At 37.7% G+C, this 273641-nt stretch overlaps 6 protein-coding genes and 4 gene segments (V, D, J or C); 8 read left to right on the forward strand and 2 right to left on the reverse strand.

Annotated features, from left to right (window-relative positions):
- Positions 1-313: 313 nt before the first annotated feature.
- itpk1b (inositol-tetrakisphosphate 1-kinase b) lies at positions 314-46140 on the forward strand. The gene is made up of 11 exons (XM_084393821.1): positions 314-634; positions 2717-2887; positions 12997-13021; positions 23383-23508; positions 26013-26130; positions 36392-36490; positions 37733-37773; positions 39457-39622; positions 40911-40978; positions 41085-41247; positions 44122-46140. Exons 2-11 carry the CDS (start codon positions 2793-2795, stop codon positions 44421-44423), a joined length of 1203 nt encoding a protein of 400 aa, XP_084249947.1. The 5' UTR covers positions 314-634; positions 2717-2792; the 3' UTR covers positions 44424-46140.
- Positions 46128-147447, forward strand: eml5 (EMAP like 5). 2 transcript variants are annotated; one of them, XM_084393813.1, is made up of 43 exons: positions 46128-48285; positions 76694-76853; positions 80621-80719; positions 81820-81888; positions 91433-91618; positions 92702-92837; positions 93285-93486; positions 95285-95422; positions 96854-97110; positions 98274-98486; positions 98575-98742; positions 99742-99848; positions 99995-100113; positions 102868-103054; positions 103194-103299; positions 113555-113648; positions 115403-115503; positions 115590-115783; positions 115871-115982; positions 116883-117010; positions 121228-121369; positions 123381-123533; positions 123992-124123; positions 126655-126743; positions 127246-127422; positions 128442-128643; positions 128785-128911; positions 131377-131380; positions 133218-133316; positions 134525-134654; positions 134846-134944; positions 135533-135553; positions 135774-135947; positions 136034-136242; positions 137589-137746; positions 137868-137982; positions 139214-139402; positions 139492-139664; positions 140136-140298; positions 141599-141702; positions 142947-143100; positions 144390-144490; positions 146315-147447. In XM_084393813.1, exons 1-43 carry the CDS (start codon positions 48089-48091, stop codon positions 146349-146351), a joined length of 5925 nt encoding a protein of 1974 aa, XP_084249939.1. In that variant the 5' UTR covers positions 46128-48088; the 3' UTR covers positions 146352-147447. The 2 variants fall into 2 exon arrangements, 1 of the variants encoding a protein (XP_084249939.1); XR_014625771.1 differs by lacking the exons at positions 134525-134654; positions 134846-134944; positions 135533-135553; ... (9 more) ...; positions 144390-144490; positions 146315-147447 and adding an exon at positions 132842-132951 and having other exon boundaries at positions 131366-131380; positions 133238-133315.
- Positions 147448-148967: 1520 nt separating this feature from the next.
- isca2 (iron-sulfur cluster assembly 2) lies at positions 148968-151629 on the reverse strand. Its single transcript, XM_084392484.1, has 4 exons — positions 151522-151629; positions 150941-151079; positions 150656-150771; positions 148968-149385 (listed from the first exon to the last, which is right to left on the reverse strand). Exons 1-4 carry the CDS (start codon positions 151581-151583, stop codon positions 149211-149213), a joined length of 492 nt encoding a protein of 163 aa, XP_084248610.1. The 5' UTR covers positions 151584-151629; the 3' UTR covers positions 148968-149210.
- Positions 151630-152395: 766 nt separating this feature from the next.
- On the forward strand, positions 152396-154706 carry npc2.1 (NPC intracellular cholesterol transporter 2, tandem duplicate 1). Its single transcript, XM_084393699.1, has 5 exons — positions 152396-152498; positions 152690-152785; positions 153169-153276; positions 153356-153528; positions 153622-154706. Exons 2-5 carry the CDS (start codon positions 152704-152706, stop codon positions 153706-153708), a joined length of 450 nt encoding a protein of 149 aa, XP_084249825.1. The 5' UTR covers positions 152396-152498; positions 152690-152703; the 3' UTR covers positions 153709-154706.
- A 2021-nt stretch (positions 154707-156727) lies between these two features.
- gskip (gsk3b interacting protein) lies at positions 156728-160974 on the reverse strand. 2 transcript variants are annotated; one of them, XM_084394012.1, is made up of 3 exons: positions 160820-160974; positions 159236-159481; positions 156728-157359 (listed from the first exon to the last, which is right to left on the reverse strand). In XM_084394012.1, exons 2-3 carry the CDS (start codon positions 159476-159478, stop codon positions 157201-157203), a joined length of 402 nt encoding a protein of 133 aa, XP_084250138.1. In that variant the 5' UTR covers positions 159479-159481; positions 160820-160974; the 3' UTR covers positions 156728-157200. The 2 variants fall into 2 exon arrangements, with proteins under 2 accessions (XP_084250138.1, XP_084250137.1); XM_084394011.1 differs by lacking the exon at positions 160820-160974 and adding an exon at positions 159917-160054.
- atg2b (autophagy related 2B) lies at positions 160932-184534 on the forward strand. 3 transcript variants are annotated; one of them, XM_084394008.1, is made up of 43 exons: positions 160932-161212; positions 161982-162171; positions 163694-163856; positions 164871-165023; positions 165132-165234; positions 165331-165493; positions 165678-165857; positions 166251-166347; positions 166468-166641; positions 166770-166921; positions 167748-167859; positions 167951-168194; positions 168784-168940; positions 169036-169128; positions 169373-169561; positions 169660-169933; positions 170487-170595; positions 170708-170912; positions 171170-171312; positions 171429-171586; positions 171777-171949; positions 172037-172187; positions 172441-172640; positions 173211-173291; positions 173484-173590; positions 173829-173921; positions 174001-174071; positions 174155-174231; positions 174320-174490; positions 174679-174811; positions 175659-175861; positions 176035-176264; positions 176365-176482; positions 177428-177619; positions 177713-177814; positions 178645-178723; positions 179012-179225; positions 179504-179573; positions 180443-180525; positions 180605-180726; positions 180875-181029; positions 181196-181345; positions 182607-184534. In XM_084394008.1, exons 2-43 carry the CDS (start codon positions 162010-162012, stop codon positions 182835-182837), a joined length of 6237 nt encoding a protein of 2078 aa, XP_084250134.1. In that variant the 5' UTR covers positions 160932-161212; positions 161982-162009; the 3' UTR covers positions 182838-184534. The 3 variants fall into 3 exon arrangements, with proteins under 3 accessions (XP_084250134.1, XP_084250136.1, XP_084250135.1); XM_084394010.1 differs by having other exon boundaries at positions 174320-174484; XM_084394009.1 differs by having other exon boundaries at positions 172040-172187.
- An 11636-nt stretch (positions 184535-196170) lies between these two features.
- On the forward strand, positions 196171-196692 carry LOC311281352 (T cell receptor beta variable 16-like). The segment is given in 2 exons: positions 196171-196216; positions 196316-196692.
- Positions 196693-207195: 10503 nt separating this feature from the next.
- Positions 207196-207647, forward strand: LOC311281353 (immunoglobulin kappa variable 3-11-like). The segment is given in 2 exons: positions 207196-207244; positions 207331-207647.
- Positions 207648-213680: 6033 nt separating this feature from the next.
- Positions 213681-214205, forward strand: LOC311281354 (T cell receptor beta variable 16-like). The segment is given in 2 exons: positions 213681-213726; positions 213829-214205.
- Positions 214206-248880: 34675 nt separating this feature from the next.
- Positions 248881-249402, forward strand: LOC311281355 (T cell receptor beta variable 16-like). The segment is given in 2 exons: positions 248881-248926; positions 249026-249402.
- Positions 249403-273641: the final 24239 nt, after the last annotated feature.

Below are 273641 nucleotides of genomic sequence, written 5' to 3' on the forward strand. Positions count from 1 at the left end.
AAAGTTTGGGGTCAGTAAGATTTTTTTTGTTTGTTTTTTTTGTCAGCCTATCCAGGCAGGAGCAACAGCATAAATCTTCATCTATTTTAGGAGCTTAAAATCAAACATTACCAAGAAAATATAAATATTTTGTATACAGGAACACCTGTTGTTTATAAAGCCTGATTTACTGCAGTTACGTAAGACACGTTGAAAACAAGTATTTCCAAAAAAAAAAAAAAAAAAACAACACTTTTCGGAGTGGTTTGAATTTATTACCTTGTTTTCTGCTTATGAAGTTCTTAACATAAGAGATTGTGTTGCACTGGCGTCCTCTGGCGGCAACATTCACACAGTGGATTCACTGCTCAGGAGCAGCACAATCCTCCTGTCATGCTTTAGGAGGAACACACACACACGCACGCACGCTAGCTGGACTGAACTGAGCCCAGCCCCACCTCAGGATGAGGCAGTGCTCGCTCTCTAGGTGTCTGGACTAAGAGCAGAACGCATTCGATTCCTCTGATTATCTTCGAGCGCCTTTAATTCCCAGTCTCGGCGACAGACAGACAAACAACACGAGTCATGGAGACCAGACTGCCCTCCAGCTAGCTAACCGCTACCTAACCGGAGTCCGAAAACATGCGCTAGACAGGTATTTACTTTGCTGCATCTGCTCTTTCAGTGTGTCCACCGGGGAGAAAACAAGAGTTGACGCTTTCTCACATCCATCAGTAAGACTTGAGATGATCTGAATGTGAAAGTACGTAACGTTACTGTGCTAGCTTGTTTACGCTGCTGCTGCTGAATGGGATGTTTATGGCGGATTCCAGGAGTCCTACGGGATTCTACATGCCATTGATATGTTTTCAAAAATGAACAGAATGTGTATAATGGGTAGAATCAACTGTATTTATATTCTGGTACAGTGAAAGTAAGTCTCAAGCCAGAAGGGCTGTGTTTCAAATTCTAGTGAGCCCCCTTCCTGGACAGCATATGTGGGCATCTCGGTGCTTTCTAACGATCGGAAACTTTCGGTTCTTATGCGAAGCATCGAATGTTTGGTTCACGGTTCACCTGGTCTGTGATGCTTCAAATGTTCGAGTCTTTCGCCCAGACTCGCAAGTTACGGATCGATTATTCGAATAAACGTTTAAACTCGCATGCATCTTAAAAAAATACAAAGTTTTTAAATTGAAGCTCCGAACTCGCCCGTGAAGCTTTGAATGTTCGCATAAGAGTTCAAAGTCGCATGTTTATCAAATCTTCCTATCAAACTTATGGACTTGTTATGGATCGTATTTTGAAATCTAAAATTTAAACTCTCAAGGCAAAGTGAGGTTTTGAAATTTTCAGAGAATGTTTGCATAATGCATTGAATGTTTAAAGTCCCCATGAAATCGAAATGAAGGTTTATTTTTTATTTTTTTTTAACCTTACTGTTATCTATAAGCTATAGTGTGCTCCGAAACAATGGCAAAATTCGCATCTAGAAGATATAAGCATTCAAAACAAAGATTTTGATGACATCACTCTGCACTTCAGCTTCTCATCAGATTTTCTGTCCAATCAAATGCTCTCTAGAATCTGAAGCTCCGCCCCCCCCCCCCCCCCCCCCCCCCAACACTATAAATAGACGCTGAAGCTGCGGTTGAAATCGGTCACTTGTTCACACATTTACTATTTTCTACATGGTGAATGGCACAAAGTGTACTATATAGGGGATAGGGAATGATTCAGACAGTGTAAATATGAGACACAATAGCACAGAGCGGATCATATGTGTGAGTCGTAGTAGGGTTGGGCAAATTAAGCCTCATGAAGCATTGAGGCTTTCCCCTGAATGTTTCAGGAAAAGATTTGAAGCATCAAGAGTGTCGGATACAGCGCCATCTTATGGCAGGTCAAATATATATATATAAAAATGTATATCGAACCCATTTGAATTCTGCACAGAATGCTATATTCTAAAGCGATATGGAGGAGATTAGGAGGAAACTGTGGCTTTACTGAGCTCAACGGCTCTGGCCAAGCTGTGATATAAATTAATCGGTATTGGCTATTTTTAAAAAGGGGAGGAGCTGCTCGATATGTCCCGCCCTCTCTTCCTGTTTCAGTGGAAATTACATCAACACATTGAATAACGCTGCGCGTTCCCAAGGCACTTCAGTGGGCTTTTAAACTGAGCTTTCACACTTGCTCACAAGGCTTTGAATGTTCGAAGCAAACCTTTTGAATTCACGTATAATGCAGCAGATGTTCAAATCCAATCTTAACACTGAAGTATGACGCATCTAATATTCAAGCTTTCGCACTCATAATTGATGCATCAGATAGTTCAGGTGTTCGAATTGAATGATCAAAAATTCTTGTACTTGCTTGTAATGCGTAAATTTTTTGTAAATTAAAACTTTTGATGTTTTTAATGATGCATCCCATGATGTTTTTAATTGAACGTTCTAATAGAACATTGAAACTCGCGAACATTCCATCTGAAGTGCTTGTGACACCCTAAACATTCAGTTCAGCTATAGGCAGTTCGTTGGGTTTGCGTCACAGCCGTGGAGATCTACAGTCCAACTTGAGCATTGATATCGGACAGAATCTGTTTTTGTAGATCTACAGAAACATTTCAGCCTCTTTATTGTTCAGTGTCAGTTATTGGTTTATTTAACACTCTTCACAGTTTCATCATTTCAGGCTCTGATCATAATCTCTGCTGGCTTTGGATTCACAGGGTTGTATAAGAAGACTCCTGTTTCCTGTTTTCACTGGAGTGGCACTACGGTCACATCTGGCCATCAGCGGCTGAAATGCAGACTTTCCTGAGAGGCAGACGAGTGGGCTATTGGCTCAGCGAGAAGAAGATGAAGAAACTCAATTTCCTGGCCTTTGCAGAGATGTGCAGGTGAGAGGTGAATATAGATCCATCAGCCTGGATCTGTTTCCATGTAAGAGCACAGCAGGTGCCTGTTGCTGTCCTCGTGGCCAGCGGTTCAGCCAAAACTGCTGTTGTCTGTGTCTGCTTTTGCTCTGCTGATCTTGACAGATCAGTTGGTCGAGTTGTTTCTATAAAAAGGTGTGACGGTCTTTTTTTTTCTTTTTCTTGAATGTTTTCTTCATAGAAAGGACTTTGAACTGTGGTTGAGGTTGCTTGAGGTTGTGTAATACAGTGCAGCAGAGAGACATGTTAACATAAGATACATATTAAGACACTATTTCTTAGTGTCTCATAAGCAGAAATGTTTGTTTAGGTTGACGGACTGTGCATCTGATGACTCGTACCACACTAATAAAGCAAAAATAATCAATTTGGGAAGTTTTAAATGGTTTCCCCCAAACAGTTCCCCTGTCTGCCTTTGGTTGGGTAAATGGATCGCCCCGTCCCAAACTCGCTCATTGGTTGAGCAGATCTTGACATGTCAGGCTGGTCGGGTTACTCAAGCAGTCAAAACTTGGATTTTTGAGGAAAGGTGTGTTGTTAATTTTAAGCAATCACAGTGCAGTCATAGATAAAATAAAATGTCACAGATTTATGCTAAACTAGAGACTTGGCGCTTGATTTACAAAATAATTCTTATGAATAAAAAATCCTTCATTACTACTGTTTGTTTTGTTTTATAACTTAAGAAAAAAGTTGGCAAAATTTTACTTTATATTTGTATTTTGTATTCCTGAAAAAACTAAATAAAATCGCTATTAGTCACATCTAACATAGAAGTTTTGTAAATATATAATGTGTGTGTGTGTGTGTATATACACACATAAATCAAAATAACAAAATAACATGTAATTTACTAGAGGTTCTGACAAAATGTTAATTGCTGCAGTCTATTTAAAAATGGTTAATTAACTTAAATGAATTATTTAAAAAAATATATGTTTTGAATGATTCAGTGACACGTAACGTCTAACAGTCACTTGTCGCCACCTACTGGTGTAACTATGCAATCAACACAACCGTTATTTGAAGCGCCAAGTTACTTTCAAAAGCTGATTTGGTTCACTACCGTAGACATCACATTTGGTGTTTATATCCAAACTTTTATCACAGTTCTGGGATAAACAGGCGAATCATTGTCATTTAGGAATGAGATTGCGTGGGTCTTTGAATCGAGACCGCAATCTTTTAACGGTTAATCATGCAGGTTTAATTTGTATAAAGAGTCATCTATTTTTTTCCTTTCACAATGCACAATGTCAAAAGGGCAATTTACCTGTTCAAAACCTGCGTGCTGTAAGCTTAAGTTCCTCAAGCCTGTGTTGTGTTCTGCTCTGCCTGTTTTTAGGATAAAGCATCTCTGCTATCCAGACTATGAAACCCTTCAATGATTTTACATGGTACGTGTAGGTGACCAATCTTGGCCTGGCTGTGTTTTAACACTGTGCCAGCACTTCTGTTCCCAATGACTTTGCAGTCGGGCAGATTGGCTTACTCATCACTGAAAGGCCCCTGGATTATTACCCAGCATTCAGAGAGAGAGAGTGAATGAGTGAGAGTTGGCATCGCAAAGCACTTGGACGTTGCACTTGGGAGCTGTGTTTGTATGGGTTGTGTAACCTGAGCAAACTGAATTGCTGGACCGGCAAAGGGTTAATGTTACACACAGCAGTTTGTGTGTCGTAAATGTGTGGTGTAGTGAAAGATTGTGTGTGTTTGTGTGTGTGGGGGTAGTCTTTTTTTTTTTCTTCTTTTTTTTTCTTGTCTTACGCTTTGCTCGTTGTGCCCCACTGTCTCTGTCTCCAGCTGAATGGACAATTGTGTAACGTGTGAAGCCAGCATTGCATCGGATTTCCTCGCTGGCTGTGACTGTGTGTGAGGAATTGTGTGGCTGAGAGTTGGAGAAAGTGAAGGAACGAGGGAATACAACAATGTGATCAGTGTAAGCGGTCAACTCTGTCAGCCAGTGAACAAAGGGATATGCTTTTGTGTGTTACAATCACAGACATATGTTGAGCGCGTGAACACAATGGCCAATCAGAGACAAATATGTTGAGCACGTGAACACAATGGCCAATCACAGACATATATGTTGAGCGTGTGAACACAATGGCCAATCAGAGACAAATATGTTGAGCACGTGAACACAATGGCCAATCAGAGACATGTATGTTGAGCACGTGAACACAATGGCCAATCAGAGACATGTATGTTGAGCATGTGAACACAATGGCCAATCAGAGACATATATGTTGAGCGCGTGAACACTATGGCCAATCAGAGACATATATGTCGAGCACGTGAACACAATGGCCAATCATAGACATATATGGTGAACACAATGGCCAATCATAGACATATATGTCGAGCATGTGAACACAATGGCCAATCATAGACATATATGCCGAGCATGTGAACACAATGGCCAATCATAGACATATATGCCGAGCACGTGAACACAATGGCCAATCAGAGACATATATGTCGAGCACGTGAACACAATGGCCAATCAGAGACAAATATGTCGAGCACGTGAACACAATGGCCAATCAGAGACATATATGTCGAGCACGTGAACACAATGGCCAATCATAGACATATATGTCGAGCATGTGAACACAATGGCCAATCATAGACATATATGGTGAACACAATGGCCAATCATAGACATATATGTCGAGCATGTGAACACAATGGCCAATCATAGACATATATGTCGAGCATGTGAACACAATGGCCAATCATAGACATATATGCCGAGCACGTGAACACAATGGCCAATCAGAGACATATATGTCGAGCACGTGAACACAATGGCCAATCAGAGACATGTATGTCGAGCACGTGATCACAATGACCAATCAGAGGTGTTTAAGAATCTGTTCAACAGCGCTCAAAATGCTAGAGGGAAATGCTGGTATCGTCACATTTTTACATTTTGACAACTCTAGTATGAGTATGTGTTGAGAAATAGTTCACCCAACAACAATTTTTTGTAAATTTACTTGCCCTCATGTCATTGTACAAAAGGAGTCTGCTTATTTTTTTATGTTGCAACTAGAGGTGGGAGGAAAAACAAATCTCCCGCAGTTCTTTCTTCAAGGATTCTGAGAATTGTATCCTCCGATGTTAAATTCCACCCATTCACACACAAAAAACCCTCAAATCTTCTATAAAATAATCTTCTATGCATTTCGAGAAGGTTGAGGCAAATTACAAGGGCAATCGCAGGCTTCATTGCACAGGATATGCGGTGTGAGAAACTTGTTTTATCCAATCGAATCGTGTGGTGCCTAGAGATTCCCACTACTATTACTCACAGCTGGTTCAGCCGAGGCCCTGGATTTGAGGATTTCTGGATTTTTTTCCTTTTTCTTTTTTTCTTCTGGAGATCCTCTCATGCTCTGTCCAGTTCGATGGGAGCCGTCGGTGGATGTTTTCAGGTCTCTCCGGAGATGTTTGATTGGGTTCAAGTGCGGTCTCTGGCTGGGCCACATTCACGTTTTTGTGGAAATCAAGTTACTGCAAGTCTGAATGTCACTTAAATATATTAGTGACCCTCTGAGCACGTCAATCACACTAGCACAGATTAAAAATGTTTTGTGGATTAAAATGTTAATCCTTTTGTAACCTCTTCAACCAAATTGCTCGAGCTGAGTTGAGGGAATATCTATTCAGCGGCTCTAACTGCTGTCACACCCTTCAAATTACTGCATTATTCCCTAGGACAGGCGTTCTCTAGCACTGTCTTGTTGTTTTTCATGTTTTGCCAATGTTTTACATGACTCTGACAGTCGTCTATGAGCTCTAATCTAGATTTCTGTAGAGATCCATTTGGTGTTGCAAGATCATTGCAAGATAAGAATGATAGACAAAATTAATTGCTTCCATTACAGATTTAGAGAATTTAAGAGAGCGGCTTTACTGGCCCAATTCTTATCAAGTATTTTTTGATATTCTAGTCTAGGGCTGTAACTAACATTTGTTTTGATGATCGATTATTAGACTGTCTGTTCAAAATAAATGAAAAGAAGCCTAGCATTGGGGATTTGTTGCTTTTTCCAGGTGTATAAAACTCGTATATGACCCCAAAACCTGTACGTGCCGAACCGTGACTTCTGTGTACCGTTACCCCCCCTAATATTAAAGGAATAGTTCACCCAAAAATGAAAATTAGCCCATGATTTACTCACCCTGAAGCCATCCTAGGTGTATATGACATTCTTCTTTCAGACGAATACAATCGGAGTTATATTAAAAAATGTCCTGGCTCTTCCAAGCTTTATAATGGGAGTGAATGGCTGTATGTCTTTTGAAGTCCACTTGACGCACAACGGCAGCAATTGACGTCTCTCGCGGTTCAAACAAACGGCTGGGCAACCGCGTTCGTCATTACGTTGTGCGTCAAGTTCAAGGGTTACTCTTTTGCCATAAATCGATGCGTACGGCCGTCTGCCGGAAGCTAGTTATTTTAGTCGATAAAGTTTTAAATATGGATATTTTTCTTACACGAATGCATCGCTTCGCTTCAGAAGGCCTTTATTAACCCCTGGAGACGCGTGGAGCTCTTCAATCATGAATAGATGCGCTTTGATTGACTTCAAAAGACATACAGCCATTCACTCTTATTATCAAGCTGGGAAGAGCCAGGACATTTTTTACTATAACTGGGCTAATTTTCATTTTTGGGTGAACTATCCCTTTAAGCGACGCTGCCATACTAGCCATTAGCATCTGCTCTTAAGTTCTTTTTAAAAATGTGAAACATGAGTGGATTAGGGATGAACGTAAACCGTGCTATGCATTGGCGCGTTCCACGCAAATCGGCGTATTTTCGTAATCGATGCGTCGTTCCAGTCGTATTCTGGTCCCTAGATATATTTAGATAAAAAAAATTTTCATCCATTTTTGTCTGGCAGATGAAATGTCATTTGATCATGAGGACAAGTAATAATTCCCTAAGCAATCTGCATGATTTGTAGTATTACGAGTGTCTGTAGTACTAACCCACTCTTTCTGCCTTAGGGTTAGGGCTACACACTAAACAAGCTAATGTTCTAGTTTGTTTGTAACCAGGGCAACAAGGGAAGCATAGCAACAACAGACAAGTGAGACCAAAGGCGGTTTGTGTTTTTGGTAACCACAAGGATTTTTCCCGCCAACATGTGCGTGTGTGTGTGTGTGTGTGTGTGTGTGTGTGTGTCCTGTCCCAGACGGCAAATGGTTGAGATATTCCCTGTAGAGGTCATAAGCAGTCCTCGCTCGCAGCTGCAGAGATAAACAGCGGTCTAGAAAGGTCATGATTGTGCTCTCTAAGAAATGAGGTCACGATTCCCAACCCCCTTCTTGTCCTGCTCAAACATTTCACAGAATGTTTATTAATCTTGTCAAATAGATTTGGTTTAATGATAAAGGATTGACAGATGTGTTTGATGTACTATTGACATTCAATAACCTTTCAGTGCTGGCTCTCTAAAACTGCTGAATGTCTGTGACAGAATTTCACAGGAAGTTCAGGTGGAGTATTGTAATCATATTTTTGAGGAAGTTGGTTGAACTTGAAGCATCACGGTTGGTGTCGTTGTGTGTGCGCTTTTGTAACTAACCACACGTGTCACAGGCCTGTGAAATGAATGTGCTCTGTGAAGCATGGACGTTATCTTTGAATTGCACACAAGGCTGTGTTTGGACTTTGTGCTCTTCAGATTTTTTCTCTCACATTAAAAAAAAAGAAAAAAAAAAAGTCCACATTTTTATTAATTGTATATTTATAATTGTATAATTTTTTTGAAATTCTGATAGAATCTGATAAAAAAAACAAAAAAACATTATGACTGATAATTTAAAAAAAAGAAGTTTTTTAGGGTCCAGTTCACACTATTAACTAGGCTAGTTGCTTATTAGCATGCATATTAATTAGGATATTGGCTGTTTATTAAAACACATATTAATGCCTTATTTTGCATGACCATATTCTACATCCGTTAATCCTAATCAATAGTCAGTACCTAAACTTAACAACTACCTTACTAACTGTTAATAAGCCGTAATTAGGAGTTTATTGAGGCACAAGTCATAGTTATAAGTGAGAATTGGACCCTAATCTGAAGTGAACATAAATTGATATTCATATTGAGTTTTGCTAAATATTACAGTGTTATCAAATTATTAGTTCTTTAAGATTCGCTTTAGTAAAAATAGTAAAATGTAAAAATGGAGAAAATGAGTGTGCACAATTAAATATACCGATATTTACCGATATCAATAAATGAAGAAAAACATGCGGCAAGTGACTTAAAAAATGTGAATGTCATTAATTCAAGAGATTCGTTCAAAAACGCTGATTCATCCAGTAATGAAACAAGTTAAGTCTTTATGAGTAAGTCTTTATGAGTGAGTCATTGAATCATTCATTCAACCCGATTAAAAAAAAAAAGAAAAAAAAAAGAATCAATTCAAATTAATATATATATTTTTTTAAATAGACTGCAGCAATTCATATTTTGTATAGTTTGTCTATTAAGAATCATGGGAGATGATTATTTTATCAACTTATTAACTTGATCTTTATTTTAAAAATAAATTCATCAATTTATCCAGAATGGTGCAGCTGTACTTTGTTGCTGCAGTCAAAAGATGAGAAAATCAAAATGAAACCGTCCAAGTTTAACGAGAGAACTTTTCTTGGAGATTGTTTCATCTTCTGGGATACATGACTTCATTAGTTTAACCTGGATGTTTGGGGGTTTTTTTTGTCTGAAACTGAGCACATTGTTCTATTGGACTGCTCCCTTTACCCTCTTTCGTATCTCAGTCATAATAAAAGTGCTTTTGCTCACCATGTTTTGTTTTCTCTATCCAATATTCTGCTTCACTTAGATAACCGAATGAAACCAATGAAATCCGAGCCACACTTCAGCTCTGTCCATATCTCTGAATCCAGCGGCCCTGATCTGTCACTGTGACCCAGCTCAGTCCTGAACTCTGTGTCTCGGTTCACGCAATACTTCTGTTTCTTCTGGATAACTTCCGCCCACAGTATTTAAAAAAAAAAAGAAAAAAAAAAGGTAGAATATCCTGCCTCAGTCAAAGCAGAAGTGGGTAGCTGTCATAATTATTACACAATTGCCTGATTTTTATCTAATTCTATTTCTATATTCTCTTAGAATGCCTTTATGTGGGTGGCAAGATATAACTGATCTAAAGCTGTGAAATGATTAATCGTATCCAAAATAACATTTTGTGTTCACGTAATATATGTGTGTGTACTGTGTATAATTATTTTGCATAAATATACACGCATGCATGTATATATTTAAGAAAAATGTTTTTTATATATATATACACACACACACACACACACACACACACACACACACACACACACACACACACACACACACACACACACACACACACACACACACACACACACACACACACAATAATGATATTTTATATATATAATATATATATAGTAATACATTTTTTCTTAAATATATACATGCATGTGTGTGTATTTATATATACAAAATAATTATACACAGCACACACACATATATTACGTAAACACAAACTTTTATTTTGGAAGTGATTAATCGTTTCACAGCCCTGAAGCCTGGGTTAACACCGCTTTTAACCCCGGGTAAAGGAACATTTCACACTTGTAATTTAGAATTTGGCTTTCCGGCAGACGTTAGCTGCGATATACTGTACATGTAAAATGGGGGATGTTAGATGTACAGTACAAAAATAATAATATGATAGAATGCAATGAAACCTTAAAGCAACACTGTGTGATATTTTCCCCCGTCTAGCGGTGAAATTGTATATGACTACCCAGTGAATATTAGTTTCTGTTCCTTTCAATTTCGAGGGCGTTTTAACTCCTACGGTGGCCGTATTATTCCAAGATTAACATGGCTTCCAGTTCGACTTCGTCCAATTGCGCCTTTAAAACTATCACCTGTGATCCGTCGCAGCACAGATTTATGTTACAAAGTAACGCAAGTTATACTAGAGGTCGTTCTGGCGTTATGCACAACCATGCTATGGTTAGACAAGCAACTATAAAACTTCGAATTTACACACATAGGCTGAATTACCATGCTGAGAAGAAAGCAGGCAACTTCCTCATGAGCTCTTTCCATCTTGGAAAAGTTACTCCAGTATTGACTTTGGTCTTGCTGATTTGCCTGTCGCGTTGACGTTTTAATTCTCTCTTTCGCTTCCTTGGCGACTCTGCTACATGTCCTCGAGAATAGGCGTGATCCTCCATCAGCAATCTTTCAAATCTGCCGGCAGTCGCGAGTAATCTCCCCCTCGCATTCGTCTCTGAGTCACTGAGTGTAAAGCGCGAAAGGCGAAGCTTGAATTTACAGGTATGTCCCTCTTTGGCTAATGTAGTTTCAAGATGGAGGGGCAACATGGCGACCGGCATTCGAACCCCTCACCCGTATGTACTTTCAATGGCAGATTATAAACTTACGAGAATACTTTATTACTTGAAAGAAGTAAATATACATTAATGAGCACATATATTTTTGAAAGAACTAAGTGTTTTTTTGCTAAGAATCAACTAAAAAAATTACACAGTGTAGCTTTAACTTTATTCAGGAAGTTTTCTCTCAGAACAGAACTCAAAATGACCGTTGACAAATGGGAACCGTTGGCACCAATGGTCTCTACGATCAGCTTAGCTCACAATGCTTTTGAGAAACGCAGTTCTGGTTGGTTTCTGAGGGACTGTTGAGTGCCTTCAGGCTACACTGGTCAAGGATCTCTGATTTGTACAGTCAAAAAAATTTACTTTTAATTGCTTTCCTCTCTCAACAGGTGTCATTTTTTTCCTGCCTTCTGGCACACATTTTGATTAATGTAATACTGACAACATACTGCGCATTCAGGAGGAGTTGAGGCATGTTTCGTCTGTTCACTCTGACCCAGTTGGAATTTTTGGATAAATGTTTTTTCAGTTTCCATATCTATATTTTTTTTAATCTCAATAATCTTCTTCCCATAATGAATTAACCCGCACAGAAAAGTCTAGTCTCACTGAAACTTGAAATAACTCCCACAAACCCCCTCTTGATGTTTTCTGACAGAATAATAAATAAGCTCTGGCTCATACCCTTCATGATTATTTTGACAGTGGTGTGGAATACTCTGACGCTAGAAGAGAAAATGGTTGCCTGGCTTCTCAGTCACCATGAAATCAAAATTGACAATTCATATTTTTATGGAATATTTTAGTATTTTTTTTTATAAATTTTGTATGTGCACAACATTTTTTTTTTTGTGTGTGTGTGTTAAATTTCATGTGCCCTCTTAATCTTTTATCTCTTCTCTGATGAAGTGTTTACTGGCGTGAGGGCGGGGCAACCAGTCACTCACATGAGATCAACCAATAGCAATCCAATGATCCTATCAATTCCCAATGGACAAAATCAAGTCATTTGTTTTTCTTGTGCGAGAATCAGAATAAGTCACAATAATGAAGAAAAGGCTATTGCAACTTCAGGTTCATGTCAACTTTAATGACCCCTTCAAATCATCCAAAGGGCTTTCCCACCAGCATGCTTTATTTTGGATCCAATTTCAGGATCTCACAACAAAGCATTTAAGTAAAATGCAGCACATATTTAACTATAGTGCAAAACATGATTGCTCGAAAACCGAGCAAACTGATTCTTGTGTGTCAGCTTGTCCTGTTGTTTTACAGAAACACTGGGGCAAATTCTAACATTTGACTAGCGCTTGCTTCGTGACAGTCGTTCCTTGTTGTGCGCTGTTTAAAAGTAGACATTTTCTGACAGCACATCAGGTTGATCGCTCTGACTTCCGTAGTGTTGATTCCCTTCCTACAGCCAGTCAGGGTTTCTCTCTCAACTCTGTTTCTAGGCAACAGATATTTTTATCCAGGTTTTATTTTCATGTCAGAATGTAATCGTTATGATTGTATCTTGAATAAAAAAAAAAAGTTTAAAAAAAAGTGAATAAATCTCTTTTTTTGTTGTTGTTGTTAACCTGTGGCATGAGCTAAAAAAAATAACTTTTTTTGTTTTTTTTTCTTTCAGGAAAAGAGGGATAGATGTTGTACAGGTAAGTGGCTCTCCTCTTAACAAAATACATTTTCAGATATTTATTTAATGTGTGTAATTTCAAACAGTGACCACCTACGAAGAAATGAAGGGAAGAAATGTAGATTAGGATGATTCAGAGGTGAGATTTTAGTCTCGATAGTGCACAAGAGTGAGTTCAAACGTTAATTTCCTCTGTTCTCTCAGAGAGTAGCTCTCTCTTCCAGTTCTTCCAGTTTTTCCAGTCTTACGGTTTGAACCGTGAGAGACGTCTAAGCTTACGATACTCCTACATCCTACTACGTTACGTCGGGTCAGAGGTCGCTCTGTAAATTTGTTATGTTGTGATTCAACTCATAGCTGTCTGGTTGGCTTATAACGCTTTAATGAAAACTTAAAAAAAAATCTGTATAGGAAAAATACTTCCAGAACCAAGGCCGCTGAAAAAGAAGAGCTATTAAAGGTGCAGTACGCGATTTCTGAGAAACATTGTTGATATTTGAAATCACCAAAACAAACCCATACCCCAAAGGATCACACACCTTGATAGCTGATAGCTCCGCCCCCAAACTCATAAACATGCTATGCAGCGCCGGCACCTTACATCTGATTGGCTGCAAGTTAGGGCTGTGCAATTTAATTGAATTTCGATTTCGATTTCGATTTTGGCTCCCAACGATCACCAAAATAGTGCAATCGAGTAAAAACGATTATTTTGTCATGTTCTGTTTTGAAAGAACGCTCTAATTTTGTCTTGTGTTCTGAATGACGCGCACGCGCACATCCGCCCCTCCCGAAGCCATAAACTCTCTCAGCTTGAATGTTTAAACTGATAAGACTTAAAAAGAAGTGAAAATGATCAACTTTAGTTACGATGCAATGCTGGCCCGATTGTGCAAGTGACAATTCCGTCGTGTCCCGACTCCTAAACGAGAGAGTGTAGTTTCGACGCTTGCTTTGTCCAACCCATTTTGAGAGACAGAGAGGGAGAAGACGCGGCACCGCTGAACACTCACGCGTGAAATTGCGTCTTGGAGAAAGTTTTAAAATGATTGATTTGATTTTATAATCTGTGTGGATTAATTTAGGCTACTCTTACAATCTACATGCTAAAGTGAATCAATGTTTGCGGGGGAATTTTCCGCGTTATAAGTGGTAGACCTGCGGGAATTATTAAAATACTCATTGAAGTATCATCTGTTATATTATTTATTTTAATAGTTCAAAAAGTACAATCAATGTTCAAATTTCGATTTTTTTTTTTTTAGAATTGTTGAAATGTGTCTTTTTAATAAATGCAACACGTTCCCAAAGTCATGTGAAATAATCGTGTTACATAATCGTGATTTTAATACTGACCAATACTGATTTTTTTCCATAATCGAGCAGCCCTACTGCAAGTGTGTTTTGGTGCTCGGTCTGATCCACTTTCAACAGCATTTCTCAGAAATCGCGTACTGCACCTTTTAAAAAACATTAAAAATAACTTGTGGCTTCTGGCATATACCAAGCCTGAACAACATCTGCGTTTATTGCAGGTCTTTATAAGTAGAAAGTTTGCTAGTTGTTTACAGTGGAATTAGAAAGATGTGTTGAGTATGCAGTTGTTTGCGTATTACAGTGGACGGATGAACTGAATATGTGAATGAAATGGTCTGGGCCTGTTGATGATCTTACTGGCTAAGGCTCCATTCCTGATTCCTAGGAGATTGAGCTGGTTTTTAACACTGAAAAGTGCTAAACACAAAATATTTCTGTCTCGTTTTCTATTCAGTTTATTTTTGAAAGCGGAAAGTATAGTTCGCTTGTTTTCATTAGCGAGACTGTTTTGATAGTAAAGCTCAAATTGTTCTCATTGGTTTGGACTAAGCATGCTAATGTTAACATTTGAACATTCAACAAAGCCAAGGCCTGGAAAGCTTTGCTTTCACAATGAGACAGCAAAATCCTTGCCAGTAAAACCTCTACCAGCCGTCTTTCAGCAAATGACCACAACGAATATGAACTTTATATTTCAAATATGAAGATCGATCATAGTGATTTATTTATATAGCACTTTATACAATATATTGCTTTAAAGCAAGTAGCTTTAGAGTGTTAAACATGAAAAAAACTTTGTCTATTAGAATGACTTTATCAATTATTAGAATAACTTCAGTATTTATTTACTATAAAGCAGCTCTCCTGTGTGCTCATGTTTTTACTCGCATCTGACCTCAACAAACTGAACAGAAGAAGACTTTCACGTCAAAGAAGGCGGAGCCACAGAGCCACACCTACTCATTACATAATCACCATGGAGCGACCAATGATAGTTCGAATGTGTTTACCAGTCTGAGCAAATTTTTCCAGGAAATTCGCTTTGGCAAGTTGTTTCGAACTCCCGAAATTAACTGATTTTGTCCAAAATAACTTGCTTATGCTTATATGACGCAGTCGGGCGCTGCCGCTCCTTTCGTTTCGTTTTGTTGCTTATTTATTGTACGATTAAAATTAGGGCTGCACGATTTGGGGAAAATGTCATATTGCGATAACTGAGGTCAATATTGCGATATAATAAACAAATGGTTTCATGAGTCAACTTGCTTGGTTCTCAAGGAAAATAAATGCACACACAGATTAGTGATAATCTGCCTAAAGAAAAAAGTTCTTTAGTCAAGAGCAGTGAGTGTTTTTCTCTGTTCCCTTTGTTCTTTGATTAACTTTAGCGACAGATATAATTAGTGGCTACTGTGTACTGTCCCTTTAAGACCAGTCGCTCCTGTCAGAGACGCGGATCTCACACGCGCCTCATTCTCTCACGAGTCACAACTCTTCACGTTCATCATAAGACTACTCTTATGTTATGAAGATACTCGACAAAAAGACATTTTGGCATAATTGTGTGTTTTATTGTTCGTTCAAGCTCGAAAGAGAACTGTATTCTGGCATGCTGTTTTGTGCGCACGCACGATATCAGCGCTAGTCTTCCTGTGTGTCACAGTCAGGACATTCACAGGCAGCGGGTTCATTTTTGTCTTATCGCGCATGAATGGTTTAAAAGCATTTGCATGAATAAGAGCGGGATCATGTAACACTATAGGATGCCAAAAATTAACAGATGCTGCGTTAATTGCGTTAACAGCGCTAATTTGTTTATTTAATATAAAATCGCAGCATTTTGCGTCATATAATCGTTTAGGCTTGACATCGCGATTGCGATATGATTAATCGTGCAGCACTAAAATTAAGTTTAATGTTCGCCTCCTCCTTCACTGATCTTGAACTTTGTTCGTTAAATTTGATCACTTAAATTCACATTATTTCATTTCATTCTAATAAAAAAAGAATAAAGTTCTGAATTACTACTCACACAGGTCTGTTTATTTAATGGAAATCGAGCGTAACGCGGATATGACGCAACGAAGAGGGGCGTTACACTGGCTAAAATAGCAGATTTTTCTGTATTTACACATTGTTAGAAACATTTGGGATAATGGAAGTACACAAGTCAACAACATAGTTCTAGTGTTTTTTTTTGGTATTTTAATCTAAAAATCGTACATATTGTGCCGAGATATATATATATAGAGAGAGAGATATGTTTCCAGATTACTTACACTGACATATATGTAGATAAGTTCCTCCACAGAGTTCTCAGTAATATCTTCTGGAAACAACACAATACACTGTTGTTGGAACCGGAATATTATAGACTTGTACAGTAAGTAACCACTTAGCAGCCACCCAGAACACTCTAGCATTATAAAAATGTAGTTGCCCGGTTTGAAGTGTTGTCATATTTGGCCTTGCTTGCTCTTAGCAATGTCGTCACTTTTCATGTGTGTTTGACATTCACTGTAATTCGGGGGTCACATCACTCCATGCGAATATCTAAAAACTGAGCAGTCCCTTCAGGCCGACCTCACGTCTTTTTATTTAAGTGTGGGAAAAACAAAGGCAGGGAGTCTCTGGTGAATAAATAGCCCAGTTCATGTTCCTTGGTATTGCTTTACCACACACACACACACACACACACACACACACACACACACACACACGCGCACACACACGCGCACACACACACACACACACACACACATGAAGATACGTACTTTTAATGACCTTCCATTCACTTTTCTTAAAGGGATAGTTCACGTAAAAATTAAAATTCTGTCAGTGGACCCCACTGTCTTTGTAATAATGTTGGTCGTCTCACTTCCTTGTTCTGTTCATCTTCAGACTAGTTGTCATCCAGTCATGTTAAGTCTATGTAATCCAGTAATACTGTAATACATTCAACCACATTAACCTAGACAATGACTTCATCAGGCTCATTTCCTCTCTAAATGCTCCATGATTCATATTTAATTCTCCTACTTTGAGGCTGCGAGGCTCCATTAGGATGAAGAACATTTCCTGTTCCTCTCAAGTGCGTTGGTCTGTGAAGAAGCCTCTTGGTCAGTTTTTTTTTCGTTGAATTGACGCATTTGTTGGGGCATAATGTGAGTCAAGCCCATCGGTTTCATCTTGTCAATCTTTATGTGCTCCTTTTTATACCCGGAGATACAGACTCTAGGGTACTTATCTCTCCTCTCGGTGTGCTTTTATTCTAATTCCCTGCTTATTTTCTAAAATGGATCTATCAAACATGAGCTCTGGCTGGGAAGAGTTTCAATATTTCATGAATGAGAGAAGATTAAAGAGTGATGGCATCAGCCGCTGCCTCTGCTGCTTTCTTCTATTCAAGGGTGGTATTTTTGGTTCCGCAAATGGATTGTTTGATGTAGATGTGGATGAATGTTTATTTAAAGTCAAAATTTATTCTACTTATCATACATTCATCAGTGCACACATTATATAAAAAAAAAAAAAAAATTGTAATGTTTTATCGCAGTGTAATAACTTGCTCCGCCTCCGAAACAACTTTCCTTTTAAAGGGAGAGTTCACCCAAAAATTCAAAAGTTCCAAATCCATACGATTTTGTTCATCTTTAAAACCAAAACACAAATGAACCTGGAAAACTTTTGTTTGTCCCTCTGTTGAAAGATATCATACAGATATCTTAACAGTTATAAAGTCCTAAAAAAGACGCATGATTTTTTATTCACATACATTGATCAACACACATACATAGAACACACTAAATGCCATAAACAGACAATCAGACGTGCTTGCTTAATGCGCAAGAACCAATGAGATTCATTTGACCAAGGCTATGTCCGAAATCGCCCCTTATACCCTCATTCACTATTCCCGACATTACTAATATAGTAAGTCCACATGATGGAGTGAATGAAAACGAGTGCACCGGAAGGTGTTTGCTGATTAATAATCATTTGAAACTTGGCAAACTGGCAGCTCCAGTAGTAATGAAAGGATTTATCTTGAACTTGGAATCTATTTATAAACCTTAAAGGTGCATTAAGCAACTTTTCATGTTAATACCCGTTTTTCTAACCCATACATGCTTAAACAATTGCCTGATGGGCTGAATGAGCCCTTCTATGATCACTGCGATTGCCTCTATAATCCTGTACAGTAAAATAAATAAGAGGGATTCGGGACGGAATCGACTGGGCGTGACGTCATGCGCGTTCACGCTCACCTGGTTATGTCTGGCAGGTTTGTGTATTCGCCGCCATTATCCGCATTAGCGAAGACAACTCGAGTGACTTTTGCAAAAGTAGTAGATGGATTCAAAGAGACCGGCTTCTAGTTCATCCCAAACCCCAACGCAAACTCCATGTAACCGCGTGCACAACTCTGGTTGCAGTTTCGCGTGTCGCCAGAAGGGGGCATAGTTCTGCAAAAACTCAAAGACTTGCGCAATGCACCTTTAATTAAACAATTTAATAATCAACAAAAAAGTAATGTATACCTGTATGATATTATGCTGTACCCACATTGGACAAGCGGTTTAGAAAATGGGTGGATGGATGATTCAGCTGCGGGCGCCATTTTCTGGCGAGACGTGGGAATTCATTCTGCACGGCCCTCACCATGCATTATGGGTATTTTCTAGCCGTTGAGCGTACATCGGTTGTATACTCGTTATTGCGGTGCATTATGGGAATGAATGAGTGCACTCGATAACGTCCACTATGATTTCGGACACCACAACAAATGGCTGTCCCCTCAAATAATGCCCTATTTAAGGGTATAGGGGGCGATTTCGGACACAGCCCATTTTTGATACGCTCTACCATTCTAAATTAAACTAAACATTTTGTGGAGGGACAGAAATCTTTCATAAAAATATCTAAATTTTTTGTCTTATAGATGATGTGTTTCATAGATGAATGGAAGCAATAGGTTTGAGATTATATGAGGATAAAATAAATGATGACCGAATTTTCATTTTTGTGTAAACTATCCCTTTAAACATCTTAGACTTTTGAGTTACACTTTATTTTAAGGTGTCATTGTTACAGTGTAATTATATTTAAGTACTGTGTAATATTAAGTAACTACATGTACTTACGATAGGGTTAGGGTTTGGTTGAGGGCTATTTGAGGGCTATTTGCATGTAATTATGCATAATTTGCTGTTAAATACTGTTAATAAATACTATGGTAAGTACATGTAACATGTAACAAAGACACTAAAATAAATTGTTACTGACTTTTGTAAGTAATAGAGCCTTTGTAAAATCTTGTCGATAGTTGTACGCATTTTTTATGCTAATATTATGGCAATAATAGCAAATAACTAGGGCTGCACGATATTGAAGAAAAATGCGATATGCGATAACTCATTAAATAATGCAATACGATAATGCTTAAAGTGTGTCAAATTAACTTAAATTATCTTTAAAATGATATAACCTTCATACGTGTTTCACAATCTTTTTGTGACGAAAACATCCCTACAACTTCTGAAAGTAAACATCAGTGTTTTACTGTAGCATTAGTAGTGTTATTTTAACATCAGTGTAAACCACGGGGTTCAGGGTTTCAGGCTATCCTACATTAGGTTTATTTAACAACAGAAACTGAATAATCAAATAAAAAAATAAAACACTGCTTAGTTTTCACTGTATGTATTAAATTTATACTGATTCTTATTAAAGCTACAAAAAGTTATTCAGCCAAGAGCAGTGAGTGATTTTCTCTTTGTCTTTTGTTCATGACCCCAGTTATTGCAAGCCATTGCGATATGCATATCACGATATATATATTTGCGATATTTCGATAATTTCAATATATTATACAGACCTACAAATAACGCTAGATTTGCTTTGCTTTCGAAGCTGCTTCTGCTTCTAATCAGCTCGTGTCCTGATGATTTTAACTCTGAACGACAGCTTCAGAACCTTCCTGGACTCTGATAAATTCATCTTTGAGCCGTGGAGCTGCGCATGTCTCCCTCCGCCAGCATCTGTGGGCATGAGTCATCGGTGCAGGACCGGGTCAGTGTCTGACCTCTGCCTGCTCATTTCTGTCATGAGCTCTCAGTATGTTTTAGTAATGACAGATAGACAGATTCTTTAGTCAAATTGGTTATATGCTTGCATGGAAAGGCATTTTAAAGCAGACCCAGACGTCACAGGTCATGTTGTGCCTCGAGGAGCAGGCAGACAGACATCAGAGTTTAGTTACTTGTGTCTCAGTTGGCTTAAAGCATCATGAATAACTGATTGGTTGTGTCTCTATACAGACACGCACGAAGAAAAGGAAGTGGCTCTCCGCATCATGAATAAAATGACTTGTTTTTGTGAGGAAAATTAGATGACTAAACTAAAACAATTGAAGGCAAAGAGGAAGACGCAGTTAAAGCGTAAACCTGGTCAGTTTTCATCACGCTTGGTATTGTTAGTGTCGGTATTATATGTTAATAAACAATGTTTACTCGTTCTCGGTGTTACCTAGACCGAGAAACGTCAGTTTCTTTCAGTATTTCCCCTCCTTTTGGCCTAAAACACTGTGTTTGTGGTCATCAGTTTGAAATGTTGACTACAAACACTGAGGTTTATCAGTTTTTCCGTCATGGCGTTCTCTCCATATCTACGATTCTTTGCAGCCTTTATCCGCTGCCTACAACACACTGAATCCTTCACTGGAAACCAGTAACTCACCTTTCAAACATTTACTCTGAATTCTTGCACTCAGGTTCAATACAAGTCGACACTATTATGGCTAAAAGTTTGCTAAGAAGTATTTCCTACTGAAGCAAGGTGGGATTTGACACTGCTAAGCATCATTCAGTATGTGTATGTATATGTGCGAAAATAAATAAATATATATGTGTGTGTATATACAGTGCAACGCATAAGTTAATACACCCATGCTAAAGTTGACTAAAAAGAGGAATAAAAAATCATATTTTGGAAATTGAACTTAATGCCTTAATTTAAAAAATTTGGAAAAATCCAACCTTTAAGGACACCAATTTTCTTTGTGAATGAATAATGTATCGTAAATAAATAAATGTTCTTCCTTAAAATACATGGTGCATAAGTTAGTACACCCCTATGTTAAATTCCCATAGAGGCAGGCAGATTTTTATTTTTAAGTATTTTTTTTTATTTTTTGTTTAGGATACTATGCATCCTGATAAAGTTCCCTTGGCCTTTGGAATTAAAATAGCCCCACATCATCACATAGCCTTCACCATACCTAGAGATTGGCATGGTTTTATTTCAGTTAGCCTAAAAGCTAGTTTGATTTGCATTGCTCTCATTATTCATTCACAAAGAAAAATTGTGGGGGGTGGCGGGGGATTTGTGACATCAAAAAGTTTGAAAACGGCTGATGATTATTATTATTAATAATTTATTTTTTACTTGCTGTACTATATTTTTGGTTATAGAAGTTCTGTAGTGTTTGATGTGTTATGAACACAACTCTTTTAGTTATATTATATGAATGTTGTATTGTTTTATTTATAACAGACCTCTAATAAAGCTCTGCTCTCAAACGTAAAATGCACTGTGCTGTAAACTGTGGAGTGCAATACATGAGATTAGATTTCCTGATACTTTTATGATGAAATACTTGTAGGAACTTAATCTGATCTGGTTATATCACTGTAGTGATTTTCTTTCATAAAGTATTATCCAAGTCTTCAATGTAGTATTGTATATTAGTAATCTGTCTCCTGTTACTTTATGGCCCCTTTAGCGTGAGGGAGGAGCTGCTGTTTAGCCAACAAACTGTTTGACAGAGAGATCTGGGGTTGTTGTACCTTGCTTACTATCTGAAACAAACGCACAATAGTAGGCTGTCAGCGGTGTTTCCACTGTCCACATATGGGCGAACGGCCTGTCCGTGTACAGTAAGCATGAGATTATCAGAGCTAGAACAGGTTTGTCAGCACATCAGCACCTTGGGATTTGAGGTCTGTGTAGTCTGGAGCCGCTCTTGACATCGACATCCGACCACTCGGGGGACGATCCGTGCTGGAAACACTGGAAGGGAAAAAAACAACTAAATATAAAGCCACTTTGGGCAGTCAGATGGGTTTAAACATTCAGCCATACAAGGAAATAGATTGTGTCCCACAGCTCTCAGCCTTAAATAGTGTACTGCACGTTTTATTTATTTATATAAATGTAAGGGTTATTGTGCAAATTTATTTTAAACATGCCCCTTGTTTAATTTAGCACTAAGTAAAGGGGACATTTTTGCGATTGTGATTTGTTGAAGGTGTAGAAAGGGAATTAAAGATTCCAGTACAGGAAAAAGTGTTTGGAGTACAAGAACCAGTTTTCAATAAGAATTGTTCAATGTAATAATTCACTATATTTAGCCTATATATAATTTGGGCCGGAGGAAAACGCTTTAATGCAGTTTACAGTCCTGACTGCATCAGTGACCCATCTTTCAGTTAATCTTTTTTTTCCATGCTGGTTTTCTTGAACTCAAATCATACAAACACATTCATAAGTCGGTCACTGTGATTTTGCCAAGTAAGACATGTTCCTGTGTCAACATATTTTGTTAATCTTGGATCAACATTCCTCTCTGAAAATTAGTCCTAACCCTATCCCAACCCCTAAACCTAACCCTTTCCATGAGTTATCCCTAAAATCAGAGGGAAATGATAGGTGAATAACACTGATGTAGAAGCACCTAACCCTGGTTGTAAGCCTAAATTTGACATAAATTGTAAACTTGCCCCTCAAATCTGATTGGTTGATTGGAATGTTATTCCAGGATCCACAAAGATGTTGATCCATGAACATGTTTTCGGTGAAATCACATTCGCCTTCATATATCAGCCGTGCGTTATTATTGCTATCCTGGAAACACAGACTGGCTGTCCGTATACATTCATTTGTTCAGTACATGTAATGTTAATCTGTATTAAACTGCAGTGGTATTCAACATCATTGGCTTTTGTCTTTGTCAGCACTGCTCTGAGTGTAAATGATGACCTTTCACCTTTCCCTTCTCTTCAGCTTGACCTGAGTCAGCCTTTAGAGGAGCAGGGTCCCCTGGATGTCATCATTCACAAGCTAACAGACCTGATCCTGGAGGCGGACCAGAATGACACCCAGTCGCTGCTGCTGGTCCAGCGTGTGCAGGTGAGGAGTGTGTCTGAGCATGTGTGTTTGTAGAGCAGATCTACAGCTCTGATTAAGAGGCAGGAATCTCAATCTGATTGAGCAGCGAGAATTCGAGCTTCCTGAATTTAATCTCCATGTCATTTAGGTGTAAGTAAAAGGAAAGTGAATGCATGTTTTTGCTTTTTAGGGTGTGTTCACACTTGGCACGTTTGGTTGGATTAAAACGAACCCTGGTGCGATTGCTCTGTTAGTGCGGTTCATTTGAATAAGCTTCAATCCGAACACTGGTGCCACCAAACAAGCGGACAGAGACGAGACCGCTGAAAAGATGGGTCTCGGTCCGCTTCCAAACCAACTCTGGTGCGGTTCAAATGAAATATGAATGCATATTTAATTTTAAAAGGACAGAATGCTCAAGCATACCTGATTTATAGTTTTATACAAAATTCCATAGTTGTGATGTCGCCCATCACAGTTTGGTACAGGCATCAGAACCACGTCTCCTCGCAGCAGATCTGTGTGTGTGTGTGTGTGTGTGACGGAGGGATTCCTGCTGCTGTTTTGACTCCTTTACTTTAAGCTCTTCACGAGTTCTCAGCTGGTCAAAATCCCATCACATGTAGGCTACGCACACACAGCGAGCGCATTTAGCCCAGCACACAGCATTGTTTTGTATAAAATCAATGTGAAATATATCAGGTTGTAAACATATCCCTATGCCTTTAGGTTCGGTATCTTAAGGATCAGTGTTAAAAATGCCAATATAAATGCTAAGCAGACCAGGACTAAATGTTTTCTGTTTTTATCTGGACCAGATGATCCAAGCGAACCGAACTACAAGTGTGAACACACCCTTACAGTAAATATTGTTGTCTTCGTTTATCCAAATTAATATTTAGTTAATATAAATTAATCTTTCTCTCTGTTTGGGTTTTTATTTTAGTTTTCATTTTCGGTTCATTTTAATGGGGCATAAAGTTTTAATCTCATTTAGTTTTTTTTTATTTTATTTAGTTTCAGGATTTGTTTTAGAAGAAATTGCATCATACTCAATCTCAAATTGGGAACGTGTCGGTACAATAATATACCGAAATATTTCCGTATTTTTTATTATTTTCATTTTGTTTTATAATTTAGTTTTGTACATTTTAATATATTTATTTATTTCCTACAGCCAAAAAAAATAAGCTAGCCCAAGTAAAACACTGGACTGATAAAATCGGTGCGTGACTTGATGGTTTGACGTCAGAACCCAGAAGACTAATTCGCTGCTGATTCCCTCGAGATTTTCCTATGGGGATTTATGATGTTTTTTTTTCCTTAAAATAAAGCCTGTGGTAAACATAACTAGACTGTACCTTCACATTTTGTCCTACACCGTAAAATACACACACATGTACTGAAAAGCAGTTATGTTTATTTTTTGAAACATAAGTAACTTGATAAAACAGTTTGGGGTGTGAGTGTGTTCAGTTTACGTTGTAGAACAAAATGTCATAGTATCGTCAAGTAATGTTTACCACACCTAATTTTACTCATAAATTGAAAAACCCCATAGGAAAATCTCAAAGGAACCAGCGGTGAATTGGTCTTCCAGGTTCTGACATCATCCCCGCACCACACTATTCAAAATTCACATAATGTAATGAAATGTAATGCAATGCAATATATAATATATACATCTTTTTTGGATTTGTGAATATATTTATTTTTTGGTTTACATTTTTTACTGCTTTTAGTTTTCGTTTTCATCAGTAATAAAATTGCACTACAGTCATTTCTACTTCAATTCAGATTCCCATCCTACAGCTTTGTTTTTGTTTTGCCGTCTTATGAAATGTCACCTCTGGTACTCACCTCTAAATGAGAACGTAAGAGCGCTGAGCCTCTTAATGTTCAAAGCTCTCCCCTAAGACCCTGCTCTCACTAAGCATGTGCTTAGATGTATATTACATAGATTTACACAAGACACAGAATGATCTGAAGCACAGTGTTCAGTTTAAACCCTCTGAAAAACTGTAGCTGTGTCTGTCTTCTGCTGTTGTGTAACCTTTTTTGCCCGTTTAATCAGTGCTGGTAGAATATTAGTCTTCATACATTAGTATTTTGGAGGCAATTGGATCTAAGAATCAATATGCTGGGATCTGTGACTAAATTTCCCAGTAAATGAGTGATAGAAATGAGGAAATCACATGACAAAAGAATGTATTTCAGTAAAATTACTCATGATTTGAGAGGTTGAGTGAATGGGGACAGTGAAGAGAGAGAGAGAGCGAGTGGTTATGTAAAAGAAACAACCTCGCAGCTTTACATTCAGTTAGCATGACGTAATAGCAGTGCAACTGGGCTTCATGTGTACATGTTTTTGTTTGTGTGGCGTGTACATTCATGCATCTTAGATGCCTTTTAACAACACCGATAAGTAATGTTGGAACATGTTGTTCGCTGCTGTTTTAGCATCTTCCCTTCTCAATGTCACCTCCACACCTTCATTGTTCTGCCCTATTCCACTGGTCTTGCAGGATTATATCGACGCTCACCCAGAGACCATTATTCTTGACCCACTTCCAGCCATCCGAACTCTGCTGGATCGCTGCAGGTCCTACCAGCTGGTGCACAGGATAGAGGACTGTATGAGAGGTAATATGATCCAGCACCCCCCTCATTCCAGCACTATTCATGAAAATTCATTTATGCAGTTTTCAAGTTTTGCAAATGGTGATATGCCCGACTACAAGAAGCAGTCAGTTGGCACATAAACTCTTTGTAGTTGAACGAGCTGAACTTGATAATGTAATGGTCTGTAACACAACAGTTAGCATGATGAGCTGTGGCGCTCATGCAGGTGAACAGGTTTGAGTCCGGCCTGCAACATGTCCCATTCTGTTTAAAAGAGTAGATCTCACCCGGAGTTTTCACCCACCCGGTGTCTTTCCAAACCCATATTACTTTCTTCTATGGAATATTAAAGGGCATTTTGAGAATATCCGGAAATCTTTTCCATACAGTCGAGGAGAAAGAGGCAAAAAACACCATAAAAGTATAATAAAAATGATCCACATAACACATGCTCAAGCGTTAGTTTTGTGTGACCAAACAGGCTGAGATTTGAGTCATTATTCACAGAATATCTTGATATCCACTTGTTTATGCGAAAAGTAAACTATCCAATTCGTTTGTGAATGAAATGACTCCAGTTCATGCCAAGAATGATAACTAAATGAACTAAACCATAACGATATTTATATTAGCATCCACACCGTTGGATGATATCGTTCTGTTTATTCCTAGCATGCGCTGCAGTTTTGTCATCTGCCTCTTTAAATGCTAGAGCTCTTAAAGCAGGATGGATTCTGATTGGCTGTGAATGTTTTTATTATTATTCAACGATATCCAACAAAATCATTTCTCTGGCTTAACTGTGCTAAAATAAGAATGAAAATATATATGTAACCAAATGCAAATAATGATTGTGCATTAGTATTATCATTATCTACTGAGTAATAGAAGTTAACTACGTGTCCTTTCTATAGGGTTAATTTATTATTTATTTATTTATAAAGCACAATGACAGAACTTAAACTGAGTGAATGAATCTTTTTAATATTTGATTTCTCTAAAATACCCATATTATAGCGGTCTCAACCCCCCGTGCACAGAAAGAATTTGGTTGTGGCCTGTGCAGACTCGTATGTTCAGCTATATTTGTCTTTGTGGGAATCATGCGTGTCCACGTTCTATTGAACCAGACGTGACAGATGGTTATGTAACAAAATCATCTGTAAGCCCCCAGTCTGTGTCTCTCCTTTTCTCCTTCCACCCTCATATCAAAGCCTCCCGCTCTTTATTTCAAGAAAACATGAAAGACATGTTCAGCTACCAAATTAATCACATATATAATTATTTGCCAGAAAAGGCCCTAAATGAAGAATTAAAAAATGCACATTCTTGAATTCTGTCTACAATTTCTTTTTTGTTTTTAGATATTATAACACATCTTGCGATATTAGTGTCCTGTTTTTAATGCCTGATCCACATTGTGCGATATTTGGCTGTCTCAGACAGACCGAAGATGACCAATCGTGGTGATTTCTGTGGTCGTGGCTCCTAAACGTTGTACAGTGAGAGAGATTCTTGTGACCATAGATAGCCTGCGATCATTTTCTGACAGCGTGAGAAATTTAGCATGATCATCTCTCAGTGTGTTTGCTGCCACGACCTACTTCTGACTAGCCGATAAAAATGCCACATTGTATATTGATATTGATCAACGCGACATGGTTCTAAAACTTAAAACTACTTACCTCAAGCTTCATTTGCAAAGTTGCCATGCCAAGCTGGCCTCTTTTGCTTCCTCCTCTTTTTTTCAGCGCACATAAAAAAACACAATTGCCAAAGTGTGATTCATCTTGCTCTATTTGTTTACCACTAGCGAATGCTGATGTTTTATTCTTCTATACTAACGTGTGTCGTAGCCTATGATTCAATAGCTGTCATCACAGTACAGTCTACATAGGCTACATGTCGTACGCAAGTTTATTAGATCCATGTCGTACAGTGCGATTTGTAATGCTCTTATAGGATTGGCAAAATCGCAAAAATATTCCAGTCTGTAGCAGGAATAAGACCCGGTCAAGATTTAAAGTAGTTTACCTTGCGAGATTAAAATTGGTTTAACTGTAGACTGACAAAAAGCTTTCTCCAATGGCAGGAAAATCCATATAACAGAATTTCTGCACCGGTCAGGAGGCACTAAATTGCATGAAATCGCAACACGTAACAATTGAGAGTTGTCATATTAAACATGCTGCAATGTACATGCTACATTGGACGCCGCCAGTACTTGTTTGCAAGATAACACAACTACCAAATTACACTCTGACCATCTGTCACCCTCCCCGTTTCTTTCGTCCTCTCACATTCACTGGCGGACACAGCGCCACATCCCTCTCTTTAGCAGCCGTAAGCATTTCTGACAGTGTTACCATAGCAACACAAGTGGCAGCCGCTCTAGATACTTTCAGCATAGCAGCGCTCACACCATATTGGGTAAAATAGCTTTCGATATTTAGATTTCTGTCATCTTCAGTGCTTTTTTTACATTTGTTTTATATTACCATACCAATCTCCTGAGAGTTGTCATGACAGAACGTGCATTCTGTTAACATTTTTAACATGCATAGCGGAGAGGAGGCTTATCTCATGAGCGGACAGATGTGTGATGGGTGATGTGGAGGAAAGTGTAGTACAGGGTGTACACTACAGTGTAGTAAAAGTGTACTGCTGTCTGGAAAAAAGCACAGTGTGTATTTTCAGTAAGAGGGACTAACTGACACTGAATGTAGAGCTGATGAAATCCTGTGAATAAAACTGAAGGAGTACATCTGTGAAGATCTGCCACTGACTCACTGACATCTGCAGGACAGGAGGTGCGCTACAGATCGTGTTCGGCAAACGGTTTGAAGCGTCTACTGAAAACAGGCATTGAATTATAAAAAAAGAAAAGAAAAGATGTGTGGAGTTGTTGAACTTATTATTTTGTACCTTTTGGCAGTTGACTAGAGGAACGGAGCTTTGATCTGTGCTTGTACGTGAGTTGAAGAATTTCCACCAGTGTTCACTAGCACACAGGAAGTCGCCCCCACATCAGTGCTGTTATGAATGCTGTTTGTCATCTGAGTACACTCTAATTTCTTGTCCTTTTCTTAATGAGAGACCTAGCGCTGTGCTTAGTGCCACGTTTTCTGGCTCCACTCTCATCCATGTGACTCATGCACATCCTGAAGAGCTCCACATAAGCGTTGTCCTGCTGTCTTACAGGCTGTCCGTGGAGACGAAGCAGGACACCATTTGTTTGTGCCGTGTTTCAGACTTTATAAGGCAAAGATTCACACCTTTCATTTCATCCGTAGCTGGATCCACTTCTGTGGTATTGTGTTTAACGATCCCTTTTATTAGCGGAGTCCAAACCTGGTCAAATAAAACAACGGATTGCAAAGAGACAATTTATTTTTTTTTTTTTTTTTTTTTTATGTTTGCACTTTTCCGAAGTACTTTTGGGAAAATTGAGTCTGTCATCTCTGAGATTCAGTTGAACCATTTTGACAAATTAGGCAGTATAGCCCTATTCGGACGATAATTGTTTCTCATGGGGTCGTAAGGTATTTTTAACATTTACAGGGGTTAGTCTGTGACTTTATTGCCGTGCGAATCCAGAATGTCTGTTTTTCTCCCACCGCCCGTGTAAAAACCTCCGGGCCGAATTACCTATTGTTTTTTGACGAACACCAAGGTCGTGTGGTAATTTAATTGCCGTCCGAATCCACACCTCTGATTTTACAAGAAGAGATCGCTTCAAAATTCACTGTTTAAATCCTTTCTGATCACTGCCGAGCACCGTGCGTACAATAACTGTTGCACTTCACTGTAATTTGCATGCATTTTAAAGATGTTCACTTTTATGAACATAAAAATGGTGGCAAGTATTTACAAGAACAATATTTCATCACGACTCCACCTCAACGAACAAAAAGGAGAAAGAGAAAAAAGCACGTAAACATTTAAAATGTGGTGTTATTATGGCAGCAATACAATTTTAAAATATGTAGGCTATATACACAACATTAAACGTTGTGGGATCACAAAACTCACCGTCAATAAATCGAGTTTTATCACTGAGGTGCCATACAAATAATTTTTTACAGACGTCCACATGAGAAACGGTTACCGTTCGAATAGGGCTTATGTCAGATTTTACAAAACCACCATTGTGTGTTTGCTGTAACAAACGGATGAATGGATGTCTCATATGATATTAGAGTTCCCATCTGTGCTGTCGGGCAGGATCAGAGCCAAAACTCCATAGTGATGCTTTATAAACGTGTTCTAAACATTCCATAAACGTCACATAAACATCTCGGCTGGCTCCGGCAGGTCTGCAGAGAGCTTGAAGTGTTTACACGGAGCAGAGATTGATCCTGGACCCTCGCTGAGCCAGAAACAGGAACATCACTAAGCGTTTGTACCTGCTAAAGAGGATCTCATTACTCATTCCCTTTTTATTTACAGAACATCTCTTGGCTAATTTAAATGGAATCTCCATTTCTAATAATAAGTCACGTATTAGCAGCCACAAACTGCTTAACATCTCTGCATTGAAGTCTTGTACAAAAAAACGCTTTCTAGAGCTTTGCCTGTGATGTGCTGTCGATTGCCACAGTAAATGATCTTGACTGGTTCTTCAGTTCTGTACAAATATAGAAATAAAGCACAGTGTTTAAAGTCGACATGAAATCAAAATTGACCCTATTTACTTTGTCAGCGCATATTACTAGTCTTGTGGTGAACAATTAATCCGTGCAAGTTAATACACTTTTAAAAAATTGTTTGCCGTGGTAGTCTTTAATCAAAATCTGAAAAGTTACTTGCGCTCTGGAATGGCGTTACTTTTCTGATGATGTTAGTTAGACGGCTTGGGTTAAAAGCACTTAACCACTCCCCTCAAACCGTTAGTCTGCTATGAGCAGAGATGGAGAGGAGGAGCGCTAAATCCTGCCCTCTGTTCAATATTTCGTTTCACTTGGAAATACGTCACAACACTGGAGAAAAGTCGTTTGCAACTTCCGGTTCACGGGGACTTTAGAAGGTTTAAAAGCAGAAATATGTAGCTCTACATTTTTGTAACGTCCTTATTTGGTATCCTTGAGTGTATTGCATGAAAGTTACAGAGTTCACCAACATTACATGGTCGTGGTATTGCCGAAATAGTGACAAACAAAGATCGTAATTATTCCATTGCTTAAATGTTGCCCCATAGGCTTCCATTGTAAGTGCATTACTGTATTAGTTTCAGTTTCTTTTAAACAAACTGAGGTTCTGTTCACACCTGGTATTAAGGTGCGATTTGGTCGATCGGATCACAAGTGGATGACACTAAATACAGTCCTAAATGTTTTGAGCTGGTCCACTTCCAGAGGTAGTCGAAAACTCATTCGACCGGATTGCTTTCGTAGGATAGATGCTCATGTGGTCGAACAGCCACAAAAGACCTTCAACTGACCTAACGTGTAAACATTATGGGAAGAGCGATAGCCAGATGGGATTTAAACTTTGTCAGCTTGAGACCCTTTGCCAGCTTGAGAAGTTTTGATTTGAAGAAAAAATGTACCAAGCACAATGTTCTCTCATCACTCCTGATTTCTAGCACACACTCACAGCGTTCGGCTGGTCTTGTGACTGTCAGAGCAGCTGATGCTCTTCGTGTGTTTTTCCGTTGTCTCCAGGCACGTTCATATGTAAATTGTGTGAGCTTATTTCATCCATTAGATCAAAAGATCTGAAAAAGCCCATATATTTACCCATAGACCCTATCCTCGAAGAAATCAGGACAGAAGTGGTTGAAAGTGGACAAAAGAGATGAATTAAAACACCTGGGGCCTCATTTATAACCATTGCGTACGCACAAAACAGGCCCTGAAAGAGGCGTACGCCACTTCCGACGCACAAGTTGTGATTTATAAAAACAAACTTGACGGGAAAATTTGCGCACCTGCACGCAAACTCTGACCCATGCGTACGAACGTTTTGGAGATGGAGCAGTTTGGCGACACCGATGGTGAGCTGGAGTTAAAGGGTTAGTTCACCAAAAAATGAACATTCTGTCAGTAATTACTCACCCTCATGTTGTTCCAACCGCGTAAGACCTTCGTTCATCTTCGGAACACAAATTAAGATATTTTTGATTAAATCTGAGAGCTGTCTCACTCCAACGCGTCTGCGTTGCACGTCACCACATGACCAGCGTCGGCCAATAGTGAGCCTACGTGGTGACGTGCAACACAGACGCGCTGCGCTATTACACTACGTGAAAAAACTCGAGGCCCAGAGAGAAGGAAGTGAATAGTGGAATAAAGTCATTATTTTTGTTTTTTTTTGCGCACAAAAAGTATTCTTGTCGCTTTATAAACTTAAGATTGAGCCACTGGAGTCACTTGGACTATATTAACGATCTCTTTAATACATTTTCTGGGCCAGAAAGTTATAGTGTCTTAGAAGCCTATGGAGGAGTGATCCAGCACTCAGATTTAATCAAAAATATCTTAATTTGTGTTCCGAAGATGAACGAAGGTCTTACGGGGTTGGAACAACATGAGGGTGAGTAATTACTGACAGAATTTTTTGGGTGAACTAACCCTTTAAGTGTCTTTTTGGTCACTTTTAGACAGAAAATCTAAAGACATATACAGAAAGATAATGCAAAATATAATTTCACTCACCAAGCCTATCACTTGAAGCAAATATCCATCCCTTTTTTAAATGTCCGCGCCAGCGAGCGCGTTGGGCCGTTTAGTGAAACTGAAGCAAAAAAACAGTTTAAATAAATAAAATAATGATTTAAACTATGTTTTACTTCTGATATAAACATTTAGATTAAATATGCCATTAAACATGAAATCATTACTGAGAAGTTACAAATTTTTTTTATAGCCTATTCAATCAATAGAAATATTTGTTGTGGATGTGATGTTTTTGAACACTTTTCCTGCGGCGTGCTGTTTTAATGTTTTAACCACAGAGATAATTGCTTATCATGATAATACCAGACTCTGAGAAAATAGTTTCGTGCAAATAATGCCCAAGGTCTATCTGTTTCCATTAAAAATATAAATCAATTAAAAATACAGTTCGGCCAGTGGAAAAGACTGAGAAAAACTTTCTCTGAAATGTATTTTACACTATTTGATTTATGTATTCAAAAACAAGGCAAGGAAAGGCAACTACTTGATTTTTATTAATGTAATGTGTCTTGTACCGTTAAACGTTATCACGTGGATGAATAATCATATGCAAATGATATGCAGATGAGGATCTGCATAGTAAAACTAGGCGTTGTAAGCTCCATATATGGTTATTTCGGGGTGGAGACGCATGTGCGCACAATCTTCCGCTGACTGGGATTTATAAAGTGAATTCTGCGCAGGTTCTGGCGTACGAACGGTTTTATAAGTCTGAATATTTTTTTGCGTACGCCATTTTTGGCTTTCGGGCGCACGTACACTTTTAGTAAGGTTCCTACGCACAGTTTTATAAATGAGACCCCTGGTGTAAACAGGGCCTGAGTAACAAGTTGGAAATACTTTCTAACGGAACGTGTAAGTCTGGATGCTCATTGTGTTTGAGATGTTTGTAAATGGTAATAGTAGGTTGCTCACACCACTAAACCTGCTTGTTGGTCTTGAACAGGAGATTGCCACTGCCCTTTTTTCCAGGCTTTCATAAACGCTTATGTAAGCTTCCTCTGGAATAGGAGAACAAAAGTCTAGCAGCTGGATAAATGAACCAGCTCTGATAAGAAAACCAGCACAGCCTTCTCCATTTCAACACTACAGGATATTTCAGAAACGATAACATCATTTACCAACTAGACAAAACAGGAAGTGACAAGCTTGCGATTTTGTTTCTGCATAGGGGACTTTGACCAATCAGTGATGATCTTGTCAGTTGACTAACTGTTCTTGTTGAAGTTCTAGTTTTGAGGAACTTTACAGTAAGTCATTATTGAGTCAGTCGTCTTTGCATCGAGTAAAATATGAATACACTACCACTAAAAAGTCTGGTGTCAGTACATTTACATTTATTTTTTAAAGGAAATGAATACTTTTATCCAACAAGGATGCATTAAATTGATTAAAAGTGACAGTAAAGACATTTAAATGAATGTCACAATATTACTGTTTTTAGTGTTTTTTTAATGTTCTCAATAGTCTGTTCTCAATTGCTTCAAATATAATCAAGTGTTTCATAATGTGTACTTAATATTAACCCTTGAGCCATGTTCAGCATTTTCTTTATTCTACATTGAAAAGCATCTTGTCATCAGTTTTGCTACCCCACCACATTAGGCGGTTTACCGTGATCATATCAGGATGCTGTGAGTGTGTCATCGGCCTATTGAGGCTTCACTCTTCAACTCATTTCCTGTGCTACGCTATCGAAAACTCTCAAAACGTGCCTTATCTCAGTTATCTGCCTCCATAACAGCAGCACAACAGCACTGGCATCTGTCTAAAAGCAAGATCCACTGCAGAAAAGCAGATTCAATCACCGAACCTCAAGGCGTTTGCTTACTAGCCCAAGTTAGAAGAGCCTATCCCCAAGTTAAGCCAAGTATGCATCTCTGTTTTGATGATTCATCCCAATCCGATAATGTGCCTCCGGTTGGAATTCGCAAACATCGCTCCTCATTCACAGATATTGACGCTTTTGTTCCATCTATCTCTCTGTTTGCTCATCAGAGCGATCCCCAGGACAGTGAGAGTACAGTATTTTCAAACAAAGCCTTGAACCCGCGGGTCAGATTGCTGCGGTTCTATTAACTGGCTCCTGCATTATGCGGGTTGAGTCAGAGCTCAGTGCCTTGTGTCCATTGTTCTCCATTCGATAAAATAAATAGGGAAGTAAAGTCAACCGGAGGGGCTGCTGATGACATAAGACCTTTCACAGGTTGTTTTATAAGAGTCGCTGCCGATACCTTCTACTGTTACCAGCTATTATCCCTGTGATGATGTAAACTCATCTGGCTACTCTCACCTAACTTGAGTCTATTTCATGTTCTGCTTTAATAATGATCACTGCTGGTCAGTGGGAGTTTAAGTGTTTAAGATGCTTGACCCCGTGTTTCAGGTCTCAGACTAAAAGTTACAGTTTGAGCTGTTTTAACTGAAAGCAAACTTGCACGGATATATCTTAACATATGTCAGTGCCATTGTTTTGTCTGAAGATGCACAGCAGTAATTTCTAAGGCACGTCTAAAAAAGCTAATTAAATATCCTAATTGAACTAAGGCCTAATCCTATAGCAGAACTTTATCCTAGAGCTGCTGTAAAGCCAAAACAATCTCTGTTACTGTAATTTCCTATTATCACTGTAAAGCTGCTTTGAAACAATTAATATTGTTAAAAGCGCTATATAAATGAAGGTGACTCGACTTGACTAATCCTGGCTTAGTCTAAGCCCTGTCTGTGAAACTGGGCCTTGGTATACTTGGACTTCTCGGTATTCTTCAATAACTTAAATCACAATAAAATCAACACGGACAGTTTCTGAAACGGCTCAATAAAATATTTGGTCTCTCTTAACCCCTCCTTTCTGAGATCCTACTCTGCTGTGATTGGTCAGATGATATATTGCGGTGTTTATGAATAATATATATATTTTTTTTTACTTTTTTTTTATTCACGTGCCTTAATAATCTTGAATAAAAAAACGTAACAAAAACATTTTATAATAACATTAACGTCTGTATTTTTTTCTCGTTCGAGAAGCTGATTCACCCAATTCATTCAATCACTACATTATAACACGGGAGTTCCCAATTTTCGTTTCATGCTGACTTTTAAGAAAGAGACAGTTCAGTTTGAAATTTTCTAATTGTATTTTATTTATTTATTAATTTTATTATTTAATTTTGTTTTATTCTATTTATTTCTCTAAAAGGCATGAAATGGACTTCCTTATCTGCTGTCTTCCACGTCACTGCTCAGATCAGTGGCTAGTGAAGAACTTGGGCATGTGTGAACATAATTTTCCTGCAGCTCCAGAGTAGTGATTACTAGTCACATGGCATTTTACCCATAACGTGATTGGCTAAAAAAAGTTCTGTGCTCCATGAGCAAAGATGCCAAATTTCAAATCACATACCAGCCAATCACCTGCCATTGAGATAAGAGCGCTAATGGATAGTGTTCTTTGGGTATTACATACTTCCTTACTTGCAGTGGTCATAGGACAAGCGGCACTTTCACAAACCCTTGCGTTTTCCCTCTATAAATCCATGTATGATTCGAGCAGGCCTTTTCAACTGGACTCACCTGTCTCTTCCTGTCTTTCGTTCTCTCTGCAGATGTGAGGATCTGTTCTCCTCCGTTTATGGTGCTGAACAGTGAGTGTGGCCCAGACACACTGGAGCAGATCGAGCAGCACGGTCTTACATTCCCTTTCAGTAAGTCTCACGACTCGCTCCTCTTCTTCTCTGAAACAGGAAGTAATGTTTAACCAAGGAATCTCATTATATAAATATCACTCTAAATGTGCAAAAAAAAGGCAAAATCCATTCATTTCAGTAGGAATGGGAAATTTTTGCGTTAGGAAAGATTAAACGAAAGATTTCTCCATGCAGATTTCACAACGGGTTCATGTTGGTCAAGCAAATTCACTGTACTGACCAAACGAAATCTGTTTGGGTTGAAAGACACTTCTGTGTGAGCTGCGCTTCATACATCCCTACACTACTGACAATGGACAAAGGACTTTTTTTGTCCTTGAAATTTCACAGAAATTTCTCTAATGTGACCCATTTTTCCTGCGGGTCCTTAAAAAGTTCAAATCGAATGCCATAAAAAGTCTTGAATATCATTTTGTGTGTTGTTAAATTTGAGGACAGAAAAACAGGAATCGCGATAAAGCCTAATGTGATTTAATAAACGTTCAAAGTCAAAATGCAGTGCTGATGCACATTCTACAGGATCACGTTTCAGAGCAGTTCACAATCAATAAATAATGCACATTTATGCCAAGCATAAACACTTTATAGAGTTTAAATCGTAATATGTTGTAAGAGTGCATGTTTTATCTTCCTCATCTTTATGAATGAGCAGCTGGTAGTAATGCAGCATTTCAAAATAAGAGTTAAAATATTGTGTTGTTGGTTACTCAGTAAACTGTATCTCTGGCTTTTAATTCAACATAAACTTGTGTGGCTTCTTTTTGGGCTGTCCTGTCAAGGAAAGATTTTTGCAATTTGCAAAGTATCTGAACAATCTTTTTTATTGTCTTTTTAAAACAATTAATATTGTATCAGCAAAATCCAGTCCCAATCAACCTATAATTTGTATGTATTGATAAATTAGAATGTAAACCAATTTCAATGCATAAATGTATATTTTGGAGTATTTTAAACATGCAGTTACCCTGTTTTGCAGTTGTTTTAAGCAAAATAATGATTATAAGATTGCATGAGTTTGTTCTGTATGGACATATGGTATTCATTTTATTTGTTCAAGTCTTTAATTTGATTTTAAAAACTCTGCAGATACCCTGATGACAACACCTGTTTTTATTGACTCTCACTAAAATGCCATTAGGTTGCATTTCACAAGGATTTCACTGCATTAAAGGTTTATTAAAGAGTTGCATTATTAACTAGACTTAACTAGAGTGTTTTTTTCCTTCTCATCCTGCACAGTTTGCAAAACACGGGTTGCTCACGGAACTAACTCTCATGAGGTAATACTCTTTTCTAATTCTGTTTTTTGTGAAATGTGACCACAGAGGTCATGAAATGCTAACACACACACACACACACACACACACACACACACACACACACACACACACACACACAAACCTTGTTATTAAAATCTAGTGAGCTGCCTATATACAGACCCTTTCCAAAAAATTTGAATATCATGGGAAAGTTTATTTATTTCCATAATTCCATTCAAAACGTTAAACTTCCATAGATTATAGATTCAGGGCCCACAACTTAAACGATTTCAAGTATTTAGTTGTTTATTTGTACATAATTCGGGCTTCCAGCTCATAAAACCCACGAAAACAGGATTTCAAAAAATTACATGAAATCACACAGTAATTACACAGTGATACCATGGTCATTGAAGCAGGTTTTGGTTATTTTGGCAGTGTGGGCAGGTGCAAATCCTGCTGGAAAATGAAGGAAGCATGAAGTGCTCTGAAAATGTCCTGGTAGATGGCTGCGTTGACTCTGGATTTAATAAAGCACAGTGGACCAAAGTCCTCTTTTCTGATGAGAGCAAATTTTGCATCTCATTTGGAAACCAAGGTCCCAGAGTCTGGAGGAAGAATGGAGAGGCACACAATCCAAGATGCTTGAAGTCCAGTGTGAAGTTTCCACAGTCTGTGTTGGTCATCGGCTGGTGTTGGTCCACTGTGCTGTCCACTCAACGCAGCCGTCTACCAGGACATTTTCAGAGCACTTCATGCTTCCTTCAGCAGACAAGCTTTATGGAGATGCTGACTTCATTTTCCAGCAGGATTTGCACCTGCCCACACTGCCAAAAGAACCAAAACCTGGTTCAATGACCATGGTATCACTGTGTAATTACTGTGTGATTTCATGTAATTTTCAAATTTTTTGAAATCCTGTTTATGAGCTGGAAGCCCAAATTATGTACAAATAAACAACTAAATACTTGAAATCGTTTAAGTTGTGGGCCCTGAATCTATAATCTATGGAAGTTTAACGTTTTGAATGGAATTATGGAAATAAATAAACTTTTCCATGATATTCAAATTTTTTGGAAAGGGTCTGTAGGTAGCTACCTATGAAGGCAGCATTATAAGTGAAAATGAACCTATAAGTAGCTGATTTGGAAAGTTCTACTCCACATGTTGACGACACGAACTAAACTCTTCCAGACCTCAGCTACACTACAGTGTTTGAGGGCGGGGCAAAGTAGATGTTGCGGGCAGCCAATGAGGACCATAGGCTCACATTATGCAAATTAGTTACAAACCTATGTAGGTTTGTACAGGAAGTAAGTACTGGCAACTCATTTCAGGCAGTTCAGAATCAGTTTTTCCTTTTTGGGAGACTATAACTCTATCTCTCATGCACTTTGATCTTTAAAACTTTGCAGACCTTTTACACTCACACTACATGAAAGGTAATATCCCACAAAAAAAAAAGAAAAAAACATAATAGGGGCACTTTAACATTCACTTGCGATGCACAAAAGGTGCTTTATAGTGGAAAAAGGTTCTTCAGACAGTAAGAAAAACATTTTCTTTTAAGAACGGTTCACTGAAAGGTTCTTTGGGGAACCCAGAATGGTTGTTTCTAAGGCACCAATGCAAAAAAAAAAAAGGTGTATTTATCACTTTGAATAGATAAGTTAAAGTTTTCTGTCTCACTGTGTTCCTCTGCAGATGGCTATAATATTCAACGCCGAGGACCTAAAGGACGTGAAGCCCCCGTGTGTCATTCAGAGTTTTATAAACCACAATGCTGTGCTCTATAAGGTGTTCGTGGTGGGAGAATCACACACTGTGGTGGAGAGACCATCACTCAAGAACTTCCCCTCTGGACCGTCTGGTAAACCTTCAGCCCACACTCCAACTCTATAAATGTTATTTCAATGAAAGGCCGCTCCTGCGATATGGTTCGTTTCACAGCAACTGGACCTTCAGTTTGTTTAAGCATGATTTACGTTACAACGTTCCCGCTGTAAAGACTCTGATGCCTTTGCATAGCTGACTTTGCAGTGGAAACAGTGGATTGTGTTTTGCTCCTACCCTGTCAGCAGAAGTGCTGGCTGAAGTCTGGTTTCAGGCCGCTGTACGGGATGATCCGTTTGCATACGCCAGTGTTCTTGCAGTCCATGCAAACCAGTTACTGCTACTGGAAGAGCAACCTGTTGGTTTAATGCAAATTCATGAGGTCATATCTGCGAATTCATGAACCCATGCTGAACTCTGCAATGCACAAGTACACATGCACACACATATGTAAATTCACTCGTGCCCTGTCCTTCAAGCAGTATTCAAAAAACTGTTTAAAAGATTAAAACAAAGAAAAAGGGGGTGGCACTGTGTTTCTAAAGACAGATCAGGTTTGTTTGTAATTTCTAAGAATCCCATGAAGGCGTGATGAATATATATATCAAATAAATACTTAACTATATTTATTTATTTTTAGTCTGAATACATCATTTAAATAGCTATCACTGGAGAAACGTTACTTTTTTCAGACTGGAATAATGTTTCTACACACCCATTATAGAGCTATGTCATGCATATAAAAAATGAAATCAATTCTAAATATTATTAAGGTTTATATATACATGTTCTAGTAAGATGTGTTTTAAAACGCATATGAATTTCTAAAGCCATTATGGTTCTATTTCTGGTTAAGACCATTGTTCTCTTCAGAAGCGTAACACAGCCATGTTTAGAAGCTACACAGATGAAGAGAGGTTTTCTTGGGTTCAAAAAGATATTATCTTTGAGGATTAATAGAAGTCCATCGTAAATATTTGTGGTGTTTTGATGTCTGCAGATGGAAGGAAGTCGAAATGGTGGATTGCTCTCCTTTAATGAATTTCTCTACAGCCATTTGAGTGGGAGGTCATAAATCTCAGCATCCTCTTGGCACTAGATTTTTGTTTTTCCTCCTCCTCCTCCTCACTGTCTCTTCTCTCCCTCTCTGCCTGGCAGTCCTGAAGCTTTGAATCTCTCATCTGAACCACAGCTCTCTGCTGCTGTCTAGTGGCTTGCTGTGCACTTGCACTGTTACACTTTCACTTTTAGTCAACCGACTTGCAGCTGAAAGTGTTTGGATTTTTTGCATTAATTTGTTTGCTTTTTTTTTTATGCCTTTACAGACAGAAAAGCGATTTTCTTCAATAGCCACAATGTGTCCAAGCCAGAGTCGTCCTCTGACCTCACATCTGTAAGTGGGCGTCCTGTAAAAATTGCAGTTCTTGCTAGTCAACCCCACAGTGTTGTGTTTTGGCAAAAGCTCTTTGTTCACTTTTTTTTGTTTGCATTTTTGACAGAGAGATAATGTAGAAGGTGTTTCCCAGCCCCCGAATGATGATGTCATCAGGGAACTGTGTAAATCTCTACGGGAAGCTCTCGGGGTTTCGCTCTTCGGTATCGACGTCATCATCAACAACCAGACGGGCCAACATGCAGTCATTGACATCAATGCATTCCCTGGTGTGTATCTGTCCATGCAAACCCGTAACCCTGTAATCACAAGGCAACTCTTCATTTTGCGCACATACACTACCGTTCGAAAGACTGGGTTGGAAGTCTGTTACGCTCACCATTAAGCATGATGCAATTTTTTCAGGATTCTTTGATGAAAAGAAAGAACAGCATTTATTTGAATTATAAAACATGTCTTTACTGTCACTTTTGATCAATTTAATGGAACATTTCTGAAAAAAAGTAATAATAATAATAACAAAAAAACCTACTGACCCCAAACTTCTTAAAAGATAAGGTGATGGTTGCTTGAGGTTCATTACAAAAATAGGTAGATATCGGTCTCCCAAAAACAAATAAATTGCATTTGTGTCAATAACAAATATGTACAAGGTGATGCAAAGGAAAAATATATAAAAGTTTATAATTTTATGTTTTTGAAAAACATCAAAAAAAGTTTTGCTTGTGAAAGTAATGACATGCTTTCCTTAGATTTGGAACACATGCGAGTGTATATATATCTTATGTCTTGTATATATCTATGTTAAAGGTCCCATATTGTCATAAAGGTCCCATAATTTCCTGGCTTTGTTCATGATAACAGAGGTCTAGGGGCTGTGTAACTACCATATAAGTTTCAAAACAGTCAATCCACATACAAATGCACACGGCCTGCATAAAGTAGCTGTGCCTTTTCACGAGCAGTTGTGACTTCCGTATAAATGTGACGTCAGAACTACTCAGTCACCGCCTTCAGTCCCGCCGCGATCACTGCCCACCGTCAGGAAACTACATCATTGCACAGGCTTCCGAACAACATTAATACAAGAGAACAGTTGCTAATGTTCATTTATTCAGAAACGCCACAGCAATTTAGTTCGTCTGTTCTGTGTATTTCACAAGTGACTGCTTCGTCAATCAGGAACAGTTCAATGCCGGTTTTTCAAAGAAGCTCAGTGTTGGGGAAAGTTACTTTTAAAAGTAATGCATTACAATATTGCGTTACTCCCCCAAAAAAGTAACAAATTGCGATACTTAGTTACTTTTTATGAAAAGTAATGCGTTACATTACTTTTGCGTTACTTTTTCTCACCTGTGCTGGTCTTTGTTGTTTTGTTTTATTTTTAATAACACCAAAAAAAGTTCTATTTTTGCCAAATGTTAAGGCCCTTTCACACCAAGAGTGAAATGAATAAGCCTCAGGCTGAAGGAAATGCATATTTATGCCTGTACAGTAGAGGGCGCCGCTCAAACAAACCTTTTAGCTGTGCTGCCATTCTGGATTAAAGAACAATAGGATACAGGAGAAGGAAGTTCAACACTCTTATTTCTAAATTATTTCTGTTTTTGCTTATTAGTATGGTTGAATTAGATAATTGAAGGTCAGCAGCAAAGACATATTATTATAAAGTATGTTTGTGTAATTTAATGTAGTTGATTATAAAAGTTTTGCGTACAATTCTACTGTTTTTATTCATTTTGAGGAATACTGAATGTTTTCATGCAAGTGAGATGAGTAAATGCATGTTCACATTTAGTCTACAACTAAAATAACCATCATGTTTTACACAACGCACACGCACACAGCACCTCCTCACTTTATTTCTCTCAACATGGGGACAGGAGAGCTGTCAGTCAGTTAATGTGAAAAAGTAACTAGCGTTACTTATTTGAAAAAGTAACTTAGATATTTCGTTGTAAATTGAAAATGTAATGTGTTACTTTACTAGTTACTTGAAAAAGTAATCTGATTACATTTAAGTTACTTGTAATTAGTTACCCCCAACGCTACTCCTCAAAGATGCTGCAGTCCCTACAGTTCACAGTTTTACAAGTTTGCCTTGGCCGTCAATTGCAGCATGTTCTCGCGTTCTGTGGGCATCTTTGCACCACAAGTACACCTTTTACATAAAAAAGTAACATTGTCAAGGAAATTGTAGCACGTCAACTTACTGTATCAGTAGGAAAGCAATAGTTATAGCTTACTGCATTCGGTGTCTGTCTGCTAACGTTTCATTATAAAGCAGTTTATAATCAGTGTATAACTAGCTATTAACGTACATATTTTGGAGATTTAAATTGAATTTGACAAAAAAAAAAAAAAGTCTGGGTTTGTTTACAGACAGTTTATATTAGCGTTAACGTTAAATCTGAGTGCAGCATTGATGTAATGGTAATTATAATACTCTTACAATAACGCCGAAAGTAAGGTTGTTTGTCTCCTGTCGTCGCCGATTCGGGGTCTGAGTCCGGCTCGAACATATAAGGCCGGATAACATTTCCCTCAGCAATGTCCATCATTACAGGTGTTTTATTCACCTTACTTGTCAGCATCACCAAGCCACAGCATACATGACCCTAGTTACCTGTGGTTGGCCTGGCCGTGCGTCACTCAGAAAACAACAGGCCAGTCAGAAGAGAGGCTCATGAATATTAATTAGAAAGGCCAAAATCAACCTGTTCTTAGCAGAGCTCCTGAGAAAGGAGCTGTAAAAATATATCGGGATGGTTTTTGGTACTTATACCGCAAATATATATTCTTAAGGACATCAAAACCTAAAATAAAACTTCAGAAAGGTGTACAATATGGGACCTTTAAACATTTTTTTTTTTTTTTTTGAAAGTTATATCATAGTTTTCTTGGGGGTCATACATTTTGACTGTATGAAATAATCTTATGTTGTATGGTTTTCTTCTACAATTACTGCATAAATATAATTTAGTAGCATAAAATCCCCCTTAAAAATACAAACTGTTAAATAAAAAACATTATTCAACTAAAATATAGTACATTCATTTCATTGAAATAAAAAATCATGATGTATCTCATCATGAAATATGTTATTTATCCATTATTGTTTTTACAATTCTTACTCTTTTCAGGATATGAGGGTGTTCCTGAGTTCTTCAATGACCTCCTCAACCACATCATCGGCGTCCTCCAAGACCACGCCTCCAATGAGCCCTCGGCCCCGCCCCCGTCCGGCCAGCTGCCCGCTTTAGGAGTCCCCCCCCAGGAGTGCTGTGGCATGCTGGGTAAGGAGTCGGACAGCAGCCCCTGGATCGTGGAGGGGGACGGGGGTCTGAAAGGCCCTCGTCAGAGACTGGGCTGCAACACGGCCATGTCCCCCAACTTTCAACAGCACTGCGTGTCCACGATAGCCACTAAAGCCTCGTCGCAATGACTGTCACGTCCCACGCCATCCTTCCCTGAACAAATTGTGAAGACAGAGTGAATAATATACAATAACAATAATAACTATTATACTGATAAAATATATCTGTAATCTAAAATAAACTATATTGGGAATCATAATGATGTTGATAAAGGGCATTGAATTCTATCTTCTATGCCTTTGCATATGTTTTTTTATTAATTAGAATTTTTTTTTTTTTTTTTTTTAGTTTAACAACTCAGTACTGTAATGTGAACATTTGGGGAATCAAAATAGATCAGCATCTAAATCAGTTTTCACAGTGGATGATGGTTAAGTGAACACACTAGGCATGTTGGATATTTAAGCTGGACAAGGGTTCTGAAGGTTTTCTTTTGTTGCTGATGGAACTAACTGATATTAGTTGAACACATCTGAACACAAACACACCCAATAATCTAACAACCAGGACACCTAAAATGTCTTTGTGCTCTGTATTTAGTGGCAATCCTATATTGTGATGATCCACAGTGTATATCTTTGTGCAGCGTCTGCAAATCTGCTCCGTAAGCCGAACGAAGTTCCAGCGCGCAGCTCTTGTAGACCGTGTGCCACAGTGTTTGATCTTGTGACACTCCGTAATCTTTCCACAATGCTCCGGAAGACTTTCATCATCCTTCCATGAACATTGTGACACCTGACATTTTTCATGTGCATTTCAACACAGCATATCATGAGGTGGTATATTAATGAATTTCCAGGCGAACCGTGTCAAGTACAATTAAAGAGAGAGTTCACCCCAAAAATGATCATCATCGGAAGTTGTTCCAATCATGTATGAGTTTCTTTTTATGATATTTTAAAGAATGTTGGTAATTGGGGTTGGTAATTTTTACTACTATGGAAGTCAATGGCTACAATTACAATGGTTACCAACATTCTTTAAAACATCTTTTTGGAACAACATGAGGGTGAGTAAATTACAAAAATTTATTTTTTGGGTGAACGATCCCTTTAATGTTTTTATTTTATTTTATTTTTTATGTAGTTTTGTGAAAGACCCCGAAGAGGTTAAAATTCTACTATTCTTTGAAAAATTCTTATAAATTCTGTTGTTTGTCTGTCAAGTTTGGTTGGACGATTGCAAGTGGAGATATTGACATTCCCTGTATGTGTGTGTGTGTGTGTGTGTGTGTGAGAGAGAGAGTGAGTGAGATGTTTTTTTTTAGCAGACAGTCCTTTAAAAGTTCTAATGTTTTGTACATGATCCAGTTTTGAAAGTCATATTTATGACTAGGCTTCAGATTAGTACACACCCTTGAAATATTGGAACAAACTGTATAAGATGGATGTTCATGTATGTGTGTGTTGGGAGTATTTTTTTCTCGTTCAAATTGCAAGAAAGGATACGTCTCTTCCACAAAGGGTTAAACACTTTGATTCTTGGTTACCATTCCTGGGTTAAAAGGAAAATTAACAGATTTGTACAATTTTGTTCATATTCCTCCGTTAAAAAAATGGAATGATGGCTAGCTTGTTTGAAAATCACTAATGAATACAAAGTATTTGTTTTATACATGATGTCGTTAGCAGAACATTTCATTTGGTTGCTGAGTTAAATCAGACTGTATGTGAACTGCCATGAGATGTGTTTAGCACTAATTAATATCAATATATGTCATTAAAACCATCTGAACAATTTTTACATTAATTCAAATGTAATAAAGCCAAAACATGATTTGCAGCACTTGTTTGCATATACTGTAATGAAACCCTTAGGCATTGCAATTACAAAAATTATTTGTTGCTAACAGTAGATTACAAAAGTTTGTCTTATTTGTATTCATGTTTATGAAAGAAATCTCACCCACTTAGTGCTCGTAAAGTGACTTGGATAACGCCTACACGTTTGAAGACCAACAGAAAGCAGCTTGTTTTTGTTCACTGTGAGAGGAATGAATGTGCGGAGATATTTGACACGTCTTAATGTGGTAAACAAGAGCGGTGCAAATGGACTGCTGTCGCCAGCATCTGCTCCCATTCTGTTCAGTTTATATAAAATGAACATTTAGCACCTTATGTTAATGCATTTCTTGTTCTGAAGGGGTCCATTTTTTTAATGTAACATTTAAGAGTGATATTTTCATAGGTGTACCAAACTGTGTTTAAGATCTTTTTCTATAATGACTCCCTCCATTGTTATGGAATTCAAATTGAATGGTCATTGTCATTTAAATGCCATTTTTAAAGAATGTGAGCCATGTCGACTTCAACAAGAACTAGCTGGGTTTTTAGGACGTGTAGTCTCTTGCTTGCTTATATCAAGAGAGTTGGAATATGTTTATATGTCTAATGAGGAGTTGTTCAGATTAAGGTTGTGTTTTGTATAACCGAAAGTCCTACGAGAGGTAGAGAGAATGACAGCCTTCAACACAGCTTTACCTTTTGTCTCTGTACTTTTGCCTTCATTGTGCTATCAAATAGAAAAACTCCTCACCTACTAAATTTTCTGTCTCTATCATTATTTATCGACATCTTCAAAGGTTTCGGGTCTCATTTAAGATTTTAGGCCCCTTTATTTGCATATTCATACACTAGGGCCATAACCCATCAAGACCATGGGTTCAACATCTCTGGTTACTTCAGTGTCACAATGTGACCATTATGCTATTCATATTATTCAGATGTGTCCATATGCTAGAAGTGACCAATTATTAAGTTTTTAGCCCATTTACTCACCTTCATGTTGCTCCATAGGCCTGCCTACATGTTTGAATTACTTTATAGTACCATGGGACACAAGTGTAATGGATGTTGCGTCTTGCTATTTTTTCAAATAAAAAATTAGTCTGGAGAAGAATTTTTTTTTTAATATGTTTAGGGTGTTAATAACGTATGTTATTATAGATAACTGAAGCAAAATAAAAAACATTTTCGTTACTTGAAATATTTTTTTTAAAACGAAATTGATTTTAGCTAGTTGCTAAGACACGTTTCTTATTTTCATTAAGTTTAACACGGTGTACTAAAATGACTAAAACTTAAAAAGTAGACTGTCATTCGATATTATAGGGTTAAAAAATATCCAGTCCCGTTTTTTGTAAACTCATTAAAGGTCATTAAGAGTTCAGGCCTTACAGAGTTAAACTAGTGTAGTAGGCCCACGACAAAAGCTATTAAACTGCCGTTTGTGCTAAATGAGCAGGCCATACACCGCTTACTTAGACCCCTTTCGCCATCCTTCTCTAGCTCGCCATTGGTCCTCACGTTTTAATTCAACTCATCCTCACGACGTGATTGGCCACACTTTCTGTCAATCACAACCGCCGTTCGTGATTGGCCGGTCCCAGTTAACTAATGCGAAAAATCCATGTTCTCAGGTTTGACATGTCACTAGAGCAAAGCCACAGTCTGGTCAGAAGTAGAGAGAGAGTAGCTTCTAGCCTCGCACATGTCACAAGTAGTACACGCTAGACTTTACAGCGTCAGAATAAAACAAAGCACTTGCCCTAACATTATGCAAACAGCCTAAAGTTATGCACTTAACTTGAACTGAAATATGTCGTCGATTGGTTTGTCTTTGGCCGGACGAAGCTTCGCTGACAGCGGACTGAGCGGATAAACGGGACTGAATGTGACGGCTCGACGCGTCGGTGAATGAAGAAGCATCGCTTCTAAGCAAAACACGTCCGAACATGGCTGACAGAACAGCTCCGAACTGTCATCTGCGACTCGAGTGGGTTTACGGCTACCGGGGACACCAGTGCCGCAACAACCTGTACTACACGGCCGCCAAGGAGATCGTGTACTTTGTCGCCGGCGTCGGAGTTGTGTACAACACACGGGAACACAAGCAGAAATTTTATTTGGGACATAACGATGACATAATCAGGTAGGCACATTCACGTGGATGTTTTGAAGGAAATTCATACAAATGCACGCCAACTACCACACTTAAAGTAGTGAACTCAACGGTGCCGATGCATTCAAGCCAGTGTCAGGCTCGAGACGTTGCTGTATATTTGTATATTTAATGGCAAGATCGAGTAAGTGTAGAGAGATGGAGGTGGAGGTTGCTCCTCTGAGGCGCTGTCCAACACGCCAGGCTCCTGAAGGTGATCTCCGTCACGCTCAGCGATCACGCGATCACCTTCACGAGGCTCGCGTGCTGGACAGCGCCTCAGCGGAGAAACTTACGGGACTTGCATTTTGTCAACGCTATTTTTTATTTGTTGGTCTGTGTAAATATATACGCCAGGCGTGCGTTGCGTCGCGTTTCACTGTTTTGCTGGCAAGTTAAAAGTAGTTTAACTTTGAAAAAAAAAAAAACGCGTCTGGAGACATCCGCGTTTTCTATCATTTAGTTGCTCTCGGTCTGGCTGCTTATAAGTCTTATATTAGTCACGATAGGCTATTTTAAATTCCAAAGGTACGATAACATTTACCGTTTTCGCGAGCGAAATTCAATCATTTCAAAAGGAATGAACGCTAACGGAAATTTCCTTTTATAGACTGTGATGACGCGTTTTAACGGTCATCAGCGTCGTAAATCCTGCAATTTTTGTATTTTTTCATTAAAAAAAATTATGTACATTTATAACACTATTATACTTTGTATCGTATTACATTTGCATCAAAAAAAAAAAAAAAAAAAAAAAAAAACTAGTTAACGCTGCTGTCCTACAGCGCTGTGGGAGTGACGGTAAAATTGACATCTTTAATTCTCTCTTCTGACTGCCGTTATCAATCTCTCTATTTTTCCCTAATTTTGAAAGTTGTGATAACACTATTGTGGAGTTTTTCTTTTGCTATTGGAGCAAATTGGAATACAAAAATATATATATATATATTTAATGTAGTCTCTCATTCACCGCTATAGAAGTTTACCCAACTATGACGACGTCCACTTCTGAGAAACCGGAAATGTGAAAAGGGTCAATACTTTTGCATATACTGTTGAATTTTTTCTCAAACATACACATTACTTATTCACATTTCTGAGGGGCCAGAACAGAAGAGTTTGTGAACACGCTACTTGAAATGGAATTGACCCGCAGTTCCAAGAGTGATCATATTTACTATAACAGCACTGTGCAGGGAGTGCAAAATGGAAATCCCAGAGTGGATCTTGAAGAGCGATTGAAGAACACTGAGTTCTGTATACGAAGTTCCAGTCGGCTTTCACTCTGTGCCATGCTTCTGTTCTGATCTCATGGAAAACGTAACTATTTTATGAGATGGCAATTTCGAATGAATTGACATTGTACGAAAAATGTACGATTTTTATTAAAAAGTAGGAATGAAGCTCCACCCCTAACCCCACACCTAAAGGCCCGTTCACACCAAGAACGATAACGATAAAGATAGCCAGCTCGAGGATGGATTCTGATTGGCTGTCAATGTTTTTAGCATTGATCAGCTGGATAACATCTCTAAAAGAGATCCCAACATTATAGTTCCTCTGTGCCGTTATATAGCTTTGGTGTGAACTGCTATTCTTTTATATTTAGAATGATTTTTAGAACTATATCTTTACCGTTATCGTTATAGTTATCGTCTTTGGTGTGAGCGGGCCTTAAGCTGTCACTGGACACTGGGGCATAAGCAGAGCGTCCAAAAATGTACAAATGAGAAACAAATTCATACAAATTTGCCAAACATAAAATACAGTAGTTACAAATTGCCATGAGATTGTGATGTCTATTTGGTACACAACTGCTCATGTGAATGGCTATTTATTTAATATCATTTATTAACCGTAACTATAATTTGTTACTGTAAATACAAATTATAAATATCTACAAGACCTGTTTAGCTTTGTAGGTTAGCTTTAATTCATTAGCTAATTTAATATTATCCAATAATCTTAACAACTAATTGTTGTGAAATGACCTCTATCTGAAGTCATGATATTGATGTATGTTCTCTTAAATTATAAATGATGATCATCCAAGGTTTATCCACGTTTAACCTTAATAGTAACTCAGTTATTTATAGCTGTATTCATACACATCATGTCAAGGTGCTTTCAGCTGATGGTGAAGACATTATGATTCAGTCACATGATCATCAAGGTTATGGCATCCTACAGGAGTGTGTGTGTGTGTGTGTGTGTGTGTGTGTGTGTTTGTGTGTTGTACGTGTGTGGTGTTTTAGTGAGAGCTTGAGGGGGTGGCGTTCTGCTTCGCCGCCGGTCATCTGCCTCAATTCTCTATTATTAATTAGGTGAGAGAGTAACTGACCTTGGCTACCTTGCATTTGTGTGAATGCGTGAATGGTTTGGTGAACACATCTGTGTGCATGTGCTGCATAAAAATGTATATAAAGGAACATGATCACATTGCAGTGTTCTCAGACTTATAAAATTGGTTCAAATGCAAAATATGTGACCAGGCACATGCATTTACTACCTCCTTGTATGTCCCCGGTGTGCATTTTTGTGTCAAATGACTCATAGGGACTCATCCATCTCTGGTTACTTCAGTATTAGAATGTGACCCAATGCCTGACTTTCTGGGTGGCTGTATTTGCTATTCATGCATATCAGATGTGTCCATATGCCAGCAGCACCCTATTATTAAGTCATCAGCACAGGTATCTTAATACATAGAAGTCATAAGTGATTCATATGCCAAGCATACAAATACAGGATTATTCATACATTCAGTTCAAGACAAATGGATAAACAGAGACTGAGAGAAAGATATTAAAAGATATTAAAACATAGAGGATGCCAAAAGCAGCAATAACTCTATAACTCTATAATGTCATCAGCATACTCTGTTCTAGTGAAGAAAATGAATAAGGCGAAGAAGGGAATTACTATGAAAAAGACAATCTAGAAATATGAAACCTGATGGCTGTAAAGAATATATTCTGGTCATATTCCTTTAACGAAAGAAAAAGAAACAAGAAAGTATATTATGCATAAAAAAAAAAAAAAATTGTATTATATTATTTGCATAGTAACTCAGCAAATTCTCCCATTTTTAAGACTGATGCATCCTGATGTTTTCCTTTTGAGTTTACTTGTATTTTGTATCGGAACACACATTTGTAAAAAAAAAAAAAAAAAGAAATATTGAAATATTGACATATTGAAATATTAAATATATATAAAAAAAAGACAATTTTCAAATTAGGATATTATTTATTGTAAAGTATTTATACTGTGTTGTACTCTTTTAATAAAGAATAAAAAAATAAATAAAAAAAAACATTCCTAGTCAAGTGGATACTCTGCATTATAATGATTACTAAATTTAAATAAAAATGATAATCTAATGTGAATCATCATGTTTCATCCAGACGCAATAAGTCTTCCAATATTCTGATACGAGATACAAAAACACCTCAGATCGGGTTTCTAAGTAGAAATAATAATTCGATTATTATTCGAGAAATATTATACATCTTTGAAATGCCAGATCAAATACAGGTATTTCTTGTATTGGCTGTTGACATGGGGTCGGTGTTTGATGGTGGAGTGGGTTTGTATCCTCTGTTATTTGCCCTTGAGTGGAATGCTCAGTGGGAGGTGGAGGATGGAGCCCAGAGCTGAGCTACAGATGTTGAACAGCAGCTTGTGTGTGTGTGTGTGTGTGTGTGCGTGAGAGAATGTGAGACCCTCTCATACCTAACAGACGTGATTCTGTTTATATCGTACTGTGAGTTGGTCTAAATCAACTCCATTAAGCAAGCTGTGCGATCATGCTGTTCTATGCTGAAAACTGCTGATATATGTCCCCATTTTTGTAAACGTTACATGACAACATTCAGCCATGTAAGCACTAACATAAATGCATAAAATATTGAACTTTGAGCTGAAACAAGCATATCTCCAAATTTAAACACATATTTAAACATTTAAAGGAACAGTTTAAAAGTTATTTACTCAGCCTTGTCATTGCAAACCCTTAAGATATTCTTTCTTTCATGGATAGTTAATATGCAGAATGTCCTTGCTGGGGGTGGTATGACAAAATATATTAGTGTATCGATAGAGATCTTGGTACATTGTGTTGTGGGATGTAAATATATCCATGCAGTGCAGGACTGCTGGTTATTGTGAAATAAAGATGCATGCATGAATGAGAAAAATAAAGCACGAGACATGCTTAATGTTGAAGAGGTATTAAGGTAGGATCACATCACTTTTACCGTTGTTTAGCACATTTTTGCAAGCAAAGTCATTTCAATCAGGCAAAAGATTTCCCCACGCAGATTTTGCGACGGTTCAAGTCAGTCGAATTTGCCGTGTTGACCAACAGAAAGATGCTTGGTTTGAAAGAGACACCAAGCGATATTGAATTCAGTTCTCTTTTGCACCTTATTAAACTTGAATGGTCAAATATACAAATATAATTTTTTTGTCAAAAATGACTATCATGGCAAGTATTCACATAAACAGAGTTGGTTATGTCTTAAAACAGTGAACATAAACAGTTGGGAAATAAATTAAAAGTGTGCCAATGTATTGGATCAGTGCATTAAAGTCACAGCAGCCTAATGCATCTTAAAGGAGTCATAACCTAGTATTACATTGGATACCTACTGCTGTATTATAGTCTTTCAGGCCCTTCTAAAAAAGAAAAGTGGAAAAAAAATAAACACAGACCTACTTTTACCCTTATTTCTGAAGGCATTATTGTCTCGCGAGATCAATGCGATGTTTTGGATGTCGTGGACGCTCTATATGGCTCTGCACGCCAGTTGAAAGGGTTGTTGGGACAGCGTCATTAAAAATGAATTTCATCCACTGGTCCCTGATTTGGGAGATAAAACACATTTACATGTTTTTTATGGCAATCAACCACAGAGCAAGTCCGGTGTGCACTCGGTTTCTCCATCTTTCTCGACTGAACTGAATATGAGGGGGAGAGGGGAAGGGGGGCTTCCTGCTGCGGTGTCCATATATGGTATATCCTACTACCTCATGACGTCAAGAGGGAGCTGAAATCAAAATCTCGTATTTGAGTGCGCGTGCACGCGCGCTGGTTTATTTACCCTGAGGTAAACAAACGCTTCACTTTTAAATATCGGCTTCCCGGCCAGTGTATAATCGTTAGTCGATCATAACATACATTGATTCTCGTGGAAAAGTGAAAATTGCAGGTTATGACTCCTTTAAAATGTTATCGTGAAAGAAAAAATAACTCGTATTGTAAGATTTTGGTCATTTCGCCCACCTCCATGTTGCTACTCTCAGGGCTCCCACGCGTCCTTGAAATCCTTGAAAGTTTGTGAATCTGAAAAATTAAATTCAAAGCCCTGGAAAGTTCTTTAAAATAAGCACACACAGACACAGATCCTTGAAAGTGCTTGAATTTATTTTGTGCAAGAAGTTGTCTGGAACAAAATTCCATATTATTCCGCTAATGTGTTATTTCGCCAACACTTCGAGGCCTATGCGCACTAGCTTGCTTGATTTACGTTAGTTACGCGCATTTACGCGTTACGTTAAGTGTTTCCCGCGTGAGGTACTTTGTGTTGTACGTTGCCATGACGCACAAAACTACTGCGATGGAACCTCAACGTTTGTTGTTGGACACAATAAGTGTTTCCCACATAAAGTCCTTGAATTTGAGGGTATTGGACCTGGAAAGTCCTTGAAAGGTCCTTGAGTTTAAAGTTAACCGAGGTGTGGGAACCCTGTACTCTTTAAAAGTATAAAAACGTGTATAGACTAATTTATTGAGACATTTATTGGCCTTTTTGGCCTTTTAGAGCTTAACAGCTCCAGTCCCCATTCACTTTCTTTCTATGGAAAAGAGCAGCCAGGACATTCTCTTTTATCTCCTTTCATGTTCTTCAAATGGAAGATAGTCATAGGAGTTTGAAACAACATTAGTGTGAGTAAATTATTACAGAATTTTATGGCTTAAAACAATGTCTTGAAACATTTATACCTTAGATTATAAAACAACACTTGATATGATGGCTTAGCTTAACCACGTCCGATATACATGAAAATCACGTTTTTAGCCCAGAAATGTCTGCATGTGAGAATAGACGAGTCCCACGGATAGGTGCATGCTGGTCACGCTCCTGTCCTGAGGCTGTATGCTCTCAGACATTCGTTTGTTTACTACAGGTGTTCAAAAATTGATGGGGGCGGATAGAGACTGGACACGTCGGGCATCTGAGCGAGAATGACTGGAAATGTCTGCCGACCTGCTTCTTTGTATCCATCCGTTCTTCTTTCATGTGACTAGACCAGTGAATGTCTATCAAGTGGATAACTCTGTTGTGAATTTTTGTGTGCATGTCCCTTTAAAAGGTTTATGTGCGGGATATTTGTGAGGCCGAATACCACAAAATGATTTTTTTCTTACTGAGATGAGGATTTGGTGACTTCAGCAACATTTGCAATGCCAGCGTTCACGTATGAGTGTGTGTGACTGACTGACATGATTGCTCAGGGGGAGGGGTGGACATTGTGTCGCGTTTAAACCACGTGATATTATCAGATAGAAGCCCCCCCGCCTCCCCCCTCTCGGTCATGCTCGAGTCCATCTGTAAGCCATGTGCACTCATATGCACTCATTTCTAATGTAATCCTTAATCTGCGCTGCCTTCTGATGCTCTTACTCTAATAGTATCAATGAGTGTAACTGTTTGAATGTGTGTGCGGCGCTGTGTGTTTGTGGTCTGGGTTGTCAGTCATGTGCGCACAATGCACGAATGCCAGGGTTTGAGTTAGATTGTGATCCCTGTGTATGTGTGTTGAATTTGAAGCTTCAGTTGCCACCGAGATTAAATATAGCTAGGGGTTTTATACCTTCAATATAAGCCCCTCTGGACGCACTCCGCTTGTTAGCTTTTTGTCAACGGCCTTGGCAGCTCTCCACCTAACGTGATTGAACTATTGCTTTACAGAGTAAAACCCTCCTCTAGAGGCAGAAATCACTGCCCACTGAAATACTGTCAGACAGTTGTAAGACTCTCATATAGTAGGGATGGAATGGATGGTATTTCTGTCACTAGTTTTAGCACGTTTTAGAGCCAGGATTGATCCTTAAAAGCAGGGTAGGTGATTTGTTCCAGAAATATTTTTTGTAATGATGGTTGAAAGTCTCTTCACATCCTAAGTTAACTTAGTTAAAGGTCCCATTGCATGAAAATTTGAGTTTTTTTAACCTTAATATGAGTTTCCTTAGCCTGCCTATGGTCCCCCAGTGGCTAGACGTTTTGATGGGTGTAAACCAAGCCCTGGGTATTTTTGAGAAAATGAAAGCTCAGACGGGCGAATCTAGAAATCTTCCCCTTATGTTGTCATAAGGGGAAAGGTTACCTCCCCTTTGTCTTCTTTGCCCGCAAAAAGAATTTGGCCCGCCCATAAGAAAATGAGCTGCACGAGCGCGATATTGTTTTTTCCTCGAGAGACATCATGGCTTGCAAACAAGCGAAGCATGGCAGTTGCTCAGTGTTTGGATGTACAAATAAACACAAAAGTATTTTTTTAGTTCCTTCATCCGAGCCTCTGAAGAACCAGTGAGTTATGTGAATTTCTGATGTGTAATTGTTCAAGTTCAGACAGATAATCTTTCTCTCGAAGTCGTTCAATACTGTTTATGCATCAGTAAATCAAGCCAGTGACTAAACGATCAACTTAACGTTGTTTCTCTTAGTAGGATGAAAATAATCTTACTTAAACTGTGATTAATATATACAGAAAGCGATCAAAGAACAATCCCTTTCCAATCGGCCAAGCTGTCAATCACACAGCGCGAGTTTATCTGGACACTTGCCAAAACTCGTTATGAAATCAATGATGCTGTTACGCTGCACAACGAAGCTCTTACTGTACTTACCTCATGTTTGCATTGGTGAAATCATTAGTGAGAGTGCAGAAACTGCGTTGCAATGATAAGATCTTCATTCACGCGATCAACAGACTGTCATCTGCTCAATGCTCATCACTGCAACCTTTTATGTGATGGGAATAGATCTAAATACTTAAACTTCTCACGATTTGTTAATCTCGATAGCTGTAATAGTAAAAACGTATAATAACTGTAATAGTAAAAGTTTTCGAGAGAGTTCCACATGTAATGCTAGATATTTCATATGCAAGCATGTCAAGAATAATAACATTCTAAAATAATTAAATAATCCATGCAATGGGACCTTTAAGTCGTCTAAATGTGTTTATATGTATATATATCGTCTGTGGGAGGCGTAGGACCATAAAATGTTTGTCCGATCATTGAATTCAGTCCGAATGCAATGATATGATGTCCTATCTGCCTATCAACGTATGTATTTCTTTACCTCCGTGCACCTGTTCGGTTCGCGCAGACATCACACGTCATCAGTGTGTTTCATGCTCTGCAGAGTTAGACAGACGTCAGTCACCGAGCACCACAACCGAAACAGCAGCCGTCTTTTATAGTTCCTCCTGAAGCTAAACAACGAGCATATGCTGTGTTCACGCCATAACTACTGTAATGTGGAAGAGATGGAAACCTGTGATGTTACACTCGGAGCAGTTCTTGACTCAACTTTATGCGTTCTGAGAAAAAAATGTCAGAATTGTGAGATAAAAAGTCTGTTACCTTTTTATAAAAAAAAAAAATTGTGGCAGAAACAAGCTTCCATAAGTATCTAATCAAAAGTAAAATAGTATAAAACATGATCAAAAATGAAATTAAAGACATTAATTATAATTTCGATTTCAAATAAATGTTGCTTTTTATTAATCAAGGAATCCTGAACAAATATTAAGCATTTTCAACATTGATAATAAGAAATGTTTCTTGAGCATTTGACACTGATGATTGCAGTAATAGCTGTTGAAAATTCAGCTTTACCATCACAGGAATAAATGACATTTTGGAATATATATATATATATAAACTTATTTTAAATTTAAATATTAATTTCACAATATTCCTCTTTTGTATTTTGATCAAATAAATGCAGACTGAGTGAGCATAAGATAGGCTATTCTTTCAAAAATATAAAAAAAACTTTACCGACCACAAACTTTTCAATTATAAGGTGTGTGTATATATATATATATTTTTGCAGATTTGTAGAATTTGTAGATCTCAAAGTACAAATTCATGTGCTATTATTGCTAAGTTTGTGTGTGTGTGTCAGGATGAGTCCACACTTACTTTATGTTTGGGCATAATAATAAGCATGCTGCATATATGTTGACAAGATGCAGTCATGCGTGTTTGAGTCCATTAGAGTGACGCTAATGCTGGGAGACAGGCGTCCTGTTCCTAGCGGTTTCACAGTGATCAGCGAGGCTTCCCTCTTCCCAGCAATGGCAGGGAATCCCCACCCCTTCTATAGTAGTTCCAGCCAACGCTACAATCACCCTCTCATTCATTATCCCAAAGCGGCTTATCTGATACATCTACACACATCTAACAGTCTGACGTACCAACACACACCAGCACATATAGGTTACCAGATAAATAGTCTCAGACCTTTGGCTGAATGTCTGATGCATAGGGCTTATGGCGTTCCACTTGAACACATTGCAATGTTTCCGTCAGTAGACTACCTAAGAAAAAGTAGAATAATTAATCTGGTCATGTGATGAGGGGAGCCACTACATGTAAAAAAACCCAGCTTTTATTAGGCTACTGATATGCCTAGAGTATTCATCTTATGTGAGGGAACATTTATTTTAAACATTTTCTAATAGTAACATCAATGAGATTTTTTTTTTTTTTTTTGTGCCAAGTGCAGTTTTAAGAAGCATTTAATATTTTTATTAACATGTCCTGACACAATTGTAAGTAGCCCGAAGTAATGTGAGACACATTAATGAATAATATTGAACATTAATATTCATTAAAAATTAACTTAGTGAAGTAAGTCAGAGCATTCCCATGTGCTCCAAAACCTGAGCAGGACAAGGCAGCATGTGTGGTATGTAATAGAGGCCTATATATGTATATATAATTTATTGTTGTGATGCAAAGCTGAATTTTCAGCATCATTACTCCAGTCCTCAGTGTTACATGATCCTTCAATCATTCTAATATGCTGATTTGGTCCTCAAAAATATTTCTTATTATTATGAATGCTCTGCTCAATATTTCTGTGGAACTCGTGATACATATTTTTGTATTCTTTGATTAATAGAAAGTTCAAAAGAACATGGTTTAGTTGAAATCGTAATTTTGTTAAGCTTAATCAACTTAATGCATCCCTGCTAAATGAAAGTATTAATTTCTTTAAAAAAACAACAACTTTTGAATGGTCAATCTGCTATGTTGTTACTTATTACCAATTTCTTTTGAAGTTAGTGTTAAATAGTATTAAAGTCCCTGTAAAGGCAATTCTACAAAAAAATTCTAAACACATTATAAGTGCTAGAAATGTATTGCTAAAACATGTTACAAAGACTGAGAACTGTGAAGTACTAAATTGTGGAGTTAGACCGTTTAACAGTTTTTCACCCTTGCTGTGAGCCGGATTTTTTGGGCGGGGCTAAAACGGGGGCTCGATGACGCACTGCGACCCCCTGAGCTTGATTGGGCCCCTACTTGATGACGCACGGAGTCACTAAGCCTATCGCTCAATCGCGAGTTACTATCAGACAGCCTACAGTTTGCTAGCTACTATGCCCACGGCTCTGGCTATGCCTTCGTCATGTAAATGCGTATTCCCTGGATGCAATCACTTAGAAAACAGATCGGTGTCCTTATTTAAATTTCCGAAAAATGATCATATCAAGAAGAGGTGGATTTATCTTGTGAAGAGCTAACGTTACCTTGATGGAGAGCTGATGATCACCACCACACCCGCCTCTGTAGAGATCAGGATAGTTTACTTTCGTTGGAAACAACTGGAATTCACTGATAATCCGCTGTTACTGGTGAATGGGGCCGAACCGACTATCTCCCGCTGTCCGCTTCGGCCTTCATCCTCCCGTCGCGCCGACATGCACGAGCTGTGCGCGAGTCATATTTCCCGCGAGTGGGCGTGGTTTCAGCGCAGCCAGCGGACACGCCCCCAGCGTTTGAGAGCTGAGACTACTGCTCATTTTTTCGAGATTTTGATAGCTTATTTTATTTACTTGGCGGCTTTTTTAATCATTGAAACTGAGCTGGGTGGCTAATAACACATTTTTCGGTGGTATGACAAACTCAGAACACATACTTAATTTTGACTTTACAGGGACTTTAAGTATAAATATTGTATCGTTTCTTATAAAAATGGAAAGTTCAGACTCTTAAATTCTAATTGGATAAGCTGCATTTGAAGCTTGAAGCAAAGATCATGATAAATTCATGGTAATACAGGACCTCAAGTGGCTTTTTGCTTTATTAACCACCAAACAGGACCCTGGGAGTTTTTAAAGGGGTGGTTGATTATGATTTCACTTTTCTAACTTTAGTTAGTGTGTAATGTTGCTGTTTGAGCATAAACAACATCTGCAAAGTTCAAAACAAAGGGAGATATTTCCTTTTAAAGGACGAGGACACGGACGTTTGTGTTGTGAACCATCCTAGTTTCTGGATTAGTGGGAGTGGCTTGTGGAGCTGTGCAATGTGTTGCATTGTGGGAGTTGTTGTCTTCCATACAAATGCACCCTAAAGTGGCTTTCTGTCTTTCCTCGGTCAAGAAGGCACCAAATTCGAAATTTATGTTACATTTCGACTACATATATGACCCACTTTCAATATAGATTAATGTTCCCACGGGTGAAATGCTCCTTTAAGGACTACAACAAACGGCTGGTAGAGACTACACGACATTCCTTCCGGGTTAGTGACATCCCTAAAAAATTTACATAAATCCCACCCCCGGAACTCGATTTATAGATTATCATGACAGAAAATGCTAATCAATGACTAGAAGATAACTATACATAAGCTACATAAATTCATCAACTAACCATTCAGAAACGTCCTGTTGCTCTACATGTTGTCACTTCTTTTTGAGTATCTCCATCTTTGTCTCTTGAAGCTCCGCCCCCTGTGCCGGGAGCAGCAGCTCATTTGCATTTAAAGGGACAGACACAAAAACGGTGTGTTTTTGCTCACCCTCAACAAGTGACAATTTTAATATGCTGTATAAAAATATCTGTGGGTTTTTTTGAGCTAAAACTTCACATCTAGGGAGATCAGAGATTTATTTGATATCTTGTAAAAAGGGGCATTATACCACCCCTTTAAATTGCATATACTAACACAAATAGTGTGGAGATTTTTTGCTGCACATTTATTTTTGCAGTGTCTGGATTCCATCTATTTTTATGATCAAAATGTTTTTTTTGATACAAAAAAAGAGTCTTAATTCATAAGAGCCTCCTGACATTTTCAGCCTAATATCAAGTGGAAATGCACATTTGTACAAGCCAGGGGTCTGTACGGCAGGACAACACTGGGAAACATGGCCCAGAAAATTCAAGCAAATGCAGCTCTTCAGCAGTGGATCACTCCGTGCACGTGTTCTGTCTCCATTGGATTATATTTCTAATGTCTGATCCTATTGTAGCCCATTTTTATCTCTTAATTTTTATAGCAGAGCAAAATTCTGCTGCATTAGGAAACACTGAGAGATTAAACGACAGACTTCATCAGTCCCATCCATCATATGACACAACTGAGGTAAACCAAGGTTACTTAACATTATTAAACGTATTGCATCGTAGCTAACGTAGCAACGTTTTTGCTTCATTTAACCCAGGGGTGCCCAATCCTGCTCCTGCCGATTGCCTGTCCTGCACAGTTCATCTCCATCCCTATTCAAACACACCTGAAGCAACCAATTAAGGTCTTCAGGATCACTTGAAAATTAAAGGCAGGTGTGTTTGATTAGGGTTGGAGATGAACTGTGCAGGACAGTCGATCGGCAGGAGCAAGATTGGGCACCCCTGATTTAACCAAACTTACTGCTGTGACACCTGTATGTATCTGGCACGCATGGACATTTGGGCTTTTTTTGCAGACAGGTGCTGAGCTTGAAGTGTTATTGGTTGTTGGGATTTAGCTTGTTCTATAGAAGTCAAGGCAAGCAAGATAAATACTGACTTTTGGAAATGTGCTAGTAATCCTTTCCTTCCTGGTAATCTACAACAAGGGCAAGCAAGGTGACTGCTGTAGTCGCTGCTTTGACACCATCGTGTGTGTGTGTGTGTGCGTGCGTGCGTGCGTGCGTGCGTGCGTGCGTGCGTGCGTGCGTGCGTGCGTGCGTGCGTGCGTGTGTGTGTGTGTGTGTGTGTGTGTGTGTGTGTGTGTGTGTGTGACACAAATGTGAAGTACCATTCTGCTACAGTCATATTTTACTATTATTTGTATACTATAAAATGTATTAATATTTTTAATTAGCTTTTATTTTTTATAATTTCTGTTTGTATTTTAATTGTAGTATTTCTTGACATTTTTTTTTTATGTGCTTTTGTCATTTTTATTATTATTTAAATATTACTATTTGTTTGTTTTCTCTTATTTCAGTTTTTGTTCAGTTTTTCTATTCCCAGTTAATAATATTGTTGCTTCTTATTTTAGTTACTTAATTTATCACTTATTTCAGTTAATCGCCAATACAGCATTTCTAATTTTTATTTAGTTTAAGTTTTTCCATTTAATATTAATTTAAATATTTCTAATGTAACGTTTTTTTTTTTTTTTTGTCTTTTTGACTATTTTATTTCAGTTCGAGTTTTATTTCCAGTTGGTAATTTTGGTGCTTCAACTTAAACTTAAAACCAATTTGCCAAAAGATAATTGCCAATTTTCATTTAGTTTTAAGTTTTTCATCTATTTAAATCATTTATTTCATTTTATTTTATTTTAGCATTATTTTAATTAACAAAAATGTTTTTAATGGTTTTAACAATAACCCTGCTTGCCATCTGGAAAACAAAAACAGAAAATACAAAAAGTAAAACTATTTAACCAATCAGAAATTCAGAGTCGAGTTGTTTTAAAATTGACACCAGGGATGGAAGTTCAATATGTCTGTTTCGTCAATTTCGTTTTAAAGTTGACACCAATACACTCTGAGGGATGTAAGTTCAATACATGTTTTGTCAATGTTTTGTCGGTCGACACAACGGTGTGACATTGAATGCTCTTTCAATACCTCACAGTCTTGTTTTCATTATGTCAAATGAACCACAGCTTCTCTATAACATTGGTTTTATTTGAGCATTTGGCCCAATAAATATACCTTAGTCTTCCCCTTCAATGACGGTTGACCTTTTGTGGTTTGTTGATTGACTGAATCTATGAGCTGAACTTTTGGTTTGTCTTTGAATGAACTGATTTAATGAATGCAGATTCTCTTCTGTGTTGACATACTCATGTTGAAGTTGGAAGTTGGGGCAGAACATTTTTGAATAGCTAGTAGTAGCTATAATGTTGATGTGGCAAAACCACATTTGATAGCTTGTTAAGCAATGAGGAAACTAAGCACTTGAATAAATTTCAGCCACTTTCTTTACAGCCAATTGATTGGGGAAAGAGATAAAGTTAGACTCATGAAACCATGTTTTACTGCTTGCTATGGCTAGTCTTTGCAAAGCGGTCTATAACATGAGAGAGCTGTTCATCCCCATTCATATTTACACTGATAACACGAGGCTTGTTAATGAATTAATTTAAAGAATCTGCTCATAAGAGTTATTGATTTTTGAAACGAACTGCACTCAAATTTACAGTCAAATATCTGTATTCATGTATCAGAAGCAAGTGTTGAATGTAAAGCTATTATGAAGTGGCTTTTACATCAAATAAACTAAAATCAGCCTTAAAAATAGTGAACGTGAAAGCAAGCACTTTCAAAACCAAACATAATGGTTGACATCAGAGGGATGACTTTAGTAACCGGCCAATTATTTAAAATGCATTCAAGCAGTGTTATCATGCATTATTCACATCTATTTTAGTTAATTGAAAAACAATTGAAGCATTTGAGCATTAGAGAATGCCTTCATAAATAAAGAAGGCCTCATTAATTCTGACAAAGGAAGTTGGACTGGGGTCAAGTAAAGTATGATTTCTTTTGTAGGACTGTCAATTCAACATGTTAATTTGGTACAATTAATTATGTAAAACATTTACCATAATGTGTGACTCATAAATTCATAATAAGGCATGTAGGCTAATGTTATGTTGTGTTAGGGGAAATAATATATTTACTGATGTCTATTCAATGATTGACATTATCATCTGCCACAATAATGTATTTGAATTATTTTAATTTGGATGTTTTTATATATTGATATTTACACTATTGTTCAAAAAGTTTGGTGTGAGAATTTTTTTTACTTTTTTTCTGCAAAGGCACATTAAATTGATCAAAAGTGAAAGTTAATACATTTACATTGTTACAAAAATTATAATAATATTTCAATAAATAATATTTTACATAATTGTAATATTTACTGTTTTTTTTTTTAATAAACATTTTAAAATGTATTAAAATAGAAAAGTTATTTACAATTGCAATAATAGTTTTTTTTTTTTACTGTATTTTTGATCAAATAAATGCAGCCTTGATGAGCATAATTTCCAAAAATAAATAAATAAAATAAATAATTCTTACTGGCCCCAAACTTGGCTCCGCAATTATTTGTGGATTCTGTAAATGAATACGATGCCATTTTTGAATCGATTGAATCTTTTGCTCTGGCACTGCAGAGCCATTCTTGGCTGAACATCAGCACAGGAGACACTGGATTGTTGCATCTGCTGCTTCATTAACAACGTGGCTCTATTAAACAGACTTTGAATGTGAACTGATCTCTATCAGGTGGCACAGCAGACTCCAGCTGTCCAACTTAACATTTCACTTCCCACTCCCTCCTCTTGTTACCATGACAAGCTTCTGTTTCTCAGCTTGAAGCTCTCTGCCTTAAGCAGCTAAACGCTTCCACCGAAGCACGTCTCCACCAGAGACTCCTTGCAGGATATCTGCAGTCCTGCACCGTTGGCCTGTCCGCCCACTAAAGGCCTCCATTGGACCCATTAGCTAATAGGCTGGGCTAGCGGTGGGCTGTACATCACAGGAACTGCGCCGTGACAACAGGCCACTTACTAAACCAGCTCATTAGCTAATAGAAAGGTAATGTGGGAGAAAGAGGACAGAGAGAAAGAGAGAGAGAGCCAAACAAGAAAAGAGATTTTGATGGACTGTAGGATGTAGCCAATCAATTAAAGAGGTTATTTGAGGGCACTTAGCCTTTGTATATTTATTTTAACGCATGTCTTGATCACAGAGAGGCAGATTTAATATTCAGCCTCATGAAGAGCGGGTCACATGTGGAATCACCTTCTTCTTGACTAAAGCTGAAATTCACTATGAATGCCCTTTTACTTATTGTAATTCATGTTTTTGGTCTTAAAGGGATACTCCACTTTTTTTGGAAATAGGCTCATTTTACAACTCCCCCAGAGTTAAACAGTTGAGTTTTACCGTTTTCGAATCCATTCAGCCGATCTCCGGGTCTGGCGGTACCACTTTTAGCATAGCTTAGCATACATCATTGAATCGGACAGGACCATTAGCATCTCTCTCCAAAAAAATTATATTTTTCATATTTAAAACTTGACTCTTCTGTAGTTACATCGTGTACTAAGACCGACGGAAAATGAAAAGTTGCGATTTTCTAGGCTGATATAGCTAGGAACTATACTCTCATTCCTGCGTAATAATCAAGAAACTTTGCTGCCGTACCATGAGTCCAGCAGGCGTAATGATATGACGCAGCGCCTGAAAATAGGTCTAATAGGTTAGACAAACTTAGTCCCGGTCACGTTGGAAGTTACTGAGCTGGGGACTATTTTCAGGCGCTGCATCATATCATTACGCCTGCTGGACTCATGGTACGGCAGCAAAGTTTCTTGATTATTACGCAGGAATGAGAGTATAGTTCCTAGCCATATCAGCCTAGAAAATCGCAACTTTTCATTTTCCGTCGGTCTTAGTACACGATGTAACTACAGAAGAGTCAAGTTTTAAATAGGAAAAATATCGAAACTCTTTGGTCATTTTTTGGAGAGAGATGCTAATGGTCCTGTCCGATTCAATGATCTATGCTAAGCTTTGCTAAAAGTGGTACCGCGAGACCCGGAGTTTGGCTGAATGGATTCGAAAACGGTAAAACTCAACTGTTTAACTCTGGGGGAGTTGTAAAATGAGCCTATTTCCCCAAAAAGTGGAGTATTCCTTTAAGGCTGTACACATCAAGAACAATAACTATAACCATAAAGAATCACTCCAAGTATAAATGTGCGGTCATATAAGCAAAAAACATTGTTGTCATTAGTGTAGCAATGTATAGAGCAGTTCACATAGAAGTCAAATCAAGCAGCGCTGTGGCAAATTTGAGGAACCAACCTGTTATGAAATCTGCATGTGGAAATCTTGCCCTTATCCGAAATTCCCGATTACATGGATTTCTTTTGAAATTACTTTAGATTTTATACTTTAGATTATATTACTTTAGATTTTGTGGTAAAATGGAAGCAACTAAACAATTAACATTTGACTGTTTTACAATAGAAATGTTCAATGACCGACAGTAGAAACTACTTAACTTTATGAAATTTTGCCATTATGAGTTAAAACGATGCCATCATTTAGCCTACACGACGATTCATGACTGAATTTGACGAGACGAGAAACATTTCGCATTTTTGACATATTAGACATATGAATAATAGTGAATGTGTGCATATTTTAAAATAAAATACTACTTGCAAACTGTTTAAATGGATTCTAACACAAATTAGAGAACTTTCTTATTTCTTTATTCCCTTAAATTTATTTCAATCCTTTAAATCTCTGAAGCAGGGTTATTATAGCTATTAAAACTAAAACCATAAAAAATAACGTTAACTGAAATAAAATAAAAACATGAAACTTATTTTAGTTTAGCTAGTTTCCAAAGCAACCTTTTTCATTTAGTTTAACTTGATGCAGTAAAATAATTAAACCTGAAATAAAAATGTATAAAAAACAAAAAATATATAACTATTAAAAATTAGTAAAACAAACTAAAAACTATTAATTGATACTAAAATAGCACTGCTTTAAAATGACTTCCAGGTCATGTGTGTGCAGAATTTTTCACTTGTTTAATATCTTGTTTTACTCCTACTCAAACCTAACTAAAAATTTTAGCAAATTGACAGCTTATTGAAATTTTACACTTACAAAAAGCCAAGGCTCCAGATTTGCATATCTTTCATTTAACATTCAGATGTTTGAGCTGAAATTGGCAGGTCATGATGAAATACTACAGGGAGTGAGTTCCTCTGAGCCCACATAGCGTGGGCTTGTGGCATCTGATCACATCAAATCAAAGCAGAAAATCACAGCATTAATATGCAGAGAGATCTCTAACGAGCTATAACAGGACACTGGAGGATCACACGCCTGATATTAGTACTATTTGTATCTGGCGAGTGACTAGAGAGCAAGTAGTTCTTGTTAAGTAATGAGTAATTCACATGACTGTGATGTAGGAGTTTACTGAAACCTTTTGAAACCATATTCAATGTGAACACTATTGTTATTTTAACAAACCCTCAACTCTACGAATTAAACTTTGTTTGTGGTATGCACATAAATAATTCCTCAAATTTTTTGACCTGTAGAGGAGAGGTGTGCTATTGCTTTTCTAAGCAGTCAGACCACATTTAGCGGTTATCGACTAAACATTAAAATAATTATCAGCTCTCAGACAGAATTTTAATATCATTGCTTCCCTAGTAAAACCACTCGGAATAACCATAGCAACTGCATAGCAAAGTCTGGCAACCACCCTAGTGTAATGCCATTGAGTTTTACACAGGCAAGCAGCACTCGCTTTTTCATCAGACAATGTTAAAATCAAATTCATGTTTTAATCTGTTCGCTGACAGCTCAGCCTCGGTCACTGTTAGAGTGAGTGTCAAACTGTATTTGGATTTGTTTGTATTGAGGACAAAACAGAGATTTGACCCATCTGTCCCTTAGGCAGGATTGAATGAGAAGAATTGAAGTTAATCCCTCCATCTTCTGGTCTCACTTGGCAATAGCACTGCTAATGAGACAGACTGGGGGCAAACACGTACTTATTAAGCAGTCGCGAAGGCTAAACAGACCCTCGCTGTAATCCATAGGGTTGAGCTGACCCTGTGTTTGTGTTTAGGAACAGATTCAACAGACCGTCTACACCAATCTGACTCACAGAGGGGGGGGGGATGATAATGAAATGCGCTCACTGATTGCGCTGCTTATTTGTTTCCGCCCATAAAAACTGTGTTAGATGCAAATTGGTGAAAAAATTGTGAAATTTTCCTTCTTGGGTGTCGTTTCTAAAGCCCGGGACACACCAAGCCGACTGTCAGTTGTCGGCAATGTCGGGCGATTTTTGAGTGTCGGTCGGATTCGTTTTTTTCACCGTTGGCTCTCGTCTGACACTTTCAGGTTTTTTTGGACCGATTCAGCATGTTGAATCGAGAACTCTGATTGGCTGTTCAGCTTAGCGAACGAGTCAGTGCACTAGAATAAAAGCGAAATTGATGAAAGCGAGCAAAGAAGTCAAGACGGCTGTTATAATTTTACGTCATCTTACCTAAGCAATCGAACGCACGCATATTTTCATGATAACATGAGCCACTGGAATGAAGAAAGTGATCAGCGTGATTGATATTCAAAATGGTATGCAAGCGCTGCTTTGTTTACGGTTCATATATCTGCAGTCCTAGTTTCGGTTTCCCTTTTTTGAATGACGAAAATAGACTATTGATACCTGCTGATATAGACTGATATTCACTTACATGTAGGCACAGAACGCATGTGATAGTTGACAGACGCCTTTCTTCCTTTTGGTGTGTTCAAGCGCAGCTTTTTGGCCGAGATGCAGCCGACAAGAGGCGAAGTCTTTCGTCAACGCTAGTTCTTTGACGTCGGCTTGGTGTGTCCCGGCTTAAGTTCCAGGTTGTGAAAGATGCCGTTGACCACGTTCTAGCTTATTTGTCTGAATATATGCCTGGTTACATTACATTTACATTTAGTCATTTAGCAGACGCCTTTGTCCAAAGCAACTTACAAATGAGGACTGAATTAAGCGAGTCATCGTGAAGAGGCAAAAACAACGCAAGAAGTGCTCAAAATACAAAGTTCAGGCATTGCTCAGAGTAGCGTAAGCCAGACAAGGGAGGATTAAAGGAAAGGAGAATCGAAAATCGCCCTACCTAGTGGCAAATAGTAAACTGAGCAACAGGAGAACTGGATATTAAGAAAAAAACACTTGCGCGCTCTCCCCATATTCACAGACTGACCGCTTGTCCTGCTTGGTTATAATTCTCTTCTTTGTCATTTGATCATCATTACACTAGTAACTGCTTCTATGATCATTTACACTAGGGGTTTTATCAACTTTTTCCAAGGAACCCCAAAAATAGAGGTCTTCACGGGTTCGGACACGGATCAGGTTCGGTATTGGCTTCTGGGTAGTTTTAAAATAAATGTGCTTTTTCTGAATGGACCAGAGAAGACCTGAATTCTTTTAAACTGAATTCTCTTTTCAATTCTCTGACAACATTATTATTTCACATTTTCTAAGTTCTCTGAATCCACGCTTCTACGTGCAATGGACTCTACGCACGGTTTCTGCATTTAGACTTGCCTACCGTTTCAACGAGCGTCGTCAGCATGGATTGAAATAAACTTTAATCATCCTATGGTCAGGTAAATAACATTACGCTAAAAGTTATAGGACGTAAAGAGGTTACAGTGATGAGTGATTGACATTTCAGCACTTCAGCGTGTACTTGCGCGTTCGTGTTAAGTTAATTTTTGAGAAACGCTCGTAGAAAAGGAACAAACGTTTGTAACCTCGCTCACAGAAATCCATCTTATAGATATAAGATCCATCAGGAAAAGCCACTCACTTCATTACACTGCGTGTTCATGCAGGGCTTTTCTTTTTGTGTGTGCAGAAGGCCTTCGCTGGAGATTAGGTAAATAGCGTTGCAGACAACACTAGCGAATCCATGATTTATTAGGCTATCAATTTAATTTTTATCGAGCCATCACGTTTATTTTTCCAATCCACTGGTCACAATTGAAAGCCGAACTCAGAAATCACTTGTATGCATTGGGCAGGCAATAATATAAAGCAATAATAAATAAATAAATGAAAGTAATGGAGCAGCGGCTAAATCAGTCAGCAGGACACCAGGGTTTTCCTGACACCAGGGTTTCACTCTGATTTATATCAGCTTCTCAAATGAGAAAAAATGTAGGACAGGACTTGATTTTGTTCATCAGAGAAGAGATGTTGTTGTAAGAGGGAGGGGAAGTTCATGTTTTTGATTTAAAGAATACAAGGGCACATTAATAAAAGAAAATAATTATGTTCACAGATAAATCATTTATAATAAACACTGCAATATTCCATACAAAAAAAAAGAAAGAAAAGAATTGTCAATTTTGATTTCATGGTGACTTTTATACCCATTTATATTTTGTGAGAAAAATATTAAGAGCCAGCGCAAACCCTCAAAACTACTGTTAGGATTTACTAAAGACACGCAGTGAAAAATCAGCGCTGCAAAGGCGTGGACAGGGTGATTTTTGCGGCTGACTTTATTGCATATGAATTTGTAGGATTTTCCCTTTCAGACTCTCAGTGTATTTAAATGAATCACGCAAGCTGATTTACTAAGGTTTGCGCTAGTCAATTTACTGGTATTTGCGCCATTATTTACCGGCCAAAAACAGCAAGTCTTAAACCAGACGCTAATTTGCGCTGCTCTTGGTAGACTGTGTGTGTGTTCTTTAATGTGTTCGTCGTCAGTGGATCCCGCGCAGAACTTTCCATTCCCATATGCGCTTTTATGGGATCGTGCTCTCACGCTAATTTACCGTTTAGTAAATCTGGCCCTAAGTTTTTCAAAAATATTTGTGGACCCCTAGTTACACTTTGCAGCATCCAGGCAAAAATTTGGCAAGTTTTCAACTATTACCATAATTTGCATAATTCCTTCAGTGAATTAGAAGCTAAAATAACGCAGACAATTCATGGAAATACATGATTTTTAGTTAATTCCTCAAAGAGGCAGAGAGCCCAAAGTATTCCTTCTTCCTGAAAGTCATCTGAATGATTTTTTTTTAAACCCCTCTGAACCCCGTGTGGGTTTTTCTCCTGCATGGAAACTAATTGCATCAGTTATTGATCTCTTTGACATAAGAAATCATTTTGCGTTCATATTGAGAGACAGGTTGTGCTGTGATGGAGAGCTGTGCCGAGGCTCAGTGGTTTTGCTCTATTTTCAGTTATGTGAGATTATGTAATCCACAGAGAGAAGAAGGAGGACTGGCGACTGGCTCGAGGGTTCGATCACTGCAGGGAAATGTGGGAAGCCACACAGCAGCACAGATTTGAGTGGAACTGCTTTAAACAGGTCTCAACACAACTGATTTTAACATAAAACAATGTAGTGCAAAAATGTGTTGCTTTTGATTAATACTGAATATCATTATGCATGATCAGTAATATTATGGTCATTGTTAGAATGATTTTAGTGTTAAACTACAAAAGCCAGTCAGTGCTGTGGGAGAAAAAGACTCACTAGCTTAGTAGCTTAGCTTTTGCTGTTATTTTATACTACATTTTGTTTGTTTGATTATTATTTTTTTTTTAGCTTGTACATTTTACATTGATGATATGTAAATAGGAAAACATTAGGTAAACAAATGTACCTATGTCTGGAGTATTTATCAGTTTTGTTATTGCTAAGTGAAACTAAATCTATTAAAAATTTATTTTGTTAACTGAAATAGAGCTGAAATAAAATGCAAATATTAAATGATTTAAAATAAAAACTTGGCAATTAACTGAAATAAAATAAGTTAAGAAATAAAATAAATTAAATCTAAATAGAAACTAATACAAATGACAAAAGCACAAAAAAAAAACCACTTGAAGCAAAAAAACAACAACCTAAAATTAAAATGAAAACGGAAAATATAAAAATAAAAGCTATACAAATGAATACTATAATATTATAATTATTATTTTAATGTATAAAATTATACTAAAATACTAAAATAACACTGCTCTTTATCTACTGGTCTTTATAAGGAACTGAATATAATATATATATAATACTTTATTTATTGCCATTTATAACGAATATGCAGAAAGTCCACTATGTAACAAGAATAAAAAAATAATGAACATTCTTAATCCACTCAAACCATATTTCTAATTTCCCCTTATTGTGGCATTGACATAAAAAAACAGCTAACAGTTCACAGAAATCCAACTATCTATCTTTAGATAGCAGCACTAAGGTGAGGAAAAATATGTGAAAAATAGGCAAAATCGGTGAGGAACTGAAAAGATCAAAGTTATTTATTCTAATTTATTCAAAATGAAATTAATAAAAAAATAAATAGTGAAATTATTATTATTATTATTATTTTAATCCTGAGGATCGGTTTTATTTAACTGTTATGACAGTGCTAATACTTTTATTTTGAAAGTCATAATTAGAATTTTATAGCTTTAACAAAGTACTTGTAGCCCTGGATGAGAATTACTGATGTAGAAAGAGGGAACAGGTATATGAGAAAAGCGATTCTGGGAGCAAGAGAGACAGATTAAAAAAGACAGACAAGGCAGACACACAGCGATGTTCATGAGCGCTACGGCTCCCTGAGGGGTTTAATGTAGTCACTCCTCCTCAGTGCCAGGCAGAATCACCCTGGCAGGCTTAAAAAGCTGAAATCTGAAGGCTCAGACTGTGGGAGCTGGAAACTCTAGCTGAATATAAACAAACACACCGTCAAGAGCAGGAGACAGAAACCAGAGCGCCCTCGAGAACAGGGAAACGTTTTGACAGATAGTCAATGTTAAATTGTTGGTGAAATTGTGTCTCTCAGGCAATTCAAGCCTAGATGTGAGTGGGTTCAAACAGGGCAAAGGAAATGTTTTTTTCATTGAGCTTCAAACAAAAGTTCCCCTTACATAGTCTACTGGCTTTATAAAAACAGCCTCATTTGATCCACCCCTACTCACCTTCTCTTTTCTAAGTTTCAAACAGCTGAAAGTAGCTACAGTTGTGTGACAGTAGCTCATGTGTTCACACTGGTCTAACTTTTCCAGTAATGAGCTATTATTTCCAACAAGGAGTGATGCAGCAAGACAGAACACTACATTGCTACATTTATGGCACGTTGTATTGCACATGCAACCATGTCAGACAAGGAATGTTTTAAGCGCTTATAAATAGCCTTCTGCCATCTCAAGCTACTTTAATACATTATTCTGACCACTTATAACAAAAAGGCTGCTGCTTTCCCAATTATGTCAAGATTATGTCTTCCTATCATTAGCATTCAATAGTCTACAATATATAATTGAAAAAAAAATTGGAAAGAAGTGATGAAATGGATGAAATAATATTTTTTATATAAATGCGACCTAGTATGAATGGAAAACCAATACGCATTTAATCATTGGTGAAAAATCTGTGTAAAATTATTGCAGAATTTTCTGTGTCTGACTTTATGAATATTAACTCTTTCCCCACCAGCATTTCACGAGTTCACATCTACATATAATTGATACAATAAGTTTATGCGTATTTGGCGTGCTGTCCGGGGGGAGGGCTCCGAGCTCGGAGTTAGGCCTGAACCCAAAGTACTCCCCCAGTTGGTTAGTGTAGATGGAACTGGAAGTGTAGATGGAACTGGAAGTGAGGAGATGGGGTGGAGGAGGGATGCTGACAAACTTTCAATGAACAGAGATAGGTCTGCTGTGAATTTATACTCTGTCATTGAGTTGATTACTGATTAATCTCCAGCTGTGCATAATTTGGTTAATTATCTGAACCTGCTCCTCCCGAACTTTGTTAAATAAAACCTCATTTAAAAAAAAGTTGCCAGTATGTTTTTATGTAAACATGTTAGACTGACGTCTTTGACCACTGTGCACGTGTCTTATATTTTGAAGTGTCTCGCTCATGACATGGCATTCACACCGGACGCGAATAGCCCGTCAGGCGCGAGTGATTTCAATGTTAAGTCAATGCAAAGACGCCTTACGCGTGTAAAAATTCCTGCGGCGCGAATGAGGCGTAGAGCGCGGCGCGGTAGATGCAAATACGCCTCAGTTGAGCGTCTGGCGCGTTAAGCGCGAATGATTTTATGTAGTGCTTTTTGTGCATTCACGTGTTTGACGCGAATTCGCGTCTGCCGCCCGAGTTGAAAAAACTGAACTTCTGCGTCAATTTGCGCCGCGTTAACCAATCAGGAGCCTGCTTACTGCTGTCACGTGGTGAAGTAAAAACAAAGTAAATCTTTTATCACATAAAAACTTGATTTCAATATATGAGACATATTCATTTTGTATTGAATGCTATTTATTCCATATCTAAATCCAGATTATATGAAACATTATTATTCTAATGTAAAGACAACCAATATACTTTAGTGTATAAGAACATAGTTTGTGTCTGGGCAGTGTTGTGTGAGAAAGAAAATCACAGGACAGGTTGATTACTTTTGGAAGCTGGCTCCATTTATCATCAATACAAAAATAAATTACAGATTATGTGGGTGAGGGCGAGGGTGATCCTCGCTCCGATGCGGGACAACAGATCATCAAAATGGGCGCGGGACAGGCGGAAGCACCGCTGATAGCGGCCGTCATCCAGGCGCAGCTCCTGGAGCAAATGGTGAAACTCGCCAAACTGGGTTCGCCTCCGAAGGGTCTGGTGGACCCAAATACGGCGACGATGATCCCTACGCCGCTGTTCTGCTCTCCAGAGCAAATACAGAGCGGTGACTCTCTCGATAAATGATCGATCAACATCAGACATCTTGTAAAAAGATGCGAATGGACACAAAGTGGTCAAGCGTATAACTAGACGCGGCAGGCGCGAATTTGACGCGCTATTCGCGTCCGGTGTGAACGCACAGTAAAAATGCAGCACTTGAGTTAAAAGAAGTTAGACCTATTTTTCATTCCTCTGCCCTGCGTCTCATGGTTTTACACTCAAAAGCATGTTTAGGGGCTATTCACACAGACCGAGAGACAGAGGGCTGTGAAACGGAAAAAAAGGCAGTCTAAAAATACACATTTGGTAACACTTTATTCTATACTGTAAGTCACTTTGCAATTACATGTCAGCTAGCAGTCATCAGAGTATTAGGAGACTGTCTGCTGAATATCTGCTAGCTCTTTATTTTGATGCTCCCCAACAGACATTACTGACTAATATAAGTAACTTTGCAAGTAAGTGTCAACTTATTCTACTAACCCAAACCAGTCTACTAATACTCTAATGAGAGTTAGTTGACATGTAGTTCCAAAGTTACTTATAGTTAGTTTAATGCTAAAGTGGGCAATAGAAATAAAGTGTAAAGACATTTTTTAATAGTTGAACTGTGCCACATTTTAGAGGCATGAGTGCAATGGTCAAACACATGTCCAGCCCATGTTACATAAAAAACAATGAAAAAACAGTGCAGTGGAACGCAAAAACGTGTTCTGCGTGAACAGCCGCTTACACTGCTGATAAAAATGAAAACGAGTATATATGTGTGCATGAGCGAGAGACCGTAGTAAAGCTGGACAGATGTTACGCAACATTTGGACGCCTCTGGGATTTCCTAGGGCATGTGAAGGCAAGCCTGAATGAATTTAGTGAACTAGTGTGATGGAGAGAGTGAAAACTGCTACATGAACAGCGATGACCTGATTTTTCCACCTATTTCTGCACCAGGGCATTATTATGGATAATGCTACATGCTGTGAGATGAAAAAGAAAAGCTTATTTCAAAATCAAGAAGGAATAGAATGATTGTCGACTACATTTACATCTAAAACACACAAAACATGCTGTGTTGACAGTCTTTATCTGAGTCTTAGGTTGCAGAAGACAGTGTCTTCTTCCGGTTATCTCTTCATGGGTCTCTGATAACTAAAAGCCTTTCTCTCACTTTCACTCCTGACTGTGGGAAATGATAAGCAGTAATAGCTCATCTTATTGTAGCTGTCCACAATCTCCTTTTTCAAAATCAGTTATCTGTATCAAGGCCGGATTTCGAGCAGGACCATATCACCAAATATTTAATGATGTATTTTTGGAAAGTGTAGCATTGGCAGAATGGCCAATTAGCGAATTTTGGCCAGTGCACTGCAAGTGTTCTTTCCTGTTGTAAATACACAAACGTTTTCTTGTTTTTGGGTATCAATCCTCAGTACTCAAAGGGAGACTGTGTTGTTATTCAAGTAGTTAGCTGTAAAGAAGTTTACTTTAACTAATTTGCTCTTCAAACTGTTGTTTTTACATGACAGAAGTTGACCTGTGAATATTGGCTGTAGAAAAAGACAAGTTTACGCTAATGTGTGCTCTTGTGCCCTTTGTGACAATGATGAGAATTGTACTTTAAATTGACATGAGAATTAGCTGATTACCACATTACTGAGTGGCCTGTTGGTTTACAAAACAAAGACTGTAAAAAAAGACGGATGACGCACCTTCACTCTCTTCTATTGCAATAAGTGTCCAAATGTGGCGCTGACATCTTGATTCTCAAGTCTGCGCAGTGAGCGTGAAGTGGATCCGTGATATCAAGGCCCCGCCCACACTCCCGCAGAATCGTTTATCACGGTTTACTGCAGAGAAACTCATTATGTCGGTGTGAAATAAATGTGGAAATGTAGAAGTTAAAGCTCCAATCTGAATCCCGAAGATCCAGAAAAAAGTCAGTAGAAAAAATGTTGTAGAATAAAACGTGAAATATCTTGAGCTTGTGTTCACCACAGACCTCTTTTAGTTCATGTATTTGTATAGAATAATTTTGCAGGCAATAATAATCAAGCATAGCGTTAGTTCTGGCAGGTCACGTTAGTCAAGCTCGCATCAGCTGACTCACAGGAGTTAATTACCCTCCTCCATCCCCAGCTCCTCCTCTCGTCCAGTCAAGATTTGGTATTCTGATTCCCCTTTGAATCGGACTATATTCTCGAATTATGTTGTACATTAAAATATTGACATTAATGATGATTCTTGTTGGTTCTGTTCTGTTTACCCTAAGCGGGGTTATTTGCTGTTCTCCCTTCTCTTATCCATGCTAGGCTGCATGGATGCACCGGGAGTTCTTGCCCAGAACAGAACCATACCACCAATTAAACTATATGCTAATTGTCAATCGCATTTTTGACGATGGTGGTCCTGACAGAATTTGTGATTAGCTGAAATGTTTGAATAAGTGTTTGCGTTCACATACTTGTGTAGAATTTGTTTTGCCTGGCAAATATTGTCAGTTAATCAGCCTTTAAATATCCTAACCTCATTGTCTTTCTCTTTCCACAGTTTAGCCCTGCATCCAGAGCGAGTTCTGGTGGCCACAGGACAGGTTGGAAAGGAGCCGTATATCTGTGTGTGGGACTCGTACACTGTGCAGACAGTGTCCATACTGAAAGACATGCACACACACGGTATCGCCTGTCTCGCCTTCGACCTTGATGGACAGGTGAGTGTTCAGAGCAATAACTTGAAGCAATAAAAAAGATTTCACTTCTTTACCAAGGAGTTGACATTGTTAACAACTCATGAGATTCATCTCTCAGTATGGTTTATTATTAGTTGGTAGTCAGAACTGTGAACACACCAACGGTGTGACTCCCACAGTGTGACAGTACGTGTGAGACTGTGTGTCTGCCGGAGCTGCTGGTTATCACCTTGACAGAAACAACACACAAAATCCGCAGTGGTCACATCAAATGACAAACTCAGGGAACATAACCAAACTTTTCCCTTATTGAATGTGACATTGCATTGTGAGGGTTGACAATGGCTATAAGTTAATGGCTTTAGAAACTTTCATAATATGTGCATGCTGCACTTTCTGGACGGCTATACTTAAACAGTGTTCAATAGAACTGCTGCCCATTAATTTTCAGCACTTTTTGTAAAGCTATTGATTCCGCATGAACTGCCCCATCTAGACCAAGTCGAGCATTGTTTTCTTGCTCATTTTACTATAGTTAGTTACACTGATTGGTTGAACAGCATTCCAAGAGTGCAAGAGTCAACAGCTCTGAGACTTTCAATGTGTGTATCTGTATTTGCACATTCCATCAATTCAAAAATGCTCATTTATTCAGGAACAAAACAAGTGACTGTCTTTATGAGTGAGTCATTGAATTATTCACTTCATCAATTAGTTCAAAAACGCTGATTAATTCAGGAATGAATTAAGTGACTTTCCTTATGGATAAGTCATTGAATAATTCACTTAATCAGTTCATTTAAAATGCTGGTTAATTCAGGATTGAAACAAGAGACTGTCTTTATGAATGAGACCTTGAAGCATTTACCCGACTAAAACACTGAAACGTTCAGGAACAAAACACCACTGCTGTGTTGCAACAATTCTGCTGTGGCGTCGATGAAAGAGAAAAAACAGACAAAGTATTATCTTAAGCCCTATTCGGACAGGACTAGTTTTCCATGGGGTCGTTTGAGAAATTCATGTTTCACAGACGTAGTTTGTGATTTTAATCCCGTCCGAATCTGCCAAGTCTGTGTTTTTCTCACGCAACCTCTGTAAAAATTCCAACGCAAATTACCTACTGTTTTTCCAAATATATGATTAATATATTATTAAATATATTACTTTTAAAATAGAACTGCACTGTAAAATAAAAAATATTATTATATTTCGTACTTTTATTTATATATATATTTACTTTACAGTACTAAGATTACAATACTTGCATCTAAATTTCTTCACTTGCAAGAGTTAAACAGACCTTTAAGTTTCTGTGACAACAGGTTTACAAATGCTTCTCATTACAAAGCTAGTGAAATCATTTGTCCATAACTGGTGATGGTTGCATTCCCAAATGCACATTCTCACAGCACAAACATTAATTTTGTTGCTCTAAGATGCTTAAAACAATGGATCATGAGCTGTATGGGTGTGAAAGAACACAGAGACATGCTTTGCTCTGAAACACGCAGCACAATGGACTATATACTTGTTTAATTAAAATGGACACACACACTGCAGTGTGTGTCAATTTGCTATTGTAGAGAAGAGAGCAGGAAATTAGCAAGAAACCATATAGTTAAAGATGTTACTGTTATTAATATCCATACATTTTAATCTGCAGTACTGTCAAATGTGCATTTTTATGAGACAATTTTTTTTTATTTTTAGTAATTGCATTTATTTGTTAAATGCAATACTAATATTATTGTTAAATTTTTTTTGACAAATAGTAAGTGCGATATTGATTTATCAGCAGCAGGGAGCACACGATCCTCAGCCAGCCTGATTTGATCCAAAACACAAACAATAATACTGTCATGTAGTCCGCTGGCAGTGTAATACTTTCAGTGTAAATGTGATATATTGAATTCTAAACATTGAATAATAAAAGGCCAAAGAAGATTAGAGTTGGGTTACAGTGTCAATTTATCAAAAACTCACACCTCACTGGAGGAGATGATAGAATGAAAAAGTTTACCTCTGAGATTGGCATTTCACATTTCTTAGCTCACTCTCACTTTATCTAAGGGAATTAACCTATCAAATCCCCCCTTCAGCGGAGCTGAGAAAGTGATTTGCAGAGTTTCAGCAGGAAATTGGCCTCATCATTTATTTCACAACGATGGATGAAACAGCAAAGAGATGAGCGGCAAGACCCGGTCTCAAAGATCTGGGGGTGTCTAAAGCAACACTTTTCTTCTCCAATTCTTCAAAGGTTTAGCATCCCATAATTGACTGAAGGCACTCTGTTTTAGCCTGAGCCAGCATGGTGCAACCTTAGAAGAAAACTGGCGCATCAGGTTTGATGGGAAAACAACATACTCGCATCAAAGGGATGGTGAACTAATGAGGTCCCTTCAGCAAACCACATTTGGAAAGATTACACATGATTTGTGCACAGTTTGAGAGAAAAATGCTTCTGGCAATTTTAGATCTAGTAGTTATCAGGAAGTATATTGGTAACAGATTCATTTATGTCACAATGTTAAAGGCCTGTTCAATAATGATAACTGTAAAGATAAGTTAACTATAATGTTAACTATATTAGCATCCACACCAACACACGATATTGAAATGATGTTTAAATGCTCAAAATCAATAAAAGCTTTAAATGCTCGAGATCTTTAAAGCCGGGTAGATTCTGATTGGCTGCCAATGTTTTTATTGTTCATCAGCTGAAAAAAAAAACATGAAAAAAAGTGATTCCAATGATATCGTTATGGCCAGTGTTGGCAGTGTAACGCATTACAAGTAATCAGATTTTTTTTTTTGAGTTATGTAATCAGATTACTTTTTCAAATTAGGAATGCAACTTGCTTTACTTTGTATTGACTGACAACTCTCTTTTCTCCATATTGAGAGAAATCTGTAGTAAGTGCAGAGGAGTTATTGTGTGCGCTGTGTAAACATGATGCTTATTGTAGGTCTAGACTAAACGTAAGCATGCATTTACTCATCTCACTGCACAAAAACAGATTCAGTATTCCTCAAAATGAATAAAAACAGTGAAATGCAAACTCAGAATATTATGCAAACATGCAATAATTAAATGTTAAATAATACAAATATACTTTATAGCCTATATTTAATGTCTCTTAAAACTCACTTCAATGCCATTGCCGACCCAATTAGTAAATTTTTTAGGGAGTAACACAATATTGTAACGCATTGAATTTTTATAGTTACTTTCCCAAACTCTGGTTAATGCTGTGGTGTAAACTTCGCTTTTCTCGTTGAATTACAATGATTATTAAAACTTTATAGTTAGTTATCATTATAGTTATCGTACTTGGTGTGAACAAGCTTTAAGACATTTCAGGCTAACAGAGCTTATGATGACATTTGATCAGCATGTGAACTAAGAAACTCTCCCAAAACCGTCCCTAAAGCCAATCGATCGTGAAATAGACTACTTTGATAGACAATCTGGCCTCAAGCACATCTCGGCATTTGTTTAATAAACAGTTTACAGCAGGCGTAGCCAACCTTGCTTCAGGAGGGCTTCCTACCTGCAGAGTTCAGTTCCAATCCTGCTCCAAATCGACTGTCTGCAATGTTTAAGCTTTTCAAGAAAGGGTCAGACCTTGGCTGTTTTTGGTCATTTTTGACTTGGAACAGTAAGAGTGTAGTTATAGTATAGTATAGTATAGTGTATAGTATAGTAAGTTATAGTATATATTGATATTGATTTCGCCAACTTTTTATAGTTACCACATTATTTCTTTTCTGTCTTATCTTTACAGTGTTTGGTGTCTGTGGGCTTGGACTCTAAAAACACAATCTGTGTGTGGGACTGGAGACGGGGGAAAGTTCTGGCTGCTGCTCCTGGTCATACAGACCGGGTAAGAGCTCAAACACACGCACATCATTTGACACAGTAGACAGGCAGTGTAATGTTTCTTTTGTCCTCTCTTTTTGTAGCAGCCTTTCTTCAGTCATTTAGTTACATTCAGGCTGCACCGAGTAAGTCATATGTTACGCTCAGCTGCCCCATGTCTACTTATAGGAATACAATGCCTATCACAGGTTTCCTATTCAAGTTGCGTTTTCAGTTATCCTTCAGCTGCTTTCATTGTGTTGCTGAGGAGTTAATAACCCTCCACCATCCCCAGCTCCTCCTCTTGTCCACAGTCAGGATTTAGCCTCTGACATTCCCTAATGTCATTGTCTTCAAGAACTTTATTACAGATATCATTAATGTTGCTTCGGTTCTGTTCACGGGGGGGTTATATCGCTGCGCTCCCTGCTCTTATTAATGCAAGGCTATTGCTAATCCAAACTGTAAATTAATTGGAAGTGGTCCTGACAGAATTAATTTCATTTTACATAAATTAACACTGCAACAAACGATAGTGCATACTTGGGGCCAAAACACACATTTGCACATTTCTTTCCTGATTTCTCTGACTCTGTAATACAAAAATAGTTCAAACTGATTAAATAGTACTTCACTATAAAATTCCATTTTATGGAGTAATTTCTGCATAATCTCCTGAGAACTTGTTTTTTTCTTACTACTCAACCAACCTCTTGCATGTGTGTTGTAACCAAGAGTCCAGCTGCCTTCAACCTATGTCGGAATGATCATAATTATGAAAAAGGTGCACATGAACCAAATTAATATTGTGAAATATTGCAATTTGAAGTGACTGCATTCTATTTTAATTTTTAATTTATTCCTGTGATGCCATTACTCCAGTCTTCAGTGTCACATGATCCTTCAGAATAGTAGTGTGTATGTAACATCAGTTATACTTAATTTGCATTTTGTGCTAAACAAGCACAACCTTTTAATTCCAACCGTCATGTTAAAATTACGATTTACAAACCTGCAAGTTGGAATTTTAAAAGGGCTTGAAGGCAGCATATACTTCACTGAGCTCTGAAAATACATTCTAATATAATACATCATACTGTACTTTTCTTTTTCTGTTTCATAAAGATATTTGACATATCATGGGACCTGTATCAGCAAAGCAAGCTTGTGAGTTGTGGAGTCAAACATATCAAGGTACTACCATTCTCTTTTCTTATTCTCCTTTTTCCTATTCTCCTCTTTTTTTTGGCTTCAGAGAGGTTTATATTGAAATACTCTTGTACTTGTGAAAGTCAGTGTGAATGGCTGTTTGCAGCCCACTCTAGTTTCATAATATCTTTCTGAGTGAAACAGGATATTCAGTGAGATATGCATACCAGAATGGAGACCGAGTGTGCTAAAACAATGCCAATTTCTATTTGGAATGGATATTAGTTAACGTTATGCAATAGCCTTCGTTTCAGAGGAAGAGCAAGTTATCACAGTACATTTGATTAATGATTAAGCATTTTTCTTTAGAGTTATTTGCTCCAATAATTTTTTTTTAAGTACAATCAGGAATGTGTATTAAGAGTAAAAAGTCCACTTTGACTTCATGTTAGCTTTAATTTCTCAGAAGCTATTCAATAGTAAACACAGTTTTCCCTTCACTGTCACTCAGAAACACAAAGCTCTTAAAGCAGACCTGTTCAAACAGTAAGTCGTTTTAACTAACCTCTTCATGTCTGCAGCCTCAGTTTTGAGAAGAACATCAGCATCCCTTCAAAAGTGTTAGTAGAAGAAGGGGATCAGGACTCGTTCAAAAACACTTTTCTAGCAAAGCTTGATGAAAGAAATTGTGGGATTCCTTTTCAGCTACCTTTCAGTTGTTGATTCATGCTGTTGAAGTACAGTTCTACTGACCTGATTGCAATCTCCCTCAATCTTTACTGTAAGATGGTTCAAATGGGTTCCGCGAGTGTCATATAAACATTGAACAATGCACAGAACTCATCAAATATGATAAACGGTACCTTGTGTAATTCATTGTATAACTAAATGTACCTTGATTGATTCTTGTGGAAGCTCAAACAAGCTTGCACTTGGATCTCATTCTTCAAGCAAGCACGCTTGAGCTTCTGCAAGAACCAGTGAGGTTTGTTCTCGCACGTCAAGCAAGTACAGTTCTTGTTTCAATGCATTCTCCTGCCTTAGAATTTGTCCGTAAGCAGATATATACAAAGTTCTGTCATGAAACTCTAGATGGCGCAGGCTAATGCGTCCTTAAAGGGATAGTTCACCCAAAAATGAAAATTCTGTCAGTAATCTGAGGGTCCAGGGTTCAAGTCCCTGTTCGGGCGCCATTTTCTGTGACGGTGTAATGGAATTAACTTATCATCCGTTACAGAACGGTACACAATTACCCAACCAATTCAACAATAAAAAAAAAAAGATTTATTTTTAGTCTAGGTCTGTCTTAACTCTTTTAGTTTTTCTTTCTTTTTCACGAAAGCAATGTCAAAAGAAATTAGAACATATTTTTCACAGAATCATCATGACTCATAATGAAACAATGTATTTCATCAACACTGTGATAACGTTACATGTAATATCAATTTCATCAGTTTTTAAACATTTCATGTATTGAGGCCCACAAAATAAAATAAAACAATAAAGGTCTTTGGTTTAATTCAACGTAAAAGCAATAACTCAATGCGAGTAAACCTTTCAGTTCGTAAACAAACCACCTCAGAAATGTTAGCGTTCGTTAGTTAAGTGTGTGTGTATGTGTGTGTGTGTGTGTGTGTGTGTGTGTACTGCGTAGATGATCACAGTTTATAGCGTCTTTTTCGTTGTTGGCGGGGAAGTTTGAGTGAACACTGAGTGAACGAGTTCGAGCTGGAGTTTTTCCAAAAAAACGCCTGAGTTACCTGATGTCTAATCACTTTGCTGGCTTCGTTGCGGGAGAGTGTTGGGATTTTGCTGTTGCTATTCCTAAAAGACGCTCGTTCACCGACTGCGTTTGGGCTGTGCGTGAGTTAAATAGACATTGTTTTGATACTACAACGCTGCTGAAAAAGACAAACCTCGACAGAAGATTGCTGTGTTCCTAAGTAACTGCTGGCTGCACTGTGAAAGAGTGTCTGGATCATCGCTGTTGCTTGTCCTAAAAGACACATTATCAGAGGTGCCTGGGCTGAGCACGAGCCGAACGTTACAGCGCTACGAGTGAGGTATCCTTTTCATTGTGGACTCTGAGTTCAAGATATTGTGCGTCTGACTCCAGGTAGGACTGGAATAGCACACCACTCTTCCTTTTACAAGATATTCATTCACTCGCCCCACCAACAACGAAAAAGACGCTATAAACTGTGATCATCTACGCAGTACACACACACACACACACACACACACACACATACACACACACTTAACTAACGAACGCTAACATTTCTGAGGTGGTTTGTTTACGAACTGAAAGGTTTACTCGCATTGAGTTATTGCTTTTACGTTGAATTAAACCAAAGACCTTTATTGTTTTATTTTATTTTGTGGGCCTCAATACATGAAATGTTTAAAAACTGATGAAATTGATATTACATGTAACGTTATCACAGTGTTGATGAAATACATTGTTTCATTATGAGTCATGATGATTCTGTGAAAAATATGTTCTAATTTCTTTTGACATTGCTTTCGTGAAAAAGAAAGAAAAACTAAAAGAGTTAAGACAGACCTAGACTAAAAATAAATCTTTTTTTTTTTATTGTTGAATTGGTTGGGTAATTGTGTACCGTTCTGTAACGGATGATAAGTTAATTCCATTACACCGTCACAGAAAATCTGTCAGTAATCTGTGTGTGATGCGTGATGACGTGCAACACAGACGCGCAGCGCAAAAACACTACGAGGCCCAGAGAGAAGAAAATAATGATTAGTGGAATAAAGTCGTTATTTTTGTTTGTTTTTGCGCACAAAAAGTATTCTCGTCGCTTGATATACTTAAGATTGAGCCACTGTAGTCACTTGGACTAAATTAACGATCTCTTTAATAACTTTTCTGGGCCAGCAAGTTCGGGCCACCTAGCAGCCTATGGAGAAGTGATCCAGCACTCAGATTTCATCAAAAATATCTTAATTTGTGTTCCGAAGATGAACGAAGGTCTTACGCGATTGGAACAACATGAGGGTGAGTAATTACTGACAGAATTTTCATTTTTGGGTGAACTATCCCTTTAACTCAATCTGCTTGCAATCACATCATTCTCTATAGGGCACAGCTGATTGGATCCTGCTGTGTCAGTAGCCAATGAGCTTGTGTGCTCAACCTTCAAATACTTGGTTAGCATTTGCAGTAGCAGTTTGCAGCGCGCCTTCAGAAACCGTCCACCTTCCCCAGCTCCACCTGTATAGATTTGTTACAGGTAATTCATGTACGCTATATTGTACAGCAGCAGCATGTCTTACTTGCTCACCACAGCGTGTCGTGTATGTATTGGCTGTAGCAAGTCCCGTACTTGCTAACAGTGTAATAACAGCAGCAGGGTAGCAGATCTATTCCGCCAAGACCAAATATATCAACATTGTCATAGAACTTAATTTTTTATAATTTTTCCCCATTAAATAAGTAAAATATTGCACAATACATATGCCTTACGTAAAACCCAAGAGTCTTTCTCTTTCATCATTTAGAATGAAGCTTTGGCCTTATAGTTCCTGTCTTGAAGTAATCCACAATCCTCATGGGCTATACCTTTTAATCCTTACTTCTGTCTCTCTCTATCTTTCTCTTTACTGCTCTCTCACGACTCTCCTCAGATCACTGGGCATCCCCTATATCTCTTGCTGTGTCAGTATTTTTCTCTTACTATATCCCACATTCTCTCATATAAGCCACCTCTAGTTTGAACGGTGTAGCAGTTGTTCCACATAATTCCTGAGTCTTTTACCCCCTCAACCATATGACATCTGCTCCCCAGGCCCGCGCTCACTCAGCGATTATGCACTCAATGCATGGCAGAGATTTAGCGCACTGTAATCCCCCGTTTCGCTCTCTCTTTCTCTTTCTCTCTCTCTCTCTCTTTGAGAGAGCCCTAGAGAAACTGAAACTCTCTGGTGCCAGATGAAAAGCAACATTTTGCGTGGTTCTATAATTTATTCAAGGCAAGCTTAAGATAGTTCTTCGTTTAAGAAACTGGACTTAATCTACGTATTACACACATACATATTAACTGAAATTAAACCTCATTTAAAAGTGACTGATTTGGAACACTCTACCATTAGCGGTTCTGACACACATGGTGCTTTATGTGAGATCAGGCAGGAGCTGCCTCTCACAACAGAACATACCTAAAAAATAAATTATCAACTTTAATTACGATTTAGACAATAAAACAATTATAAAATAGTACAATTAACTCTTTCTTTTACAATTAACAACACTTCCCCGCCTTTGACGGAAACTTCTGGCTTTCTGTGTTTTTACTGTTACACGGTAGGGGGCGCTATTACGCATCTTCTGAAAGAGTACAGAATCTCTGGATCAAAACACATGTGAAGAAGAAGCAGAAACAAGCGATAGCAAATGTAAGCAGAAGAATATGTAAAATAACGTGATCACCAAATTTAAACAACATATAAATCAAAACTTTCTAACGTTACTGAATGAACTGTCGACCAGGACGAGCTGTTGGACTGTGCAAGCATTAGGGGTGTTGATGGACTCCATCTACTCCATCTATGTTTTGATCATAGTTGTGAATCCAATCCAGACATAGTCTTTGACAAAAACACGGTTTTATCAGCTTTTTGCTCAAAATGTTGCTTTTTTATGAAACTTACCCACATTCAAATATTGATAAAAATAGAATGTATGGAACTAGAAAAAACAAGTTTTTTGTTTAAAAGTAGAGGGTCTGTTCTTTCTTTTGAAATATTGCATCTTCAGATATTCATACAACAAAATTTTCTGGGTGTCATGAAACTTTTGTGAAAATGTTAAAAAATGCTGGTGCTTACGGTGACTCAGAATTTAAACAAAATTTACAAAGCAAACATACTTTCGCAACACAATGAAAACAAGCCATAACACACTGAAATCAAGCCACAACACAATGAAATCAAGCTACAACACAATGAAATCAAGCTACAACACATTGAAATCAAGCTACAACACAACGGGATCAAGCCACAACAAAATAAAATCAAGCCACAACAAAATAAAATCAAGGCACAACACAATTAAAATCAATTTAGATTTCCTTGCCACCGTTCTATAGAGTCGGCAGTCTTGATATTAAAGATATCAATACCACGATTAGTTTTAACAGTATGTAACCATTGTGTATTGACATGAAACATTAATTCAAAAACACCTACGACGTGCATCATAGCTGCATATTTATATGGAATTTTATGGGATACGCACCCCTGTTTGATTCACTAAAAAGACTCAAATGAAGGTTTAATTTATGAATCAAACATTACTGGTTCTGATTCAAAAAACAGATTTATCAGTGGATTTACTCAATTATTAAGCAAGCGCAACAATTTTACTGGGAGCATCACAATCTAGCAACACACCTGCTGACTACAGTGTGGCACACAACTATTTTGAAATGTTTATCGTTGCAAAATGGCTTTTTTTTTTTGCTAAATTCTCGTATACTGTGCAAAACTCAGTGAATGGTAGCTTGTATGTTTTATTCCGACCATAGCCATTGCGCCTGCATGTGTTTGAGCTTTTTGACAAATTTCCTGAGGTTTTCTTTTCAGACCCTCCAGGCAGTTCTCAATCCACTTAACTGCATATATAGTGCAATGCATCTCATGATGATCCTGTACGGTTTGACTAGAGCAAACTAAGGCAGCCTGTTCAAAGAATCCCACTCACTGCCTCCCACCTCACACAACATAATCACAGCCTCGCCCACAGGGTCCAACACAATCACCATATTTACATCAGGGCCATCACAACAGTGGTTTAGAAATCAGATATGTGACAGGAGCCACAGACCATACAATTAGACAGTAACTAGATTAAGGTATAGTGGGCCACCCTGGACAAATTATCCTTTTCCTTCTCGTAGAATGCTAATTATAGCTGTCTTGGTGACTTTAAGGCTGTTTGATTAGTCTAGATGTGCTGGATTCAGGGTGGTTTGCACACGCGAGCAGGAGGTGGCTGTCCCCGTAGAGCGGAAAGACGGGGAGGACGTGCCTCAGGATGAAGACAGTCTGCCTCTAATGGAGTCTTGGCAGATGAATAGCACTGACTCATTTTGATTATATTAAAGCTTTACCAGAGCGCAGACCTGCAGAAACAGTGGAGTCTGTGAATCTCCCTGACGTAATGCAGCCTGGCTGTCTGGAACCGCACCGTCTGCCCCAGTGCAAGGCTGCTAATGGGCCAATGACTGTTTTTTCATCTTTTCGTCAGCTTTTTGCCAGATGGACTGACTTTCATGGAAAACCCTGCTAAATTTATATATATATATATATATAAAAAAAAAAAAAACTGGTTGCTGTGCTTCCCAGAAATTCACCATAAAAAGCTTTAGTCTTTGTGATATTGGCACTTCATGATTTTGGTATTTTATTTTACTGTAAATATTAACTGACCTTCGTAAATATTAACTGAACTGAAAATGTGTGATTTTTTTTATTTATTTATATATATATATATAATATATTTTTTTATGTGCACTTGTAGTGTACTTATGTGCAAATCTTAATTATATATATTATAATTATAATATTACTATTACTTAATTATATAAACTGTACTTGCAAATAATAATATAATAATAATAATGAAATAAAAGAATACTTAACTTAATATTAAGTACTTAATGTACTAGTACTTAATGTAATTCATGTAATTAGTACTTAATAATACTTAAGGTACTTAGAGAGTCAACTTTAATGACTGTTTCTTAACGCACTGAAGTACACTTTTAAAAAATGCACTTTGTAATAGTTAAATTAAAAGTTTTACTTTAAAGTAAATTTTAAATCATGATTTAATAATCTTCATATTATTTTGTCGTGCTTTTGAAGAAGTAGGCCTACACTTATTGTGTTGACTAACATACTAAAACAGGTAAAGTACTTGATTGTAACTTTAGCTGTGCTATTCAATATTATATTTGAAGTTAATATATTTTAAGTGTATTAAATTGCAACTTCATTATTACAAATCTGTAATTATAAATATATTTAAATACATGACATACAAGTTTCAATAAAAATGACATTAAAGTATATTTCAGTTTACCATAAATGCTTGTCAGTACATCTGGCAGTACACTTTACCCATAATTCAAAGATAGAAAAAATGGGTCATAAAAGCACTTTAAAGTTCAACGAACTGCATTTATTATACATTTAAATTATAATACATTTTCATTTAATTGCAATTTACATGCAATTACTGTACGTGTCCGAAAACATTACATTCAGTTTGCATTTAATAATATTTTTTAAGTATATTATTTCTGTAATAAGTACTTCTTCTATAGTCTCAGACATCATGCCCATGGACCGCTGGCTGAACGTTTGATGCATATGGCACACAAAATGGGAAACACTTTGTGATTATTGAAATCATCATCATGAGAGCCAAACCCTCTTCATGGAAGAAACAATTGTTTCAGTACACTTGCACAACGTTCTTGATGGAATAATTGATTAGATGCACACCGGTCTGTTATCGGGGACAAAGACTTCACATTTTCACGCCCCTAAACATGACGCAAACCAAAACGAGCTCTGATTGGTTGCTTTACATTGCAGTCAGACCTCCTTGGCCAATGAAAGCTTCAATAGAGTTCAGACCTTCAACCTTCACGAGACTACTTCTTCCATAATATGGATGGAATATAGTAATTTATTAACCCTTCCTTTCCCACTATATTCTATAGTCATACGTATATAGTGTGCTTTCTTAGTCTTCTAAAGCCCCTCTGCCATAGTTGAAGTGCCATTTTTACTTCTGTGTATATAACTTGATGTTCTTTGACGTGCCATATTTGAATGAGTATGCAAACATTATTGAGACTTAAAGGTAGGGTAGGTAATCATTTTTCAAAAAAAAAAACATTCCAAATTTGTTTAAACTGTCTTTATATACCAATACATAATTAAAATGTAAGTACTCTGAAAAAGAAAATATAAAAATCGAGTGACTGTAGACCTTTTAATCTGCAATAAACACAGCTCATTATTTCCATTCACTCCCACCCCCTCCCTTCTGAGCTCCTACCAAAGCCACGCCCCCAAAACACATGAACGCGCGACGCCAAACGCTCAGGCTCAGCTGGAAGACGCATTTATTACCTGAGACGAGTGGAGAGGAAGGAGCGCAGTACATACAGTGACGTCATGTCAGAATCACATGTAATAAAATACCTAACTTTATCACTATGAATATAAACAAATAAGATTTATTTTAGTACTCACTATCAAGCTAGCATATCGATAATGGTAAAGTTTCATTCGGTAACGAGCTATATTTATAAGGCAAAACTAAAAACAGGTTGCATTGATACACGTTTTTCCATTACCATCAGTTACACTGTGATGAAGGTGAATTTCGTGTAAGATTCATAACATATACGGTGTTTTGCATGTAAGAGTTTCCATGATGAAAACATTGTTGACTCTAATGAAGACTAACGTACACTCCGAGTCCGGAGACAAGTACCGCATCGTCGGTTCGAGGACAGGTCCGGGGTTGAGGGCGAAGCAGAGGAGGTCGTTCAAGAGTGCGGGCAGGGTCCGAGGAAGTAGTTTTTGCCTTGTTTGCCTTCGCTGACTGCATATGCAGGTACTTTGAGCTGAATATTTCCGGGAACAGTGACATGTGATGAGTGCACGCAGGGCAGCGCGCGCAGTGGGGCTCGGGGCGGGCACGAGACATGAAGGCATCTGATTGGTTCTTTACATTCGCACCGAATGGCAGTGATTGGTCAGAGTTTTTACTGTCCTGCAGCTGCTACAGAGGTCTGATTTTTTTCATTCCTTTTTCTAAACACATAATGTATTGACTACTATCAGGATGGAAGGACCATTTCACCCAGTATAAAAAAAAGTGTTTCTGAACAGGATTACCTACCCTACCTTTAAGTGCTAATTTTATAAAAATTCTTTGTTTTTTGGGCGAAATAGTACCTTGAATTTAAAATTGCATTTTGTGTTCAAACTCTTCACTATGAGTGTAAAGAACCTAAAAAATGGTTGTTATGACATGTCAGAGTACATTTCATTTTGCACTAGACCGCTGAGGACGAGGTTGAAGTCACACACAGAGTTGACCCTGCCATTCTCTTAATCAGGATCATGTGACCTCATGAAATAGAGCTCCGAAGTGTCACACACATGCACACACAGCTGGATCCGAGTCAATGAGCCAATTATTATGCGCTGGCTGAGGGAGCTTTCCGTGTTTGTTCTGAACTGAGATCGTGTCTGTGCATTTTAATGATGTGTTTAAGGAGATTATGCATTAGTATGTTTGTGAGCTTGCGTGTGAGTGTTCTCAACGATTTATTTAGCTTGTGAATAGAAGTGCAAATTTAGCAGGAAACAGCAATTGTCATGCCATGCAAATCTTTGAATTTCAAAATAAATCGAAGAGCCTTATGATTCATGTTTCAGACCTCAACTGTGTGCAATAGCAAGTGCTACTATAATATGAGCCCAAGTGTGTTTATGAAATTCGCATATTGTTCATTCAGTAATGACTCGCCCTTGCCCTCAGTTTTGGAGTCTGTGTGGGAACGCTCTGACCCCTAAGCGTGGCATGTTTGGGAAGACTGGAGACCTTCAGACTATCCTCTGTCTGGCCTGTGCAAGGGACGAGATCACATATTCAGGTGCCTTGAATGGAGACATCTACGTCTGGAAGGGAATCAATTTAATCCGGACAGTTCAAGGGGCTCATGGGGTAAGTGAGGGAGGTTCCAGCATCCCCAGAATGACCTCTGTCCTGAGTGACTTGGGTATCTGCTTACACTGATTTAGGAACTGAGTTTGGCCTATCAAATGGTTAGCCTGGCATGACAGTTTTGTGATGGATGTTCCAAGATGATATAGCTTTTGATACTCCATGGTCTATGCAAATTTACTGTTAATTAGTAATTTCTATTAATTCCAATTTCCAATTAACCAACAAGAGAATAAACAGGAAAGGTCTATTTTCACAATATAATAGAATAGAATTTTACTTTATTATATTATATGAATATTATTATACATTAATTAAAATAACTATTAAAATAACTAATATTGCTAAACATATTTAATATATTTTTTATTCATTTTATTTATGTTGTTTAATTTATTTATTTTATTAAAAATGTGGTCACACTTCAGATTAGGGTCTGATTCTCCCTATTAACTAAATATTTTGCCTCAATAAACTCCTAATTAGGTAGTTGTTAAGTTTAAGTATTGGGTAGGTTTTAGAGATGCAGAATAAGCCATTAATATGTGCTTTATAAGTAATAAAAAACAGCCAATAAACTAGTAATATGCATGCTAATAAGCAACTAGTTAATAGTGAGAATTGGACCCTAAACTAAAGTGTTACACTAAAGTAATATAAAAGTTTTCAATATTTTTCATATATTATTTTGGTGTTTAGGAATAATTGGCTATATTCTACTTCCTCATTAACTCATAATTGGCATTGTTGATGTGTAAATGTGGGTGGTTATCGTTTGAATTTGGTTTCTGATGAAATCCCAATACTGTGGCTTACATTCAACTTTTTTCATTTTAACTGTAAAGGAAGTGTTGAGTTCTACTAGTTACAGTATTTTAGTTTACAAACAACGAGAACAGTTCGTTTTCTCATGATTTGACCATTTTAAGATCGGCAAATGTTCTTCAAGTAAACTTTATTCGACCCTTAGTTCTGTCACTGCAGTGAAAGTTTGAGACTTCAGTTAGATTCTGTAATTGTTTCAGTTGTCAGAGACATTCAGCCTCTCAAAGCCCCTGTGTGTGTGTGTGTGTGTGTGTGTAGTCTGGTATTTTCAGCATGAATGCGTGTGAAGAAGGCTTTGCCACTGGAGGCAGGGATGGCTGCATCCGGTTATGGGACCTGAACTTCAAACCCATCACCGTCATTGACCTCAGGGAAACAGACCAGGGATATAAGGGTGAGTCAGAGCCTCTACAAACTCCCAGGATGCATTACTCTACACTGACATTTATTTTGTTTAATCCATTAAGTTGCAACTTAACTTTTGTTGTTAAATACTCAGGATCCCACAATGCAAAAGTCCTTTGTCTCTAACAGAGCTCTATCTCTTTTCTTCTTTTACTTTCTTTTTCTATGACTCGTCAGTAGCTAGAGGTGAAAATTCAAGAGGTGCGTTGTAGTGGTCAGTGTTGTTTATGCAGGCTGTGTTATATCCATAGCTCTTTCCCCTGTTTGTCACTGGTCCCAGATGTCTATATGTATTATCAAGCACCCAAGCACCCTCTCCATTCTTGACGGTCTACAGTGTACATCCTTCAGTATGTTTCAGGATCATGTCTGTTTACATCCACGTTTACCTTCATTCCCATTCTTACTGTTGTATTTTTGTAATGGATCTGTGCAGGCCTGTCAGTGCGTAGCGTGTGCTGGAGAGGGGATCACATTCTGGTGGGCACGCAGGACAGTGAGATTTTTGAGGTGGTGGTGCATGATCGCACCAAACCCTTCCTCATCATGCAGGGTCACTGTGAGGGCGAGCTGTGGGCCCTCGCGGTTCATCCCACCAAACCCCTCGCCATGACCGGCAGCGACGACCGCTCTGTTCGGTAACAAATCTGAATCACTCTATTGGAAAGATAAATCATTAGCTATATAATTCATTTATAATCAATAGTTTTTTTTTTTTTAAGATTACAATGAGATTAAATTGAGAACAAACTTTTTCTTAAAGAGATCCCTTGTGAAAAAGAAGTCCATACTTTCAAAAAGAGTACTTATTATGGAAATCATATACTTTAAAAGAATAAACTTAAGTGTGAACCTGTTTACACCTGATTTTAAGATGCGTTTCGGTCGCTCGTATCACAAGTAGATGAGAGAGACACATTCCCGTTTACACCTGGTGTTTTAGTCCGTCTCTGTTGTTCACTTTCAACCACTTCTGTCCTGATTTCTTCGAGGAGACGGGTAAATGTCTGGGCTTTTTCAGATCTTGTTATCTAATTGACAAAATAAGCTTACTCTATTACATATGAACTCGACCGGAGACGACGGAAAACACACAGAGAGCAGCAGCTTTCGTTTCTGCTGTTACAGCCGCTAGACCAGTCGAACTCTGTGAGTGCTTGTTAGAAATCAGGAATGGTGAGAGAACATTGTGCTTTGTTCGTTTTTTTGTCTTCAAATCAAAATCGCATATCCCGTACGCATTAGGTCAGTAGGCGGAGAGAAAACGGTCTTTTGTGGCTGTTCGAACACATTCGACCACATGAGCGTTTACACTACGAAAGCAATCCGGTCGAAATTTGCGTTTTACCTCTGGAAGTGGACAAGCTCAAAACGTTTAGACCCGTTTACACCTGTATTTATTGTCGTCCACTTGTGATCCGATCAACCAAAACGCATCTTATTACAGGTGTAAACAGGGCCTGAATGTAATGTTTTAATTGCACATAATTGCATTCGATGAAAATGTATTATAGTTTGGATTTAAGTACAGCTTTATTTGTAATTTCATAATTTCTTCTATTGTTTTTAAAATATGATGTACTGAATGTACTGACAAGCATTTATTGTAAACTAATATAAACGTTGTAATTTCTATTGCAACTTGTATGTCATGTATTTAAATATTTTTGTAATTACAAATTTGTAATGATTAAGTTGCAATTTAGTACATTTAAAATATATTAACTTTAAATGTAATATTGAATAGCACAGTTAAAATTACAATCAAGTACTTTACATGTGCTTTAGTATGTTAGTCAACACAAAATAAAGTGTACGTTTTTAAAGCACAACAAAAGATTATTAAAACATAATGATTTAAAATGTACTTTAAAGTAAAACTTTTGCTTTGACATTATAACAAAGTGCACTTTTTAAAAGTGTAATTAATTGTGTTAAGAAACATAGTCATGAAAACGACAAGGAGCTGACGCTGCGTTCACACCATAACTACCTTAATTTGGAAAAGATGGAAACCTGTGACGTTATACTCGGAACGGTTCGTGACTCAAATTTATGCGTTTCAATGGCAGCACTATCAACGCTGAAATGAATCTTCAGCAGTCAGGTGGTACAGATCAATGCTCTTTAAGTTGTTTATGTTCATTATTATTGTAATGTTATGTGCTTTGAGACATGAGGTAGTTTAACGCTGTCTCTTCTTTTTCATGAGGGATTACTTGTGTAATTCTGTTTGGTGGTGCTAGTGGTACAGAAAATATACTGTAATTGACATTACACACTTCATGTCTCCTGAGCTATAATGGGACCTCTGACCAAAACAGTTTTCCTCAGATTAGATGAAGTCTATTAAGAACATGACATTTAATGTTCAATGCACTAATTTGTGTGTCTCTATGGGTCATTACTTCCTCTTTTTCTCTTTTTGAATTGGAGGATCTGGAGTCTCGTAGATCATGCGCTAATAGCACGCTGCAACATGGAGGAGCCGATACGCTGTGCTGCTGTTAGTACAGACGGGATCCACCTCGCTCTGGGCATGAAAGACGGATCCTTTACAGTGCTAAGAGTCAGGTAAAAGCACTCAGGCAAAACAGCCTAGAGCAGGGATACTCGAAAAAATTTCAAAACTGCTTATGAATATTCATGTGGCCAACATGCAGAAAAAAACTTTTTTAACAGGAAATGAACCCCTGCAGACTATCATGACTGAGTTTCAAGGTCAATAAGGCTATTAAAATATCACATAAATTGACCTATTGATGACAAGGCAAGGTTAGTATAGTTTGTAAAATGTCATCTGGTGTGACTCCACAAAAATGTTAGGATATTTCTGAATTAATAATTCAAGATATTTGTAAAAAAAAAAAATATATATATATATATGTATATGTATGTATATATATATATGTATATGTATATGTATATATATATATATATATATATATATATATATATATATATATACATACATACATACATACATATATATATATATATATATATATATATATATATATATATATATATATATATATATATATACATATACATTTTCAAAACACATGTATTCAAGGTTTAAATCATTTTTTTTTTTGCTGCTTGATGGTTACACCACATGAAACAAACAAAGAATACCATTAAAAACATGAATACAAAGAATACATTTCTAAGAACTTGGAACTTTTAAAATAACCTTGATGAAATGATTCTTCATTTTCTTTAGACAGACATCTATAATTAAAAAGCTCAGGGTTAGGTTTTTTTTATGTTTTGAAAGAAGTCTCTTATGCTCGCCATGGCTGCTTTTGTTTGATCGAAAATACAGTAAAAACAGTAATATTGTGAAATATTATTACGATTAAAATAACGGTTTTCTATTTTAATATATTGTAAAATGTAATTTATTCCTGTGATACAAAGCTGAATTTTCAGCATCATTACTCCAGTCTTCAGTGTCACATGATCCTTCAGAAATCATTCTAATATGCTGATTTGTTGCTCAAGAAACATTTTTTAAACAGCTGTGCTGATTAATATTTTTGGAGAAACCATGATGCATGGTTTCCTGATCCTTTGATGAATATAAAGTTCAAAAGAACAGCATTTTTTAAAAAGAGATCTTTTGTTACGTGATAAGCGTCTTTACTGTTTATTACATCCTTGCTAAATAAAAATATGTATTTAAAAAAATCTAGGTAGGTAGTGTATATCATTGACCCATTTGCATGTTTAATTTCACTTTGACTACATTTTTTAGAAAATGAAAAGGGTCTTTCCATAAACAGATACTTATTATTTTGATGAATGACAATATGATGTTTTCTAAGCTGTTACTGCACAAGCTAGTCAACTATCCACCAAAATCAAATATTTATTACTACCAGATAATTTTATTTTCTGGCCCCTGGTCATTTCTAAAAGTGGCCCCTGAGCTGTACAATTTGAGTATCTAAGCAGCAACCTAAAATATGCAAATCGGTTAGAACTGTGCTCATTTTGCAGGGACATGACGGAGGTGGTCCACATTAAGGACCGTAAAGAGGCCATCCACGAACTGAAGTACTCCCCTGACGGAGGGCACCTAGCTGTGGGCTCTAACGATAACTCTGTGGACATCTACGGCGTTGTGCAGCGCTACAAGAAGGTGGGCGAATGTGTGGGCTCCAGTAGCTTCATCACACACATGGATTGGTCCACTGACAGCAAGTATCTACAGACCAATGATGGCAACGGCCGGCGGCTCTTCTACAGGATGCCCAGTAAGAGCTCTGTGCCGTCTTGGAAATGCAAAGTTCTGTCATGAAACTCTAGATGGCGCAGGCTAATGGGTCCTTAACTCAATCTGCTTGCAATCACATTATTCTCTATAGGGCACAGCTGATTGGATCCTGCTGTATCAGCAGCCAATGAGCTTGCATGCTCAACCTTCAAATTCTTGGTTGGCATTTTTTTAGCAGTTTGCAGCGCACCTTCAGAAACCCTCCACCTTCCCCAGCTCCACCTGTATAGATCTGCTACAGGTAATTCATGTACGCTATATTGTACAGCAGCAGCATGTCTTACTCACGGCAGCGTGTCGTGTATGCAGGGCTTGACAGCCAATGTGATTAGTGGTTTTCCAAAGTTACTAGCCACTTAGCATTTTCACTGGCCACAATTTTGACATCGATACCGTAGGGAAAAACTGCCATATAGATATTTTTTATGTTATCTCATAATTTGGCAGCAGATGTATTAGGCTGCTGTCACTTTAAGAACTGACACACGGATCAATTATACTGTTAGTCCTAAGGCGCGCGTTTTGTGTGTGAGCACAAAATCTGGGGGAATGGGTAAAATTAACCACGCTAAAATTTAAACCTTGTAACACCAACAATATTTATCCAGAGAAAATTAAACGAGTGAGGGGAGACGCGTGTAGCTGGTATCTCATATCTGTTCTGCAGGAAATTTGTATTGGAAGCATTTCAGATATATTTCAATATCGTATCAAAAAAATTATATTTTTGACAACACTTTTGACAAAAATGTATATAAATGATATAAATATATTTAAATATATTTTACATTTTAAATATATTAAAAATCTAAATATATATAAATACCCGCCGAGGTGGCTAGTAGGAGTGACTGCGTTGCACGCCACTGCTGAAATCCACCCACATATGGCGGGTTAGCAGGTGTTAATGTCAAGCCCTGCATGTATGTATTGGCAGTAGCAAGTCCCGTTCTTGCTAACTGTATAACAGCAGCAGCGTAGCAGATCTATTCCGCCAAAACCAAACATATCAACCTTTTCATATCCATTACCATGTCAAACACTCAGAGAGTTGTCATGACAGAATTCTTGTTTTCCTCAATATTTAAGTCTCAAATTGGATCATCTAATCTTGACTGATTATGGTTTTGACTGTGTGTTTAGGTGGCAAGGAAGTGACCAACAGAGAAGAACTGAAGCTTGTCCAGTGGTCTTCATGGACTTGTGTCCTCGGGCCAGAGGTGAATGGGATCTGGCCTAAATACTCAGATATCAATGACATCAACTCTGTAGATGCCAACTTCAGTAGTCAAGTTTTAGTTACAGCGGATGATTATGGATTAGTTAAATTATTTCGGTACCCGTGTGTAAGAAAAGGTGGGTCCTCTTTTTCCAGTTTGTGTGCTTTTTGGTTTCTGACTTTTATTAAATTGTTGTGCTTAGTGTATGTGATTTTCATTTCTAGGTGCGAAGTTTAAAAAATATTTAGGACACTCAGCACACATAACCAATATCAGATGGTCACATGATTATCAGTGGGTGATTACTATTGGTGGAGCCGATCACTCAGTGTTCCAGTGGAAGTTTGTCCCTGAAAGGAAGTCAAAAGAAACTCTTCATATAGCTCCTCAAGGTATGAGACACAATTTATTTAGAAAACCTGGCTTTTTGACAAGATTACCCTAGTGAAAAATAAATATACCAAAATGTATTTGAAATATTTACATATTTATGTACTCAATATAAATACCCTGCAATTGTACTTTTGGTATACTGCTAAATTGGAACAACTAATTTTATACTTAATGCACTTTAGTTACTCGGAAGTAGTGCTGAAGTCCAACTAAAGATATACTGAAGTATATTTGATTGTGCTATAATGGAACTATTGCAGGTATACTTTAGGTACACTTTTAAATGTCTTGCATTTAAAGATTGCATTCATACAGTGATCATATACTTACAAATTGTGATATTAAAACACATTTTAGGCTTAATATTAGTAAATGTGCATTGTGCAATAGAGAAGTACTCCAAATAAAGTTTAATTATAATATTTATTTCAGTAAGTCTCAAGTGATATGTCAGTAAATATTGTTTATGGATTTGTACTATACTTAGTAGGAAGTAAATGTATCTTAAATACATTCTGGTATAGGTATTTTTCACTTGGGTCACTAGCATTATTAGAGATTACTTTTAATCTCTTGAATTATGTCCGAATCCACTGAAGAAATAAATGAATGTCGATGCGATGGCTGTGCTCATGAAATATGTGCTAGATTATATAAGCAAAGGACCTTCACTAATGCAAATTGGGTCTACTTTTTCTTGTCTTTTTTCGTTTGCATGTTGCTGCTCAGTCTACCATGTCGCTCGCTGTTCATTTTCCTAATGGTTTTCTCGCTGCTCACGTTGGCAGTTCTGTTTATTAGCCATCAGCCGTTTTCTTAGTGATAAATCTATAAAGAGGAGGGGCAGCACTTAGGAATGACTAATAAGTTACTCAGGGTTTCTTAGGAGATCATGATAAATGGAATCGTTGCTAATTTGTTAATTCATTTATTTGTTTTACTTGAGTGGAATGCATAATCATTGCAGGAGGTGTAATTTTGCCCTCTCCATCTTACAGAGACGTTAATAGACTCACATAGCGAGGAATCCGACTCGGATCAGTCAGACGTGCCTGAGATGGACTCTGAAATCGAACAGGAAACACAACATACTTACCGACGACAGGTTTGTGATGACATTGGTAAAGAAGTAATTGTTTTAAACATACTGTACGCTTATCAAAACCTGACAGCAAATCCTTTCTCTCATGGATCCTGTTCATTTCCCTCCTCAGTTCTGTGTGTGGTTTATGATGAAAATGTGTTGTTCAGGTTTACAAAGAAGATCTACCTCAACTTAAAGAGCAGTGTAAGGAGAAGCATCGTGCCATGGCCATGAAGAAGAGGGAAAGAGCTCCAGCCAGTGGAATGAGGTTGCACTTTATTCATGGGTAAGTGCTTCAGCCAATGTGGTTTGTTATTTGAGGAGCTCTCAAAAAAACTGAACGGATGGAAAATCAATCAGTACTACTCAGAGTTTGTCCCTCAAACATAAACATTATTAGTATTATACGGTTTGTACACAAACCAGCTATCTTGTTACAAACAGTCTGACCACTATGATCTGCTTATTCCTGCAAGGAATTACTTTTTGTTAGGCATTATTATAACACCAAGTTACAATATTTGTATACAATATAAATATACTGTGTTACAATTGATATAATCTAATCTGATATAATATAATAATTGTATTAATTAAAAACAATATTACATATACTATTATTTATGTATTATTTTTAATATTTTTGTTTTGTTTCTGTCATAATATTAATATTTCAGATAATATAAAAACACTATATTAATAAAATATTAATATTAAATATTTTCAAGCATTTCTTTATATTTTGCATATTTACTCTTGATAATCTTTTTTTAGTTCTATTTTATTATAAAGTTAGACAAATTATAAAAAGTTCGAAAAATCATAGTTCTAAAGTTTTGACTTTTATGTACCACCATGTAAAAATGACAGAAAGTAAAATTCATAGCAAATATTACACACATTTGTAAATATGATTAATTAATTAGTTTAATTATATAGAGTAATAATTTGTTTTATTTTGCATAGAGCATTTTCTGCATTCAATTAAATTCGCTCCATTTTATTGGGAGCGATTTTTAATTTTTTTTTGAATATGTCTCCAGTGTAGAGACAGTGTAAGGAGGTCTCAATTTAGCTTTCATAAGTTAGTTATGCACCTGCAAATCTGCAACAAGGTTTATCCAGCTAAAAAACAAAAAACAAATATATGCCACAGCTCTGGGAATTGCCTGTGTCAGTCCCAAAGTTGAGTCATAGCACCCTTAGGGACTAGCTGTAGACCAGTAGTTCACACAAAGTTAAGATGATGTTCTTTGACATTACCAATACCTTCAAAATCATCCTGCCTCTCTGACTCAGAGTGATGCAGATGGACAGCAGTCTTTTCTTTTCACACTTTATATGGCAGACTGATGGTAGTTAAAACTATTTTATGACATAAGCTCATGCTTTCCAACTACTTGGCGATGAGTTGGAGTGCAGGAAGACAGTGAAAGACTGCCTTGTGCTGTTCACCCGCTGCAGAACATTAGTGTAGAAGTTGTGCTGGAAGCTGGATTGGGTTGGACTCACAACTCACACAGTTGGCCATCAATTTTTGTCTTTATTGCATGCTAATCCTTCTGAAGAATACACAGGTGAGCTCAAAGGGCTGCAGTGTCAACCACAGCTGAACTGCAAATTTGTAGCGTTTGTTTCAAGTGCATCCATAGGTCATCAGATGGATTAAGGGTTACGGATTAAAGTTTAAGAACATGGCAGTAATAGTTGTGATTGCTCAGTGAAGCTGTGCACGGGCTACAGGAGCAGACCTGAATCTGACTTTAGAGGATAAAGAGATGATGGATAGGAGAATATTCAGATCAGGTTATTCAATGGTTTACAGAAGCAAGGCAATTTAAGTCACTGGATAAAAAATAAATAAATTTGTCTCCATTTATTTGTCCATTTATTGAAATAAGTCGAAACGGCACTAATACATTCACAGTGCTGTAAGCAGAGATGGAAAAATTGTGCAAAATGACAATGATCATAATCAATTACAATGATGTAAGGACATTTTTGAAATTTATTTAGGCCAGTGTTGCTTTTCTAAAGCTCAATAAAAGTCATGTTCAGCAATTCACAAAATGGATACAAATTTCCCTGTTTTCAAATGTGTATTCAAATTTTTTCCTTTTTGATAATCCATTACACTTACAGTAGATACACATCACAAAATGCAGGAAAATATTATTCACTACCTGTATCTTTTTTTTTAATCACAACTTAAATTTTTTTTATCTGGGAGTCTCTTTGTAGATTTGTTGACATGCAAATTTTAATATTTTAATGCAAAGTATAATAAAACTGTTTCGGTTGTGAACGATGTGTTTTTGTAACGAGTCAATTGAGTGACTCATTCAGTAAAAAAAAAAAAAACATTTACTTGTTGCCACATACCAGATTAATAAAGTTACCTACAGAGTGAATTGTTTTGGTGAATGGATTAAAAAATGCAGACCAATGAGACTGATAAAAATTCCCAAATTTGGTTAGAAATAATTTAATTCAGATAGATCCGTACATCCATGTATTATATAAAGTGACTCATTCTTGTATAGGGTGAGCTATGTTTGTGAAAACATTTGCAGTGTTGGTGTGTGTCCTGGTAAAAACTATGTTTGGCAATATCTGAAATCCTTGTCCTTATGGGGAAATGTTTTGGGTTCCCATAAGGAAAACAGCTTATAAATCATACTAAGTGATGTGTTATTGAAAATCTAAAAATGCAGAAAGTTTTCTGTGATGGTTGGTTTAGGGCAGGGTTCCTCAGGGTTCTGCTGTCCTGCAGAGTTTAGCTCCAACACTGATCAAACACACCTGAGCAAGCTAAGCAATGTCTCCAGGATCACTAGAAACTCACAGCTAGGTGTGTTTGATCAGGGTTGGAGCTAAACTGTGCAGGACAGCGGCCCTCCAGGACCGAGTTTGAGAAAGCCTGGTTTAGGGGATATAATATACAGTTTGTACACATAAAAATCATTATGTCCATAGAAAGTCCCCATAAAACATGGAAACACAACATGTGTGTGTGTGTGTGTGTGTGCGTGCGTTTCAGTTACAGAGGTTATGACTGCAGAAGTAACCTCTTCTACACTCAGACCGGTGAGATTGTGTATCATGTGGCGGCTGTGGGAGTGGTGTACAACAGACAGCAGAACACACAGCGCTTTTACCTGGGCCATGATGATGACATCCTCTGTCTGGCCATCCACCCTGTCAAAGACTATGTAGCCACAGGCCAGGTACAGTCAAACTGCACACGTCTGTCTTTGTCGGCAACAGAATACAAAGCAGAGAGGTTTCTCTACTGAATACATCAAAATCGCTTCACTTCACCTTTTGGTCTGGGCACTTTAACATCTGTGTTTGTTTCTTACACAGGTTGGCCGTGATTCGTCTATTCATATATGGGAAACAGAGTTTTTGAAGCCGTTGTCTGTACTTAAAGGATTCCATCAGTTTGGGGTTTGTGCACTTGACTTCTCAGGTACGGAATGCTAATGAATACTTTACTAATTGTAACAAACTCAGTTGTTGTATCTCAATTATTAGAGGTGTTCGCGGTAACACTTTACAAAAAGGTTAAATTTGTTAACATTAGTTAACTACATTAGTTGAGATGAACCAACAATGGACAATACTTCTACAGCATTTATTAACCTTATTTAATTAAATTTTTTACATTTACTAATACATTTTTTTTAATCAAATGCTGTATCTGTTAGCACTTTGGACTAACATCAACAAACAATGTACAAGTGTATTTTTTATTTACTAACATTAACAAATATTGATAAATGCTGTAGAAATAAAATATTATAAATGAGATTTACAAATGACAGGCATCAGCAGCGCTGGTCAATGCACTGATCTCTTTGAAGTGCATCATCAGATTCAGTTCAAATAATCTCTTTATTTAAAAACTTTTTTCATCCCTGAATGCACTATGTATTGACATGAGTAAGAGGCAGAGATTTCGCTTAATAAATATATATATATATATATATATATATATATATATATATATATATATATATATATATATATATATATATATATATATATATATATATATATATATACTTAAATAAAATCATTCATCCACTAAGTATTGGGTTTAATCCAGTATGCCATCACACTACAGGCTGCAGCGAGGACAGTCTCAAAAAATCCCCACCACTAACACTAACCCTATAGGATCAGATTCTTTTAACATACCTACAGTATACCTAACCCTCATAGGAGGGACATGCAATTAGGCTATCCCTGCATCGGCACAAGCACTAAAACCTAACCCTCACAGGGGATTAGGACCAGATTCTTTTAACATACCTAAACCTAACCCTCACAGGAGGGAGATGTAATTAGGATGCAGTTGGGCTATCTCTGCATCTGCACAAGCACTAAAACCTAACCCTCACAGGGGACTAGGACCAGATTCTTTTAACATACCTAAACCTAACCCTCAAAGGAAGGACATGCAATTGGGCTTACCCTGCATCGGCACAAGCACTAAAACCTAACCCTCTCATACCCCTTTTCCACCAAGGCAGAGCTGGTGCTGGTTCGGAGCCAGAGCCTAGTTTCAAATCGGTTCTTTGTTTTTCCACCGCCAAAGCACCAGCTCCGAACCAGTAAAACTGGTTCTTAAGTAGCACCAAATCATTGCAGGGTCTAGAACGGAGCCAAGAAAGAACCGCTTGCGTCAGGGGCTGGGGGCGGGGTTACCGTGACCAACAAGACTGAAGAGAAACTTGTGACCGCCATTTTTAAATAGCAGCTAGTCGAGCTAATAGCAGATTGATTATAATATCCGTCTATGTAAGTTACGGCGAGCTGCACGAACGCGTTGGATTCCGATGTATTTTTGCAAACCCATGATCGAGCATCCATAGATGGCTTGTTTGAGATGCATCGGAGCGGCGAGGACCGATCGGAGCTGCGGGAGTGTTTGGAGAGCATACGACTCCTTGTGCTTTTAGCTCGCTATCGCAGTGCTTTGATGTCATGCGGCGATCGATCTGCGAGAAGCCGATGCATCTCGAACAAGCCTGGCGTGTTTGTGTTTGGCGCTACCGCACTAGCGGTTGCTGGGCAACATGAGACGTATACAGTGACGTAAGATCTGGCTCTGTTGTGGCTCTCTAGCCGGTGGAAAGGCAAACCGGTTCTTAGTAAGCTCGTCAGTCGAACCAACTCTGAACCAGCTTTGGCTCTGGCTCTGAACCAGCACCCGGTTCTTGTTGGTGGAAAAGGGGTAACAGGGGATTAGGACCAGATTCTTTTAACATACCTAAACCTAACCCTCACAGGAGGGAGACGTAATTAGGATGCAATTGGGCTACCCTGCATCTGCACAAGCACTAAAACCTAACCCTCACAGGGGATTAGGACTAAATTCTTTCAACATACCTCAACCCACCCGTCATAGGCGATGGGCTTAATTTATATAAGATTGGGCTGTCCAGGATCTTGAAACAACCATGGAAAAATGGTCTGATGTTAACGCAGGAAAATAAACTGATTGTAATTGTTGAAAACTAAGGGAACAATAAGATTGGTTTTTAAAGAGAAAAAGATACAATCAGCGGTACGGGTGGATCAGCCTCAACAAAAACATGCGCCGGCCAGTGCATTTCTGCGTCCTTCCTAATCTAAACTGAATAACCGGTGGAGGTTGTCTGGGGGAAGGCGAGTGCCTTCGGACCTGGGGCGGCTGAGGAAAACCAAAGTATTCCACCAAACCAACTGTCGTGGTAGATTAGGAAGACACTGCCTCACTTGGTTCTGAACCGGGTGATCCGGGTGGGAATCGAGTGAGGGAGCGAGAACAAGAAACCAAGTCAGGCTCTTGGGGGAGGCCTGCTCGTTTTTCTCATAAGGTTCAATTTCAGCCCGAGCCAGTAAGCTGGCTGTTAGTTTTTTTGAGTCTTAGGGATTAGCGTGAGAGGGGATAAGAAAGACAACTGTTTTTGGGTGTGCGGTGCTTGGCCAGGATTATCGGGACATGACTCCTCGGGGTATGGTTTGATTCGCTGGTCAAGAGTAAACCCAGTTGAAGGTTTCGTGCTCTCTGGCAGGTATGGGTGGCATGGGGTTGTAGGAGATTTACACTGTAAAAAAAAAATTACATCCCCAAGTCAAAAATTTCAAGTGACCGATAACATCTAAATTTTTCAATTAGTCTGACGTATTATTTCTCATTGAGCCAATGTTAACAGACTATTGCAACAAGAATTTCACTTGGGCCAATTGAAAAATTTAGATGTTATCGGTCACTTGAAATTTTTGATTTGGGAGGGTTAGAAATTTTTTACAGTGTATGGATGGTCCAGTAGATGTGTTGTTTTTTTTTTTTTTTTTTGGTTGGTTGGCCAGGATTACCGAACCATGACTCTTCAGAGTATGGTGAGGTTTGCTGGTCAGGAGTAAAATCCAGTTGAAGATTTTGTACTCCTGGGCAGGGATTAGGAGTATGGAAGTGAGTGATAGAGGTAGGTGGGCCTGTAAGAATGGGTCCAGGAAAGATAAGGAAGATAAGGAGAAGAGTCTCTTGGGAGTACGATGCTTGGCCAGGATTACAGAACCATGACTCTTCGGAGGGTGGTGAGGTTCGCTGGTCAGGAGTAAATCCAGTCTAAGATTTCGTATTCTTTGGGAGAGATAAGGGGTGGCAGGATTTAAGAGGGTTTAGGGGAGATTGAAGTAGGGTGCTGTATCTGATTGGGTAAAGGAAAGAATAAAATTAAAAAAGGAGAGATGGTGGTTATGATGATGATTATTAATATGATGAAAATCATTATTATTATTAATAATTACTTTTTTTGGGTCCTTTATAGGTTGAAATGGATAGGGACGATTGTTTCAAGCTCATGGTCAGACAAATACACAAATATATTAAAATCACTCACCACATCAACAACTTATGAGAAACGGAGGAGGAACCAGGGCCGAGGTCCCTGCAGAAAGTAGCCAGGTGGCTGGGGGTGGTGGTAGTGTCAGCAGCCCCGGCAACCACAACAGGCTGGAAGATTTACGGGAGTGCTAGGAGGTGGCTTTGTGAAAGCCTAGACATCCCGAGGAAGCATTATACCACAGTACTCTACAACCAAAGAGACCAATATTGATTTTGGGGAAACTCGAATATGGCCAGATTACCCACCATGTGGGACCAAAGGGTCCAGGTGATGTGCTACCCGGGTGCGCACTGGTCCCACATCTGCCAAAAAAGCAAGTCATGATCCTGAATCAGATTAATTCACACATTATCAGCACTGGGAAGACAATAGACATCCTCCCCAGCCAACAATTTCGAACGGAAATGGACATGACCCATTGGACTCGGAGTACAGGCTGGGCAATGTGGAAGCACTGGTCAGTCCATTTAAACTCATAGGGGAGAGGCACCCAGTGAACCAGAGTATGGGGACCGTGGTGAACCTCTCCCAAACAAGAGTAATAAATAAAATGGAGATGTCAGTCTTACAGAGGGGATTGTCCTTCGTCCCTAGAGGCACAGGGATGGGTGGGAATAGTTGGAATAGATTGGAGGCAGAGGCAGGTCTTACAGAGTACCATAGTCTGTTAAAATTAGCTGTGTTTTTGGAGAAGAGGGAGGGACTATCCACGATAAGATCAGGGTGGGACCCCAGCGGGAGTCAGGTGCCAGGAGTAGTTCTGGAGATTATAAAAGAGGATCAGAAAATTATGAAGGGGATGAAGGAAGTCCCGGAAACTTGGAACCTTTCTAAGGGGGAATGGGGGGCCCTGAAAGGACTTAGGGAGGACAGCACCTTGGTGATTAAGCCGGCAGATAAGGGCAGCATTGTGGTTGTCATGGATAGGGGGCCGTATGTGAGGGAGGTCCTGAGGCAACTAGAAGACCGGGAGTTTTACGAGGAATTAGAGAAGCCAATTTATTTGGAGTCAGGGAAATTGATTAAGAGGGAGATACACATATTACAGAAGAAAGGGACCTTAACCAAAAGGCAAGTCCAATATATCATAGGACAATACACGCCTTGGGAGAGGAGATTTTATTTGCTACACAAAATACATAAGGAGAGGACCATCTGGCCTTTCCCGGATGTCCCTCCTGGGAGGCCGATAGTATCGGATTGTGGGAGTGAGAGTTACGGGATGGCTGAGCTTATTACATCTTACCTGAATCCAGTCTCCACCAGGCACACCAGTTACATTAGGGATACCTATCAGTTCTTGAAGAAAGTCCAGGGGCTGAAGATTAGCTCCCACGCCAGGCTCTTCACCATGGATGTGGAGAGTCTTTACACAAACATTGAGTCGGAAAGGAGGCTGGAGGCAGTTAGGAGGTGCTTCCAGTGGTACCCGGAGGAAGGAAGACCAGATGAAAGTCTGCTGAGACTCTTAGAGCTGAGCCTTGCCCAGAACGACTTTGAGTTTAATGGTTCTTATTTCCTCCAGGTTAAAGGGATGGCGATGGGTAAGAGATTTGCACCGGCTTATGTGAACATCTATATGGCGGAATGGGAGGAGTCGGTCAGATATTTCGATGACGTTTGGGGAGTCTGGGAAGGCACGGAGGGGGACTAGCTGGAGTGTGTACATACCTTGAATAAACATCAACCATCCATCCGGGTAAAATATTTGAAGCCAGAAAGCCAGAATTGAAGCCAGATAGGATTGATTTTCTTGACACAACCAAGAGACCAGGGGTTTTGGACACCGGTAGACTGGATGTAAAAGTTTTCTTTAAACCCACGGATACCCACGCCTTGCTCCATCGGGGCAGTCATCACGATACTCACGTATTCAAAGGGATTGTTAAGGCTCAGCTTCTGAGGTTCAGAAGGATTTGCAACAGAGGAAGTGATTGGGTTGCAGCTGTTAAAACCCTGATGGAGACCCTGAGGAGGAGGGGATATTCCAGACAGTTCCTAAGAATGGCAGTGAAAGAGGAGAGAAGAATAGGGGGAGGGAGAACCCAAGCCATAAAAAAGTGCTTCCACTGATTGTTAAATTCTCGGGCACAGCCAAAGGATTAGCCGTGGGAGTAAAGAGAAACTTTTAAAGGTTCTCCCAGGACAAGGCACTGGGGATGCAATACAGGATGGTGGCGGCCTATAAAAGGAAGGAATTTGCTGGATATGCTGGTGCACAGCAAACTGGGTCCAGCAAACAATGGGGCTCCAGACAAAACTCATGAGACCTTGGTGAGAGGAGGACAGAGGCGAGTGCATAGGATCACTCAGGTCATCCCTCTCAACCGTAGTAATTGTGTCTACTTGATCCGATGCTCCTGGTGTGGAATGCGATATGTGGGGAAAACAGGGAACTCTATTCTCACCAGAATGTGGGGACATAGGTCTACGGTGAAGAAAGGGACAGGTCGGAAGGGGCACCTTGTACCTCATTTTCAGAGACATGGGATGGCCAAAACCTCAAGATATGTGGGCTTGAGCACAATCCAAAATGGGACAAGAAAGAAAGGCGGAAGAGGGAGAGATACTGGATTAGGAAACTGGACACAGGGTTTCCACAGGGGCTCAATATAAGAAACCGGTGAAGGTTAATAAATGATTGGAAGAAATAATATGGAGTTGTGCCTTTTGTTTAAAGGGGAGTATTCCCCAAAACGAAAAAGTGGTATGGTGGATTGAACTAGGGGGTAGCAAGAGAACAGGGAAATCTGGGTATGAAACCCATAAATAATAAATAAATAAAAATGTTTTTGGGGATAGCTATAGAAGGAATATAATAAGGGGTTAGATTGGAGGGAAGGAGCCGCGACCCTAAAGTGTAGAAAGTCCTTGTAGTAGTAGTAGTAAAAAAATAACAATAAAATAATAAAAATAATTAAAAATAAAATAATTAAAATAATAATAAAAAAAATAATAAAAAGAGATGGTTTCCATGAGAGGAATATATTACCTTGGAGGATGGCCTGAAAAGACAGATGGATTGGGTGACTGGGCAGCATGAGTGGATGAGGGAATGGGGAATATGGGGAATATGGGGAATGGGGGGGAATGGGGGGAATAGGGGGATCGGGGTTCGAATCCAGCACTTAAAAAGAAAAAAAATGATTTTTTTAGGTGCAAATGGATTGGATAAAAGGGAGATGATTCGTGATAGGGAGGATTAATTAGATGGTTGATTAGTCATAGGTTATGATACAGGGGAGAGATAGGAAAACTGGAGAGGTTTTGGATGGAGTAGTGGTTAGAGAGAGGGTGAGGGTGAGGGTGAGGGTGAGGGTGAGGGTGAGGGTGAGGTAGACTTGAGTTTGAAACCAGCACCAGCAAGTTTTGGATTAAAGCTACATTATGTAAGATTTTTGTAATAAAATATCCAAAAATCACTTGCACAGTGTGATATATTTCCTGCAGTTGAATACTTACAATATCCCAAAAGGTCCCAAAGATTTTTAATTTCAGAGAAATTCCAAGTTTAAATAATGGCTCGTCCATGTTCACTTGTCGCCTGTCAAGGACGTAATATCCGCGTTATACCTGGTTTCCGCTCGTACTGCATAGTAACCATAGCGACAGACATGGACAAATGTGTTACGTCTAGCGGCACGCTCACGCTGTTTTTTTTTGTTTCGTTCAAACATTATGGACCATGGCAAGCAGACTTTGGGACAAAAGGTGAACTAAAACGAGGATCAATATCAGCGTGGCGTTTTCGAGATGCCGAGAGATCCAGTCCATGACAAACTTTGACTTGACAGAGACGTCTTGCATGTACTTTATTAGACAGGTGAGCAAATGTACATAAAACTAATCAATGTTATATAGCTCAACATGATGAAATGTTAGAATATTATCAGTATGTTATTCTAATGTTGATCTAGCTTACTGCTAGTCTCATACAGCCAACAAACTAACACATTGAATAACATTATAACTTTCAACACATTCAAATGCAGTTTAGTGCGATAGTGTAGACCAAGTGAAACAGCGCTGCGTTGCCTCACAAGTTTCATTCATCTAATAAACTGACCTGTGTGAGTAATTAATTCAGCACTTGCGGGTAGTTCGGTAGAATGAAATGTCCTTATTCCTTTATATCCGCGGGACTCGCGTGTGGCGCTGATATCTGTCTCTCATTAGCAATCGTGACCTGCTTCATACCACAGTCATGTTTAAAACATCAATTTATTCACTCATCCATAAACATTATAAGATCCTTCAGCATGATTAAGTTCCATAATTCCATTTATGCGTCATCAACCTACGCCTTTGTTATTGTAAGAGGTTAGCGACCCCTAGCGGTGAAAAAAGTACATATTGTAGCTTTAAATGCTGTCTGGTTAAAATATAATGGTGGAAGAAGAGGTTAAGGTATGGGGATGAGTTACGGGAATAAAAATCGAGAATTGAACTGCGAAAGATGGTTGGTTTAAAAAAAACGATGGTAGGATTAGAGGTAATTGGACCACAAAGGATTGTGGGTATGAGGAATTGGGCATACCAGGAGTGTGATAGTTGGTGTAGGAGGAGAAGGGGGGTAAAAAGAGGGAGGTTAGTTAGGGCATAAGTTATTTACGGTTACGTCTTATTGTGGTAAGTGTGTTGTCTGTTGAGAGTTTAATATGCTTCGGGGGTGATAATTGGTAGAAGCATGGTACTAAGGTACCCGCCAATATGAACCCTGTAACACAGGACCTTTTTGGGTGACCTTGGATACGTTGCGGTGTTAACGAAGGGGTCACTTGGGAAGGGAGGTAGGTATCCAACCTCTCCGACTTCACTTGGACAGCACGCAGAAAAGGTGGCCTGGGGTTGAATGGCCGTAACTGGAACCCGATTTTCTATCGATGACTAGCATTAGTGGGTAGATAATTAATTGGTTGAGGTTGTTGGGTAGAGGTGGAGGGTTTTTGCTTGGAGATACATAATAATGATGATATTAATGTTCATAGTTTTTTAGGAAGGGTGGCAGCTCTGATAGGGATGGGAGGAATTTGGTATTGAAACATGGGTATGGTATCCGGGTTGACTGGGAGGAGGTGGACAATTGTGAAAAAAATTGGGACTAAATAGGGTGGCTAGAACGGTGTTGGTCTTATTAGTTTAATTTTGTCAGCCATCTTGGGTCATGAGATCAATAGAAGACTTTGGCTAGGGAAAGACACGCAAAGGATTGATCCCCTTTGGTGTTTAAAGAGCCGAAACGCCCAATGATCCTGAGATACACCACTGAAGATGTGTTCTTTGGATGAATAGGGTTAGACCGATTGTTTTATAAACACGTTGGTGTTGTTCTGGTTTTTAATCCTTTTCCTAACCCATCGTCATAGGGGATTGGGCTCCGGTTGAAATGCTATTATACAATTAGGCTTAAACATACCTTAACCTAACCCTCACAGGGGGAGAAGTAATTAGGATGCAGTTGGGCTATCCCTGCATCTGCACAAGCACTAAAACCTAACCCTCACAGGGGACTAGGACCAGATTCTTTTGACATACCTAAACCTAACCCTCATAGGAGGGACATGCAATTGGGCTATCCCTGCCTCGGCACAATCACTAAAACCTAACCCTCACAGGGGATTAGGACCAGATTCTTTCAACATACCTAAACCCACCCATCATAGGCGATGGGCTTAATTTATATAAGATTGGGCTGTCCTGGGTCTTGAAACAATCATGGAAAAATGGTCTGATGTTAACGTAGGAAAATAAACCGATTGTAATTGTTGAAAACTAAGGGAACATAAGATGTTCAGCGGTACGGGTGGATCAGCCTCAACAAAAACATGCGCCGGCCAGTGCATTTCTGCGTCCTTCTGCGGTGGAGGTTGTCTGGGGGAAGGCGTTGTCTTTTCACAATCCTAACCTTACACCTAACCCATTTTTCAACACCAGGTATATGAAATATTGTTTATTGAATAATAAATTGAATTACCAATAATAGTCATTATACAAGTGTATGGAATTTTTGCTAATAGGAAATAGACAATCAAACAGTTCAGTCATAAATAGGCTACAAAGGAAGCACTCTGTAAGAGCTTTAAAGTTAAGTAAAATATAATTGTTATAAAACAACTTTGTCCTAGGTAAAAACAATGTATTTACATGTATCCATTTGGCTGATGTTTTTATATCAAACGCGAATTGATTGCATTGAATTTAAGGTATATACATTTCTATCAGTTCTTGCTTTCCCTGGGAATCGAACCCATGGCCTTGGCGGGCGATGCAAGCACTATGCTCTAGTCTACTGTATTCTTGCACATACAGACTTTTGACTATGCCACATAATCTTGTCCATTTGGAAGCTCATTCTAGCCTAGAACCGTCAATTTATGCAGGAAATTGCATGTGATTGACATGTAATACTACTGATCACATTTATTTCTTTTTATGACAAACTAGTGGTATTTCGGAAATTGCTGAAACACTCTCTGTGAACAAATCTACAATTTATATTAAACTATACATATTTCTTGATTAAAATCAGTGAGTCAGGTGTATAGAAGAGCTTCTATTGACAAAGTAAAAATAGCAAAGCCTCCAAGTATCTGTCAATGTCACAGGCCTAAACATAAATGATTATTCTTATTAGATCCCATCAAACTGATATTTCCACTGGAGCAATGTCTTTGTTAGCTGTCACATCGTATTACTTGAGATGTCTTGTTTCATTGTTAGCAGGGTGGAGATGGTATAAAGTCATAATGACATTACTTGATTTAGATGCTGTTATTTTGCCTGATGTTGAGTGATATCAGAGCGGTATGATGTCTGTCTCTGCAGCGGATGGGAAGAGGCTGGCTTCAGTGGGTCTGGATGACAATCATACCATCGTCCTTTGGGAATGGAGGAAAGGAGAGAAGCTCTCCACCATCCGGTGAGTGAATTAGGCATGCAAGTTTTCTGGCTTGTAGGGCATGTTTGCTAGCTTGGGGCAAGTTATAGTGTACTCCTAAAAGCTGACAAATACACTTAAAAGCTGAGAAATTCACTGTATTTATCTTACAGAAAAATGGACAAAAATATTGATGAATTATCTTGTATACAGGGGCGTATAGAAAATGTTGTCCAATAAAATGGTGTCTAAAATGATGTCCCTCCCCCAATACTACCCGTTTACCTACTTTCCAGGCTGTGTTGTAAACTAAACCCCTTGAATATTTAAAAAATAGACAGTAATTTGATATCTTCCATCTCCAACCTCCTGTTTCAATAGGAACACATGAAAAGTAAATTGCACTCATCAAACTATTTCTTGGGGATTAAAGAGAAAGGTTGTGTTTCCTTCACCAAGCAGCCAAATTCTTTGAAATACATTTTTCCCAGATAAACTTTATTATTTTGCCATGCAAAATGTATATTTACATCCTCTAAAATATATATATTGGTATCAGTCCATTTCAGCAGATTAGCATCGCAGCACTTCTTCATGACATTATCCTGTTTATCATGCAGTCTTTATCTCAGCATGATCATTACCTCAGGAGAAATCGCCTTTTCTCTCCCTGAGGAGTGATTTTCATGATACGACTGGTTTATGTTTCATCCTTCTGTCAGAATGTAGTGTTAGTTGTTAATTAAAGTTGTGTGAAGTCTGATAAGGATATTTTTCCAAATGAAAAATTTCTTAAATTATAATACGACGACGATGATATTATCTCATGATTTCTTATCAGTCTCTGTAAATTAGTATTGTTAAAGTGCCCTTTATTATGCTGGGGTTTTTTTGGGGGGGGATGATATTACCTTTCATGTAGTGTGTTATATAGCTGTTTGTGAATGTAAAAGATCTGCAAAGTTTAAAAGATCAAAGTGCATGATACATTTCATCATTGTCTCACTAAAGAAAGAACTGGTTCTGAACTGCCTAAAATGAGTTGTCAGTAATTCCAATATTTCTTCCTGCACAAACCTATGTAGGTTTGTAACAAATTTGCATAATGTCACATTATGAACCTCATTGGCTGCCGGCCATCGACGTCTACTTTGATCTGCCCTCAAACACTGTATTTGCTGCTGAGGCCTGGAAGACATTAGGTGCTTGACGTAATCATTATCAAGAAATGTATTATTATTTTTGCTCTAACATGGGTTTGAGATTTGAGATTTCCCTCTAAATATTAAACAGGAAATCCCTGGCAAGTAGTCACAACGTCCTAGCACTGTGGTGGCAACGACTTAATACTTCTCAAGAAAATCTAGTATAGATGCACCTATGCTACCGTTACAAGCAACTACAGCTCTTTACCATGGTAAAACACTGTAATGTACATCCTCTCAGGGATTATTATACCTCCTCTTACAGTCTGAAGCGTTTGTATTCCCCTGTCTGTATGCTCTTGAGTTCAGCGACTCTACCCCGGGGCTTTCTCTGGTCGAGAGGATGCTTGTGCGGGTGGAAGTAAATAGGGCCTGACAGTGCAGTCACTGCTCAGTGCTCTGCCTGCTCCACATCGGGCCCTAATGCTAAACCACAGACAGCCACTGTCCCCTGGCACTCAGACAGGTCAATTACAGCCCTACAGTGCCCGCTGTGAACCTTTAAACTCATCAAAATCAGTAGGGGCTGTTCGATTAATCCTTTTTAGGTTTCAGCATAACAAATTAAATGTCTCTCTTTTTGATTTAAAGGGGAAGTAAGGACAAAATATTTGTCATTAAAATCAACCCGTACGTGCCAGACAAATTGATCACCGCTGGAGTGAAACACATGAAGTTTTGGCATAAAGCAGGTAAGACTATTAACTTTTTGTGAAATATGTGAATCACTGTACACTGTACATTGTGAGGTCATCTCACAAACCGTTGATGTTCTCAGGTGGCGGACTGATTGGGAAGAAGGGCAGCATGGGAAAAACCGAGACCATGATGTGTGCGGTGTATGGCTGGTCTGAAGAAATGGTGTTCTCGGGAACCTGCGCTGGAGACATCTGCATCTGGAGAGATATGTTCTTGGTGAAAACCGTCAAAGCTCATGATGGGCCTGTTTTCAGCATGCACGCCCTGGAGAAGGTATCAGATTTAGCTTCAAACGGTAAACAGGAGTTACTTTCTCTTTAAATGTGCTTAGAAATGAAATGCGAATATATTGTTGCTAAGGGTTTCGTGACTGGTGGAAAAGATGGAATAGTGGCTTTGTGGGACGACACGTTTGAAAGATGCCTCAAGACATATGCCATTAAACGATCGGTGCTGGCCCCAGGATCCAAAGGTGAGGACGTCACTTGCATTTCTTGAGTGAAAATGTACTTTTACAAATTACTCTTACTTAAGGAACAGAATACCGTGAGATAACAGGACTTAAAAGGACAGTTCACCCAAAAATGAAAATTCTGTCATCATTTTCTCACCCTCAAGTTGTTCCAAACCTGTATGCATTTCTTTCTTCTGCTGAACACAAAAGAAAATATTATGAAGAATGTCGGTAACCAGACAGTTGATGGACCCCATTGACTTTTTTTTTCCTACCATGGAAGTCAATGTGGCATATAAACTGATTGGTTACCCATATTCCTCAAAATATATTCTTTTGTGTTCAACAAATAGGGCTTTTTAGAGAGTGTATCTATAATAAAGTTTATTTTTCTTGCATAAATCAGGTTTATTAAACAAGAAAAGATAACTTTGCCAAAGGAGTTGCAAATATAAAATAAATAAAAAAAACCTTTTGAATGAATGATTAAATAAATAATTGTAAAAAATATAATGTCGTTAAATGTGGTTAAAATGTAAACAACCCCCTAATGCGAAGCATTTATAAATAAAATAAATAATATTTATTAAGTTGTTTATAATAATAATAATAATACTTTTATTTGTATTGTTAGTATTATTACTATTATAAAAAACGTAATTTTTTTTTATAAATAATATATATTTATTTATTTATTTATTTTACACTGTTTTGCCTTTAAAAATGTTTAGATGTCCGTACTGGACAACAAAACAAAAATACTTGCAGTGTAAAGCTTTAACGGTGTGAATAACTTGGCTGTTAAAGCTAATCAGGTCAAATACCTCCATGTATCCTCTAAGAACACTCAGTGTGTTTAATAAATAGAAAGCCAAGGTCACGGATGCATGTTTATTTATAGCATGTCCCTTCCTGCAGGTTTGCTTTTAGAGGACAACCCCTCCATTCGTGCCATATCTTTGGGTCATGGGCATATTCTTGTAGGAACAAAGAACGGAGAGATTCTGGAGGTGGACAAAAATGGGCCCATCACTCTTCTGGTTCAGGTAAGGCACAAATTCAGCTGTCAGATTAGCTTGACAAGCCACGAAACATGACCATTCTGAAACTAAATAAATAAATAACACAGTAAGAAATGAGGGTTGAATGAAGAATTTCTGTTCGGTTGGCCTTGTTGATTCATTAAACTGAGCTTTACAAGTCTTACCCTCGAGCGGCCTGTCATGTTACATAAACTCACATGCATCCCTGGATGTGAACCTACTCAAATACAGAAATTAGTTTACCTTCATCCTCTCCTCGGGTCATTTTGATACGAAATTCATTTTCTTTGAGTTTTTATTTATTTAAATTGAGCATTCATCGGATTGGTACAAGACCTTGTCGGTTTTGTCACACTTGAAATACATGCACAGTCGCACACACACACACACACACACACACAAATTAAGTTGGTCTAGTTTTTATAAATATTACTCAGAATGTATTTGTGCTTGTTTTATTGTTGGCTAGGGGGAAATAGTACATCTTATTACTTAGAAAAGTAATAGCCCACCTCTCTTCAACAACCCGCTTGAGTTGAGGCATCATTCATGGCCGTCTCAAAAATGGTGAATGATGAATTAGATACTGAAGTTTAATGCTCACCCCTGTGAAAATGAAGTATATCATACTTATTATGGAAATAATATACTTGTTTAAAAGAATAAACTATGATCTGAATGGATGTTAATTTCAATTAAATGAAAATGTATTATAGCTATATTTAAATGCAATTAACTGAACTTTAGAGTGCTTCTTAAATACATCTTTATATGTAATTTCATAATTACTTTTATTGTCTTAAAAATATATATGAAATATGGCTGTACTGCCAAATGTACTGACACGCATTTATGGTAAATGAAGTAAAAATATATATAAACATATATAATGACATTTCTTTTGAAACTTTTACGTACCTAAATACATATTTGAAATGATGTTTAACAATTTAGCACCTTTAAAAATCTTGTTACCATTTTTGTTTTCTCACAGCAGCACCTGTAAATGAGCCTGAGAATGAATGAGTCACTCAAGTGTCTGTCTCTGCACCTGCCCTCACCACTCAACCACTTTGTAATGTTTTGCTCCAGTTTCATTTCAGAGACAAATGAAATGTTCCCGGGGCTGTTGTTGTAATAAATGGTAAACAGCAGTGACTGCAGACCAGGCAAAAAGAGTAGATTTCCAATATTTCTGTACTCAGACAGCCGTGGTTTAGTTTTCAGCATGGCAAGGAACTGCTGGTTTTTGGACACTGATTAAATGTGTATTTGTTTGTCTCGTGTGACTTGTGTTTTAGAGTCGGGTGCAATCATTAGTTAAAGGTTGGTGCTTGTTATTGAAGTCATTGTTTACCTACTAATTGTTACATATCAGTTGGTACATACCCTTCATTGCATTATGTGAGCTTTTTAATTCGTCAAGCGATAGTTAGGGTGTAGAAAAAAATGCATGTTGCATTTAGCAAGTAAATATGCCTTATTCAGAGCTTTTTCTAGGTCCTACTCACTGCTAGAAAATATTTGAGCTTAATTGAATTCTTATTTATTGCTCTCTGAAATGCTTTTTGGCAAAACCTTTTATGAATCCCATGGGTGCATCACGTCCAGTTTATAGCAGAATACACTGTGGGGAAATTGTGCACACTGACAGCTAGTGGTGGAACGGATCACAAAATTCACGGTTCAGATCATTTGGGTTCAGATCATTCATATACATCGGAAATAAACAATCAAATTTGTTTTTCTAATGATAAAAAACTAAAACCAAAATACACAAGGTTAAAACAATAAGCTGAACAGAAAATAAATTAACAATGATTTAAGTTTTAAAATGTAATTTTGTTTTTCAAATGATGAAAAAAACTAAAACTAACAATTATAAAGTGGAGATATATATATATGGGTAACTTTGCTTTTCATTTATTACTTAAAGCTCACTTGACGTTCTTCAATAGCTACTACATCAAAAACTACTAGCCTAACTGATAAAGTTCACACATTATTTAAAACAAGTTAACTCTCAGTAATAAAATAAGAACAAATACACAAATTACAAGCAGAGATAATACTAAATAACAAAGTTACAAAGTCTAACAGTAGTATTCATGTACAGAAATGAATAATTAAGCATAAATGTAAAATAACACTATTTTTTCACTGTATAACTGTTCACTTATGACATAAACAAGAGAATACTTGCCGAGACGGGCATTTAGACATGATTTTGAGTTTATGTGTCCGTTCAAGGGCAAGAAAACGCGAAAGAGGAATCAATTTGTTGTTCGAGCGCTGTCTTAAACGCGCGTCTCTCTCTCTCTCTCCCTCTCTCTCTCTCTGCGTGTGCTTCTTGTGTGTGAGTCACAATTTTCCCCTTGTCTTCTGCGTTTAAAATTGTTTGAATGTGTAAATTGGAAAGACGAAACACATGCAAATTATAAACTTTCACTCTGTGATGGTTAAATTTAGCAGTTAATCCTCGAATCATATGCGTGGCGAAGCGTGTTGCCTGATCCGTTCCTCCCCCACTGACAGCATTATTTATTTGAATGTACATTTTTTGTTTTGCATCCAATAGACACACACACACACAAAATAAATTAAATAAAATGTAAAGGTATAGCTCCTTGGATATGGGAGATTATGGCCATGTTCAGACTGGCAGCAAAAATCTGATTTTTTGCATATCCAGATTTTATCCAGAGTTTTGAAAGTCTAGACAGCAAAAAACACACACAAAAAACATCGAATTTTTTCGAATCTTATTCAAACCACATAATAGAGGGGGTTTGAAATGCGATTCCAAACACATTTTTACAGATGCGTCTCGGTCTGGAAATACTTAAATCGGATTTCAAACTGCCTTTTAATGCGACACTCAACAATAATGTCGAAACTGTTGACGGAAATGCCGGAATTATTCATACAATGTTCAAATGGTCTGTCCAAAGATTTGAGCGTTTTCCTGTGCGACGGAGAAGTTCTGCACCTCATCTCGACAGGACACTTATTTGGAGAGTGAGATGATGCACCTCCACTTTTCCTGAATCCGTTTTGAAAGCTTTGTAACTCCTACAGTACGCCATTACCAGAACAACCCATGCAGATCGATTGGTTGTCTGGACACACAAATCTGATTTGATCACTTGCAATTAAAAGTACAGACAGTCTGCTTGAAAAGATCTGATTTGCCTGCAGTCTGAGTGAACATCGCCTGCCATACTGGGACTGTACAGCATCACTCCATCACTGTGATCCAGACTCCTGAATCAGCTCTTTAACACTGTGTCTGGATATATGCCCAGTTATAATGATCTTCTCCATCATTTGATGAATTACTACTGCCATGCTCACTTGAAAAATGTAGATGAACATTTCTTTTAAAGAGAATTTCTCAGGCAGTAAAAGTGTGTAATACTTTTCAGTAAAACTTTTATAGTGTATAATGAGCAAAATTTTCATAGAATGGTAGGTGGTGTGTTTGTGCAGAAAAGAACACTATAAAAATTGAATCATGGGTCTATATTTTTGATCATTACAAATAATTGTGTATATTTTACTAAGAAAATTGTGGTTCAGTGTTGTATAGAAAATATTTCATAACATTTCTCTAAGAGAACTTGTTCAATTATGCCATTGTTAGTTCCCAGCATGCTTTGCACATGGCTGGAAATGGAGAGCAAATATTGAAATGAAGTGTTATTTTGTGTGTTTTTGAGTAAAGGGAGACATCTGTTAATGTTTAATGTTCAGTTATGTTATGTTTGACATGTGAAAGAGTTTCTATTATGTTGAAGTTTTGATAGTTACCTTTGTGCAGAAGAGTGAGGCTTATGGTTAGTCTGTGGATAACTGCATGTATTAATACTCTAAAGCATGTTGCTTTGTTCATTGAGCAATAACTTAGCACAGAAACAAACTAGCATTATAGCTGAGCAGCATACCGTATTTTAATTATACAATATAACTCAAAGTCAAATATAAACTGGTTATTTCCATTCACTCTATTTCACACACTTTTGAGTGTCAACTTAAAATAAAAAAAGCATATTTCACTCAAAATATTAAATTGTAAATGACAGTTATGTTGGTTTGTTAGTGTATAATAAATAGAGTGTGTGTGTGTGTGTGTGTGTGTGTGTGTGTGTGTGTGTGTGTGTGTGTGTGTGTGTGTGTGTGTGTGTGTGTGTGTGTGTGTGTGTGTGGTGGGATGTATTTAGGGTCACATGGAGGGCGAGGTCTGGGGTCTTGCCACTCACCCTCATCTGCCCCTGTGTGCCACTGTCAGCGATGATAAGACCCTGCGCATATGGGACCTTTCCCCCAGCCACTGCATGCTCGCCGTACGCAAACTCAAGAAAGGTAAGCAGATGCTTACTCGTTACACTACATTACAAACTTCCACTGTTTCATGTGTTCACAGAGGACACAATACATGCTCTTCATGTCACATTAAGTGCACTTCTTGCAAATTACAAATTGCACTTTTTGTGTTATGAAACTGTCATGAAAGTTTACTTTAAGTACACTTGAATGGCCTTTTATTTTATTAATATAATATTATTTGCAAGTATATTTTATAATAAATGTACTTTTTAAGATTTGAAGTACACTTCAAGTGAACATTCAATACAATTAAGGGCATTTATTTTTTACAAGCGTTGGAATGGATTGTTCGTCAGTCGCTGCCTTTACTTCAATTCATAGCCGGAAACAATCAATTTCAAGACAATTACTGTCAGACTTCAAACTAGATTAAATGGATCGCCAGCTTAATTGTACAAGATTCACCCCAAAATGAAACTTTATTTACATTATTTACTCACTTTCAATGTCATTTCAAACCTGCATGACTGTATTTCTTCTGTGGAACATAAAATAATATATTTTGAGAAATGTCTCAATAGAAGTCAATGGTAACCAAAACTGCTTACCAACGACATTTTTCTAAATATTCCACAGAAGAAAGAAAGTCAATACAAAGTCATATAGTCTCAACCTTTCCCTTTAAAACCAACTAGTCAACTATCATTTAGACAGTCCCCAGACTGGTCTATTTTGAAAATATATTGCTTTGTACATCCGTAATATAATGTCTAAAAACCCTTACAGCAAAATAAACCATGCCAAGGGTAACTGTTATGATTTAACAACATGGCCAACTATAGAAAAGCTTGTTGTTCAATGACATACATTCAAAGCACAAATGCATTACAGTCTACAAACAGTAACAGTAAATCAGCCCCTCTGTCTGATTATAAATAGCCTGTTATCTATGAACTTGTCTTGTAATTTGTATTCCAAGCTTGGCCTACACTTGTTTGACCTCGTTATGCTTCAGAAACTCAGTTTGCATTGAAAAATGTAACTTAAGTAAAGAACACTCAGCTTGCAAATTAGCCCAAGATCATATTAGCCCAGAATCTCTAAAGGAAATGGTTACAAAAAGGAACCATTGGCGCTCATCCATGGAATACTATATAGACCAGCGATTTAATCAAATAAAGCTTGATAGGCCAAATCCTTAAGGTGAGCTATCAACTCTTCATCAACCCTAATTAAATTATATTATAATGGTTATCCTTAGAGTACACTGGGTCTTTGCATATTTACTTTTAATTAAGAATGATAACTTACTTCACAATGATTTGAGGATTGTTTAATCGGTTCAAGAGATTAACCTAAAAATGTTAATTCTGTCTATCACTTTAATTTAATGTTATGGCTTAAATTATATTTTTATATATGTTATGGTTTTTAATAAAATTCTATACTATTTTGTCAATAAATAAGAAAATAAAACATCAAGTAAAATCAATCAATTGAATTGCTACACATGAATGCAGGCGTCACAACATTCTCATGTACAGTATGAAAAATTATACATTTTAATATTTTTCTGATGATTACATTTAACAGTGTTATTGATTTATTATTAAAATGCTTTTTAGGACAAACACTAAGTGAACATTAGATGTAAGTAAAAGGGAATATAAATATACAAATAGTAGCATGCAGAATTATCCACCAATAATATAAATCCAATATCGACAGATATAACTTATATGCTGCGGTTTTGTCATTTTGGCGTTGACAAACACAACCTAAAGCTTTCATTGTACGGAAGAGATTGAACTTTTAGCTACATTTTTTCTTTTGAATTTCACAGAAGAATTATAGTCATACGGCTTTGAAACAACACAAGTGAATAAATGGTGATTGGTGATAGTTGAACTAACCTTTTAACTTACTTCATGGGCATTTTTCGACATTGGTTCATAAAGAGAACCAGTCTTTTCAGCTGTCATGATAGATTTTTTACGACAAAAGCTCTTGACGTGACATGGCATTTGACGGTTATAACTTCTTGCAGGCGGGCGATGTTGCTGCTTCTCTCCAGACGGGAAAGCTCTGGCTGTGGGCCTCAACGATGGATGCTTCCTCATCGTCAACGCAGACACTCTAGAAGACCTGGTGTCATTTCATCACCGCAAAGACATCATATCAGAAATACGCTTTTCTCCTGGTTAGTTAACACACTCATTTCAGTACATAAGATTGGGTAACACTTTATTTTACAGTGTCATTGTTACATATGTTACATGTAGTTACGAACTATAAATTATGCATAATTACATGCAAACCAAACCAAACCCTAATCCTAACCCTATAGTAAGTACATGTAATTACTGAATATTACTCAGTACTTAAATGTATAATTACAGTGTAACAAAGACTCATTAAAATAAAGTGTAACCAAAGATTGATACAGTGGAAACGCCTTGAGTACTGAGACCAAGAATATAACATTTGAATTATTTCATCTGATGTATTCAGTACGATAGTATGAGCTATTTCTGTACCTTCACATACACTAATGTAATTAACGCATATTTACAGGAATGTATTAACATATTAATGAGAATGTGATATCTGGGTCATGGTAAGAGCTCAAAATTAAAAATCTGATTTTTTTTATTACAGTAACAGGCAAGTATTTGGCTGTTGCATCAGGTGACAGCTTTGTGGATATTTACAACGTGATGAACAGCAAGAGGGTTGGTGTGTGCAAAGGATCCATGAACTACATCACCCATCTGGACTGGGACAAGAGAGGTGAGAGAGATACGAAGGCAATATTTCAAAGAGAAAATGAGTCAAGGGACATTCACACTGACAGAGTTTTGCAGCAACAATTCGTGACCAGAAGTCATTCATCTTCACTAAGAGTTAGAGATTTCAGGCAATGAGCGATAGAAACAGAGAGGCGATAAAAGCTGAGGCAAGTTTAACTTTATGCCGTTATGCAATGTGGCGACTAGTGGAAATAAAGACATTGGAGTTCTTTGTGATCTGTGTTCTGGTAGATTTGAGAGTAGGCAATATTTCAAGAAAGTTTGATTCATGCATTGATTTTCCATCATCTTGTTCATGATATGATGCATTGTGCACTGCTGCAATTTATGGTCAAATTATTTGTCCCCAAGAATGTTAATTAAGATAATTCATTGTCTAAATGTAATAGGACATCAAATGTTTTACCAGCAATATATTCCATTTGCTGTCAGACCGTCTAGATCGCACAAAAGTGCTCTATAAGTGGCCTTGAACCAAAACCAAGCCCTTTGGATCTGTATCGCAACATTTCATTCAAAGCAAAAAGGTATTTGACATGTAAAAAAATAAAATAAAATATACATTATAACTAAGTCATTGGCTTAAAATAAAATAAAATAAATGTGGATTTAACTACAGTCTTAACTACACTTTTTAGCTCCACATTTAATATTTCTAATGAATAGAAAATGAATAAATAACCAGTTTATTAAATGTATCTAGCACTAGCAGTGTCCAACAATATATATGAGACAGTAAATCTAATTAAGGGCACAGTTGTTCGCTGTAGTGGAAATAATGCCACAGCTGAAGTCAACCAACAGTGCAGCCACATGATAACCTGTCAGTTTGAACGTTCCTTCATGAGTGAAACTGCTTCCCAATTAATAAGGCTTTATATGAAGTTTGCATAAACAGGCAAACATGCATGGGTTGGACAATGAAACTGAAACACCTTGTTTTAGACCACAATAATGTATTAGTATGGTGTAGGGCCTCCTTTTGCGCCCAAACAGCACCAATTCGTCTCATGAATGTCAAATACAAGTCCTGTGGCCAGAGGGATTTTGTGCCATTCCTCTTCCAGAACAATGTCGAGGTCACTATATGATGCTGGAAAACGTTTTCTGACCTGCTCCTCCAAAAAAAAAACTAAAGTGTCTCAAAAGTATTTAGATGTGGTAACTGTGCAGGTCATGTGAGATGTTCAACTTCACTTTCACGTTCCCCAAACCATTCTGTCACAAGTCTTGCTATGTGTATTGATGCATTATCATGCTGATACACGGCACCCACGTAGGGTACAATGTTTGAACCGTTAGGTGAACATGGTCCTCCAGAATTGTTCGGTAGTCCTTGGCAGTGACACGTCCATCAAGCACAGTAGGGAATGCCATGATAATGCAGGCCAAACCATCACTGATCCACCGCCGTGCTTCACTCCAGGCACGCAACAGTCCAGGTGTTGGGCCTCTTTGTGACAGTGAACAGGACCAATCAGAGAACAATACATGTTTCACATTGTCCACAGCCCAAGATTTACTCTGTTGGCCCCATTGAAACCGACATTTGGTATTGCCTATAGCAGCCCGACCATGGATATTGTCTCTGTGGAGCTCCTGAGAGTCTAGGTGCGCATTTCATTCTGCAGTGAGTTGGGCAGCATGTTTTTTGGATACAATACAAGTTAGTACCCGGATTGCTGTCCTGGGGCCGGCCGGTTGCACCAGCTGGACGTACACCCGGTCGTAAGACTAAACTTAACGTAAAATGCGTTTTAATTCCTGTGGGGAATTGATACCTGTTGCACCATCTGGGTGTAGCGCACGTCTGAGACTAAATCTTACACCTAGTCAAAGGTAGGTGTAAAGTGAGAAGTCTTGACTTGTTTCCATGGTGAAAATAAAGATAACGAAAAACGTTGAGACAATGGCACGTCTGGTGTACAGGCTACACGATCAGCGGGCTTTCCGGCGTGAAAGAGTAATGAAAAGGCCGCACCAATCCTCTAGATATATATGGAGAAAGAGAATTTATTGAACATTTTCATTTCAGCAGGGATGTAGTTTTAGGTGGTGCAACAGGTGTAAATACTCATCGGAAAGCTGGACGTAACTAAGTCCAGCGTAGAGCTTACACCCAACTTCTTTACGTCCAGCTGGTGCAACCGGCCCCTGGTCACAGAAGAGCCAGCAAGACGTTCGCCAACAATTTGTCCTCATTTGAACTCTGACATTCTCCCATTATGTTGTGTGGATTGCGATATTTTTTGTGCAGCTGTACTATTACCAGGCCAGGCCGCACATATACGTATATAGCCATGAAACCTCCAACACTATATTGGCCAGTGTTTCAGCTTCATTGTCCAGCTTCATTGTCCAGCCCTTGTAGATTAATATAGTGACTCTACATATAATCACAAACTGCAGGTTGGCCATACAGTATCTTGGTAGAATTCGTATTTTTGAGAATACATTTTTGAGCTTAACTTTGTTACATCGCAGTGTCTCTCTTCTGTTATCTTGTATTAGGGAAGCTTTTGCAGGTCAACACATCGGTGAAGGAACAGCTATTTTTTGAGGCCCCTCGTGGGAAGAAGCAAACCATTCCTGCCACAGAGGTATGGATCCTGAACATCTCACCGTGTGTCACCCTGAGAGGGGAAGGGCACTCTTAAGGGCAAGAACATGGCCCACTTTTCATTATCTTGACTCTAAATTTGGAGGCATGGAATTAGGCCGTGCTTAAGGCCACGGTACGTTGGGACAGACAGTGAACACTTACCTTAACAACTTAAGATTTAGTTAGAGCTGGAAGCCCTTCAAAGTTTCTGATCACCTGCCTTTAGCTTCTGTAGGAGGCATTTTGGCCTGAATCCCTGTTCGATTGAGTTGGATTTTAATATCGTAATGAATGCTGCCAATTCATATTCATTAAAAGTGTTGTTCAAAGTTATTCTTCAGCTTTAAAGCATAAACTCTAAATATTGATTAAAAAATATTGTTCTGATTAGGGGAAGACTTAGCAATATAATTAGCCAGATTTTCTTACTAACTTGTAACTTTTATCTGGCCATTTTGAGATGAACCAGAAGATCCCATGCTGCCTTCTTCCTTCCTCAGGTGGACAAGATTGACTGGAGCACATGGACGTGTGTGTTGGGAAGTTCCTGTGAGGGAATTTGGCCTGTGGTCAGTGAAGTTACTGAAGTAACGGCCGCGTGTCTTAGCAATGACAAGAAGTTGTTAGCGACCGGGGATGACCTTGGATATGTCAAGCTCTTCAAATATCCAGTCAAGGTTAGGAAAGTGTTATCTAGTCATTAATTATTACTATCACTCATACTAAGGGATAGTTCTCCCCCCAAAAAATTATTTTGTCATCATTTACCAAAACTATATGACTTTCTTTGGAATCTGTGGAACACAAAAAAAGACATTTGATTTGTCTATACATTGAAATTCATTGGGGTTCAGGGTTGTTTTGGACCCTACTGACTTTCATTGTTTGTGAAAAAACAGTTAGTGTTTAAAACATTGATGCCTCAAATTAAATTATAATGTTATTTATTGCATCTTTTAAAAAGTAATAATTTTGGATTATTATGATCGATCTGATTTCTAGAAATATAGATTGAAAAAATACTTTTGACCAAAAAAAAAACTCAAATATGCTACAGCCAAATGTATTAGGTTTTCCTAAATTACATTTATGGTTTGTTCAAACCCTAAATTTTGAAGAAGAAGAAGAAAAATATTTATAAAACCATATATATTTTATCAATATATTTAGTATATATATAACTTAGTTTTCACCATAAACTAAAGCTAAATTATAATATGAAAGTAGTTTTTTTCCGCCTTATAAAACTAAAAACATTTTGTTAGTCATTTTGTTAAATGATGTTTAATTTAATTTAATTTACTTAATATTGATGAATACAACTTCAAAGTACCTTAATGTTTGTTGTGGTGTCTTTTTACAATATGCATCATATTTTCTCTTATGTATTAAAAAAGCCCACAATCATTTCTGCAGTCAGAAAGCTAGCCAGTATGTGTTCTGTATATCAACCCTGATATCAAGCCAAAATACTATTTAAACAGAATTGTTTCTTAATTTTTTTCTATGGGGAGTGTTAGTTGTTTTTATACGAACTGAACAAACAGGTTTACATTGGAAACCACTATTTTCTATTATACTAATATAAAAATGCTCTTTAAAAAAATGGCCTGGCCGTTTTACTTTTACTGTAGATATTTAGATTTTATTATTTACTGTACCTACATGCCTGTTAACATTTTCATTATCTGAATAGGGAAAATACGCCAAGTTTAAGCGGTACATTGCCCACAGTACCCATGTGACTAATGTGCGCTGGTCACATGACGACTCTTTGCTGGCGTCTGTCGGTGGCTCCGACACCTGTCTGATGATCTGGAACCATGAGAACGAGGGCTGCCGAGAGGCCAGACAGTGTGACAGCGAAGAGTCTGACATCGAGAGCGAAGATGATGGAGGTGAAAAAGATCATTCATAAAAAACAATTATCTCTGCTATCCACTGCCATCTAGATTTAAAGAGGGTAGCCATCCATCATATTACCATATGGCAAGATATAAAAGTAAAGTGTCTCTCCATCTGTGTGTTGCTCTGTGTAGGGTATGACAGTGATGTAACCCGGGAGAATGAGCTCATGTATGTTATCAAGGCCTTATCCACAAACTTGCGACCCATGACGGGGGTCAAGCCCCACTTCCAACAGAAGGAGCCAACGGTAGACGAAAGGTAGGTTAGGAGTGACACCCAGTGTAACATTGATGTTCACAGCAAGACTGTAACAATTCTGTAATATAATGTTATAGTAAGGTCAAACAGCAAGGATGAACAACTTTGGATGGAGCATGGATTGCTTCTCTTTTTTCATTACTTTATTTTTCTTTGGTAGCTTAAAGAATACACTTTATTTTACCCACTTTAGACATTCTACTAACTATACGTAACTTTGTAACTACATGTCAACTAACTCTCATTAGAGTATTAGTAGACTGTTATGGTTAGGATAGGGTTAGTGGAATAAATTGACATGTAGTTGCAAAGTTACTTATAGTCAGTAGAACATCTGTTGGGGAGCATCAAAATACTAAGCAGACAGTCTACTAATACTCAAATGAGAGTTAGTTGACATGTAGTTGCAAAGTTACTCATAGTTCTATTTAACAGGGTTCAAATAAGCATTTATATTGGGATGATAGATAGATAGATAGATAGATAGATAGATAGATAGATAGATAGATAGATAGATAGATAGATAGATAGATAGATAGATAGATAGATAGATAGATAGATAGATGGATAGATGGATTGATAGATGGATTTTTTAAAAGCTGTAACCCTGTAATATGAAGTTTTGAATACTCTTAGTTATCCACTTTACTATAAGCTCTTGTATTTCAAATTCACCATCACTCTACCACTAATATGCCATTTTGAATGAGCTCATGTTGGTGGCACAATCTCTAAAGCCAAACTATTTACTGTCTCCTGCTCCTGCTGGAATACCACACTAAACTGTCTTTAACAGGGATGTTCCTGGTTGAATACCAGGTTACATCTATTCTTTTTTTTTTTTTACCATAGTAAATTATTTCGATTTGCCTATTGAATATTACGTTTACAATAAAGCACTTATAATGGAGGTCTATGGGCAAAGGCATTTCCCCGGAATTAAAATACACACTGTTTCAAAGGTATAGCTACAAGATTTAGACATTATATGGGCTAGCATAAGAATAGTGACCTTACTAAACAGAAGTTCCTTCATTTAGAATAGTAGTGTAACGACGTCCACTTTGACCCGCTCTCAAACACTGTAGTTGTAGTTGAGGCTGGAAGAGTTTGGTTTACAAATGACTAGAAGACGCTGTTTTCTGCGCTGCAAATCCATGCTACAAATTCTTTCTACAAGTTATTTCTTGACCTTGGATGCAGGTAAACCAATTGTAGGAGACCTTTAAAGGGGTGGTTGATTATGATTTCACTTTTCTAACTTTAGTTAGTGTGTAATGTTGCTGTTTGAGCATAAACAACATCTGCAAAGTTACGACACTCAAAGTTCAAAGCAAAGGAAGATATCGTTTTTTAAGGACTACAACAAAAGGCTGGTAGAGACTACACGACATTCCTCCCAGGTTAGTGACATCCCTAACCCTAAAATTTACATAAACCCCACCCCCGGGAACTTATGTAAATTCCATGTCGAGAAGAGGAAGAGTTGTTGTAGTAAAGGACATTTGTGAGTCTGCTCAAGCTGTCTCATCCGTCTTTTCACATGCAATACAGTACGTAACACAAATGCACTAGCATGTTACTCTGTAGGCATCTTACAACAGTTCCCACACAAGCGAATTTAAAGATTATCATGACAGAATATGCTAATCAAAGACTTGAAGATATTTAACTCCACATCAGCAACATAAACTCATCAACTAGCCATTCAGAAACATCCTGTTGCATTCTACATGTTGTCACTTCTTGAGTCTCTCAATCATTATCCGACTCCAGTTTAAACATAAAAGGCAGAACAGTTTCTGACAATTTAGTGCTTGTCTGCATGAGATACTTGAGTGTGCATTGTCTAGCACACACAAGCTCTTGAAGCTCCGCCCTCTGTGCCGGGAGCAGCAGCTCATTTGCATTTAAAGGGACACACACGAAACGACGCGTTTTTACTGACCCTCAAAAAGGGACAATTTTAACATGCTGAAAAAAATGATCTGTGGGGTATTTTGAGCTAAAGCTTCACATACATACTCTGGGGACAACAGAGACTTATTTTACATATTATAAAAAGGAGCATTTTACCACCCCTTTAAAATAGCATATTAGGGGCACTTTAAATAACAGTTTTGTACTGAATTGTATTTAAAAATACATTCTTCACATAAAAATACATGTTTCACATGCTTGTGGTTGCATTGCCCATAGATTCCCATTGTAAATGCATTACTGCAGATGTGATTTTTGTTTTGACATATTCAGGGATTAATCGAAATTGAGCTCAAGTTCAATTGAGAAGTTTTATTAACAATTTGAACTACCACAAGGCATTTAAAAACATTGAGTGCATATTCTGGAGCTCTTTGGCTTTGAGTGACATGCTACCCTCATGTCTGTCTTTTCCAATTTTCCTCACTCCTCTGTCTGTCTCTGCACTCCACTCCTCTCTCTCACCATGTGAAGGCAGGGCGTAGTCAGGTAAGAAGATCAATAAAAAGTGTCATTTGTTGAGAATATAACCAGTTTCATGTGCCTCCTCCTCTCATGCTCTTCGGATGTTTGCTAGGCCGCATGGCAACAGCCATCAAATCCATAAACCCACGTACCTTTCCCTGAACTGAACCATAAAACCGCATGTCGCTAAGTTTTTGCTCTTATTTTAAACTCAATATGCTTTAAAAGCAGGTCATTTAAGTCTTAAATTAGAGTAGATGCACAGCATTATGTTAAGTGCTTTGTTGGAAGATATTTTGTCATTGCTTTGAAGTGACTTTATTACTGCTTTCCACCGCTAATTATTTAAAGAGTAATGCTGCTTCTTTGGCTGCTGGGAACTTTGCTCATGCTTTGCTCCCTGCATTCTCTCTCAAGACGATTAAAGGATTAGTTCACCCAAAAACGACAATTATGTCATAATTTACCCTCATGCTGTTTCACTTTCTTCCATTCAATTACTTTCTTCCATGTAAGACAATGAGAAATTTAAAATAATGCAGTTGGCCACTCAGTATCCCCACCACCCCACAAAGAACAAGTGGTTTGGAAGATGGACGGACGCATTCTTTTCCAAGCAATGACAATAAATGTGGACTGAAGCTTCTCAAGCTTCAAAAAAGTGTCATGAAACATGACTCATGCACTACATTGCAAAGTTTATAAAGCTATACTATATCTTTGTGTGAGGAACAGATCAAATGTAATTAGTTATTCATTAATAATCTTCAACTCTTGTTGAAGGATCAGTCCGATTAGTGAACGAATCATTCAGACGTGTTTTGTAAATTGGATCAAATTTGAGACTCTCTCTAAAAAATAAGAACAACAACAATGATTTGTTTATGAATCTGACATTGTCCCTTTAACATACTTTTAAAAGGAGTACTTAGAAATAATATACTTTAAAAGAATATACTTAAGTGCGAACTGACTTTAATGTTAAATACATTTATTTAAACTTGAGTGTTTTTTGACCCACTTAAGTAGGACTTGAGTATATCTTTGAAATATGGTTAAAGTGTTTTGTTGAATGTACTGAAAAGTTGTTCTAAAGATTTGGAATATAGCACACAAATTATATGTACCACTTTTATGACACTTTTCATGGTGTCTTTTCTCTTTTTTGTCATTTTGAAGCTTGGCAACCTAGGTCCTCCTTTAGTTTCATTATATTAAAGAGATTGGCCAAGATATTCTTCAAAAATTCACCTTTTGTGTTATAAGGAAGACAGAAAGTCATAGTGGTTTGGAACAACATGGCATTGAGTAAGAATTTTGGGTGTACTATTCCTTTAAGTGTAAGGAAATGATCCTATTTATTGAGCTCATTTTAGACAGAGCTGGTCTCTTGCTTGACTAGCTCTATATGTCATTCTGTGTTTTGGCATATGCTGTCAAGTGAACATGAATACATTTTTGTTGTATTTTGTTTTGTGTTCTCAGTGTCCCTGTGTTGTGCTTCTTTGTTTTTTGGAGCACTTGAGGGAATTGCTCAACTGACACTTCTAACGTTTTCTCTCTCTCTGTTAATGCTGCTTTTAAAGGGGCTCAAGGTAAGACTAGACTGATCCCTTACACCTCATTCTACCTGATACTTTTAGGATTTTTTTTCTCACATTCAAACTTGTAATTTTAGTTTTACAAAAGTTTCACACAAACGTTTATCATGCATCACAAACTGTCTGATATAGAGCTGACTTGTTTTTAGTATTTGGTTACAGTGAAAACGTGAAGTGAAATGTAACCATGCCAGATGTCTGGTGTCCTTTTCACCGGTCACTGCCTGACCTTATTACTGCTGTAAGTCTGATTGTGGCAGTGTTTTGTCTTTGGATGCAGGCCCCCAGTGAGCAGGGCTCCACCAATGCCAGAGAAGCTACAGACCAACAACGTGGGCAAGAAAAAGAGGCCTATTGAAGTGAGTGATGGGCACTTTCCTTTCCTTTTTTTTTTACTTTCCTTCCTGTCCTATATCATACTTTCCGTTCCGTTCCGTTCCATTTCGTTCCTTTCCTTTCCCTTCCCTTCCTTCGCTTCCCTTTCATTCCATTCCCTACCCTTCCTGTCATATATCGTACTTTCCTCTCCTTCCCTTCCCTTCCCTTCCCTTCCCTTCCCGTCTCTTCCTTTCCTGTCCTATATCGTACTTTCCTTTCCTTTCCTTTCCTTTCCTTTCCTTTCCTTTCCTTTCCTTTCCTTTCCTTTCCTTTCCTTTCCTTTCCTTTCCTTTCCTTTCCTTTCCTTTCCTTTCCTTCCTGTCCTATATCATACTTTCCTTTCCTTTCCTTTCCTTTCCTTTCCTTTCCTTTCCTTTCCTTTCCTTTCCTTTCCTTTCCTTTCCTTTCCTTTCCTTTCCTTTCCTTTCCTTTCCTTTCCTTCGCTTCCCTTTCATTCCATTCCCTACCCTTCCTGTCATATATCGTACTTTCCTCTCCTTCCCTTCCCTTCCCTTCCCTTCCCTTCCCTTCCCTTCCCTTCCCTTCCCTTCCCTTCCCGTCCCGTCCTATATCGTACTTTCCTTTCCTTTCCTTTCCTTTCCTTTCCTTTCCTTTCCTTTCCTTTCCTTTCCTTTCGTGAGAACGTGATGTGTGGCGTGAGAGTGCCATGGCTTGTCGGACGTAGCAACAGTAACTAAAGGGGGCGGGTCTTTGCGAACGGTCAATTGACACTCGTCGCCTAGATATACCCTTACTCCTTCCTGACATGCCCTCATGCTCCCTTGGGGAGGCGCACCCCAAGCTTTGAAAACCCCTGCTATAGACTGATATACTTTACTATACTATACTATAGTGGACAGTACTTTTCTTACTTTTCTGTAGTATCCTATGCAGTTCTACTCAATGCTGTACTATTTTCATATACTATCTATACTTTCATATACTATACTATACTATACTATACTGTATTATACTATAATATACTATACTATACTATACTATACTAATAAATGACTTAGTAGTGTACCTTTTCAATCTATTAAATGTTCATTACAGACTGCTCTGTCCCTCAGTGGTTAGATGATCTTCTTAACCGTTCTTGATTGCCCTTTCACATCCTGAGAACCAGATACTTTCAGCTGTTGTCATGGATACGACCTCAGACGCCCCTCTTTGACTGTCTCTGCAGGACCTGGTGCTTGAACTGGTGTTTGGTTACCGAGGCAACGACTGCCGTAACAATGTGCATTATCTTAACGAGGGGGCGGACATCATTTACCACACTGCCTCAGTAGGGGTCGTCCTAAACTTGACAACAGGTGGGGAGAAAACTCATAGATGCCTGCCATATGTGATGCATGTTTCATGCATTTTAATGTGACAGAGTGGGCGTAAGTGATTAGATATGGATTTTATTCATCAAGTTCTTTCAAACAGGCATAAAGACGTGACAAAAATATTGTTGAGCATCATTATGTTTTTTTGTTTTTTTCTGTTTGTTTGCCGTCAGCATGCCAGAGCTTCTATTTGGATCACAGTGATGATATTCTGTGCCTAACTATTAATCAGCACCCAAAGTTCCCCAATGTGGTGGCAACTGGCCAAGTAGGTATGTTTGTGAAAACATTCACCCTCTCTTCTCACTTTGACTGCCATGGTATCAGCTTTCTCTAAAAAATGTAACAAATGAGACAATGTCATACAGTCAGAGTTATAGAGCTATATAAAATAACATGGAAAGTATAGCTTAGAGAAGTTATTCTTGGAAGAATTTAATGAGAAATAAGTTCACATTGAAATACTGTAGTTTTTGATCGCAGACTTTGGTATCTTGGCATATCTAATCAAAGTGTGATGATTTTTTGAGGAAACATGTATGAGATTACTTGAATTAATTCCTCAAGAGAAAAAAACAATTCAGAAGAATTTATTTGAAAAAAATATCTGATTTAGAATTTTTCCTTCCAATGGTTGCACCTGTGCTCTGCTGTGCTTTATTGCCATTTTGCACATATTGCTTGAAATGTGTTCTTTATTTAAAAATAAATAAAAAATAAATAGTATTTTCTTTTTGAGTTTGGACAGTGTGGTGCTACACCTTTGAAAACTACTTTTTTGCACCAATTGAGTTAAAAATGCTATATTGTTTTTAGAGTGTTCCTCCTACCATGTTTAACTGCTATTGTTGTTCACTTAGGTGATGCTGGTGATATGTCAGGTAAGAGACACTCTCCATTAAAACAAACAAACAAACAAACAGATTGCCATGGAAAACTGTCCCACACCAGCACTTCATTATTGAGTCATTAGCATACTTACTCTTATGAGCAAATGATGTGAAATATGCTTTCAAATATGTGAAAATGCTTTAGAATATAGTCATGATAGATAACATATCTGAGCAACAGTGGATAAATAAATTCTCTCTGTATTTGCAGCCACGTCTCCTTCTATCCACGTGTGGGAAGCCATGAACAAACAGACCCTCTCTGTGCTGCGCTGCCATCATTCTCGGGGCGTTTGCTCTGTAAGCTTTAGTGCCACCGGTAAACTGCTGCTTTCTGTGGGTCTGGACCCCCAACACACACTCACCATCTGGAAGTGGCAGGAAGGTACAGACCAACCAACCCACAGCATTCTCTCTGCTTTCATGGGGTTTTATATCAGGTTTGTTACCTGTTTGAAATTCTTTTTGAAGGTGCCAAAGTAGCTAGTCGGGCCGGCCACACCCAGCGGATCTTTGTGGCAGAGTTTCGACCCGATTCGGACACTCAGTTCGTGTCAGTGGGGATTAAACATGTGCGCTTCTGGACGCTGGCCGGCAAGGCCCTGCTCAGTAATAAAGGAGTGCTGAGCTCCATTGAGGACGCCCGTATGCAGACCATGCTTTCTGTGGCATTTGGAGCTGTAAGTATTCTTCTGTTTCTACATGATGTTCAGCTCTACTTGTAATTGTTTTCAGGGAGGGAGAGATTAAGGTGTAGTTCACCCAGAATTAAAAATATCGTGGTGTTCCAAACCAATACAAAATGAGATTTTGCAGAATGCTTTCAATAAAATGAAAGCAAATGGGAATAGATGCCGTCAATCTCCAAAAATAAGCACTACCATTGAAAAGTTTGGGGTCGGTAAGATTTGTTTTTGAAAAAAAGTCTCTCACCTTTTATTTGCTGCCTTTTATTTGATAAAAAATGTAAAAACAGTAATATTGTGAAATATTTCTGTTGTTTATTACTAGCAATGCTGAAAACAGTTGTGCTGCTTGAAATGCCCCTATTACGCTATTTTAAAGATTCCTAATTTTGTTTTTGAGGTCATTTACAATAGGTTTACATCCATCCATTTACATTTAGTCAACGCAAGAAGTGCTCAAAATACGAAGTTCAGGCATTGTTCAGAGTAGCATAAGCCCGATAAGGGTGGATTAAAGGAAAGGAAAGAATCAAAAAAAGATCAAGATCAAAAGAAAGATTCAGCCTCCTTTCCGTCTACTCTGCTCTGATTGGTCAGATGGCCCAGTCTGTTGTGATTGGTCTACCATTTACAGCTTCTTCAGCACTTGTATACGCAGTGATATGAACAGTAATGTTGACGTCGGTTTTACAGTACAAGATGCATTTTCAGCTAAAAAAACTCTGAAAAAACATCGTCAACATCAAATATCTTCCCGACATGTCGAAAAAAACCTGAATCAAACTCTTCCAGTCCTAAGCAACAACTACAGTGTTTGAATGTGGGTAATAGACGTTGCGGGCAGCCAATAAAGACCATAGGCTGGCATTATGCAAATTTGCTACAACAGGAACAGGAAATAAGGCTGCAAATGCTGACAGCTCATTTATTGTTGATGCATCCTTGCTGAATAAAACTATTAATTTCTTTAAAAAACAACAACAACAAGAAAACAAAAAGTTACTCACCCCAAACAGTAACTTTTGTTATTTTTTTCCGGTGAACTATAACTTTAACTGAATGTGGGAATGTGTGTGAGTAGGTATTTATGTATACATACATGCATACGTGTGCATTTGTGCATTTGTTTGTGCACTTGTGTGTCAGAGCTTAAATGGACAAGATGTTAAGTCAAGAAGTAATTCAAAAACTTGTTTATGATTATATTTAACTAAAAAAAATCACATTTCACACTTTTAAAGATTCAGTGTAAAAGGATGTGAAAATGCTGTGCTTTGCCATGTTTGTGCTGTTTTTCTCTTAGAGGTCACTAGATTAGTGCAGGTTTGTTTTCTTTTCAGAATAACTTGACATTTACAGGTACCATTAGTGGAGATGTGTGTGTGTGGAAGGAACACATTCTAGTGAGAATCGTTGCTAAGGCTCACACTGGACCTGTGTTCACCATGTACACCACATTACGTGACGGGCTCATTGTGACGGGAGGCAAAGAACGACCGTAAGTGGCTTGACCTTTACAACTATCTATACCTACGGTAATTTTGTTTTCTGAATTTGCATGAAAGTTCTGAAAAGGATCTGTGGTAAATGGTGATATTTGTGTGGGCTGCCCTCTGCAGGTCTAAGGAGGGAGGTGCGCTGAAACTGTGGGATCAGGAGTTGAAGAGATGCAGAGCCTTCAGACTGGAGACGGGCCAGATCATAGACTGTGTCCGCTCTGTCTGCAGGGGCAAGGTACAGCGCTTATACAAAATCAATACATTATAGACTAGAGGATGGACACTACTGGACCTCTGACAGTACATTTTGGTCAGCAGTCATTAAGAAGTTTTACAGATGTGTTTTGTAATAGTGTGGACCCACTTTTATTTATTGATTGATTGATTTACAAATGTTTGATCTCTTGTGTTTTAAAACAATTTACTCCCCTAAATTATGCCTTGTATGGGATGCTGGTGTGCATATGTTATTAATAACTCAGCAACTCACCCACGATTTTTTATATTAGATAGATAGATAGATAGATAGATAGATAGATAGATAGATAGATAGATAGATAGATAGATAGATAGATAGATAGATAGATAGATAGATAGATAGATAGATAGATAGATAGATAGATAGATAGATTGATTGATTGATTGATTGATTGATATAGTTCGGGGTCAGTAAGATTTTTTTTGTACAGTTAAAACTTATAAAACTATAATACCTTTATACTTATTCAGCAAGAACAAATCAAGCGTGACATTTATTTATAAAGACATTTATCTTGCAAAAAATGTATATATCAAATAAATGCCGTTCTTTTGAACTTTCTATTAATCAAAGAATCAGCAACCTTTTTCAAAATAATAATAAGAAATGTTTCTTGAGCATCAAATCAGCATATTAGAATGATTTCTGAAGAATCATGTGACACTGAAGACTGGAGTAATGATGCTGAAAACTCAGCTTTGCATCACATAAATTACATTAAAAATATATTAAATTAGAAAACTGTAATAAATTGTAATAATATTGCCCAATATTACTGTGTAAGTAATACATGCAGCCTTGATGAAAATAAGAGACTTCTTTTAAAAACATTAAAAAAAAATCTTACAGCCCCAAACTTTTAAATAGATGGATGGATGGATGGATGGATACATGGATGGATAGATAGATAGATAGATAGATAGATAGATAGATAGAGCAATAATGCTTTAGTAAAAAGAAAATATATAAAAAAGAGATTTAAAAAAAAAAAATTGCAAAGGAGATTCCATTGAGATTTTGAATTTGTCTTAAGAAAGTGGAAACAAAAGAAATAAAATGACATTTCTATAGCCAGTTAGAACCAACTAGCCTTGTTCAACCACCTTCCTCAGAACGATTATGCTGGTTAATAAGCTTTTTCCTCATGAATAGTGTGACCCCACCAGTTACAGTACGGTACCCTGTGTCCTCTTGCTTGATTCTTTAGGGGAAGATTCTCGTAGGCACTCGAAATGCTGAGATCATAGAGGTTGGTGAGAAGAACGCAGCCTGTAACATCCTGGTTAACGGCCACATGGACGGTCCTATCTGGGGTGTTGGAGCTCATCCCACGCGAGACGTCTTCCTGTCTGCTGCCGAGGACGGCACTGTGCGCCTCTGGGACATTTCAGAGAGGGTAAGTTATATAATGCCTGTGCATAGTCAGTAATTCTCTCTGAGATGCATACTTAGCTTATTCAAATGCTTTCTTGTATGGAAAAACAGAAGATGCTCAATAAAGTGAACCTCGGTCATCCTGCGCGCACGGTCAGCTACAACCCAGAGGGCGACATGGTGGCCATCGGCATGAAGAACGGAGAGTTCATCATCCTCCTCGTCACCTCACTCAAGATCTGGGGGAAGAAGAGAGATCGGCGCTCTGCCATACAAGATATCAGGTGAGACTTATCTATTATTTTATATAGTAAACATGCATAATAATCCAAGCCACTAAAAATAATTAAATCCATTTTCCACTTAAATCTTTTAATTCACAATTACGAGATACTAAAATAATTTTTACCCTGAGGCAGAAACAAGCTTTCATAGGTAAATGCTATTTGAAGCCCCGGGTTATACTTCATTTTCTGCGTTCCTCTCCATCTCGTTCACATTTGAGAGCATGAGTATACTTCAAAGTGTACTTCTTTGGCCGTGAGCATGGAAAGATGCATTCGGCACATGCACACTATCTAGTGGACTTTGTTTTCAAGTGCTCAAGTCACTCGCACATGCGCTGCTGTATGCATACCGTCCAAAATTGGGCTACTTGTGGACGGTGTGCTCGGACTGTCGCAGAATGTATACTCTGGGCTTAATTCTACCATTAATGTGGTCCATTGCAACAACTACAGTTTCTTTTCCTTCAGGTTCAGTCCAGACTCGCGCTACCTGGCTGTGGGTTCCAGTGAGAACGCTGTGGATTTTTATGACCTGACTTTAGGACCGCAGCTCAACCGCGTCAACTGCTGTAGGGACATCCCTAGCTTCGTCATGCAGATGGACTTTTCTGCGGATAGCTGCTATGTGCAGGTACAGCATGTTGGGCTGTGTTTGTGTGTGTGTGTGTGTGTGTGTGGGAGAGAATCTGAGCAAAATAATGATATTTGCCTGATTGCCACTTGTGAAAAAGAAGTTCACTTTAGCATACAAAAAAAAAAAAAAAAAAAAAGAGTACTGATTACAGGAATAATATAAAATTAAAACATATATATATTTGAGTGCAAACTGAATGTAATGATTTGGACACTTAATTGCTTGTTAATTGCAATAAAGGAAAATGTATTGTAGTTTAAATTTAATTTAATATTAAATGCAATTAGCTGAACTATAGGCTACGTTCACACTGCAAGCCTTAATGGTCAATTCTGATTTATTGCTCAGATCAGATTTTGTTTGGCTGTTCACATTAGCTTTTAAATCAGATTCGAGTGTGAAGGTCATGATCCTGAACTGACCCGCAAACACAAAAGAACAACAACAAAGATGGCACGCAGCACGCTGTCATATTGAAGTAAAAACAGAATTACTGAAGTCAGTGTTCAAGCGTTCATTTATAAGGTGATGTGCCGCTGAAGTCAGTGAATTAGTGTGCAGGCGATGATGAGGAGAAAAAGAGCAATGTTTTCCTCATGCAGTTTTGCTTGAATAGAGCTGTCACCGTAATACTTATGAGTGTAACAGCTCACCGTCCCTCCACTGACTAACTTCACGGCCGTCTTCCATATTCACTGAGTGACCAAAGAACTAGCGGTGTGTGAAATCAGAGTGAGTCGTGAAAGCTGATCTAGAGTGACGGTACAGTCACATGAATTCCGATACGACTGGTCAGACTGAGGTCGCATTGCGAAACTTCAGACATGCATCTGATTTAGGACCACATATAGAAGCAAATCAGAATCAGAAAGATCAGATTCCATGTGGTCTCTGCTGTTCACACTGTTATGAAAATAAAACACAATGAAAATGTAATAATCAATGAAATCATAAAATGTATCACTTACTAAAAATATACATTATATGGTTTTATTTTTACAAATATTGTATTTTTTTTTACCTGTGTGACCTGTGACCGGTAACCAAAATCAGAGAACCGTGCACATGTGAATGTGTTTAACTTGAAATCTCAGGTGGTACTTCAAGTAAGCAATTTCGGTTAAATGGGACAAAAATGTTTGGGAATCCCTGCCCTAAGCTATCCTTTACACAAATAAGGTTCCTCTTCTCCATTTAGAAACCATGTTGGTGTTGTAATGACTTTCTCTATGCTGTTTCTCACAGCTTTAGATCAGCTCTAGAGCTATTCACTGTCTGCATGTGTTGTTCTCTACAGTTGTCTACTGGTGCTTATAAACGTGTAGTCTATGAGGTGCCTTCTGGGAAGCAAGTCACTGAGCAAGCAGTGATCGACAGAATAACCTGGGCCACATGGACAAGGTAACGCTGCTACGCACCCGCACTTCTCCTCTGGCCAAATGAACAAACATGGTGTGTTTAATTCCATACACTGTCAAATCCAATAGTTCTTCTAACTAACACTTTTTATTTAACTTGCCTTAATATCTTAATTTAATTATAAAAATCTAGTAATCTGTACTATTCACATACTATACCTTGTTTACTCAGAAAACCCCATTTTTTTGTCATTTTGTCAAGGAAAGAAAAGAAGTTTTTGAAGTGGGGCAATCATCTCGAATGTTAAATTGTCAATACAACTGAATTTATTTATTTTTTTAAATCACATAAGCTGACTTCATAAATTGATGTTGATTTTCCTAAAATGTGTTTGTTTGAACTCACACATTATTTTTCATGTTGAATAATGATCTTTTAAAAATGTATTGCTAACACTTATGTCATAAACACCTTGTGAAACTTTTAATTGGGTTGATATAATCCCTCTATATTTGTGACAGTATCTTGCAATTGACCATTCTTCAGTCGCACACAGACTTCAACATTCAGCATGCAAAACACAACAATGGTAACAATTACATTTTATTTAAAGTAAATTATCTCTCTATAATTCATTTTTAGTTACTAGAACTTGTGTTGGTGAACTATACTGAACTTTTGTCAGTACAACATACTATGCCTATTTAACTTGGTATTTTTAAGGCAATCGGATTGCATGCTTTAAGCAAGTCTAACTAATTCGATTGTACAGTGTACATACTATATCTGATATTCCAGATATAAACTCCATTTGAGCTTAGTTTCGGTAAAATGTTAATAATATAACGATGCGTGCAAGTGTCTGGCCTTATATAAAGCCACAGTATCAACTTTAACAACAGATTTTAAATATGTTCAAAGTTTTTTCCATTTTCTGAAAAATTTCTTAGATTTTTTTACTCGACAGCGATGATAGGTATCCATTTGGTGAGGAGGTTAGATAAATATGTGTGATCTTATTCAGGTTAAATTTAACATGTATGTGTTTTTCTTCACATGATCGGTAAAAAATTACACAGCAAATGACCTACAGTTTTCAGCTAACTCGGGTCCAGACAGGAAAGTCTGTGATTTTCTGCATTCATTTTGTTACTCAAGCTACATTTCTTGTTTTGCTGCCTGATGCACCTTTATTATAGACCTGCTTGGTAACAGTTGGTGGTTCCAGCACTGCTGGCATCCCTTAAAACAGAAATGAAGTCAGCTGTGTTTGGGTGTCTGTGTAGTGTCCTCGGGGATGAGGTGGTGGGGATCTGGTCCAGGAACACTGATAAGGCAGACGTAACCTGCGCTTGTGTGTCTCACTCTGGCCTCAACATCGTGACAGGCGATGACTTTGGAATGGTAAAGCTGTTCGACTTTCCCTGTCCAGAGAAATTTGTAAGTATACTGTTTTTTTTTTCACAGGAAAAATGTTGTTTCACATGCAATGTTTTGTGATGCATGGTGATTGGTCACTGTGATTTGGCCAAGTAAGACGACATGTTCCTGGATCAATATTCCTGTCTGAAAATGTAGTCCTAATCCTATTCATACCCCAAAACCTAACTCTACCCTGAATTATACCTAAATAGTATGATAGGTGAATAACACTGATGGAGAAGTACCTAACCTGTAAAAGGAGTCTAAACTGGAAACTTGTCTCTCAAATCTGATTGGTTGATTGGAAAGAAAGTGGATGCAGACTGATGCTGTTGAGAAGCGTCAGGAAAATTCAAGTGCAAAATTTGAATATACACAATGCAAATTTGATTTAAAGCATTTCTTTATTTTGTAGTTTTCCCCGAGGTCCACTTATAATTACATTTTTTCTATTGTATCTTTAAAATCTATTGTGCTTTAAAGAAATACACTTATTTTGATGCGTTGACTAACATTCAAAAGCACATGTAAAGTATTTGATTTAAATTTTTAAATCTTATTTTAAATCTATTTTAAATTTACTCAGTTGCAACTTCATCATTACAGATGTGTATTTACAAATATCTTTAAATACACGACATACAAGTTTAAATAAAAATGCCATTAAATTATATTTTTTGTTTACTATAGTTGCTTGTCCATATTCACAGTACCATATTTCAAAAACAATAGAATTATGAAATTACATATAAACATGTACTTACGTCCTACTAAAGTAGGCCAGAAAAGCACTCTTAAGTTCAGCTAATTGCATTTAATATAAATTTAAAACTGATACATTTTCATTTAATTGTAAAAAACATGCAGTTACTGTAAGTGCCGATTATTATTTTTTTTTTATTATTATTATTTATGTAAAAAGTATGCTAAAGTGTTTTTTTTTTCATTTTTTTTTTCACAAGGGTCAATAGTGCTGTTTCCTACAGATAAATTTAAACCACAGAGTAACTTTCGCTGTCTCTGCATATTGTATATGGCATGTCATGGCATGTGACAGCACATCACAAGACCGTAAAAAGGGCTGGATGTGACAGTTTTTACCAAAACAGATCAAACCATTCTCACAACAGCCAAAGTTCAACTGTATAATTGGATTGTAAAATCTTTTGTGTTTTTATTATATACCCATACTTGTTATATATCCACATAAAATGTTCCCTCATCCACTCTTCTGACCTGTGCTGCACACATTTCAGCCTTTTCAAGGATAAAATAGCAAATTGTCTCACTAGAATGTGTTTCCTCAGGCCAAACACAAGCGTTTTCTGGGCCACTCGGCCCACCTGACCAACATCCGCTTCACCAGTGGGGATCGCTTCGTCGTCAGTGCTGGAGGCGATGATAGGAGGTGTGTGTTCAGTTGTGCTTTCATTATGTTCCTCACAGGCACCCATCTTGCTGTACTTTATCATTCTTCCTCTTTAAAATCCGCATATAGAGACAGATTCAGTGTTTGATTCTCTGTTACAGTTGCAGGATCCAATCCAAGATGTCAGTTTAGTTCCACTTTTTACAAAAGCATTAACACATTATATTCTGTTGACTCAAAACTGTGTAATATGTAAATGATATAAAAGTACTCACAGTACTCTCACTGACCCCAAACTTTTGAATGGTAGTGCATGTATATAATTATTTCAGAAAGACACATGACTGACCCAGGCAAAATTAGGATCCAAAACGAAATTTTTGGAATACAGTGAGGAAAATAAGTATTTGAACACCCTGCTATTTTGCAAGTTCTCCCACTTAGAAATCATGGAGGGGTCTGAAATTGTCATCGTAGGTGCATGTCCACTGTGAGAGACATAATCTTAAAAAAAATATCCAGAAATCACAATGTATGATTTTTTAACTATTTATTTGTATGATACAGCTGCAAATAAGTATTTGAACACCTGAGAAAATCAATGTTAATATTTGGTACAGTAGCCTTTGTTTGCAATTACAGAGGTCAAACGTTTCCTGTAGTTTTTCACCAGGTTTGCACACACTGCAGGAGGGATTTTGGCCCACTCCTCCACACAGATCTTCTCTAGATCAGTCAGGTTTCTGGGCTGTCGCTGAGAAACACGGAGTTTGAGCTCCCTCCAAAGATTCTCTATTGGGTTTAGGTCTGGAGACTGGCTAGGCCACGCCAGAACCTTGATATGCTTCTTACAGAGCCACTCCTTGGTTATCCTGGCTGTGTGCTTCGGGTCATTGTCATGTTGGAAGACCCAGCCTCGACCCATCTTCAATGCTCTAACTGAGGGAAGGAGGTTGTTCCCCAAAATCTCGCAATACATGGCCCCGGTCATCCTCTCCTTAATACAGTGCAGTCGCCCTGTCCCATGTGCAGAAAACCCCCCCCAAAGCATGATGCTACCACCCCCATGCTTCACAGTAGGGATGGTGTTCTTGGGATGGTACTCATCATTCTTCTTCCTCCAAACACGTTTAGTGGAATTATGACCAAAAAGTTCTATTTTGGTCTCATCTGACCACATGACTTTCTCCCATGACTCCTCTGGATCATCCAAATGGTCATTGGCAAACTTAAGACGGGCCTTGACATGTGCTGGTTTAAGCAGGGAAACCTTCCGTGCCATGCATGATTTCAAACCATGACGTCTTAGTGTATTACCAACAGTAACCTTGGAAACGGTGGTCCCAGCTCTTTTCAGGTCATTGACCAGCTCCTCCCGTGTAGTTCTGGGCTGATTTCTCACCTTTCTTAGGATCATTGAGACCCCACGAGGTGAGATCTTGCATGGAGCCCCAGTCCGAGGGAGATTGACAGTCATGTTTAGCTTCTTCCATTTTCTAATGATTGCTCCAACAGTGGACCTTTTTTCACCAAGCTGCTTGGCAATTTCCCCGTAGCCCTTTCCAGCCTTGTGGAGGTGTACAATTTTGTCTCTAGTGTCTTTGGACAGCTCTTTGGTCAATCAATCAATTCTATCTATCTATCTATCTATCTATCTATCTATCTATCTATCTATCTATCTATCTATCTATCTATCTATCTATCTATCTATCTATCTATCTATCTATCTGACATGAACTAATCAGAATCAAGTATTCCTGGTTGGTAGCTGTAATAAAAGGAGTGTTATTAATGTTCTTACAACACTGTCATTGGAAACTTTCCCATTCATAATGTTACATTTTCTCTGTGTTTGTTCTATAGCCTGTTTGTATGGCGGTGTGTCCACACTCCTCACTGAGGGCATGCGGTCTCGAAACATCACGAGCCCAGCTGACGGGGTCACGGGTCACATGACTGCTCTGTGACCGGATGCATGTTCACCCACACCTGAACTCAACCGTTTTTGAATGATAGTTGGGCCAATGTGTCCCAACAAGACCCAACGTACAGTAAAAGATCTGTCAGATGTGTAAGTGTTTACCCCTCATGTTTTTATTCATTTCTTTAAAAGAAAATCTTGAGCTACAAGATGCAGAACGTAATTGTCGATGTGTATGAGATTTTCTTCCAAATGAAAAAGAACTTGTAGCAAGCAAAAGTACGATTAGCCTTAAACTACCCGTTGAGTGTTTTTTCTTTATTATTATTTTTTGGTTCATTTAGGTGTGGTGTTTTTTGTTGGAGATTCTCATTTGATATTGAGTGTTGTGTTTCTTAATGTTGGTTTAGTTTGGTGATTCTCTTTGAGGTTTAATAGATCTCCTGTGGCCTTCTCCCTGAATGTAACACTGGCGTTATATTCTAGGATGTCAGCATGCCAAAGCATTCTATGCACTGTATACTTGACCTGCTCACTGTGGTTGTCCAGTGGTCTTTTAATGTTGATCTTGAACGTGGTCTGATCTCCCTTAACAGTAGATACACTCCTAACCTCATATGTAGCGGCTTTAGCTCGATTAGTGAACTTGAGATGTCTGTTTGTGTGAGTAGGAATGAACCGTATGCTTCGTGTTTCGTGTCTGAGATCAAAGTAAAAAAAAAAAAAAAAAAAAATGGTGATGCAATCCCTCAGAAAATGAATGAAAAGAGTTTGTTTCAATGCTGTCTTATCTGAAATCACTGTTCATCTTGCTGCTGAAGCCTTTATAACATCACATTCATTTTGATTCGGAATCAGTGTTTTTTGTTGTTTTTTTTTTTTTTCATTTGATTTGATCGTCATGAAGATTTTCTCTCCTTCAATGTATCACTCTGATTGAAAGAGATGCATAATATGATTTTCTTATCAATGTAAATATCATTTGTAAAGACATTCTTTTGTATATTTTTGTGAAATGTTTCTTAAAAGCCAACTTTAATAATAAAAAAGATGTACATAAATGACACATTCATGTAAAACACTGTCACAGTTATTGAATTGTCTCGTTCAACAGATTGCAAGCTATTGAAATCTTAAGCCCTGTTCGGACGGGATTAACTTTACAAGGGTAGATGGAGTAATGTAATTTTTACCACAGGATGTCTGTAATATTAATGGTCAATTTGCACGGAATAAGATATCTAAAACTAGCAGAAGTGGGAGGGGAAACTCGATTTACACACGCCGTCACTCCTCTCGTCATGTGTATTACATTGCTTCCTGATATCACGTGCACAAACAGATATATATATATATATATATATATATATATATATATATATATATATAACAGTTATGTCCGGTCGAACGATGTATTAATTAACTTCAGATTGGATTGTGTTGGTAATACGCATTTACCTAACGCTAAAAGATGTTTCTTGCCTCTAACAAGTGCTTTCGATCTTCTTTCTGATCTGAATGGTGTGTTAAACACACTTGAGTTTCGCCAGACTTGTACCAGCGTCTAGAACGCAACTGAATGCTTTTTCAAGCGTCTTCATACTTGAAAAACCGCAGAAAACTTATTTTAAACAGGAAATGACGAAATATTTATGTACATATTTACAGTGGGTCTATTCGCACGGGATTAGTATTACCTGAGGTCATTTTTCCGGACCTTTTTACTGAAGGTAAAAGTCGCCGTAATCTTCACTGACATTGTCCGTAATGATTACTGAGATGGCACATTCGGACGGGACTAAAATCACAGAGAAGCTCTGGTAATTATACTTTACCCCACCTCTCCATGTTAAACTAGTCCTGTCCGAATAGGGCTTTACTCGTTCTGAAGTGACGTGGACTGATTGTTCTGGGTTCAATAGAAATCTGTGGCATATTGTTAATTATCAGAGTAAATATAGGCCTGGTTTCACAGACAGGGTTTAGATTAAGTCAGGATTAGGCCTTAGTTCAATTAGGACATTTAAGTAGTTTTTATAATTGCCTTAGAAAAAAAAACATTACTGCTGTGCATCTTGAGACAAAAACAATGACACATTTTAAGATATATCAGTGCAAGTTGCTTTCAGTTAAAACTCCTCAAACATGCACTTTAGTCTGAGACTATCTTAAACCTCGTCTGTGAAACTGGGGAATAGTTTACAGTAATGCACTTAAATGAGGACTGAGTCAAAGGTCTTTTCTTAACTTGTTTTGAACCAGGAACATTCCTCTCAAATCTTTTGACACGGTTTATTGGCTTTGATCAACTCTCAAGGGAAAGACTTTGTCAGCATAAAAAAAGTAAAATAATTGCACACCATGATACAGAACTTCCTTATGACCCAGATAATATGATATTTGCAGTTTACTGATTTTTATAACGCAATCAGGATGCTTTTCAAATCATTTCTTTGATCAATCCATCATTTAATGCAAAATACACATTACTTGCATTTAATCTGAGCTGTATCTCATTGATCACATGATTCAAACCACATAATAACAGGCTGAATATTCAAAATATTTAAGAATAATCTCAACAGGCAATGGAAATTATATCATCTTATAACTTTATTCGAAATATATTTACAATCTTCCTTATATACAACACACTAAAGTAACATCTGTAGGTTCTGAGTTTTGCTTTTCTTTCATTATGTCATCAGTGGTCATATCAATAAGTTCAAACACACTGAATATCGGAATCTCTCACATTATTAGCTACTTGTAAGATTTTAAAGAAGCACATAGCCCGCATGCATTAACCACCGCTGTGCTGGAGAGAGAGAGCGCGCGTCAGAGCTTCACAGAGAAGGACGAGCCGCACGAGCAGCCGTGTTCAGCCTGTGGGTTCTTCAACACCTGGAAAGAAGAGCGGATGAGCTCCTGACTGAAGTCAACAGTGGATCCCTTCACAAACTCCAGACTGTCCACGTCGATTATTATCCCAACTCCATTCTTCTCAAACACTCTGGAAAGGAGGAGACGGAAATTATTAAAAATCATCCATATTGGATTTCTGTGGTATGAACTCTTAAGACTTTTGATTTGGTCAAGTCAAGTCACCTTTATTGATATAGCGCTTTTATACAATACAGACTGTTTCAAGTTGAAGTTTTATTTGCCATTTGTACCAGAACAGCTAGTACAAGCACATAGGAATTTTTGTAGCAAAGCTCGTTGAGTCAACATTAAAGAAGTCAACATAAAAGAACACGCAAACGAAGAACAGTATAAACCTACGACAAACAAATACAATGAAGATTATTACCTCCATATCGGAGTATGTAAGTATTTCAAAGCAGCTTTACAGTGATAACAGGAATGCATTTCGGCTGTTGTTCAGGAGTTCAGTGTTGAAAGTAACAGTATTTGGTAACAAGGGCACAAATCTCATGTTCTTTACAGAGAGAACCATTAGAAATCTTAGATCAACTTGATACAATTAAAGGGATAGTTCACCCAAAAATGAATATTCATTATTTACTTGCCCTCATGTATGAGTTATCTTCTTCTTTTGAACACAAAAGAAGATATTTTGAAGAATGTTGGTAACCAGACAGTTGATGACCATTGACTTCCATAGTTGGAAGAAAAAAAATGCTATGGAAGTCAATGGCTACGTCAACTGTCTGGTTACCAACATTCTTCAAAATATCTTCTTTTGTGTTTTACAAGTTGCAAGTTTTACATTGATTTAAATTTAAATTTCTCTACCCTTATGCTTAAAATGGAACTATCACATCCTTATCCAATATTTATACAAATAATCAAAATATTAATAATACAACAATATTACAATATATTTACATAAAAATATTTTAAGCAATTTAATTTTATATATATATATATATGTTAGAACAGTTCAGATTCTTTGTTACTAAAGATTTTGTATATCAAATTATCAAAGTAAATTATCAAAGTCCAATAACTATTTATTCTAATTGATAATAATTAAATCCTAGATTATCTCATCTTTGTTTATTAAATGTTTATTGCCAGAAAATAGCAAAATCATAAGTTTAAATGGTCACGTATTAAAGTTTGGTGGCTCCAAAACTTGCAAAACTCATAATGAAACACATGCAAATATAACATAATATTGACCTCCTGAGGTCGATGAGTTTCTGAGCAAGCTAAGCGCCTCCTTTGACTGACTCTATGTTGGAAAAATGGCTTTTTCAAGGTTTTCAAGCCCTGTTTCGAGAGAAAAGTGCCAACAAACTGATTTTTGTAATTACCTGTCATCGTCATTTCTAACAGAGTCCACCAAGAATTTATACTGGAATCCTGAACACCCCCCTCCCTCCACTGCTATCCTCAGATACTGTCCCTTATCCAGAATCTCAGCAAGCCTCTGCAGGAATAACAAAAAAAGACATTTTGATTTGATTATTATAATTATTTGTTGTTGTCCATGTCAAGTACAAAGCTTTTTGTCTTTCTTTTTTTTTTTTTTTTTTTTTTTGCTACAGCCTAAAATGTGATCACTGAAGTATATTGGATAAAGTGCAGTGAGTTCAAACCTTGACACAGGATTGACTGAGAAGAAGGTCATCAGCTGGGCTGGCTGAGTGTAGCTGTGGGTTGCTGCTGTAGCGCGCATGCGCAGTGCGGCTGAGAGGAGCTGAACATCTCGCTGTCTGAACTCGTGTCGAGGAAATACTGGACAAAAACAAACACACGTGACACACCGAACTGCTGTACACGCAATGCCCTTGACAGAGTTTCGATATCCAAAGCTTTGTATTGTGGCTATATTCATTTCAAAATAACTATGAAACAAACTAAAGCTTAGTTAAGTTTTGGCAAAATAAAAGCGTAAGAGAACGGAGAAGATTGTTTGTAAGCAACTGACAACAAACGAGTAATTTCACCGTATATAATTTACATGTGGAGATTATTTGTCGACATCCATAAGTGTTCATGTTCTACTTAAAGTTATCAAATGTTGTCATCTGTGCCGTTAGCTCAATCGCAACTGTTCTCAAGCTAGCTAGCTAGCTAAGATACCTGCAATAGCTATTAATCGAAGAACAGGTACCAACACAGTCAATTTATATTAGACAATACATATACCACTATCATTTCGCTAATTTGTGCATACTTGAGAAGATGAAATGACGCGGATTTAGGGGCGCATATGAGCAGTCTTCTGGCGAATGACATCTTCTATAACTCGGATTGTACTGCGCATGCGCATGACGGAGTTATCAAGTGTATGGGTTGCCAGGTTCAGTTGTTAAACCCTTTTATTTGTTATTCATGTAATTTCATGTTAATTTGTAAAAAAAGAAAGACTTATTAGTTATTATCGAAAGGGATTTTAGGTAGTAAATAATAATAGTAATTATTATTTATTATTATAATTTATAATTATAAAATTATAAATCTTATTTTTATAGAAAATACATAAGCTGATATTTGTACCTTTAATTATGACTCAAATATACCTCAAATATGCCAGATTTGAACTCTTATGTAAGTAAAGTATCTCAAAGACATAAACTGGCTAATTTGATACAAACAGGGTCATTATTTAACTGGAGTGACAAATGAGAGGCAGAATTTGTAAAATACTTTAATTCCTAAATCTATATTCACAACAGCCATTTTTTGTGTTAAAATGTTATATTGTTGCATTTACACCAGGATATCTCTTAGTATAAAACACCCTACGGAATACAAAGATGCAAACATTTTATGATTTATTGGTTTTAAAAGTTTATTTCAGCTGTTTCAAAGTAGATGGACACCGCTTGCCACCACAAATGAAGAATAACCCATCAACAACTTGAAGAAAGAAACGTTTTGGTGTTGTTTTACTTCTCATTATCATTTGCTCTAGCCTGAAAGAGTGGTTTTGATACATCTGGCAACACAATGCTCTCCCTGTTTCCGAACATTTCCATGAGTCACTGTCATTGGTTAAGAGTTCACGGAGAAGGCGTGTGCGTCATAAAGACGCCCATACAAACAGTATTTGATTGGACGAGTCATTCTGATCTCGTGATAAGGAAGTAGGGTGTAGTTACAAACTGGGGTCTGAAGGAACTGGTGTGTAAGAAACCAGTTAAATAAATTGTAAGTGTTTTAATCTTTTGAATTGTGAGTTTTCTGTGTAGTCATTAGTAACAGTAAAATTCATCTTCACGAGGAAGTTTACCGAAACTACGCAGAGATTGACTGTCATGTGATTGACCGATGTAAGTTCTTGTGTGTGTTGTTCTCCGTCAGTCAGGTAACGTTAACGTTAGTTTGTTGTTTCTCCACAGGATTCGTCTGAACCATGGGTTACAGAATGCTCTGCGTTGTTTTACTCTCCTTTCTCGCCTACACTAATTCTGAGCCGGTGAAATTTGTGGACTGTGGTAAGTACTCATGTTTATTAACTGAAATTAAATGAAATGAAAATGATTAAAGTTGGTCCAAACCTGTATGAATTTCATTTGCTGAACTCAAAAGGAGATATTTTGAGGAATATATATTACTAAACAGTTGATGGACCCCATTGACTTCCATATGGGGGGGGAAAAGAAATATTAAGGAAGTCAATAGGGTCCAACAACCGTCTGGTTAGCAGCATTCTTCAAAATATCATCTTTTGTGTTCAGCAGGAGAAAGAAACTCTGGTTTGGAGCAACTTGAGTGTAAATTATGACAGAATTTTCATGTTTGTGTGAACTATCCCTTTGACAAATTGAATAATCTATATTGTTTTTGTTCCTTTTTCAATCTTTCCTCTTCCTTACAGGTTCAGAAGAAGGAAAAGTTGTTGGAGTTGACATTGAGCCCTGCTCACAACAGCCATGCCAGCTTCACAAGGGACAGTCCTATGCAGTCAATGTAACCTTCAGCAGCAGTGAGTTGCTTTATATGTGTTGTAGTAGCATCTCGAATCTTAAATTGGAAAAACAACAACTTGTTTGTATCTCCCACAGGTGTTGCGAGTCAGACCAGTAAAGCTGTGGTTCATGGAGTGATCGCCGGCGTCCCCGTCCCCTTCCCAATCCCTGTTGATGATGGTTGCAAGTCTGGAATTCAGTGTCCCATTGTTCCACAAAAAATGTACAGCTACGTGAACCAGCTGCCCGTCAAGAGCGAGTATCCATCAGTAAGTGTTTAAGTTCCTCGTCTATCTCTAGTTCTGATCAGTGCTTTAATGTCACAGGCATTCACTTCCTTATTTTGTTGCTTTGTTTATTAGATAAAACTGGTTGTGGAATGGGAATTAAGAGACGACTCCAACAAAGACTTATTTTGCGTCAAGTTCCCAGTTCAGATTGTGAGCTGAAGGCCAACACTGAAGCCAAGATGAAAACGCTTACAAAGGGATACAATTGTGCCTAAACACTTTTCTATGGACCTTTTAGATCTAATATTAGTAGACAGAGATTTTATGATTTATACTACTACTTTTCCTAACGCTGATAGATTTGTTATTTTAACATTATCTTTAACTATGCACACAGTGCCACTTTACAAACATTGCCTAATTCTAGTTTGTTGCTAAATTGCGTCAATGATTCACCAGAATGAGACGCTGACAAACAAGTGACCAGTGCTGGTGATTAAATCAAGTGTGCACTAGCTGCTGTGTGGCTACAGTGTTGTAATGTTTCTAATCAAACCTTCTTTGAGCAAATAGTTGTCAATTGGTAACTTTTTACTTGCATTTTTTAATCTGCATATTTAATAAAGATTGCATCTTAAAATGAGCTTATTTTATTAAAACACTGGCGAATGCAGCCACTTTTTACATGCAACGTTAACATGTACGTTACTGAAGTAAACTCATTTTTCTTTTCTTTTTTTATGGTAAACTATGATTTTTGATTTTCTTGTGTTCAGAATGTAAAATAGGGAAAAATGCAACTTTTTTTTTTTTTTTTTACCAGTGATTATTTATCCATTCGTTATTTTCTAGTCATTCATCATTAAAAAAATAAAACCATAATAGTAATAAAAAATGATTTACATTTCTGTTTAATCATGAACGACTAGAAAATAATTTAAAAGGAATTGGTCATAAGATGTGGGAACCCTGTATATATTCATTACACACCCTTCTATGATGATTTTATGAGTATTATTTCTATAAGTAACACTGTATCTAGTGTTTGTGTTCAACTGGTTAGCCAAGAGTGAATTCCAGTTTAAGTAAATCAGTTAAACATAATACTATCTGTGTAAAAGGCTCAAACAAATCAATGTAAAGCTGACAGTGCTGTCTCTACAGCTAAAGATCTTTTTATTTGAAGTTTTGTCTATTAAAGCGATCCGTTCACTGTTTCTCCTTTCTGGGTCAGGTGTTTTGCTTCAGTTCCAGTTCTGCTTTCTCAGTCTGCAGTTTTTATATTCCTGTTGAGAGGTCATGTGTTCGAGGGCTGGCGGTTACTAGGTCAATTGTGTCAAATTATGTTTCAATATGTTATGCATTTATTATGATCAAGAAGAATTTGTGGTTGACTTTTACTGTTTAAGTATTGAACATTTATCAATAATTTGGTTAACTTTGTCATTACTCAATTATTTTGGAAACTTGCTAAAAGAAACACCGTTGTCTTTAAATGGATAGTTCACCCAAAAACGAAAATTCTGTCATAATTACTCGTGTCGTTCCAAACCCGTAAGATGTTCCGTTCATCTTCAGAAACACAAATGAAGATATTTTTAATAAAATCTGAAATATTTCTGTCCCTCCATTGACAGCTACGTAACTACCACTTTGACGCTTCAATAAGTTCATGAAAAGATCATAAAATAATGAATCAAGCGGTTCAGTCCAAATTTTTCTTTAGCCTTTTTTTCTTTCGCTTTTATTCACATAAACATTGATCAACGAACAGAAACAAAAATGCTTGAGCTTCCGTTTACCACAACTGATGTGTTGATGAATGTTTATGTGAATAAAAGCCTAAATTCAGTGTTCATCATATAAAGCGATTGTGTCTCTTCAGAAAATTTGGAATAAACCGCTCAATTCATATGGATTAGTTTTATGATCTCTTTATGAACTTTTTGAAGCGTTTACGTGGTAGTTGTGTAGCTGTCAATGGAGGGACAGAAAGCTTTCAGATTTCATTAAATTCCACATTTGTGTTCCAAAGATGAATGATAGTCTTACGGGTTTGGAACGACATGAGGGTGAGTCATTTAATGACATAATTTTCATTTTTGGGTGAACTATCCCTTTAAATAAATTCTCAAGCAAGCAGAATATGACTAAATGGCTACAAAACTGAATCACCAAACCACAGTAACTTCCGAATGTGTGCTTTTTATTACAAGGAAACAAAAGCAAGCAACTTTTTTTTTTTTTTTTTCAGGTACAGAAGTTATTTGTGCCATGTACATCACACACTCATACTCGGTTTCCTCTTGGTTGTCTGAGCAAACATTCTTTAAATTATTAGGATGCTTTTATTTTGGGACAGAGAGAGTGTATCGTGCTTCACAGGAATTTCTTAAAACCAGAGGACCACTTGTGTTCATTGGCCGTTATCCAAAACCAGCTGGAAACACACATCAGTTTCACAGGCATGCTAAAGATGGCCAAAATAAAAAATAACATGAGGTAGAAACCCATCATACAAGAACTTCCTGTATGCATTTATTTAAGATTTAAATGCTGTTCTAAACTCAAAAGAAACGGAATGTAACATTGTAGCATATTTTTACGCAGCCCTTTCAAACAAATTCAGAAAATGGCTGCTTATTTACCTTTAGTGCAATTCTGCGCAGTATCGATAAGTGAAGTTGTTTTAACCAGTCAATCGATAGTTCAACATAAACGTATAAACTTTCATCCCCAAAAACAAAAATCATTATTTCAATTTTTTTTTTTAAACGCCATATCATTTGATATGATACAGAATTATAGGAAACAAAGGGAAATGTCCCTCTCGTTACAACACAAAGCTGAGCATTGCCTTCCACACAAACATGCCGTTATGTAATGTAATTGCGGGAAGAAGATTCTGCTCAACTCAAATAAATAAAAGTATAAAGCTTCGGTTTCAGTGCTAAAATGCACCTTTTTTTAAGAAACCGCATGACGAATGTCTTCATTTTCTTCTAAAACACTTTTTTTTTTGGAAGGGGTGGACCATGTTTTGGCTCATCGGTTCTTTCTCCTGTTTTTGACAGATTGAGAAAGAAAACAAGGAAGCAATAGACATTCTTACAGTCACAAATGGAGTTTGATACATCATCAATAGCAAGAGAAGAAAGTGAATGTATCAGGATATTTTTTTCAGACAACCACTATCCTGTAGACAGGTTAAACTAGACATTTGAATAGAAGTAGTAAGGCATCTGATATGTTTTTAATGACAATACTTTAAAGAACCATGCTGACGGAAGTACAGTATGGAGCTCTAAAACTCATTTTGCAGGACCCAGTTAATACAAAGTCATATCACTTGTATGTTAACATAAAAGATTTTAGTTCAAACCATTACCCATAGTCGTTGAAACAGCACATCGCTATTTCTGAGGGTTATTTCACTTGCATAAACGTAAAAAAAAAAAAAAACCCGGGAGTATCCATCTGGGCCCACTGTGTTATAGCACTGCCTCCAATGATACCTCTCTAAATGATAGTAAAATACTTTAAAACATCACAGGCAAGTCAGTTTGTCAAATTAACACCAAGAAGGTCTGATAAAACATATCACAGGCTAAAAACTGATAAAGGTACCACTGATGCTTGAAGCTGAGAGCGGCACAGGACTTGATAGAACCGTTAGCAAGCAAAGATATTCTGAGCGATACTGAACCCCTTTCACTGTCCATTTTGTTGGAGCCTCTCCAGTCTCTGTAGCAGAGCATTTCCAAACGCTTCTCTATATCCAGGGCTGAGGGAATCCAGCAGTGAGTAAACAGTCTCGTGATACTGGGTGTTCAAGCCCTCGTCCACCTGATTAAAGATGTAGCCCACCACCTGACAAATGACAAACACAAGATTCCACAGGTTAACCATCTCGTGTGTCTCACTTTTCATCTTTGTGATCCGCAGCGGTCAAAACTGACAGAAGAAATCGAGAAAAGAAAGACATGAATGTACTATATTTTGTTTCAATATTTATTTGATATTTTGTATTCTGAGTGGATTATGCAACGTTTAGTTCTATAAAAAGTACAAATTTTGATATTATCTCCAACTGATACAATGTTTAATGGTACACTATGTATCCTTTTTTTTTCCTTTCTCAAAATTAACAAAATGTCAAGTCAAGTATATTTGTATAGCGCTTTTCACAATACAGATTGTATCAAAGCAGCTTCACAGTATTAAATTACAATAATACAACAAGGTTTGTTTCCAGTGGAATTTATTGATTGATAAAATTAAATATCCCCCAAATATCCCCAACTGAGCAAGCCAAAGGCAACAGTGGCAAGGAACCGAAAAACTCCATCAAGTGACCTAATGGTGTCCTAAAACTCCATCAGGTGACCAAATGGAGAAAGAAAAAAAAAACCTTGTGAGAACCCAGGCTCAGTCGGGGGCCAGTTCTCCTCTGGCGTTTATGAACTAGAGACAGGATTTAACTGTAAGATTAAAAATATGGCTGAAGAGATGCGTCTTTAATCTAGTTTTAAACTGGGAGAGCGAGTCTGAGCAACGAACAGTATCAGGAAGACTATTCCAGAGTTTTGGAGCCAAATGTGAAAATGCTCTCCCTCCTTTGGTGGATCTGGATATCCTAGGTATGACCAAAAGCCTTGAATTTAGTGATCTTAAAGAGAGCGATGGATTATAGGGCGATAGAAGATCCGTTAAATAGACTGGAGCTAGGCCGTTTAGGGCTTTATAAGTCAGTAGCAATACCTTGTAATTAATACGGTTTATTATATATAGAGTATAATAAAATGAGTCAATACATCAATCCTTCTTCCAAAACGTGTTTTTGTCTTACCCTGATTCACTATGGGAAGCCTATTATATATTTTAGACCTGACAGGATGGTTTTTACAAGAAATTGAGTGAATCCATCACTCACCCGTGTGCGTCTCATCGAATCAGTAAATAAAGAAAAGTTGCTCCTCCTACTTTGACGCGTGTCTGGTGTGTGAGTGGCAGAGGATAGTTCATAACTATCAAGAAAGTTTGACATGGAGCCGCTAAATCACAAACCTCCAGGGAATCATACGTTGGATTACAAGGGCACATGAATAAAAAAAAGAAGTGCACAGATCATTTATAATAAATACTGCAATATTCCACTTTAACAAAATAAGAAGGCAGAGGTTATGTGCACAAATAGCATTAGATTATATTTACACTATGTAAAAATAGCAGTATTTTCTTTGCAATAGGTGTAAATAATAGTGGTTAGATGCTATTTATACTTATAAAATAGCGGTCGATACTATTGTTGATGTACATTAAACAGTATGCATTAGAGTGTAAATGGTTATATTTATTAAAATTCCCTACACCTACCTAAAACACGTCATTATTAAACACACATTAGACACTTAATTTCCATTTTTATTGAAAATAAATGCCTTTCTGATCTGATATGTAAAGGGGAAAAGGCGGATGCGAACTCTGGTTTTGATACTGATGATAATCCAGCATCTTCCCTAATTTTGTCTGGCCCAAACCAGACAGTAGGCGGAGTTAGTGTAAATACTAGACACTCCAATACAAGAATGGTCGTTTTATTTCATGTTGACTTTAAAGTAGAGGCCTAGACTGAAAGTGGACCCCATCTTCGCCTTTTGGAAAAACATCAGATTGTCAATATTACACTCAATATTATTGAGTAAATGCTGTTTTTGGATGGAACAGATGCTACTTTATCACTCACCCTTAACCCTGCCTCGGTGAGCTCTAGGCAATATCGGGTTCCCTCTCTGATTTCCACGTTTATATAGGCCACATCTAGTCCGCTGGTGAGACTGCGAGAGACGTGCATGTCTGTGACCGCGAAGAGCACGTCGTTGACCACCGCCTCCGCCTCCAGCCTCATGTCCTTCACCTCTCCCAGCTCCACACAGCGCTCCTCATACGAGCACTTACACAGCTCCTCGGGCGTACAATCCACCTCCATCCCCTAAACACAACCGCGGATGGACTATCAGACAACCTGCATGTTCATAAACATCTGACGTCACCTGGTCTTGAGGGGGCGCGAGCACTGTACAGTCATGCTACTGGCTAACGCCTCACATTCCTCAAAGTGCGTTTTACTCTTAGTAAGAGTAACATTTGTTTTTGTTTTTAGTGTGTGGAATTAACATTTTAATGCGAATCATTGGTGTTATGTATGATGTAACTTGCATAAAGACAATCTAAAAAATATGAAGTGTTAGCTAACAACATGATGCAAATCGAGGCTCTTGTAGCGTTAAAGTTCCATATGACGCCAATTCCGGGTTATATTAACAGAATAATGGTATCGTGGCATACATAACAAGTTCATTTGTTATATTATAAGGTCTGAAGCGGTTTAAGTTTATTTATTAACATAATTTTATGAGTTACTAACCTCCTCCTGGGGTGGTTCGTCAGAATACTTCCGGCTCATGCCGGCTTGGATTCATGTGTGTCAATTATGCGCAGCAGTTGCGCAGAGCAGCTTCTGCGTATCCGCCTCGACTAACATTACAGTATCTGCGATATTTTAATAAACACATGTATGAAAATATAGTAAAATATCTAAATCTATAATTGAGCTGTTTGGGTGTAAATGATAATGCAATGCTAACCGCTAAATTCCTTACATAACAACAAACTGTGCGGGTGGATGCGCGAGCTTTGGGGGCGGAGGGGCTTCTAGAGAATTCTTTATTTTCCACAAATAACATCAAAGCATGGTTATAGTTCAAATAACTGAATACATTTAATTTACTTTATTACATTTGATCATATGTCATATATGCATTTATTAATTGTGTTATTTTTCTTAAATTTGACTGTTTTTCGTTATCTTATAATTAAGTGTATTCCAGTAGTGACGTCACTTGCATTTCCACAAGTGTTCCTACTGAAATTCATCAATGGAAATTTACTGGATTGTACATGCATGAAATTGAACTTAAGTCATCAGATCCCATTATTCACATTAATTCCTAAACTTCGCTTTGAATGCTTAATCCCTCGCCAGCGAAAAAAAGTTAGTTATTAAAATGAATTTAGGATGTAAAATGTTAAAAAATGTACGGTAATCAGCCATGATGAAGTTAAACATTATCAACAGTGGCGAATAAATTGTAGAATTTTGGCCCGATTCAGAAAAATAATACGTGCTGCGTAGTGTCAGTTAGTACTATGTTAATACAGGGTAACGGATTAGAACATATTTAAAGAAATAGACAAAGATATGACTTACAACCCTTGATATCAGATCAATAACTAAATCCATTACACCATTTAATTTGAGCCTACTTACCTTACCGCCAAAAATAAAGTGCTTTTACTATTCCAATCCGAAAACAATAACACTCCTGTAGCTGAGCGCGTGATCTGCGCAGTGGATGCGCGGCGCGGATGCTCGTGAACACATCGCGCGCATGGAGAGGCGCGCGAGAGTGCGCAGTCACGAGCGTGTTTGTAAACACCATCTTAGCCTTATAAGCAGACAAACAGAGATGCTGCTCTCTCACGACCTGACTTATAATGCGCCTGAAGACTGCCATCTCCAGTTGAATATAGATAATATTAACGAGCGATGCATCAGCCGAAGAGACAAAGTTGAATGAAGGTATAAAGGATTGTGTTTAGCCAGCATGCTAGTTCACCCTAAGCCAAGGAACAACGGTTAATCAGCTATTTTATAATACAGGTGAGTTATTTTTCTCTGACAGTCTTATTTTGAATGACCACTGTACATACGAACAAACGGTTTTTGCTGTTGTGCAGTGTGTCTCCGTGATTTGGCATTGTTAGCTGCAAAAAAAACAAACTCACCAACCTTTATTGCGCAAGCACTGGTGGTCACTATACTGTATATGTGGATATATGGGGTCAGACAGCAACGCCAGGCATGCCAGACAAATACATATAACCGCAAGTCATTTAAAATGAGCTCATCATCATCATCACCACATTTTCTGATGTTGTTCTGAAGGCTTTGAGTAGCTAAATGCCTGTGAATTGATAGGTCTTCTAGGAATCCCAGGCTTTAACAGTCCTTTGCATCAGTGTATTGAATTACTAGTTCTACAGTTGTAATTTGTTCAGACAGCCACATCATCTGAAGGTCTTCATTAGTCATCTAGAATCAGAACATGTATTTATACTGAATCACTGACATCAACAACCCTTCACTGAATAATTGTGTGGGTGTGTGTTTTCAGCAAAGCAATGTCAGAGTCGCCGAGAATGAAGATAACTTCTTATCAATTCCATGAGAATGTTTTTAGACTGGCTTGTGTGAGCGTATTATTTATTTTATATACTGTCTGTCTTTTAGCATGTTATGTTTAACTGTTCCAGCTTAATACAAACTACGCCACCCACCAAACCACACTATCCACTGCAGTTCACACACTACAGTAAAACGCTCTTAAGTCTGTGGCATTTAACACTTTGGATGTCCTGATGTGTTTCAGTACACACTGAAGCCAAGAGCTGGTCAAGATGCCTTGGCCATTTTCTGAGTCCATTAAGAAGCGGGCCTGCAGGTACCTGCTGCATCGATATCTGGGAAATTTCCTCCAGGAGAAGCTCAGTTTGGACCAGCTTAGTCTGGACCTCTATCAAGGCACGGGCTCGCTCGCTCAAGTGCCGCTCGACAAATGGGTACGTTTTCTACTTCTGTGCTGTTTACCCCTATTTGATTCCATACAGAACAAACTCCATGAAATCAGCCTCAATGTTGGGAGAAGTAGTTTTGGGACCAGATTGTTTATACCTGTGGCCGAATAGGCCTTTCCAGGATGACACTCAAGTTTTTAATATTAGAAAAATATCCAGCAACATATTATTTTTGTAAAAATCATTTATCATTGAAGCGTGTTTTATTAGATTGTGCTGTTTTTAACCTTGTGAGAAACACTTTGTAAGACATTTTTAACAAAGATAATAAACCAAATATAATTTCCAAAACCCTCTACGGACACACTGAAGCGCGAGTCGCCATTGTCTAGTAATTGTTTTTATTTTACTCGCCAGACTTTTTACATGGAATGCAAGAACAATGGACAACATATAAATGGCCCACCCTGTAGATGAATCCTTATTTAAAGTTACAAAAGTTGTTCAGTCAAGAGCAGTGCAATATTTTATTGCATTAAAGGATTAGTTCACCCCAAAATGAAAATTTCCTAATAATTTACTCACCCCAATCCCATCCAAGATATCCATGTCTTTCTTTCCTCAGTGGGAGAGAAATTATGTTTTTTGAGGAAAACATTTCTGGATTTTTCTTCTAACAATGGACTTCATTGGTTGCCATCGTTTTTAAGTCCAAATCAATGCAGTTTCAAAAGTCTTTTAAGTGTTTAAACGGGCTGTACGCGATCACAGCTGAAGAAGAGGTTGTTATCTAGCGAAACGATAGGTCATTTTCAACAACAAAAAAGAGAATTTATAGACTTTTTACCTTCAATAGTTCAGATTGAGCTGATCAACAAACGGACAGGGAACTACGTCATCACGTTGAAAGGTCACGCCGGCGATCCTTTAAGTCTTTTGTTGTTTGATTAACATTAAAAAGCAGCTGGAATATTAGGCTGCTGTCACTTTAAGACAATGCGCAGATCCATTATATTAATACTGGATATAGGATACTTGCAAAGATGGGAATTTTGTCATAATGTTTGTGTGAAATTTTCCATCCATGCACAAGAAGACATGAAAGAACTCAGTATTCGTGTGCTCTCAGACTCTGCTTTTTGGGCGTGCTTCAAATGTACAGAATTGAGTTCCCTTTCGTGTCTTCTTGCGCTTTAATATTTAAATTGGCAAGGCTTAAAACACATGCAAGTGATCAACTTTCATGATGATGCAGCACTGGCCCGATCGTTTGTTTTAGAGTTTTTAGCAAAAATAGATTTTTTTAAAAACCTGATAGTTTGCCATACAATGTTTTAGCCATGAAAATAGCTAAAAATATAGAATAGACATGAGGAGATAAGTTGAACACGATTGAACTTCTGAAATTTGCTATATCTTATCTGAGTCTAGCATCAAGGGAACATTCCATTGCCAGATAAAACTGGTTTACATAGTAATATTTTATACCTATCCCCCTAAAAACGATCAAAAAGGATGTTTATCCGCAGTTTACCTTCTGTGACTTTCATGTCTCGTGCTTCTTCAGTCCCTGAATGAGATCCTGGAGTCTGTGGATGCACCATTTGAGGTGAGTGAGGGCTTCATCCAGGCCATTTGTCTCACTGTGCCATGGGCCTCACTGCTCCAGGACAACTGTGCTCTGGAAGTGAGGGGTTTGGAGATGGTGTTCAGGCCAAGACCTCGAATGGGTAGGAAACATCTCTCAAATCGCTTTCTCTTAAGATGATAATCTTGACAAATGCTTTGATTGCAATGCTATGCATTCTACAATTCTGTTTTGTAAAGTTTATTCTTATTTGTGAAATCTTCCCACTCTAATATTTTGTGTTTAATGTAGGGCTGGGCAATGATTAATCGCGACTAATTGCATCCTAAATAAAAGTTTGTGTTTATATAATATATGTGTGTGTACTGTGTTTAATTATTTTGTATATATAAATACACACACCTGCATGTATATATTTAAGAAAAATTTGTTATTTATGTATAAAGTATTTATATATATAATATAAATTATGTATAAATATATACAGTATATACATGCAAATATTTCAGTATATACATGCAAAATTTATACATGCATATGCGTGTATTTGTTTATCCAAAATAATTATACACAGTACACACACATATATATTATATAAACACAAACTTTTATTTTGTGTGCGATTAATCGTTGCCCAGCACTAATTTAATCGTTTCTAATTTAATATTTTTTTATATTGTATACTATTTCTGTCTAATGATCTTTTATTCTAGTAGTTTTAATACAAAAAGTGTTTTATTAAACTATCTTTTTCTATAATGATTTTTCTCTCTCAAGTCCATCTTTAATATAAAGTTGATGTAAGAGACAGATCATTTGTTTTGTATTTAGATGTATTGTCTGAGTGAAACATTATTGAAAAAACAAACTCTTGGGTAGGGACTTGGTTCAATCCCATGGTTGTTGATTAGATGGAAGCAGATCTGAATCCAAGCTCGCAGGCGATTGGAGGAAAGGGGCATTTATACAGACACAATTATTAGATTAGTCCGGTACATTATGAGAGTCATTTCCCTGGAAGATCCAATTATTTTGATTTTAAAAAGTATGAGGTCAATTAATTTTAAATGAAACATATGCATGAATGAATTGTGAAGTGAATTTCCATTTCATGACTACTTTAATGTTGTGTATGCCCATTGTAAATCTTTTTCAGCATCCGGCATGGAGCCCATGTGCTGGTCCAGCTTCATGACCAGCAGTATGCAGCTGGCCAAAGAGTGTCTAAGCCAAAGACTCACTGATGACCAGGGAGAGAGCTTCCAACCTCTGGAGGGTCTGGAAAAGTTTGCCGAGACTATTGAGACGGGTATGCCTCTTCCCGTAGACCATAAAATCGTATTTGTTTTGTATAGAGCTCAAATATTGAGTCTGATTCCCTCTCAATGACGGAACCTTTCTCTGTTCTCTCTGTTAGTGTTGAGAAGAGTCAAGGTCACTTTTGTGGACACCGTCCTGCGGATGGAACACATTCCTGAAAATTCTAAAACTGGCATTGCCCTCGAACTCCGAATCAATAAGTAAGTTCTAGAGCTGTAACTAAATATTTTCAATACAACAAGATATGTTTACATATGAATCATCGCCATGCTGTCTGTACATTTTGTGATATTTAGAATGGTTTACTGTGATGAGAGCGTGGAGGAGGGCTCCAGTGTCAATATCCATCAGCCTACTACATTTGCACATAAAAACCTCACTCTGGACGGAGCCTCTGTGTTCTGGGATGAGTTTTCAGAGTCGGCACGTGCCGGCCCCAAATCATCGCCCACTCAAACAGTGAGTTTATCTGTTCTGCTGTAATAAAACAGTCATCTATACCCAAGTTGTGGTGCAACCTAAGCCTAACTTAACCCTATTAACCCTTAACCCTAAGTACAGTTACTTCAAGTGAGTTTTTTTGTAACTATTTACCAGTACAATTCCAAAGCCCTCTAAGACAAATGTTCTTTATACATTTAAGGATACTGAACCCAAACTTTCACCAAGTTGGAATCCAAAAATCATCTGTGAGCCTCACCCTCAGTTCCCAGAGCCCGTGTCTTCCAGTACACCATTCGAGCCAGTGCAGGTGTGCTGCCTTAGTGGGAAACTGGAGCTGTCCGTGGTTCTGAAGCAAAATGAGGCTATGCCAGGAGCTAAGGTGGGTACATGCAGTATAACGTACAGTTAATGTACACTAATTTGAATGCTAGCTGGTTATAAAGGTATTGCACAGATTAGCTTCCTTTGTCGCAGTGATCATTCCTTGAGTGAATGAGTGAACAACTAAAAAGTATTCAAATGCTTTTTGTCTAAATTATAAAACAATAGAAATGTTGTTTAAAATGAAAAGCATAACACACTTCTTTTTGTGTCCATCAAGTGGTATTTATTTAAATAAATACCACTTGGTGTGTGATGTTTTATTATCTAATTAATTTACATTGATACATTTTTAGCTGTCTTAAGTGTATTTCTGAATGGACAGAGAAGTCAAAATAAAGGCATAATACATTTTTTTGATAGTAAGATTTAATGGCTGGTCTTTTCACAGTTGCATATTGACGGACAGTTTGATTCTCTAATCATGCTGCTCTCACCACAACAAGTCCACCTCTTACTGGACATGTTTGGGGTCTTCTCCAGCTCAGGTGACACTTTTTTTAAAATCATTTTTTATTCATGATTCGACCATATGTGTCCCTCTTTGAATAAAGTGAGTGATAAATGGTTTCTGCTGAATGTGAATGACTTTTCTTATTGGAATACAGCTGGGCAGGAGTGGTCTGCAATAGGAAAGGACAGGAAAAGTCGGCCAATGCAGCAGGAGGATGAGTATCGCCTCCACATGGAGCTCAACCGCTGCCTGAAGAAAGACACCATAACAGGTGCCACTGACCAGGACCTGTTTGAAAGCCAGACCACCAGAACGGTGTCCAGCAGAGGTTAGTTTAGCACATCACATCTTTTACTTCTTAGTACATCTAGAACTTCTTAGTTCTTCTGCTTTTGCAGAATGTCTATATATCTCTAACTACATATTTAATTAATCTCATTCTTATTGGTCCGACAGAGGATGTCTTTTTCTCCATGGCTGATATGGACATGTCACACAGCCTATCATCTCTGCCTCCTCTTGGGGATCCACCCACGGTGGATCTAGATTTGTCTGTAAATAGCAACTACTCTGCCTCCCTGGGGGATTCGCCATCGGGAAATGTAACTGTGAGTTTTGACTTTTGAACTCAGTGATGCATAAATAGTATTAAATGATAGATTGTGCCACCGTTCATTCATTAAATGATAGATTGTGTCATTCATTCTGTGACACTAGTGGCACCTACCGGAATTACAAAAATACAGCATATTTTGCAAACACCCCTTTCGTGTGTCACGCATCCCACATCTCAAATATCACAAATACATATTAGGAATACTTTAGCTGTGTTGCAATGGGTCTTGAGTAAGCATTTAAGTAGGCTAACTCTAAGAGAACATGAGCATCTCACTTATAATAATCCCATCCAAAGCATCTGCACTGAGTGCATTTTTTGGCTGTCTTCACTAGACATGTCAAAGTAAAACATATAAACTGGAACATATGTCTTTCGGAACAGGCAAATGATGATGTTGTATTAAAGCGTACATTGTCACTTTGATGTGATCATGACCTGTCTAATATTTGAAGGTCTAGCCTAAATGCAACAAATTTTGGCTTTCACTCCTGTACCCAAAGCTGTATGTCTTTTCCCATGTAATGCGTCATCCATGGTCCCACATCGGCGAACCCCCTCTGGCTCAGCCTGCTATAATAGCCATGCCCCACTTGGTTGAGTTGGTTGAGCTGGAAAGAGATTGACGGATCTGCTCTTAATGTTTAGATGGTGCCTGGGGGCTCAGTGTTAACACTTTTTATGAGAGATAAACCCATGAATGTCATACTAATAGCAGTCAATGAACAATAAACTGGATTTAGAGAATGTCAATTCTCAAAAATCTTACATACTTTAAGATGTTGCAAATGTAAAACATTTATTGACACATTCCCTAGACGGTGTGGGATGAGTACATGGATGTCCCTAGACAAAAGGAGAAACAGACAAATGAGACACCACAACTTTCCAGAGATTCTCAGCTTACCCACAAGTTGCTACGGCAGACATGTGAGTCCCATCATCGCCTTTATGATTTATGTTAATTGTTAACCCTTATGACTATCTTTAATCAGTTATATACCCTATGTGTGATCTCTAGCTCATCCATCTAAAGGCCACTGTGATGAGTCCAGGCCTGAGCTGGTTCTCAGGCTGACAGTGGGCAATCTCTGCCTGTCTGTCCTCCATATCGACCCCCTCCCACCTCCAAACTCCTCCCGCAGCCATCTTGCACCAATGGCTTCTGAGTTTTTCCGTATTCTGACTGTAAATCAACTCCCTGCTGGTGGTTTCCTCCAATCACGAACCATCTTTGATGAAGCCTGTCCACATGATCATCTCAGGTAAGCTTTCACTTTTTGTTTTTATTATATGTTGAGTAATAATGTATTTGACAAATGAACATAGAATTAAAAATGTTGTTCAAATCTATCTGTTTAGTTGAACTTCACATTTTGTTTATTAGAGCTTTTTTTTAAATACAGCTTTGGTGGATGGCAATATCCCAACCCCTTTAGAATACTATAAGAATAGTTGCTTATTATTTTGTTATCAGCCTTCTTGCAATTATCAATAATTGGATAATCTTGGATGGCTGACATTGCATGTGAGTTTACAAAAAAGATGAGGTGGGACAGCGATAACTTTGCATTCAGTCTTTAATGTCATCAATGCACTCCATTGACTGGGAAAACTGAAATTTTTAACGGGTCTAGAGGAAATTTATATCTGTGGGTCATCACCATAACAATCAAAGCAAAAGATAAAGTCATGTATCCTGAAATAAACATGTATAAAGATAACAAGAAAGGACCCAAGACAGAGCCTTGTGGAACTCCGTACTTAACCTTTGCTTATGTTTTAGAGAGTATGTGTTTTAAGGTGCCACTGAAGATAAAAGAAAATTTTAAATGCATTTTTCTCCATCTTCAGATTCATTGGTCAGGGATTAAAGGTGACATACGAGCACTGCCAAGGCTCCAGTGTGCGTACGCTGAACACGGATCTCTCTCTGAGCCAGATGGAGGTTTTGGAATGCCTGTACTCTACTGACAGCCACACTACAAAGAGTGGAGCCCATTACACAGAGGTATTTTTTTTGTCTGTTAACAAATATTGTATGTGCACAGAATAGTTATTTTATATAATAATAATGATTTTTTTTCTTCTGTGTCAAAACATTAGCTTCTTACGTTTGACCTCCCAGCCAGTAGTGAGTCTCCCCCTCCTACATGCCTACATTTACACTACAAACTAACAGAACGCAGAGGCCCGCAGGTAACTGCCTGAAATATTGCAACAACTTCTTTAGACGTGTTGATTGGAGCTGATAGAGTATTTCTTCATACTTAAGTAAATGACCACACGATTATGTCCTTGACTAGTCCATCTATATGATATTTTATTATTTACATCAATTGTTTGATGTTTTTTTTTACTCTTTATACTTCAAATTAATCACAAATCTAGTCACTTGCAGACAGTAAACATGGTCCCACTTTTTTTTTTTTTTTATTACCAGGGCGGGCAGGTACGCCTGAGTACTGTACCCCGTAAGGCAGAATTGCAGGTGGAGCTGGGTAAAGTGCGCTCAGAGTGTGACGTCAGCATTGTGGACAGGCTCAACTCCCTACTCCAGCCTCAGAAACTGGTTACAACGGAGATGATGGCATCTCACATGTACACCTCCTACAATAAACATGTCAGTCTGGTGAGAAACATTAGCAACTATCTCCCTCTACTTAATTTACTCTCTTTTACTTTTATATCACTTTGCATCTTATTGTGGTTGTGTGTTTTCCTCACAAGCACAAAGCCTTCGCAGAGGTCTTCCTGGATGATAGTCGCACCCCAGCGCACTGCCACGTGTCTGTGTCAATAAATGCACCTCTATTGGTACTAGTGGTACGGTTTCCAATCCCAGACCTGCGCTCGGATCAGGAAAGGGGCCCCTGGTTTAAGAAGTCCCTGCAGAAAGAGCTGCTTCAGCTGGAGCTGGAGGATCTGGAGCTCAAGACGGAGTTCACTGGAGGAAACTCATCAGAGCAGAACAAGATGGAGCTCACTTTCAAAGAGCTCAGCGGTACTAATTTACAAACAGATTCATCCTGATCATGCCATAAAAATAATCTTGCAGCTTTGCATTTTGAGTGAATTCTGAAAGTAATCAATGGATGAGGAAATGAGGAATGAATTCAAATGTTCCTCTACAGTCGTCCCCCACATACAGGATACAGAGATACTTTTTATAGACATGCTTCACTTCTTCTTTTTTTAAAAGAATAAACCATATTTTATGTCTGCTAGACTTGCCAGGAAGAAAATACCAATTTAGTATAAAAAGATCAAGAGGGCACAGAAACAATTCAAAGAGTAATTTTTTAAATATTAATAAATGGTAATATAATATGCCTGTATTACAATTGTCATCTCTGCTGGCTAGATTTGTGCACAATCTAACAATGTAAATCAATGGGAGATAAAAAAAAAAAAAGAATTTTACATTTCTTAGAGTATAAAAGAAATTGGAGATATGATAATGCAATACAAAACCTCATAACATAATATTCAAAGAATATTAGATTGGTGTTTTTTTTTACACATTTAATCACACAATGTGTTTTTTGTTACTCTAGGGTCATTTCAAAAAGACAAAGATCACCCTGCAGCCAGGTTCTTACGAGTAGCTAACACCATGGAGGAGGACATGACATCGTCCGACTGTGGCAAATTCGACTGGCCCAGGTAGGCTGTGCTCTGTGTATACTGTTTTGTTTATAGTCATTATGTGTATCTTTACTGATAAAATTCATCCAGATACAGAAACTAAAATATTTTCTGCTCCATACCCATTCAGAGTGGTTTTGAAGGTGAACCCCAAGGCTGTGCGCTCCATCTTAGAGCGTGTAACAGCTGAGGAAGAGGAGGAGGAAGCAGACGGTCACTCACAGGAGGAAGAGGAGGAAGAAGGAGCCGCCCACTCCTTGAAGGACGTGTGTGATTTTGGCAAACCCGAGCCATCCCCTTTCTCCTCACGACGTGTCATGTATGAGAATGAGGAGGTATGGAGATTTTTATTCTCTGAAATTAGGTTTTAAATTATAAACTAAATTGATTGATATTTGAATTTCTAATTATTTTTCTTTTTGGCAAATTATTTATAAATATAATATAATGTAAATAAATATAAAAGCAATTTTTGCCCGGTGTTAAGAAAAATGCATGCACCCATTATGGATCAACTGCCCACATAGACTAAAAATAATTAGTAATTATCTGTTATTATTAATAATGTATAATAACTTGACACCTCATGCAGATGGTCATCCCAGGAGACGTGCTGGAGATGACGGAATTCCAAGATAAAACCATGAGCAACTCCCGCTACATTCTTGAGCTGTTTTTCCCTAACGTGCAGCTCTCTTTGCCCAATAATGACTTTTATGAGAAACTACACAACAGGTAATTATTATTAATGCATGAAGAAAATCACAGCTTTGTCTTTTAAATCTACATCCTCAAACTTCTCGTGAGTTCCAGCTACCATGTGCTCTTTTTTTTCTTTTTTTTTCTACCAGGATTAATAACGACCTGCTGCTATGGGAACCCACCGCTCCATCTCCAGTCGAGACAGTGGAGAACATCCCGTATGGTGTGGGTCTGTCTGTAGCCAGTCAACTCATCAACACGTACAGTAAAGACAGCTTCAGTCAGTTTAGATCTACTGGCCCTGAGGGTAAAGATCATTTCCCCTTCTGCTCACTTGAATATTTAATGTCAGACTAGAAAAAGCATTTTCATGCTTTTTGGTACTATTTCCAGCACTTATTCTTGGAAAGATGCTGTTTTCAGGTAATAATTTCATCTGACATCATGTGTCTGTTGGTCTTTTTGTTCTGGATGTTTTCCCCATTATGTGTGTGAAGAGGAAGAGAGTGGTTCTGAGGAAGAGATCCTGCAGTATTACACCCCCGCTGAACTGGGCTATAGGAACAGAAGGAAGAAGAGGAGTAAGATCCAGCCTAAGAACTCTCAGAGCCTCTTTTCCATCGTCCTGTCTGTTAACCACGGCCTGCTGGCTCTGCAAACACACCTAAAGGTATTACAACAACATTGTGAAGATCGTGCTTTAATATTGACTCATTATATAGTCATGGCTTTATGTAATATATGCCAATGCTTCCAGCAGGATGATAATAGTGTGTTACAAAAAAAACACGGTGAATTCTGGATGGAGGTGAAAAACGGGACATTGTTTGGCGTGACGCAGCACGAAGGCTACAAAGACCAGCATTATGTCTGCTTCCACACGTCTCAGGCCTGCCTCTATCACCACGGTAAACAACAAAAGTCGTTTGCATTCTTTTACCTGTTATTTTTCAGTTAAGTTATATAATGGTGGTCTATAGAGATTTCTGGTACATTATCGTTTTTTGTGTAAACAGAAATATATGTTTCTATTTAATTGCATTTTAGTGCGGCTTATTTGTATGATAATATTTATTTATCTCATTAAAATATCTCATATTTAGGATTAATAAGTATGTATGATGAATTTTTTTCTTCATCATTGTGTATCTAATTGGTCAGGCACGGTGGACGGGGATGCCCCGGAGTGGAGTGTTAATCTGCCCTGCAGGACGCGTCCTCATTGGCTGGAGCCTGTTATGTATGCGACTGAATCGGCCTCAGAGAGGGCGTCTCCGTCAGAAGGGCTCAGTCTGGAGCCCCACAGCATGCTGTCTGTCGCTGTTAAAATTTCCTCCCACAACACTGAGCGCAATGTCAAGGTAACACATAACTGGATTAGACAAATGCTGTTTAAAATTTCAACACAAATTACTGTTTAAAAGTTTGGGGTCAGTATGATTTTTAAAAAAATTTTTTTTAAAGAAATGAATAGTTTTGTTCAGGACGTATTAAATTGACCAATACTGACACTAAAGACTTTTTCTTACATTGTTATGAAAAAAAATCCTATTTCAAATAAATAAAGAACTTTCTATTCATCAAAGAATCCTGTAAAAATATTGAGCAGCACAACTGTTTTCAATATTGTTAATAGTAATAAATGTTTCCTGAGGATCAAATCAGCATATTAGAATGATTTCTGAAGGATCATGTGACACTGATGACTTTAGTAACAACTGCTGAAAATTCAGCTTTGACATCACAGGAATAAATAGAAAAGTTATTTATAATTTTTATATTATTTCATAATAATACTGTTTTTGCTATATTTTTTTTATCAAATAAATGCAGCCTTGGTGAGAACTTTTTAAAAAGTCTTAACTTTTCTGAGCTATTTGTGTTTTTAAATGTGTAACTGGATCTGTCTGCATGTCTTTCTGTATGTTCAGGAGTTTCTCATAGCCATTGGCATGAGGGGAGTCACGCTGGAGCACAGAGTGGTGCCTTCAAGTCTGGGCTGGTATGACCAGGTAATAATAATATAATAATAATGCAAAATCACCTGAAACAAAAGCGCCTATGGGCTTTGGAATTGTGGATTGCATCTTAAAACGTTCTAGTGATGAATGAGTTGTTGACTCAATAACAATCTGATTAATTTCTGACTAGGACTGTCATTAATTAATCTGTGCCAAACCTTATTGGTTATCTTTCCACTGTAGATAGTCGACTTTTTAAATGTGTCAGATGAGCCGGTGCTTGGCTACACGCCCCCTTCATCTGTGTCCACCCTCCACCTGCATCTATGGAGCTGCTCCCTGGATTATAGGTGATACGTCTAGCTAGATTCTAGCACTATCTTTTCCAATACATCTATCGAGTATTTAAAGGGAAAACGGTGCCTCCCAAAACTGTTTGGACGCTTACAATGGATGAATTTAATTGCATTTCATTCAAGCAAACAAATGAGGATCAGGATTCAATCCTCATAATCTGCACAGAATGTATTTATTGTGCTTTTCTATTAAAAGAGCATTTGGATCTAAGCAGCAGTTTTCTCTCTCTAGACCTTTGTATTTACCCGTGAGATCTCTGCTGACGGTGGAGACCTTTAGCATCTCCAGCAGTGTGTCTTTAGATCACTCTTCCTCCAGTTTAAGGTAAAATAACTATACAGTCTATAACTGAACGTTTCCTAGTTGCTTTTTTTCTAATCGCTTATGATTTCTTCCCTTATAGAATAATTTTAGATGAAGCTGTATTGTTTCTGTCTGACAAAGTCAACGCTGTGTCTGTTAATCTGGCACGAGGTGAGGAGTTATACTCGTTTGTGCGGTTTCAGAATATGTCGACAAAGCGCTCTGGCTTAATTTTCTTATTTGTATGTCTTCAGACTATGTGCAGGTGGTTGATATGGGGACCCTGGAACTGAGGATCACTGCAGTCAAACCAGGAGCAGATGGCAAAATGGTGAGTCCTCCGTTAAAACAAAGAGTTGTCTACCCTCTAATGCAGAATGTTCCAATGACTTTATCTCGTGTCAATTATGTCTCTGTAGACGGAGCCGAGGTTTGAGCTGCGTTGCTCAAGTGATGTTATTCACATCCGCACCTGTTCAGACTCCTGTGCCGCTCTCATGAACCTTATTCAGTACATAGCCAGCTACGGAGATCTGCTGCCCCCTTCTGGAATGGAGGCCAAACGCAGAAGCACTAAACAAAGGGTGAAGGTCTGTTCAATTGAAAATCTGACTTAACATGTCGACAATGACACATTCCATCATGCTTAATATTTAAAATCAAACTATCAAAGTAATTATTATCAGACAACCTTATACATTTTTTTTTTTAAAGATGATGAGTAGTAGTTAGCTTATTTGAGCTATTTGTCATGATGAACATGTTTAATGTTCTCCAGACTGAAGCAGTGAGCCGCCCACCAGCTCCGGCACCTCTACTTCCTGAAGCGGAGCAGCAGATTCTTCAGGATCTGATGAGTGATGCTATGGAAGAGACAGACAGCCTGCAGGGCCATATGCTGCAACAGAACGGTCAGACTCTACTCTGCTTTTCTTTATTTTCTGTGGTGAATGGCTTTTCCAAATTTTTCCTTATTTTAAAACCATACATTACTAATATATAATCAAACTTATTTCTGAGTGCAACTGGATATTCAGTGATAAAAATGTTTGATAATATCAATCAGTAATTGGTTGGATTGGTAAAAGTGTCCGTTATGTAGCAGAATGGAGCCATGTGTTTAACGTCAGTAACGTGAGTAACGTCAGCTGAAAAAGAAAGTCGTATCATAGATAGACCGGGTTATATTTTAATCAGGGAATTTTTATCTTTGGAATTACATGCCAGTGAATCAGGTTCACACTCAGTTCTTGGGATCGACAACCGCATTTACAGGTGTGAGTCTCGAAATGTCCCATTTAAACAGCAATTTACAGAAGCCTCTCAAATGAACGTGCAACAGGAGTGAAGCCCGTATTCTCTTACTAGTAACCATATTGACCAAAGTATGGTGATGTCCATATAACTGAAAACTCTTCTCACTTTTAATATGTCCAATCGAGCCTCGAGTTCATCCGTCAAATCTTCATTAACTGACGGCAGCGGTTATATCTAAGTGGAGCGTTTGAGTCGCGTCACTCCGAGCGTAGAGCACAAAACTGACGGGATCAGCTCTGGTGGAGAACAGTGACTGCATCTAAAACCTTCAGATGACTCCATTGCTACAAGTTTCCTAAAGAAAAACCACACACAAAAAATTGCAACACACAGTAGACATGTTTGTGCAGCGATGAGCGGATCTCTCGCACTGTATATTCAAAGTATTAATAAATACTAAAATAACATGGCTCGCATTGAATCTGTCTGTCTTTTGTGTAGGTATCAATGAAGACCATTCACATGATCATGAGCCACCCCGTTCTGATCTCTTCCTTTTCCCTGATGAGAGTGGAAACCTGGGGCAGGACCCGAGCCCCACGTACCCAACCCTGCACTCGCCCCTCATCTCTCCTCCTGCCCCCCCTGTGCTCCACGACTCCGATGACTTCTGCATCCTTGACACGCCGGGCTCCAGAATAGAGGTGAGATCTTCATTTCATACATATTTCAGGCAGAGAAGCATTGAAATAGCTTTGCGTGAAGAACTGACTGAGTTTCAAGATGTTATCCACATTTTTGGGTGAACTGTTCTTTAAAATAGAGATCTTAATTCGTGTGTGCATTACTTGATCAAAGTGTTTTGTCTGTCTGTCAGGAACGGGATGAGGAGCCTGTGGTAAAGAAGCTAACCTCTGAACCTATCCTGGTGAAGGAAGAACATTTCGGTGTCCCCCTGGAGGGCAGCACTTTGAATAGGGGGCCGCTTCATTTCCCTGTGCCGGAAATCAGATACCTGGTCAAAGAGATCTCTGTCGTGTGGCATCTCTATGGAGGAAAGGACTTCGGCGGTGGCGCACTGTCCTCATCACCAGCTCGCAGTCAAGGGTACATTTTTGGAGTTGGGCCACTCTTGATTCAAAATCATGCTTCATATAAAATCTGCATGTGTTATAAGTGTGTATTCAGAGAGCATGTTTGTGTGTAGGTGCACTCCTCACAGTTCTCCGTCACAGACTCCTGTAAGACAGGTGAGAAGAGGCTCTCGTGCTGGAGGAGGATGGGGCAGAAACCATGATGTTCTGATGGAGATTCAGCTCAGTAAGGTCAGAGAAACACTTGAGCATTTTAATCATCTGCCTGCTTAATATATGACCATGAATATAATGCTAATTAATATATGAAAATAAAACATTTTATAATTTTTATCATCTGTCTGCCAATCTGCCAATATATCACTGTTATTTTAGTATTATTCATATATTATTATATTTTTTTTATTAATGGTTTGACTTTGCTTTTTTATATTTTCAGTTTAAATTTTAGTAATTTTATGTGCCTGTCATTTTTAGTAGTTTTTGTTTAAAAAATTTTATAAATATTTGTATTTATTTTAGTTAGTAATTTTAGTACTTCAACTTAAACTGAATGAACATTTTTAATTGTTGCCTTGGCATCTAACTGAATATTTGGTATTTTATTTCAGTTTACGAAATTTTTTTTTGTAGTTTTATATTTGTTTTAGTTAAGTTTAACTGCTTTAAAAACAGAGGCGTTCCCACCTTACTACTGAGATATGTCATGTAGCTACTTTATGAAGTCAGTCGATGGGCAGCGCTGACAAAAAGTTTCTGTGAATGTGCAACTTTCCATCTGAGTGCAAGTGTGTGTTTGTACAGTATGCCAGTGAGTGTGGATGTAGAGGGAGAAAGAAAGCTTTCAATAGAAAATAAAAGGTAATTTACTGGGAAAAACATATAAATTAGTTAATTTTATTCTGTTGTTTGTTATATTTGTTTGCTTGCTCAGTGTCTTTGCGGATGATGGTTCTTTTACTGTTGTAGGCTTAAATAATTTGGCGACGTGATATGGAACTGTAAAGTGGTGAACAGACCTGGAACTACTTCATAGCTGTGCGTTTACTGGAAAATAATTGCACACCTTTAGTTAGAACGTTCGTCAACCAATCAGAATCGAGCATTCGACATTCCTGTGGTATAACCAGTATTAAACCATCTAATAATACTCTGATTCTTCATGTCTTATATTAGGTGCGGTTCCAGCATGAGGTGTATCCGCAGATGGCTCCAGAGGCAGGCGTTTTGACGGAGCAGCCGGTGTCCAGACAGGTGTTCTCAGTGCAGGATCTGGAGATACGAGACAGACTGGCCTCTTCCATGATGAACAAGTTCCTCTACCTGTACTCCAGTAAAGAGATGCCCAGGAAAGCTCACTCCAACATGGTACAATCAAATACACACAGACAGATAATGATCTAATATGTTTCTAAAATATCAAATGATATGGTCTGAGCATGTGCTGTCTGTGTATATCAGTTGACCATCAGAGCCCTACACGTGTGTCCGGAAGCTGGACAGGGACCTCAGGAGTGCTGTCTACGTGTGTCACTAATGCCCCTCCGTCTGAACATTGATCAGGTACAGAATAAAACTGTTCATCAACTCTCCTCAAATCATATTTTTTAACAGTGTAGTTCAGACTGGTGACTAAGAGTGTGTTCACACTTGGCATGTTCGGTTGGATTAAAACAAACCCTGGTGCGATTGCTCTGTTCCTGCTGTTAATTTAAATAATTGTGAATGCTGCCATCTGAACCCTGAAAGATGGGTCTTGGTCCGCTTCCAAACGAACTCTGGTCCATGTCGCGTTCAAATTTCATTCGAACCATACCAAAGACATGTAAAGGAACCAAAAACAGCCCATGATGTCACAAGATGTGACCCTAGAAAGGACAGACTGCTCAATCATGCCTGTTTTTTCTCATCATAGTCGTGATGTTGGCCAACACAGTTCAGTACAGGCATCAGAACTGCGTCTCCTCACAGCAGATCTTCATTTGTGTGTGTTCCTGACGCTGTTTTCACTCCTTTACACATTTTATAAGCTCTTCACGAGTTCTCAGCTGGTCAAAATACCATTATACGTAGGCTACACACATTCAATGAGAGCATTTAGCCCAGAACACAGCATTGTTTTGGATGTTTGGTAAGTTCCGTCGCGAAAAATCTGTGATGAAAGCCGATCAATCAGGTGGTGAACATATCCCTGCTTTAGGTTTAGGTTCAGTATCTTCAATGCTCTTAAGTTTGTTGGTAAAATGCCAATTTGAACGGCAAGCGGACCAGGACTAAATACATTTTTTGGGGGTCCGGACCAAATGAACCAAGCGAACTGAACTACAACTGTGAACACACCTTAAATGTCAGTGATCCCTCTCATTTTCGTCACTTTTTTTGTTGTTGTACAGGATGCGTTGTTCTTCCTGAAGAACTTCTTCACCAGTCTGGCAGCAGACGTTGAAATGTTTTCCCCACCAGAGACGGAAGGTAACAATCAATATGCAAAATATAAACATTAACTCTGTTCCAAATCCTGTGATTGAGCTGCCTATCTAGACAATTTTTTTTGCCAATGTAGGCTCACTCATGTCAAAAACATGTCTATGCTGCATTCACGCCACATCGTGATAACTTTAATTACTACCCAGGACGTTCTACTTGTATTTGTATTTAAAAAAAGTAAACATTAAGGCAGCTCTCTAGATCTTGCGACATCTATTCTGCTCTGCAAGCAATTGATTCATCTATGTGACTATTTATTGATTTGTATTGTAGCATTCTGTGTGTCGATGAAGAAGCCGTCTGGCCCTGAAGTTTCCTGCAGTTTTTCCAAGTACAACGGTGCGGCGGCTCAAGACCCTGCGCCCATCATCTCAGTGCCAACACAAAGCCGTGCCAGTCCAAGCCTCGTCCGCACCTGCAGCCAAGACAGCACTGCTGAGACAGACACTGCCTCCACATCTTTCACTGACCAGCCCATATTCTTCAGGTGTGTGAGAGGAAGCAGTATTCATAACCACCTACAACAGGGGTGTCCAATCCTACTCCGGGAGGGCTACTGTCCTCTAGAATTTAGCTTTGCTTCAGATGTGTTTAATTAGGGCTAGAAATAAACTCCCTCCAGAAGAAGGATTGGACACCCCTGATCTACAACACTGTGTTCATCTACATTAAACATTCACCCCCAAAATCATTAAACAAGTTGTTCAGGTATGAGTTAATCAATAACTACAAACCAGAATATATTTTGCTTATGTCGTTTTCCAGAGAGTTCCGATTCACTTCAGAGGTGCCAATTCGATTAGACTACCATGGAAAACACATGGCCATGGAGCAGGTGAGCTATCTATAAAATCCAAATGTCAACAAATTGTCTTAATCTTTTGGTGAACATCATATTTCATTCTGAATTGATTAATTATTAAAATAATGTGATATAAATACATTTGACATTTTTTTCCATGTATTTTTTTTATTTGTGAATTGTAACGAGCACAGTGACAATATATACATGCAATGATTGATTCATACAAAAATACGTTTTGTTGACTAAAGGGTACGTTACCACGACAGTGATGTACTAAAGAATGAAAATTATTTTTTTTGTGTGTGCTTTTTTCACGTACAGACGACAACATTGTCAAAACGACCCACGTTCACTTAGATCGGTGAAAATGACTTATTTATTAATTATAAAAATAATGTGATATAAATACATTTGACATTTTTTCCATGTATTTGTTGGCGGTAGTTGGCGATGTCACTTTGTAAAGAAACACTACTCGTGTATAGACTGAACACGTCATGTGCATGACGTCACCGTTTTCACAAATTCGCGCTTTTGTCACATGGAGATGTTGACAATATAGTTTAAATGTTTGCGTTTTCAGGCCCCCAAAATGCCGTTGTTGTGTAAACAAACGACCAAAATGCATAAAAAGTTGAAAATGGTGTTGTTTAAACTGCCCCCCTAATCAGTCAAACTACTTGGTTATCAGAACCTAAAGAAAAATTAAGTTAATAACTCGCTCGATCCCTGATCTGCACTGTTTTTTGTAATAAATGGTGTTTTCATCTAAATATAAAGCACTGGGTCAAGTAACAATATTTTGCTACAAAACAAGCTTGTATATTTCATTTGTTCTTAGTAAATAAACTATGAGAAAATTGTAATGTATGATATAATGCTTGTGTCTTACTCTACAGGGCACATTTGCTGGTATTGTGATTGGGCTGACACAACTGAACTGCTCAGAGCTTAAATTACGACGCCTGTGTTACAGACAAGGGTAAGAAAAACGAATTATAATATTACCTCACAAATCTATTTGAGCCTATTTAAGATTACTTTTTTTTTTTTTTTTTTAGATTATTGGGTGTTGACAAACTCTTTTCATATGCCATTAATGAGTGGCTGAATGACATAAAGAAGAACCAGTTGCCGGGGCTTCTGGGAGGCGTGGGACCCATTCATTCCTTGGTGCAGCTAGGTTAGCACAACACATTCACACATGCACTATTCCATCTGCAAGTACTATCGACTAAATATTGATATTGATGTCTCTAACTATGTAAATAAAGTTGTCTAATGAGAGGTTCTCAGTGTTAAGCAGTGTTTCCTCTTTGTTTGACCTATAGTTCAGGGTTTTAGGGATCTAGTTTGGCTGCCCATTGAGCAGTACCGTAAGGATGGAAGAATAGTGCGTGGCTTCCAGCGGGGCACCGCTTCCTTCGGGACATCCACCGCAATGGCCGCTCTGGAGCTCACCAATCGGATGGTGCGAACAATACAGGTAAACTCTGATTTGTGTTACTTCTTTTTAGTGTGTGACTTTTTGGGGCGACTGTGACGGTGTGTGAATGTTTTCAACATAGATGTATTAATCATACTGATCACATTAAACTTAATTCGCTCCACTTATACGTATATATAAATGACTTGTGATCTGTTCTGTGTAGGCGGCTGCTGAAACGGCTTATGACATGGTGTCTCCAGTGCCAGATGAGAAAGAATGCAAAAAGATTAAACGGTACTCGCATTACTGTCTGGCCCATCAGCCAGTGGACCTCAGAGAGGGGGTGGCCAAGGCATACAGCGTGGTAAAAGAGGTATGAGCACTCTGTGCCCTTATTTGGCTCATAATATACATTTTTGCCCATTTACACTTAATCCTAGCTAGCTAATATGAAATCAGAGATGATTGATTTTCTTAATGCACATTCCCAATTGCACAATTCATCAGCGTTTTTAAGAATAGCCCTCTGAAATGGAAATACATTGGTTGTTATTGCCACTTCATCTTGAGTTCATATTTAACCCAAAATTGAAAATGCTGTCATCATGTACTCATCCACATGTCTTTAAAACATAAATCAAGATACTTTTAATGAAACCTGAGAGATTTCTGATTTCTGTCCCTCCATTGAAAGTCCATTTCACCAAACCTTTAAAGCTTCAGTCGCTTTATATGATGAACAGATTTAATCTAGTTTTTTTATTCACATATAACATAGATCAACGCATATTCATTGAGAACAAATATGGTGAACAAAATCTCAGACATGCTTGCTTTACGTGTGAGAACCAATGAGGTTTGTGTATAATGTGAATAAAAAGCCTAAATTAAATCTGTCCATCCGATAAAGTGTCCTTTTTTAGAAGACGTGGAGTAAACGGCTCGATTCAAATGGATGACTTTTTGAAGCATCAATGTGAGTAAATGACTACAGAACATTCATTTTTGCGTGAACTGTCCCTTTAAGAGTGGCTGACATGAGGTAAATACTGGTATATTTATTAAGGGTGTAACGATCCGATACATATCACGATACTGAACTCACGATATGATATTATTGTCATTTCTCCAAGACATTTGGTAAAAAGTTAACAAAAAAATGTACTGTTGATTTGAAAATAATACATTTGATATTACATTGTGGGTGTAAATGAATAGTCTTGGTGCTGGTAACACAATGCACAGGACAATAGTGACACCAGAAGAAAAATATTCATGATTCTGAAGCTGAAAATACAGAATTGTTTTAGACGAATATGCTTTATCTCTGTCACTGACTTGATGTATTTAAAATAATGTAGTCCACTTTTTACTGGTAACATAAGACATCTGGCATTATCAGGACCCACAAATATTCCCCTATTGCATTATTATACATTATATTCAACATTAAACTACTACATATAATGTAGTACTAACACTAAAACTCTGAAAACTCGCATTTTTTCCTCACACAGAAATTTTATTTTGGGTGAACGATACACAATACATATTGTTGCATTTTTGTATTGCGATATATTGTGTTATACCCCTAAAGTTGATATAAACCGTTCCTACGCACTGTGTGTTTGCAGGGCATTACCGACACAGCCCTGACCATTTACGACACCGCGACCCGTGAGCATGAGCAGAGGGGCATGACGGGCGCTGTGGGCGGAGTCCTGCGCCAGCTTCCTCCAGCTGTTGTTAAACCTCTAATCGTTGCCACAGAAGCAACGTCCAATGTGCTGGGAGGCATGAGGAACCAGATCCACCCAGATGCACGTCAGGAAGAGTCCCAGAAATGGCGCTTGGGTGAAGACTGAGCTCTGTTCTGCTGATATTCATACTGGCCTATCAGCCTAGAATGTGTGTACTGGCTTTGATGTATTGGTGTGTTAATGCCTGTAAAGATCATATAAGACCAGTTTTTCTTTTTTGCTGCTTATGCGTTTTTAAAAAACGGTCTGGGCGACAGACAACTAGAGGCTGTGTAGCACAAGTCTAATCCCCAAATTAAGTATCAGAGGAAGACTGGAGCTTTATTCTCAACAGCATTTGTGCTTGACATTTAATGTAAGTGGAGCCATCGAGCCGCAGAACTGGAGACGCACAGCTCCCGCTGGAGTAGATCTAACTAGATTTGTCGCTTCTCAGCCCCCTATCAAACGTCCTTGTAGTGCCTTCATGTCATAGTTTATTAATATCATATGTTCATCTGTTTTATGAATGAGATGGTGTAGTGACTTGTGGGGAACAAGATTTCTGTGCCATGGGTTTTCACGTCATTCAATTTTAAACACGTCTACTACAACTGCAAGTAATTTAAAATATGGCTTCTGTTGGTTACGTCATGACGACGAAAAATCAGGGTCATATTTCACCCCAAAATCAAAAGAAAAAAGTAGCATTCTGCATAAAGACAATGAAGACTATTTCAGGGCCATTTCTTTTTAAAATTTTTTATTATTTTAATATCCACACATTTTTATTACTGTAATTTGAAGGAGAAAAGGAAGGATTCGTTACGTTAAAAAATAAATCATAAGTTACAAATACTGTTATAATGTATACTTCACAGCTGTCTTTTTCACATAAAGAATCGAGAATTAAAGTATTGTGCCTAATTTTCTGAAAATAATATCTGTGTCCTAAAATAGTTTTGTTTGTTTTTTTGCAAAATGTCTATATTTTTCATTTTATTCTTTTGAATTTGGGGTGAGACTGCCATTTCTTGACGATTTTTTGTGAGATTCAAGATCTAAACATGAAGATACTCAAGGTATTGTAAACTATCAAAAGGGCAAAAAGGATCCACCTGGTAGCATCCTCCTTTTTATTCCTAAAACAATAATTATCACTTACCTAACCACACTTTTAACTATTTAGATGGAAGAGAGTGACTCTTATTTGCACCACGTTGATTTCTATGGCTTAAGTAACACAATATGGTGTAGTGTTTCTCTTTACAGATACCGTGTTAGAAACTAGTCTTCAAACATGTGGAATGTTTTGCAGTTATTATTTACCACTTTGCACTTTGTATTTAAGTGATCCCAGAAAATTACACACTCTTCTGTTTTTCGTTTTGAATGAAGCTGTCGAGACAGCGTCTGCTTGAGTGACATTCCCTAAGCATCCGCGTCAAAAGAAGTCTTATGAAATGAACCTTTCTCTAGATAGACACGTTCTCTATATAGTTTACCTTATTGTAGAAACTGTCAAATAGACAAGAATTTGAAATCTCTGTTCTTCATGAATATCAGTATCTTAGTTTGACAGGTTTTTTATTTTATTATCTCCCTGACATCATTGCTGTTGTGTGAGTAAATGCTAGTTTGGTATGTCACAAAATTGATAAATGACAGCTAATTTTAGCTTCATAATCCAAACACTTGATAATATTTATTGTACTTTTTTTCTTTAAGTGGTGATATTTCTTGTACATAGCTGTACAGGTCACTTCCCCAATTTATACAAAAGCATGTATAATCAAGAAAGGGAAATAAATTATTTAATGTCATCTTGTATATGGTGTCTTTTTTGTGCAACTTGACATCCCTTGCCAGAAAATTGTCCAACAACTAACAGCTTTGTTTGAGGACTGACAACAATATATGTGTTTCTCTAGAATCCATCTTTTCTAGTGTTTTCCATTGGATGGTGTTGAGTCAATAATGCCGCTGAGATCACTCGCTCACGTTTCCTTCTGTGTGAAGCTCCTGACTGTGGCTCTGCACGCCTTGGGTTGTGTTGACCAACGCAAACACTAAAGATGGTAGGATTTGAAATTGATGATAGGAGTGTTACCTGGTAGGCTGGCACCAATGGCTATGGAGAAGGTCGGGTATGTTTAAAATGATTTTTACTGATGTGAGCATAAAGCAAGTGGGTGCCTTGTTATTATAAACACTCACCAGCCACTTTATTAGGTAGGCCTACATCTTGCAAGTACCAGGTTGGACACCCTTTTGCCTTCAGAACTACCTTAATTCTTCGTGGCATAGAGTCAACGAAGTGCTCATTCCTCTGAGATTTTGGTCCATGATGGCATCACGCAGTGGGGCAGATTGAAAACGACCACGGTATTTGCCAGGTTCATTTTCTGGGTTCTTATTCCCCTACAATATAAACATTACATAAATAACACCACAATTTAAATGCCAGAAAAACTGTTGGTCACAGTTTATATTATGTGCTTAACTATCTACTAACATCTAAGGATTTACTGTGTACTAGGCTACTACAGTAACGTGTCAGGATCACGTTAATAGAGTTCTGAAGTTCCAGCAAACAGTTTGAGATTGAGAACAATTTTTATATTACCAAGATGATTTTACTAACCAGCAAGGCAAGGTGATTTATATTGTACATTTAAAACACAATGGTAATTAAAAGTGCTTTACACAAAGTGAATAATAAATCAAAGATCATATTTCACTTCACAGAACTGTGAGACATCTCAAAACTTAATCAGTTTAAAATATATTTTGACTTTTGAGATGCTGAAAAACAAAAACAAATTTGTAGCTCATAAAAGTGCTGCCATATGAAGTGCAGTACAAAAACATTCTGTACATGAAAGATCAGCAACAGCGTTAATCAACAGATGGCAGACAACCAAAATAATGCATGACAGACTCAGAACAGTTGAGATGAGCCAAAATATGAATACAAGTTATAATCTATAGACAGGATCTGTGGCATCTTTATTACCACAGACAATAACTTTGACTTAACGTTTAAAAGAATGTGTTTTTCCTCCAGATGGAGGTGGTTTTATTTACTGCCAACATTTACCACAGCGGGGTGCATATTTGATTAGATATTGCCTAATTTGCATATTTAAACATTAAATTACAGAAAACTTGTAATACATTTTGTTTCTCATCTTAATGTAGGTAATCAACTGTGAAAGTTTCATGGTGATATCTGCTAGTTAAAAATTTTACCCTATTCACCTGTAGTGTCTCGCCTTAATTTGCATAAAAAAAATGAAATCTCAGACAACTTGCAATGGTGTTTTTCTTAGTTATTATGTAATATGGAATACATCACATATCATATATACACTGGGAACATTTAAGAGTGATATTGATTGAATATGTATGTCGGCCTTAAAAAATGACACAAATAATGCTTAATTTCACCTTAAAAGTTGGTATTTTGCATATATATATACATAAAAAAGGCAGTGAGCCTCCATTATATCTTTGCTCTGACCCTTGACTATCGATCTAGAAACTTAATTTCCTCATCTTGATTGCCTACTTACAAAAAAACTAGGGGAAAATGGTCCAACGACTGAGCAAGATAGGCAATTTGGCGGCCATTTTGATATGCAAATTAGAAGGTCAAAAACTAAAAATTTTGCTTGGGAACCAGTTTTTTGGGATTCAGCACCCTTGAAATATATAAAGTAGGCCGGTTCCCGACTTGTACCCATAAATGCTCCTCACTTTCACTTTTTGGGTACATCCCATCTAGACTATGACACAATAACCTTACATTCTTATCAATTTAATGACAATTTTTCCACAGGCACTATGGGTGGGGATGATGTTGTTCAAGAGCCTACAATTCTTTGGAAACCAAAGGCGAGCTCTGCTGATATGAACTGCACACACAATAAGGGGATTTTATTCTACCAGATGTACTGGTACCGCCAGCGTCCCGGAGAGACTATGAGGCTTATAGTATTCACTGTCGCTAATTCAAAGCCAGAATTTGGAGATGTTGATGAGAAAAGATTTGAAGCTCATAAAAGTGATGCTGAAAGTGGATCTCTCACAGTGAAAGATCTCGAGCCAGAAGACAGTGCCATATATTTCTGTTCAGTGAGTGAACACAGTGTGTGAAAGGCTGCAGAGACCTGTACACAAACAGTCTGTATATGAAAGATTAATGACAGCGTTAGTCAACAGGTGGCAGTCTGAGACAACCAATATAATGCATGACAACAGCTGAGATAAGACTTAACAATTAGGAGTATTATGGGTCGAATAAAAGTTATCGAGCTTGAGTGTCGACACAACACAGCATGAACATGGACCAGAGATTAACATTATTGGGATATTTTGTTGTGTAATTTAAAGAATTCAATGTTAATTTACTCATTTAAAAGTTCTTCTGAGATTAGATGGAACCAAGTTGTGTTTCTCCTCCAGATGGAGGTGGTTTTATTTCCTGCCAACATTTACCAACATCTGATTTAAGATTACATTCACACGTGTAAACTAATGTTTCTTAATGCAAAAGTGTTGCAATATCTACAACTGTAGATCGAATGGAAATTTTGTTCATGAACATCATAAACATATATCTTTGAGATTTTCTTAACAAAAAGGTTCATTTATTTAAATAAAAATGTATAAATTTCAGCCAAAACAGCCAAAGAAATCTAAAGTAATCGCAGTGTGTTTTCCTCATACTGAGTGAGACAGAGAGTGGTCATTTAAGAAATACAAAGACAAGCAAAAAACATGTTGTGTATTGATGTTTTATGGGGAGTCTCTGTAGACATAATGATTTTTATACTGTACAAACTGTATATTCTACCCTACCCAAACACTAAACCTACCCATCACAGAAAACATTCTGCATTTGAACATTTTCAAAAAATATAGTTTTACTTTATTTATAAGCTGTTTTACTCATTGGGGCCAAAAATGTCTCCACAAGGACACGGATCTCAAATATTGCAATGTTTGTGGGGACATTTTGTCCCCATAATGTAGGGTTCACCAGTCACACACTCGCACACACACACACACACGTCACAAATTTCAGCCTATTTGCAATGCAAAATGAATCTGTTTGTTTGCATAAGGTGATGTTTTTAAAAAGTGAATATAATAAATAACTACATTATCATTGTGATTTGCATATCAGTCCTGCTATTTATGCACAACTCTTTCTGTGTAAACTGAATCTTATTGTCCCCATTTTATTACTCTTTCCTTTCCGGTTACACCAGTTAGGAACCGGTATATCTGACATCACTTCCTCCTGCATGTGCCTTTGATTCACAGCAGAAACACTTGATGAAAAACAATGATGAACACGTTCCTTAGTGTATCTGTATCTCTAATGATACTTACAGGTAAAAATAAACAAATATGCACTTGATAAATCTTTACTTACACAATGTAAAGATTATTTTAGCCTAAACATTATTATAAACAAACACTTTATTTTCTCCACAGCTGCATGTCTTGGTAAATCTGTCGATCAGACGCCGGCTAACTTCATCAAGAAACAAGATGAATCTGCTGTGATCATATGTGCTCATAATATACCGAACTATGACCGAATATTATGGTACAAACAAAGTCAGGAAACGTCAGGCCTCAAGTTGATGGGATACCTTTTATATGAGGATGAGACTAAAGAGCCTGAATTTAAAAACAAGATCAAACTGGATGGAGATGCAAAGAAAAATGGCACTTTGACTATCAACAGCCTCAGACTGAATGACAGTGCAGTGTATTTCTGTGCAGCGTATTACACAGTGTTCACAATCACCTCTGACTCATACAAAAACCTCCTCTTTTAAACATCATGTTTCTGTGGCAAGCGTATTTATTCACGTTCCTCTTCACACCTGTGGATTCTGATTCAGTGCCAGACTAAACACAACAGGTTCTAGTCTAGTCTTCTTAAAGTGTTGCTGAACATCCTGCAGCATGTGGTCAATTCAGGATCTGAAGCTAATTCTTAAAGTCTGAATTTTGCCCCACCCTGAGATCACCACTACCATGATCATGATGTCACATCCTGTATTAACAACTGAAATTTGAATCATCACTGAAGATTATAATATAACTCATCCAGCCTCAACGTAACATGATGAGGAACATTATTCTGTTGATTCTTTCGCTTAAGCCAAGGTACTCAAACGATCTCCAGGACATCATAATAGAATAATCTTTTGCATTGCTACAGAAATGTTTTTATTTCCAATTGCAGGTACCAGTGATGTTTCACAGAGTCCAGGTGTTTTAATGGCAGTAAAGGGGAGTTCTGCTCAAATGAACTGCACACACAGAAAGGATATTACCTTCAACCAGATGTACTGGTATCGACAACGGCGAGGACAAACTATGACTCTTATTGTGTTCACAAGCTCTGTGAGCAAACCAGACTTTGGAGATTCTGATCAAAGTAAATTTGACGTTTCTAAAAGTGTTTCTGAAAGCGGATCTCTCACTGTGAAGAACGCACAGCCAGATGATAGTGCCGTATATTTCTGTTCAGTGAGCAAACACAGTGTGTCAAACACTGAAGGCAGATGTACAAAAACACCTTGTACACAGATCATATCAATATACCATCCAAAAGGGGGCACTCTGGTACAGTTAAACAGCAGTCTGACATACAATGTCTTGTGGAGTGAAAGCTAATGCTTTTCCTATCCATTTAAGATACTAGTATATACTACTCATGCTATGTGCACCATATCTTTCTATGGCAGAAATAATAATAGTATGCTAGTATGTGGTTCTGAATTCAGAAATATACAGAGAAAACAAAGCTGCCACCCTAGATGACATCACTTCCTTCATCGCCTGTATTTAATTCATCGTGGAATCAATCAGCAGAGAGAGAGACGACATGAGTAATGCTCACTGTGTTTCTGTCCTCGTCCTGTGTCTCGCAGGTAATTCTTTTTAGTTTAGTGTGTTTCTAATACTTTGTGTCACTAATATATATGAGCTCCTCACAGCTTTATATTATTTATTCATTTATATCTCTACAGTGACCGTTCTTGGTGAAAGTGTTGTCCAGACTCCTCCTGATGTCCTGAAGAAAGAAAATGAATATGCAGAGATCAAATGTTCACAAAAAAGTACAAAACTATGATGTCATACAGTGGTACAAACAAAGCCAGAGCATCATGGACCTTCGGCTCATGGGATACCTTAATATTCAACATGAGAACAAAGAGACTGAATTTAAAGACAAGATCAAACTGAGCGGAAATGGAAGAAATAATGTGACTCTGACCATCAACAGCCTCAGACTGAATGACAGTGCAGTGTATTTCTGTGCAGCGTATTACACAGTGTTCACAATCACCTCTGACTCATACAAAAACTCCTCCCGTTACAAGATTAGAGGGAGTAATAGGGAATAAATTGTAAATTACAATATTGTGTTACTCCCTAAAAAAGTAACTAATTACATTTACTAATAGTAGTAATGTAACTAATTAGTAATTACAATTTGTAACCCATTACTTTTAAAAGTAACTTTCCCCAACACTGATTATGGCCAACAAAACTTCTCATATTACAGACCGGATATCATGAAACCGTCAGACTTGATGTTGAACAAGAACCTGTTCTTCGGAAAGCAAAAGAAGAGTTCTGCAGTTCTGGACTGCACACACAATGAGTGTTTCCTAATGAACAGATCCAGGAGAGACAATGAGACTTATAGTATTCACTACTGGAGATTCAGACTTAAATGTTGATAATAACAAATCTGAAACTCTTTAAATCGCTCCTGAAAGTGGATCTCTCACAGAGAAAGATCTAGAGCCGGATAAAAGTGCCATATATTTCACAGTACGTCAAAGGCTGGAGTGCTTTACTAAAAATATACTTAAACAAATGGCACTGATAATATTTGCCAAAAGGTGGCAATGTGGCACAACTAATAAATGCCACATAATAATACATTAAAATATACAGAGAGATAGTGCTAGACTGAAGACCTGCAAGAATGACACACAGCACAGAATGCAATACACACTGTATAATATTACAGAGTACATTAACATTGTTGCATAGATCCAGATCCATACAAAATACATCTGGACTAGTCATTGTACACCAACAAATAACAGCCTAATTTTTAATAATTTAAAAGTTTTCAGACTTTAAAAGAAAAGTCTGGACATGAAGTGTTTTAAATGCGCAATTTAATTAATTCATCCATTCATTCAATTTGGTTAAAATAAAATGTTTTCAGTGTAAAAACATAAGTGACATTCACTCTGATAAATACACAGTTCACAATGACAAAATAATGAGCCAGAAATTCCTCACTATATCATTACAGAGTATACAAATATCACTGTCAGCATATTTAGTAACTGAAGATCTGCTGGATATAGTTTGTAAAATGAACTTGAGTTGTCAGAAATTCCCTCAGTGACATCACATCCTCCATCCTCCATCTTTATTCATTTCATCGACTGTATTTACTCACAGCAGAGTCACAGGGAAACAGCATGAACAATATTCTCCTGAGTTTCTCTGTCACATTGATGTGGCTCACAGGTAATAGTGTCTTTCATAAAGTGTTTGTTGATTTTTGTCACAACAACTGTGAATAAATCTTATTTTAATGACACTTCAGCATTAAATCTATCATTTATCTGTCTCTTCTCAGCTTCTACTCTTGGTAACACTGTTCACCAGACTCCTACTGAATCAATAATGGACCCAGATGATTCTGCTGTGTTTATATGTACACACAATATAGGAACTTATAACCAAATCATGTGGTACAAACAGATCCAGGGCACCATGGGACTCAAACTAATGGGATACCTCAATGGTGAGACTGAAAACAAAGAGGCAGAATTCACCAACAAGATTTTTCTGAAGGGAAATGGAGGAAAGAACGGCACTCTGACCATCGAGAAGCTCACACTGAATGACAGCGCAGTGTATTTCTGTGCAGTGTATGACACACTGATCTAAACTCCCTCTGTCTCATACAAAAACCTGCCAGTTACACTCATGGTTTATCAGCACAAGATCCAGGCTAAGCTTTCTAACGACAGTATATTTGTGGCTCGACTCAATAATGAACAATAATATGATGCCGCTAAAGAAAATATCCTCTGTACTATGATTCTGGATTAGCATGTATTATTAGTGTGCTTACTAAAGAAAGCATCACTGGTTACTCACACTTACACATACTATTTGAACAAACTAAACCGTAGTATTTAAATTAAGTTCATAACATTTTTGGAAGGAGCTTGTTCATCTGATCCCATCAACCATTTTCAAGATATCTAATCTTTGATATCAGCAGAAGCTTCTATAGGGGAATATAAGAGCTTGATCTCAGTTCAATAATAAGCTTGGAGGTGTACATAGGAATTTACTTCAAATCTACTTATAGTACAGTTAAAAGTATATTTCAAGTATACAAATGAATACCTAAATAACATAGTAGTATACTTAAAGTGCAAAAATGATGTATAAATAGTAAAATATAAGTATGATAAGTTCACTTAAAGAAAACGTATTTGCAGTATAAAACTACTAAACTAGTAGTATACTTCAAAGTGTACTTTCACAAACTATAACATGAAGTATTTGACTACAGTAAACTATCAGTATACCTATAAGTTCACTTGTAGTACAGTTACAGTACAAATGAAAAACTTAGTTGTAAACTAGTGCTCAAAGTTTACTACTGTTACACTTAAAGTATACTTTTATACACTAAAAAGTGTGCCAATTTAGTCCAAAGAAGTACTGAAACAGTACACTTAAAAGTATACTACTGTTACACTTACTACATAAAGTATTCTTAAAATGTACTTGAACTTGAAGTATACTTGTAAGGGACAGCTTATTAGACTAGAGACTTTTGGTCTACAGCTTTCAAAGAGAGGAGGGATTTATTCACATAGTTTAATAATGCCATAAGGCTTCATTTGATTTCCCATATTAAAGATTCTGAGTACCACATATTTGTATTATTAAGAGATTGTATAAATCATCAGATTTTTTAGTAATAATATACATATTCCATGTTCATGCAGTTTTGTTCATTACTGATACAACCTATGATGTCATATCCTGTTTAACAACAGTAGAGTTTGAATGATTTGAAAGTTCGGGACTCACTGTGCGCTCCACCAAAACTCAACATGACTAGAAACATTATTTCCCTGATTCTGTTCCTGCACTGGAGCCAAGGTATGTGCCACTCTTTAACAATGTCTCCATTGCAACTGAAACAATAACCTTACATTCTTATCAATTTAATGACAATTTTCCCACAGGCACTATGGGTGGGGATGATGTTGTTCAAGAGCCTACAATTCTTTGGAAACCAAAGGCGAGCTCTGCTGATATGAACTGCACACACAATAAGGGGATTTTATTCTACCAGATGTACTGGTACCGTCAGCGTCCCGGAGAGACTATGAGGCTTATAGTATTCACTGTCGCTAATTCAAAGCCAGAATTTGGAGATGTTGATGAGAAAAGATTTGAAGCTCATAAAAGTAATGCTGAAAGTGGATCTCTCACAGTGAAAGATCTCGAGCCAGAAGACAGTGCCATATATTTCTGTTCAGTGAGTGAACACAGTGTGTGAAAGGCTGCAGAGACCTGTACACAAACAGTCTGTATATGAAAGATTAATGACAGCGTTAGTCAACAGGTGGCAGTCTGAGACAACCAATATAATGCATGACAACAGCTGAGATAAGACTTAACAATTAGGAGTATTATGGGTCGAATAAAAGTTATCGAGCTTGAGTGTCGACACAACACAGCATGAACATGGACCAGAGATTAACATTATTGGGATATTTTGTTGTGTAATTTAAAGAATTCAATGTTAATTTACTCATTTAAAAGTTCTTCTGAGATTAGATGGAACCAAGTTGTGTTTCTCCTCCAGATGGAGGTGGTTTTATTTCCTGCCAACATTTACCATCAACTGATTTAAGATTACATTCACACGTGTAAACTAATGTTTCTTAATGCAAAAGTGTTGCAATATCTACAACTGTAGATCGAATGGAAATTTTGTTCATGAACATCATAAACATATATCTTTGAGATTTTCTTAACAAAAAGGTTCATTTATTTAAATAAAAATGTATACATTTCAGCCAAAACAGCCAAAGAAATCTAAAGTCATCGCAGTGTGTTTTCCTCATACTGAGTGAGACAGAGAGTGGTCATTTAAGAAATACAAAGACAAGCAAAAAACATGTTGTGTATTGATGTTTTATGGGGAGTCTCTGTAGACATAATGATTTTTATACTGTACAAACTGTATATTCTACCCTACCCAAACACTAAACCTACCCATCACAGAAAACATTCTGCATTTGAACATTTTCAAAAAATATAGTTTTACTTTATTTATAAGCTGTTTTACTCATTGGGGCCAAAAATGTCTCCACAAGGACACGGATCTCGAATATTGCAATGTTTGTGGGGACATTTTGTCCCCATAATGTAGGGTTCACCAGTCACACACACACACACACACACACACACACACACACACACACACACACACACACACACACACACACACACACACACACACGTTACAAATTTCAGCCTATTTGCAATGCAAAATGAATCTGTTTGTTTGCATAAAGTGATGTTTTTAAAAAGTGAATATAATAAATTAACTACATTATCATTGTGATTTGCATATCAGTCCTGCTATTTATGCACAACTCTTTCTGTGTAAACTGAATCTTATTGTCCCCATTTTATTACTCTTTCCTTTCCGGTTACACCAGTTAGGAACCGGTATATCTGACATCACTTCCTCCTGCATGTGCCTTTGATTCACAGCAGAAACACTTGATGAAAAACAATGATGAACACGTTCCTTAGTGTATCTGTATCTCTAATGATACTTACAGGTAAAAATAAACAAATATGCACTTGATAAATCTTTACTTACACAATGTGCAGATTATTTTAGCCTAAACATTATTATAAACAAACACTTTATTTTCTCCACAGCTGCATGTCTTGGTAAATCTGTCGATCAGACGCCGGCTAACTTCATCAAGAAACAAGATGAATCTGCTGTGATCAAATGTGCTCATAACATACCGAACTATGACCGAATATTATGGTACAAACAAAGTCAGGACACGGCAGGCCTCAAGTTGATGGGAAACCTTTATTTTAAAACTGTTACTAAAGAGCCTGAATTCACAAACAAGATCATAATGGACGGAGATGCACAAAAAAATGGCACTTTGACTATCGAGAACCTCAGACTGAATGACAGTGCAGTGTATTTCTGTGCAGCGTATTACACAGTGTTCACAATCACCTCTGACTCATACAAAAACCTCCTCTTTTAAACATCATGTTTCTGTGGTAAGTGTATTTATTCACGTTCCTCTTCACACCTGTGGATTCTGATTCAGTGCCAGACTAAACACAACAGGTTCTAGTCTAGTCTTCTTAAAGTGTTGCTTAATTCAATTCACATCTCAATTCAGGATCTGAAGCTAATTCTTAAATTCTGAATTTTGCCCCACCCTGAGATCACCACTACCATGATCATGATGTCACATCCTGTATTAACAACTGAAATTTGAATCATCACTGAAGATTATAATATAACTCATCCAGCCTCAACGTAACACGATGAGGAACATTATTCTGTTGATTCTTTCGCTGCATTGGAGCCAAGGTACTCAAACGATCTCCAGGACATCATAATAGAATAACCTTTTGCATTGCTACAGAAATGTTTTTATTTCCAATCGCAGGTACCAGTGATGTTTCACAAAGTCCAGGTGTTTTAATGGCAGTAAAGGGGAGTTCTGCTCAAATGAACTGCACACACAAAAAGGATATTACCTTCAACCAGATGTACTGGTATCGACAACGGCGAGGACAAACTATGACTCTTATTGTGTTCACAAGCTCTGTGAGCAGTCCAGACTATGGAGATTCTGATCAAAGTAAATTTGACGTTTCCAAAAGTGTTTCTGAAAGCGGATCTCTCACTGTGAAGAACGCACAGCCAGATGATAGTGCCGTATATTTCTGTTCAGTGAGCAAACACAGTGTGTCAAACACTGAAGGCAGACGTACAAAAACACCTTGCACACAGATCATATCAATATACCATCCAAAAGGGGGCACTCTGGTACAGTTAAACAGCAGTCTGACATACAATGTCTTGTGGAGTGAAAGCTAATGCTTTTCCTATCCATTTAAGATACTATTAATACTACTCATGCTATGTGCACTGTATCTTTCTATGGCAGAAATAATAATAGTATGCTAGTATGTGGTTCTGAATTCAGAAATATACAGAGAAAACAAAGCTGCCACCCTAGATGACATCACTTCCTTCATCGCCTGTATTTAATTCATCGTGAAATCAATCAGCAGAGAGAGAGACGACATGAGTAATGCTCACTGTGTTTCTGTCCTCGTCCTGTGTCTCGCAGGTAATTCTGTTTAGTTTAGTGTGTTTCTAATACTTTGTGTCACTAAGATATATGAGCTCCTCACAGTTTTATATTGTTTATTCATTTATATCTCTACAGTGACCGTTCTTGGTGAAAGTGTTGTCCAGACTCCTCCTGATGTCCTGAAGAAAGAAAATGAATATGCAGAGATCAAATGTTCACACAAAGTACAAAGCTATGATGTCATACAGTGGTACAAACAAAGTCAGAGCATCATGGACCTTCGGCTCATGGGATACCTTAATGTGCAATATGAGAACAAAGAGACTGAATTTAAAGACAAGATCACACTGAGCGGAAATGGAAGAAATAATGTGACTCTGACCATCAACAGCCTCAGACTGAATGACAGTGCAGTGTATTTCTGTGCAGCGTATTACACAGTGTTCACAATCACCTCTGACTCATACAAAAACTCCTCCCGTTACAAGATTAGAGGGAGTAATAGGGAGTAAATTGTAAATTACAATATTGTGTTACTTCCTAAAAAAGTAACTAATTGCATTTACTAATAGTAGTAATGTAACTAATTAGTAATTACAATTTGTAACCCATTACTTTTAAAAGTAACTTTCCCCGACACTGATTATGGCCAACAACACTTCTCATATTACAGACCAGATATCATGAAACCGTCAGACTTGATGTTGAACAAGAATCTGTTCTTCGGAAAGCAAAAGAAGAGTTCTGCAGTTCTGGACTGCACACACAACGAGTGTTTCCTAATGAACAGATCCAGGAGAGACAATGAGACTTATAGTATTCACTACTGGAGATTCAGACTTAAATGTTGATAATAACAAATCTGAAACTCTTTAAACCGCTCCTGAAAGTGGATCTCTCACAGGGAAAGATCTAGAGCCGGATAAAAGTGCCATATATTTCACAGTACGTCAAAGGCTGGAGTGCTTTACTAAAAATATACTTAAACAAATGGCACTGATAATATTTGCCAAAAGGTGGCAATGTGGCACAACTAATAAATGCCACATAATAATACATTAAAATATACAGAGAGATAGTGCTAGACTGAAGACCTGCAAGAATGACACACAGCACAGAATGCAATACACACTGTATAATATTACAGAGTACATTAACATTGTTGCATAGATCCAGATCCATACAAAATACATCTGGACTAGTCATTGTACACCAACAAATAACAGCCTAATTTTTAATAATTTAAAAGTTTTCAGACTCTAAAAGAAAAGTCTGGACCTGAAGTGTTTTAAATGCGCAATTTAATTAATTCATCCATTCATTCAATTTGGTTAAAATAAAATGTTTTCAGTGTAAAAACATAAGTGACATTCACACTGATAAATACACAGTTCACAATCACAAAATAATGAGCCAGAAATTCCTCACTATATCATTACAGAGTATACAAATATCACTGTCAGCATATTTAGTAACTGAAGATCTGCTGGATATAGTTTGTAAAATGAACTTGAGTTGTCAGAAATTCCCTCAGTGACATCACATCCTCCATCCTCCATCTTTATTCATTTCATCGACTGTATTTACTCACAGCAGAGTCACAGGGAAACAGCATGAACAATATTCTCCTGAGTTTCTCTGTCACATTGATGTGGCTCACAGGTAATAGTGTCTTTCATAAAGTGTTTGTTGATTTTTGTCACAACAACTGTGAATAAATCTTATTTTAATGACACTTCAGCATTAAATCTATCATTTATCTGTCTCTTCTCAGCTTCTGCTCTTGGTAACACTGTTGACCAGACTCCTACTGTATCAATAATGGACCCAGATGATTCTGCTGTGTTTATATGTACACACAATATAGCAAGTTATAACCAAATGATGTGGTACAAACAGATCCAGGGCACCATGGGACTCAAACTAATGGGATACCTCAATGGTGAGACTGAAAGCAAAGAGGCAGAATTCACCAACAATATTTTTCTGAAGGGAAATGGAGGAAAGAACGGCACTCTGACCATCGAGAAGCTCAGACTGAATGACAGCGCAGTGTATTTCTGTGCAGCGTATGACACACTGATCTAAACTCCCTCTGTCTCATACAAAAACCTGCCAGTTACACTCATGGTTTATCAGCACAAGATCCAGGCTAAGCTTTCTAACGACAGTATATTTGTGGCTCGACTCAATAATGAACAATAATATGATGCCGCTAAAGAAAATATCCTCTGTACTATGATTCTGGATTAGCATGTATTATTAGTGTGCTTACTAAAGAAAGCATCACTGGTTACTCACACTTACACATACTATTTGAACAAAATAAACCTTAGTATTTAAATTAAGTTCATAACATTTTTGGAAGGAGCTTGTTCATCTGATCCCATCAACCATTTTCAAGATATCTAATCTTTGATATCAGCAGAAGCTTCTATGGGGGAATATAAGAGCTTGATCTCAGTTCAATAATAAGCTTGGAGGTGTACATAGGAATTTACTTCAAATATACTTATAGTACAGTTAAAGGTATATTTCAAGTATAAAAATGAATACCTAAATAACATAGTAGTATACTTAAAGTGCAAAAATGATGTATAAATAGTAAAATATAAGTATGATAAGTTCACTTAAAGAAAACGTACTTGCAGTATAAAACTACTAAACTAGTAGTATACTTCAGAGTGTACTTTCACAAACTATAAAGTGCTACAAGTATTTGACTAGTAAACTATGAGTATATCTATAAGTTCACTTGTATTATAGTTACAGTACAAATGAAAAACTTAGTTGTAAACTAGTGCTCAAAGTTTACTACTGTTACACTTAAAAGTATACTTTTATACACTAAAAAGTGGGCCAATTTAGTCCAAAGAAGTACTGAAACAGTACACTTTCTACATGAAGTATTCTTAAAATGTACTTGAACTTGAAGTATACTTGTAAGGGACAGCTTATTAGACTAGAGACTTTTGGTCTACGGCTTTCAAAGAGAGGAGGGATTTATTCACATAGTTTAATAATGCCATAAAGGCTTCATTTGATTTCCCATATTAAAGATTCTGAGTACCACATATTTGTATTATTAAGAGATTGTATAAATCATCAGATTTTTGAGTAATAATATACATATTCCATGTTCATGCAGTTTTGTTCATTACTGATACAACCTATGATGTCATATCCTGTTTAACAACAGTAGAGTTTGAATGATTTGAAAGTTCGGGACTCACTGTGCGCTCCACCAAAACTCAACATGACTAGAAACATTATTTCCCTGATTCTGTTCCTGCACTGGAGCCAAGGTATGTTACACTCTTTAACAATGTCTCCATTGCAACTGAAACAATAACCTTACATTCTTATCAATTTAATGACAATTTTTCCACAGGCACTATGGGTGGGGATGATGTTGTTCAAGAGCCTACAATTCTTTGGAAACCAAAGGCGAGTTCTGCTGATATGAACTGCACACACAATAAGGGGATTTTATACTACCAGATGTACTGGTACCGTCAGCGTCCCGGAGAGACTATGAAGCTTATAGTACACTGTCGTTAATTCAAAGCCAGAATTTGGAGATGTTGATGAGAAAAGATTTGAAGCTCATAAAAGTGATGCTGAAAGAGGATCTCTCACAGTGAAAGATCTCGAGCCAGAAGACAGTGCCATATATTTCTGTTCAGTGAGTGAACACAGTGTGTGAAAGGCTGCAGAGACCTGTACACAAACAGTCTGTATATGAAAGATTAATGACAGCGTTAGTCAACAGGTGGCAGTCTGAGACAACCAATATAATGCATGACAACAGCTGAGATAAGACTTAACAATTAGGAGTATTATGGGTCGAATTTAAGTTATTGACATCATTTATTGCATGCTTCATTATCACAGAAAATAACTTCAACCCTTAGTTTGTAAAAGAACGTGTTGGCAGAAATGTAATCGTCTATACTGTAGGTCAACTGGTTCTGCAGAGCTTGAGTGTCGACACAACACAGCATGAACATGGACCAGAGATTAACATTATTGGGATATTTTTTATTGCGTAATTTAAAGAATTCAATGTTAATTTACTCATTTAAAAGTTCTTCTGAGATTAGATGGAACCAAGTTGTGCTTCTCCTCCAGATGTAGGTGGTTTTATTTCCTGCCAACATTTACCATCAACTGATTTAAGATAGTACAGGTAAACGTGTTCTTGGTGTAAAAGTACATATTCAATTAAACCGTTTATATCCATAAGAAGTCAAATGAAAAATGTAGTCACATTTTACAACCCAAATACATGAAGCTGTACTGAACTAAATATTTTACTGAAAATTAAATGTATCGTATCAAACTGAAAATTAGAAGATTGAGAGACTATGAGACTCGTAGCGTTCACAACCTCTTACAATGATGCAGAATATGGAGATTCTGAGAAAAATAAATGTGTGGCCAATAAAACGGTTCCTGAGAGTGGATCTCTGACTGTAAATCTGGAGCCGGATTAGAGCCATATATTTCTGTTCAGTGAGTGAACACACTGTGAATCAAACTTTTGGGTGAGATGTAGCAAAATGTGTATATTAAAATAAGAGAAAAACATTGATCAATAGGTGGCAGAGTGGTTCAACAAATCATTCTTCATCACTGTATCTGTGATGCAAATCAAAAGCATGTACAATTTCAGTAACACATCAGTTCTGATCTTTATATGCAACTTTTTTTTCATGTTTCACCATTTGAGAACTGAGAGAGCTGACATCACTTCCTCCTGTTTGAGCCTGTAATTCATATCAGAAACACATCGAAAGAAAGAGCATGATGAGCACTTTCCTAAGCATCTATGTATATCTAATGATGATAACAGGTAATTATAAACAAATAATTATAAACATAAACAAATATGTACTTAAATATTAGTAAGTAAACAATAAGTACATTTTACGTTACTTCCCCTTTGTACAGATTATTTAAGTCTAAACATTATTTATATATATATATATATATTTTTTTTTTCTCCACAGCTGCAAGTCTTGGTGAAACTGTCGATCAGACGCCAGCTAACCTCATCAAGAAACAAGATGAATCTGCTGTGATCATATGTGCTCACAATATAGAGAACTATGACCGAATATTATGGTACAAACAAAGTCAGGAAACGTCAGGCCTCAAGTTAATGGGAAACCTTTTTTATAAGGATGAAAATAAAGAGCCTGAATTCACAAACAAGGCCAAATTGGAGGGAGATGGAAGAAATAATGGCACTTTGACTATCAACAGCCTCAGACTGAATGACAGTGCAGTGTATTTCTGTGCAGCGTATTACACAGTGTTCACAATCACCTCTGACTCATACAAAAACCTCCTCTTTTAAACATCATGTTTCTGTGGCAAGCGTATTTATTCACGTTCCTCTTCACACCTGTGGATTCTGATTCAGTGCCAGACTAAACACAACAGGTTCTAGTCTAGTCTTCTTAAAGTGTTGCTGAACATCCTGCAGCATGTGGTCAATTCACATTCGCAATTCAGGATCTGAAGCTAATTCTTAAAATCTGAATTTTGCTCCACCCTGAGATCACCACTACCATGATCATTATGTCACATCCTGTATCAAAGCTTCAATATGTAATTTTTTCACCGCTAGGGGTCGCTAACCTCTTACAATAACAAAGGCATATGTTGATGACGCATAAATGGAATTATGGAACTTGTCGTCATGCTGAAAGATCTAATAATGTTTATGGATGAGTGAATAAATTGATGTTTTAAACATGACTGTGGTATGAAGCAGGTCACGATTGCTAATGAGAGACAGATATCAGCGCCACACGCGAGTCCCGCGGATATAAACGAATAAGGACATTTCATTCTACCGAACTACCCGCAAGTTCTGAATTAATTACTCAAACAGTTCAGTATATTATATGAATGAAACTTGTGTGGCAACGCAGCGATGTTTCACTTGGTCTACACTATCGCACTAAACTGCATTTGAATGTGTTGAACGTTATAATGTTATTCAATGTGTTAGTTTGTCTGTATGAGACTAGCAGTAAGCTAGATCAACATTAGAATAACATACTGATCATATTCTAACATTTCATCATGTTGAGCTATATAACATTGATTAGTTTTATGTACATTTGCTCACCTCTACATTTGCGTGTCTCTTGAAAATGCCACGCTGATATTGATCCTCGGTTTAGTTCTCCTTTTGTCCCAAAGTCTGCTTGCCATGGTCCATAATGTTTGAACGAAACAACCACAGCGTGAGCGTGCCGCTAGACGTAATGCAGTTGTCCACATCTGTCGCTATGGTTACTATGGCAGTCTAGCGGAAACCAGGGATAACGCGGATATTATGTCATTGACAGGCGACAAGTGGGACAGGAAGACAGGGACGAGCCATTATTTAAAATTGTAATTTCTCTGAAATTAAAAATCTTTGGGAACTTTTGGGATATTGTAAGGACACAACTGCAGGAAATATATCACACTGTGCAAGTGATTTTTGGATATTTTATTACAAAAATCTTACATATTGTAGCTTTAACAAATACATTCACAGAAGATTATAATATAACTCATCCAGCCTCAACGTAACTCAGAGCTGCCAACCCTCACGCATTCACCGTGAGACTCACGCAATTGACACTTTTCACACGCTCTCAAGCCACACATCCATTTTCTCACGAACAGAAAAATCGCGAAGCAAAGAGGACACGGAGACCAACAGACTAGACAGAGCAGGTTACTTATGATTTAAAAAAATCTCAGCTCTCAGATTCTGTCAATTTTATTATGAAATTCACACAATAAATACCGTTTTGGCGCTTGTAAATGTTACGTGATAGATCCCTAGCGGCACGTGAACCGATCATCTCTACTAGCTAATAGTAAATAAACATGAATGAACACTGTTGAAAGATACAGTACAACTTACCGAAATGTATATTCCTCATACATAATATCGACCAATCAATCAAACAATGCAATTATTATTTTTTACATCTTCCGACTGAGAGTATTTTTTTTTTTAACGTCAGATGATAGTGCCGTGTATCTCTGCTCGGTCAGACAGAACACAGTGAAGTGAACTTTAAGAAGAGTTCAACAAAAACAGCTGATGATAATAATTACAGTGATCAACAGGCAGGGGCGTCATGCAAGCCAAAATTCTGGGGGGGCACAATCTGAGACGTTGCAATTGTTTTCTGACGGGTGATATGGATCATGTTAGGGGGGGTCAGGGGGTTTCTCCCCCTAAATTTTTTTTTATTCTGGCTGCTAAACATACCATTTCAGTGCAGTTTGGGAGGGACAGAAATACCTTAACGGAGCTAGCAGCAACCCTCCTCTATCTGAGTACTAAGTTAAAGTATCTATTTTGTAAATTTATGTAAAAGACAGGTTGATGAAAGAACTGTAAGCTCAAATTCAAAAGCTTTTTAAGTCTACTTCATTAAAGCATGTTTACACACACACTTACTGTACACTTAGGCCTACATGATTTTAAAAACAGTACCATTGCAGTTTTTATGTTATGATTTTAAATTGGTATGTGACCTAAGAACGATCTTACATTGTACATAAAGGTGCTGAGGTCTGACTTTGTGGTGCTCTGAAATTAAGTTATTTTAATATTAATATGTGATGAAGGACTTTGAAAGTGTCCCAACTATGCTGTAGCTATGCTGTAGCTTTCGAACAGGTAGCCTATCTTTTTTCACTGCATTTGAATTAGCTGCCTGATCCGTGAAGAACCGTGAATAACAGTCTATGGGAGAAACATCAAGTCGATGCCTTGATAACGTTAGGTTGGATTTTGCAGTTAGCCTACAACAAATTTAACACCCTCGTTTCTATGAAACTGAAAACAATTGAACCAGCTGGAGACTTTGACACAAGACAAAACAGAACAGATGTTTCAAAACCGATCAGATAACGTTACTATGGCTTTGTATGGCAGTAACGTTAGCCAACTAGTTTACGGTTAGACTAGGCTAGCTATCGATAACGTTACACTGACAAAACTTAAGTTAATGCTCTGAATTCGCAGCTAATATCAAATCCATAACTTTTTGATCAAGTTAAAATTTCCAGGTCAACCACAAATAATCCCACTACCTTTTAATATCATCCGATAACTAATTCAATGCTGATTTGTTGCTTTGCCCACTTACCACTTCAAGACCATCTGTAAAACATTGCCAGGCAGCTACACGCGTAGCGCTCTAGAATCTTTGATACACAGACACCAAACTATAATATTCAGAAGTAAACAGTGTAGCTGACAGATTTTTCTTGGTAAAGATTAGGAAAAAGGGCTGATGCAGTGATGCTGACCGATTTATTACACATCCAGAAGAATACATTTGAGTCGTTATAGGCTCTGGTATATTATGGAGCATAATAGGAATAAAGTTGTGACAAAAAAAATTATCAGGGAGGAAAAATCTGAGGGGGCACGTGCCCCCTCACTTTGAATGGGCATGACGCCACTGTCAACAGGGGGCGATGTGATCCTACAAATCTGCAGCTTGTTCATTCAACTTTCATATCCTGTATTATCCTCTCAAGAGCACGATTCAATGCACTCCTAGCCATCTTTGAACATGATCATTGTTCTGCTAATCCTGTCACTATGTTGCACTCAATGTACAGTTTTTTATTTCTCCAGTGCATTACAATGTAAAATAATACAATAGAATAACTATACTGTGTTGATAGAGAAATAATCATTCAGCATATTTTACAGGTGCTTCAAGTGGAGACGGTGTTTCACAGCCTGGCAGTGTTTGGACTCTCAAGGGGAAATCTGCCCAGATGAACTGCTCACACAATAAGGGTGCTGACTACAATCAGATGTACTGGTACAAGCAGCAAAAAGGAGAGAGTTTCACACTCATAGTGTTCACAAAAAGCTATGGGGAACCAGACTTCGGAGATTCTGATCGAAGTAAATTTGATGTTTCTAAAAGTGTTCCTGAAAGCGGATCTCTCACTGTGAAGAACGCACAACCAGATGATAGTGCCGTATATTTCTGTTCTGTGAGCAAACACAGTGTGTCAAACACTGAAGGCAGATGTACAAAAACACCTTGTACACAGATCATATCAATATACCATCCAAAAGGGGGCACTCTGGTACAGTTAAACAGCAGTCTGACATACAATGTCTTGTGGAGTGAAAGCTAATGCTTTTCCTATCCATTTAAGATACTAGTATATACTACTCGTACTATGTGCACCATATCTTTCTATGGCAGAAATAATAATAGTATGCTAGTATGTGGTTCTGAATTCAGAAATGCATAGAGAAAACAAAGCTGCCACCCTAGATGACATCACTTCCTTCATCGCCTGTATTTAATTCATCGTGGAATCAATCAGCAGAGAGAGAGACGACATGAGTAATGCTCACTGTGTTTCTGTCCTCGTCCTGTGTCTCGCAGGTAATTCTTTTTAGTTTAGTGTGTTGCTAATACTTTGTGTCACTAAGATATATGAGCTCCTCACAGCTTTATATTGTTTATTCATTTATATCTCTACAGTGACCGTTCTTGGTGAAAGTGTTGTCCAGACACCTCCTGATGTCCTGAAGAAAGAAAATGAATTTGCAGAGATCAAATGTTCACACAAAGTACAAAACTATAATGTCATACAGTGGTACAAACAGATCCAGGGCACCATGGGACTCAAACTAATGGGATACCTCAATGGTGAGATTGAAAACAAAGAGGCAGAATTCACCAACAATATTTTTCTGAAGGGAAATGGAAGAAAGAACGGCACTCTGACCATCGAGAAGCTCACACTGAATGACAGCGCAGTGTATTTCTGTGCAGCGTATTACACACTGATCTAAACTCCCTCTGTCTCATACAAAAACCTGCCAGTTACACTCATGGTTTATCAGCACAAGATCCAGGCTAAGCTTTCTAACGACAGTATATTTGTGGCTCGACTCAATAATGAACAATAATATGATGCCGCTAAAGAAAATATCCTCTGTACAATGATTCTGGATTAGCATGTATTATTAGTGTGCTTACTATAGAAAGCATCATTGGTTACTCACACTTACACATACTATTTGAACAAACTAAACCTTAGTATTTAAATTAAGTTCATAACATTTTTGGAAGGAGCTTGTTCATCTGATCCCATCAACCATTTTCAAGATATCTAATCTTTGATATCAGCAGAAGCTTCTATGGGGGAATATAAGAGCTTGATCTCAGTTCAATAATAAGCTTGGAGGTGTACATAGGAATTTACTTCAGATCTACTTATAGTACAGTTAAAGGTATATTTCAAGTATAAAAAATAATTCCTAAATAACATAGTAGTATACTTAAAGTGCAAACATTATGCATAAATAGTAAACTATAAGTATGATGTTAAGTTCACTTAAAGAAAACGTACAAGTATACTTGCAGTATAAAACTACTAAACTAGTAGTATACTTCAAAGTATTTGAAGTACTAGTATTTGACTATAGTAAACTATCAGTATACCTATAAGTTCACTTGTAGTATAGTTACAGTACAAATGAAAAACTTAGTTGTAAACTAGAGCTCAAAGTTTACTACTGTTACACTTAAAGTATACTTTTATACACTAAAAAGTGGGCCAATTTAGTCCAAAGAAGTACTGAAACAGTACACTTAAAAGTATACTACTGTTACACTTACTATATATACTTAAAATGTACTTGACCTTGAAGTATACTTGTAAGGGACAACTTATTAGACTAGAGAGGTGGGATTTATTCACATAGTTTAATAATGCCATAAAGGCTTCAGTTGATTTCCCATATTAAAGATTCTGAGTACCACATATTTGTATTATCAAGAGATTGTATAAATCATCAGAGTTTTGAGTAATAATATACATATTCCATGTTCATGCAGTTTTGTTCATTACTGATACAACCTATGATGTCATATCCTGTTCAACAACAGTAGAGTTTGAATGATTGGAAAGTTCGGGACTCACTGTGCGCTCCACCAAAACTCAACATGACTAGAAACATTATTTCCCTGATTCTGTTCCTGCACTGGAGCCAAGGTATGTGACACTCTTTAACAATGTCTCCATTGCAACTGAAACAATAACCTTACATTCTTATCAATTTAATGACAATTTTTCCACAGGCACTATGGGTGGGGATGATGTTGTTCAAGAGCCTACAATTCTTTGGAAACCAAAGGCGAGCTCTGCTGATATGAACTGCACACACAATAAGGGGATTTCATTCTACCAGATGTACTGGTACCGCCAGCGTCCCGGAGAGACTATGAGGCTTATAGTATTCACTGTCGCTAATTCAAAGCCAGATTTCGGAGATGTTCATGAGAATAAATTTGAAGCTCATAAAAGTAATGCTGAAAGAGGATCTCTCACAGTGAAAGATCTCGAGCCAGAAGACAGTGCCATATATTTCTGTTCAGTGAGTGAACACAGTGTGTGAAAGGCTGCAGAGACCTGTACACAAACAGTCTGTATATGAAAGATTAATGACAGCGTTAGTCAACAGGTGGCAGTCTGAGACAACCAATATAATGCATGACAACAGCTGAGATAAGACTTAACAATTAGGAGTATTATGGGTCGAATAAAAGTTATCGAGCTTGAGTGTCGACACAACACAGCATGAACATGGACCAGAGATTAACATTATTGGGATATTTTGTTGTTTAATTTAAAGAATTCAATGTTAATTTACTCATTTAACCCTCTGGGCTTCTTCGCCCGAAAACGGGCGAAAACTTGAACGTTTCGAATTGTTTAATTTTTTTGCTTCATCGGATGGGGGTGAAACTTGGTGACTTTTGTTTTATTACCTATATGAACACACAAAAAAATCAAGGAGATGATTCTGATATGTTAAAGGGTCGTAAAAAAAAAAGTCACACTTAGCTTCCTCCCGCCCGAAAACGGGCGACATAGGAAATGAATGGGAAATACGAAAAAATAGGAAAACTCAGAGAAACTTTTGGTGGTACAAACTACAGATGAGCCACTGTGCTGAAAAAAAGTGTACAGCAATGAAGGGGTGACACTCTAGAACATCAAGAGTGCAAATAAGACACCCTACCCCCCACACACACACACCTACACACACAAACTAAAGAACAGCAGACTAAAGAACAGTTTTTTCCCCAGAACTGTCTCTTTATTAAACTCTAACCCTCATTGATCCCACTCCCCTTATATACTGATTGACTCTCCTCTCCCTCCTCACACCTGCCTCCATTTTGTTATTTGCAATACTATAATGTTAATTTGCACTGCTGACTGTTATTACAGTAACAACTGTTTACATATGCATCTTGCACTACTACCTTGACTGGAATATGCTCATTTGCACTGCCGACTGTTTATTTACAGTACCGACTGTTATATATACATTGCAATATCGTACCTTAACTGTAATATGCAATTACTTTCCACTGCACTCACTCGGATAGCTTCTGTCCAAACTTTATTTGCACTACTTTAAATCCATTGTTATACTGCTCATTAGCCTAACTTATACATATATCTATTTGTAAAATTCTGTTTATAGTAATATCCATCTGTATATTATGCTCACATTCTGTTTATAGTAACAGCCATCTGTATATATATTCATAGTACATATCTATCTGTAAAATTATGTTTATAGTAACAGCCATCTGTATATTATATTCAGTACATATCTATCTGTAAACATTCTGTTTATAGTAATAGCCATCTGTATATTATTATATTCAGTACATATCTAGCTGTAAATTCTGTTCACAGTAAGAGTTATCTGTATATTATATTCATAGGACAATCTATCTGTAAATTTTTGTTTATAATAGTATTCAACTCTATATTTATTCAGTACATATCCATGTTCTGCACTTATGAACCACTGTATATCCTGCACTTGCTGCTATTGCACTTCTGGTTAGACCTAAACTGCATTTCGTTGCCTTGTACCTGTACTTGTGTAATGACAATAAAGTTGAATCTAATCTAATCTAATCTAAACACACACACACACAGAGAGAAATGAACTGGTAAGACTGAAACAGCAAATTTTGCCCCAAACTATATAAAAATGATATAATCATAATAACTCCAAAACTATAGCAAGGAGAGTCAAAAGGTAGGTATCGTTTGAAAGAACTCTTTTTAAATTTTTTGAAAATATAAATTACATTACATTTGGACATTGTCCTGCCAAGAAACAGCGGATAAAAGACAATATATATATATAATTTTTATTATGATTTTGCATATCTTTCTTATTTGTCATGGAATAACTCAGGAAGGAAATAAGGTAGGAGGAAAATTCTTTTTTAGTGAAGTCCCCCTACATGTTAGCTGCATCTGGATAAAAAAATTATAATTTTTGGACAAAGGAATCAAAAGTTACAGCATTTGGAAAAGAGATAGCCTTTTTGTACAGTCTTTGACACCCCCTCATGGGCAATTTTTTCTTCATGAAGAATATCTTGTCATAAAAGCAATAGATTATGTTAATTTTGGGCTCATTTTAATTGTAATAATATGCTGTAAAAAATGAAGTGCCACCAGTGGGAAAACCCAGACAACTTCCGGCAAATTTAGATTTGCTCTGCAAGTTAGTCTGGCAAAGAGCTCATTCAAGCCCACTTCTAATCCGTCGAAATCGCGGCACCAATCAGAAACGTTGGGGAGGGCTTTACACAATGACGATCGCACTGATTGGTTTTAGGTCTATCCAGTTGCGCCCAGAGGCATTTGAGCGACATACGTTGGTGAAGCGCAGCAACTTTTAAATGCATTATTATATTCAAATTGCAAACACATGAGGACAGTCTCCATGAAAGACCCACTGGCAGATGAACGTGCTACTACATTTCTCTCCGAAACGGTAGGAAATTTAATTAGATTTAATAGAGGATTTTAACTGTGACAAGATGACTGACAGGGCCGTTTATGTGACAGAATGCACGCGACAGATCCGTCCGATAAAGATGATGAAGTTTGATCCCAAAGCTTGCCTACTTTTTTGCTACACATTCAAAAGTAAATACCCTTTCTTCACAAAAAGAGTAACGTTACATACTTTTATGGCGTAGTGTAACTTAGGTGAACTGGGACGCAGCATAATGGCTTTACACGATGACGATCGCTCTGATTGGTTTTAGGTCTATCCAATTGGGCCCAGAGGCATTTGAGCGACGTCCATTGGTGACGCCCCTTTGGAAATGAGTTATTAATGAAGCTTTGCCAGACCATAACTCAGTTACTACTGAGAATGATCTGGTTTTAACCAGGCTAATGTACTGGTATCGACAACGGCAAGGACAAACTATGACTCTTCTTGTGTTCACAAGCTCTGTGAGCAATCCAGACTATGGAGATTCTGATCCAGTCAAATTCACAGCCAACAAACCTGTTTCTGAGAGAAGATCTCTGACTGTGAACAATGTGGAGTCAGATGATAGTGCCGTGTATCTCTGCTCGGTCAGACAGAACACACTGAAGTGAACTTTAACAAGAGTTCAACAAAAACAGCTGATGATAATAATTACAGTGATCAACAGGGGGCGATGTGATCCTACAAATCTGCAGCTTGTTCATTCAACTTTCATATCCTGTATTATCCTCTCAAGAGCACGATTCAATGCACTCCTAGCCATCGTTGAACATGATCATTGTTCTGCTAATCCTGTCACTATGTTGCACTCAATGTACAGTTTTTTTATTTCTCCAGTGCATTACAATGTAAAATAATACAATAGAATAACTATACTGTGTTGATAGAGAAATAATCATTCAGCATATTTTGCAGGTGCTTCAAGTGGAGACGGTGTTTCACAGCCTGGCAGTGTTTGGACTCTCAAGCGGAAATCTGCCCAGATGAACTGCTCACACAATAAGGGTGTTGAATATAATCAGATGTACTGGTACAAGCAGCAAAAAGGAGAGAGTTTCAGACTCATAGTGTTCACAACAAGCTATGGGGAACCAGACTTCGGAGATTCTGATCAAAGTAAATTTGACGCTTCTAAAAGTGTTTCTGAAAGCGGATCTCTCACTGTGAAGAACGCACAACCAGAAGACAGTGCCGTATATTTCTGTTCAGTGAGTGAACACAGTGTGTGAAAGGCTGCAGAGACCTGTACACAAACGTCTGTATATGAAAGATTAATGACAGCGTTAGTCAACAGGTGGCAGTCTGAGACAACCAATATAATGCATGACAACAGCTGAGATAAGACTTAACAATTAGGAGTATTATGGGTCGAATATAAGTTATTGACATCATTTATTGCATGCTTCATTATCACAGGAAATAACTTCAACCCTTAGTTTGTAAAAGAACGTGTTGGAAAAACATTGATCAATAGGTGGCAGAGTGGTTCAACAAATCATTCTTCATCACTGTATCTGTGATGCAAATCAAAAGCATGTACAATTTCAGTAACACATCAGTTCTGATCTTTATATGCAACTTTTTTTTCATGTTTCACCATTTGAGAACTGAGAGAGCTGACATCACTTCCTCCTGTTTGAGCCTGTAATTCATATCAGAAACACATCGAAAGAAAGAGCTAACATGATGAGCACTTTCCTAAGCATATATGTATATCTAATGATGATAACAGGTAATTATAAACAGATATGGACTTAAATACTAGAAAGTAAACAATAAGTAAATATTTTCGTTGCTTCCAGATTATTCTGATTATTTCAGCCTAAACATTATTATAAAAAAACACTTTATTTTCTCCACAGCTGCATGTCTTGGTAAATCTGTCGATCAGACGCCGGCTAACCTCATCAAGAAACAAGATGAATCTGCTGTGATCATATGTGCTCACAATATACCAAGCTATGACCGAATATTATGGTACAAACAAAGTCAGGACACGTCAGGCCTCAAGTTGATGGGATACCTTTTATATGAGGATGAGACTAAAGAGCCTGAATTTAAAGACAAGATCAAACTGGATGGAGATGCACAAAAAAATGGCACTTTGACTATCGAGAACCTCAGACTGAATGACAGTGCAGTGTATTACTGTGCAGCGTATTACACAGTGTTCACAATCACCTCTGACTCATACAAAAACCTCCTCTTTTAAACATCATGTTTCTGTGGCAAGCGTATTTATTCACGTTCCTCTTCACACCTGTGGATTCTGATTCAGTGCCAGACTAAACACAATAGGTTCTAGTCTAGTCTTAATTAAAGTGTTGCTTAATTCAATTCACATCTCAATTCAGGATCTGAAGCTAATTCTTAAATTCTGAATTTTGCCCCACCCTGAGATCACCACTACCATGATCATGATGTCACATCCTGTATTAACAACTGAAATTTGAATCATCACTGAAGATTATAATATAACTCATCCAGCCTCAACGTAACATGATGAGGAACATTATTCTGTTGATTCTTTCGCTGCATTGGAGCCAAGGTACTCAAACGATCTCCAGGACATCATAATAGAATAATCTTTTGAATTGCTACAGAAATGTTTTAATTTTAATCGCAGGTACCAGTGATGTTTCACAGAGTCCAGGTGTTTTAATGGCAGTGTAACGGGGTTCAGATGTTACGGGAAGAAGGAGGCGGGAACCGGCGAACATTCAACATATTTTAATGAAAAATAAAACAAATACAAAATGAAAGTAAAAGCCAGCAGCCCCTCACGGACGACTGCTGGCAACACAAACCAAAAACAAAACATCAACTAAAACACAGGCCTGTCCTCTCTCGCTTTTCACTGTCGTCGCTCCTCCTTTATGCCTCCGCTCCTCCGTGAGAGATGCGAGACCGGTGCGTCTCACAGGTGTGGCTCATCATAATCACGCCACCAGCCTCGCGCCGTCCTCCCACGGCCCTCGACCTCGTCCTGCTCGCCACAGGCAGTAAAGGGGAGTTCTGCTCAAATGAACTGCACACACAAAAAGGATTTTACATTCAACCAGATGTACTGGTATCGACAACGGCGAGGACAAACTATGACTCTTCTTGTGTTCACAAGCTCTGTGAGCAGTCCAGACTATGGAGATTCTGATCAAAGTAAATTTGACGTTTCTAAAAGTGTTTCTGAAAGCGGATCTCTCACTGTGAAGAACGCACAGCCAGATGATAGTGCCGTATATTTCTGTTCAGTGAGCAAACACAGTGTGTCAAACACTGAAGGCAGATGTACAAAAACACCTTGTACACAGATCATATCAATATACCATCCAAAAGGGGGCACTCTGGTACAGTTAAACAGCAGTCTGACATACAATGTCTTGTGGAGTGAAAGCTAATGCTTTTCCTATCCATTTAAGATACTAGTATACACTACTCATGCTATGAGCACCATATCTTTCTATGGCAGAAATAATAATAGTATGCTAGTATGTGGTTCTGAATTCAGAAATATATAGAGAAAACAAAGCTGCCACCCTAGATGACATCACTTCCTTCATCGCCTGTATTTAATTCATCGTGAAATCAATCAGCAGAGAGAGAGACGACATGAGTAATGCTCACTGTGTTTCTGTCCTCGTCCTGTGTCTCGCAGGTAATTCTGTTTAGTTTAGTGTTGTGTTGCTAATACTTTGTGTCACTAAGATATATGAGCTCCTCACAGCTTTATATTGTTTATTCATTTATATCTCTACAGTGACCGTTCTTGGTGAAAGTGTTGTCCAGACTCCTCCTGATGTCCTGAAGAAAGAAAATGAATTTGCAGAGATCAAATGTTCACACAAAGTACAAAACTATGATGTCATACAGTGGTACAAACAGATCCAGAGCATCATGGACCTTCGGCTCATGGGATACCTTAATGTGCAATATGAGAACAAAGAGACTGAATTTAAAGACAAGATCACACTGAGTGGAGATGGAAGAAATAATGTGACTCTGACCATCAACAGCCTCAGACTGAATGACAGTGCAGTGTATTTCTGTGGAGCGTATTACACAGTGTTCACAATCACCTCTGACTCATACAAAAACTCCTCCCGTTACAAGATTAGAGGGAGTAATAGGGAGTAAATTGTAAATTACAATATTGTGTTACTCCCTAAAAAAGTAACTAATTGCATTTACTAATAGTAGTAATGTAACTAATTAGTAATTACAATTTGTAACCCATTACTTTTAAAAGTAACTTTCCCCAACACTGATTATGGCCAACAACACTTCTCATATTACAGACCGGATATCATGAAACCGTCAGACTTGATGTTGAACAAGAATCTGTTCTTCGGAAAGCAAAAGAAGAGTTCTGCAGTTCTGGACTGCACACACAGCGAGTGTTTCCTAATGAACAGATCCAGGAGAGACAATGAGACTTATAGTATTCACTACTGGAGATTCAGACTTTGAAAATGTTGATAAAAACAAATCTGATACTCTTTAAATCGCTCCTGAAAGTGGATTTCTCACAGAGAAAGATCTAGAGCCGGATAAAAGTGCCATATATTTCACAGTAAGTCAAAGGCTGGAGTGCTGTACTAAAAATATACTTAAACAAATGACACTGATAATATTTGCCAAAAGGTGGCAATGTGGCACAACTAATAAATGCCACATAATAATACATTAAAATATACAGAGAGATAGTGCTAGACTGAAGACCTGCAAGAATTACACACAGCACAGAATGCAATACACACTGTATAATATTACAGAGTACATTAACATTGTTGCATAGATCCAGATCCATACAAAATACATCTGGACTAGTCATTGTACACCAACAAATAACAGCCTAATTTTTAATAATTTAAAAGTTTTCAGACTCTAAAAGAAAAGTCTGGACCTGAAGTGTTTTAAATGCGCAATTTAATTAATTCATCCATTCATTCAATTTGGTTAAAATAAAATGTTTTCAGTGTAAAAACATAAGTGACATTCACACTGATAAATACACAGTTCACAATCACAAAATAATGAGCCAGAAATTCCTCACTATATCATTACAGAGTATACAAATATCACTGTCAGCATATTTAGTAACTGAAGATCTGCTGGATATAGTTTGTAAAATGAACTTGAGTTGTCAGAAATTCCCTCAGTGACATCACATCCTCCATCCTCCATCTTTATTCATTTCATCGACTGTATTTACTCACAGCAGAGTCACAGGGAAACAGCATGAACAATATTCTCCTGAGTTTCTCTGTCACATTGATGTGGCTCACAGGTAATAGTGTCTTTCATAAAGTGTTTGTTGATTTTTGTTACAACAACTGTGAATAAATCTTATTTTAATGACACTTCAGCATTAAATCTATCATTTATCTGTCTCTTCTCAGCTTCTGCTCTTGGTAACACTGTTGACCAGACTCCTACTGAATCAATAATGGACCCAGATGATTCTGCTGTGTTTATATGTACACACAATATAGGAACTTATAACCAAATCATGTGGTACAAACAGATCCAGGGCACCATGGGACTCAAACTAATGGGATACCTCAATGGTGAGACTGAAAACAAAGAGGCAGAATTCACCAACAAGATTTTTCTGAAGGGAAATGGAAGAAAGAACGGCACTCTGACCATCGAGAAGCTCACACTGAATGACAGCGCAGTGTATTTCTGTGCAGCGTATGACACACTGATCTAAACTCCCTCTGTCTCATACAAAAACCTGCCAGTTACACTCATGGTTTATCAGCACAAGATCCAGGCTAAGCTTTCTAACGACAGTATATTTGTGGCTCGACTCAATAATGAACAATAATATGATGCCGCTAAAGAAAATATCCTCTGTACTATGATTCTGGATTAGCATGTATTATTAGTGTGCTAAATAGTGTGCTTTAGTGTTACTAAAGAGAGCATCACTGGTTACTCACACTTACACATACTACTTGAACAAACTAAACCTTAGTATTTAAATTAAGTTCATAACATTTTTGGAAGGAGCTTGTTCATCTGATCCCATCAACCATTTTCAAGATATCTAATCTTTGATATCAGCAGAAGCTTCTATGGGGGAATATAAGAGCTTGATCTCAGTTCAATAATAAGCTTGGAGGTGTACATAGGAATTTACTTCAAATCTACTTATAGTACAGTTAAAGGTATATTTCAAGTATACAAATGAATATCTAAATAACATAGTAGTATACTTAAAGTGCAAAAATGATGTATAAATAGTAAAATATAAGTATGATAAGTTCACTTAAAGAAAACGTACTTGCAGTATAAAACTACTAAACTAGTAGTATACTTCAAAGTGTACTTTCACAAACTATAAAGTGCTACAAGTATTTGACTAGTAAACTATGAGTATATCTATAAGTTCACTTGTAGTAGTTACAGTGCAAATGAAAAACTTAGTTGTAAACTAGTGCTTAAAGTTTACTGTTACACTTAAAAGTATACTTTTATACACTAAAAAGTGGGCCAATTTAGTCCAAAGAAGTACTGAAACAGTACACTTAAAAGTATACTACTAGTACACTTACTACATAAAGTATACTTAAAATATACTTGAACTTGAAGTATACTTGTAAGGGACAGCTTATTAGACTAGAGAGGTGGGATTTATTCACATAGTTTAATAATGCTATAAAGACTTCATTTGATTTCTCATATTAAAGATTCTGAGTACCACATATTTGTATTATTAAGAGATTGTATAAATCATCAGAGTTTTGAGTAATAATATACATATTCCATGTTCATGCAGTTTTGTTCATTACTGATACATGATGTCATATCCTGTTTAACAACAGTAGAGTTTGAATGATTTGAAAGTTCGGGACTCACTGTGCGCTCCACCAAAACTCAACATGACTAGAAACATTATTTCCCTGATTCTGTTCCTGCACTGGAGCCAAGGTATGTGACACTCTTTAACAATGTCTCCATTGCAACTGAAACAATAACCTTACATTCTTATCAATTTAATGACAATTTTTCCACAGGCACTATGGGTGGGGATGATGTTGTTCAAGAGCCTACAATTCTTTGGAAACCAAAGGCGAGCTCTGCTGATATGAACTGCACACACAATAAGGGGATTTTATTCTACCAGATGTACTGGTACCGCCAGCGTCCCGGAGAGACTATGAGGCTTATAGTATACACTGTCGCTAATTCAAAGCCAGAATTCGGAGATGTTGATGAGAAAAGATTTGAAGCTCATAAAAGTAATGCTGAAAGTGGATCTCTCACAGTGAAAGATCTCGAGCCAGAAGACAGTGCCATATATTTCTGTTCAGTGAGTGAACACAGTGTGTGAAAGGCTGCAGAGACCTGTACACAAACAGTCTGTATATGAAAGATTAATGACAGCGTTAGTCAACAGGTGGCAGTCTGAGACAACCAATATAATGCATGACAACAGCTGAGATAAGACTTAACAATTAGGAGTATTATGGGTCGAATTTAAGTTATTGACACCATTTATTGCATGCTTCATTATCACAGAAAATAACTTCAACCCTTAGTTTGTAAAAGAACGTGTTGGTAGAAATGTAATCGTCTATACTGTAGGTCAACTGGTTCTGCAGAGCTTGAGTGTCGACACAACACAGCATGAACATGGACCAGAGATTAACATTATTGGGATATTTTGTTGTGTAATTTAAATAATTCAATGTTAATTTACTCATTTAAAAGTTCTTCTGAGATTAGATGGAACCAAGTTGTGTTTCTCCTCCAGATGGAGGTGGTTTTATTTCCTGCCAACATTTACCATCAACTGATTTAAGATAGTACAGGTAAACGTGTTCTTGGTGTAAAAGTACATATTCAATTAAACCGTTTATATCCATAAGAAGTCAAATGAAAAATGTAGTCACATTTTACAACCCAAATACATGAAGCTGTACTGAACTAAATATTTTACTGAAAATTAAATGTATCGCATCAAACTGAAAATTAGAAGATTGAGAGACTATGAGAATAGCGTTCACAACCTCTTACAATGATGCAGAATATGGAGATTCTGAGAAAAATAAATGTGTGGCCAATAAAACGGTTCCTGAGAGTGGATCTCTGACTGTAAATCTGGAGCCGGATTAGAGCCATATATTTCTGTTCAGTGAGTGAACACACAGTGAATCAAACTTTTGGGTGAGATGTAGAAAAATGTGTATATTAAAATAAGAGAAAAACATTGATCAGTAGGTGGCAGAGTGGTTCAACAAATCATTCTTCATCACTGTATCTGTGATGCAAATCAAAAGCATGTACAATTTCAGTAACACATCAGTTCTGATCTTTATATGCAACTTTTTTTTCATGTTTCACCATTTGAGAACTGAGAGAGCTGACATCACTTCCTCCTGTTTGAGCCTGTAATTCATATCAGAAACACATCGAAAAGAAAGAGCTAACATGATGAGCACTTTCCTAAGCATATATGTATATCTAATGATGATAACAGGTAATTATAAACAGATATGGACTTAAATACTAGTAAGTAAACAATAAGTAAATATTTTCGTTGCTTCCAGATTATTCTGATTATTTCAGTCTAAACATTATTATAAACAAACACTTTATTTTCTCCACAGCTGCATGTCTTGGTGAAACTGTCGATCAGACGCCAGCTAACTTCATCAAGAAACAAGATGAATCTGCTGTGATCATATGTGCTCACAATATACCGAGCTATGACCGAATATTATGGTACAAACAAAGTCAGGACACGTCAGGCCTCAAGTTGATGGGATACCTTTTTTATGAGGATGAGACTAAAGAGCCTGAATTCACAAACAAGATCATAATGGAGGGAGATGCACAAAAAAATGGCACTTTGACTATCGAGAAGCTCAGACTGAATGACAGTGCAGTGTATTTCTGTGCAGCGTATTACACAGTGTTCACAATCACCTCTGACTCATACAAAAACCTCCTCTTTTAAACATCATGTTTCTGTGGCAAGCGTATTTATTCACGTTCCTCTTCACACCTGTGGATTCTGATTCAGTGCCAGACTAAACACAATACCAGTAAGTCTAGTCTTGCTTAAAGTAGGATCTCTGACTGTGAACATTGTGGAGTCAGATGATAGTGCCGTGTATCTCTGCTCGGTCAGACAGAACACACTGAAGTGAACTTTAACAAGAGTTCAGTAAAAACAGCTGATGATAATACAGTGATCAACAGGGGGCGATGTGATCCTACAAATCTGCAGCTTGTTCATTCAACTTTCATATCCTGTATTATCCTCTCAAGAGCACGATTCAATACATTCCTAGCCATCGTTGAACATGATCATTGTTCTGCTAATCCTGTCACTATGTTGCACTCAATGTACAGTTTTTATTTCTCCAGTGCATTACAATGTAAAATAATACAATAGAATAACTATACTGTGTTGATAGAGAAATAATCATTCAGCATATTTTGCAGGTGCTTCAAGTGGAGACGGTGTTTCACAGCCTGGCAGTGTTTGGACTCTCAAGGGGAAATCTGCCCAGATGAACTGCTCACACAATAAGGGTGCTGACTACACTCAGATGTACTGGTACCAGCAGAAAAAAGGAGAGAGTTTCACACTCATAGTGTTCACAAAAAGCTATGGGGAACCAGACTTCGGATATTCTGATCAAAGTAAATTTGACGCTTCTAAAAGTGTTTCTGAAAGCGGATCTCTCACTGTGAAGAACGCACAGCCAGATGATAGTGCCGTATATTTCTGTTCAGTGAGCAAACACAGTGTGTCAAACACTGAAGTCAGATGTACAAAAACACCTTGTACACAGATCATATCAATATACCATCCAAAAGGGGGCACTCTGGTACAGTTAAACAGCAGTCTGACATACAATGTCTTGTGGAGTGAAAGCTAATGCTTTTCCTATCCATTTAAGATACTAGTATATACTACTCGTACTATGTGCACCATATCTTTCTATGGCAGAAATAATAATAGTATGCTAGTATGTGGTTCTGAATTCAGAAATGCACAGAGAAAACAAAGCTGCCACCCTAGATGACATCACTTCCTTCATCGCCTGTATTTAATTCATCGTGAAATCAATCAGCAGAGAGAGAGACGACATGAGTAATGCTCACTGTGTTTCTGTCCTCGTCCTGTGTCTCGCAGGTAATTCTGTTTAGTTTAGTGTGTTGCTAATACTTTGTGTCACTAAGATATATGAGCTCCTCACAGCTTTATATTGTTTATTCATTTATATCTCTACAGTGACCGTTCTTGGTGAAAGTGTTGTCCAGACTCCTCCTGATGTCCTGAAGAAAGAAAATGAATATGCAGAGATCAAATGTTCACACAAAGTACAAAGCTATGATGTCATACAGTGGTACAAACAAAGCCAGAGCATCATGGACCTTCGGCTGATGGGATACCTTAATATTCAACATGAGAACAAAGAGACTGAATTTAAAGACAAGATCAAACTGAGCGGAAATGGAAGAAATAATGTGACTCTGACCATCAACAGCCTCAGACTGAATGACAGTGCAGTGTATTTCTGTGCAGCGTATTACACAGTGTTCACAATCACCTCTGACTCATACAAAAACTCCTCCCGTTACAAGATTAGAGGGAGTAATAGGGAGTAAATTGTAAATTACAATATTGTGTTACTCCCTAAAAAAGTAACTAATTGCATTTACTAATAGTAGTAATGTAACTAATTAGTAATTACAATTTGTAACCCATTACTTTTAAAAGTAACTTTCCCCGACACTGATTATGGCCAACAACACTTCTCATATTACAGACCGGATATCATGAAACCGTCAGACTTGATGTTGAACAAGAATCTGTTCTTCGGAAAGCAAAAGAAGAGTTCTGCAGTTCTGGACTGCACACACAACGAGTGTTGTCTGTAATGAACAGATCCAGGAGAGACAATGAGACTTATAGTATTCACTACTGGAGATTCAGACTTAAATGTTGATAATAACAAATCTGAAACTCTTTAAATCGCTCCTGAAAGTGGATTTCTCACAGAGAAAGATCTAGAGCCGGATAAAAGTGCCATATATTTCACAGTACGTCAAAGGCTGGAGTGCTGTACTAAAAATATACTTAAACAAATGACACTGATAATATTTGCCAAAAGGTGGCAATGTGGCACAACTAATAAATGCCACATAATAATACATTAAAATATACAGAGAGATAGTGCTAGACTGAAGACCTGCAAGAATTACACAATGCACAGAATGCAATACACACTGTATAATATTACAGAGTACATTAACATTGTTGCATAGATCCAGATCCATACAAAATACATCCGGACTAGTCATTGTACACCAACAAATAACAGCCTAATTTTTAATAATTTAAAAGTTTTCAGACTCTAAAAGAAAAGTCTGGACCTGAAGTGTTTTAAATGCGCAATTTAATTAATTCATCCATTCATTCAATTTGGTTAAAATAAAATGTTTTCAGTGTAAAAACATAAGTGACATTCACACTGATAAATACACAGTTCACAATGACAAAATAATGAGCCAGAAATTCCTCACTATATCATTACAGAGTATACAAATATCACTGTCAGCATATTTAGTAACTGAAGATCTGCTGGATATAGTTTGTAAAATGAACTTGAGTTGTCAGAAATTCCCTCAGTGACATCACATCCTCCATCCTCCATCTTTATTCATTTCATGGACTGTATTTACTCACAGCAGAGTCACAGGGAAACAGCATGAACAATATTCTCCTGAGTTTCTCTGTCACATTGATGTGGCTCACAGGTAATAGTGTCTTTCATAAAGTGTTTGTTAATTTTTGTCACAACAACTGTGAATAAATCTTATTTTAATGACACTTCAGCATTAAATCTATCATTTATCTGTCTCTTCTCAGCTTCTGCTCTTGGTAACACTGTTCACCAGACTCCTACTGAATCAATAATGGACCCAGATGATTCTGCTGTGTTTATATGTACACACAATATAGCAAATTATAACCAAATGATGTGGTACAAACAGATCCAGGGCACCATGGGACTCAAACTAATGGGATACCTCATTGGTGAGACTGAAAACAAAGAGGCAGAATTCACCAACAAGATTTTTCTGAAGGGAAATGGAAGAAAGAACGGCACTCTGACCATCGAGAAGCTCACACTGAATGACAGCGCAGTGTATTTCTGTGCAGCGTATGACACACTGATCTAAACTCCCTCTGTCTCATACAAAAACCTGGCAGTTACACTCATGGTTTATCAGCACAAGATCCAGGCTAAGCTTTCTAACGACAGTATATTTGTGGCTCGACTCAATAATGAACAATAATATGATGCCGCTAAAGAAAATATCCTCTGTACTATGATTCTGGATTAGCATGTATTATTAGTGTGCTTACTAAAGAAAGCATCACTGGTTACTCACACTTACACATACTATTTGAACAAACTAAACCTTAGTATTTAAATTAAGTTCATAACATTTTTGGAAGGAGCTTGTTCATCTGATCCCATCAACCATTTTCAAGATATCTAATCTTTGATATCAGCAGAAGCTTCTATGGGGGAATATAAGAGCTTGATCTCAGTTCAATAATAAGCTTGGAGGTGTACATAGGAATTTACTTCAAATCTACTTATAGTACAGTTAAAGGTATATTTCAAGTATACAAATGAATACCTAAATAACATAGTAGTATACTTAAAGTGCAAAAATGATGTATAAATAGTAAACTATAAGTATGATAAGTTCACTTAATGAAAACGTATTTGCAGTATAAAACTACTAAACTAGTAGTATACTTCAAAGTGTACTTTCACAAACTATAACATGAAGTATTTGACTATAGTAAACTATCAGTATACCTATAAGTTCACTTGTAGTATAGTTACAGTACAAATGAAAAACTTAGTTGTAAACTAGTGCTTAAAGTTTACTACTGTTACACTTAAAAGTATACTTTTATACACTAAAAAGTGGGCCAATTTGGTCCAAAGAAGTACTGAAACAGTACACTTAAAAGTATACTACTAGTACACTTACTACATAAAGTATTCTTAAAATGTACTTGAACTTGGAGTATTGTAAGGGACAGCTTATTAGACTAGAGAGGTGGGATTTATTCACATAGTTTAATAATGCCATAAAGGCTTCATTTAATTTCCCATATTAAAGATTCTGAGTACCACATATTTGTATTATTAAGAGATTGTATAAATCATCAGATTTTTGAGTAATAATATACATATTCCATGTTCATGCAGTTTTGTTCATTACTGATAAAACCTATGATGTCATATCCTGTTCAACAACAGTAGAGTTTGAATGATTGGAAAGTTCGGGACTCACTGTGCGCTCCACCAAAACTCAACATGACTAGAAACATTATTTCCCTGATTCTGTTCCTGCACTGGAGCCAAGGTATGTGCCACTCTTTAACAATGTCTCCATTGCAACTGAAACAATAACCTTACATTCTTATCAATTTAATGACAATTTTTCCACAGGCACTATGGGTGGGGATGATGTTGTTCAAGAGCCTACAATTCTTTGGAAACCAAAGGCGAGCTCTGCTGATATGAACTGCACACACAATAAGGGGATTTTATTCTACCAGATGTACTGGTACCGTCAGCGTCCCGGAGAGACTATGAGGCTTATAGTATTCACTGTCGCTAATTCAAAGCCAGAATTCTGAGATGTTGTTGAGAATAAATTTAAAGCTCATAAAAGTAATGCTGAAAGTGGATCTCTCACAGTGAAAGATCTCGAGCCAGAAGACAGTGCCATATATTTCTGTTCAGTGAGTGAACACAGTGTGTGAAAGGCTGCAGAGACCTGTACACAAACAGTCTGTATATGAAAGATTAATGACAGCGTTAGTCAACAGGTGGCAGTCTGAGACAACCAATATAATGCATGACAACAGCTGAGATAAGACTTAACAATTAGGAGTATTATGGGTCGAATAAAAGTTATCGAGCTTGAGTGTCGACACAACACAGCATGAACATGGACCAGAGATTAACATTATTGGGATATTTTGTTGTTTAATTTAAAGAATTCAATGTTAATTTACTCATTTAAAAGTTCTTCTGAGATTAGATGGAACCAAGTTGTGTTTCTCCTCCAGATGGAGGTGGTTTTATTTCCTGCCAACATTTACCATCAACTGATTTAAGATTACATTCACACGTGTAAACTAATGTTTCTTAATGCAAAAGTGTTGCAATATCTACAACTGTAGATCGAATGGAAATTTTGTTCATGAACATCATAAACATATATCTTTGAGATTTTCTTAACAAAAAGGTTAATTTATTTAAATAAAAATGTATACATTTCAGCCAAAACAGCCAAATAAATCTAAAGTAATCGCAGTGTGTTTTCCTACCGAGTGAGACAGAGAGTGGTCATTTAAGAAATACAAAGACAAGCAAATAACATGTTGTGTATTGATGTTTTATGGGGAGTCTCTGTAGACATAATGATTTTTATACTGGACAAACTGTATATTCTACCCTACCCAAACACTAAACCTACCCATCACAGAAAACATTCTGCATTTTAACATTTTCAAAAAATATAGTTTTACTTTATTTATAAGCTGTTTTACTCATTGGGGCCAAAAATGTCTCCACAAGGACACGGATCTCGAATATTGCAATGTTTGTGGGGACATTTTGTCCCCATAATGCAGGGTTCACCAGTCACACACTCGCACACACACACACACACACACACACACACACACACACACACACACACACACGTCACAAATTTCAGCCTATTTGCAATGCAAAATGAATCTGTTTGTTTGCATAAAGTGATGTTTTTAAAAAGTGAATATAATAAATTAACTACATTATCATTGTGATTTGCATATCAGTCCTGCTATTTATGCACAACTCTTTCTGTGTAAACTGAATCTTATTGTCCCCATTTTATTACTCTTTCCTTTCCGGTTACACCAGTTAGGAACCGGTATATCTGACATCACTTCCTCCTGCATGTGCCTTTGATTCACAGCAGAAACACTTGATGAAAAACAATGATGAACACGTTCCTTAGTGTATCTGTATCTCTAATGATACTTACAGGTAAAAATAAACAAATATGCACTTGATAAATCTTTACTTACACAATGTACAGATTATTTTAGCCTAAACATTATTATAAACAAACACTTTATTTTCTCCACAGCTGCATGTCTTGGTAAATCTGTCGATCAGACGCCGGCTAACTTCATCAAGAAACAAGATGAATCTGCTGTGATCAAATGTGCTCATAACATACCGAACTATGACCGAATATTATGGTACAAACAAAGTCAGGACACGTCAGGCCTCAAGTTGATGGGAAACCTTTATTTTAAAACTGTTACTAAAGAGCCTGAATTCACAAACAAGATCATAATGGAGGGAGATGCACAAAAAAATGGCACTTTGACTATCGAGAACCTCAGACTGAATGACAGTGCAGTGTATTTCTGTGCAGCGTATTACACAGTGTTCACAATCACCTCTGACTCATACAAAAACCTCCTCTTTTAAACATCATGTTTCTGTGGCAAGCGTATTTATTCACGTTCCTCTTCACACCTGTGGATTCTGATTCAGTGCCAGACTAAACACAACAGGTTCTAGTCTAGTCTTCTTAAAGTGTTGCTGAACATCCTGCAGCATGTGGTCAATTCACATCTCAATTCAGGATCTGAAGCTAATTCTTAAATTCTGAATTTTGCTCCACCCTGAGATCACCACTACCATGATCATGATGTCACATCCTGTATTAACAACTGAAATTTGAATCATCACTGAAGATTATAATATAACTCATCCAGCCTCAACGTAACATGATGAGGAACATTATTCTGTTGATTCTTTCGCTTAAGCCAAGGTACTCAAACGATCTCCAGGACATCATAATAGAATAACCTTTTGCATTGCTACAGAAATGTTTTTATTTCCAATTGCAGGTACCAGTGATGTTTCACAGAGTCCAGGTGTTTTAATGGCAGTAAAGGGGAGTTCAGCTCAAATGAACTGCACACACAAAAAGGAAATTTCATTCAACCAGATGTACTGGTATCGACAACGGCGAGGACAAACTATGACTCTTCTTGTGTTCACAAGCTCTGTGAGCAGTCCAGACTTTGGAGATTCTAATCAAAGTAAATTTGACGTTTATAAAAGTGTTCCTGAAAGCGGATCTCTCACTGTGAAGAACGCACAGCCAGATGATAGTGCCGTATATTTCTGTTCAGTGAGCAAACACAGTGTGTCAAACACTGAAGGCAGATGTACAAAAACACCTTGTACACAGATCATATCAATATACCATCCAAAAGGGGGCACTCTGGTACAGTTAAACAGCAGTCTGACATACAATGTCTTGTGGAGTGAAAGCTAATGCTTTTCCTATCCATTTAAGATACTAGTATATACTACTCATGCTATGTGCATCATATCTTTCTATGGCAGAAATAATAATAGTATGCTAGTATGTGGTTCTGAATACAGAAATATATAGAGAAAACAAAGCTGCCACCCTAGATGACATCACTTCCTTCATCACCTGCATTTAATTCATCGTGAAATCAATCAGCAGAGAGAGAGACGACATGAGTAATGCTCACTGTGTTTCTGTCCTCGTCCTGTGTCTCGCAGGTAATTCTGTTTAGTTTAGTGTGTTGCTAATACTTTGTGTCACTAAGATATATGAGCTCCTCACAGCTTTATATTGTTTATTCATTTATATCTCTACAGTGACCGTTCTTGGTGAAAGTGTTGTCCAGACTCCTCCTGATGTCCTGAAGAAAGAAAATGAATTTGCAGAGATCAAATGTTCACACAAAGTACAAAACTATGATGTCATACAGTGGTACAAACAAAGCCAGAGCATCATGGACCTTCGGCTCATGGGATACCTTAATGTGCAATATGAGAACCAAGAGACTGAATTTAAAGACAAGATCAAACTGAGCGGAAATGGAAGAAATAATGTGACTCTGACCATCAACAGCCTCAGACTGAATGACAGTGCAGTGTATTTCTGTGCAGCGTATTACACAGTGTTCACAATCACCTCTGACTCATACAAAAACTCCTCCCGTTACAAGATTAGAGGGAGTAATAGGGAGTAAATTGTAAATTACAATATTGTGTTACTCCCTAAAAAAGTAACTAATTGCATTTACTAATAGTAGTAATGTAACTAATTAGTAATTACAATTTGTAACCCATTACTTTTAAAAGTAACTTTCCCCAACACTGATTATGGCCAACAAAACTTCTCATATTACAGACCGGATATCATGAAACCGTCAGACTTGATGTTGAACAAGAACCTGTTCTTCGGAAAGCAAAAGAAGAGTTCTGCAGTTCTGGACTGCACACACAGCGAGTGTTTCCTAATGAACAGATCCAGGAGAGACAATGAGACTTATAGTATTCACTACTGGAGATTCAGACTTAAATGTTGATAATAACAAATCTGAAACTCTTTAAATCGCTCCTGAAAGTGGATCTCTCACAGAGAAAGATCTAGAGCCGGATAAAAGTGCCATATATTTCACAGTACGTCAAAGGCTGGAGTGCTTTACAAAAATATACTTAAACAAATGACACTGATAATATTTGCCAAAAGGTGGCAATGTGGCACAACTAATAAATGCCACATAATAATACATTAAAATATACAGAGAGATAGTGCTAGACTGAAGACCTGCAAGAATGACACACAGCACAGAATGCAATACACACTGTATAATATTACAGAGAACATTAACATTGTTGCATAGATCCAGATCCATACAAAATACATCTGGAAACGTCATTGTACACCAAAAAATAACAGCCTAATTTTTAATAATTTAAAAGTTTTCAGACTCTAAAAGAAAAGTCTGGACCTGAAGTGTTTTAAATGCGCAATTTAATTAATTCATCCATTCATTCAATTTGGTTAAAATAAAATGTTTTCAGTGTAAAAACATAAGTGACATTCACACTGATAAATACACAGTTCACAATCACAAAATAATGAGCCAGAAATTCCTCACTATATCATTACAGAGTATACAAATATCACTGTCAGCATATTTAGTAACTGAAGATCTGCTGGATATAGTTTGTAAAATGAACTTGAGTTGTCAGAAATTCCCTCAGTGACATCACATCCTCCATCCTCCATCTTTATTCATTTCATCGACTGTATTTACTCACAGCAGAGTCACAGGGAAACAGCATGAACAATATTCTCCTGAGTTTCTCTGTCACATTGATGTGGCTCACAGGTAATAGTGTCTTTCATAAAGTGTTTGTTGATTTTTGTCACAACAACTGTGAATAAATCTTATTTTAATGACACTTCAGCATTAAATCTATCATTTATCTGTCTCTTCTCAGCTTCTACTCTTGGTAACACTGTTGACCAGACTCCTACTGAATCAATAATGGACCCAGATGATTCTGCTGTGTTTATATGTACACACAATATAGCAAGTTATAACCAAATTATGTGGTACAAACAGATCCAGGGCACCATGGGACTCAAACTAATGGGATACCTCATTGGTGAGACTGAAAACAAAGAGGCAGAATTCACCAACAATATTTTTCTGAAGGGAAATGGAAGAAAGAACGGCACTCTGACCATCGAGAAGCTCACACTGAATGACAGCGCAGTGTATTTCTGTGCAGCGTATGACACACTGATCTAAACTCCCTCTGTCTCATACAAAAACCTGCCAGTTACACTCATGGTTTATCAGCACAAGATCCAGGCTAAGCTTTCTAACGACAGTATATTTGTGGCTCGACTCAATAATGAACAATAATATGATGCCGCTAAAGAAAATATCCTCTGTACTATGATTCTGGATTAGCATGTATTATTAGTGTGCTTACTAAAGAGAGCATCACTGGTTACTCACACTTACACATACTATTTGAACAAACTAAACCTTAGTATTTAAATTAAGTTCATAACATTTTTGGAAGGAGCTTGTTCATCTGATCCCATCAACCATTTTCAAGATATCTAATCTTTGATATCAGCAGAAGCTTTTGTGGGGGAATATAAGAGCTTGATCTCAGTTCAATAATAAGCTTGGAGGTGTACATAGGAATTTACTTCAAATATACTTATAGTACAGTTAAAGGTATATTTCAAGTATAAAAATGAATACCTAAATAACATAGTAGTATACTTAAAGTGCAAAAATGATGTATAAATAGTAAACTATAAGTATGATAAGTTAATTTAAAGAAAACGTACTTGCAGTATAAAACTACTAAACTAGTAGTATACTTCAAAGTGTACATTCACAAACTATAACGTGCTCCAAGTATTTGACTAGTAAACTAAGAGTATATCAATAAGTTCACTTGTAGTACAGTTACAGTACAAATGAAAAACTTAGTTGTAAACTAGTGCTTAAAGTTTACTACTGTTACACTTAAAAGTATACTTTTATACACTAAAAAGTGGGCCAATTTAGTCCAAAGAAGTACTGAAACAGTACACTTAAAAGTATACTACTAGTACACTTATTACATAAAATATACTTAAAATGTACTTGACCTTGAAGTATACTTGTAAGGGACAGCTTATTAGACTAGAGACTTTTGGTCTACAGCTTTCAAAGAGAGGAGGGATTCACATAGTTTAATAATGCCATAAGGCTTCATTTGATTTCCCATATTAAAGATTCTGAGTACCACATATTTGTATTATTAAGAGATTGTATAAATCATCAGATTTTTTAGTAATAATATACATATTCCATGTTCATGCAGTTTTGTTCATTACTGATACATGATGTCATATCCTGTTCAACAACAGTAGAGTTTGAATGATTGGAAAGTTCGGGACTCACTGTGCGCTCCACCAAAACTCAACATGACTAGAAACATTATTTCCCTGATTCTGTTCCTGCACTGGAGCCAAGGTATGTGACACTCTTTAACAATGTCTCCATTGCAACTGAAACAATAACCTTACATTCTTATCAATTTAATGACAATTTTCCCACAGGCACTATGGGTGGGGATGATGTTGTTCAAGAGCCTACAATTCTTTGGAAACCAAAGGCGAGTTCTGCTGATATGAACTGCACACACAATAAGGGGATTTTATTCTACCAGATGTACTGGTACCGCCAGCGTCCCGGAGAGACTATGAGGCTTATAGTATACACTGTCGCTAATTCAAAGCCAGAATTTGGAGATGTTGATGAGAAAAGATTTGAAGCTCATAAAAGTAATGCTGAAAGTGGATCTCTCACAGTGAAAGATCTCGAGCCAGAAGACAGTGCCATATATTTCTGTTCAGTGAGTCAACACAGTGTGTGAAAGGCTGCAGAGACCTGTACACAAACAGTCTGTATATGAAAGATTAATGACAGCGTTAGTCAACAGGTGGCAGTCTGAGACAACCAATATAATGCATGACAACAGCTGAGATAAGACTTAACAATTAGGAGTATTATGGGTCGAATAAAAGTTATCGAGCTTGAGTGTCGACACAACACAGCATGAACATGGACCAGAGATTAACATTATTGGGATATTTTGTTGTGTAATTCAAAGAATTCAATGTTAATTTACTCATTTAAAAGTTCTTCTGAGATTAGATGGAACCAAGTTGTGTTTCTCCTCCAGATGGAGGTGGTTTTATTTCCTGCCAACATTTACCAACATCTGATTTAAGATTACATTCACACGTGTAAACTAATGTTTCTTAATGCAAAAGTGTTGCAATATCTACAACTGTAGATCGAATGGAAATTTTGTTCATGAACATCATAAACATATATCTTTGAGATTTTCTTAACAAAAAGGTTCATTTATTTAAATAAAAATGTATACATTTCAGCCAAAACAGCCAAAGAAATCTAAAGTCATCGCAGTGTGTTTTCCTCATACTGAGTGAGACAGAGAGTGGTCATTTAAGAAATACAAAGACAAGCAAAAAACATGTTGTGTATTGATGTTTTATGGGGAGTCTCTGTAGACATAATGATTTTTATACTGGACAAACTGTATATTCTACCCTACCCAAACACTAAACCTACCCATCACAGAAAACATTCTGCATTTGAACATTTTCAAAAAATATAGTTTTACTTTATTTATAAGCTGTTTTACTCATTGGGGCCAAAAATGTCTCCACAAGGACACGGATCTCGAATATTGCAATGTTTGTGGGGACATTTTGTCCCCATAATGTAGGGTTCACCAGTCACACACACACACACACACACACACACACGTTACAAATTTCAGCCTATTTGCAATGCAAAATGAATCTGTTTGTTTGCATAAAGTGATGTTTTTAAAAAGTGAATATAATAAATTAACTACATTATCATTGTGATTTGCATATCAGTCCTGCTATTTATGCACAACTCTTTCTGTGTAAACTGAATCTTATTTTCCCCATTTTATTACTCTTTCCTTTCCGGTTACACCAGTTAGGAACCGGTATATCTGACATCACTTCCTCCTGCATGTGCCTTTGATTCACAGCAGAAACACTTGATGAAAAACAATGATGAACACGTTCCTTAGTGTATCTGTATCTCTAATGATACTTACAGGTAAAAATAAACAAATATGCACTTGATAAATCTTTACTTACACAATGTACAGATTATTTTAGCCTAAACATTATTATAAACAAACACTTTATTTTCTCCACAGCTGCATGTCTTGGTAAATCTGTCGATCAGACGCCGGCTAACTTCATCAAGAAACAAGATGAATCTGCTGTGATCATATGTGCTCACAATATATCGACCTACAACCAAATATTATGGTACAAACAAAGTCAGGACACGTCAGGCCTCAAGTTAATGGGATACCTTTATTTTAAGGATGAGACTAAAGAGCCTGAATTCACAAAGAAGATCAAAATGGAGGGAGATGCCAAGAAAAATGGCACTTTAACTATCGAGAACCTCAGACTGAATGACAGTGCAGTGTATTTCTGTGCAGCGTATTACACAGTGTTCACAATCACCTCTGACTCATACAAAAACCTCCTCTTTTAAACATCATGTTTCTGTGGCAAGCGTATTTATTCACGTTCCTCTTCACACCTGTGGATTCTGATTCAGTGCCAGACTAAACACAATAGGTTCTAGTCTAGTCTTCTTAAAGTGTTGCTTAATTCAATTCATATCGCAATTCAGGATCTGAAGCTAATTCTTAAATTCTGAATTTTGCCCCACCCTGAGATCACCACTACCATGATCATGATGTCACATCCTGTATTAACAAATACATTCACAGAAGATTATAATTTGAAGTCCCCATGAAATCAAAAGGGACACTCCTTATTTTTTTTATGGAATATCGCAGTATTTATTATAAATGATGTATCTGTGCACATCCTCATTTTTTGTATTTTTTTATTCATGTGCTCTCATAATCAAACTTGCAACATTTCTTCTCTTTTCTGATGATGTGTTATTCAGCGTGAGGACTCCCGATGGACAAAATCAAGTCCCTCCCCACATTTCTTCCTGTTTGAGAAGCCGTTTCATTTGGATACAATAGGGAAGAAAAGCCTATCGCAACTTCTGCTTGATGTCGACTTAACTCATCCAGCCTCAACGTGACATTCTGTCACTACATCGGAGCCAAGGTACTCACAATCATATTAGAATAATAACTTCTTGAAATATTCAGAAATATTTACATTTTTCTCTCTATTTCAATCGCAGGTATACCAGTGATGTTTCACAAAGTCCAGGTGTTTTAATGGCAGTAAAGGGGAGTTCTGCTCAAATGAACTGCACACACAGAAAGGATTTTACATCCACTCAGATGTACTGGTAGCCTGGGAAAACCCAGACAACTTCCGGCAAATTTAGATTTGCTCTGCAAGTTAGTCTGGCAAAGAGCTCATTCAAGCCCACTTCTAATCAAGGGTGCAGCGATTTGTATTATTTTGAAGCACCCCCGGACGCCGCCATTGGCTAACGGAACCCCACCTGCAGTTAGCATCCCATTGACTCCCATTCATTTTGGCGTCACTTTGACAGCGCATAACTTTACATCTGAGGCGTTTAAAGACTCCATTTGTCCATTATTTATTTCTAAAGAAACACGAAAATGTATAAAAGGCTCCATTACCTTGTAGCTTACGTTATGGCCCTGTAGAAGCAGTTTTTGTAAAAGTAGGCTAACGATTGCGTCACAGCCACGCGACTCTCTGTCGCACAGTAGGAAATTACCGTATGGACAGGAAGAGAAGCTCGCGGGCAATCGGGAGGACGTCGAGGCAAAATGACAAAGTAATTAATCAGAACACCTACAAAAAGTTTCTCCTGCTCCAAGATCATGGACAGCTCCTACTCACGCTCTCCGTCTCTGCGAGTTTCGGAAGGTAATGATTCAGATTGATCTTGGCACAGCTACTAGAAGACAGACGGTTTGCTCACGTCACATCTACGTCGGCGAGCTCAGTTTGAGTCTGCGCAGTACGCTGGACCCCCAGGAAGTAAAAGTTTCTAATGGGCTTCACTTTGTCTCCGTTGAATCCAATTGGGTCGCTGTGTCCATTTCTTTTACTGTCTATGCTTCTAATCCGTCGAAATCGCGGCACCAATCAGAAACGTTGGGGCGGGCTTTACACAATGACGATCGCTCTGATTGGTTTTAGGTCTATCCAATTGCGCCCAGAGGCATTTGAGCGACGTCCGTTGGTGAAGCGCAGCAACTTTTAAATGCATTATTATATTCAAATTGCAAACACATGAGGACAGTCTCCATGAAAGACCCACTGGCAGATGAACGTGCTACTACATTTCTCTCCAAAACGGTAGGAAATTTAATTAGATTTAATAGAGGATTTTAACTGTGACAAGATGACTGACAGGGCCGTTTATGTGACAGAATGCACGCGACAGATCCGTCCGATAAAGATGATGAAGTTTGATCCCAAAGCTTGCCTACTTTTTTGCTACACATTCAAAAGTAAATACCCTTTCTTCACAAAAAGAGTAACGTTACATACTTTTATGGCGTAGTGTAACTTAGGTGAACTGGGACGCAGCATAATGGCTTTACACGATGACGATCGCTCTGATTGGTTTTAGGTCTATCCAATTGGGCCCAGAGGCATTTGAGCGACGTCCGTTGGTGACGCCCCTTTGGAAATGAGTTATTAATGAAGCTTTGCCAGACCATAACTCAGTTACTACTGAGAATGATCTGGTTTTAACCAGGCTAATGTACTGGTATCGACAACGGCAAGGACAAACTATGACTCGTATTGTGTTCACAAGCTCTGTGAGCAATCCAGACTATGGAGATTCTGATCCAGTCAAATTCACAGCCAACAAACCTGTTTCTGAGAGAAGATCTCTGACTGTGAACAATGTGGAGTCAGATGATAGTGCCGTGTATCTCTGCTCGGTCAGACAGAACACACTGAAGTGAACTTTAACAAGAGTTCAACAAAAACAGCTGATGATAATAATTACAGTGATCAACAGGGGGCGATGTGATCCTACAAATCTGCAGCTTGTTCATTCAACTTTCATATCCTGTATTATCCTCTCAAGAGCACGATTCAATGCACTCCTAGCCATCGTTGAACATGATCATTGTTCTGCTAATCCTGTCACTATGTTGCACTCAATGTACAGTTTTTTTATTTCTCCAGTGCATTACGATGTAAAATAATACAATAGAATAACTATACTGTGTTGATAGAGAAATAATCATTCAGCATATTTTGCAGGTGCTTCAAGTGGAGACGGTGTTTCACAGCCTGGCAGTGTTTGGACTCTCAAGGGGAAATCTGCCCAGATGAACTGCTCACACAATAAGGGTGTTGACTATAATCAGATGTACTGGTACAAGCAGCAAAAAGGAGAGAGTTTCAGACTCATAGTGTTCACAACAAGCTATGGGGAACCAGACTTCGGAGATTCTGATCAAAGTAAATTTGACGCTTCTAAAAGTGTTTCTGAAAGCGGATCTCTCACTGTGAAGAACGCACAACCAGAAGACAGTGCCGTATATTTCTGTTCAGTGAGTGAACACAGTGTGTGAAAGGCTGCAGAGACCTGTACACAAACGTCTGTATATGAAAGATTAATGACAGCGTTAGTCAACAGGTGGCAGTCTGAGACAACCAATATAATGCATGACAACAGCTGAGATAAGACTTAACAATTAGGAGTATTATGGGTCGAATATAAGTTATTGACATCATTTATTGCATGCTTCATTATCACAGAAAATAACTTCAACCCTTAGTTTGTAAAAGAACGTGTTGGAAAAACATTGATCAATAGGTGGCAGAGTGGTTCAACAAATCATTCTTCATCACTGTATCTGTGATGCAAATCAAAAGCATGTACAATTTCAGTAACACATCAGTTCTGATCTTTATATGCAACTTTTTTTCATGTTTCACCATTTGAGAACTGAGAGAGCTGACATCACTTCCTCCTGTTTGAGCCTGTAATTCATATCAGAAACACATCGAAAGAAAGAGCTAACATGATGAGCACTTTCCTAAGCATATATGTATATCTAATGATGATAACAGGTAATTATAAACAGATATGGACTTAAATACTAGAAAGTAAACAATAAGTAAATATTTTCATTGCTTCCAGATTATTCTGATTATTTCAGCCTAAACATTATTATAAAAAAACACTTTTTTTCTCCACAGCTGCATGTCTTGGTAAATCTGTCGATCAGACGCCGGCTAACCTCATCAAGAAACAAGATGAATCTGCTGTGATCATATGTGCTCACAATATACCAAGCTATGACCGAATATTATGGTACAAACAAAGTCAGGACACGTCAGGCCTCAAGTTGATGGGATACCTTTTATATGAGGATGAGACTAAAGAGCCTGAATTTAAAGACAAGATCAAACTGGATGGAGATGCACAAAAAAATGGCACTTTGACTATCGAGAACCTCAGACTGAATGACAGTGCAGTGTATTTCTGTGCAGCGTATTACACAGTGTTCACAATCACCTCTGACTCATACAAAAACCTCCTCTTTTAAACATCATGTTTCTGTGGCAAGCGTATTTATTCACGTTCCTCTTCACACCTGTGGATTCTGATTCAGTGCCAGACTAAACACAATAGGTTCTAGTCTAGTCTTAATTAAAGTGTTGCTTAATTCAATTCACATCTCAATTCAGGATCCAAGATGGCGGCGCGAGTACATCGCGAGGCTCGCGGTCTCTCCAGATTCTGTAATTTAGCAGTATTTTTCTTGCTCATTTCGGGTCTGTTCGTCCAGAACAGTTGTGCCTTAACATCGTACACCCAAGGTGAGCTTTTGGATATTGGTTTGCGAATTTCCGACAGTTTTATGGACAACCTTCGACTCCTTCCTGAGATCGCCAGATCACCCGAGGCTATGCACTCTGCCCGGCCGGGCGGAAGTGCTCGCAGGCGCCGGCGAGATCGTAAACAAAGGCGGGGGAAGCGCGGAGGACTAAGAGCTAAGCTAAAGCTAACACCACACCGGCTCTCTTTACCCAGCATCTTCCTTGCCAATGTACGGTCGCTGTTGAACAAAATGGAGGAGATTCGACTCAACATCACATACAGCAAGAGACTTTTGAACTGTAATGTTCTAATTTTCACGGAAACATGGTTAAACAGCGGAATACCGGACAACGCTATTGAGCTAGCGGGACGCCATACATTCCGGGCGGATAGAACATTAGATGGCTCCGGTAAGACCAGAGGTGGTGGATTGTGCATTTACATTAACAAAGCTTGGTGCACAAACTCTGCTATTGTTGGGAGACATTGTTCAGCTAACCTTGAGTTTCTCATGGTTAAATGTAGACCGTTTTATCTACCGCGGGAGTTCACTTCCACTATTATAACTGCAGCCTATATTCCCCCGGATGCTGATGCCAAGTTTGCTATGAAAGAACTTCACGCAGCCATCAGTAAACAACAGACCGTTCACCCGGAAGCTGCGTTTATTGTTGCGGGTGATTTTAATCATTCAAACTTAAAGTCAGTGCTACCGAAATTTCACCAGCATGTTTCCTGTCACACCAGAGGAAACAAAACCTTAGACCATGTTTACACAAACATGGCTGAAGCTTACGTCGCGACACCCCTCCCCCACTTGGGACAGTCAGATCACCTTTCTTTGTTCCTCACCCCCAAATATGCACCTCTGATCAATCGCGTGAAGCCATCAGTGAAGACCATCAAGGTGTGGCCTGCGGGGGCAGATTTCTCACTCCAGGAAAGGTTTCTACACACAGACTGGAGTATGTTTGCTTCTCAAGCCACCAGTGGCTCTCACACGGACATTGACTGCTACACCTCCTCTGTACTGGATTATATTAATACCACCATTGACAGTGTTACAACCCAGAAGCAGATCACCACATACCCAAATCAGAAGCCATGGATGAACAGGGAAGTGCGACTCCTATTGAAGACACGCAATACTGCCTTCAGATCAGGAGATGCACAAGCCTATAGTACATCCAGAGCAAATCTGAAAAGGGGCATCAAAGAGGCCAAGCACTGCTACAAGCTTAAGATAGAGGGACACTTTTCCAACGCTGACCCTCGGCGCATGTGGCAGGGCATTCAGGCCATCAGTGACTACAAACCCTCTCACTCCACCCCCGCAGCCACTGATGTCAACTTCCTGAACGAGCTAAATGACTTTTATGCTCGCTTTGAAAGAGACAACAGAGAAACTGCCACCAAGCTCAAATCCTCAGCTGACCACCCACCGATCACACTCTCCTCCACAGATGTCTGCAATGCACTGAGCAGGATCAGCGCGCACAAGGCTGCTGGACCAGACAACATCCCTGGACGCGTACTCAGGGCATGTGCGGAGCAGCTCGCTGGGGTTTTTACAGACATTTTCAACCTGTCTCTTGCCCAAGCAGCTGTACCAACATGCTTTAAATGCACTTCCATTGTGCCAGTGCCAAAACACTCCAGCCCGAAGTGCCTTAATGACTACCGCCCTGTAGCACTCACACCCATCGTAATGAAGTGCTTTGAGCGGCTGGTCCTGGCACACCTAAAAGACTCTCTACCATCCACATTGGACTCACACCAGTTTGCCTACCGTAGCAATAGGAGCACAGAGGATGCAGTCTCCATGGCACTGCACTCTGTGCTCACACATCTGGACAATAAGAACACTTATGCACGCATGCTGTTTGTTGACTTCAGCTCAGCATTCAACACTGTCATCCCAACTAAGTTAATAGCCAAACTTGGAGACCTGGGCTTCAACACCTCCATGTGCAACTGGATTTTGGACTTCTTGACCAACAGACCCCAGAATGTTCGATCAGGCTCCAACTGCTCCACATCCATCACACTCAACACTGGTGTACCACAGGGCTGTGTGCTAAGCCCGTTCCTCTACTCCCTCTTCACCTCCGACTGCAAGCCTGTGTACGGATCTAATTCCATCGTCAAGTTTGCGGACGACACTACGGTGATTGGTCTCATCAGCAACAACGATGAGACTGCCTATAGGGAGGAGATCAAGCACCTGGCCACATGGTGCACCGAAAATAACCAGCTCCTCAACACCACCAAAACGAAGGAGCTCATCGTGGACTTCAGGAAAGTGTCAAGAGGCACACACGACACCATCCACATCAATGGAATGGCTGTTGAGCGTGTCTCCAGTTTCAAGTTCCTGGGGATCCACATCTCGGCGGACATGACCTGGACAACCAACACCTCCAGCCTGGTCAAGAAGGCTCACCAGCGCCTTTTCTTCCTGAGGACACTGAGGAAGAATCAGCTTTCCTCCACTATCCTGGTGAACTTCTATCGCTGTGCAATAGAAAGCATCCTGACCAACTGTGCTACAGTGTGGTATGGGAGCTGTTCTGTTGCAGAGCGCAAGGCACTGCAGCGGGTGGTGAAAACCGCCCAGCGCATCACTGGGACTCCACTACCTGCCATCGAGCACATCCAGAGGAAACGCTGTCTGCATCGAGCTCGCAGCATCCTTAAGGACTCCTCTCACCCAGCCCACAGACTGTTTTCTCTCCTGCCCTCCGGCAGGCGTTTCAGGTGCCTCCGGACCAGGACCAGCAGACTAAAGAACAGTTTTTTCCCCAGAGCTGTCTCTTTATTAAACTCTAACCCTCATTGATCCCACTCCCCTCATATACTGATTGACTCTCCTCTCCCTCCTCACACCTGCCTCCATTTTGTTATTTGCAATACTATAATGTTCATTTGCACTGCTGACTGTTATTACAGTAACAACTGTTTACATATGCATCTTGCACTACTACCTTGACTGGAATATGCTCAATTTGCACTGCCGACTGTTTATTACAGTACCGACTGTTTATATATACATTGCAATATCGTACCTTAACTGTAATATGCAATTACTTTCCACTGCACTTTCACTCGGATAGCTTCTGTCCAAACTTTATTTGCACTACTTTAAATCCATTGTTATACTGCTCATTAGCCTAACTTATACATATATCTATTTGTTAAATTCTGTTTATAGTAATAGCCATCTGTATATTATGCTCACATTCTGTTTATAGTAACAGCCATCTGTATATATATTCATAGTACATATCTATCTGTAAAATTCTGTTTATAGTAACAGCCATCTGTATATTATATTCAGTACATATCTATCTGTAAACATTCTGTTTATAGTAATAGCCATCTGTATATTATTATATTCAGTACATATCTAGCTGTAAACTCTGTTCACAGTAATAGTTATCTGTATATTATATTCATAGGACAATCTATCTGTAAATTTTTGTTTATAATAGTATTCAACTCTATATTTATTCAGTACATATCCATGTTCTGCACTTATGGAACCACTGTATATCCTGCACTTGCTGCTATTGCACTTCTGGTTAGACCTAAACTGCATTTCGTTGCCTTGTACCTGTACTTGTGTAATGACAATAAAGTTGAATCTAATCTAATCTAATCTAATCTGAAGCTAATTCTTAAATTCTGAATTTTGCCCCACCCTGAGATCACCACTACCATGATCATGATGTCACATCCTGTATTAACAACTGAAATTTGAATCATCACTGAAGATTATAATATAACTCATCCAGCCTCAACGTGACATGATGAGGAACATTATTCTGTTGATTCTTTCGCTATATTGGAGCCAATGTACTCAAACGATCTCCAGGACATCATAATAGAATAATCTTTTGCATTGCTACAGAAATGTTTTAATTTCAATCGCAGGTACCAGTGATGTTTCACAAAGTCCAGGTGTTTTAATGGCAGTAAAGGGGAGTTCTGCTCAAATGAACTGCACACACAAAAAGGATTTTACATTCAACCAGATGTACTGGTATCGACAACGGCGAGGACAAACTATGACTCTTCTTGTGTTCACAAGCTCTGTGAGCAGTCCAGACTATGGAGATTCCGATAAAAGTAAATTTGACGTTTCTAAAAGTGTTTCTGAAAGCGGATCTCTCACTGTGAAGAACGCACAGCCAGATGATAGTGCCGTATATTTCTGTTCAGTGAGCAAACACAGTGTGTCAAACACTGAAGGCAGATGTACAAAAACACCTTGTACACAGATCATATCAATATACCATCCAAAAGGGGGCACTCTGGTACAGTTAAACAGCAGTCTGACATACAATGTCTTGTGGAGTGAAAGCTAATGCTTTTCCTATCCATTTAAGATACTAGTATATACTACTCATGCTATGTGCACCATATCTTTCTATGGCAGAAATAATAATAACATGCTAGTATGTGGTTCTGAATTCAGAAATGCACAGAGAAAACAAAGCTGCCACCCTAGATGACATCACTTCCTCCATCGCCTGTATTTAATTCATCGTGGAATCAATCAGCAGAGAGAGAGACGACATGAGTAATGCTCACTGTGTTTCTGTCCTCGTCCTGTGTCTCGCAGGTAATTCTGTTTAGTTTAGTGTGTTTCTAATACTTTGTGTCACTAAGATATATGAGCTCCTCACAACTTTATATTATGTTTATTCATTTATATCTCTACAGTGACCGTTCTTGGTGAAAGTGTTGTCCAGACTCCTCCTGATGTCCTGAAGAAAGAAAATGAATTTGCAGAGATCAAATGTTCACACAAAGTACAAAACTATAATGTCATACAGTGGTACAAACAGATCCAGGGCACCATGGGACTCAAACTAATGGGATACCTCAATGGTGAGATTGAAAACAAAGAGGCAGAATTCACCAACAATATTTTTCTGAAGGGAAATGGAAGAAAGAACGGCACTCTGACCATCGAGAAGCTCACACTGAATGACAGCGCAGTGTATTTCTGTGCAGCGTATGACACAGTGTTCACAATCACCTCTGACTCATACAAAAACCTCCTCTTTTAAACATCATGTTTCTGTGGCAAGCGTATTTATTCACGTTCCTCTTCACACCTGTGGATTCTGATTCAGTGCCAGACTAAACACAATAGGTTCTAGTCTAGTCTTAATTAAAGTGTTGCTTAATTCAATTCACATCTCAATTCAGGATCTGAAGCTAATTCTTAAATTCTGAATTTTGCCCCACCCTGAGATCACCACTACCATGATCATGATGTCACATCCTGTATTAACAACTGAAATTTGAATCATCACTGAAGATTATAATATAACTCATCCAGCCTCAACGTAACATGATGAGGAACATTATTCTGTTGATTCTTTCGCTACATTGAAGCCAAGGTACTCAAACGATCTCCAGGACATCATAATAGAATAATCTTTTGCATTACAGAAATGTTTTTATTTCCAATTGCAGGTACCAGTGATGTTTCACAGAGTCCAGGTGTTTTAATGGCAGTAAAGGGGAGTTCTGCTCAAATGAACTGCACACACAGAAAGGATATTACCTTCAACCAGATGTACTGGTATCGACAACGGCGAGGACAAACTATGACTCTTATTGTGTTCACAAGCTCTGTGAGCAGTCCAGACTATGGAGATTCTGATCAAAGTAAATTTGACGTTTATAAAAGTGTTCCTGAAAGCGGATCTCTCACTGTGAAGAACGCACAGCCAGATGATAGTGCCGTATATTTCTGTTCAGTGAGCAAACACAGTGTGTCAAACACTGAAGGCAGATGTACAAAAACACCTTGTACACAGATCATATCAATATACCATCCAAAAGGGGGCACTCTGGTACAGTTAAACAGCAGTCTGACATACAATGTCTTGTGGAGTGAAAGCTAATGCTTTTCCTATCCATTTAAGATACTAGTATATACTACTCATGCTATGTGCACCATATCTTTCTATGGCAGAAATAATAATAGTATGAATTCAGAAATGCATAGAGGAAACAAAGCTTCCACCCTAGATGACATCACTTCCTTCATCGCCTGCATTTAATTCATCGTGGAATCAATCAGCAGAGAGAGAGACGACATGAGTAATGCTCACTGTGTTTCTGTCCTCGTCCTGTGTCTCGCAGGTAATTCTGTTTAGTTTAGTGTGTTTCTAATACTTTGTGTCACTAAGATATATGAGCTCCTCACAGCTTTATATTGTTTATTCATTTATATCTCTACAGTGACCGTTCTTGGTGAAAGTGTTGTCCAGACTCCTCCTGATGTCCTGAAGAAAGAAAATGAATTTGCAGAGATCAAATGTTCACACAAAGTACAAAGCTATGATGTCATACAGTGGTACAAACAAAGCCAGAGCATCATGGACCTTCGGCTCATGGGATACCTTAATGTGCAATATGAGAACCAAGAGACTGAATTTAAAGACAAGATCAAACTGAGCGGAAATGGAAGAAATAATGTGACTCTGACCATCAACAGCCTCAGACTGAATGACAGTGCAGTGTATTTCTGTGCAGCGTATTACACAGTGTTCACAATCACCTCTGACTCATACAAAAACTCCTCCCGTTACAAGATTAGAGGGAGTAATAGGGAGTAAATTGTAAATTACAATATTGTGTTACTCCCTAAAAAAGTAACTAATTGCATTTACTAATAGTAGTAATGTAACTAATTAGTAATTACAATTTGTAACCCATTACCTTTAAAAGTAACTTTCCCCGACACTGATTATGGCCAACAACACTTCTCATATTACAGACCGGATATCATGAAACCGTCAGACTTGATGTTGAACAAGAATCTGTTCTTCGGAAAGCAAAAGAAGAGTTCTGCAGTTCTGGACTGCACACACAGCGAGTGTTTCCTAATGAACAGATCCAGGAGAGACAATGAGACTTATAGTATTCACTACTGGAGATTCAGACTTAAATGTTGATAATATCAAATCAGAAACTCTTTAAATCGCTCCTGAAAGTGGATCTCTCACAGAGAAAGATCTGGAGCCGGATAAAAGTGCCATATATTTCACAGTACGTCAAAGGCTGGAGTGCTGTACTAAAAATATACTTAAACAAATGACACTGATAATATTTGCCAAAAGGTGGCAATGTGGCACAACTAATAAATGCCACATAATAATACATTAAAATATACAGAGAGATAGTGCTAGACTGAAGACCTGCAAGAATGACACACAGCACAGAATGCAATACACACTGTATAATATTACAGAGTACATTAACATTGTTGCATAGATCCATACAAAATACATCTGGACTAGTCATTGTACACCAACAAATAACAGCCTAATTTTTAATAATTTAAAAGTTTTCAGACTCTAAAAGAAAAGTCTGGACCTGAAGTGTTTTAAATGCGCAATTTAATTAATTCATCCATTCATTCAATTTGGTTAAAATAAAAGGTTTTCAGGGTAAAAACATAAGTGACATTCACACTGATAAATACACAGTTCACAATCACAAAATAATGAGCCAGAAATTCCTCACTATATCATTACAGAGTATACAAATATCACTGTCAGCATATTTAGTAACTGAAGATCTGCTGGATATAGTTTGTAAAATGAACTTGAGTTGTCAGAAATTCCCTCAGTGACATCACATCCTCCATCCTCCATCTTTATTCATTTCATCGACTGTATTTACTCACAGCAGAGTCACAGGGAAACAGCATGAACAATATTCTCCTGAGTTTCTCTGTCACATTGATGTGGCTCACAGGTAATAGTGTCTTTCATAAAGTGTTTGTTGATTTTTGTCACAACAACTGTGAATAAATCTTATTTTAATGACACTTCAGCATTAAATCTATCATTTATCTATCTCTTCTCAGCTTCTGCTCTTGGTAACACTGTTGACCAGACTCCTACTGTATCAATAATGGACCCAGATGATTCTGCTGTGTTTATATGTACACACAATATAGCAAGTTATAACCAAATGATGTGGTACAAACAGATCCAGGGCACCATGGGACTCAAACTAATGGGATACCTCAATGGTGAGACTGAAAACAAAGAGGCAGAATTCACCAACAAGATTTTTCTGAAGGGAAATGGAAGAAAGAACGGCACTCTGACCATCGAGAAGCTCACACTGAATGACAGCGCAGTGTATTTCTGTGCAGCGTATGACACACTGATCTAAACTCCCTCTGTCTCATACAAAAACCTGCCAGTTACACTCATGGTTTATCAGCACAAGATCCAGGCTAAGCTTTCTAACGACAGTATATTTGTGGCTCGACTCAATAATGAACAATAATATGATGCCGCTAAAGAAAATATCCTCTGTACTATGATTCTGGATTAGCATGTATTATTAGTGTGCTTACTAAAGAGAGCATCACTGGTTACTCACACTTACACATACTATTTGAACAAACTAAACCTTAGTATTTAAATTAAGTTCATAACATTTTTGGAAGGAGCTTGTTCATCTGATCCCATCAACCATTTTCAAGATATCTAATCTTTGATATCAGCAGAAGCTTCTATGGGGGAATATAAGAGCTTGATCTCAGTTCAATAATAAGCTTGGAGGTGTACATAGGAATTTACTTCAAATCTACTTATAGTACAGTTAAAGGTATATTTCAAGTATACAAATGAATATCTAAATAACATAGTAGTATACTTAAAGTGCAAAAATGATGTATAAATAGTATGATAAGTTCACTTAAAGAAAACGTATTTGCAGTATAAAACTACTAAACTAGTAGTATACAACTACAAGTATTTGACTATAGTAAACTATCAGTATATCTATAAGTTCACTTGTAGTACAGTTACAGTACAAATGAAAAACTTAGTTGTAAACTAGTGCTCAAAGTTTACTACTGTTACACTTAAAGTATACTTTTATACACTAAAAGGGCCAATTTAGTCCAAAGAAGTACTGAAACAGTACACTTAAAAGTATACTACTGTTACACTTACTACATAAAGTATACTTAAAATGTACTTGAACTTGAAGTATACTTGCAAGGGACAGCTTATTAGACTAGAGAGGTGGGATTTATTCACATAGTTTAATAATGCCATAAAGACTTCATTTGATTTCCCATATTAAAGATTCTGAGTACCACATATTTGTATTATTAAGAGATTGTATAAATCATCTGATTTTTTTGTAATAATATACATATTCCATGTTCATGCAGTTTTGTTCATTACTGATACAACCTATGATGTCATATCCTGTTCAACAACAGTAGAGTTTGAATGATTGGAAAGTTCGGGACTCACTGTGCGCTCCACCAAAACTCAACATGACTAGAAACATTATTTCCCTGATTCTGTTCCTGCACTGGAGCCAAGGTATGTGACACTCTTTAACAATGTCTCCATTGCAACTGAAACAATAACCTTACATTCTTATCAATTTAATGACAATTTTTCCACAGGCACTATGGGTGGGGATGATGTTGTTCAAGAGCCTACAATTCTTTGGAAACCAAAGGCGAGCTCTGCTGATATGAACTGCACACACAATAAGGATATTTCATACTACCAGATGTACTGGTACCGCCAGCGTCCCGGAGAGACTATGAGGCTTATAGTATACACTGTCGCTAATTCAAAGCCAGAATTTGGAGATGTTGATGAGAAAAGATTTGAAGCTCATAAAAGTAATGCTGAAAGAGGATCTCTCACAGTGAAAGATCTCGAGCCAGAAGACAGTGCCATATATTTCTGTTCAGTGAGTGAACACAGTGTGTGAAAGGCTGCAGAGACCTGTACACAAACAGTCTGTATATGAAAGATTAATGACAGCGTTAGTCAACAGGTGGCAGTCTGAGACAACCAATATAATGCATGACAACAGCTGAGATAAGACTTAACAATTAGGAGTATTATGGGTCGAATATAAGTTATTGACATCATTTATTGCATGCTTCATTATCACAGAAAATAACTTCAACCCTTAGTTTGTAAAAGAACGTGTTGGCAGAAATGTAATCGTCTATACTGTAGTTCAACTGGTTCTGCAGAGCTTGAGTGTCGACACAACACAGCCTGAACATGGACCAGAGATTAACATTATTGGGATATTTTGTTGTGTAATTTAAAGAATTCAATGTTAATTTACTCATTTAAAAGTTCTTCTGAGATTAGATGGAACCAAGTTGTGTTTCTCCTCCAGATGGAGGTGGTTTGATTTCCTGCCAACATTTACCAATAACTGATTTAAGATAGTACAGTTAAACGTGTTCTTGGTGTAAAAGTACATATTCAATTAAACCGTTTATATCCATAAGAAGTCAGATGAAAAATGTATTCACATTTTACAACCCAAATACATGAAGCTGTACTGAACTAAATATTTTACTGAAAATTAAATGTATCGCATCAAACTGAAAATTAGAAGATTGACAGACTATGAGACTCGTAGCGTTCACAACCTCTTACAATGATGCAGAATATGAAGATTCTGAGAAAAATAAATGTGTGGCCAATAAAACGGTTCCTGAGAGTGGATCTCTGACTGTAAATTTGGAGCCGGATTAGAGCCATATATTTCTGTTCAGTGAGTGAACACACAGTGAATCAAACTTTTGGGTGAGTGTATATAAAGTGTGTATATTAAAATAAGAGAAAAACATTGATCAATAGGTGGCAGAGTGGTTCAACAAATCATTCTTCATCACTGTATCTGTGATGCAAATCAAAAGCATGTACAATTTCAGTAACACATCAGTTCTGATCTTTATATGCAACTTTTTTTTTCATGTTTCACCATTTGAGAACTGAGAGAGCTGACATCACTTCCTCCTGTTTGAGCCTGTAATTCATATCAGAAACACATCGAAAGAAAGAGCTAACATGATGAGCACTTTCCTAAGCATTTATGTATATCTAATGATGATAACAGGTAATTATAAACAGATATGGACTTAAATATTAGTAAGTAAACAATAAGTAAATATTTTTGTTGCTTCCAGATTATCCTGATTATTTTAGCCTAAACATTATTATAAACAAACACTTTTTTTCTCCACAGCTGCATGTCTTGGTAAATCTGTTGATCAGACGCCAGCTAACCTCATCAAGAAACAAGATGAATCTGCTGTGATCAAATGTGCACATAATATACCGAGCTATGACCGAATATTATGGTACAAACAAAGTCAGGACACGTCAGGCCTCAAGTTGATGGGAAACCTTTATTTTAAAACTGTTACTAAAGAGCCTGAATTCACAAACAAGATCATACTGGATGGAGATGCACAAAAAAATGGCACTTTGACTATCGAGAACCTCAGACTGAATGACAGTGCAGTGTATTTCTGTGCAGCGTATTACACAGTGTTCACAATCACCTCTGACTCATACAAAAACCTCCTCTTTTAAACATCATGTTTCTGTGGCAAGCGTATTTATTCACGTTCCTCTTCACACCTGTGGATTCTGATTCAGTGCCAGACTAAACACAATAGGTTCTAGTCTAGTCTTCTTAAAGTGTTGCTGAACATCCTGCAGCATGTGGTCAATTCACATCTCAATTCAGGATCTGAAGCTAATTCTTAAATTCTGAATTTTGCTCCACCCTGAGATCACCACTACCATGATCATGATGTCACATCCTGTATTAACAACTGAAATTTGAATCATCACTGAAGATTATAATATAACTCATCCAGCCTCAACGTAACATGATGAGGAACATTATTCTGTTGATTCTTTCGCTACATTGGAGCCAAGGTACTCAAACGATCTCCAGGACATCATAATAGAATAATCTTTTGCATTGCTACAGAAATGTTTTTATTTCCAATCGCAGGTACCAGTGATGTTTCACAGAGTCCAGGTGTTTTAATGGCAGTAAAGGGGAGTTCTGCTCAAATGAACTGCACACACAAAAAGGATTTTACATTCACTCAGATGTACTGGTATCGACAACGGCGAGGACAAACTATGACTCTTCTTGTGTTCACAAGCTCTGTGAGCAGTCCAGACTATGGAGATTCTGATAAAAGTAAATTTGACGTTTATAAAAGTGTTTCTGAAAGCGGATCTCTCACTGTGAAGAACGCACAGCCAGATGATAGTGCCGTATATTTCTGTTCAGTGAGCAAACACAGTGTGTCAAACACTGAAGGCAGATGTACAAAAACACCTTGTTCACAGATCATATCAATATACCATCTAAAAGGGGGCACTCTGGTACAGTTAAACAGCAGTCTGACATACAATGTCTTGTGGAGTGAAAGCTAATGCTTTTCCTATCCATTTAAGATACTAGTATATATTACTCGTATTATGTGCACTGTATCTTTCTATGGCAGAAATAATAATAGTATGCTAGTATGTGGTTATGAATTCAGAAATGCATAGAGAAAACAAAGCTGCCACCCTAGATGACATCACTTCCTCCATCGCCTGTATTTAATTCATCGTGGAATCAATCAGCAGAGAGAGAGACGACATGAGTAATGCTCACTGTGTTTCTGTCCTCGTCCTGTGTCTCGCAGGTAATTCTGTTTAGTTTAGTGTGTTTCTAATACTTTGTGTCACTAAGATATATGAGCTCCTCACAGCTTTATATTGTTTATTCATTTTTATCTCTACAGTGACCGTTCTTGGTGAAAGTGTTGTCCAGACTCCTCTGGATCTCCTGAAGAAAGAAAATGAATATGCAGAGATCAAATGTTCACACAAAGTACAAAGCTATGATGTCATACAGTGGTACAAACAAAGCCAGAGCATCATGGACCTTCGGCTCATGGGATACCTTAATGTGCAATATGAGAACCAAGAGACTGAATTTAAAGACAAGATCAAACTGAGCGGAAATGGAAGAAATAATGTGACTCTGACCATCAACAGCCTCAGACTGAATGACAGTGCAGTGTATTTCTGTGCAGCGTATTACACAGTGTTCACAATCACCTCTGACTCATACAAAAACTCCTCCCGTTACAAGATTAGAGGGAGTAATAGGGAGTAAATTGTAAATTACAATATTGTGTTACTCCCTAAAAAAGTAACTAATTGCATTTACTAATAGTAGTAATGTAACTAATTAGTAATTACAATTTGTAACCCATTACTTTTAAAAGTAACTTTCCCCAACACTGATTATGGCCAACAACACTTCTCATATTACAGACCGGATATCATGAAACCGTCAGACTTGATGTTGAACAAGAACCTGTTCTTCGGAAAGCAAAAGAAGAGTTCTGCAGTTCTGGACTGCACACACAGCGAGTGTTTCCTAATGAACAGATCCAGGAGAGACAATGAGACTTATAGTATTCACTACTGGAGATTCAGACTTAAATGTTGATAATAACAAATCTGAAACTCTTTAAATCGCTCCTGAAAGTGGATCTCTCACAGAGAAAGATCTAGAGCCGGATAAAAGTGCCATATATTTCACAGTACGTCAAAGGCTGGAGTGCTGTACTAAAAATATACTTAAACAAATGACACTGATAATATTTGCCAAAAGGTGGCAATGTGGCACAACTAATAAATGCCACATAATAATACATTAAAATATACAGAGAGATAGTGCTAGACTGAAGACCTGCAAGAATGACACACAGCACAGAATGCAATACACACTGTATAATATTACAGAGTACATTAACATTGTTGCATAGATCCAGATCCATACAAAATACATCTGGACTAGTCATTGTACACCAACAAATAACAGCCTAATTTTTAATAATTTAAAAGTTTTCAGACTCTAAAAGAAAAGTCTGGACCTGAAGTGTTTTAAATGCGCAATTTAATTAATTCATCCATTCATTCAATTTGGTTAAAATAAAATGTTTTCAGTGTAAAAACATAAGTGACATTCACACTGATAAATACACAGTTCACAATCACAAAATAATGAGCCAGAAATTCCTCACTATATCATTACAGAGTATACAAATATCACTGTCAGCATATTTAGTAACTGAAGATCTGCTGGATATAGTTTGTAAAATGAACTTGAGTTGTCAGAAATTCCCTCAGTGACATCACATCCTCCATCCTCCATCTTTATTCATTTCATCGACTGTATTTACTCACAGCAGAGTCACAGAGAAACAGCATGAACAATATTCTCCTGAGTTTCTCTGTCACATTGATGTGGCTCACAGGTAATAGTGTCTTTCATAAAGTGTTTGTTGATTTTTGTCACAACAACTGTGAATAAATCTTATTTTAATGACACTTCAGCATTAAATCTATCATTTATCTGTCTCTTCTCAGCTTCTACTCTTGGTAACACTGTTGACCAGACTCCTACTGAATCAATAATGGACCCAGATGATTCTGCTGTGTTTATATGTACACACAATATAGCAAGTTATAACCAAATGATGTGGTACAAACAGATCCAGGGCACCATGGGACTCAAACTAATGGGATACCTCATTGGTGAGACTGAAAACAAAGAGGCAGAATTCACCAACAAGATTTTTCTGAAGGGAAATGGAAGAAAGAACGGCACTCTGACCATCGAGAAGCTCACACTGAATGACAGTGCAGTGTATTTCTGTGCAGCGTATGACACACTGATCTAAACTCCCTCTGTCTCATACAAAAACCTGCCAGTTACACTCATGGTTTATCAGCACAAGATCCAGGCTAAGCTTTCTAACGACAGTATATTTGTGGCTCGACTCAATAATGAACAATAATATGATGCCGCTAAAGAAAATATCCTCTGTACTATGATTCTGGATTAGCATGTATTATTAGTGTGCTTACTAAAGAGAGCATCACTGGTTACTCACACTTACACATACTATTTGAACAAACTAAACCTTAGTATTTAAATTAAGTTCATAACATTTTTGGAAGGAGCTTGTTCATCTGATCCCATCAACCATTTTCAAGATATCTAATCTTTGATATCAGCAGAAGCTTCTATGGGGGAATATAAGAGCTTGATCTCAGTTCAATAATAAGCTTGGAGGTGTACATAGGAATTTACTTCAGATCTACTTATAGTACAGTTAAAGGTATATTTCAAGTATAAAAATGAATACCTAAATAACATAGTAGTATACTTAAAGTGCAAACATTATGTATAAATAGTAAACTATAAGGATGCTGTTAAGTTCACTTAAAGAAAACGTACAAGTAGGCTATACTTGCAGTATAAAACTACTAAACTATTACTTCAAAGTGTACTTTCACAAACTATAACGTGCTCCAAGTATTTGACTAGTAAACTATGAGTATATCTATAAGTTCACTTGTAGTACAGTTACAGTACAAATGAAAAACTTAGTTGTAAACTAGTGCTTAAAGTTTACTACTGTTACACTTAAAAGTATACTTTTATACACTAAAAAGTGGGCCAATTTAGTCCAAAGAAGTCCTGAAACAGTACACTTAAAAGTATACTACTAGTACACTTACTACATAAAGTATACTTAAAATATACTTGAACTTGAAGTATATTTGTAAGGGACAGCTTATTAGACTACAGACTTTTGGTCTACGGCTTTCAAAGAGAGGAGGGATTTATTCACATAGTTTAATAATGCCATAAAGGCTTCATTTGATTTCTCATATTAAAGATTCTGAGTACCACATATTTGTATTATTAAGAGATTGTATAAATCAACACCATGTTCATGCAGTTTTGTTCATTACTGATACAACCTATGATGTCATATCCTGTTCAACAACAGTAGAGTTTGATTGATTGGAAAGTTCGGGACTCACTGTGCGCTCCACCAAAACTCAACATGACTAGAAACATTATTTCCCTGATTCTGTTCCTGCACTGGAGCCAAGGTATGTGACACTCTTTAACAATGTCTCCATTGCAACTGAAACAATAACCTTACATTCTTATCAATTTAATGACAATTTTTCCACAGGCACTATGGGTGGGGATGATGTTGTTCAAGAGCCTACAATTCTTTGGAAACCAAAGGCGAGCTCTGCTGATATGAACTGCACACACAATAAGGGGATTTTATTCTACCAGATGTACTGGTACCGCCAGCGTCCCGGAGAGACTATGAGGCTTATAGTATACACTGTCGCTAATTCAAAGCCAGAATTCGGAGATGTTGATGAAAAAAGATTTGAAGCTCATAAAAGTAATGCTGAAAGAGGATCTCTCACAGTGAAAGATCTCGAGCCAGAAGACAGTGCCATATATTTCTGTTCAGTGAGTGAACACAGTTTGTGAAAGGCTGCAGAGACCTGTACACAAACAGTCTGTATATGAAAGATTAATGACAGCGTTAGTCAACAGGTGGCAGTCTGAGACAACCAATATAATGCATGACAACAGCTGAGATAAGACTTAACAATTAGGAGTATTATGGGTCGAATAAAAGTTATCGAGCTTGAGTGTCGACACAACACAGCATGAACATGGACCAGAGATTAACATTATTGGGATATTTTGTTGTGTAATTCAAAGAATTCAATGTTCATTTACCCATTTAAAAGTTCTTCTGAGATTAGATGGAACCAAGTTGTGTTTCTCCTCCAGATGGAGGTGGTTTTATTTCCTGCCAACATTTACCAACATCTGATTTAAGATTACATTCACACGTGTAAACTAATGTTTCTTAATGCAAAAGTGTTGCAATAACTGTAGATCGAATGGAAATTTTGTTCATGTTTAACATCATTAATACATGAAGCTGTACTGAAGATAGTTTTTCTTAACAAAAAGGTTCATTTACTGTATTTAAATAAAACTGTAAACACTAAACCTACCCATCACAGAAAAAATAGTTTTACTTAGTATGATTTATAAGCTGTTTTATACTCATTGGGGCCAAAAATGTCTCCACAAGGACAAGGATCTCGAATATTGCAATGTTTGTGGGGATATTTTGTCCCCATAATGTTTGAGTTCACCTGTCACACACACTCACACTCACACACACACACACACACACACACACACACACACACACACACACACACACACACACACACACACACACACACACACACACACACACACACACACACACACATACACACACACACGTCACAAATTTCCATAAAGTGATGTTTTTTAAAAAGTGAATATAATAAATTACTACATAAATAATAAATAACTACATTATCATTGTGATTTGCATATCAGTCCTGGTATTTATGCACAACTCTTTCTGTGTAAACTGAATCTTATTGTCCCCATTTTATTACTCTTTCCTTTCCGGTTACACCAGTTCTTCTTCTTCGAGTCCGTTGCAATTTCAGATGTCGTTCTGCCAATATCTGGCGCAGGTCACAGCTGATGGGGTCGGTTCAGCCAGGTCCTGGGGGCTGCACTGGGGGGCGTTTTCACACTCCAGTAGATGAGACATTGTCTGAACTGCTCCACAGCTACATGTGTCATCTGTCTGGTGGTTCCATGTTTTCATAAGTGCTTTGCACCTCCCCTGTTCCACTCGTAGTCTGTTGAGGGTCTTCCAGGTTAGCCATGGGAGGTCGTGCCCGCTGGCGAGACATTCAGTCGGGGTGATTCCTCTCTCCATCCAATCCTGGGCTCGTGTAGTTAGCTGGTTCCAGTCATCTTTCCAAATGTTGGTCCTCGCTATTTTTTTGGTTGTCTGGAGAAGTGGGACTGTCAGCAGGAAACTGGCTCTCGATTTCAAACGAGGTGGGGGTGCAATGTGTCCGTGCAGGGGGTGCCTGGTGTCAAACTCCTGTGTTCTCCGCTCGTCTTGGGCAATGATGGATCGTCTGATGTAGTGGGGGGCAATGCCAGCTAGAGCATAGAGGCACGGGACTGGCGTTGTCTTTATACATCCCGTGATAATGCGGCAGGTGTCGTTGAGGGCTATGTCAATCAGTTTGGTATGGTGGGAGCGGCTCCAGCTTGAGCACGCGTATTCGGCTGTGGAGAAGCACAGGGCTAGGGCAGTTGCACGGATGGTTGATGGATCGGCACCCCATTTTGAGTTTACCAGTTTGCGCAGAATGTTGTTGCGAGTGTTGATCTTGGCTTTGGTATTCTGGAGGTGAGTTTTGAAAGAGAGTGTCCTGTCGAGTGTGACTCCCAGGTACACAGGGTGAGGGTGGTTGAAGAGTTTGTGGCCATCCCATGGGATGCTCAGTTCTTTTTTCGCATCTCGATTTTTGAGATGGAAGCTGCATAGTTGAGTTTTTGATGGGTTCGGTTTCAGGTGGTTGTTTTTGTAGTAGGTTGACATCTCTTGAAGGGCATTTTCCAGGACCGCCTCAATCTTCTGGAAGTTCTCCTGTTGGGTGGTGATGCAGAGATCATCCGCATAAATAAAGCGGCGGCATTGTGAGTGAAGTGGTTGGTCATTAGTGTAGATGTTGAAGAGGAGTGGGGCCAGTACACTGCCTTGTGGTAGGCCGTTCTTTTGGGCTTTCCATTTGCTCTTCTTGTCATTTAATTGGACAAAGAAGCGCCTGTTGTTGAGGAGGCTTTTGATGATTTGGCACAGGTCGAGGTCACCAGTCATGTCAAAAAGTTTCCTAATCATGGTGCGGTGCTGGACTGTATCGTAGGCAGCAGTAAGATCTATGAAAGCTGCTCCAGTGATGAGTTTACACTCAAAACCATCCTCAATATGTTGGGTGAGGTTCAATAGCTGCCCAGCACAGGAGCGACCAGGACGGAAACCAGCTTGATCTTTAGTAAGCTTGGAGTCTATAACTGGCATAAGGCGTTGGAGTAATAGCCTCTCATAGAGCTTGTAGGTGATGCAGAGGAGTGAAATTGGTCTGTAGCTCTTTGGGGATGATGGGTCCTTTCCAGGTTTGAGAATTGCGACTATCTTGGCCTTTCTCCATGCCGGAGGGATTGTTTTCTCTGCCATGCATGAGTTCAACATTTCTAGGAGCCAGGTCTTTGCTTTAGGTCCCAGGTGCTGTATCATTTCCGTCAGTACGTCGTCGGTTCCTGCTGCTTTCCCAGGTTTCAGCATGTTCATTGCAGCTTCCAGTTCTTGTGGATCGAATGGCTTGGTAAGTGCTCTGGCTGGTTGTGGGTGGTCCAGTACCGCTGTCCGGCGGTATTCTCCTGTGGGTCTGCGCCGGTTTTGGCTGCGACCGTTTGCCACCAGCTGTGCTGCAACTGCGTTTGCTGTGACTGTTGAGAGCGTGGGTGGTGTGGTATGGTCTTCGCCGAGGCGGCGGATTGTGGCCAATGCCTTCCTGCTGTTGTTGGTCATGTTGGTATTTTCTAACAGCTCCTTCCAGGCTAGCCTTCGATCTTCCCCAACTTTGTTTAGCAGGGTCTCTCCGAGTTCTGTGACGGTGGGGGAGAAGGGGTCCTCATGATATGCCTCGTGGTAGGCTTTCAATAGCTCATTAGATGTTTCTGACAGTCCGGAGATGTACTCGGTCTGGCATCCTCTTGGTATATGTCGCCTGGCTGACCTTTTCAACAAGTCTGTGAACATGTTGTAGTTGTTGGGGTGTGATGGAATGCTGGAGATGGAGTTTTCAATCTCCTGTTGGAACGGCAACCAGTCTGCCCTCCGCAGATTAAACCTTCTGCGGAAGGGGACGGTAGTTGCTTGGAGGACAGATTTGATGGTTATGGTGATTGGCCGGTGTTGCGTGTGGGGGATAGGATCCAAGACAGCTTTCACAACTCTCGATGTTAGTTCACTGCTCACGCAAACAAGATCTGGGTTATATCCTCGTTTCCATCTGGCGCTGTGGAAAGATTTTGACAGTTTAGCGTCATGGATCAGGGTCAGGTGTTTCGACTCAAGCCAGGTTTCGACTTCATCTCCATCTTGATTGTTCACTTCATAACCCCACAGTGTGCTATGAGCATTGAAGTCCCCGATGCTAATGTGGTATTTCCTTTTGCATCTATCTGGCAGTTCAGGGTGGAGGAACGGGCTATGGGGGGGTTTATACACTGATGTGACAGAGACATTCGGGAGGGCAACTGTGATGGTTTCCATTTGCCCTTTGGTGATGTGGGTGCAGACCTCTTCGATCGCAAGGTTTGGTCTGCTGAATACAGCTGACCCATACTGTCTGTGTCGGATCTCAGCCACCAGCTTCATTCCAGGGATGGCTGGTCGGTGTTGTGCAGGGCCGATATGGGTTTCCTGCATGCACACTATGTCGAAGCATCTGACCGTTGTTGCTAGTATGTCTGCCTTGCGTCTGGAGAAACCTTCAATATTAATTGAGGCGATTGACAGTGCAGGCCCCGAGGGGGGCGAGGATCTGTTGCGCTTCGGCATCGTTCATCTGTTAGATTGCTCGGGTTGGTATACAGATATTGGCCTACTGGCGGTAGTAGTATCGGATAGAAACTATCAGATTGTACCAGTCAGCGTTTCCCAGGCTGCACCACGGGGAGGTTTCTGTATTAGCAGCCCACAGTTACACCAGTTAGGAACCGGTATCTCTGACATCACTTCCTCCTGCATGTGCCTTTGATTCACAGCAGAAACACTTGATGAAAAACAATGATGAACACGTTCCTTAGTGTATCTGTATCTCTAATGATACTTACAGGTAAAAATAAACAAATATGCACTTGATAAATCTTTACTTACACAATGTGCAGATTATTTTAGCCTAAACATTATTATAAACAAACACTTTTTTTCTCCACAGCTGCATGTCTTGGTGAAACTGTCGATCAGACGCCGGCTAACTTCATCAAGAAACAAGATGAATCTGCTGTGATCATATGTGCTCATAATATACCGAGCTATAACCGAATATTATGGTACAAACAAAGTCAGGACACGTCAGGCCTCAAGTTGATGGGATACCTTTATTTTAAAACTGTTACTAAAGAGCCTGAATTCACAAACAAGATCATAATGGAGGGAGATACACAAAAAAATGGCACTTTGACTATCAACAGCCTCAGACTGAATGACAGTGCAGTGTATTTCTGTGCAGCGTATTACACAGTGTTCACAATCACCTCTGACTCATACAAAAACCTCCTCTTTTAAACATCATGTTTCTGTGGCAAGCGTATTTATTCACGTTCCTCTTCACACCTGTGGATTCTGATTCAGTGCCAGACTAAACACAACAGGTTCTAGTCTAGTCTTCTTAAAGTGTTGCTGAACATCCTGCAGCATGTGGTCAATTCACATTCACAATTCAGGATCTGAAGCTAATTCTGAAATTCTGAATTTTGCCCCACCCTGAGATCACCACTACCATGATCATGATGTCACATCCTGTATTAACAAATACATTCACAGAAGATTATAATTTGAAGTCCCCATGAAATCAAAAGGGGGGGGGACACTCCTTATTTTTAAGGACACTCCTTATTTTTTTATGGAATATCGCAGTATTTATTATAAATGATTTATCTGTGCACATCCTCATTTTTTTATTTTTTTTTATTCATGTGCTCTCATAATCAAACTTGCAACATTTCTTCTCTTCTCTGATGATGTGTTATTCAGCGTGAGGACTCCCGATGGACAAAATCAAGTCCCTCCCCACATTTCTTCTTGTTTGAGAAGCCGTTTCATTTGGATATACGTCACAATAGGGAAGAAAAGCCTATCGCAACTTCTGCTTGATGTCGACTTAACTCATCCAGCCTCAACGTGACATGATGAGGAGCATTATTCTGTTCATTCTGTCACTACATCGGAGCCAAGGTACTCACGATCATATTAGAATAATAACTTCTTGAAATATTCAGAAATATTTAAATTTTTCTCTCTATTTCAATCGCAGGTACCAGTGATGTTTCACAAAGTCCAGGTGTTTTAATGGCAGTAAAGGGGAGTTCTGCTCAAATGAACTGCACACACAGAAAGGGTTTTACATTCACTCAGATGTACTGGTATCGACAACGGCGAGGACAAACTATGACTCCTATTGTGTTCACAAGCTCTGTGAGCAATCCAGACTATGGAGATTCTGATCCAGTCAAATTCACAGCCAACAAACCTGTTCGTGAGAGAAGATCTCTGACTGTGAACAATGTGGAGTCAAATGATAGTGCCGTGTATCTCTGCTCGGTCAGATAGAACACACTGAAGTGAACTTTAACAAGAGTTCAGCAAAAACAGCTGATGATAATAATTACAGTGATCAAAAGGGGGCGATGTGATCCTACAAATCTGCAGCTTGTTCATTCAATTTTGCTGTAGTACAACTGAACTGACTAACTTGAACCAGTGCTTCAAGTGCTTATCACTAAGATTTAAGATTTTATAGCTTTTCTTGGAACTGGTCACAGGCTTTCAACAGTGAATCATTTTACATCATGGGGTCGGATGGTTTGTCAGGGTTTCCATTTAGTCAGAGTTATTTCAAAGTCTTCAATTACCAATGATCAAAAAATAATTTGGCCAAGCACTGAGGTTTTAACAGTTCAAGAAGAAGATCAGCCGGTGCATATTTTCCTCTCAATAGATAACTGATACTATTCTACAATTTGTCATGCAAACTGTATTGAAAATTGGGGAATTAAGAGTTTGAGAAATAGCCATTGAAGAACCACTGAATGCCATTCAGTCCTATTGCAACATTGTTTATCTTTTGCATTTTTAAATGCAATTTGAATGAGTTCATAATAATATTATCAGAGAGAACTGAGTTGCTGTGTGAATAGCAGGACAATTTTCAATCAGCAACGTAAACTCAACCTATTTGTTGAGTTCAGCCTATCAGGGTTTATTCTGAGATAATGATAAGATGAATGCACTTTATTCCTTAAATGTAAAGCAATTTCTAAGAATGTAAGAGAAAACCCATTGAAATAGTGCTCAGTATCCCACGATGCGAGAGGGAGACATTTCTCTATTATTGCTTAATTTAGAACAACATTTGTACTGTACAAATTTTACACTGTTTTTTTAAATGTTCTGTGTATTTATGTGCATAAAATTCTTCCGAATCTCAAAGGTTTCCTCTTAACTGAACAGCTTGTCAGTGCCTTTCAGAGATGACATCATTTCCTGTTAGAAGTGCCTTCCAGCATTTAATGCATAGCATTGCATCAGAGCGCATACAAACATGACTCTATTAAGTGTTTGCGTTTGTCTTGTATGCCTCACAGGTCATTTTATTTAACATTTTAGTTCTTTTTAATGTGTGAATTTGTGCTACACTGTTTACACAGTATTTTTAATGTGTATTTTCTCTCATTACAGCCGTCTGTCTTGGTGGAACTGTTCTCCAGTCTCCTGGTGACTTCATCAAGAGCCCAGATGAATCTGCAGTGATCATATGTGCACACAACATACCAAACTATGAGCGTATTCTTTGGTACAAAAAAGACATCATGGGCTTTAACCTAATGGGATTACTTAATCTTGAATATAACAACCCAGAGCAGGAATTTAAAGACAAGATCAAACTGAGCGGAGATGGAAGAAATAATGGCACTTTGACTATCAACAGCCTCAGACTGAATGACAGTGCAGTGTATTTCTGTGCAGCGTATTACACAGTGTTCACAATCACCTCTGACTCATACAAAAACCCTACTGTGTTATGAAGCTCACTGGGCCCAAAATATAAAATGTCCCCCAAACTTCCACAGTAACTAATACTAATAAAATAAATAAAAATAAATAAATATAAATAAATATAAATAAAAATAAATATTTTTTAAGAAGTTCCATATTTACCTTTAGCCTGAAACTAAAGGCAAGTGGCACTTGTAGAAATGTTTAAAGTGAAGCTTCATTTTCACTGAACCGAGAACAGCAGAGCAAAGATTTTAAAAGAAAAGATTAGAATTGCACACATAACATGCTAAAATAATATAAATGTCAGGTTCTAATGGCATTACCAATGGAAAACTACATTATCACATAAAAATAATAATAGCGTATATTGTTAAAAAACTAAAGAACACCTTATGCATATTCACCTATCAAAACCAATTTACCACCAAAAAGAAGGAAATATGGCACAAAATTATGATTAAATCACCCGCCGAATTGTCTACGTAAACATAGATATAGTATATTTGAATCATTTATTCACTAGAATATCTCAGTTCATGTTATATGTTTCCATGAAAAGTTTCACATCAGTGAAAAGATTCAAGCATTGATTAAAAAACATGGAGACAAGCATTATAACATTTTAAGTCCTAAACTTGCATGGCAGGAAATTGCAGCAATTACTAAACCTGTGGGAAGGAGGCGCTGACGGTCCATTCTAGAATTTGTGAAATACTAAGGGACTGTGATGTTGCAATGCTCATAGGGTTGTGGTGTTGCAATGCTTATTTCACTTACAACATTTCTCCAGTCTATATCAACATGATCAGAGTTCTCCTTGTCTCGCTACTTTGGCTTACAGGTAAATGTTTTATCATATAAAAAATGAGTTTAAAGGGAGTTGTTATGTAATGCAGTTTGCTCTTACACCATTTATCATTTCTTTTCACAGGTTCTGTTGTCAATGGCAGTGTTCAACAAAGTCCCTCGAATCTAATTAAAAGCGAGAGAGATTCTGCAGAACTCGTCTGCACACACAACATCGCATCTTACTCCATGATCTTCTGGTACAAACAAACACGTGGACATGAATTTACATTTCTGGGATATATCTGGAATAAAAATTATTATCCAGAGGATAATTTTAAGGGAAAAATCAATTTTAATGGTGACGGAACCAAGAATGGATCCTTACAAATCGAAGCTCTTGCTCTCAATGACAGTGCGATGTATTTCTGCGCTGCTAGTTTACACGGTGTGATGTGCAGTCATCACACAATACAAAAAGCTCTGAAAGCAGCAGAATTATGAACCACTGCAGGGTTTCTGCACCTGCTCATGAGATCGGCTGATAATATCCGCTGACATGAGATGCACACAAGCTGGTACAGTCATGTGGTCTGAATGTCAATACTTGCAAACATATAAAATGGTCAACAGGGATGTAAGCGATATTCAGATCATATAAAATATATTTACAGTCATTTACAGTGACAGTACAATTATTAAGTATCTTAATTAAAATATTACGGATGTATTGAAGTCATGGCTGTGAAATCATGTGATCTAAGTTTCTCCACAACAAATTTAATAGATTTTAAATAAAGCATGCTGTATTATGTTTGACACACACATTTCTAAAGCCTCTATCAACATACGATAAAAATAAAAGCCTATTGTACAGAAGCTACTACATGCCTTCTGTCATCTGATTTTTTTAGCAAGTAAAAAATGTAAAAAGACTTTTAGAATCATACTAAACTGAAACCATACTGAAACGTAGTAACCTTCATGTTGTTAATATTTCAGGATGAAATTACTAGACTGAAGCAACTTACTGATTATCCATACATAATTCTTTGGGTGAAAAATCACGTTAAAATATGAGTATCAAATATGATCCATCAGGCTTTTGAGAAATGTTTATTTGATCTCTCAATCATCATTGTATTGCACAGCATTACATGTTTTGCCCCCACAATAAAAACTACAGAGTTTTGATCATACAACTAAGCATTTAAATATAATTTTACTAAGACTTATTATTGGGAGATATAGAGTGACAGCTGATATTTCAATGCATGTTATGCAAGTAGTCAGGTTATAAAGATGTTCAAGCTATCAGAATTTTACCTTATTTTATGTCTGTATAAATCAGAAACTTCACCAAATTGCATTTTTTGCTCAGTTTGGGCCTCTGTATGAAATTGAAGTGTTTTTACTCCATATTCCCCTATATCATATATGAGCCATAAAACCTGAGGTATCAAATGTAATACTCAATGAAAAACACATACTCAAACTTTTTCCCGTAATATATTATATACTATATTATTTCTTCGAAGGGTAATTTTATTTTTCCACCGTACTATTATTAACCATCAACCTTTGGTCTCTTTCTGAGTAAAGATGATCATATTTCTCATAAATTTTTCTTTGCTCATGACTGTTATAACCTATGATGTCACATCCTGTATAACAGAAAGGTTTGACTCATCAAAGCTCAGGACTCAGTCTACTGTTGCTGCATCAGAACCGAACATGACTACAATCTTTATTTCACTAATTCTGTTACTGCACTGCCAAGGTGTGTAAAATATGCTAATATGATCTCTGAACTATACTGAACTATAATCGTTTATCATGCACTTTTCTTTTAATATTCACAGGCACTGCAGGTGATAGTGATGTTCAACAAGAACCTTTTCTTTGGAGAGTAAAAAAGAGTTCTGCAGTTCTGAACTGCACACACACTAAAGGAGCAGCTTACTATGTGATGTACTGGTACCGCCAGCGTCCCGGAGAGACTATGAGACTCGTAGTGATCACTACCGCTCAAGGACAGCCAGAATTTGGAGATGTTGATGAGAAAAAATGTTAAGCTCATAAAAGTAATGCTGAAAGTGGATCTCTCACAGTGAAAGATGTAAGGACCACCCATTGGCCCAATGACGGAATCCAACGGCCTGGCGAAGGTTTAAAGCGTGTATGTCTTTTCAGCGCTCCAGTGAAGTTCACTTAATCTATTGGAATTTAGTTTTAGTATTACTTTAGCTCTACGCTTAATCTGACTCCAATTTCAAACGATAATCAAATTTAGATCGTATTTCTGATTAGAAAATAATCATAAATATTGATTATGAATTAATTTAGATCTTTGATTATTCTGATTATCCCATACTTTCAATTATTCGTTCATTACGGACCTAGTGTCGCTTTGAGACGTCACGTCGCGACTGCGCGCTCACGCTCACAAACTAGCCAGTCCTGAAATAGTCAGAGGGTGCAGTGCAAATATTTTACCCTATGCAGCCGCGCACTACAGACCCATAGGCGTAATTTTTTATAATATTTGCAGCGTACAACATGCTAAGTCAGGGAACAGTCAGAAATCAGGAGGTCTTTCTAAGATGTGCCCCATGGTCCATTCAAAGTGCCTCCAGTTTGATCTATTCTGGACAAAGTTTTGCGGAAACACCCGACTACACATTAATCTACTGGAAATAATGATTTCAGAAGAATGCAGAATAAATCAAGATGTAACATTTATTTGTCAGGTAAAAATATATCATGCCAATTACAGAAGTAAATGATTAAAAGCCAATTCAAAAAATATATGACATCATTTGCTCAAAGATGCCTCTAAAAGTAAGTAATGTTTTCCTGACAGAGACACACAGTAATGTGTCAGGGCTTTCCAACAGGAAAATACTGACATGCATTACTGTGTGGGAGATTCTCTTGGTAAAAGATTCCCAAAGATTGCTCTGTCCCCTCACCTTAAATACCAGACCAGAACAACAGGGGTTAAACAAATGTTGTTTAGAGTTGTTTGGGCCAATCCATGTACCTGAGGGGGGTAGCACCTGGTTTCTTGGGATATCGTAAAGAGCTATCAGCCAGAGAGATACAGGATTATCCTAAGTTCTCAATCTTTCTCATTAAACCAATGACTGCAATGAAATTAAGACCATTTTACCAATCGCACGGTGCCCTTTAAAATGACACCAAACATGAAAAGGAAAAACAACATATTCACAAGATACACCATATGTGTTAAATGGACATTCTCAATGAACTTTCAGTGCCTTGAGGAGGGAGTGGGGGGATGAGTTGAAGTCAAACAAGGGGACAAATGAGATAAGTTTGGGCAGGACAAGGTTCTGTGCTCTGTCTTTGTTATCATGCTGTCCAGGGTGCATTTTATGGCATTATTGCAGGGTGAGTTTTGTTTTAGCAGGAAAATCAGTTCTTACAGACGGCCCCTGGCCCCTTGGGACAGATTTAGATCAGGCCAAAGGGGACATTTTTTGGACATTTTCCTGTTTCCACATTTTCAGTGTTCATAGACCTGACCACTTTGGTTTGCAGCGTTAGTCGGTTGATGCAGGAATCCAGTCGTCACCTGAAATAACAGCATTAAGACAGGTTGAACTTTAAAATGAAAGCATGGAGGAATGCGTGGATGCTGCAGCAGCTGGACAGGGTGTCACATGACCCTCTTGGCCGGGTTCGCTTTCACCTGCACTTGGCTGCGTTGGTATTCAGTCTGTAGAATGATCTTGTTGTATCAAGTCTGTTTGCTTTGGTCAGCATGATCAGAAAATGTCAGTGGAAAGTGTCATTATAACGCTTTGCGGAAACATCTTTGTCCTCCCTAGGATGTTTTAACTGACCCTTTGAGAAGTCCTCGGTCCCCTTCAAGCAGAAGGTTTGGTTGCCAGGCAGATCAGAACTCCATTGTTGAAGGAATCATTTCACTGATGACGCTCCATTGCGTGTGAGACACCTGAACAACTTCTGAATGACCATGCAATTATTGAACACTGATGTATTTGTGGTTATTGTAAGATGAGAAAAAATTATTGGATAAACACAAGAACACAAGATAACACAACATGATGTACTCAAAATGTAAAACTCAAAAGTCAAAGGTGCGAGTGGTAAATATGGTCTCTTTTTCAGAATCATATATTTAATGAACAGGTGTAATTTGATCACCAAATTCTTCACTCCCGCAGTGATCTGGTAGTGGAATTTAGACTTGGTCTGGATAATCAAGGGAGGGTAGCAGAAAGTCACCATAACTAGTATATTTACTAGCGGTATGCATAATTAGAGTAATTAGAGTATATCACATAATTAAACATGGAAATACACAATTTCATAATTATAAAATTGTCTACATTAGTTGTTATAAGTGCAAATCATCAATGAAACTTAATGTTTTAATAGATTCAATTAGAGAATGAAATGTATAGAAACAGATATTTAAATTTTCTAGTTTAACTTTTGTAATCATCCTCTGTGCATTTGATGTACAGGCTAGGTCACACTCAATAGTGCAGGTCTGAATTGTATAGTTGACAAATAGAAATGCCTGCATTTTAGATTTAACTGTTTAGATCATTTTTTATTGTCATTAGTCATTTGTTGGAAACTAGGGGGCCCTCCCAATTTTCAACAATTGCCCATGACTGAACATAATAAATATTTTGTCCAAAGACCAGTTGTATTAATGGGTCTCAATTAGATTTGTAATGAGGATTTAAATCAATTGATGTGTGACCACAGCCATGCATGTCCTATGCACAGCACAGTATTTACATACAGGAAATTGACAAGACTGTCATGCTGAAAAGAAATTATTAAAATAATTTCCTTTGTCCAATATGTATGAAGGTGAGTGATGTATTGTAGATTTGCATGATGTGAATAATTTTTGCCTGGATAGTCTTATGATTTATGCCAGGTAGAGATGTTCTAAGATTGCCATAGTGATGGTGTGTATTATGTATGTTTGTGTATAGGAGATGGGTGGTGTTTTATCCTACCATAATTTGTGTTGCATAATTTAGTTCCAGTTCTAAACTGGGAGGCCACATACAGGAGCTGCTTCTGTAGTGTTATGAGGTGTGAGCGGCCCCTTGAAGTTTCTCCACCCCCATCTCCTAATGCAAAGTTGTGTCCTGCTTAGGGCAGGCGAGACCAGACCCTTGTGGAATCTGGATCTAAAGAAAGTCATTTGTCAGCCTGTAAGGAAATAGACCTAGAGAGGAAAACACTGTTTAATCTTGAGCCTTTATACAAATTGCATTAAGATAGATGGTCTATCTCAATATTTATTTGATGGCCTTAGCCAGACAGTTGTTACTGATGGCTTTGATCTGTTAAGATTTTACGCCATTAGAAGATAATTTGTTTTTGTTTACAAAGACATGTATCATTATCATGATCATGTGTTTGCAAAGAAAAGGTCAATTAAACAGTGATAATGGTCAGAGCTCACTGCTATTGCAGTTAAACTCATACAGTCTGCTGTGTTGTGAGCATTAAGACCCTCAGGTCTGCCAGGGAAATCTCTTTACATGATGCTGTTTATTTACACTAGCCAGATCTGTGTTTAGAGCAATTAGATCACCAGGTGTGGTGCTGTGCTTGTTTGTTTTAGCCTTTGGAATTTATGGTGCCATTCAACTCTTGACCATTTGGATCTCTGTGGTCCATAAAGACTGTAGATTTTCTGCCTGATGTTTACATTTCACACAAACTGTTCTTACATGTCCAGTAAAATACCTTTCCTGATCAGATTCCATGTAAGCTGAAGCTCCCAGAGAGGAGTTTTTTAACAATTGCACCACTTTGTTTGTGGTTTTGTTGCAAGAGAAAATTTAAATTTATACCTCCCCTTGTTACTGGGTTAAAGATCTGTTAGATCAAAATTAAATCATCCTGTGGATTTGGATGGATATTTAAGACATGGCAATCAGGTTGATCATTTTAGTTGGTATATACTGGGCATTGTAATTTCTCTCATTAAAGATTCTTGCACACATAGAAGGTAAAGAAGTTCTTTCTGATTCATTATTCCTTTCAGTTTCCTTTCTTACCAATACTTTCTCTAACCATTTATTATCTCATTCCTCCCAACACTAGTAGTGTTCCTCCTTTTTGTTCCCTACATACACGTACCATCTTTCTACATTCTGATTCTTTTAATTCTCATTAAACATTCTTTTCTCTTCTAACCCAATGCTGAATCATCACGAGATTAAAGCCATTCTTGGCCATTACAATATAATATATATTACAATCTGGTCATAATATAAATTATATTTTATAAAATTGTATAAATCAAACCAATTTTATTTACTGGTCTCGGGGGTTTCTACTGAGTAATTTGTCCAAACTGACTTGTTATCTTCTCACTGATCTTTTAGAAGGTGATTGGCCCTGCAGCTCCAGCTGTGCTGGCATGAGCATTGTGTACACAGCAACAACCAAACTGGAAACCAGTTACAGCTGCTTTGATGCTGTGAACATTCAATGGACTGCAGGCATTGAGAAACATTGGTCAAATCATTGCTCAACTTAAAGATTTTTGTGACTACAATTTAGAATTGGACACAATTATCTTATTTTAGGCTGAGATGTTATCAGTTGCATTCTTTTAAGAATGTTATTTGAATATGATATAAAGGTTGGACAAACAGGTCTCATGGAGGGCGCCAAGATTGTTTTATGGTTTGTTACTTTTGTCAGTCTCTTTTGAGACCTCGAAAACATACAAGAATGCAGTGATTGTAAAGTCTGTTAAAAGACCAAATTAAAAGCTATGTTTTATAAGACTGAGCCTTAAATGGTGTTGTTTAAACCATATATGGGACATCAGTCATGAACTTTTTGACACTATTAAAAGATTTTCAAAGAACCATGATTACTTTGATGTATTTCATATAGGTCTTTGTCTAAATTATCTCATAAGATAAGGACAAGCTGTGCATGTCCTCTGAAACTATATCAGGCCTGGTTACAAGCCTCTTAGTAACACAATAATTGTCATTATATGCATCAGTTTTAAAATTTAGCGTATTTTTCCAAATTTCAGTCTCTAGGACTTCTGCATAGCAGCTGTTCTCTAGGACTGAGATCATTTTCTCAGATCATTTCTTTTGAAATGTTCTAATTTAATTACACTGTTTTGTCCAACTTTACATTTCACACACAAAGGATTCAAGTGAGACAGTTTTCCTTGTTATCTTTTAGCTCATCAAATCACAAGATTTTTTCACAAGTTAACGTGACCATTTTCTTATTTCCATTATTGCAATGTTGTTGCAACAAAACAAATAATTAAATGTAACAACATTATTTAGTTTTTAGTTTTCAACCCTCTGTTGAGTACCAGAATAAAATTTGGATGATGTTATTCCAATTTAGGTTTCATCGCTTGTTGCTTGGGCAAACAAGGAGGTATTTAAATTTAAAGCAAGGGATATCTTTTCTCATCTACGCTGCCGCTATCATGTCCCTGATATGTGGTTTTATCTAATTCTCAAGCCCCACCGGATTTTGCGGTCTCCGGTCTAACTGGGTATGCCGACCCATTCTACAAATGTGTCTATATGAGGTGCGTCTGAATTTTCCCTCAACACTTCTAAAAGGCAAAAGAGAATTGACTTACCAAACGGCTGAAGAAAGAGAAGGACATCTTTTTTCTCTTACTTGTTGCAAGTCCCAATATTTCACTGAAAAGACACTCGCAACCTGGAGAATCACGGAGGGACTGTCACCACTTTGTAAGGACCACCCATTGGCCCAATGACGGAATCCAACGGCCTGGCGAAGGTTTAAAGCGTGTATGTCTTTTCAGCGCTCCAGTGAAGTTCACTTAATCTATTGGAATTTAGTTTTAGTATTACTTTAGCTCTACGCTTAATCTGACTCCAATTTCAAACGATAATCAAATTTAGATCGTATTTCTGATTAGAAAATAATCATAAATATTGATTATGAATTAATTTAGATCTTTGATTATTCTGATTATCCCATACTTTCAATTATTCGTTCATTACGGACCTAGTGTCGCTTTGAGACGTCACGTCGCGACTGCGCGCTCACGCTCACAAACTAGCCAGTCCTGAAATAGTCAGAGGGTGCAGTGCAAATATTTTACCCTATGCAGCCGCGCACTACAGACCCATAGGCGTAATTTTTTATAATATTTGCAGCGTACAACATGCTAAGTCAGGGAACAGTCAGAAATCAGGAGGTCTTTCTAAGATGTGCCCCATGGTCCATTCAAAGTGCCTCCAGTTTGATCTATTCTGGACAAAGTTTTGCGGAAACACCCGACTACACATTAATCTACTGGAAATAATGATTTCAGAAGAATGCAGAATAAATCAAGATGTAACATTTATTTGTCAGGTAAAAATATATCATGCCAATTACAGAAGTAAATGATTAAAAGCCAATTCAAAAAATATATGACATCATTTGCTCAAAGATGCCTCTAAAAGTAAGTAATGTTTTCCTGACAGAGACACACAGTAATGTGTCAGGGCTTTCCAACAGGAAAATACTGACATGCATTACTGTGTGGGAGATTCTCTTGGTAAAAGATTCCCAAAGATTGCTCTGTCCCCTCACCTTAAATACCAGACCAGAACAACAGGGGTTAAACAAATGTTGTTTAGAGTTGTTTGGGCCAATCCATGTACCCGAGGGGGGTAGCACCTGGTTTCTTGGGATATCGTAAAGAGCTATCAGCCAGAGAGATACAGGATTATCCTAAGTTCTCAATCTTTCTCATTAAACCAATGACTGCAATGAAATTAAGACCATTTTACCAATCGCACGGTGCCCTTTAAAATGACACCAAACATGAAAAGGAAAAACAACATATTCACAAGATACACCATATGTGTTAAATGGACATTCTCAATGAACTTTCAGTGCCTTGAGGAGGGAGTGGGGGGATGAGTTGAAGTCAAACAAGGGGACAAATGAGATAAGTTTGGGCAGGACAAGGTTCTGTGCTCTGTCTTTGTTATCATGCTGTCCAGGGTGCATTTTATGGCATTATTGCAGGGTGAGTTTTGTTTTAGCAGGAAAATCAGTTCTTACAGAGATCTCGAGCCAGAAGACAGTGCCATATATTTCTGTTCAGTGAGTGAACACAGTGTGTGAAAGGCTGCTGAGACCTGTACACAAACAGTCTGTATATGAAAGATTAATGACAGTGTTAGTCAACAGGTGGCAGTCTGAGACAACCAATATAATTGGTTGAATATTCCAGATGTCTGCCACATTATCAGAAAAGACCTGTGACTGATTTTTGTGTCATGACCCATCAGCTGAGAACGGTTGAAGTACAGCAGACATCACTTCCTCAGGCAGAAGCACTTGGTGAAAGAAGCCATGATGAACACGTTCCTCAGCGTTTCTGTATCTATAATGATGTTTACAGGTAATAACAAAAGTGCACTGTACAAAGTCATTGTACAGATCTTTTACCCTAAACATCACTGTACACTGTTTTTCATTGATTTACACGGTTATTTACAGTTTTTTTGTTTTTCTCCACAGCTGCATGTCTTGGTAAATCTGTCAAGCAGACGCCAACTAACCTCATCAAGAAACAAGATCAATCTGCTGTGATCATATGTGCTCACAATATACCGAGCTATGACCAAATATTATGGTACAAACAAAGTCAGGACACGGCAGGCCTCAAGTTGATGGGATACCTTTATTATAGTGAGAATAAAGAGCCTGAATTTGAAAAGATCAAACTGGATGGAGATGCCAAGAAAAATGGCACTTTGACTATCGAGAACCTCAGACTGAATGACAGCGCAGTGTATTTCTGTGCAGCGTATTACACACAGTGTTCACAATCACCTCTGACTCATACAAAAACCTTATCTCATAAACAGCTTGTTTCTGTGATAAGTGTATTTATTGACAGCCGTTTCTCTCCACACCTGTGGGGTTTGAGTAATGAACACATACAGTAGGTCTGGCAAACAGTAGCAAATATTTTACAAAAAAAAAAAAAAAAAAAAAAACCCTAAAGGTCTTTAGTTTGTAAAAGCTATGTTTTCTTATTTTTTGATGATGAACAAAATAATGAAGTGCAACAATGTTAGAAGAATCATATAATAAGCGAATAATATAAATTGAATCTGTAACATTTTAGATTCGGGAACACAATTTACTAACTAGTTGCTTAATAGCATGCATATAACTAGCATATTGACTGTTTATTAGTATTTATAAAGCACATATTAATTCTGCATGACCATATTCTACTTCCATTAATCCTACCTAAACTTAACCATTACAACAACTACTGTACCTTACCATCAATAAGCAGTTATTATGAGTTTATTGAGGGAAAACTGAATTACTGCAATTCGGATTTAAAGGGATACTCCACTTTAAAATGAAAATTCTGTCATCATATACTCACCCTCATGTTGTTTCAATCCTTTATGAATTTCTTTCTTCTGCTGAACAGAAAGAAAGATATTTAGAAGAATAGCAGTAACCAGACAGTTTCTGGTCTCATTGACTTCCATAGTATATTTTTTTCCTACTATGGAAGTCAATGAGACCAGAAACTGTCTGGTTACTGACATTCTTCTAAATATCTTCCTTTCTGTTCAGCAGAAGAAAGAAATTCAAACAGGTTTGAAACAACATGAGGGTGAGTATATGATGACAGAATTTTCATTTTAAAGTGGAGTATCCCTTTAAATTCCACTGTAACATCCAGTATCATGCAGTCAGTTCTTAAATTGAGAATTTTGCTCAAGCATCAGGTCCGGCACCATGAGGGGGAAAAAGGGGTGATATTTCAATCGAGTGGACACACATATGATATGAGTGCAGTCAACTTGGCCAAGATTTAAACAAAAACAGCTGCCATAAATAATTACAGTAACAGTGATCAACAGAGGGCGATGTGTTTCCACAAATGTGCAGCTTGTTCATCCAGACTCTATGACTGACTCACATGAATCACATGAAGACTGCAACAGCAGAAACAATTACATTTAGCTTTTTTTGCTGCATGGTGACATCTTCTTGTCAGCTTTTATTCTTGGTCACTGTAGTTTTCTACTTAGAAAATCTAAGACTTACAGTATAAATCTAATCTAATCTAAATCTAATATTTTTTTATTTTTATTTTTTAAAATAAATAAATAATCTAATTTAATAATAATTTAGCTAAACAGCAAAGTTTAAACAGTTCAATGAATTTTGCAGGAGTCTTTTCCTCTTAACAGACACCCGAGACAAGCTGAACACATGTATAGAGCACAGACATTTTTAATGAACATTTAACGAACATCTGACATTTTTTGTGACATTTTTTGTCACAAAAAAAGACTTTTTTTTCTTCTAAACTGTTTTAATTATTCTTATTTCTTTTATTATTTTAATTTCTTCTATGTAAAGCACTTTGAATTGCCATTGTCTATGAAATGTGCTATATAAATAAACTTGCCTTGCCTTGCCTTGCCATCTGAGGAGTTGAGGAAGTCCTGTCTTAAATCAGAACAAGCCATCAATGTTAAACTTATTCATCTTTAAATTTCTTTTTAGAATGTCCACTATGCCACTTATTTATTGTACTTGTCAGCATAGATATGTATGTATACATCTATGCTTGTCAGTGTGCCAGAAATGACATCACTTCCTACAAGTGCACTCCTGCATTTAATCTGAAGAATTCTCTCCAAGCGCATGAAGCAAACATGACTAGCGTTCTTCTCACTGTTTCTCTATGCCTCACAGGTGATCCGATCTAATGGAATATTTTTAGTTAACTTTAATGTTTCTGCTGCTACAGTCTAACACAGGCTTTACTTTATGTATTTTCTCATTACAGTCGTCTGTCTTGGTGAAACTGTTCTCCAGTCTCCTGGTGACTTCATCAAGAACCCAGATGAATCTGCTGTGATCATATGTGCACACAAAATATCAAGCTATGATCGTATTCTTTGGTACAAACAGAGCCAAAGCACACAGGACTTTATATACATTGGATATCTTTTATATGAAAACGACAACCCAGAGTCTGAATTTGAAAACAAGGTCAAAATGAAAGGAGATGGAAGAAATAATGGCACTTTGACTATCAAGAACCTCAGACTGAATGACAGTGCAGTGTATTTCTGTGCAGCGTATTACACAGTGTTCACAATCGCCTCTGACTCATACAAAAACCTGTGATACCAAAGCGTCAGCTTATCAGTGGTTGTAACAACAGTCACTATCACTCTGCACCTGGACATGAGGGCTTTCAGGACCAATAATGACAGCAGATGCTTTAGCAGCACGGATCAACCCAGCCAGACATAAATATGATCATGACTATCATTATATTGATTCTGTGAGTGGTTGCTTTAGAATGAGGAGAGTCAGCATTTCTCCTCTACATTTAAGGGTGCGACCGCAAGGGGGCGCTCACGAGCACCTAAAACATACAGCAGTGTTTCCCAACCCTGTTCCTGGAGGCACACCAACAGTACACATTTTGGATGTCTCACTTATCTGACCTATATTTGTCTGGTCTTGGAGTCTCTGCTAATGAGCTGATGAGTTGAATCAGATGTGTTTGATAAGAGTTTGAGAATGTGTAGTGTTGGTGTGCCTCCAGGAACAGGGTTGGAAACACTGCCCTATGGTCTCGTGGAGTTCACGATCATGCGTACGTGGCGGTCATTGTAAGTCCACAAAACCGCAAGTGCAAATGAAGTGTGCCATTTGGGACAGGATCTTAACAAGCGGATTGCGTCATGAGCCCATTTCACACATGGTTTCTTTGACTCAATAGAAGGTGGATTAAAGCAAACATTAGGGCTTTATAATCAGGATATTAAAAAAAAAAAATCTACATTTCTGACAGTTTTTAATGCATCAATCTTTCTTATGAACCCTTGAACTTGGCAAATGGGAGAATAGCTACTCTGAGCAGCCTGTTGCACCATCAGCCCATTTCACAGTACAGTTTCTCGTTGTTATT

The sequence above is a fragment of the Rutilus rutilus genome, assembly GCF_951802725.1.
Source record: "Rutilus rutilus genome assembly, chromosome: 21".
In the NCBI taxonomy this organism is placed as follows: domain Eukaryota; kingdom Metazoa; phylum Chordata; class Actinopteri; order Cypriniformes; family Leuciscidae; genus Rutilus; species Rutilus rutilus.

Coding starts and splice junctions, on each gene's coding strand:
- itpk1b (XM_084393821.1), top strand. CDS start 2,793: ATGCAGACTTTCCTGAGAGGCAGACGAGTGGGCTATTGGCTCAGCGAG. Junction 40,979..41,084: donor CGTCCTCTGACCTCACATCT/GTAAGTGGGCGT, acceptor CATTTTTGACAG/AGAGATAATGTAGAAGGTGT. Junction 41,248..44,121: donor TGACATCAATGCATTCCCTG/GTGTGTATCTGT, acceptor TACTCTTTTCAG/GATATGAGGGTGTTCCTGAG.
- eml5 (XM_084393813.1), top strand. CDS start 48,089: ATGGCTGACAGAACAGCTCCGAACTGTCATCTGCGACTCGAGTGGGTT. Junction 103,055..103,193: donor ACTATGTAGCCACAGGCCAG/GTACAGTCAAAC, acceptor TTTCTTACACAG/GTTGGCCGTGATTCGTCTAT. Junction 134,655..134,845: donor CGTCCTAAACTTGACAACAG/GTGGGGAGAAAA, acceptor GTTTGCCGTCAG/CATGCCAGAGCTTCTATTTG.
- isca2 (XM_084392484.1), bottom strand. CDS start 151,583: ATGTCATTCGCCAGAAGACTGCTCATATGCGCCCCTAAATCCGCGTCA. Junction 150,772..150,940: donor TCAGTCAATCCTGTGTCAAG/GTTTGAACTCAC, acceptor TTATTCCTGCAG/AGGCTTGCTGAGATTCTGGA. Junction 149,386..150,655: donor GTTAGAAATGACGATGACAG/GTAATTACAAAA, acceptor CCTCCTTTCCAG/AGTGTTTGAGAAGAATGGAG.
- npc2.1 (XM_084393699.1), top strand. CDS start 152,704: ATGGGTTACAGAATGCTCTGCGTTGTTTTACTCTCCTTTCTCGCCTAC. Junction 152,786..153,168: donor GGTGAAATTTGTGGACTGTG/GTAAGTACTCAT, acceptor TCTTCCTTACAG/GTTCAGAAGAAGGAAAAGTT. Junction 153,277..153,355: donor CAATGTAACCTTCAGCAGCA/GTGAGTTGCTTT, acceptor TATCTCCCACAG/GTGTTGCGAGTCAGACCAGT.
- gskip (XM_084394011.1), bottom strand. CDS start 159,955: ATGAGCCGGAAGTATTCTGACGAACCACCCCAGGAGGAG. Junction 159,482..159,916: donor ACGAACCACCCCAGGAGGAG/GTTAGTAACTCA, acceptor GGTTGTGTTTAG/GGGATGGAGGTGGATTGTAC. Junction 157,360..159,235: donor TCACCGAGGCAGGGTTAAGG/GTGAGTGATAAA, acceptor GTCATTTGTCAG/GTGGTGGGCTACATCTTTAA.
- atg2b (XM_084394008.1), top strand. CDS start 162,010: ATGCCTTGGCCATTTTCTGAGTCCATTAAGAAGCGGGCCTGCAGGTAC. Junction 168,195..168,783: donor TGTCCACATGATCATCTCAG/GTAAGCTTTCAC, acceptor CTCCATCTTCAG/ATTCATTGGTCAGGGATTAA. Junction 181,030..181,195: donor GGATGGTGCGAACAATACAG/GTAAACTCTGAT, acceptor TGTTCTGTGTAG/GCGGCTGCTGAAACGGCTTA.